The following is a 288,358-nucleotide window of genomic DNA, read 5'->3' on the forward strand; positions in this document are numbered from 1 at the left end:
TGCATCTTAATTCTTTCCTTATGGCACCATTTTACAACCTCAAGTGAAAAGCTCATCTCTGTAAGAGTTTTGAAACATCTTATAAATTTTAGTGAGGAATTCTGTCCCTGTCAAATTCCATAGGCAAGTTAAAAGGCCCACTATAAAAGTAGAATTCTAACTCAAAATCAATAGTCATCCAAATATATTCTACAGAGCCCAGTAAAGTGTCCATGAAGCTTTGCTGTTCCATCCTACTGGGAGATCTTTGGCAGATCTATTAACGGGGGAAAAACTCTTGTGCAAAACTGTTCTGCAATGCCCGTTGTCTTTCTGGTACCTGGAACCTGTGACACAAACTGTTGAGCTGCAAGGCAGGAATAACACCATGGAATTCTGAAGGCGTTCTCTTATGGTGGGTGTCAAACTGAAAGCCTCAAGCAGCTTTGAAAGCTACTACTCCAGTCTTTAAAGCTCTTCTGTAGGAGCTAGAGCCTTTACTGGCATAACTAATTTAGTATATCTACGTGTTCTTCTGTAATGTTTCATTGCCCGTTTCAGGTCAAATCTCCTGGAGTACAGGTTCTGATCCAGCTACAGAAATTCTTAGAGTTTTCTTACAGAGAATTTGTTTCTTATAGAATAGAATAGAATCTTTCCATCAGCATGACTGCAGATGCCAGCATGGAAGTAGAATTTTGCAGCCCTTCTCCAGGTTGGACAGATGTTGATTTGCCCAGAACTGAAGCAGTGAAATGCACCAGTATAACCAGATGTCCTATCTGAAAAGGAGTGTAATACAACATAAAATATTGTCCTGGCTGTGTTATACAGCACCCTTGAAAATCGAGCAGTGAACATAAATTCTAACAGGCATGTGGAAAAGGTGATTAAAGGTTATCTCATTTATTTAGTTTCCATTGTGAGGCAAAATACAGTTATATCAGAGTGTGACTGTATCTCTGCTGTGATGCTTCCGGTAAATATAGTCATGGATCAACTTGATCTCTGGTATAATCACATGGTATTAAACTCTGTCCAATACTCTTAGCACACACACACACACACACACACACAAAGGACAGGAGGTCATTTACGGTATCCAAGCTTTATAAAATGCCATCCCATGCAAGGGATGTCATTTCATTGAAGTGGTAGTTGTCACTTCAGTGGCTCTGCTGTTTTCTAGACTTTTGGTTGAAGCATCTGGAGCAATTCCTTGCTGGGTTCAGTGCTGTTTATTGACTGGGGGATTGAGTGAACATGCTGTTGCTGGGAAACTGAGAGTGAGAAGCAGAAGTAAAGCATGGCAGGTGGAAGCAGCTTATGGAAATGGTGGTGTTTCCTTTCCTCTTTAACATGTCTCCCTGATTTTTAATTCCTATCTACGTGTTGTAGCAGTTTGTCAATAGAGGAAGGAGGTGCTTGGCTGTCATTGGGAAGTCAGAGTGTGGTCAAAGCACAATGAAGTGAGATTTTAAATAAAATATTATATATTACCAGACTATTAGGGAAGAAGATGAACTATTATGAAATGTTAGGGAAGAACCCAACATGAAATGGCAAATAACATTTTTGGGTTGGAGCCTGCTGAATTTTCCTCCCATTTGCCCCACTAAGGCAGGACCTATACAGAGTATGCTAAACCATTTGTTGCCTCATTTGGAATAAAACCAGAAGAAAACTGTAGGAAGGATTAATTTTAGGCATCCATTCCAGAGATAAAAAGCTTTACTATCTTCCAAGAGACAAACTGACCTAGGACCTTACAGAAACTTTCCTCCTGTTTTTTTTAGTACTTACATAATAGTGAATGAAAAGTTCCTTTTTCAGTGGCGGAGATTACAGTAAAAGAGCTGAGAAGTCTCACAGGGGAGGGAATATGTTAGAGCAATTGAAATGTACCATGATTTACTTCATGTGCTGTCAAAGAGGGAGGCTGTTGTTTTTTGTCTTGTGAGTATGAGGTAGTATGGGGTAAGCTGGCTGCTGCAGCTCATTGCTATGGTTAGATGATCTGAGATGGTATTTATGCCAACACATAAAATATAGTAGTATGTAAGAAGTATACGTTGAACTGTATAATTAATACTGGAAATCAAGGATGTGACAGTGAAACCCAAATGAATATGTGCACCAGGTGACAAAGATGAGTATACTTCTAGGTATGGTATTAAGCCATATTGGAGGCACAACTGAATCTGTAATAGGGAAATCACTTAAGCAAGGATCATAGCAGCAACAGATTTGGGATTAAAACCAAAATGGAAGTGAGGAGTGGCTGCCAAAAAGTTGAACTTGGAAAAGAAGAAATGTGCTCTAGAAACATGCTGGGGTTTATACTGTGGAGCTTTATTAGAAGGAAATATTTTATTAATGAAGTCTGGGGCAGAGAAATGGTGAAATATGCCAAAGATGAATATAGCAGGCAATAATACCCAGAGAATAAGGGCAAACCCCTGCCTCATGGAAACCAATGAACTTTTGTTGAGTGGGATCAACATCTTCCAACAGAAGTCAGTGGGAAATAACAAGGAAAAATGCCCAGATTGGGTGCACTGAGGAGATTTTCATTTGATTTGAGAGGAGACAGATCCTCCTTTAAAAAAAAATGGTTGTCAAACATGACCCAGTGAATATAAATTAAGAAAGGAATTGCTGTCCATCTGCAGTTGCTAAGTCCCCATTCTGCCAACTTACTCTGAACTAAAATCAATAGGACTATTCAAAGGGCAAAGTACTGCTCACCACAATGCAGTAGCTCGCTAAAGTACATTAGAAACTGTTCTTGGAGGCCTGTTTAACTTGTGCAAGAGCTGATGATGAATAGCTTAGTGAATAAAATGTCATTTTACATACATTTACTGGAAGTCATTCCGGGTTTCAAGCTTCATTTGTGTAGTTTCTATGATCTCTTTGGCATATTGCAAACATAACTACAGTTTAATGTAGGTACTCTTATTCAAACCTTCCATTTCTGTACACTAAGAATAACTGCAGAACAAGTTAATATCCAAAATTCATGAAACCTTATGAGGTCATATATATTTGAAGTGATGCCCAGCATATGTATTTCAAGCTTTCAGTATATTGGAAGTGCTAATACATGTAAAATATATTCCATCAGATTCAGCCAAGACATGCCTATGAGCACAGAATGATGCAAAAAGAAGTATGTGCCAATTGAAGCTAGTAGCAAGTTACTTCAGTACAGGCAGCATGCTGCTTTCTTCCAGGTGAAAACCCAGCTGAATGGCATATCCACAAGTCATCTGCTCACCAGAAAGGATGGCAAGAGGAATTCTGGCTTGTGTTGTGATGTATTGGCAAAACGTCTGCAGAAAGTGAATCAAAGTAGCATAGGCAAGCATCAATGGAAACCTTCTGAATTTTCTTTGCTTTGGCTTCTGAAACAGTGCGGCCTTGAGCCGTGTCAGGGGGTGCATATCAGAAATGTCATTGTACATGATGTGGGAGTGGATGTAATTCAGTGCCACAACCTTTCAGTGCCCCCTAGCAAGACCATTTGAAGAAGTTAAGTTGTTCCAACAGAAGCTGAGTGCCGGGTTCAGTGCTGTGTCCCCTTCCATGTCCTGTGACCCTGGCCACAGACGTGCCTGGCAGATAAAGGATACATGGGGTCAGAGAGTGGGAGGGAGGCTGTGCTACCATCACTTGGAGCTGCCCTCGCTTGGTGTGACTCAAGTAGCTGACAGATCTTGGAAAAGCAATTTTAAATTTAAATGGGCAGATATCTGAATTGCAAATATTTGCGTTCTATTTTGGGAATCCAAACAATAATATATAACGTTACCTGCCTGCTTTAGTGACGGCTGTTGTCCTTTTCAGATGGAGACAGCAAATACTTGTGAAGAAACTTTAATTATTCAGCTGTAAGGAATCAAAAGAATTGTCCCCAAACCTTCCAAACAAGGGGTTACAGAAAGTCATCATCATTTTAGAGAATACTTTGAAGTAGTGGAATTTTTGACCATGACATGGGATCTCTCAGCCTTACATTATTCTTTTAACAGAGAATTCCACCTAGAAGCTTTTGTTGGTAAAAGGTGAGCGGGGAAGTGCCACTGTCTGCATTTTGCAAATGGGAAACCAAAGAGTAGAGCTCAATGGCTGGATTTGCAAAGTTACCGAGTTAAAATCCCCTGGGGTCAGGTGTCCAGATGCCCATAAAAATCTTGCCCTCAGTGACTTGCGTAAGGTCACAGGGGAAGTCTGTGGCAGAACAGGAATTTAAATCAGGTCTTCCAACTCTCTTAAACATCATCATATTGCCTCTGAATTAAGCCATGCTTTTTCTGCTACGGATTGCTGAGCATTTCTGCTTTGATGAAGACCTCAATTCTACAGCAAAATGCACATGTCTGTCAGCTTCCTGTATGTCAGACCTGAAAAGTTAAGGTTAACCTACTCTTACCATCCAAATTTAGACATTTAATTCAGTTGCCTGCAACAGGCCCTTTGGGCCTGTATATAATCATGAAATTATACTGTGGGGAGAGTTAAGTAGTGAAGATGCTGTGCTTTACCCTCTCCAGGTTCCACTGGGTCACCATAGTACTGAATTTGCCTGATGTGAGACAGTTGCCTAAAATGAAGGGTCATTGGAAATGTGGGAGCTGTGGTCCGGGTCTGTGAAGGAGATTGAGGCAGAAAGGAAAAGAGATGGTCCTAAAGCTAAATAGGCTTTTCCTCAGCAAGTTTTGGAGGAGCTGCCTCATCTGCCGCGCTCGCTATTGAAAAAGGAAATAAAATCATACACATTTTTTAGGAACTAAAATAATTTTTTAAATGGCACTTTGTGAAGTCAGGATAAAAATCCATTAAAAGTAAGGGCAGTGTTTATTAAGTAATTATTCTTTTAGGTTAATACTGATGAGAGGACGATTAATTTCAAGCTAAACATAATTACTTTAGTAAATTATTGAATACAAATGAAGGGAAAAAACCCTCAGGGAAACCCTTTTAATGCTAAGAAGATATTTATTCTAATATATCATATATACATTTATTACAGATGGATCATACTAGATGTTGAGCTTTACTCCCCACCTGTCTGTATAGGTACACCATAGTGCGTACTGTATTTAAATTGGGGTGGGTGATTCCGGTAAGTGATCAGTAAGAGAATTTGTTATAAAAGCTGTTTTCCAAACTGTGAGAAAAAGACAGGAACAAGGAAAAGGTTTCCTTTTTAGCTAGTCTTTAAATATTGTATTTTTGAATGAGGATGCTGCTGTTAAGGGAGCAGTGAAGTTTCCTCCTTTCTTGTCAGTAAAGGGGACATTTTATACGTAGTCCTCAGTCCTTTAACACTCTCATTCTAAGCTTGTTGTCAATGCACCAACATCTTTGACTAATTTACTCAGACCAAAACTGCAGCCAGGGTAAAGAATAAGGGTGAGGCCCTAACTGGTTATTGTGGGCTGCGGAAGGGCAGAGCACAGCCTTGTCCCTCCCAGTTACATGGCTCTGAAAGAGGATCCTGCCAGGCATTACTCCCAGCAAATTCCTCACTGAAGTTTGCTTTTTATACAGCTAAGGCGGTATTAAGAAAGAGATGGCACCTGAAATTACAATTGATTAGGACACGGGTTCAGTAACGCATGTTCCTGTTTGGACTAGTAAGAGAAAAGTGGCATAAAACACCCAACTGATCATTTTCTGAATCAAACAGATGAAGGTAAATTTTTGGGGAGACGTTTTTCTCAAGGCAGTACCATGAGCTCAGTGAAAAGCCTCCTCTCTTCAGAGAGAGCTAACGTGCATGTTTTAAACTCTGACTTTCCTCAAAGGCAAGCAAAACCAGCGCACTGCACCAGCAGTACCCAGCTAGACACATGTATAGGAACTCAGTGCTCCCTGGAGGTAGCTCTCATTATTGTCATTTAATCACCCTGGGATCTGCCATGGGGAATAATAAGACATGGGGAGAACAGTTAATTCTATGTAAAATGTCATGGAAAATCTGAACATTCAGCCCCAGATAAAAGTTACAAATTCACAAAGTGAAAGGAATGCCTGTACTCACTCAGTGGGAACAGGATGTCCCAAACTTGTAATCCCTGTGCTTCCATTTCAAAGCTGAATATCAAGGGAGTTCAGAACATCCATACCAAACTTACAGGCTGTCCCATTTTTCTTTTAAGTCTTAAGCATCCAAAAATGTTTTAACATCTGATGTACTTGAATCACAGCTTCAAGGGACTGCCTTGTAGCTGAGTGCTCCCCGAAGTGGAGGCAGTGGGAGGATGCAGAGGCACACCTATGTATGGAATGTTTGTCAGTGTTCCCTGCCTAATGAAGAGGCTTCGGGTCTCTCATTCCCAGGTAAAATCATACTTGGGCAACTTCAAGTTGTCAAAATGATGACAACAGACAGCTTGTATCTCTCTGAAGCAGCACTGCCTGCCCTTCCTCTGCACGCAGGTTACTTTAAGCACCGGCTCAGCTATACCTGTTCCCGATGCTTCCTCTGTGCCATGGGTGAAATTCCAAAAGTCAAAGCCCCAGTATCGCATGGAGTTTCCCCAGGGCACTGTGGCATTGCCTGCACTGCTTCCTAATGGTGCAGTCATTCTCTAAACTGACAGGTGTTGCAGTTGTAAGCAAGCAAGGAGAAATAATAAAAAGGGATCTAAAGGGCTCAGAAATGCATGCAGGAAGCAAAATGAGATTCAAGCTGGAGAAGTGCAAGTTAATATGTCTGGAGGAAATAATAAATTCAGCTCTGACCAGCTCAATAGCAGAAATGTGAAAGGAATTTAGAGACAACCAACAGAAATTAAGAGGCAAGACAGAGCTTCTGCAGAGCAGTGAATAGCACCAAGTAGGCAGTCCTGAAGGCCTTACTCAGCTAATGTTAGGTGATCGTGGTATTCTAGAATCTATTCCTGTTCTCAGCCCAATAAAGAGTATAATTAGTGTTCAGATGAACAGGTAATGAGGATAAGCTGAAGGGAAGGGAGGTTGAAAGATAGGAACTGCCCAAACTCAAGTGCAGTAAGCCACAGGAGACACAGTATTTCCCATGGAACAAGTCTGCATCAGCATCAGGACAGTCTAGAAAGAAAACCAGACCATTTTATCTCTGGTTTCTTATTCCACAGGTGTTTGGGCTGCTTGTGTGTTTATTACCTGCAAGTGACTTTCCTTCTAGTGGCTGGAGAAGAAAAAGGATTGTACATAAGGTAAAAGAATGTGAGGATAGTGTGGGGTTGTGAAACAGAAGGTACACATGTGATGAGAATGGCATGCGTTTATTTGACTGCAAGATACTGCTTGTATGTGAAATGGTCTAAAGAGGTTGCTGCATTTACATTTGATATCAGATTAAAACGGACATAAATTAATTCCAATTTCTCATATTAAAATTAGATTATGTTTATAAAATGTTTAATAAAACTGAGCACAATAGGAATTTCTATAATCTTGTCTATTGAGTAATTTCCTGTATTTTAAATTGCATAGTGACAGTGACGAAGTTTAGCTGCCATGGTCACTGTGAAGTCCAAGACAAAAACTTGGTGAATTGAAAGATAACATTTTCCAGCATACCTGAGCCTTGCAAGGTATTTCGTTTGAAATTCATTTACAGATGGTACTTTCAATGTATATTTCAGTATCAAGAGCATATATTTCAGAGCCACATATATTTTTTCACTATGATTATATACAATGTTCTTGCCATCCTTTTTTCTATCCCTTGCCATTAAAACCATCAGCAATTCAATGTACTTTTCAGCAATTTATCGCTAAACACATAGATGCAAAAGTAACAATTGCCATTTCGTGTGTTGTGAGCTATTTGAATCTGTTAATGACTGCACTGTCCATACATGATGTTTAAAATACAGGCAGCTAGATACAAATCATGCGTTCCTGGAGGATGGTTTCAGGTGACTGGGAAGCTGAGCATCTGTTCTGTAGGTGAGCAGAATGGCAGCTAATCTGATATTGTCAGAAATCAACGTGTTTATTCCCAAACTTTTTGTTTGGTGCTTGGCTGTGTCTCCGTGTGGAAGACGCCAATGACATCTCCTGAGACGTAAGTGCATGCGAGTGTTTGAAACACAGGCATGTCTGATTTTAAATCTTTTGCCACAAGTTGATCATGCCAGCTTTTGGGAAGTGCTCACCAGTAACCATATGTTGCAGTCAAGATAAGCAATTACTGTATGTCATATGTGCTTTAAATCGGACAAGAAAAGCTTGTGTTTTTAAGGTAGCACTGAGGAAAAGCACTGTACCACTATTCAGTGTCTGCACACCAGCTACTAGAGGGCATTGTTGCTAATAAGCATTAGCAGCACTACTTTGCAGTAATACTTCTTAGTTTGTGAGAGATCACTAAGCCAATTGTAACCCTTGGGTTACAGCTCCGTGTCTGTGCAGGAATAACTTACCCCAGCAAGCTCTGGATGGGGCCCCGTTTGTCTTATTGTTCTTTCTGCTTCACAACTGTTATTTTAATGGTGACTGAGACCTCAGCCATTTGCTAACAATTTGCTTTGTTGTCAGAGGTGTGGCAGTGTTGTTTGGGAAGAAAACAGTTGGAAGAAATTCCATTGATTGCTCTATAGAATTAATCAGGATGCCAATAAAAACAAGAGTCCAGATTCGGACTGTTCCTACAACAGTGGGAGGTAGGAGCAGAGTGTCTTGGTGGAATTTTTCTCCATGTTATTCTATGGAGTTGGTGAGAGCTGTGAGTCTCATGCTGTTGCTCCACCAGCTCCAGTAAAATGAAGCACAGGCTTGCTGAGCCATTGCTTCCTGATGTTTGTGAGCTTCCAACACCCTTTACATGAATTCTATGTTCCCTCTTGTACTTTCCTGACAGCAGTGCACTTCTGATAAATAAAATGAAATATTTTAGTGCAGAAAGAAGAAACTGTACACAAATGAATTGCAATTAAAAAGGAAATCAGTCTTGAGGGTGTGTGCACATTTTTAGCTAGTCCTCACCTGGATCTCCCTTTCTTCTAATGCAGAAATACAAATCACATTCATGAGAACGTTCTGAAAGCCTTGAGCAGCCACTTGAGGTGAGAAAATATGGGGAAAGCAGTTTTCTGCTTGCTTTTCATTAGGAACATAGGATTTGGGATTGTAATGTGGATCTTCTGTGTAATAAGGATATCTAGCAACATTCCCAGTAGCATAATTTTTACAACAATAGCTTCCAACAAACAATAGAAACTCTATGAACAAACTGTTTCTGTAAATATTGCAGTATGGACAATACATAGATTTAAGAATCACTGCTTGGTTGAATGCCATTGCTAACAACTGATGGTGAAAGTGGTTGTTCTTATCCTTCAACCTTGTGTATATCTGCTTTGAGCTAAAGAACTTCCTGTGGGTGATATGCGAAAGCAGGCATGGTGCTGAGTTGCCTCTAATCTATCCCGTGTAAGGCCATAGGCAGTACATACACGCTGACTTCAAGAGCTGGCTGACCATACGAGATAGTTCCAGCTACTAAATTGCATTCAGAAGGTGTTTTTGTTAGTGTGTGTGTGTTGGAAGAGGTGTACAAAATGACCTTAAACAGAACTGATGAGCCCCTGTGGTCCATAAAGACTCCTGTGAAACCTCATGTCTTTGTATTTTCATAAATGGTGAATATTTCCCCCTGCAATAACTGTTCTTTGCATCTGGTGTGCAGTAAGTGTGGGACCTGTTTAATAAACGGCTCAGAGAGCTGATGAATTTTGTATTTCCATTCACAGCATTTCTTTTTAATTTTCAGACAATCACCTTAGATATTCAAATGGATTAGGGAGGAAACAATGGCTTTTCTGACAATCTAATCCTTAGAATGGGTATTTTCACTGGAAGGGATTGTTTGGGGGCCGTAATCAGGCAGCAATGCCTGCATTTGTTGTATTTTGATGAAAAGGAATTGGATTGCAAAGCAGTTTGCCATTGCCTTGGAGAAGGCTGGGTATGTCAGGCTGCTGGACTCTTCAGATAACATGGCTATTTCACTGGGACTCTGAAGTGGGAGCTGAGCTACGCTGAAAACTTAGCTCCCTATGTAGATGGCTATGAACTGCTAGAAACCAGTGCCAAAGCAGACCCCAGAATGGGGATACATTCTAATCACAACACCCTGAACCCCAGCCATGACCAGATAAAACACTTTTGAGCTGTTACGTGTGGTCCTGTGCTAATGCATCTGATTACGTTTTATTCTGAGGCTTTAGATAAGCAATTGCAGAACAGTTGAGAATGAGAAACTAAAAGTGCTTGTGTCAGGGATAGCTCAGAAAGCTTTTTTAGATAGTTACAGAAGAAATTCCTGTCCCACCCTCCTGAAATGTGATCATTACAATAACATACATTGCAGAAGAAAGCATCTGTATCAACACCTCCCAGCATAAATGGATGGAAAGAGTGACTTCCCCTATTATTATTCTAAAGGTTGTTAGTACTGCTAATAAAATGTTTCTTAAGCTCCACAGCTAGATGGGTTTCCTGTGGAATTGTCTAAAGCCTTCCAATGCTAACTGTTTGCAACATTAAGAAAAGCATTTGCAGAACTGCTGTACCAGAATAAAGCCACTTTTCCCAGGAAACACAGCTCCAGTTACAGTTGTATTGACAAAAGGCCAAAAAGGCCAGAACAGTGCACTTATAGACACATTTCCTTGTCATATGTGGAACGCTGGCTTATTGCTGATGTGCAACACTTGTGTTTAGAACTCAATTTGCAATGGGAAGCTTGCGGCAGCAGGACTAAAAGGCACAAATGCAAACTCCTACACGCTTTTGCCACTCAGAACCTTTCTGCCCCATGTACCCAGAGCACTATATTTGCTCTTGGGTTCTTGTCTCATTTCCAAAGCCCACAGGCTGCCTCACCCTTCATCTTCCTGAGTTTTTTACCATTTTCTGGCAGCCATCTGCTGTGTCTCAGTCGGAAATGTCTGCTCCTCTGTCTTCATGTAAAAAACCCCAACATTTTCTTCCAGCTCTTCTGGAAAGGAGTGTACATCATCAACTGGTGCTCGCAGTAAGCTGTGCCTTTGTCTCAGTAGCCGTCACAGTGTGCGCAGAGAGAATACAGGCAGATGCAAGATCAGCTTGCAGAGTAAAAAGTGGATGAGCCTCCAAACAGTGTTGTATTGGAACCCAAATTGAGTGCTGAACTTTCAGCTCAATTTTAATTTCCCTTGATGCCATGTTGTAAAATAAATATGCAGGCTTTTTTTCATTAGTATTATCCAGCCGTCTATTACTGCTGTTGCCATGATGTTCCAAGCAGCCATGCGGTGTGTATGTGAGAGGTCTCAATATCTGCAGATTGGTTACAATAACAATCTCTCTGCTCCCTCAGTTTAAACAATTTAAAATGTCATGTTAGGAATGAAAACATATTAATCACTGCACACCTAAGCAGAGTTCCTAGGAAGAAGAGAGAAATTGTGGATTCAGAATGAGATGGGAAAGGTGCTAAGGGGATAACCTTTACCTTGAAATCCCATGTCATGGTAGCGTGACGTGAGATCCTGTGGTTTCTGGGTGCAGGTCCGTGGAGCTCAACTTCTCCTTTGTTTTGAAAAGGAAACGCCATGCGACGCACAGGCACACTGGTATAGAAAGTGTACTATCTGGATATTTTGGGATAGCTGAAATATAAACCTAAGCAAAATAGTTTCTTTTCATTATGACATACGTGGCAGTTTGTCTAAGAAGCGTTTAATGATTATAGCAGCAGGGACCAACTTTTCTCTTTTGTAATTAGCCCTATTAGAGGGAAGACATGCACATGGCTGACCTTGAAACCAGAATCAATAGTTCTGTTTGCTTTTCTCAGTGTAAAAGTATTTAGCAATGTATATGTTGCCCCTTTTTAATTTCTTGCATCATTTGAAATACTGTTTGATCAACATCTAACATGAAGTAATATCCAAGAAAGAATTGAATGCAGATGTTTAATGTAAATTGTTCTTTCACTGTTCCGATGTACCAAATTACCAAACCTTGTAACAGTGAACAAATGTTTATCCAAGTGTAATGCAGATTCATTATGGTGATGTTAGATTACGTTCTGAGATAATGATTACGTGGTCCATTGAGACTCGTGCTCTATTCTTGATTTTTCAGCTGACCTGCGGTATGAATATGGGCATTACTCCCTGCCGGTGATTTTCTTACCATGTTTATCATGTCTTGTTTATGTAAAGAGTAAGATATTAACAAAAAAGTGAGTAATTTGCTGTATTTAATAGGATTTAGCACAATATGGTCTGGTCTTGTTTGAATCTGCTTGGCATTACAGTGATTCCAATAATTACTTATATTCATGGCTCTTAATTCACTGCAGTCGCCAATGGCACATTTTCTGTAGGGAATCTACATTAATCCTCTCTTGTCATTATTGTAATGATATTACAGTTGTAAGAGGTTGAACTGCAAAATTCAAATCTAGGTAGTTAATGGCCTCAGAGAGCTTTGAGAACTCTTTGATTTAGGCTCCAGTAAAGAGCTCGGTTGGGTTGTATTCAGTCCTTCCTTCAGTGTGAGGGCAGAACTCACCAGGTATTGCCCACCCTTTGGTTTCCATCAGATTTACTTGTTATTTTGAAGCTTGTTTCCCTTTTTGCCTCCTGCTTGAAATGTCCAGTTAAAAACAGGAGAATATCGACTTCATGAGAAGCTTCAAGTTTGTGCAATGTTATAGTGATGCCTGTGCTAAAATGGCATTAAGGAATGAAGCTAGGTGGAACACCATCAGCAAGCAAGAGCACTGCAATAGGGAAATGTCTAAAAAGCTTGGAAAAGAATGAAATAACTCTTTGTCTCAGTAACCTTGGGAAAGAGCATTTTAGAAATACTTAGTCTGGTCATAAGGAGCATTTGCTTTTCTCTCTTCTCCCATGGAACATGGCAGCTACCAGCTATGCTACGCTGCCAGCTGGAGGAAGAAATACTGCAGGTTTCTTGAATACACTAAACTCAACTGTTTTTCCCTTGTCCCTCAAAGCCAAAATTGCTCATATTTTTGATTCATACATATCCAGCAGCAAATAATGTTTCAGTAGCAACTTAGAGTGAAGGGATGAAGGAGTCATGGAGATGGTATTTGCAGCTCTCTAGGAAGAGATTCATTTTCCATGGGGAAAAAGTCAGATTTGTGTATGGTTTGTGCTATAGCTGCATTTCCACTTCTGTTCTTGATGTGTTTCATGATCAGCATAATTTATAATCAGAGTTATTTCTTCTTGAGACAGTACATCAGGAACCTAAGAAACTATTCTCAGTGACATAGTGGTGGTCTTGGCAGCCCTGGGGTAATGGTTGGACTTGATGATCTTCAATGTCTTTTCCAACCTAGTTGATTCTATGATTCTATGATTCAGATACTACCTGTAGGATGGCTCTGGGCTTAAGAAAAGAATTGTTACTAGTGGTAAAGCCTGTATGGTCTGTGAGATCTGTGAACTACAGTAAACTAAGGAGAAGATTTTTCAAAGTCTATGGTTTTAATTAAAGGTTCTATTCTATTCTGTAAAATAGAACAGATGTTGGGCTTTACCATTCTGAGGAAATGGCTGTAATACTGAAAACTATAAAGATGCTACATGTATTTTAGCACTCTGTATGTATATGAGAAGTCTTATGATTACCATCATATTAAATTATTAATTTAGCTACTGCCAGTTGACATGATAAATATGCCATTTCTATTCTAAGAGAGAATACAGTTCCGAAGAATATTTGGCTCTTCTTAAAACATTTAAATGGAGTCACTTTTAGAACCAAAGGAGTTACTGTCTGACCCTTAGTTGTGAATCTGTGTTTGTGCATACACAACAGCAGTGAAGGCAGGTTTTACAGAAGGGAGGTAGGCAGATTAAAACCTGATTAGTTTTAAGAACCCTCCCCAGTATCACGCACATCAGTCCATGCATACTCTGCAGAACATGTACCTCTTGCAAAACCTGTCAGGCACAGAACGAAATCCCTCTCCTGAGGACAGCTGGAGAGTTATGCAACTTCAGGAGGATTATGCAGATGTGTATATGCTGTGAAGTTGCCTGATGGATTATGAGCCTGTGTAGGTTTGATTTAAAAAGAAAACCAGCTTAATTCTCTTCCGTAGTGAATGGAATGTTTCCAGGGAGGGCCAGAAGCCTGGAGCCTACAGAACTGATAGGGTCTGACTCATGGACGGGCTTTTTTTGGTGTCTTCAGTCTAAGCAGCAATGAGAGACTGACCATGTTTAGGGAGGAGGTGCGTTATTCTGTATTCTATTTGATGGCAGTTGCGTTCTCAGTCTCTACAGAACTTGCCAGAAGCTCAATGTAGAGAGATTATTTGTAATTTAGTCCTGTTTAAATCCTTTTGTAATATGCCATCTAATGATGATGAATATTTTACACAGTTTTATTAAGCTGTGAAACATAAAGCAGACATGTTCTATCGAGAATTGCATCAGTTGTAATTAAAAGGCAGATGTCATTTTACCTACTATTTCACTGGCAGAGTGATCATGTTTGTACTCCGGCAGTGCCCTGGCAGAGCTGCACGCTACAATCTTCACCATTTGTAAACGGGAATGCCGGAAGGATATATGCAAAGTGAAAGGCACAGCTATTCCTGGTGGCTGATGGCCCTGTCCACTCAACCAAAACATGCCTTCCAGCTGGAGAAAGCTGCAGGGAGTCCTGCAGGTCTGTCCTGCTGCTTTGGAGACATGGAGAGGCCTCGCACTCGTGAACAGAGATAGGTGAGAAATTAAAGAGTTGTTCCTGCTTTTAAAGAATTCATCTTTGACATAGACAAGATCCCCGGACCGCTTTTGAAGCTCAGTAATTTGTGTATAGCACTGCCTAAAGCAGACAGAACCCAGAAGTTATAGGTAGAAAAGCTTGTCAGGGAATGCAAAGCTTATGCACTTTGATCATTGATAGAGTATCCCTTATGTAGTACCACATCATTGCTGTGAGCATGAAAACAGATCAATAAAGTACTCCACTGCAGGCAGTTAACTGTTTTGAAACTTAAGCAGCCCCCAAAGCCCCAAATTACCACATGATAGCTGAGGAAATAAACTGTAGGGTATCACATTTGGTAGACAGCTACTTCTGTATTTAGGGATTCTTTGCTGTCTGACTATGAAAGGCACTTAAAATAATTGTCAAAAACTACATGTTAGAGGCTGGGACGCTGCAAGCACAGCAGGCTGGAATAATTCAAATTCTCATTGTCAGTAGGTGATTCTGATTGTATTAACATCCATTTCACATGAGGGTCACAGCTCTGAGTTCAGTGAATTTACTCTTGATTTATATGTCTATAAAGGACAGGAACAATCATAAGATACTCCCTGTGATACTCTGAAATCAATACAAAGAACCAAAGAACAAGGAAGGCTGCTAACAAGCTTTCAGGTCATGGACTGAGCGCTGCAGTCTACTTGTCAGCCATTGGTTGAAAGTGGAGCAAAAGCCAGCTATAAATTTGCTAAACATTAGATATCTGTTTGAAACCGATTTTCTTACATTTGTGAAATGAAGAAGGTCATTAGAAACATCCAGATTTTCCCCTCAGGGCACTGAAACGCCTAATGTGTGATTTGCATTTGCTGCCCCAAGCCGGCTTTTCACAGCTTTGAATTTTCAGGTGAAAATTGTTTCATATTTTTCTTTCTGAACGTGTTCCCCTAAGTTTCCATTTCTGTGAACTTTATTATTTCCACTAAATCAGACTTTCTTAAGCTGCAACAACTTTTTGTATAACCCAGGTTTTATTTAGTTTATAAGGCAAACATGCAGCATGTGTACCCAAGTTAGAGCTATTCATCTTGTGGACTAGACCCTAACACTGCATAAGAATGGCTGAAAAACAGCCAGAAACATTTGGTTATTTTACTGTATGTGTTTCAATAATGGCCCTGGGCTTACCAGAGTTTTTCCATGCTATTCTCCTTTGATGCCAGGGAGACACAATTTATAGTAGAGCCTAGGAGTGCCAGCTCACACTCAAGGAAGTTCTGTTCTCGGGTTAAAAGGAAGGCAGGGTTGGGATTCATTTTCTGCATGATAAAGGTGAATAAGAACTATTCTAGTCATAGTCCTTGTGTTGAGATTTTTAGTGCCAAATGATGTAGAAGGCTTGCTTTCAAGTATTCCTAAAGAATTCCTGCCCTCATTCCTTCATCTGAATGATTGAAGGGTTAGGTAGAGCTTCCATGCGCAATGTCGCATAATTTGGCATGTTTGGAGACTGGAGCTAAAGGAAATGCAAAATTCACAACTTCAATATAAATCTCCTTTTGTAAGGTAGAAAATGCACATTCCCAAAAGTTTTCCATCTCCTGACTGCCTGAGAAGTGTTTTCCTTTATCTCTTAGGCAGTGTGGCTATGACCTTCCCTCTGAGTTGGCAGTTCTCACTGAGGCAAATTCCATGAACCCTCTGAGCTTGTTTGACTTGAGGCTGCAGATATTCCATATTGGACAAGATCCCAGTAATCTGCTGTGCTTTTCCTTCTGTGTTACTTATATACTTAAACGGAAGCTACAGAAATTCTGTCATTTCTGTGGCTGATGAAAACCCTCTTAAGATACAGGATCCTGGACAGCAGTACATTTCTCTTAACCTAATTTGTAAGGACTTCTCTGATCAAGTGGGGTGCCAGCACATGAACTCGGTATTTCTGCCACTGCTTAAAGCTTAAACCCATCTCTGAAGGTGCAATTATTTACGGTTTTCTCCCTTTCAGCTTTATGGCTCCCAGAAAGCATGATTAAGTTAAAAAAAAAAGGAAAGCTGAGTTGCAAATGCTCAGCATCTCTCGAGGTGGTGGGTGGGCGGTGAGAAGGGAGAAGGGAAATAGCTTGAGACTTGTGTTGTTAAAGGAAATAATTATTCCGATAAACTGTTTGTAAATGTAAGGAATAAATACGAGTTGAAAAGCGCCGTCTGCAAGTAAGAGATAGGGGTTGCAGGGATGACTTTTGGAAACATTCTACCACCTGCCTGCATTTTGGGATGGAAATCCTTATTTTTCTGCTTGTTTGCCGAATTGCTGCGTTGAACTTTGGACTTAGGCAGGTCACTTTCTTCACTGTCTCACTAACTCAATAGACCTCAGTCTCCACGGGGCCTTCTAGGCATAACTTCAATACAAATATACAAATAATGGTTCTGAGGCTGGAAAATCTCCCGGTCTATTTTAAATGGGTATTTGTTTTTAGTGAAGATATAAATTACTAAGATGTCCTATTATCAGAGTTGCAGCTGTGAAACAGGCAACTGGAAAGTAGAATTTGTGTTATTTGAAGAGAGAATTGAATCTGAAGATCTTGATAAGGCTTCATTTAAAAACTCATGTTTCTTAACTCCCTTATTTTGGGGAAAATGCTGGTTTTTGTCTATACTCAATTAGATTTATAAAGAAATATTTCAGAGACATTTTCTAGTAGTTGTAAAGAATACTTTTGCTTTATTTCTTAAGGTATACTCTTTATGTGTATACACTCTTAAATGTATACTCTTTATGTGCCTATACTCTCTCTGCGCCCTTACTCTCTAAAACAATGCCTAGACTGAACAAGCGATGAATGCTGTCAGCAGTGGGTGAATCAGTGAAAATGAGTGGTGTGGTTTTTCTGGAGGGTGAAGAAATCTGCATGGCTGAAATGCTTTGGAGACCGTTTCTTTCTAGCAGAGCAATCTGCAAGCATGGCTGGTTGAAACTGCTCCATTAAAACTGTTTCTCAACAATGAATTAGGATGTTGACTAGAAACATGTTTTTTTTTCCTCCAGAAATGTTTCTTCTGGAAGATGTTGAGTCTTTTCTTGTTAAAATGTCAGGGCAGACAGAGCCAAAATATTTCGGCCAAACTTGCTAAATGTTTTTCAGGGGAAATGATGTATGGCTACAATTGCACTGGGAAAAAAACCCAACCCCTTTAGTGGGGCTGGGTTGCTGTAAGCTTGTGTTCTATGTAAAGCTGACAGGGAAAGGGATGCCCCAGAGGGTGATAGATCTTAGGGCCATCTAACTTTGGTTCTGTCTCCCAGATCTTGCACAAATCTGAACTTGGTGCCTTGCCCAATTTTGTGCCATAATATGTTAAATGAGGTCTGTCTTTCTGTAATGGCTGATGGATAGGGTAGGAATGTTTTATTGTCACTGCCTGTGTGTGTGATGTTTCTGAGGTTTCAGACCTAGGAGAGTCATTTTGGCACCATATTGACGTGAACAATATGAAGAAAGGTAGAACAGTTTGCAAAAGTGTTTGGTTCGTTCAGTGGCTATTTTCTCCCCTCAAAATAGATCTCTCATAAACTGGGAAGGAACTGGTTAGTAACAAATGAGACTCCTTCAAGAGGGAAATCAAATGTCCCAGTACTAATTAGTTGAAATTAAGATCATTCAAATATTTATATAGGGAAGGCAAGTATTCCGGGAACATGCTGGGATAAATCACATGGCTGGAATATTAATAGCGAGGCAATAAATCTGCACAGAAAGAATCAAGGTGAAAATGTAGGGGAGGGATTGTACTATTTATCAAAAGACAATTGCAACCAGCAGTTAAATACAGGTGATTAGTGAAAGAAGTGGTAACAATGACATTTTATGTGTTACGCTGACAGAGAAAATGTAAAGGGGAATCAGGATGGAACATTTACAGTGGGCCACAGAATCAGGACAAAGTGGCTGAACCAAATACAGAAGAAGCTGAAGGAAACTCGCATCCACCCCCCTAGTTCTATTCCTTCCCTCGCTGCATCTGAGTACAAAGTGGTGTGTGTGTGTACAGTTCAGCTGCAAGCCTCTGCTCAGGCAGGAGCTCTGGCCAGTGCAGAAGGAATTTGAACCTGTGCTATCAGCGACCTGAGAGGGTGTCCACAGCTGGTGTTCATGTGGCCAGATTAATCTTAAGGCTGTGTGATTTCAGGCAGCCTCCTCACCTTTGGTATACCTAACACATGGGTAGCACTGACACATGGAGCGAGGCTGGGAAGAATGCCTGCTGCTCCGTTCTGCCTTGGCAGACTGTACACTTGAATCTTAGCTAGCTAAAGTGAGAGTCAAGTCCAGTAGTCCAACAGTACCAGGGTTCAAAACTACCATACATCAGCTTAAGTTTCTGTCAATATAGCTCCTTAAGCCCCTGAAGCTGTGGGACACATCCTGTGCTGCTCCTGTCAGCGGGATCACCCATGTCTGGTGAGGACCTGTCTGCCTGGGCACTCTGAATGTAAGTGGCGAGGGCTGGGGAGCTGGCTATTGGAAATCTCAGGCTGAGTCCACAGAGGAGATGCCCTTTTATACAGTCAGTAGCTCTCCTGTTGTAGGCAGGATTTTATTAGTTACCAATTAAAGATGTACATATTCTTTGTAATAGTACCTCATTTCTTACTCCAGGAATGAAAAAGCCTAGCCTGGGTATTACTGCTTTAATTTAGTTTCTTGTCACTTTTTTTTTTTTCTTAGAATGTTTCTTTGGCACTTTCTTTTGTAAAAAGAAAAAAAAAGAAGAAAAATTGGTAATTTATGAATTGTTACATTGGTCTGGCTCTTGTGTGATGGATCATTTCATTACTGTGCTCATGTAAAGGGGGAAAGGCAGGACTGTTCCAGTTTTAGTTACTGCTCTTTAGCATACACTACTTCAAAGTCAGCATTAAATACACGCTTTTTTTTCTAGGCAGCATGTAACATTGCCATATAATGGCAAAGGGTTCCAACAATACAGAGCTTGGACATGGCAAGTGTGAAGGGAATTAACTGGCATGCTATTTTATTTCTCTTTTTTACTAATCCTTATAATGTTGCATAGTCACAAAGGCTGCGTATCAGGTAAGGATGAAATGTCTGCATAAGGAATATATGGCAGGCAGCACACAGCCCTTATGCAGAAAGGATTCCTGTACCCTATAGGGAGGTCAGACGTGAGAACTCTCCTTTCCTGGGAAGCCTCTTGCTGAAGAGCTTGGAGTGCTTAGGCTCATGAGGGCTGTGAGCAGCCTGTTACCTGCTCAGGTGATGGCGTGCCCTTTCGAGAAGGCACAGCGCTGCGATCCTGCATCTCCCCTCACAGCACCACTGACACAGGGAAAAGGTTGATTGACCCTTGAAAACAGAAATCTCAGAGACAAGGTTCCTCCTCGTCATGTGCAGTTCTACGTGTCTTGAAGACTTTCCTAGCAGTAGCTGGTGATTTAAGCTTAGGATCTCTTCATTTTGGTACGCAAAGTTAAATGTTGCGAGAACATCTCCTCAGGGAAGGTCTGCCTGCAGTTTATACAGCTTCTGCCCTTGCTAGAACAGGAACTGATAGCAGAAACTCGGCGTGGACTAGAAGATCTGTAAATCCAAGTAAATACTTGGGCAACCTGTGCTGAGCAATATCCTGGTTCAGTTACAGAACCGTTTGTACCTCAGGTACCTTGTGTAAAGCTACTTTGGGTATTTTGAGCATATGCTGCTGGAACACCTTTCCTTTAGCCTGGTGTTCATTCAGGGGACACAGTATTATTTTCTCCTTTCTACAGGCCTGCCACCAGCAAAGGCACCCATCTGTGCATGTGATGGCAGCAGCACAGGATCCCCTCAGATCAAATTATGGGAGCATAGTTACAGTATATAGCCCTCCTTCCTTTATTCCAAGAAATGAAACATGATGTGACTTCGTTCACACCAATTAATGTAGAGGTCCGTGGGCTCTGAGTAACGCAGCAGTACATGCATTCCACGTTGAGTTTTTCTAGCTTATTCTAAAACCATGTGAAGTGTCCTGCTGGAGGCAGCCATGGCGAGGCCCTGCCATGGAAACCAGGCAGCACCTCGGCTGCCCGTGCCAAGAATCCTGGGCAAATACTTTAGGAAATGGGGAAGAACTGGTCTTGCAGACAGCGTTCCCCTGAAGGTCTCTGCTATAGTGGTGTAAGAGCAAGGAGGGAAGAACTGTTCTTGAATTTCACTCATTCAGGCTCTGTGATGGTTGGCATGCTTTGGATCCCCTCCCCAGGATCAAACATGGATCCAGTTTTGCTCTGGCAGCATAATGGGCCCATCGCTGTGCTGTGGGGCACATCCTCAGTCAGTCTAAATTGGGATCGTGAATCTGTGGCAGGAAATCTTGGCTCTGTTGAAGTCAATGGCAAAACTCTTACTGACTTCAGAGTGGAACCAGGATTTATTCCAGTGAGTTCAGTGGAAGCACAGCTCTCCCCAGCTGCAGATCTGGCTCTGTTGTTTGACACTTGTTCTCAGTTTGGTTTTGTTTAAGATTTTAAAGAAGGTTGTAAAACAGCCCCAGGAACTCCTCAAGCTTGAGGAGCTTTGGGGTCCTGGCCCCATGTAGTAAGCTAACATGTGTACGTGGAACTTGGTTTCTGTGTAGAAATGAACTTCCACATGAAGGCAGTTACTGATGCTTTTTGTTTATATCATTACTCTGCAGTGCAGCTGTTATCCGTATTAAAGCATATTTGCTAATCTCCAATAGTTTCAAGAGTAAAAATCCATCTTAATTAGTAGAACCATTGTCTGGGCTGTTTTGTATTTCTATAATATACTCTGTCTCCTTATTTTTTTCCGGCTGTATCAGATACAAATAAAAAGTCTGATTTCAAACACAGGGCCAACCCCTCTCCCTTTCAAGTTTATGAGCAGAAGTTATTTCAATTTCAGCAGGATGGGATGGATGGAACATTAAAAAGCCACATCATCAGCTTAAAATACAAGTCCAATAAAAACGAAGTTGGAACTTTACCAGCTGTGTACTGATGAAAGTATATGAGATTTTAAGAGAGAGAAGCTGCTCAATATGGACTCACAAACAAAACAAAACAAAGAAAAACAGAAAAACAAAGCAAAAGGAAGAACTGGGAAAGCCCGGTGCGGAAGCAAGCCCAACAGAAGTCATTTGAGAAGATAAGTAAAGGGATGTTTGAATGTAACGTGCAAATTGGTCTACTCCATTATTCAGAATAATCTTTCTCTTTTTATCCTTAACCTGAAGAAATGGGAAAACCAAACCTGAATAACAAACTAAGCAAGCAGAAAAATCACGTCTGATTTTTCTGATCAGGCCTGAGGTCCATAAAACCCAGTCACCAGTGTGGGCAGTACTAGGCAAATGTTATTTTTCTTCTATACCCTTCACTTGTTGTCCATAATATTGGGATGGGAGGTTATAACCAGGCCCTTTATCATAAAGGAGCAAGAATAGTCAAGGATACCCAGGAAAATTCCTTGGCAGAGGACCAGCTTCCCGCAGGAAGCCATCACATGCTGGTTTCCAGCAGGGCTCAACCCATGCGGATGCAGCTCCGCTCAACCTGTGGTGGGTGAGGCCTTGGAGCAGTGAGTGCCCAGGATGGGCTGGAGGACTCTGCAAGGCTGAAGGGAGGAGAAACCTGCAAACCTGATAATGGAACAGCTCAGGAAATACATACATTATCTGAAAGGAAGAAGCAGGATGGCATTTATCCTGGCCATATGGAAACAAATATAACTTGGATCTTTTTTTTTTTTTTTTTTTTTTCCATGAAGGCCGCTCTTGGTTATTGAATTATTTTAAAAAAATCTTCTTCTACATCATATTTATAGTATTCCTTTCGTTTTCCCGGCCTCTCTCTCCATTTGCAGATATTTAGTCTCAGATGGCTTTGCAGCAAGTAATTTCAGTCTTACTGGTGAACAGTGCAAACAGTCATTCCTGTGAAATGGCTGTGTGGGGTCACTGATTTTGTGGGGTGAAGATCTCTGATCATGGTTTGCGTGTGTTGGTGGCACTCCTCCCATTCGGCTCCTTGCTTTCAACGGGAACCCGAGGCTCCAAGGGAACTCTTCCCGAGGAGCCCAGCGTTTGTCCCGTCGGGCTCGGGTTTTCTAGGGAATTCCGTGTGAATTCCCCGGCTGGAGCCGGGACCGCGCATCGAGATCCCAGGGCTCTGTCCCCGCTCGGGGGGCTCCCGATCCCGGGGTGAGGGTGGATATTCACTGTTGTCCACCGCCCCCCCAGCCGCTCCCGGGTCCCGTCCCGAGCGGCGCAGAGGCGGGTCCCGGCTGGGGGTGCCTGGCGGCGGGGCCGGGCGGTCCCCGGAGCTGCCCGGCGGGGCGGGCGGTCCCCGCTCCCCTCGGCCCGGCTGCGCCGTGTGGCAGCGCCTCTGTCAATCAGCCTGACTTCACTCCCGCACGCCCTGTGTATCCAGTATTATACCCCCGCCGCCTCCTGGTGTCTCTGCTTCGCTGCGAGCCGGGAGCGCGGCCGCCACTGCCGCTGCGGCTGCGGCTGGGCGAATGCGCGGGCGGCGGGGCGCGGGGCAACGCTGAGCGGCGCGGAGAGGCGCGGAGCGGGGCTGCCGCCTGGCCCGCCCCGGCTGCGGGCAGCCCGGGCACCGGCCCCCCGCGTCGGGCCGGGGCCACCGCGATGGACCCTCCCGCGGGCATCGCCCTCGTCCTGCTCTGCTGCGCTCTCGCCCTGCCCGCCGGCGCCCTGCGGCGCCCCGGGGACAGAGGTAGGTCTCCGCCGAGACGCCTTTGGGCTGCTGGCTTTGCCCCGGTGCCTTGCAGCCCTCCCGTCTGAAGTGGCGGCTCGTCCCCCCCCGCGGCTTTCCGCTCCCCTTGAACTTCTTCTGCGGCTACTTTTGCCGGGTTTCCAGTTGTTTCCTGCAAGCGGCAGGCGGGGACGGGGACGTGGACGGAGGCACCCGGCGCCGCCGGCGGGGAAGGGACTCGGGAGCCCCGCCGGCAGTGACAGCGCTGCGACCGCAGCCTGCCCCGCGGAGGGGGCGAGCCCCGGCGGGCAGGGCGCGGCGCCTGGAGTTCCCCATGCGGGATGAAGCACATGGCAGCTCCTCTGCCGCCTCCTCCTCCTCCTCCTGCCCTGGCCATCGCCGCCGTCCCAAACTCTCGGGGCTCCCGCTGAGCCCGCTGCCGGTCGCTGCCCCTGGCGTTACTGTCGCCACCCGGCACATCCCCGCCACACCGGGGTAGTTTGAGGGACGCGCCTTTCCCTTGCAGGCTTGCCACCTGCAAACCAACCCCCTACCCCAGCCGCTCCGAGCACTCCCGAAGTGGATCAGCGTCCTCTCATCATCGCGGGCCGCCCGGGGAGCCCCAAAGTCCCGGGCGCGACCTGAGCACCCGCTGGGTGGGCAGCGGTGCGGGGTCCCGGCGGGGCGGGTAAAGGGTAGTGGGACCGTGTTGCATGGGCAGTAGTGGGGGTCCCGGCGGGGCGGGGAAGCTCAAGCTGCCGTCTGGTGTTTTGGGGAGCAAAAAGCAAGTTTGAATGAACTCTGCACACTTCATGCTTGTGCCTGTGCAGAGTGCAGTGTCCATCTGCCTTATGTAAGTGTCTGCTGTGCTAATGAATAATGGAATAAAAATCCCGCGGCATCAGGATATGTTTAGTTCTAGTGTCTCTTTCCTCTCCTGCTTTCTCCCCGTAAAGATTCAATTCTGAGGAATATAGAGGAGTACAGCTTTGTCATCCCCACCAGCACCGATTCAGAAGGCAGGTTCCTATCCCACTTAGTGTCTGGACCTCCAAAAGCGCGCTTCAGGAGAGCCACGGGGGACTTGCAACATGAAGCAGCAAATGAGCAAATATTTTACAATGTCACTGTTTTTGGAAGAGAGTTTCACTTCAGGCTGCGGCCAAACTCCAGGCTCGTGGCCCCTGGAGCAACAGTTGAGTGGCAGGAGGACTCTGACGAGACTCACGTTGAACCTCTCTATGGGAATTGCCTCTATGTTGGGGATATCACTGATTTGCCAAACGCTTCAGTCGCTATCAGCAATTGCGATGGGCTGGTAAGTTACTTTTGTTATTCTATCAAAGATAATTACATTAATTTCCTCCAGCCTTTAAATATAAAATGTGTGGACTGTCAGAAACTCACACCTCATATGGTAACTGTGAATGCAAATTAACTAATGTTCCCTTGTGTGGGAATAGCTGCGCTGCACCAGGCACTTCTTTACAGACAGTGGCACTAGAAGTTTGAGCACATGCTCTGTGGTAGCTACGCTGGAACAGAAGCAGCTGAAGCCAGGATTTATGTTGATTTGTGGGGAAGTTACTTGAGGTGCCTGATGCTTTGAAACAGGGGATGAAATAGCAGGTTCTGAGAAGCTTCTTACACTTTGCACTTCCAGTTTGCAAAGGCAGATTTGAGAAGAGTTAACCTCAAATAATGGGCTGGGCTCCCCTGGATGCAAATTTGAGAGGTAAAAATGGGTTTGCCCTGGAAAATTTTAATGTATTCAGAGTGTGTTTTCATGGATCTCTCACTCGGTGAGTTTCATTGCCTGATCAAGTGATTGATGGAAAGTCACAAAAGAGTTTGAGTTTTACAAGCAAAGCAGCTCCCTGCGAGGCATTTTGCAAGGCTCTGTGTTTAAAACTTGCCTCAGCTTTCTGCCCTGGAGTGCACGTTCAGCAGCCAAGTTACAACTGCTTGTCCCTGACATCCAAACTGTCATACCATCGTTTGAACAGTGGTTACTGCACATCAGTTTCTTTAGTGAGAAAAGGGCTGTATATCTGGTAATGAACAGTTTATCCAGCCAATGTTTTCTTACTATACCCTTTAGAATTCACGATTCTGAGATTACTTAATTTTAATGAGCTCTGTTCTCTGCCTAAAAAGCCAGTGTGAGTTGTATTTCTGTTTGCTGAATCACAGAAAGTTGTTCATTTGCTGTGCCAAGAAGATAACATGTATGGAGATAGTGTGTTGGCTGCCTGAGAATAGAAGGGAATCAAATACTTTCCCCCTTACTCTTTCCTTTCCTGTGGTTTCTCCTAGCTTCATGCATTCCTGTTCTGAGGAGCAGGTTTTGGTGCTGCAGTTGTTTGATGTGGACAGCTGGCTGAGGGCAAGAGGAGCATTAGGACTGAGGAAGGAGGGCAGTTCAGAAAGCAGAGTGTGAGCCTGCAGACCTGCCTCTAGGGAGGAAGCAGAAATGCTTTGCTCTCCCCACACTTAGAGCAGATCATTTTGTCTGATTTGCTTGCTCTGGGCATTGCAGAACTGGGGTGGAGCCAAAGCTCTTCTTCCTTTTCCATCTGTGCTGAAAGGTGGAGGAAGATCCTGTTGATGCCTGCTGCTTGCCTTGCGCTCTCTCATCAGCACAGCTGTTGACTATAAGGGCAGTGGGGAAGCTTGCTCCTTCTTCCCAGTGTCAGCCAGAGTGTGGCTCCTTATATTTGGAGAAGAGCTTTATGACAAAATATAACAGGAGTTAAGGCCAAAGTATGGATAAGACTCTAACCAGTCAATGCCTCATGTTGCATGTGGAAATGACTAAGTGTTCATGAAATGCTGCTGGTTTTGCATTTGTAAGCAACTTCTCAAATACAAGGGAATGAAGCCAGGCCTCAACTCAATGGCAGTCATAAATGGCTGGAATCCAGAGAGCTATCAAAGGAATTCGATTTTTGACCTGTGTCCACACCATGTGTGTCTGCCTCTTTCCAGCACTCTTGTTATCATTAGAAGCAGGAGAGTTGGTCTAGTGGAGGAGCCGCTGTGTGATAACCTGGCTGTCACACTGATTCTTGCATGGCACTACAACTTCCGTGGTTCTGCTAATACATTTGGAAATGGCTTATTGTTTCCTCCAGTGTGTATCTACATTGTAAATGCTGCAGGGCAGAGACATGTTTGGTTTTGCCCAGGTCACTGAAGCTTTCCTGCAGGAAGCATTGCCTCAATAATTCTAAGCATCTCCCCATAATGATTTCCCTGAGATTGTGCAGTAAATCTACTGTGGAACAACAAATTGAACTCCAGTCCCTTGGGTACTATGTTCCATCTCTAGCCATTCCTTCCATCTCAGCTTCCTTCTTTCTTGGGGTGGGAGAGTTTAGAGCAGATATCGATAGAATGACAGACTCCAAGAAATGATACCAGTGGTTTCCCAAAAGCCACTGGTCCATGGACAGCAGTAATGAGCAACTGACCCACTCTAAAGTTAATTCTGCACTTAACTGTCTTTTGGTTTTCCTTTTCATTTCTGGTGTTTGCAAAGAGTATTGAAGAGTTTCTAGAGCAGTGTATTGGCAGGAAGACATTCTTAGAGACCAGTGAGCTGTATGTTATTCTCAGAGTTACTGGTATTTTAGATGTGCCTGAAGACATGGACTAGGCTATTCTCAACTAGGTTTCTGTGTCCTTTTTTTTCTTCACACCTAGTTTATTTTGGTGGAGAAATGCCTTAGTATCATGGATTTTTTTTCAGTTGCCTACAATATGCACACCATGGCCAATGTTCTAACATAGTCCAAGTACTTCTGCCTCCTTTTCTAGGTTCCTTTGGAGAGAGGGATGATGGAGCTCTCTGATAACTGAGCTGTAAACTGATTAAGTGTTGAGTTGTTTGTTATAAACGTGCTTCATGTAATTCCTAGCATTTTCTCAAAGTGCTTCTTTTGAAGGTGGTTTGACATCTGTCTGTGTTTCTGGTGGGCTTCCAGCTTTTACATCCAGTCATTAGGGCTGAAATAATATTTGAATTGAAGTTTCATAGTTTGATCTTTACATTGCAAACTTTTGTTGACTGAATCTGGTTCAAGTCAGTGGATGCATCTGCCGCATTGCCAACTTGTGATGTTATTTCCTCTGAACATCCCCTCTGGTTTGCACTTTACTGCCAACTGTGTCTTATTTTCCAATTATTGTCTGAGAAGAGTCTGGTGGTGTTGGTATTGCCAAAAGGAGAAGTTGTTGGAAGCATTTACAGGCAAATAGTAGGTCTGCAAACAGATTTTGAAGTGTGCTATAAATGGTGAAGGTTTTTGATATGCAATAATTCTAATTGAATTTTGATATGCAATAATTCTAAATGAAAAAGTACAGTGAATGCAAGTGCAGAATTATCTGCTGCCCTGACTGAGGAGTTTGGGTGCTCCCAGTTTTCCGTAACAGAAGTCAATGACAAAATCCGTTTTATTGATCTAAAAATCAAATCAGAGACAGATGAAGAGAAATTCTGAAGTCTGTAATCAAGGCGTGTTTTCAGAGCTGAAATGGGTCTTTACAGATCGTTGGAAAGTTAAAGCTAGTCAATAGCTATTTTTAACAGCTCTCTTGGGTCATGGATGTGATTTTTACCATATTAAAACCAAAGTTTCGTAAAGCTTTCCCACTTAAGATAAAACCACTCTGGACAACTTGGTATCACTGTGGTTGGCATGATAGCATCAAACTCATTTTCCACAGGGTGGCAGAGCCCACATGATCAGCTGCCTGTGGCCTGCTGGCTGTTGTGGAAGGTACTGCACCTTGAGTATGTTCTTGGTCCTTGGCCAGATCCTTACTTGTGGGCACTGTTGGAGGATGAGGGACCTGGCTGTCCTCTCTAAGGGTTAGCTATAAAGGAGAAGTGGTTGGAGGCTGTGAAAATGCCATGACCTAATTAAAAATAGGATTATGGGAGTCCTTCCACATTATTGCCTGAACTATGGCAGCTCCCTTTCTTCACCCCAGCAGATGAACGTACTGTTGTAGAATAACTCTTTATGCGCCTCAATTTCTTATTGTGATAAATACCGCTGCAGTGCTTGAGGCAGATATGCCAAAAATGTCTTCTTCAGGCTGACAGAATGGCAGTATTTGGTTGTGGAACTTCAGAGATAGAAACTCTCTCCCACTCTCCTCATAATATTCATTGTTTGTGGGCTAGAATGAATGTGTGATTAAACACAAGCAGGTACAGGAGAAACACAGTATCAGCACCACATCTGGTATGGATATCAAGCACATGATTAAACTAGGCTGCAGTGCAGAGTCAGGCTTACTGACAGGACCCTAAAGGACAGAGGATCACAGCTCCATGTAAGAATCTGTATAATCTAGCACCCAGAGAAGCAAAGAGAGGAACAGCAGTTTCAGTAACAACACGATGTCTCAGCTCCGCTTCATTACTATAATCCTATTCCTTTTTTCAAAGTTAAAAATATCAGCTGTCAAAAAATGTCACTATATTGTCATTAAAATGGAAAGTTACTACAAGCAGTCATATATAAATTCTATTGTTTTAATAGCTTACTTTCTATTATTCAGGACATCTGTGGCTGTATGTTTTCTTACGGCACTGTCTTACATGTCTGGGGGTACCAAGCCATAATCACCTCACCAGTACAATGGACATAAGTGTTTCTTCTTATGTGATGAAACAGGCAGGGTTTGCTTTACATCTCAGTCTTTACTGTGTGCTGTAACAACCCTCACAAACCATTGGAGAGAAGCCTGGTGCCTGGCTGCTTGCCCAGATGCTATTTCTTCTAGAAATGCTTGGGCCGCCAGCAGTGCTTTGTAGGCTCGTGCCCAATACTGACAGGAGCCGTAGTAGTGGGCTGACTTGGGTGGGTTTGTGCTGATCCATTTGCTTTACTGGCCAGTCATGAGTCTTGAGTTGACTGGTGCTTTGGTGCTGCCGATGGAAGTGCATGTCAATTGTCCCAAGACTGTGTCATCTGTTATTTGTATTATTCCTATTTTAGTTACTGTTTTTAAAATCAAATAATGGGATAATTTGATTTTTTGCAGTCTTTCATTTACAGGGGTGTATTCATAAAGCCTGTGAATTGTAAATGTGGCTTCCCGATTCAGTCAGTGGTGTTTCCTCAGAGCAATTCCAACTCCCCAGGTGAAATGCCCACCTCTCTTTCCTGGGGGAATATTCCCCCCTCCTTCCTGCCATGTTCCCTGCATTCCTGAAGACATTTAAACACCTTATGAAGTCTGTCCTTGCTTAGTGTAATCTTGCTTCACTGTGAGCATGAGCCTGAGCTCTTTGAAATTGGTGAGTTTTAAGGTTATATTCTTAAATACCTTTCTGAGAGAGATGCTCCCTTGGAGCTGGCCGCAGGGCTGAAGATGCATTGAACTTACCTTAGGTGGGTCATGGAATTTACCTGGATAAGAGGGTGAAGGCTCTACTCACAATGAATATGCCAGGAGAAGACAAACATGCTTATATAACTGTATTAGTTTTCCTTTTAGGCATCTGTCTCCTGCTTTCATATGGATTTACAATTTAGTTTTGTTTCAGTTTTATCTGGTTTTTGGATTACACTGGTTTGTGATGTAGCAAAAGAGCAGAACTCAAGGTAGCACAATATTGTCTTCAAAGTCTGGTCAGGTCGAGTGCCTGACAGTTAAAACAGATGCCTGCTACAGGTAATTCCAGTAATTCTTTTTTGTAGGCTAGGTTCTTAGCCTTTACATTATGATGGGCTTACATCCATTCTCAGTGGATTAAAATTTGGCATATATAACCTCTTCATTTGGGAGCATTTTCTCTTTAAATTAAAACCAGATCAGACCAAAGTTGCCATCTGTTTTTTGTGCCATGGCAAAAACCACTCTGAGCTTTTTGCTTTTTGGACACGTAGAGCAATAATAGAGTGTCAGAAGAAATGCAAATAATTCCAGAATATAGAACACAATTTAAAAGCCATTATCTCTAAGAAAACAGCAGCTCTTCCTCTGCAAATGGTCAGTGGGGTCTCCATTAACCCATATAGTCCTTTGAATTCAGCTGGGGTCTCCATATGTTTAACCTAAGCATGTATGTGCATTTTAGTACAATCAGAGCTCGACCGCACATACACACTTATGATATAAAAGACCTGCATTGCCTGACAGAAAGTGATGGAGCTCTTTTGATGCCCAGCACTCAAGCATATTGATATACCTTTGCAGGACAGAGACTTTGCTTCATAACCCCTTCTCTGGGTTTCTGTTGTTCATGTCCTGGGCAACACTAGCCTGGTTGGACATCCCCTTCTGCTGTGTAAACTGCAGGGACTTTCCCTTTTACAAGTTGTAGTATGAAACACAGAGAGTGTAAACACTATGATTCAGCCTCTAACTGGAGTAAATCATCCTCATTTTGCTGTCCTTAAAAGAAACTCTGTCATCAGTGAGTACTGTTGTTTTTTCTTTGCATCTTCTGTGCATGGATCATATCACCTACATTTTATCAGAGAGCAGGGTAAGTAATTTCCTACATCATACAGGTGGACACCATCTGGACAGAATATCCTCAGGCAATCAGAACTGCTATCTTATGGTATGTTGTAGGCCTTTGGATAAAAGATAGGCATTTCCTTATGTTCTACTTGACCTTGTGTTGCCTTGTCCTCATTGTAGTAGTGTCTCAGCTGTACTATTTGACCACACAAGAACTAATTTTCCAACCGGACTATTAAGCCGTATGCACCCAAGAAAACGTACCTAATGGCTCCTTCTACTTTCCATCTTGGAAGATCCAAATATAGCAACTAATTCTGATAAGGTCAGAATTACTTTCTGGGGTAAGCAGCACATCTATTCTGAGAAGTCTCGCTTTTCAGCTTCTAGAGGTGTCCCTCAAAAGATGCTCCTGTCGCAGTGAGCTACCAGCTCACTGCTTCCTCCTAGTGCAGCAAGGTGTTCCAGCATTCCCTGGGAATTTAACAGTGCAGATTCCTGCAAATGGTAACACATTCCCACACTGTGAGTTATTGACATTTTGCTACAGAAGGTGGGGAAAATAGTTCTTTGGATCAGTCCGAATTCCACCTGCTGCATGGAGCAGGCCCATGCTCCACAAATCGCACTAGGATTTTATTTGACCTACTTCTGAGCCCTTCTTATTGATGGTGACTGTTGTTTGGTAAGCAGGTCATACCATTACTTAATTGCACACTAGGACAGTTCTCATTCTGGGTCTGATTAAAGCAGAAAAACGGGGAGTGGGTCTTCACTCTCGTGTAGGGGCTTCATTTGCTTCCCATGAACAGCTCCAATGTGCACACCCTCTTTTTCAGATCATCTTCTCCCTCTCTTGCTTTCCTTCTTCCAAAGTTCCAGTAAGTTCTTTATCACATCACATCTGGTTTCTTTAGCCCCTTTATCTGTGTGTGTTTTAAATTCATCTTTGCAGAGACTTGACACAGCAGGTTCCCAGTTTTAATAGTCTGCAGACTGAAAGGCCCACATTTCACATGCTATTTTCAGCATTGTTCTATTAAACTGTAACATTGAAGAGTGTCCTCTTCAAGTGCTGAAGAGCATGTTGCTTCCTCGTATCTAAATCACAGTCTCAGCTATAGATCTTCTGAGTTATTCCCAGGTCTCAAAATATTTGGTACTTTCCTCAGATCTGGACGTCCTGGAGTCATAAGTGTGAATCTCAGCATTTTTTTTTTTTACTTTTTCTTCAAAGTAGCTATTTTCTGTTTCAAGTAAGTATTTTTAAGTAAGAGTTTCCCTCAAGGAAAAGACAGAAGCAAGTTGTAGTCTCAGAAATGACCAGGTCAGTGAAAATCATCCCAAATATGTCCATTTTAAGGTGGTTTAGAGTACAAATGAGTCTCTCTTAACACTTCATGGCTGCTGAGGGGAGTAATACTGTTCCCTTGGCTGCTTCCTTTTGTGTGCTCCCATTCCTCCCTGCTCCAGCACCCTGCTTGTCTTATGTTAACCCAGTGGATGAGCGGCCAGACCAGTGAATTTATAGGATCAGAGAATCTTGGAATGCTTTGTGTTGGAAAGGACCTCAAGATCATCCAGTCCCAACCCCTGCCAGAGGCAGGGACGCCCTCCACTAGACCAGGTTGCTCCAAGCCCCATCCAACCTGGCCTTGAACACTGGCGGGGATGGAGCATTCTCAGCTTCCTTCACAGCAGCCTGAACTGCTGCCAGCCAGTTTAGCTGCTTGAACTGGCTCTCTGTGGGGTGAGATGAACTTTTTGCAGGCAAAGGGATGAAAGTGGGAATACCCTCAGCTGGGCTGGAGGAGAAAAGTGATATTGCTCCTTCAGAAACGTAGACTCAAGCCGCATTGTAAAACCACATCCTTATTCTTGTGGTTTTGAAATGGGTCTATTTAAAGGAGCTTGACTTGTGCCTTTGAGCATCAGAAGTTGGAACTGCAGCTTTGGATAACCTTTTTGTTCTGCTCAGTGGATGGTGGCTTTCCACTTTGTAGCTCTGCCCGATTCTTTCTTTTTGTACTTTACAATGAAATTCCATCTCCATTGGAGAAGAGTGTGATGGGATCAGAGAAAGGAGTGGGGTTTGCTGCTGTGGGGAGGAGAAGAGACGTTCTCATAGTGGAAGGGAGGGTGAGAGAAGCAGAGGGAGGGAAATGCAAGTTGCTGAATGGTAAAAGCAAAGCAAGAGACGGGATCTCTCCTGTGCTGTGTGTGCTTCTGAGAGAGTTTGTCTGCTGGTGTTATGTGGGCTCACGCACTGAACATGGTAACCTCAGTATCATTTTAGCCTCTCTGATCCCACAGAGAACCTGCCCTGACCAATGACTTGTACACTTGCTTTTCTTTTCCTTCCTTCCAGCCCTTGTAGGACTGTATCTACTCATCTGTTTGCTTTCCAAAACTTTGCCTTGCTAAAATTGAAGTCCTATTTGTATAACTTCCTGTTGCTCTTTGGTCTTGGTATCCTAAGTGTGTAATATTTCATCAGTGTTCTTTTCAGATTTATATTCTTTCTTATTCCCTTTATATTGCTTCATGTCAAACTTATTATTTTGCCTCTTTATTGCTGCACTTGTGACCTTTATCTTCAAAAAGAAATAAATAGAATTAATTCTTCACTTGTGCAGCTTTCCATGGGGAATTCAGAGGTAGAAATTACCCAGCGTCTGTGGTACTTTCTGACTCTTACACCTGCAAAGTACAGTATTATCCCTATTCTTTTGATGTGGTGAGCTGTAAACAAAGCTACTTGAACTGCCTTCCTGCTGTCATTCCCTTCAACAGTTCCTGTAGTTGCCATCTCTGTATTTGAATTTCATTATATGGTCAGGCCACCTTTTCCCAGCATTTAACTTCTACCCTGGTGGACCTCAGGGGACAGATTACAATCTATTTGCTACTGAAATTAAGCACGAAACCTGCTAATCCTTTGATGAGAGTCAGTGGATATCATTGGTATCTTTGTGGATAAGAAGAGCTCCTTCTACCTGTAACTACATGCAGCTAAGTTAATGCGTTTAAGTTCTTCCTCTTCACTAAGTGTATTGACTATAGGTTGCTGCTGTTACTGCCCTTTAATGAAGATGAATTATTTCTACAAGATCTTCAAAGCAAGAAAACTAGAAGTACCTGGCATATAGTCAACATTTAAACTGGTCTTTAAAAGACATAAAAGCACAATGTCTTTCTGAGGTTTTAGGACGGCACAGTGCCATATCTTGATGTAGGCCCTAAGTCTTTAAGCCTTTATTAAAGTGTTTTCTGATTTATCACCTCTGTAAGAAGAATGAAGCTGATGTGTGGGGAAGAACCTTCATGGCTGACCAGCTGACTTGCCAGCAGCTCTTCCTCACCTCTTTGCTTTTACCTCATTAATTCCAGTTCTTACAGGAAGCAGTCCATGAAATGGCAGTGACTGCATCTTGCATCCAATACAGGATGCTCCTCCAGAAGCCTCTCAGGCTGGTGTTGTGCCTGCTTCCCTCTGTCTCTGGGTAGTTCTTCTTTCATGCCTCCTCCTCCTACTGTGGAGCTACTGGGTTGCAGGTGGTGGAGCTCTGGGCACAGATTACCCCCTTCAGGCAAACCCACCCAAAGGCCCCTTAGCACTGTGCAGCCAGGACAGGGACTGCAGATTCACTGCTGCTATCTCACAGTTTGCCCTACAAGAGAGGTTTCTTTTTCAAGTTGTGCTTCTGAACATGGGCTTTTTGCCATGATATCATGAATATTCTACAGTACAGGATGGAGAAAGTCAAAATAATACGTCGAGTCCAACAGGAAAGAAAAGGCTTAATTTCTTGGGAGTAAAAATATTTCAAGAGCTAAACATAGTAATAAACCATTTAAATTTTAATACAAACAGAGTAAAATTATAGAATTTGGAAAGGAGAAGGGGAAAGCATGAGTTTTACTCCAAAGACTTGTTAATTTTGCTGATACTTCCCCCTATGTGTAAAAGACAGAGCTAACATCCAATACCTGCCCTACGCAGATGCATCCTGCAAGTTCTCCCATGGTCAAGTGTGTGGCTCCCCAGGCTGGGTCAAGGACCGATGTCCGTGGTGGTTACATCAGGTGAAGGGCAGACCTGCTTACAGGACAGAGCTCATCATTCCGAGGTGGAAAAAGAGCATGCAGAAAGTGCAGAGATTAACTAAGGATAGGTGGCAGCACAGGCTGTGGTTACTGTTTTAATAGTGGCTTTATCTGGTTTAAATAATGGCTTTTTTGTTTGTCCAGTTCATACACAGAAGAATATATACTTCTTGATTCTTCAGTGTGTTAAAATTGCTGGGCTTTTTTCTTTCCTCAAGCAGAGGGGCTGTGGAAGGAATGTGAGAGATGTTGTTTGGAAAGCATTCTGCAAACCAGAATGTATTTAAAAAACAGTCTTTGAGAAATAAATCACTACCTGATGATGAAGACAGCTGAGCTGGCCAAGAGGCTTTCACATGCCAGCACTCGCTCATGTGACAGGAGTTAGATTGGAAGCTGGCAGGCTCTGAAGCTTGCAAGGCTGAAAATGTCTACAAATTTTCATACACTTGAACAAGGTAAGGAATGGATAAAAATATGGCTTTGAAGCTTCTCAAAACGCCTCTCTGTAGAACAGTGTGGGCCTGCCGAAGGTCACAGTCTTTTATCTACTTGGAATAATAAACCCCCCAAACCCCAGAGCACAAACTTTACATCCCCTCAGTTCAATGCCAACGAGGAGCTTAGGGATGAAGATGTTTTAGGGATGAATTTGGATTGATTTCAGATTTATAACAAGGCTTGAAATCAGAGTTTCCTCATAGTTTTATGTTTCATTATGATAATGGCAGATCCACCATTCATCAGTAAACCAACATATTTATTCCCCAAAGGAATGACCTCTAGGCATCTGTCAATACTGTATTTGTTTGCAAAGTTATGGCACATTAAGGCTGACTTAAGTGTAGGACTGTGATTAATCAAAGGCTGGTTTACCACTCTGTAAGAGGAATATGAAGCTCAGTCTCATAAGTAATAGCCAAGGAAAGAAATATTTTGAATTCATTTAAACTCCTCAGTAGGAGAGGCTAATGAATTTACTATGAAAATAAAGCTGTTAGTTCACTGCAGTCAAAGCCACCTATAGTCATACATAACTTACAGAATAAAAATGCTGAACCTATGAAAATATAGTACATTTATCTAAACAGAGAATCAGACAGAACGAATAGATCTATGTCAATGTTTGTGTCATGGTCCAGCATCATTTTGCATAAAGGTCAGGAAGGTCCAGAGCAAGTAGCTGAGCTTTGGGTTTGTTCCAAAGCTGTTGAAGAGGGTGTGTTTAGTTTCACTGGCTTCATTTGGCTTTGTATAGGCAGCTTGATTAGCAAAGAATATGGGACAAAAACCAGGCCATGGAGTATTCCACATCCTGACCTTGTCTTTCACATTGTTCTCTGTCCCTGGTGTGTGGTGCTGGGGAGGGAGGTGAGTACAAGAGGCTCAAGTGCAGCTTTTCCCATTGCTGTTTATATCCTGTATGCTGGATGGAACAAGACAGAACTGCATGCTCCTAAAACTGAAATAGCTCTGCTAAACCTTCTTCCTCTTCTGCCTCACACCACATCCCCACCACAGAAAGAGGTGATGCATTAAGCAAGGGGGAGGGATCAGGAGAAACCCTCCTCTTGTCCATGCCAGGAGGATGAGGCAATTCCAGCTGCCTTGAATTTGCAGGCTCATTTTGACAGCTCTTCTCTCTCCTCCTTCCTGTGAAGATGGGGCCAGGAAGGAGAAGAATTTTCCTGCTTTCTGAGACTGCCCCTCCTTGCTTCTGCTCCACTGGAAATGTAGTGGTGGGAAGAGCTTTCTCTGCCTGAGATACTCACTCTGACCTCAGTAAAACTAGCATCACTTGCAAAAGCACCCCCCTCCAAATGCCAAATACACCCCCCAACAAAAAAAACCCAAGTCATAAGAGAGAGCAACATGAGAAAAATTCTATTTGCACATCTGTTCCGCAGACTTTTGCGATAACTCAGCAACAGCTAATTGAAACTCCTGCATTGTAAATATGCTTTCAGCCAAACTGGAGTTTGTTTTCTCTGATGCAATCTCCTTTCGACTCCCCATTGCCCTCTGAGATTCTGGTGGTCAGGATTCCAACAATCTGTCACTAGATGGGGAGATGAGAAGTTGGGTCTATTCAATTATTATGAGCCAAACCTCTGCTAATCGGCATCGTTGTGTCTCCATGGATTTCTGGGAGCTCTGTCACTTGGCATTAGCCGAGGACCTGGCCTTATGTAATTAGATGTTTTCACACTCTTCTGGTGACATGCCCTCCTCTGACAGTCTGGAGTACAGGCTACCATGGTTTGCAGGGAGATGCACTCGCTTTTGGAGGCAGGAGGACACATAAGATCTGGGAATGCGTATGTGCTGTTCACGTGAGGTTTTGTTAAGTAATGTATTCAGTATTTGCTTGGAAATAGCACAATGCGTTGGAAGAGGGGACCAGGGATCCTGGAGCCTTTCTCAGAGTCACAAACGGGCAGATGGGTTAAAGCCACAGCTGTGGGAGCCACTTGTTCTCATGCCGAGCGTAGGCTTGCTGAGGGCCTCATGGCATCCTGTCTCTGAATTACCATTCTGATGTGATTTGTGTGACATTTTCTGTGTTATCATGCAAGCCTGAAGAAATCATGACACCACTGGCAAAACTATTGAATAAATACAATGTTAGCAGTGTGAAATTGGTCTGTGATGGATATACTCAGGTCTTCAAAGGGTTTGGTTGCTTCTGGCAATTTTGTGTTCCTTTGTAGTGGTGGAAAGAGGTGTTTGCTTTGACTAGGAAATGTTTGTGCCTAGGTAACACTTTTATAGGGCACTTCCAGAATGACCTCCATACAGTCTTTAACCCAAGGATATAGTTTTGGAGTACTGAATCGCTGCCTGCAAGTCCTGCAGTACATTCTAGCTATCCTACAGTGGGAAACTATTGGTTGTTCCTCTTTTCAGTCTATATTTGTTTATATTAAGATCACTTTTCACTGACATCAGACACCCATCATGTCAGATTTAATCCTCTATATATCTCTTCTGTTCCACTGAGTCCATTGCTTTGACGTAATGCGATGATGACATCTGAAAGTTTATTCTTTATTTTGGTGTTAAGACATGCCATTCTTAATTAAAAAGGCAGAATCACGGGCAGAACCTCATCTAGAGAGGCCGCTTAGTGAGCTATGCTATTGGGGACAGATCCTGAGGTGCTTCAAAGATCAGCTTTCTCCTTGTGATGATGTCCTCTCTGAAGCGTGGTCTAGGTGATAGTGAGCCTGTAGGTTCTCACTCCTCACCTTCACGGAGCCAGGGACCTTGTCAGCATCACTCCTTTGCCGAGGAATGTGGGGCAAATGGCTATCTTTGAAATCGCTGCCAAGAGGTGGTTAATGCGTTCCACCACGGTTAACGGGTTTGAGTTCCAAAGCCACACAGATGGTTTGGAGGTCTACCTCCCCACAGGCTGCTCATGGGCAGCTGGGCAGTGCTGCTCGTCTGTTCCTCAGCTGGAAAGACCGCTTTCACTGGAGAAAAATGCACTGTGGTTCCTGCGGAGGAGAGCAGTGTTGAGAGCAATGAGATGACTGTGTCTGTGTGCGACCTGGGGGAGAGGAAGGGGTGGGTCAGAAAAGAGGCCAAAAGAAAGAGTGGTTAGAGACATCTGATCGGTGAGCCCTGGCACTGGGGTGCTGAGGTGATGAGAATAGCTTATGAGCAGCCCATGCAATAGGAATGAGCAGGAAACACTGTGTTTCTTGGCTATTCACAACAAAATCTTTGTTCAGTGAATATTCTTCTTTAACAAGTACCTCCAGAAGGGAGAATAAAGCAAGTGATGTCCCCATTTATCCTCAGTGCTAGTCTGCAGGGCAGGGCTGGAACACTGACTCCATCTGAGAGCACACTGAACTTCTTGCATCTCACCAACCAGTACATGTGTCGGTATGAGGTGAGTCAGGGCTGCCCAGGGCACTGGGCACATGGGAGCAGAGAGCTGGAGACATGCATGCAACATCACCAGCGTGTCCCCTGTGCTGCAGGGCAGTCCCCTCTAGAGCTGCCGTGATTGATTCCATGGGAAGGGTTCATAGCTCCAGCCCAAGAGGGACTGAAGCACCTCTCATCCTCATCCTGAACCTTATTCCTTCTCTATTAATACTCTGCCAAGGCTGTTTTCAAGGAAAGTTGTTTCCCAGCCTACGGTGCTGCCAGGATGGATTAGTGTGAACTAAAAAAACCCATCCAACCCCCCAGTGCAGGTTTGGTTCTTTTGTTTGGGCTTTTGGGAATTTAAACTGCATTCTGTGGCTCTGCTGCTGAGGCAGCACTGGTGGAATGTGATTTCTGTGGTCAAACTTTGCAAAAAGCTATAATAGTGAATGTGCCAGTCAAATAGTGCATTGCTGCTATGCAAGAAATGATGCAGTGGCTTTGCGTGGCTTGCTTGGTGTTGCCAAAATGGGTCAGAAGTATCAGAGGAAGGTTTAATATCCCTGTTTACATAGTATCATCTTGCTTGCTTTGTGCTTCATTAATTTCTGCAGCATCTAGGGAGTAGTCCAGAAGCAGAAAGCCTCCTCACTGCTCTCTACAATACAAACAGCTGGTGCTTTCTCCAGCTAATTTGATTAAAGTAGTTGGAAGTTCAGCTTCATACGTACGATCTAGCATGCTCCACTGAATGGAGCTTTCTTCAGCTGGGCAATGACTCTCTTAATGTCACTCGGGCAGGCTTTGGTGTTGCCTGGCCAAACAGCCTTAATGGGTTAATCATGGTGAAGCTTCCTTCAGAGCAGCCCAGCATACAGTTGTGTTGGCACAACTAAGGTGGTGCCAGAGAAATAACAAGTGTCTCGGGGCAGGATCTTGTATTGCCACATCTCTCCTCCCGCAGGGTGAACCCTCCCGTACTTGTACAATGTAAGAGCCTCAGGAATAGCTTCAGGTATAACCTTTTGCTGTCCTAATCATGGGGAGATTTCTCATGGGCAGCGGTGCATACATTTAGATTCCTTCTGACATTTTAATCAGACTGGCAAAAAAGGGCTGTCCACTGCCTGTGTAAGACGTTCAGTTTGCTTTAAAGCGAGTAAAAACCTGAGGAGGGTTTTGAGGTTGTACTTTAAAATGTAAGCTTGGTGTTTCTATTCTTTTCCTAAGGGTGTTTCATTTGATTCTGGTAATAATTCAGGAGTTGGTCCAAAGCACATTAACATAAATGAAAAGAGTTTTATTGACTTTGATAGGGTTTGGATCATGGTGCAGTAATTAAATAGTAAAGTATCCATTAGCAGTGAAGAAAACAGAAGAGAGGAGAGCCAAATACTGTTGTGATGAACCCTGTGAGGTTGAGTGAACTGTAGCCAAAGTCTCAATATCTTTACAGATGAGCTTCAGTTCTTTTGAAATAGATTTTCAAGGATTTTCATGGATTTTCAAGGGAACTGAACTTACAAAGATCCTTCTTTTGTCCTCCTTATTTACAATATAGACACATTTATTCAATGAAGCTAATAATGAGAAAAAAAAAGGGAGTGAGGTGTGAAGAAGTTAAAAACAGGCTTTAAACAATATTGAACTCAAGTGCTAATGATTTGCACTTGGCTTAAATATTCTTGTAAGGTTTTTAAGGAACACAGAGTTTCTACATTCCAAAGAAAAGAGAAACAGTTTTTCAGTGTTACTGATGCTATAAATAGAAGGTAAGGGGAAAAGTGCCTATACTACACATCTGGAAGGTCCACATAAAAAGTGGGTTACATTTGAAGCTAATAATAATATTTTAAGAATATGCTATTATGGAACTAACCACAGAATCAATCACATACAGACAGGTTAAACATACAGTAACAAATGAATTTATATGTGCTGCTGGATGGATGCAGAAATGGTCTGGCATTTCAACCTCAGAAATGCTGTTCCTCCTTCCTTTTGCTGTGATCTGCTTTGCCTGGGTGGCAGCAGTCGCCCTCTTATTCAGTAGCTACAGCACTGGTGAGACACAGGTCAGCACTCACAAAGAGCAGTTATGGAGTTTCCTTATGGCAGTGGGATGGATGGAACCCCCTGCACTTTAAACAAGTGGGATGTGTGGAAATCAACTGTAAGCATGTGAGTGCTGAGGACGCCAGGTGCCCACCTGTGTTTGGGTGTCAGTTCTCCTTTGGCATCTTTGAAAATACAACCCTAAAAGAGAAATTTGCTAAAAGCACCTTTCTGGCATCGTTTGCCTGCTGGTGCATTGACAGTGAGGGGTAGTGCTCCCATGCCAGTTCACAGGGTTATTTCCATTTCAGATGTTAGCCTTCAGGCTTGCTAGAATCTACCAAACATCCTCTCTCTTAAATGTAGTTAGCAAAAAGGAGGTTATTCATGCCTTTGCTGCTCAGGTACTTATGAAGAAACAGCATCTGCAATTTGTTTTATAGTTTTATTAAAGTTATCAGTCAAAAAGGTTGCTATTGACACGGTGATACTGTAATTCCATCTGCTGTGTTCATAAGCATATCTTGGCCTTCTGCTTGCAAAAATCACGAAGGTCTCATCAGCTGCGGGTTGGAGATAAATTTAAGTTGAATTGTAGACCTGTGGATTTGTCACTTGTGTGCCAAAAATCCAAACCAAATAAATGCCCAGTCAAATCGAATTTTCTAGAATACTCAGGAGGGGATGAAAGGATCAGTGTCGGGGCTGATCAACAGCGCAGACTTTCTTCTGTGCTTCCAAACAGAAAGTGTCTAAAGTAGAACCCTACCTCTCCTTTTAAATTCTTCCGCTTCAAATCCAGTGGATGCTTAATAGAAAGTGTCTAGAAAAAAACTTCTGTGTAATTTTATGAGTGAAAGATGAATTGGAAAGAGCGGTCTTTTGTCTTTTGAGGAAACGGCTGTGTGAGAATTGTGCCTTAGATCAGGCTTTTGATGGAGCCTGCAGAGTGAAACTGTTGTTTGGGGAATTCAACATTGTTCTTGCGCTCGTTGAGAGGGCAGGGGGTGAAGCAGAAGAGATGGTGATTGAGAGGTACCACAGCACAGCCATAGCCCAGCAGGGCAGGTGTCACCTTGCAGCAGTGGCAGGTTCTAAAAGGGGGTTTATAGAGCAACTAAGAGCTGCTCAACTGTCCAAGGGTGCATTAGTGATCAGTTCTGCTCCTATATTAGTTCTGTTGGCCCGTGTGAGCACACAGGTAAGTTAGGTTACAGAGGAGACACAGGATTAACTCCTCAAAGAGCCTGACTATCCATTAGAGTGATTTTATCACTTATAATAGGAAAATTAAATGGAGACTGCAGTACATGGGAATATAGGGATGGATTTGCTATGTATGGACCTCAAAAGAAAAGTCTTTGCATATACAATTACTTTTTGTTCTGAGGTTCTGAGGCAAGGGAGACAATCCAAAACATAATGTAAATGCTGTCATCACATTTAGCTTCCTTGTTTCTATATTAAAATATTTCTGCTGAGAGCAAATGACAAACTAATTTTCCCCCACCCAAAACCTGATTTGGCAATTGTTGGTCCAAGTTTTCTTTCCTGTTTCTAAAGTGAAACGTTGCCTCATGTTCCAGGCAATATAGCGTGCGTTTCCGTAGCAACTTCTTCTGTCTTGAACTTGTCAGCATCAACATATGACATTTTAAACTATAAAGCATTCACACAAACCTCTGCCTCCTGGGACCTGAGGGAGGTTTGCCAAAACCTGGGTTCTTGCAGGTAGTTGAAGTTAGGGAAGGGTGATGGAGGCAGGTATTCTTCACACCTCCTGCTTGTTTACAAAGAATATGAGAACTTACGTGTATACAAGAACTTTGCACTGGCACAGGGTGCCCAGAGAAGCTGTGGCTGCCCCATCCCTGGCAGTGTTCAAGGCCAGGTTGGACACAGGGGCTTGCAGCAAGCTGCTCTAGTGGAAGGTGTCCCTGCCCACAGCAGGGGCTTGGAACTGGATGAGCTTTCAGGTCCCTTCAACCCAAACCAGTCTGGGATTCCATGATTCTGTGAACTCCTGTTTCACTGAACCCATGCAGAGGGACACAGATTCTGGCTCTCAGCTCAAAGGCTGCTTCACCCAACAGCTAACTCAAAGTCTAGTTTTTCCCTAGGGCTGTCTGGGGGTTTTGAGTCTGATTCTCTGCACTGTGTGGTTTTGGGCTGTCTCCGACTTTCCTGAGGCGTGCCAGCTTCTCAGCCTGTACCATGCTCAGCAAAGTTGCTCCTGAGTGTGGACACACAAGGCTTTGGACAGTAATGTACACCAGGTCTCTCTCTGTTCCTGTGTTGGTTCTTGCTTTAAACCCAGCGAATGGTGAACGCTTTCCAGTTTACATGCAGTCTAATCCAACTGATAGTGTATTTGCAAAACAATGAAATGGAAGAGGTGAGGAACAGGAACAGAAAAGACCTCATCAGGTAGGAAGGGCTAGAAGGGATGGTACTCCACTGAGCAGTAAAGAGCTATTAGTTTGACAGACCAGACATAATTGTAAAACGTTCTCTTATAGGTAGGAGAAAACACTATATAATTCTATGAGATACGCTTTTACTATCTTCCTTTTTCTGTATGTAGCGTGGTTTGGCTGCTGATTTGAGCTTCTCAAATATGTATTTGTAGATACAGGCAAGCTGCCAAAAATGTGACTAATAAAAAATGCCTATTGATCTCTTTTTAAAGCCTATCTTAACATCAGTTGTCACTTACCGTGGTATTTATACAGACACCTTCCTGAAGGATAGCTCTATTTGTTCCAAACAGAGGATACTTGTATTGGGTTTGTGTGGCAAGGTTTTGGTAGCGGGGGGGCACTGTGGGGGTGGCTTTTGTGAGAAGCTGCTAGAAGCTTCCCCTATGTCCAACATAGCCAATGTCAGAGGTGGAGCAGGCATCCACCTATAGCCCATGGAGGACCCCACACCGGAGCAGGGGGGTGTCTGAAGGAAGCTGTGACCCCACAGGGGACCCACACTGGGGCAGTTAATAAAGAACTGCAGCCCACGGGAAGGACTCATGTTGGAGAAGTCCATGGAGGAGTGTCTCTCATGGGAGGGATCCCATAACAGAGCAGGGAATGAATATGAGGAGTCCTCCCCTGGGGAGGAAGGAACGGCAGAGACAGCATGTGATGAACTGACCACATTCCCCAGCCCCATGCACTGCTGGAGGGGAGGAGGTAGAGAAGATTGTGAGCGAAGTTGAGCTCAGAAAGGGAGGGGTGGGGGGAAAGTGTTTCTAAGATTTGTTTTTATTTCTTGTTATCCTGCTCTGATTTGACTGGTAATAAATTAATTTCCCCTGTTTTATGTGTGTTGGCAAAACGCAGTGTCCTTATCTTGACCCTTGAGCCTTTTGTCATATTTTCTCTCCCCTGTCCAGCTAAGGAGGAGTGTGATGGAACGGCTTTGGTGGGCACTTGGCTTCCAGATAGGGTCAACCCACCACAATACTGCTCTCCTTTTTTGGTTGTCAGTGTGTATTTGGATTTATCTTTCACATAATTATACAGGAGAGAGATGATTTACCCAGAAGTACTTGTCATGGCCTTAAATCTTTACTGTAGTGGAATATCTCCATGTTAAAACAAACAGGTTAATGGCTTGTTTTGCTTTGATTTGTGACTTTATGGCTTGGAGCAGAAGATTCCTTTCATGGATGACTGCGCATTCAGAAGATGTGGGTGTAGATTCTTTCCTCTGTATTTACTGAAAATAGATATCACAGTGATGTTTAGGAGTTTGCTCAAGCACCCCCCCCCCCCCCATTGCTCCTTACATATTGTCCCTGTGCCATTAGTTGCCCCATGCACTACACAATCTCTGTGAGCTGTATCCCTCCAGTCCTTGTTGCTCTGGGAAGAGAAGTGATGGTGAATGAACTGTTGTGATTTGTCCTCCAGGACTGCTCTAAAGCAGGGCAGGTGCTGTTTGTGCTGAAGGGGTAACAGTGCAGCAAGAACCAGGTATAAAACTAGCCCAACAAGTGTCTGGCCATGTATTAAATATGCAGCCTATGTTTAAATTCCATGGTTGATAACTTTATCAAGAGAGATGAGAAGTAGATGCTTGAATTTCTCCTGGACTTTCTCAATAACTAAACTGATATAGTATGTTCTTGGGCCACTGCTTTGATCCAGCTGGGATATAGCCAGAGGGGAAATAATTTCATACTTTTAGTTTGCTAATCAGGAAATGAGATAATTCATATAAGAAGTCTCTTTTTTGGAAGAAAGAAAAGCCTCTGGTCACTTTGCAGACTTTAATTTTCAGATAAAAAATGTCTTTTTTGCTTCTGAACCAACCAAACCCTTAGTACAAATCACATAAAGCTTTGTGTTTTCTGTGTTCCTTAAATCCAGTTTTAGACCAGAGAGTGGCCTTTCCTTCCTTTCAAAATACAGCTGCTTCTCTTGAAATTCTGGGTGTGTAAACACACACATTGCTCTCCTCTGTTAGTTTTCTGCAACTTTTGCTCACTGAAATGTAATCCAATAAATGCAGCCTTTCAATCATCTTTGAGGTCTGGGAAGGTTCTGTTCTGTTGTTGCTGAGGGAACTACAGTTTCAGAATTCCCTTTTTTGCCCCTGGTTTGTAAGGAACATCACCTATTCTCCTGAGTTGTCCTTACATGAACTCTCCTAAAATGTTTGTCCTTCTTTGATTCATCTCCTTATTTCATTTATGCCTCTTCTGTGTCTTGTGTCCCAAACTAAATATAACATTACCTGCTGCATTCACTGCTTCCCAGCTAAGGATATCAGAGTGCCTCTTCCACAGGAGTTCTGTGTCCCAGTGTTGGTGTCTGTTGCTGTGAGCCTGTTCTTCTTCTTGGTGGCACTCTAACCCTCTGAGCTCCGTTTCCCATTTCTGGAAGATCAGTTGACGTGGAAACACAGCACTGGCTTGAAAGAGGTGGTCCCAGCTGAGTGTCTGTACCATTATTTTACTTACATAAAACAGCAGCCACATCAGTTCTGAAACTGAGAATTCCTCAATTGTTTGGGCCAATTAAAACTAACAGATGAAAGGGAAGGTAGCAATAGTTTTCTTTTTATCAAGCATCAGGTTCATGTTTTTCTTCTTGTTCTTGTGGTTGCCTTGGGCCACTACTACTCAGCTGCCTTTCAGAGAATGCTATCAGAGTAATTTGACATTAAGAGAGACCGAGAAGAGCCTAAGAGAACATAAAAGCTCCAATTCAGCAATGTATTTGCATGCACCTTTCATTTTAATCCTCTGCATAGTTACCTTACCAAGTATATATTCCTCCTTTCTTTGGAAAAAAGTAATCTTTTTCATTTATGGATGAAGTTTTATGGAAACTACAGGAGAAGAGAGGTTTCCTGGAGTGGTCTGTGGATATTGTTATATTTCGCTGTAACGCCATATTGTATTTTTAAGATAGTCCAAGTACCACCTGCTGCAAAAGACCTTTTCGTGGAACTCACAGGAGCTGAACGTAAAATATCGATCAAATGAAATTTGGGCTGAATAGTTTCAATTGTTGTACATTCAAAATCCCTAAAATACTTTAAAAATAAAATAAACTGGCAAATTGTGCTAACACACCTCTAGAGCATGTGGGAAAAATGGGTAAAATAAGCAAATCTTTCTTACTTTCAGTGCTTACAGGGAACATAATATCATTAAGAAAGGAAAATGTAAAACATGTGATAGCAGATGCCAGACTAACCACAGCACTCAGGCTCTCACGAGGAGCCCCCTTTTCAAGCTTTATTCAGCCTTGGCCAAAGCATTCTTTTTGGACTGAGAGATTTTCATTCCTGGTCTTAGGCCAAAGGTAAATTCTCCTTCTCAGTGTGGAAAGTTTCAACAAAACCCATTCAATCAGCGTTTGAATTCTCCCTCTCAGCGGTGCTCCTGCCACTTTATCACCCCTGTGTGAACGGTACCACAGCAGAGAGAGGTCCAGGGGGAGTTAGCTGCTTCTGTGGAGTTCATGCTGACCAGCTGAAGTTAGTTCAGTGGTTTAAGTTGTCAGCAATGGATCTTTTTGCGCATGTTCAACAAAATATTGCTATGGCCTTTTACTGATATCACCAAGAACATTTATGATGCTGATGACTGATCTCCTGTATGACACAAACTGCACCATCTCCTGTAGTTGTGCCTGTAGCCAACCTAATCAAGTGTCTGAGACCCAAATCAACCCTCTCATAAAAATAAGATCTTGAACCTTCCACTGACGCCAATGGCTATGGTGGATTTTCTGACCCACTCCATGTATACCTACCCTCTCCATAATCCAGCCCAAAGTCCAAATCTTTGTAGAGTTATGTAGGGAACTAGTAAAGATACGTGGCATCTAGTGAAATTTCCACATGTATCTAAGCTATGGTCACAACTTGCTGGTTAAACTCCAGTGAGTTTAAAGTACCCAACTCACTGTGGCTGGGGGGCTTTGCATATCCTACTAACTGTATCTTGGAGATGTAGATACCTTTGGATTTATAACCCCGAACAGCTGAGTTTCTGAATGTTGAGCTGTTGGCTTTTGTTGGATCTACTTTGTAGACTCCTGAGGAAGTGATTTTTCTAACCAGGCAAGAATGGTGATGCAGAATGGGTCACTTTGGGAACCTTGATAGGCTTAAGTGTGTATGAAGCCGAACCTAAGGAGTCAATTACTTGCTGTGGCTTATTTACTTCCACTCAGTTTTTTCTCTCCTGATAGTTCATAAGGTATTTATACCACGTTTCGCCTAATTGACTTAACTCTTCCTTTTCCAACAGGAAATACAGCAAACTATACACTTTCAAATAAAGATTGTAGTCACATTGACATTTTTGTCTCATCTTGATTACAACATTTAGTAGTGTAAAAACTGCTGATAAAGCTACATGATAAAACTTTATCAGACTTTTAAGGAAGCAGAAGCTAAATGGAGCTGGCAGGAAGCAAATCTATCTACTAAAGAAGTACATCTCATGGCAAGTCTCTGCTGTAATCTAAGTTTCCATTCATGGAATGGGTAATAGCAGATAAAAAATGATCTCTTCTTCAATGTAATAATGTACTTTTTTGAGAATTCAGTCTCAAGTTCTGAAAAACAAAGGCTTTATTTCAATTTGGCTGCATATTTTTTAAATTTCAATATAAGAGAGAGAGCCTTTTAATCTAAAGAAATAAACGCAGTGTTTCTCCTTGAACACAGAGATGAATTTACTCTTGTTTTTTCTTTGTTTGTTTAGGTGGGTTTTTTTTTGTCTGTTGAAGGCTGTAATTGGCTCTGGAGAAGGCCTTTTACTCGTGTTTCCCAGTCATGGATGTCTGCACTTATCTCATTCTTGGCATCCTCCCATTTCAAAGTAAGACGTGGCAGTAAAGTATTCTGTGGCTGTGCCAAAGAGCAGATTGTTGTAGGAAAAAAAGTGTTTCTTATATGTTATGCTGAACTCTTAAGCTTCTGTGAAACTGGACTAACCCATTTTCCCTATAACATGAAGTGAGAAGGTAGTTACCACCCAAATAACCAACTGCTTCCTGGTGCCTCTGAGTACAGTGGAGTACAGAGGGTGAAGAGTAACTTTGGTCTGTGCCTCTTTATTTTACCTTCCTGTTCTCAGAACGTGGCTTGGTTGTGTTGGAAGGCCTCGCTGCAGGATGCAGGGAGGTGTCTGACATCACCCAGGTGTGATGATCTGGTCTGCTTGGCCTCCAAGACTGGTGTGAGAAAGGTGGTCACCCTGTAGGAAACCTTGTGCAAGTCAGATTCCCTTGTTGTAAAAAGATTTGGTGTTTGGGGGTTTTGAAAGCTGTATTTATGAGGTAGCAATGAAAATGAATGAGGGGTAAAGGAGGGGGAAAACTGTTGATTTCAGACATGTGGTAAGTGTAGACCAGCTTGCCTTACCAGCAGGGTTTTGCAGAAGAAGAACCCTCTGCTAGTTTCCTGTAGGATGGATTAAGGTATTAATTAATGAATCTGGAAGTAACTCTAACACAGTTCCTGTAGCTGAAAATCTGGAGTGCAGTTACTGAAAGAAAGGGCAAAGGGAGGAACTTCTCAAGTTAAACCTCCGGTGTGTTGATTCATAAATCCACATGTATCAAACTCTGGGAATCTACTTTGGAAACGGGAAGGACTAGACCATATTTCATTGAAGTGTTAAATCTGTGTTGGAGCAGGAGGAAGTGGTGGAAAGAAGCTGGCAAAAGGAGATTGCTTTGCTTTAATGTCATGTGGACTATCCACAGAGCTGGGTATAGTGCTTCAAGAGGGCAAAGTGGGAATTAAAGCAAGAGATGAAGGGAGAACAGTATTTTTAATCATGTTTCATCTGAGGCATGTGTTCATTGTCTCAAGACAGATTTTGAGATTTTGTCCATATTTGAACTGGAACAAGAAAACAGTTTTTCTCAAGCTTTGGATCTGACTTGCATCCAAAGCAGATTTGGATGGGTGCCCCACCTGAATTGTTAAGGACTTGGAAGAAACGTTTTGGTCTTGGCCTATTTCTGGTTAAAATACATTCTTCTGCAATGGAGCAAAAGTATTCTTTAAAAAACCCTTGAAACAGAAAGGAGGAGTTTGTAATCTCAAGAGATGAGATTAAGATTTTGAGCATCCTTTAAAATGACCTACCTTTGGTAGGCAGATTACTGATTATTGATGTTGGGCAGGTTTGTTTGAACTCACAGTGTTACCTGCTATTGAGAAAACTGTGCCATCAGTGCAGGGAAGGATGAGTGTGAGCACAGCCTCTGCCTGCTTTCCTTGAGAAACCTGGCAGTGCCCCCACTGCACAAAACGGTTCTCCTTGTGATTATGCGTTTCCTGCTCTGTTAATTAGGATGTCTTTGCTCTTCCATATTTCATTTCTTGAAGTAATTTCTTAATGAGTCAGTGGAAGATGTTTCAGGCATGGGAAGTGATGGGAAATTTGGTGAACTGGCTAACGCTTTCCTCCCATATCTGTTTTGATATCAATTATGATTCAGCTTCCAATTAAGCAGGTCAGAGTGTGTTAGCAGGTCTCCAGTTCACAGCTAAATACTGCATAGAGAGGTGGCATAAGGCTAAATTCAAGATTATCCAAAGTAATTAGGACAGAAAATTTAGTTTGCCTTGCTGGAAATAGCCTGACTTATTGCTGAAATGATGCCCGCCTCAGTTCAGTTCTTTCTGTGGTTCCAGGCAGAAGAAAGCCTTTGACAGATTGTAATTGTTAATAAGGTTTCCTGATGCAAGTGTGTAAACTGAGGAAAGACTGGAGCAAAACTCCTTGAAATAGTCCGGATTTAAAATGCGGAAGACATGAGCTTGCAATTAAAAGGCCCAAATTACAAATGATCTGTTGGACAATAGGCTCTGATGTTAGAGCATGGGGGCTTAGAATGTGATGTGGGGGAAGACAACTAGACATGTCCTATACTACTGACATTGCTGTTGTCCATGTTTTGTCCCTTCATGTCTACGTATTCCTAGTAGCATCATAGGCAACATTCATTCCTATCATATTGGCTTGCCAGGACAAGTGAAAATGGTGTCTGCTTAAGCTTTATTAGAGATGTTAATTTGCCCAGGCTGTGTAGGATGTGCTTGGAATGTAGCAATTTGTACACTAAGGAAAAAGATGATTTTTTCAAATTAAGTTATGAAATTTGGCAGCATTTCTTCACACAAAATGTATGCTGAGTTGGATCTGGAACAAAACCATTCCTTTTAATTCGAAAAAATGGCTTTGCATTTATCAGAGGTGCTTCATACATCTGGTCATCATCTGAAATGATCAGAACAAAAATAATCTGCAAAGCAAAAGTCATTCTGTAAAGTTCCAGAGTCTTCACTGTCTATATTTTTACCTTATTTTTGTGATGACTAGAATTCTGCAGGATCAACCATATGCGTTAGTGTTACTCTTAATAATAGTATTGATCTTTGGCTGAAGTTATTCCAGAGTGGTAGAGCTCTTCCCCCTCCTCCCATAGAAAAAATGAGATTTAAATCTGTGTATCTGAAAGATTGCTCCATGCAGAGTTCCTGTTCTTCTCCCTCGCTGTCCTGGAGCTCTCCAGACCTCGATCACTGATGTCAAGTGAGGCTTTCCACAGTTGTCTCCAGGCAATGGAGCAGATCCAAAACCAAGATAGCGAATTTCTCAACTACTTGTATAGAGGTTTCATACACATGATACCTTTTTTTGGTACATTTTTTGAAAGCTGCCTTTTAAAACCATGGCCAAACATGTCCAGTTGTACTGCCTTAAAAGCAAAGGCCCTGTTATGCCCATAGTAAATTACTGGATGCTGTTGTACCAGATGTGCACACACCAGTGTCTCCTCTTTTGGAGTCTGTCTTCCTGCACATCTGACTAAAATCTCTGGACCACAGCTGTCACTGAGCACTTTGGAATTGAACCATCTTTCATTACAGATGGTATTTCTGACCTTTAAGGCTGAAATCCTGAATGTGCCCCCTTGTTGGCACTGTGGTTTCTGCCGTGCAGTAGTTTGCTGAACCACTCTTGTGCCTTCCAAAAGCCATTTGTAATTAAAAAAGCCTTCAAAACAGAGAGCTGAAAGGAAAGTATGGAATGCAGTAGATTCCTATAGCTTTGGGGTTTTCTCTGAATTGGGGAAAGGGTTTGGATAAATCTTGATTTCTGAGGCTTAACAGCAATAAGAAGTCAGGTAAAATTTTATGAAAAATCAATATACTGAACAAGGGGTTATCCTTAATAAAGGAAACAGCTCCTATAGGTAGTATAACTTGATGCTCTGTGTAAAGTCCTTGTAACATTACATGCCTGTCACCGTGTTGCTTAATTTTCTTGTTCTTAAATGATCATGGGATAGAGGTTTCTATGATATCCTGTGGTCCTGCTTAGCAGATACACTCATGCATAGCATAACTATAACTGGTTTTGCTTGGGGTATGCTTTGCTGTGTGAGATAGGGTGGTGTTATTTTACTCAGGGATAAAGTATCTAAGGTATTCTTGAACTCCTTTAATTGTCCTTGAAGTGCTGCTTCAGCTACAGGGCTGTATTCTCTTTGGGCTGATGATACAGGTAGCTGCGGTCAGTGTCATGATTAATCCAGCTCCACAATTTTCAATGGAATGAAAGCAAGGTGGGTGTTCAGGTAGCTTTTAAAATTAGGTCATTTTTAAGTGCTCAGGTAAGGGTTTGAAAAGCCAAACTTACACACACACACACACACACACACACACACATATTGTTCCAGGTTTAGTTTAACTGGGGGTGATTGTGCGTGTTTTATTTTCCTCACAAGATGTGAGAGAGTTTTAAACCATTGCTGCTTTTGTGAAGAAGGGAGCAAAGGGTGCTCAGGACATTGATGTGCCGGCAGAAAAGAGAGGGGAGCAGGGATGTGTACAAGGAATGTAATGTTCAGGGTAAAAGTCATTGTCCTTTCCCCTAAGGATGAGCCCTTCTGGACTTAAAAGGCTCCTTTTTGTTTCTTAAGGCACGTTTCTTAACGTTCTATTTCTTGTGCTAACCTAAATCTATGTCTTCCCCTGTGTGGTCTCTTTGCCATTGAATTTTTATGCCCCTCTGAGTAAAAAGGGAAATTAAAAAGCATCTATTTGTTTACTCTAGTCTTGTCATCTGGAATAAGTGTCCCAGTTTATCCCAAGCCCTGCTTACGCTGAGAAAGTTCAGTTAGCTGATAGTAAATGAACCTGGGTTTGTTACTCTCTGTTGCTGGACAAGGCTTTCTGCTCTACCTTTTTTTCCTCTTACTTTGATATTTAAATGCTCTTACTTGGTCAGGATGGGTGTTTTGACTCTGTTCCCTTAGGCCCCTCATGAAAATGAGATGTTGCATTGTAGAATACCCTGTTAAGCAAAACTGCCTGAATGAAATACAGTTCCATGTTTCATGACAATAGCTGCCTGTGCAGTGGTGGGAAACGTGGGTCCCTCGGGACTTGTACACTCCTTTACCTTCTCCTTTGATCATGATGAAACAGATGAAAACTTCCTTTTATTTTTAATTGCCCTTCCCTTGCTCTGCTGTAGTTTGAAAGGAGATTGCAGAAAGGCTTTAAATAAACGATATTAAAAAGACCACATTGAGGCATTGCCAAATCCCTGTATCCCTCCCATCACCTGGGGCTGTGTGGAGCATCTGTACTATTAGAGGGAGCAGGAGAGCTCCAGCTCAGCGACCTGTGCAGGAGGCACCGGTAACAGCATCGCTGGAGATCAGTGCTGGAATTTCTTCTCCTCTCTTCTCTTGGTCTGTTTCCCTCTTTGGCTCCCAGAAGCAAGGTCTACCTCTTCTGTGATGATGATGCCTCCCACTGTCAAAGTCAAAAGCAGATGAGAGCCATTTGTTCATTAAATGTATTTTCATACCCTGCAGATGTGTATAAAAACAAATGGGACACCCAGGAGTGTGGGAGGAGCATGGGCACTAAAATCCTGTTATGTTGGTATTAATTTATGGCTAGGGCAGAGAGCTGTGGTAGGCTTAGGCAGTGGGCTTGCTGTCCCAGCTGATGTATTTGTGCCTAGAGCTGTTTGGTATGTTCTGCAGCTTCCATCATGATTTCAAATGCACCATCTCTTTCTTCACGGCTCCCAGCCTACAATTAAAGTCTGCCTGAAACTTGAAGATGATGAGAGAGGGGGGGATTCTTCTCTCCAGTTATCCATTAGTTTCTTGGCTTTATGTGTGAGGTTTTTTTTCTTCCTTTCCTGTTGCACTGAGTTTTGCAGGCAGTTTCTCATCCCAGTTCCTCCTCCTTTGATCCTTTTCCAAACCCAAAGCAAGAAAAGAGCCATGCTTTTTAAAATGCGCTTTTGTAATCCAATTGTAAGAATTTAATCTGTTCATAAGAATCACAAACTGAGATTTCACAACCTCCACCATTACCTATTTCATTGTACCCGTTAAGACTTTCATCACAAGACATTTCCCTTCTCCTCTGAGTTCTGGAATAGGCGCTGTTATGGCCAAATGCTGTGTATCAGGATGCTTCCATCCAGGCCATGAGGGTGACTCGCACTGCACAGAATGTTCTCTGGGGTTTGGTGCCTGTCGTCCTCCAGCGTGACGCACGGAGCTCGCCTTGCTCTGCACACAGGAAGTTTCCTTGTAAACTTCTGGAGCTGGGTTAGCCCAGGCTGGCCCTGACTTTTATAGGGAAGCAGCTGAAGGACTGTTTACCACTGTCTCTAAATTCTAACCTCTCTGCATAGCTCAGCTTACTGCAATGTAACGTCACTGAAAACAACTGATGATAGGAAAGGCTTGGAAGTGGCGCCTGGAGTAATGATAGGCTGCGGGTATATCCATCTTGGGTTTGGTTGGGGTTTGTTTTTAGAGCTTGACTTTGTAGTTACAGTTTATTTTGTACGCCTACACTTTTCCACTGCAATAGAATACATATTTTATTGGTCTGCTTTGAACAAGGTAAGTCTGGATTAAAGTTAAAATAGTAAGTGCATTAGTCAGATTATATACTTATTAGTGATGTTTCTCAAAATTATTTCCTTCCACGTTATATTTCATAGGCAACTGGTACAAAATGAGCTTCAAATAATGTTTTTTTTTAAGGGCCTCAAAGAGCTTTACATAAATTACAATTTTTTAAGAGCGTGGAATGTAAGAAACCTCCTGAGCTGCTGTATGTGTTCTGCATGCAGACATGGGCAGTCACAGCACACGAGCCTTCTCCTTGCAGTACCCATGGCAAGGCCACGACAAAGCTGGGGGTTTGTGTTGCAGTTATGCTGCTGCCCTCTAAACACAATATTCACCCCATGCAGAAGACTTTGGAGATTACAAATAGCATCGGATAATGGCAATAATTTTTCTTATTTTAAATTTCTAAAGCATGTGGAATAATTCAAACGAAAATATTTTGTGATGCACATATTTGTCTTAAACAATTTGAATCTGAAAACGGTCTTCTGTACTTCAGGATGAAGACGTTCGAAGGTACAATTCCCTGCCACACACTAATGAAAATAAGCAGTAACTCTGCTTTGGTCAGTGAAACTGTTACACGAACATAAAGAGCTTGAGGGTCCATTTTATGGTCTTGTGTCTGTTTAGGACGTGGCGAGCTGGAGGATAGAGCTCTGTCTTGTAGACGTGAACCCACAAGTCATTATGAGTTTGCTGCTCATTCAGAAGCTGCAGTAACTGAAACCTGCTGCTTCCAGAGCTGGGTTGGTTTTGCAGACTCTGTGCATTGCAAGAATTTAACAGAAAGAGAAGATGAAATAGGAGTGGCATCCATTCTCCTTACAGGTAACTCATTGTTGAGAAATAGCAAAGAATAAATACACAAAGGAAATGTTGTCAAACATCATGGGAAGCTGCAAAGAATGAAAATGAGCATGCAGTAATAGCTACCGGCTGGTGTCCTTTCAAGCCAAGAGATTTACTTCTTTGTTAGTTGGCTGCCTCTTGGGCTATGGATAATTAGCAAATTCAAGCGCAAAAGAAGGGGGAGATAAGAATCTTTTGTAATTCATTTCTTCATTACTGCAGCTTTTGGAAAACAGCTGGAAATGGTCATAAATTTTTTGCAAAGCATTTAGAAAGTAATTTTGCTGAAGAACTTCTTTTTCACAGCTGGTTTACCAGTAGGTACATGCTCTTTTAACAGCGGTCAGAGCTATTGGTAGAGCTCCCTGAAGGGTTATCACCTTGATTTGTGACTTTAGGTGGATTGCTAGCCTCACAGCACAACACTTGAGTAGCATGGGGCAGGCCAGAGGAATTTCCTTACTCTCCAAAGGTATGAATGTTGACATTGGACCTGATTTGAGGAAGTGAAGCACTCTGAAATCCCATGGTTGTTAATGGAAAAAATATGGAACAAAATTTCTTCTCTTCCTGCAGATGGTCTCTCTATGCTAAAGTTGAGTGGAGCTGATTGGAAATAGGCCTGGGAGGCAGAGGAGAGTATGTCAATTCTCCAGCATTCTCACATTAACAGTAACATGCCTTTTCAGGTGGCACCCTCACATGGTCCTCTTGCTCGCCTGATATCGAGGTAAAGATCTGATGAAAACCATTGTTCTTAAAATCCACTCGGATGAGATTGAAGTGGTACTGAGGAATGAGAGTGTTTTGTGTGGTCAGCAGGTAGGAGGTATGAGGAGAATTAAAAACTCTGGAGGGTATTTGCGCTTTGTGGAAGGCAGCTCATTTTACAGAGTGGTTTGAGACTGTGGTGGTTTCATGCATCAGTACTGGAGATGACATGGGAAGAAAGAGATAAGGTTGCTGGCCCTTAGGAAAAGGTATCTTCTTTTCTCAGTATAAAGATGTTAATTGAATATAAAAGTGTTTATAATGTGCATGTGCCGGAATTATGATGTAAGAATATAATGTACCTGTTAACGTATACGTACAGTATAGTAAATGAGCGGCATTGTAAATTCCAGGGCATATACAATGAGTTGTCCCAGTGACCTGAATAATCTTTCTGTCAGAATGCTTCTTGCCTCACGCTTTTCCAAATAGTCCATCGTAAATCTTCCATGTGATTCACAGCCTCACGCTATTTACCCCTTAAGGTTGAAAGCTTAAATTTAAGATAAGCTGCCATAGAAAAAGGCACGTTTCAGTTCCAGACAAGCCAGCTGCGCTTAACGCTTACCTAACTTCATGGGGAAGGATGTGGGAGAAAGGATACTGTGGCATTTGGGCTCCATAAACATATAGTGAGTGCTATAAACAGGATGTTTAATGTTGTTCTCAGTTTGTTGTGCCTTGGCAGGTGTATCTGATGGAGCTCTTTGTGCTGCAACCTTGTCACTAAGTGAGTGTGAAAAATAACTGATCAAAATTCCAACAGAAAATACTATTGTGGTGTGCTGGTATTATTGTAATTAAATGTTCTTTTAAAGTATGCAGTTTGCATGGGTTAACAGAAGTCACAGACCTGAGCCAACTTCATGTGCGTAAGATATTCCAGTACTCAAGCAAAGCTTAAAGGAAAAAATACCCTTAAACTGTTATCATTTGGTTGCAAAAGAAATGGAAAGATTAAGAGTTCTCTGCTTTGGTGGCACAGTGTGAAATCCACTAATCCCCTTGCAGAACTGAAAAAAACAACTTTTCATTGCATTATAAACACATCTTATAGGTATCATCACTGTAAACAGTCATTTTGCAGAGCATTTGGGCAGAACCTGGTATCAGAGATGTCCCACATATCGAAGGACAAACGCTTATGTGGTCTCATAATGTCCTCTCTAACCTCTGATCCAGTCAGCTGTTGGGATGAACCCCAGGGCTTCTGCTCTCATTTGCTGTGTTAAAATCCTCCTGGTGATGTGTTGCATTAAAACCAATTTAAAGCTCAGTCCTGCTCCACCCCCCCCCCCCCCCCCCCAGTTACAGGATCATGTTAAAACAAAGAATAAAAAAATAATTTTTTTAAACTTATTCACAATCTCTGTGTTCCTTCACCCTAAACGTGCTTTTTCTGTTGTATTTTCAAGTTGTTGTTTGCATACTGTGATTACTGCTTTAATTAAATTCTTCTTAAAAGCCCGCTGTATGAATATCATCGTATGTGTTTATAACAGGAACTGAAAGTTGATCCTGTGAGGCTTTTGGCAAAACCAGGAGAGTAAATGCACAGTTGCCTACAATTAAAAAGACAATAGATTGCAAGTAAGGAGAGATTGATTTTAGGTCTGGGAGTCTATTAGATTCCTTCTGTACCATATTCCGGTCCCAGTGGGAACAGGAGGAGCAAGCACTCTGGTTGATACTGTTCTTCCAATGATCTGAAGCGATCTGAATAATCAGTAAGGGTTGCAGAGAGTTCCTTCAGTGTCATCTGCAGGGTGTGCTCCCATCACTGGCTGCCGAACACGGCTCAGAGCTGCTCAGTGCTTGACCCTGCAGCCAAGGTCCTTGCAGCGGGAGTTTCTCCCTGACACCGTGATCTGTCAGACCTCCCAGAGCTGTGCTTTATAAGAGCCCATCAATGGAGAGTGGCACTTCTCAGCCTGTCGGCAAATATTTGGGATGTGGTAGGATTTTTCCCAAGTTCTCGTTGGTTTGCTGCGAATGGACAATATGCAGAATGTCCTGCCATAGTGTGTTGTTTAAATATATAATGAGGTAGAGAAAACAATCTGCTCTTGAATGTAAGTGTTTCAGTTCACTTTGTGAGCTCAAGAGGAGAATCCACTCTGCTTTAGGATCTTGATTGCTGTCGAGATCTGGAGTTTGGGGATCTGCAGGTCTCATCTGTCCTGTTTTAAGCCCAAGATTTCCTTGTAAATTTTGGAGTGCTTAGAAATAGTGATTTGTTAAGCAGCAAAACCTGACTTGATGGTGGGAGAACGGAATGGCTTCATACTTGGATCTCTCCCATAAATGAGACATAGGAAATACAGTTTTTTTAAAAGCACTAATAAGTGTTGCCAGTATAAAAACCCTTTAGAGTGGATGGAATGGAGCTGTAGGGTAAGAGCTGGACTTTGTGTCTAAAATTGTGGGGGTTTGTGAATGCACTGGAAAAGTCTTTTTCACTCTGCAGTCCATCACCCACTGGGGTCTGTGACCTGTTTTGAAGATGTTCTCAAAGGTACTAAAACCATCGAACCTATGAGCAGGAAGGTTATTTCTGTGTCACCTTGCCCCTGTTTCCCTGGGAAGAAGTTTTTTAAATGCACACATTAGGAAATATATTGATAATAATGGTAAACCTAAATCAGTCACCATAGGCCTTCCCAAACACTGAAATAAGTATTCTGTGCTCTTTGCAGTCCTCTGCTCGTTGGAATTGATTTTCTGCTGGAGCGTGCTCGCCGTGTAGCATTGGAATGAATTCCTGTAGGTTTACAAATTGGCTAGATTAGAAGGTCCGGCTTTACATGTCAGGAGTTGCTGTCAGGTTCTCCAGATAAATGGGGTCCTGCCTGTCTCGGGGTTTTGGCTGGTGCTTAAGGCATATCCGTGTATGCAGGGATGGTTTTTTTCTGACTTCTTTTTTACTTACATACTTTCACGTAAATGAATAAAAACTGTCAGGGATCATAAGTCATATCTGGCCACTCTGGATTTGATTGCTTTGACTGCAGTTGACACTTAAACCAGAGCAGTAGCCCCCAGGAGTGTCAGCAATGACAGCTGTGGAAGATGGATGGGAGAGCTCTTCCTTTGGTATCTTCAGAAAGGCATACTAGAAGGTCCTCAGGAAAAGATGTTCCTTTCCTTATCCTCTCCTGCCTAGCAGCTCCATGAGCATGACATTCTCATTCAGAAGGACCAAACAGGCTTTAAAGCGGTAATGGTAGACTTCCCTTTCCAAATACTGATTTCCTCTTGACATCCCATAGAAACACCTTCTGGCTCTGGGAGTGGATGCCGAGAGCAGCCACAAAATGCTGAATTCTCCCTTCGTCTGCTGGGGAGTACCCAAATGAAATGTGTTTGAATACATGTACAACAGACTGGTATACTTTTTAGTAGTCTGTTGGTATGAATTTGGGCATGGTATATAGGACTGAGGATCTTTTCCTTACATGAAGGATGGCATTTTTATATTGAGTTCAAAGGATTTGGTAGTCCTCTTTCCTTGAAGTGCTCATCCTGTTCTCCTGTATGTTTAGAAGCACATGTGATTCTCCACCAGTCCATCTACCTGATTAAGGTACTGTCTGTGGCCTTACTTCACGAAGAACCAAATTTGAACAATTTGTGGAAATCCCATGTAATGCCATCTCTGACCTGCAGCATCCACTCATCAGCTCGTTTGCTTTAATGATATTTAATTTGGTTGTTTTTTTCCTGGAGAAATTGTGGTCAGCTGCCAATTCAGCTTTTATTTCAGCATCCTACCTGTATGTATGCCTAAAGACCTTCTTTAGGTTATATTACAAAAAATAAAGCAGTCTTCATCAAGTAGTGGAAAGGCTTCATAAAGACTTTTTAATGCAGTCTTAACTGTTGTACATTTGGTGGCTTTTCCGGGTGAGCTGCAGGCAGGATGCAAATGCTCTGCACAGTTTAAACTGCTAGTTGTAGCCTGTGGTTCCATCATGGCTTTCTCGATCTAGGCTGCCGAGTCAGTGACAGGGCACTGATGTGTGTTTAAGACCAGGTTGGACGAAGCCTTGGGTGAGATGGTTTAGTGTGAGGTGTCCCTTCCCATGGCATGGGGGGTTGGAACTGGATGATCTTAAGGTCCTTTCCAACCCAAACTATTCTATGATTCTAAACAGACCTTATTTAAAGTGAGGAAAAATAAAAAGCCTTTGGTTTGACTGGAGCATACAGAATGTAAAAGTCTGGTATGAGAATAGGAAAAGGAATCGCTATGTCATGGCTGGAGTAGCTCAGAGAGCTACCTCGAAACATCAGAGGGAATTTCCCGGGAGCATTTGTGAATGTGTTCGTATGTGGTTGGAAACCACTGAGGCCTGAACGCGGCGCTGGGGAAGCGTGTCAGTGCTCGAGAGAGTAGCAATAGGCCAAGGGTTTGCCAAGTCAGAAGCCAAGAACAAATTAAGGGAGATGGGAGGGTCAGTTCCCAGAGCTGGGTGCGAAATGGAGCTGGTGAGTGTGCCACTGATCGTGTCGAGAACGACTGCAGAGCAATTTTATAACGCTGAATGTTTGAAGCTTTATATTTTCAAGCTCTGCGGGGCTTTTATTTGCTGTAAGTAAGTTTTATACACACCAAGATTGTCAGATAAATGCCAGCTTCATTCAGGTAAACGTGTCTTTAGCTGACTTCTGAGCCATTTTGTTTAAATGAGTGCATATTGCATTTATATTCTCAAATTGAGAAGGTGATTGTGAAATCTGACTTCAACTTAACTCAGTCCATGGCAAACTTTTCAGGACAGAGAATGTTTTTTGTGTTATTTGTAAAATGATCTGTGTGTTTTCAGCATCCTATGAAAGCTGTTAATAATAATTCAGAGGAGCTTTGGATAAGAGGTTCTGAATTGAATGTATACAAACTGTAGGAGAATACCAGTTTCCTAGATCAGCTCTCACCATTTCTAGAGTCTCAACTTATGTAAAGCCTTAAAATATGCAACAATTCCATATAAATAGACAAGAATATGCAGAAGTTGGATACAAACTACAACACGAATTTCAGAGTACGTTTGAGTTTATTTTGTAACGTAGTTCGATGTACAGAACTAGAAAGATGCTTCGGTTGTACTCTCAAATGTGTAAAGCAGTGGAGGGAATCTCTGAACTGCTGATCCATCCTGAAGTCCTCCTGTACTCAATTTAGGTGTATCACCTCCGAATCAAAGGTTTGATTGCAGGCTACTCTGTGTAGGCTACGTGCTTTAAAATAACTGAATTGAATAATAGTATTGCTGAGGCAGCAAGAGCTTGACGGAGAGGTTGCAACCCCCCCAGACCAACCTGTAACTGCAGCCTCCCTCCTCCCCAGAATGTTGAGAAGCCTGAGCTGAGCTTCATAGTGAAATGAAGACCTAAGGAGCCCATTTTAAACCTGCTCAGTCTTAGCCTGCATGAGCTGTCAGCAGAACGTTAGGAAACAGACAGCCCATAGAGTGTAGAGGGAGGTTCATGAACTAAATCCAATTGCTCAGAAAATGAGATTTGGTTCAAAATCCTCAGATTCGTTGTTTAATTTCTCATCATGTTTGGATTTGTATCTGCCGCCTCCTCTGAGCTACTAAGATTGAGTTAAGATTCAAACATTTCTTTGCAACCACAACAGCTAGAGTAGTTTTGTTCTAAACGCAAGGAGAGAATCACAGGGAGTTATGCTCCTGCCAGAGTATGCTTTAAAAGAAACCTCTGCTGGTATCATAACAACAGTGATAAAATTGTGAAATGAGTTCTTTCCTCTAAGCATGAATTGCTTGAACTTTATAGTGGTAGGAAAAAGACTTCACTGGATAGAAGAGACTGTGGTTGTGTAAGATAAACTACTGGTTTTACTGTCTGTCACTTTTCAGCAACTACAGTGTTTCTGTCACCTTGAATTATAACTTGGAAATGTTGTATTCAGATTGGAGTTCCATGTTGAATTGAGACTAAACAAGTAGATGGCATCTTTGCAGCGAGCTTGAAGGAGGCATGATGTGTAATAACCAAATGATATGAAAAAAAGCTCTGAAGTGCAGTGCTATTACAGAATCCCAGAGTGATTTGGGTTGAAAGGGACTGTAAAGCTCATGCAACCCCTTGCCACAGGCAGGGACACCTTCCACTAGAGCAGCTTGCTCCAAGCCCCTGTGTCCAACCTGGCCTTGAACACTGCCAGGGATGGGGCAGCCACAGCTTCTCTGGGCACCCTGTGCCAGTGCCTCAGCACCTTCACAGGGAAGAACTTCTGCCCAATGTAGTTCTCAGTAGCTTTCCTGTATTATATTGTCCAAATATCCCATTGTTCTCCATGGATTAACCTTCCTTAGTTTCTTATCATGCTATATCAAACTACTTCTCCCGTCTTCTGTTAGTTGACATTGAAGCTTTTCAGATACTGGAGAAAATGATTTGTTTCTCTTACTCACCATTTGCTTTATCAGTATGGGATTTGTGTTCCTTGGGATATTTTTAAGATATTTTCTTGGCATAATGACCGATTTGCAAGAAGTTGAGAAGACACAAAAAAGCCGAAGATGGGAAATTAAATTTGGTTCCATTTCTTGGCAATGTGTAAATTCATTTCTCTCGTCCCTTTAGTTAACAGTGCAAAAATTCAACCTATTCCCAAGCTATCAACATCCTTGGATCTCTTTGTGGCTGAAAATCCGTTTCTCACGATCCATGTCATTGGGACAGGGGGAGGAGTGACTATGTAGGCTGCTCCATCCTATGCTTTTATTGCTGCTCTGATTAATGGATGTTCAGAGACCCCTTGCTAATGGGATGTTTTGCTTATTCATAAAATCTCATCAGTGCCAATTTCTGAAGAAATTTCTTGGTCTACGTGCAGTGTTGTACCCAGAGGCATGAATTTGGCAGGCCTGATAATAAGTCTGAGTATTGAGGATTGTTATGTCTTCCTCACCAATATGTCTAAATAATGGCTCATAATTAACTCTGGCAATCGCTCTTGTCCAAGCAAAATTCATCATTCTGCAGTTCCCTGGGGCTTTTGCCAGCTTTCCCGCGAGAAGTGTTTGGACTGTGTGTGAAGAGGTTGCAAGGCCAGCTAAAACGGAAGATTCTTCCAATTAGAGTTTAGCAAGTGTGGTACCTGTCCTTGCTGGGAGCGTGCCTTTTCCACTCTGGCAGTGGGGCAGTTCATAGTAAATAGCGCTTGGCCTCAGCGGAAAACGAAGCCACGAGGATTTTCTGATCTTCTTGGGCTTTGTGGCATGCATGAGGCTTGAAAATTCAGCAGAGGTGGATGTGAATATTTTCCTTGGGGAATACAGACCCTAGATGCAGTTCCCAACATGGTAGGATTTTGCATACTATCTTTCTTACCATCTTGTAATGGTAGACTATTTGCCATCTCTAAAGGAGCCCTTCCACTTTTATTCCCTACATTGGGAATGGAGTGGATAAGGTCATTTACCATGCTGCAGGAGAAATACCAACTGCTGTGCAGGGACATTGGCTTCAGACTGAGAAGACAATAAGTGTTTCTCAGGATGGTTCATAATAGCTGTATATTTCCATCTGGTCCACATTTTTCCCAGGCTTGCTCCCATAAAACGAAGTTACCAGTCCCACATGTCTTTAGAAGGGTGGATTGAAAAACAGATTGCAGTGACTTAGGGTTTCTATCCCCCTTCCCAGAAATCACTGCTACAGGAAAATGCTGGACCCAAGTTCTGACCTGGGATGGAAAATCCTATGCACTTGGGTCACATGCAAAGGGTTTGTGAGTCACATGGAATTTACACGTCACTTGCTGAACTGAAACCTTGGAAAAGACTAATCTTCTATTAATTTATGTAAACAGGAAACCGTGTTGAGCACTCAGATGTTCTCAAGCTGCACGCTCTACCCTCTTATAATGTTAGTTTTCCCTAGAGAATAGCAATGTCCTGTCAGCGTGCCAGTCCTGCTTAGTATTTCATACCTGTACATCGGCTTTGCCTGCATACCTAATTCTTCTGCCTAGGTTTGCATTATTTTATCTTTCAATTTGAAAACTATTTACATCTGTAAAAACAAAGTGTAGTATATAGTAGTGGTTTGCTACTGTATTCATTTGAATTAATGTCCCTTAAAGTGCAAAGGCTGCAGAATTCACGTATCGTAGGATGGTAGAGCTCTGTACATATAAAGAAAACAAATCCTGGTTTTGTAAAGGTCAATTTATAACTACCTCCAAGTTCATGTAATTTTGGTGGTGCAAGGAGAAGAAATGTGGTGGCAAAAGTTTAGGTTATCAGTCTGAATTCACAGACTGTACAATATTGTTTTTATTGCCTCTCTACCAACAGGAATTCTGCCTGTTCACATTCTTGATCCTTCTCCTCTTCCTTGAGGAAACACAGCTGTGGAGCAGGAGCTGGGGTTGTACTGCAGTGGGTTGCACTGTATGTAGATGAGATTGGGTCCTTTCTGCGTGTCAGGAATAAGTGCTTTATCACTGCAGTTGACATCTGTTTTCCCATTAGTCTGTTTTTTGGCCAAAGCCAAGTGCCCCAGTTGCAGGTACATGGAGATTAGTAGCAGACATAAAGTCATCCCACTTTGAAGCTGTGAGTTATTGCTTTTTGCCCGTAAAGATGACGATTTATTTACTTGGTGTAGTAGCCTTAAGGTTTCTTTAACAATGCTGGAGGATTGTTTATTTGAAGAGCCTCCAAAAATGATCAAACCTCACTAAAATTGTGAAGTTGCCAGGGATTAGTTAGAGCGTATCAAGTCTCCGCCAGAATGGTCTTCTATGTCAGTGAAGGGAGTGTAGTTGCTGTATGTTCATCTGCTGGGTAGGATTAAGTTATTATGAACAAATGCCTGTTCCAGATGAGTTTAATGAGCTTTTTAATCTATGTGCATCAGCTTTGTGGCACAAGTTGATGCATTTACCTCTGCTTATTCTGCTCGCCCTTCCAGCTTTGGATTGTGATGCCTCTTTATCTGGTAGGAAGCCTGCTAAGCCATGACATTTTTCCAATGTACTCCAAGTGCCTGAAACACCTCATGCAGATTTCCCCCTTACACATATTTTGAGATCTCCTTTCATGATTGGTGCCCACAGCCCTGTTTTTAAATCAGTTGCAGCAGCATCTACATGGTGCAGTGGAGTTGTTCTCTGGTGGGGAGAGCAAACCTGAAGCAGTGAGTTACAGGGTTGGTGCATACCATGACCTGGAGTATGTGGTACATATATGGGATCCTATGTGTGGTTTCAATTTATATGGTGATTTTGTTCTTTTTATATATATATATATATTTTTTTTCCTCTCCTTTTGCTTTCAATCACTATCTTTCAAAGTTCCTGGAAGAAGTTAGATGAACCATTTTCTTTGGATCCAACAGCAATACCATTGTTGTTTTTGCTTTTGGCAGTCTGCTAGTGCTTTGGATTTCCATTTCCTTTACCTACTAGATATATTTATATATGTAGATATTAAAATAACACAAAATGTATTTTGTCTGCTTCTGTTCATCTTTCAAACAACGTGCAGCTGTTGAACTCCACGAGTGCTGACTTGCCGTGGGTCATTCCTGCTGGATGTGTTGCACTGCTGCACCCAGGCAATGATCTTGGAGAACAGTGACATGGGCTTGGTTTGCTCTCCCTCTCCTTTAAAGAAATAATAATAATAAGAAATAATTACAGGTATACATATGGTGAGGAGGAAACTTTGCATGACGTTCTTGGCTCGTATTTCAGCTTGTATTTCCTGTCATACAAATTTCTTGTTTCTAAAATTTCACTGGTGGCAGCTGGATAGGAAACCACTCCTCCTCGCTGCTCGATTCTTTTCTGTTGGACCTTTTTGCTCCTTACTGGAGGTTCTGCTTCTACTCCCATTCTGCCTTTTCCATCTCTTTTCTTTCCTCCTTTTGGTGTGTTGAGTCATGGGTCTTGCCATTCCATCTTTCTTCCTGCTCACAGCAAATAGAGGATTTACCTTAAGTGCTTTTCAGGTCTGCTGAGACTCCAAGGAAAACGGTTTCTGGGCTGTTAGGCTGACATGGAGTGGACAGAGCAGCAGGGACCAGGTCGACAACTTGTGGGGCCTGCTTTCCTTTTGCTCCTCTGCCTGCCTCTGCTGCCTGTCCTTGTTCAAGAGGTGCATGAAGTGGTGGTAGGTCAGAGTGTGCTGGGTTCAGGATGCCTCAGAGGTCACTGTCAGAGTTTTGAGTCATCACATTACTCCTTCAGCATGTTAGTCATGCTTCTTGGATGCAGACCAGAGGCTGGGGCTGTGTAGGGTCAGAGCGGTGACGTAGAAGAGAGAACACAGCTGTAGATGCATAAGGGTTAGCTGGAAGGTTTTGGTCCATTTTCCCTCTGAGAAGAACACTCCTGCTCTGCCCAAATCCTAAATTTGCTCAGAAGTGTCTATATAAAATTTAGATTATCCTTAAAAACTGAGAAACAGCAACTTGTTTTTGAGAGTTGTAGAGACTCAGACATTGAAAATGGTTTTATTTAGCTGAGAACGTGTCTTAGGAAGTGGATGGGGAGCCCCTTTCTAGTCTTTCAAAGAGTCACCCTTCCTCTCTGCTCTCCTCTCCTCTGTTTCTCCATCACCTCTGCACATAAGCACTGAGCAGAGCAATGTCACTTGTCAATCCTCTGCGAGCACAGGCCTCCCCCTTTGTCATGGGGACCTGAAGAGACAGAAGTTGCTCTGGGGTCCATCACCATCTGTACGGGACCGTCTTGTTTATCCTCAGGTAATGCACAATCCTGTTTTTATACACTTCCATGGGTTTGCTCAAACTGCCAAGTGACAATCTGGCTAAGATTCTGGGAATGAATGTCCATATGAGGTTTGCACTGTGGGTCTCCTTTCAGCGCTGCCCACATCTGGGATCCCAGTGTGCCCAGAGCAGCACTCATTCAGCTTCCCAGAAGAGCAGAATCTTCTTTGCTGATGTATGGCCCTGTTCTCTGGTACTGTATTTTGTTCTCAGCTGGGACTACAGCAGTGCTCTGTAATGTGCTGATTTGCAATTCCCTGACATATGCTAGTTACAATGAGACATTAGGTTTTTGGGAAAACAGCCCTCCTAATGTACATGGGAGATAACACACCAGATGAGTGTTACGAGAGAGATCTGAGACATCTTATTTAACTTAATATCAAACCAAATAGGGAAACTTTGCAGCAATGACTGCCAGATTATCCTCTGAGGACCACAGCCTGGCTATTTGGCTGCCGATGAAACTACATATTTTCATATTTACTAATAGGGGAGAAGTGAACTCTCCGTGGTGAGTAATACAGATAGTGGCAGCTCCAGTTCCTCTTCATTCATCACTGTACTGCTTTCCCCAAGCAAAGGTCAGTGGATATACTTGGTTTGTGTGACTCCATTGTAGGATTTACATTCATGAATCACCAGAGGGTCTGTGATTGCATCCTGGCAGCATAGATCCAGGGAATTGCTATTTCAGGAGGCTGATCTTGCTGGAGGACAGACCCAGGTGGTGGTTTAGTACAAGGGGAAGGTCAGGACGTGTTCAGTTTACACCCTTAGCCTGTTATTCACCTTACCTTAGGTATGTTCTCTCATGTGGCAAGGGAAAAGGTCTATGATGCGGGGTTCATCTTGATATTTACAACACCCAGGTACTGTCGGGAGAGAGGCTGAGTCTTTAAAGTATGCCAGTGATTGTCTTGAAGTTGGTCAGTCGGTCATGTCCCCATACCTTTAGTTTCTTTTGAAGGATCACACTTGTGATCCAGGTGTTGATACGTCTTCTAAACTGCAGGTAAGCTAGCACATGCTACGTTTGTGCAGAACAGGCATTTCAGATGCAGAACGGTTGGTTGTAATGACCAATCCCTGTACGCTTTCCTTCAGGGTTCACTTGCGTTAAGTTTATTTTAATGAATATTATTGAACTTTTCACAGGAGGGTTTAGTGAGCAGATTGGAAATCCTGAAAAGGATATTAGAACTGGGTGAATAATTCATAGAGAGTAATTTATTTTATGAATGTCACCTTTTCCTAGTTTGAATTGCCTGGGAATAAAGCGTGACTTGCTGGAATTTAGTTGTTAATTAAAATTACACACCAAATAATTTCTGTCAGCAATCCTTACTTTGTAGCTCGTTCACAAGCAATTTATTGTGAGCAGTTGATGTTCACTGGACACAGAAATTCCAGGATTTATTTTTCCACTTTTTGATTCCATTGTCCTGACTTGCTGGTCTTTGCTTTATTGAAAGAGTTGTCTCAGATTCCAGAGTGTTCCGATTCATGAGTATATGAGGGTATTATAGTATTTGCCAGAATTTCCAGTTCTGGCCAGCTGTTCTGCCAAAGCATTATTTCATTAGAAGGCAGATGAAACAATTTCATTAACAAAAATAAGCTGCCAAATTTATTCCTGTCTTCTACCTACTCTGAAGCTTCACTTCTGATCTTCATAGTAATCAATACACAAAGGCTGTTTCCATCATGGCAACATCACCAGGCTCTAGTGTTGGCTTTTTCAGACTTAAGTTTGCAGAGTGAATGAGGAGGAACGCTGACTTTTTTGTCGTTTCTCTGTTCCTAATAACGGGTGCGAACAAGTCCATGTCAGGTCCAGAGATTGTGAAGTTTTGCATAAATAGGTTGTGGCTTTGTGTGGGTTTTGTTTGTTTGTTTTGAACAACGTTGACTCAGTCACACAGTAGCATGAAAGAAATATCTTTTCTGTACCTCACAAACCTCATCAGCTAATGAGAACCATGTATCTTTGCACTTCTTCAAAGCTTCAAGCTCATCTAATGCTTCTCCTCTACACTGATCTGTAGAAACTGCTCCAGTCTTTCTTTTGCCCACTATAATAGGCTTTATTTATGCACAAGATTGCAATACACAGTATTAAAGTCATTGGACACATATACTGCTGCTTATGAGACAGGGTGATGCATGCTGCAGGTTTGCTGGCTGCAGTTGCTCTGGCTGCATGCTGTTGGTTACACTGTGCTGAGCATTGGGACTCCTGCAAACTGGGAAGTGATGCTGACCTTAGGAAACACCCTGGTTTGTTGTCTCTCCTTCTAGTCTGCCTCAGTGATTGAGTTGTCATTATTAATACAGTTAAATCCTATTAGAACTTCAAGAGATGTGTGTTATCCACCCCAGCTCTATTTTATGTTGTTGGATGAGCACTGGAAGTGCAACTTCAGGACAGCACAGACTGGCAGCCCATGATTCCGTACTCGGCTGCTGCCCTGCCAGGTAGACACTTCTTGAAATAGCATTGCCCACGGGGATCATTTGTCACATTTGAATTGATGCCTGGCAATCGGTTGTAACCTGTGTTGTTTTTCATCGTTTCTTGCATGGTTGTGCCTTCAGCCTGACATATGCCTCCCATATGGAGTCAGCCTCCAGGGCTTTGTGTCCTGATCGTGCATATTATGGTTGGACTCTATGATCTTAAAGGTCTTGTCCAACCTAAATGCCTCTATGATGGATTCTCTATGCAGACTGCAGGAGGCAGGTGCCTGAGCTGTGTAGCCCTGCATAACTGGGCAGTGCAGGCTCTGCCACGTGCACCTGGGTAACCACGCTTCACTTACACAAGCTCAACATCTCCAGCTGCTTTGTGTTGGCAGATCAGAACGCTTTCTGATTACCTGAGGTTTACCCCAGTCCTGGTTTGGTTTTTGTATCTAGTCCTAGTGCGCAGGGCTGTGGTTTGATCATAAGCAGTTTGTGGGTTGTACGTTCCTGCGATGCCCAACTCTTTACTCCTGAGCTACTGCAGTAAAAATAAATAATAATGCTGCATGGTCAGTATTTATTCTCCCTTTTCCGCTGCAACAGAGAGCAATATAATAGGCTCTATTTAGCATTTGCTCATTTGCTTTGCAAAGTTCTCCCTGTTTTTTGCTCTGTTTACGTAGGTGTCCAGTATTGCTCTTCACTGTAACTTGCAATGTGTAGTTTTTACAGAGTAAACATATACTCAGATCTGTACAGAAAATTCTTAGTTAATAATAGATGAGAAGAACATGACCTGTTTTGATTTGATGCTATGCATCCCTAAATGGGGTGTGTAAGGGAGGCACATTGGGCTGTCTGAAATGCACAAAAAGACAAAAATATTAATAGCTATATATATTTTTTTCAGTGCACAGTTCCTTACACTTGGGTCAAAAGAAAGAGAAAGAACAAATTGCATTGTTAATGTGTGTATTATTAATGAGCATTAGCTCTCCCGGAAGGGCCTAGCTCTTATCTGTATTGCTCAACTAAAAAGATGCAAAACAGATTAGTGGAGAACAAATGGAAAAACCTCAGCAATTATGTCGCTCATCTTTTTCCGTGTAGCAGTAGAATGTGAGCGGATACCCATAGGTGTGTACTGCCTGAAGGGATGTGCTTTTCTAAGCGCAGTGTCCCCAGTCTTTGCTACAGCTGTGTGTCTTGAATAGTAAGAATGTTGGCTATTCTGGTTTAGGCATTTCCAGCAAGAGCAAGGTTGATCCCTTCTTTGCCAGGAAGGGTTGCACGTTCAGCATGACTCGTAGGTGAGACAGGAGTTACTGGAGGAAAAGGTGGCAGATGGGGGAGTCTCTTTCTAGGCTTCTCTATCCACACGTTTTCCATATGAATCAAATGCTTTAAAAAAGCATTGTAGGCACATTAGACAGTGTGATCACATGTATACAGATCTCTGTGCTGATCTGTATATGTATTTACACTGCAAAGCTGCTCTGTGATACTGATATTCTAATTTGATGATATTTTATTTCCATTAAATCCACAGGGGCCTCCTAATTTCATCCCCTGGCTGTTGTTTTAGAATTGCATGCACGTGCCAGCAATCTGCGTGTGTGCTTCACTGAGGAAAGATTAGGTCCTGTTTGAAAAGCAAGTTTACTTACTTTTTTTTTCATCCAAATATTTAGTTATATTTCAGCTCTTTTTGAACGAGTTAAGAGTCCCTGCATGTTAATTTTAGCCCTCTATAAAACTTCTATAAGCACTGAACCAAAACGTACAAATGCCCAAGTTTGCCTTGGCAGAGAGCAAAAAGGAATTTGAAAGTAAATGGATCTTTCAGCAATTTTTCCCCTATGAATCACTTGTAAGATGGGAAAACCCTCTGTCTGTGCACATCTTTCTCCTATGCCAAGTATCATCATCGCTGCAGAGCCACAAGCAGGTCTTGGAGAACAGAGTCCCAAAGACCAGCTGCTGCTACCTGGATCTGTAGTTCTCAAGGCTTTGCATTTTATAGGCCTGTGACTTGGGGTACAGAGCTGAGCATCAACAGCTCTGGCCATAGCAAGTCACTTTGCATTCTGAAAGGAAACATTAAGGAGGATTTTTAAGGGGCGATTTAATTTCCCCCATGAGACAGGAGCAATAAAAAGGATGGTGCAGAAGCTGCAGAAATGTTTGTTTCTTAATTGATTCCTTTCCAAGGAAGGTTGAAAGGAAGGAAATTTGAATAGCTGCTGAAAGGAGAGTTCTGTTATCTGCCTCTGTAACCCTTATTTTCCGAGGTTTGGCCAGTATTTATACCTCTCTCTGCTGAGCTGTATTTTTGGCACCAAAATAGTGGTTGTGCTTTGCATAATCATGTGATTCACTTCAGAAGCTGCCTGCAAGAAAGCTGAAGTTATTCTTGAAATATTTAAAAATGCAATTAAGTATCAAGAGTCATGCTAATTTTTAAAAATCTCTGCAAGACATGAAAAAAAGTAGTTTTCAATTCCTGTGAGATTGGACTAAAGTGACCTTTTCTTTTCCTGCAATAAACTATTAAAATTCAGTGGAAACTCTGTAAGAAAATCCTTAAAAAAATGGATATTAAATAGTGACCTTCACAACTCTGCTCTCCTCTCTTCCCCTTCTTCAGCCCAGGGAGGAAGTAGCTACCAAAGATTGTTGCTGTCAGAGTTGGGGTTAAGTGTCATTACCTGCAGTGACCGGTTGTACAAAGACAATACGCTTGTGAATGCAGAAGTTAGTGAGTGGATGAACAAGTTGGTTCATGCTAAAATCACTTGGTTCCCCTGCACATACTGATGTGTTTATAACTAAGGATGCATTAGTGCATTTAAAACTGTGTCTGTATTAATGGTGGCTGATACAGTGAAGATGTCCCAGATGCAGCACCTTGAGGATCACAAGCCCAGTGTAAAACCAGGAGGAGTCTGAGCTCTGGGAGCACACGGCTATTTTTGAAATCCCTTTCTTCATGTGCTGTGTTTTTTCCCAAAGCTAATTTACCTTCCTTGTATTTCCTCTCTTCCTTCCCAGGGATTGTCCCCATGGGTTGAAAAATTGCATCTCCTTCTTGTGGTGATTTACCACATTTCTAAATGGGTATTACCCCAAATGGAAAACAAAAATGGGTATCTGAAAATTCCTTAGTGAATTGAAGTGGGCTGAAGTACTTCCCAAAGCAGGGGTGACATGAAATGTTCTCATAGCTTAGACCTCTTTCAAACGCATTCCTGGTTACTGATGTGATCATTTTGAAGTACGAATTCACCATCATCTTCTTGCTTATGAGGCACTTGTGCCCAGAAGAAATCTGGACCACTAAGTGAGGAACACCTCTGGAGATGCCACTGTGGGCCCTGTATGTCTGTTCTTCGTGGGCATACGAGAGCCCACTTGAAGAATGAGTGGAGACCTCTGTATAAGCATTTTTAAAGACTGTTTCATCCATCACCAGTTAAAACCTTCAGGGATGACTTGCTCTGTGTGTATGCCACCACAGGAGAGTGCTTGGCAGGACAAGGGTTAATTCCCACTGCCCCGTGCTCTCTGCAGGAAGCTGGGTCTGATCACAGTCTCCTGTCATGAGACTAAGTGGCCTCTGGCTTTCCAAGACGGAACAGGTTCTTTCCACATACTGTAATTCTGACTGATGGAAGGCTGCTTCAGAAGTTGAAATATGGCTAAAAATGACAGTGCTTGTCCTCAGGCTCTTCTAAGGGAGCCAGTGTATCGTGTTCTTTTGTGCTTCTCATTTTCCCTACCTCCCTTTGCGCTTTAATGTTTCCAAAGGTTTGTCCTGCAGATCCTGGGGGAAGGTGACCGTTTGCATTTGGTTCTTGTGCTGCTGACTGGGAGATGCTGTGTCTGTGCCCACCCATGCTGCCCTAGAGCTGGTTTGGCTCCAGGAGATTCGGCAAGTGCCTGGTCCTGCCCCACTGCTATCTGATGGCTGCAGCATCCCTGTCCTTGGCTGCCTGCTCACAGAGGCAGACCTCCACTGAGCACAGATGCGAGGGGAGAAGAACAAAGCAATCACATTTGTCCGTTTACTAAAGCAAATCTAAGTGTTGTGCCATCTGTTCTGCAACTACAAGAAGCCCTGTGAGCTCTTTGGAAAAGGCAGAAAATATGTTCAGAATCTGGAGTGAAGTTGGATGTGAAAATAAGATGCTGAGAATCGGTAGGAGCCTGGATAACACCAGAACAGACTGAAAGTAACAAAACAAAAACTTCAAGTAGAAAATACAAGAAAGAAAACCTGCCCTGAAATGGGGGGACATCCAACATTCATTAGATTTTTCTCCTGTATCTTCCCCATTGCCTTTCATGCGTGTGTTCATTTTTGACGTTGATCCTATTCAGGAGAGCAGATCCAGGTTGGTATTTAGTAGTTCAGAAGTGCTGTGGTACAGCGGGAGCCTGCAGCACTGCAGGTGAGGGGGACCGGTCCCTCCTCAGTGACAAGAAAGGCAGGGTGGCTCGGGGTGATGCTGCCTGCCCCAGCCTCACATTGGGCCTCCTCTGCCTGCTGCCAAAAGTCACAGCCCTGATCCAAAGCACAGCTGTGTGCCGTTTTTCAAAAGCCAGGAAGGAGAACTGCAGACTGTGTGAAAAATGATAAAATCTGGAAAACTTCTTAAAGCGACCTTTATAGCTTTGTGAAATTCCTGCTTCCCCAGGGTTCAGATGAATCCCATGAAAGTCTAATTGTGTTAAGCTCCAAACTGTGCTGCAGCCACTGGCCCTGGGCTGGTGAACCTGCTGGTGGTAAACAGCTAGAAGAGAGGGCTGTACGCTGACCAGCTCTTTCAGGAGAGTAGTAAAGGCACAGAGAATGTAATGACTTCTCCCTTAAAGCTCCTGCTTTGTAAACTGAGAACTGTGGTGTGGATGGAAGTGACTGATGCTGACAGCCACTTGGAGCATGAGGTTTTGCTGGTAGGAGAGCAAAGAGTGTCTTGTGGTTCACGCTCTGGCCTTGGCCTTCAGGACATCTGGTTTCCCATTTCTTCCACAGAGCTCCTGCAGGTCCTTGGGCAAGTCATCGTTTTCCTGCATCCTGTTTCCCCAGTGAGGGACGGAGGATTGTTTTCCTTCGCCACGGTGCTGTGAGGCTCCGTAGGGTTGGCAGTTACCATAGAGATGAGGTACCTAAATAGAATCTGAAACCTGTTGAAGGAGAGCAATGAAACCTGATGGTGTTACCAAAAGAGCAGCATGGCTTTGGCTGTTTTGCGTGGGGCAGCTACAACAGGTTGTAAAACTGTCACAGTAGGTGTAAGTACGTGAAACCAGGGTCAGCTGGAACATAGACTTGTAAAAACAAAAAGCTACCAGTACAAACTCAACCTGTAAATACGAACTAGTATCACTAGTTAAACAAATAAACCAAAAGAGATTTTCCTCTTTAGGATCCTCTGGGCATTTTCATTTAATAAAGTCTTTAGGTCTGGCAGGGGTCCAGGACCAAGAAGTCCAGACCTGCTTCTGTTCTTTCTGGGGCACCCTGGAGCTTCTGTGGCTCCTCACTGTTTGTGTTGAAGGTCTTTAATTTGCTATAAGATGTTAGCTGGAGACTGAAAGCTGTGGAGTTACTCTGTGATTTGTTTTAGGCAGAGGGAGGCAGGGGAAATCTTGTTTTAATCTAATTGCTCCTCTCTTTGTCTTTACTGTGAAATGATGACTTTCAGGTATTCCTTATTGCACCATTAATTGTTTTCCTCTTTCTCATTCACATTAAACCAAATATTTAATGTATTCAGTCTCCCTGCTAAAATGAGTGGTTTTGAGGTCCTGGTCATTCCTATTCAACTGCTTTGGAAGTGTTTCACTTTGGTTACATTTGCATCCTGAATCCAGTGTTTTCAATGCGGCTTTGCCACTGACTTGTGTAACAAAATAATAATGCCATCTGTCTTGTCTTTTTTTATCCCATACTCAAACATCCTTTTATTTATTTATTTATTTTGGTGCTGGCTGACTTTGGCTGTGCAGTGAGAGGAAACCTTCATTGAACTGGTTGCAGTAGTCAGCACGCAGCTAATTAAGGACGTTGTAAGATGTGTAGGTTGGTTTAATGCTTCTGCATTTTAGTTTTCTGTCAGCGTTAGCTTCCATTTGGCAGTTCCCTGTGCGTTCATTCCCTGATCCTCCTGAACTGTGCTATCTCGATCGCGTAGTTAGCAGCAAATTTAAAAGGGAGAAGTGAGGACTTTGTTGACCTCCTTTGGAGTTTTTCAGCGATGTTGGAAGTTCATTGTGAAGCTCAGTGGCTCAGCAGTCACATGGCAATGTCCTGACACCAGTGTGTTCATCTGTCTGGTCTGGGATACACATGAGTTGATTGGAAACTCTGTTTTCTGGATGAGGGAGGTTTCACTGTCAGGCCCTACCATGTCACCAATGGGCATCCTCATTTGGGGTGCCCTCAAAGGCACAGAGCAGCCAAGTTTTGCCCTGTGCTGGATATTTCCTCTAGGCAGGATTTTGAGACATCATTGCAATACCTGACCTTGGTTTGGGTGGTGGAGTTCATACAATAGACCTCACCTGAAGCATTGTGTGCAGTTCCAGTGTCCTCAACAAAAAAAGGACATGGAACTGTTGGAACAAGTCCAGAGGAGGCCACAAGGATGATCAGGGGACTGGAGCACCTCCTGTATGAAGCCAGGCTGAGGAAGTTGGGGCTGTTCAGCCTGGAGAAGAAAAGGCTGCGTGGAGACCTCATAGCAGCCTTCCAGTATCTGAAGGGGGCCTATAGGGATGCTGGGGAGGGACTCTTCATTAGGGACTGCAGTGACAGGACAAGGGGTAACGGGTTAAAACTTAAACAGGGGAAGTTTAGATTGGATATAAGGAGGAAATTCTTTCCTGTGAGGGTGCTGAGGCACTGGAATGGGTTGCCCAGGGAGGTTGTGAATGCTCCATCCCTGGCAGTGTTCAAGACCAGGTTGGAGGAGGCCTTGGGTGAGATGGTTTAGTGTGAGGTGTCCCTGCCCATGGCAGGGGGGTTGGAACTGGATGATCTTAAGGTCCTTTCCAACCCTAACTATTCTATGATTCTATGATCTGATAATTCCTTTTGAAAACTAACATTTTTGTCCATTTATAAGGGGAGATAATTGGTTTTCTTACTACAGTATTTCCTCTGGTCCAGATTCCTGGTTTGTAGTTCTGGTAACTATATTTGAAGAGTTGCCTTTAAGAAGTTTGTAAGCGTTGTTGCTGGCTCAAGTGCTACAAATGTTTTTAATTTCTTTTTTTTCTCTCTCTGCCTAGTAGTATAAATTTATAATGTCTGTTTAGTTCTATCTCATGAGATTTATAGGCAACTTTAAACAAGAAAGCCTCGTTGTTTTATAGAAGACATGTAAAGTATGGAAACCGCCTCCTGAAGAACTTCCTTAATATCTTTTGTGGTAATAGTATTGTCCAAATAAACACATGCTACTTGTAAACTTACCAGAATGTGTGGTGGCACTAACCCAGCTCTACTGGTGTGAATATACTAGCCCACTGACATATGGTATGTAATCTGATTTCTAGTAGTTCTGAAGGATTTACAGGCTGATTTATGTTTCTTTGCATTTATTTCCCATGCTCTCTTATTTTCAGGGGCTGCATCCTTTATACAGGCTCCCTTTGACTCAGTGTACGTTGTGTTCCACTTCTATCTAGTTGCTGCAAAGAGGTTGGAGCTTCATTTCTATTTCTGTGAGAAAGCAGGGACTTTTATTTTAGCTTTTGCCCAATAGTAGAGGTGCTTTTTTTGTTTTCCAACATAAAATGTTATCAACAGTCTACACCTGCTAACTTTTTATGTTTCTACAGTTATTATCTAACCGTGGGTGTATTCTTTAGAATGCATGTGAGTATTTTAAGTTCTTTTGTGCTGCTTGGAGATTGGTGAAAAGTTTATGGTAACTGGAGCCCTAGTCTAAGGAACAGGCAGAGGGAACGTTCTTGTTCTTCAGTTCAGGCAATATTAAATTGTTTTATTGGTAGTTGCAGCCTCAGAGAGAGCAGAGGAGAAAAATATCAGGAAAAGCACAAAAACATAAAAAAAAAAACCATAAAAAAAATGGAGGTGATCAAGATGAGGGAAAGGCAGTCACATGAGCCATACTGCATTGGGCCAGATGTCCATGTAAGTCCTTATTCTGTCTTCAAAACCGGCCAGTAGCGAGTGTTTGTCTGGTGTTGCAGCATTAGTGGCCTCCTGTTTTCTTAGTAGACCCTTTCCTATGGCAAGGGGTTCCAAAACTGAAATGTGTATTGTATGAAGCTGTATCCCCATTGTCTGTCTGGCTTATTGGTCTTTGTACCCAAGGCTGCTTGGGGAGCTCCTTTTAGAACCTGGCTATGCCTTTTCATTTGCAATCAGTCCTTTGGTTCTGAAGCAGTTTTGAGCAAACCATGACACATGCAGTAGCTAGATGGTTTCATGTCTTAGTTTTGTCAGGATGAAGTCCTGTAGCCTCTTTATTGTAGATTTTATGCTATGACCTCCTCTTCTGATTTTTCAGTCTGATGCAGACACTTCAGTTCAACCTTAGATGGGAAGAGCTCTTCTACAGGGGCCTCCTCCAGGTTCTCTGAGGTGGGCATGGTTTGAAGAACCTCATTTAATTTTGCTGTTACAGTACTGTCTCTGAGTTCTCCTTTAAACCTGCATAATCTGTTGGCCTTACCGATACCCTGATGAGTTTTCAGGTCATGATGTATTTCAGAAAGGTTTTATAATTAGTTTTTATGCTTTCTGCAAGTTATTCCTCAGACTCTCTTTTGGCATGCCTTATTGTGATTTTATCTTTAATCTGCCAGTTTATGGCCCTTTCAGTTTTCCTTTGGTAGGATGCCTCCAACAGCCCTCCCTTGCCTTGCTGTTCAGCAGTGCTGACTTTCATTTGCTCTGTCTGAACTTGTTTGGTGGATGCTTGCTCTGGGACTTCAATACACTGTCTTTAATGCTACCTGCAATGAAGTTCTTTTTTAGGTGTACATTTCATTCTTCTCGTGCAAATTCTTTCTTCTTATGTATTCATCCTTTCTGGAAGTGTACACTGCAGAAGTATTACAGGCTTTGTTGCTCTTGTCAGGACATCAAACATGAGCATGCTGTGGTCAGTGTTAATGGGTATTCTTCAATGGCAACAGTTAACTGCACTGCTTAGGAAGGTGAGGGCTGCATCCCCTTTGCGGGGCTGGGTCTCAAGAGCTTTGTGAAGCAATCACTAATGATACCTAAAAATCCATCCTTAGCCCCACTCCTCAGGTTATATTTGCTCTGTCTCCACAGAGGCTGTACACACCTTCCATTACTATGTGCTTTCTGCACTTCTGTTCTCCCACAGTGTGTCTCAGCTGCTGCTGATGTCCTGGTTAAGCAGTTGACAGTATCACCCTATGCCTATCTTTTCCTATATACACCTAGAAATTTCATCTGAAGGGATTCTGGAATCTTCTTTGACATAGTTAATTCTAGAGTTAATTCTAGGCTCTATTTTCTGCTGGCAGGCTGGTTTGTTCCTGTGTGCTTTCTATCCTGCTGTTAAATGTCCCCAGACTGTCTTCTTTCACTGAATGTCTGATATTTTCTTATCGGTATACATCAAACTTGGCCTTCTGTACCATCCTTCCTTTAATTTAAAGGACTCTTTACATCCTTTCCAGTATTCAATACAGTGATGATGTGGCAGAAACTTATCTCTATTGTACCGACTTTATCCACTCCAGAGTTTTCCCCAGTACCAAACTCCTGTTTCCATATCCACTGAATCCACACCTCATTTCCTCAGCACTGTCATAATGAAACCGCTGGTTCCAACTTGCATCTTGACATCCAGTACTTCTGTCCTCATGCCCACGATGGCCATGAGCACCATCTCGTCCTCAATGCTTCTTAAGGGACCTGTAGACCTCTAGGTGTGAGGTCCAGCATATCTGCTTTAGCAGTCAGATCGCCATACGGATGCACGTACATTGCCCTTAAGGAGTGTTATTCATTTTTGTGAGAGTGCACTTTATTTCACCCGTAGCAGTGAGGAGGTTGCTTCAGGTGCCTCTGGGTGGTCTCTTGGGCTTCTGTTTCTGTGGCTGGCCTGTTTTCCCCTTGAACTGTATGTACTAGTGCAATGTAATGAATAAGGGATGTTGATGTAAGGATGTTTAAGCTGCACAAGACTGCCTATAGCATCACAGGCTAAAATTTCTATCAGAGTTTCTTTTTTTGTTTGTTTCCTGATATGTCCAAGCTTTTCTCATCAGCAATTCGCATTCTCTCTGTGCTTTCAAATCTTGGAGTGTTATCATATGCCTCCCTTCTTCTTTGTCATACAGACAAATAGTGCACATTAATTCTTTGATTTAATCCTTCTTAATAAGCTTGTTCCTCCAGGGATTAATTATTTTAGTTTCTGTACTCAATCTTGCACTTTGTTGACATCTTGTACTGGGAGCCTGGATTGGAGTGCAGTATAAAATGGAAAGCTCATCTCTCATTAGTTTTTCATGCTCTCATTTGGATAACTGCTTTTCAGGTTCATTCCTCCAATTCAGGGCAAGAGAAGGAAGGTTAAAATAAGCCTGGCTACAGGACATGGAAAGGAAAACAAGCTCAGGCTATAGCAAGTTTGGTATTTTGGTTTCCCTTCACCCTTATAGGCATCCAGTTGAAGTCAAACTTACATTTAGCAGGGAAGGACCCTACCTCATTTCCACATCATGCAAAAAAGCGTTGGTCACCCCTGGACATGTGGCCTGATTTAGAGCTGTTGCATGGAACCGTGTGAAGTAGGTGTGAGATGCTCTATTCCAGGTGGGAAATTTTACCTGCTGGGGGTCTCACTGACATCGGAAACTGCAGACCAAGAGGACCTGGCTCTGACAAGGTGCACGTCTTTCTGGGATGGTGATTTTAGGGTGAGCATCCTGAGCCCGCTCACTCTGTGGCTACATGGACACTGGGGCTGCTGTGTGAGAAGGGATGGTAGAGAACAGAGGAAAAGGGAGAGGTAGGAATGGCCATTGTAGCTCATGCACCCCTTTGGAACATGAAATGTTGCTGCAGTGATGTCTTCTGAAGGGAAGATTAGAGATTTCTATAACATAATTTTAAGTGACTTTAAATGTTAAGTTGACTCAGATTAATGTAATATATACAACTTTTTCTCCAATTTGTGGTCTGGATCCTTTTATGTTGTTTACCATAGCAGAGACCTAGACTCCATTCCTACACATTAATGGATCTGATCCGGCTCTGCTGAATTCAGGATGAAGACTGGTTTTGGGAATCGTTGCAGCAATGCTTTGGTGAGAGTCTTTGGCCTGTGTTATGAAGAAGGTCAGACTAAACTGCTTTAATATTTATGATTCCATTTATGAATCCTGACCTTGAGATTTATGAATGTGACACCCGTTGACTTCAGTGGGTGGTGGTTTGTGCCTTAAGCAAATATATTTTTGTGAAGAATCTTGTGTAGCAACTCTCCCATTTTGTGAGTTTGAGCTGAAGAGCTTTCCAGTCAGACTGGTTTTGTTTTCTTGCAGAATGTCAATTCAATTTTATTGCTGAGGGTAGGACTCAACCATGCATTTTGTCAAAGGGACCTCAGAACTGCTTTACTTCAAATGGTTCCTTGTGTTAAAATTGGGAAAGTTAATGCTTTTGGATCTTGCTGTTAGCAAATTCAAGGACTTGATATTCATGCTTTTCCTCCCTGAAAGATTAAAATTGAGAAACTCTGTTGCAGGGAGCAGCAATTGCTATTCCCTGCTTGCAACAACAGCAATCAAGTTTGCAATCCCCTGAGTCTGCAAGATCTGCCGCATTTATCATTTTCATTCTTAACAGCTATTTAATAACTCACCTCCTTCCCACTTGGAATTATACATACCTGTGGACATCAAGCCTAGAGACTTTCCAAAATGTTCTTGCTTAAGCATTATTTTAGCTAAAAGAACTGTTTAAAGAGCTACAGAATTCTAATAGCTGCTGCAGCTGAACTCTTTGGAAAGGAGGCTCCTTATGGTGGTGGTGGAGGCATCCGAAAGGTGGAAGCCAACCTGTATCATGCTCTGAATTTGCCTGCTCCAGAGTCTCCATTATACTTTTTGCAGGCTGTACTTTCTATTTGCTGCAGATACTCATTTTGCAGAAAGCCGTGCTTTTGTGTATTACCTAAACCTTTGAAAATGAGGTTTACCTATTGCTATCTACCTGGATTCAGGGGTGAGTGGGTGCTAGGATGGGACAGGTTGTAGGGGGCAGAGGCAGGAGATGGATCATGATCCTGGTCTCCTGCATGGCTGCCGGCCCCAGGCAGGCACTGAGTGACAGAGGTGAGACTCTGGGAATTTCCTTTGAAGGCAGAGAAGTTGGAAGCAAAGTTTTTAGCGTTGTCCACTGGTAAAAGCCCAGGCGCTGTGGCCAGGACGCTTGTCTTGAAGTCTGCTGGCATTGCTTTGTGAAAGCACTTTAATTGTGTCTGTTTTCTGGATGGTTCAGTGAGAACGAGACACAGTCTGTCTGACTATTGTGTCTTTCAAAACCACAGGAAAACCTTTTGAGTTTCTAAAATGAGTTATACCCTACAAGATTTGGGTCCAGATTCACATCTGCTATAAACTAAGGCAGTTCTTTTAGCTTCAGGTTATACTGGCTGCAGATTTGTCCCGCTGCTATTATTAATCACACCTGCAATTGTGTAGTGACTAAGCTGGGCTCCAGGGACAAAACTTTATTTTTGGTAGCAGAGGAAGCGTACAGATGCATGAATGGATGGATGGATGGATACCCATCCTCCCTTGAGCTACAAGGACTGTGCAGAAGCAGCCCATTATGAAAGCACTCATCATACAAACAGCTCTCGGATGGTGCTTTTCATTAGTGTAACTCAAAGTACATTAAAAATGTGACCTTATCCCCATTCTGCAGAGGAGAAATAGGGGCCCTAAGTAACACACAGCTTTCATAGGGCTACCCAGCAGGCTCTGCCCCTCTGTCCTTTCTTTATGCATATTATTTCCCTCCATATCTTTTTGAGGCTATGTAAAAATAAATCAGCTTAATTGCAAAGTGACTTGAAGAAAAGCTGAAAAATACTCCTTTAGATCAATGGTAATTAAAATCTATATGCTCAGTTAAAAACTTTCTCTTTCTCCCCTTCCCCATCCAACATGGGACTGAATAAAGCAGTGTAGCTCTAGGGCATAGGGCAGCAGCATAGAGCACAGTAAGTGGCAGCATGTTTCAAACGTTTGCCACAATTCCTTCAATACCTCCATTCACTGTAAAGACAGATGAATTTACAGCACTGCACAATTCTCCCTCTGCAATGCTTCGGTAGTTTGAGGTATGTTCTCAAAGAATCAAATGCAAATTTGACATAAGAAGCTTTCCCTTTGCATTGTTATCTGTGTGAATGAAGCTGAATGGAAATAAAACGCGTCTGTTCCTGAAGAAATGTACTGTGTGATTGGGAATGAATTGTAGAACTGGAAACGTTGAGAGATCCTGTATGGGCAGGGGTGAGTTTGGAAGGTCTTTGTTATGTTCTTAGTTCTGCTGCAGACCTCCCGGGTGTTCTTACTCCAGCCATCTGAGCTCCTGGTGCATCAGGCCCATTCTAATGTAATTAGACTAATAGAACTAATAGAACTAATAGTATTTCCGTACTTGACTTTAGTGCTGGGAGGACACATCTGTTGTTGTTTGGGAAAAGCATGTTCCTGTGGTTCTAGGACCTAGGGAGGGATCATAAATAAAAATAACGTGGAATTTGCTTTCAGCTGCTCTGCCCTGCTACTGCCAGTTTTGGTCGAACATAATAGCAGTTGTGTATTTAGGGTAGAGGCACATTGATACAGAAATAGAATAAGACCTTGTCCAATAAGCTGTCCTGCAAATATAAATACTTTCTCTTTCAAGTCATCTACAGAGTATTTATTGGCATCTATACAGTGAAATGCAAATGTCCTCTCTGTGTTTCTCTGTGAACTGACTGTTGGGAGGATCCCATATTGCAAATTCCCCTTGGAGACTTCACTGACGTTGCAGGGAGTGCAGGCTCCTAACCCAGGCACTGAGGTTAAGAATCAGATAGTTTGAACTCCCCTTTGAGCTCAAGAAAATCACCTGAAATTCAGGACTCTGTTAGGATTTGTTCATGCACAGGCATATTGTGTGGCTGGTTGCCCTTTTCAGAATCAAACAGGAAAATAGAGCTCTCTCTATAGGAACACAGTTTCTGAGAGTTTCTGAAACACTCTGCTTTTGTAGATTACTAATTTCATTAAGCAGGTTTGTTCACATTTAATTTTAGCTTCCTGTCTGTATCGTGTGCTTGGAGCTTGAGGAGTAAATCTGCCTTTATATGGCAATGAGAAACTTTGTAAAGCTGTACTAATGAGGAAGAAAATGAACATTAATTAAACTTGTGGTTACAGAATGGGCTGAGGCTCTGGAGTCCTGAAGCAACAGCTAGATGGGTTACTTCATTACAGCCTTGAACAGGGAGCTGTGATGTGAATGGGAATGAGGAGACAATTAAGTTACTCACCAACTGCAGAGCCAGTGAGACATGTAATTAGCCACAGGAGCTAATGCTCTAAAACGTGGAGCTTTCTGTAGATCTAAATATGCCAGGCAGGTTTCCCGTCAAATTAGACTTCTAAAGAATGTCTTTAGAAGTGCAGGGAGGGTTGAGGATGTTGAAAAGACTGGAGAAGAGACCTGCTCTTCACTGCGCTCTACGCTGGAGAGGAGCTCTCCATCCTGGTGGATAGGACTAGGGGAATTACCTTGGGCTGAAAGCCCATATGGCCACTGCCATTACCAGGATATGTAGATCCTGTGGTCTTCAGGGAGCCCTGGTATCCCCAAGAGAGATCAGTGGAGCTTTAAACCTCAGCCCTGTGTATTGCAATGGACTCATTTGTGGCTTATCGATGTAATTCTTGTCTTAATTAGACAGGACAGTCATTCCCTGCCTTCCTTGTGAGATTTTCCAGTGTTGCTTTCACTTCTAAATAACAGCCTTGCTAACCTTAGCAGTGGTTTTGATTCTCTGAACTGCAGTTTCCTTTTGATTAAGTGTCTTCTGCTTGAGTCTTTAATGCATATTAATGAGTGCTAAGCAGTGCTTGACTTGAGTAATTTGCAGCTGGGATCTAAAAGCCCTTGGAAGCAACGCCTGGGGATGTCCCATTTAGGGAAATAGCAGGATATTACAGGGTCTTTGCTGCAGTTCGGTGCATTCCAAAGGCAAACAATTTTTCAATTAATTTATATTTTTATTAGTCCCAAGACGCAGTCTCTGCTGCCATCATTATTTAGCAATATTCCCATATTTGCTGTAGTTTCAAGTTAGAAGTCCCAGAAGAGGAGGGGAAGAGGTAACAGCTGAGCGTTTTTTCCAGAACTGGAAGTCCTTGCCATGGAGGTGCCCAATCCCACACCCAGTTCTGCATCACACAGCCCATGTGTGGCTGCAGGGTGTAGTGCAGCAAGAACATTGCTAATCCCAAACTCCTGCAAGTACAGCAGTCCCAGATGGGTAACGAGCAGTATAGGGCAGAACAATGCTGTTGATGTATGCTGCTTTTAAGCTCTTCGTTTATGAAAGTAACTACAGTTCTTCTGTTCAGAACTTGGGGAAACTGGTAATAGAAGGGCTTTATTCTGCTTTCACAACCCCTGGAGTGGCCAGACAATGACCCAAGAGCTTTCTGAAGTCATAGAACCCCAGACTGGTTTGGGTTGGTAGGGACCTTAAAGCTCATCTGATTCCAACCCCCTGCCACAGGCAGGGACACCTTCTACTAGGCCAGGTTGCTCCAAGCCCCATCCAGTCTGGCCTTGAACACTTCCACAATTTCCTTGGGTGACCTGTACCAATTTGTGACCACCCTCATAGTGAGCTTTTTTGAGGCTGTTCTGAGTGGTATCAGGACAGATGCATTAGGAAATTCATCTCGAGCTTTTCATGTTCCAAGCTCTTGGCAAAAAGATAACAAATCAGTCCTTGTAATTATCCTGCAAGACTGTTGTTCTGCTGGCTCAGAGGTGGAGAAATGGAAGTAAAGAGGTTAAAGTCTTGCTGAAGGCAGCAAGGAAATGTGTGGTGGAGACATTGAGGAGCCCCACGTATTTCTTAATGAATCATTTATAACTGTGTGTATATTATTAGGCAGATGGCTTGAACCATGGATTGCTGTAGGAACTCTGTCTTGCCATTGAAATAGTTTTCTTCTTAAAGTCTTAAACAGCCAATTTTCTTTTTTTTATTTCATAAGAATATTGTTGGCTAAATCAAGGACTATGTAGGATAGACAATATATAAAAATATATAAATCTTTTACAGTGCAAACACAAATGAACTCTTTCTTAATAATTCTCTCTAAAAATAACTGATATTTTTCTCAGGACTAAGGGAAAAGAGAAATTCCAGTGTAGTTCAAGATTAGAATGAGAAAAGAAACATTCAATCATGTTTGAAGGTTAAATTCATTCCTTTCTACACTCCAATGGAATTAGGGAGGATACTGCCATGGAAATGTGCAGCATGGTGTTGTGTCTATCCCAGAAGCAGTGTGTGAAATAGGAGCACCTGATGGATGGCCTGCTATTTAGCAGTATTCAGTGCCACATGAATCCCGCTGCATGCAAAAGGGCCAGCACCAGGCACAATATCTGCAGGGAACATCAGTGTTTGACCACTGGGTTTGTGTCTTGGGAGCCATCATTCAAGCATCTCTATTGTTTAGTCTTGCAGCCTGTCCCAGGCTGTCATCTCCGTGATCTCAGCAAGGGGTCTTCACTCTGACCCAGATGTTTGCTTTTTCAAAAGGCCATCATGCCCTGGAAGCTAAAGTTCACCTATAAAAGTTGCTCTTCTGTCTAATCAGTTCAAGTGCTGACTGTAGAAGTTGCTTATCTGTAAACCTGAGGAGATCTCCATTCCTCCAAACTCCCGTCAGTGCTCCCTGCTGCATACAATGTACAGCAGTGTCTTCCCCAGGATCCTGAAGTATGGTTTGCATTTTAAACTATGATCTGGCATTAGCTGCTTAGCTCATACTGGGTTTATAAATCCAGGAATACATCTGAGCGTGTGCACAGCCATGGAGCTCACTTGCAACGAACAAAATCCCATTTTTTACTTCCTGACAGTGAAGCTCTCTGTGTATTTCTCCTGGGTGTGTGGATTGCAGTCTGTGCAGCTGAGCATGCAAATGCTTGTTCCTTCTTGATCTTTAGTTGTGCATTTCTTATAAAAAGGCTTTAAAATGTCTGGATATAATATTTAAGATCCAGAAGAAGTGTGTGTACATACAATTAAACTATGCGTTAGTGGGAGAATGACATCAATGCTGAGTTTTTCATGTATTCCCTTTTACAGTGAAAGATGTACAGTGCTGTCTCTGGGTTCAGGACTTATTTTCTTGCTTGTCTTAGCTTCCTTGAGCTGCTGAGCCTGTCTCACCTTTTTTGTGTCTGATGTGGAATCTAAATTAGATAAGAAGAAACAGAACGGGATTTCAAATTCAGTTTCCTTTATACAGGCAGAATGGCATCAGTTTAAATTGCTTCGATGTAATTTTGCTTCTTTAATCCTTGCCTTTCAATCTGTTTTTGTGTACATTATATGAAATCTGGGACTGGAAATCTTGCCTAATATAAGTTAAGACATGACAAATGAACCTGACATTTTTCCAAGGAGGGAACCAAAGAACATACTGTATTTATAGCAGTAGGAATATAGTTTGCTGCTTGTAGAAGAAAAAAATATGTGTTGTATGAGAACTTTAGTGCTAGGATATAAGAGTGTTTAGATGATGCTTGTTTCGAGTGAAGATAGTGGGTTCAAAGGAGTCAAATTGGTTCTCCTGGAAGCTTGAAGTGGGGCTTCAACCAACAGAGGATTTAGGCTCCCAGAAGCTCAGGTAGCAAGGTGATGTGTGTCAATGTCCAGATACTCTTCTGTGCCCAGTTTGAAAGTCTGGTGACTCCAGGATAACCAGTGGGCAGAATGGGAAAGAGCAGGATGAAGGAGCTTCTGAAGGCTGGTTCTGGGGCTTCTCTCAATAGTAATCTGAGCTATTTCTCTCACATGAAGAGTAAGACTTTCTGTTTACAAGCAAAGAGTTCATTAGTTTAAGTTCTCAAACACAGATGTGCAAATATATGCAGAAAAATTGATCCAAGCCAAGCATCTCTGCAAGACAGCTACTGGCTTCTGTGACCTTCTCCAGTGGGGCAGGACTGCAAGAGGAGGCAAATGCCTTGGACCAGGTGTCCGAGACCTTCCACCTGCATGAAGATGCTGAAAAGATGTTTTCATTTGAAAGTTTTCAGTCTTTATGAGGGCTTCCCCTGAACACAGTGGGAATTGCTGGGGTGATGTTCCTTCAGGGTGCTTTGTAGAAATGTACATTTCTCTTTTGTTTCCACACCAGGGTACCTGGTCCAGGTCTTTATTTCTTACCAATGCACTACTGACGCCTTTCCTGAACTAGTTGTGGCTAATTCTTCAAAGAGTATTTTGTAAAGCTGGACCCTTTGTGTCAAGGGGGAAATAGTCACAAATCTCAGTTGCCTGCATGGAAGACATGGTACTTTTCTGTCTTGCTTCTGAACAGAAGGGCTGTGTTTTTTGGTTGTTGAACTGCACATCAGGATCAGCCTATGGTGCTGAACTGATCTTTTATTTAGCAGAGACAGTAAACACTGGATCACCCTGGGCATGATGGATAGCTAAGGTCATAGTAGCTTTCATTGTAGCTTTTTACTACTAGGGCAGGTCCTTAGACCTGCACTTTGCTCCTGTGGTTTGAGGAGAAGTCTTTTTGGTACAGGGTTGTACTTTTTGTCCTTTCTTGTCGAGTTGGGGAAATGATGCTTGGTTTTGCTGTAATAAAGGACTCACCTGGTTTCCTCTGCATCTTAATTGCTCTCTGGAGAGCACTAAAGTGTGCTTAAGCATATTGCAACTGTTTACTCACGACGTCTGCTGTACGTGCAGTAATGCAAAATGGTCGATCTCTGCCCTGTCGCTGCAGGCTGGCATGATCCGCACAGACAAGGACGAGTTCTTCATTGAACCTCTGGAGAAGGGGGCCCAGGAGGAGGAGGAGGGAGGAGGCCGGACACACGTGGTCTATCGCAGAGCAGCTGCCAAGAAGCAGCTTCCTATTGAGAATGTGGATACCCTGTATGAAGGTAAGGCAGAGATGTTAATGCCAGCTGATGTATAGAGTATAGCTGAAGGCACGTGGCCAACGTGATCTGCTGTCTCTGGCTTTTTATCCTTGAAAATGGAAATGTGTTCTTCTCCCACTGTAAATGAAAAGGTAGGGGAGTTGAACACTTTACCTGTGCTAAGCAAGCACTGCAGCAGTCAAAACCATCTCCAGCATGGTGGAAGTGTCCTGTGTTCCACTGAGTCCCCGGGTCAGAGCAGAACAAGGGGATGGTGGATGACGTGCTTCTGCCTACTAGGGACCAGTTGGAAAGACTGTGTTGGAAGGCTGCGGCAAGGATACCAAAGCTGATGTGGTACACAGGCTTCTCATTGACAGTGTCTTCACTGGGCTGGATGTAATCCCAGCAGGGAAATAATGGTATCTTCAGATATGGACACAAACTTTCTTGCTTTATTTATGTGTTTCCAAGTGTGGAATTTAGTGTTCTTGGCCTTTTGGCTGAGATCATGTGTAGTGTAGCGTAGTACTAAGGATGTGATAGACAGTGATGGGGTAACCGGAGCTAAACATAAACACCTGTTCTATGTAGTATTTTCTATTCCTGTTGTAACTGCTCGGATGTTGCACCTTGTTTTCTGAATAAACAAGGGATGCAAATCTGCTAAGTGGATGTTTTGACAGCCAGTGTTAACACTGAGAGTAACTGGGTCATTTGAGTGGAAACAGCAAAATAGCTCCATTTTTCTTCCAACTGTGTCTACCAAACTGCAGAGTTATTTGCCACTCATACTCTAGTATTATCTTCTTTCGGTATAATATGTTTTCAAGTATAATGCAGTGTGTTAGATTGTCCTTTGTAGAAATCTTCCCAGTGATCCCCATCCCTCTACTATGCTACCTTACGCATTTTCAAAAGACTATGAGCATGGCAGCTGTTGTAAAAATTCTACTCTTGCATACAAGAAACTGCTTGAAGGAACAGAGTCACAGGGATGAGGCACTGAAATTAGGGCCAAATGAACCATATGCATTTCTCAATGTGAAGCTGAAATGGGGAGAGAGAAGGCTGCAAGCAAGAGCATTCACCTATTTTTTTCCCCACTTTGGCCATCAAAAGAACCCATGAATTTTGTGGCTGACACAGTGCTCTGTTGGGCTCTCCTGGTTGCCTTCTACTCGTTGTGGAGCAGAGCTGAGGGACACAGGAGTCTGAGCACCAAAATCTCAGGTTCATAGGATGGAAGCTGCTCTGTTAGTAGATGTTTATAAAATTATTGCAGTGTTGGAAAATATCAGCCAGTCACTGTGTTTCCTCTTAAACAAAAGAGACTTGATTTTGTTCACACCTTATGGCAGTATTTTTGTTTTGGGATGGTAAATATTCCTCAGGAGTAGGAGTCTGGTACACAGAAAAAGCATAAACTGTGCACCAGCTCCAGTTATTGGCATGTGGTACCTGCTGGGGGAAGGCTCTGACAGCAGGAGCTGAAAACACCTCTCTGAAATGCAGCGCTGTGCTGCATGGCTTCTCGTGGAGCTGCTCAGGGGCTGCCCACCGTGACTGGCAGCAAAGCTACACACGCTGTGTGTGATGCCACCAGGCTTCTGCATCTGTCACCTCGCTGGAGGGCTGAACCTTGCAGGCTCTGGTACAAAGGCACAAGGTAATAACAGCCAACAGCCAGTACCGTGGGATTAAAGAGCAAAAGCCAGGCTGAGATGCAGCACTGACCATGTCTGGAACGGCAGGTGCTGGTGGTAGGGAGGAATAGTTGTGATTTTTCATATTTCAGGTTTAAAAGTAAGGAAGACATTCTGAGAGGAGCAATATTCCCCTCCACCCACCCTCTTCGATTTCTGAAATTGATTAAAGATTAGTTTTTATTGTGGAATAAACCCCACTGTACGATACCGGCTTTTCCCTCCACAAAGTTCTCTTTGCCTTTAACCAAAAACATGAACATCCACTTCAAAACTGGTCTGTTCTCCTCTGTCTTTTATTAAACCTGGCTTCCCACCTCTGCTCTGCTCGAGGCAACAGGCATGGAAAGGACACGCTTTCAAAAACTGTAATTTTATTTCCCAGTTTGTCTTTTTCGCGAATGCATCTAGTTTTGGTTAACAAACGTCAAAATATTTAGTGACTGGGCGTTAAGCACATTGTGCTGCTTGTTTCCATAGTGCTCTACATTAATCAATGGGCTTATTTGGGAAATACTTAGTAGGGCCCTTTCAGCATACTGTATCCATTTAAAAAAATGAGGTTAACCAAGAGCACTCCCCCTCTTCCACCATCCCTGGAGACATCTGCATTGTTGCCAAGTCCCATAAATTTACATGTGATGAATTGTAACACTTGCTCTATTTTTAAAGGTCCAGCCTCCAGGAATCTTATGAATATGTGATGATGATTTTTTTTCTTCCTAGGTGAGCTTCTGTCTCTTTTAACTGTTGATAAGAACTTTGCAGTTTCTGACTGTGTAAATATTTTAAAGTAGCAACACGAAGTATATAGTGTTAAATAACTTTTAAGACGGCATCTTTCGAAGTCCCATGATATGTTAATTTAATCCCATGATTTGGGAGGGGATTGTGAGTCATAATTTTTGAATGTTTGGGTTTGGATAGATAGATACAAATTCCTTGTAACTATTCCTATCTCTGGCTCTCTTCTCATGAGGAACAGGACAAACTGTTCTCTCGCCAGTGAAGCAGGAGGTGAAGGAATTGAAAGCTCCATGAACTTGGAGTTGGGTGGGTCAGTCGTCATTTCAAGGACTTGGGGTTTGCACAGGGGTTGCATTGGATCTTGCATGGCAAAAGGGCGTTGGGATTTACTCCCATCATCGGCTGGTCCGTTGGGATTCTGCTGTTAGGGAAATCTCTCCAGGTTCTCCCGTGCTCCTTGTGGAGCTGGGTCTGTGGAGCAGAAGATCCCAGCTGGGCACAGGGAACCCTCCTTGTTCTAACTTTATTCTCGTAAGGAACCTATATGGGGACATAGTCTCCTAAATGCTGTTCTTCTGGATGGTGGTTTGTTGGAGATCTCAGTGCCATGAGTCAGTGTGCATGCCCCCCATGTCTGCTCAGGCAGAGAGGTCCCTGCAGCTGATCTTCTCCAAAAGGCAACTAGGAAGATCCATTGACTGGTTGTGAGGGTAGATTCATGCATAAAGGGGAAAAAATGCATTTTCCCAACTGTGGAAGTAAGTTCTAGGTTGTGCTGACAGGTACAGTGAGGTGGGTCTGACAGCAGGGTTTTTCTAGCATTTTCTATATGCTACAACCTGGTGTAGTGGAAGGTGTCCCTGCCCGTGGCAGAGGGTTGGAACTAGATGAGCTTTAAGGTCCTTTCCAACCCAAACCATTCCATGATTCAATGATTTTATTATCTATCATTTATATTACAGTAAGGGAAATTGCGATTTTATGCCATCTGTTTAAAAAGTATGAACAAACAAACCAAACAACCTCCTAAACCCTGGGGAGCTCAAGGTATGCATCTTCTTTTATGAAGGCTCTGCTGACGTGCTGGGTTTTAAGAAGTGGAATGTGCTGGGAAAGGACGGACGTGAATCAGGTCTGATTTCAGACCCTGCCAGGTTTGCTTCTGCGTTTACATAAATGCTATCAGATCTTGGGAAAAGTAAGCACTTGTTTTGGCAGTGTGAATCATTGTGTTTTGACTGGTGCAGGATTATCTGGTGTTTGCGAGAATCACAGGGTAAAGGGTGTAATATTTCAACTTGTTTTTCCCCTCTCAAACAGTACTATTTGTTAATACACTGGAAAAATGTAAGCATCATATTTTAGGCAACTAATAATCTGCAGCAGAGTAGTGCTATGAAAGTCTGTGCGAGCTCACTGCAGATTAGGCTTAATTGCATTGGAAAGAGAAATATTTTCATGTAGTGGTTAATGTATTGTAGGTATGGTAGGAATAAACCCTATTTTTTCTGGCAACTGCTTTTACTACTTGCACGCATATTATCATTTATCTGCCTCTAGATAAAAATAAGCAACATGTTGAAAATATTTGAATATTTCCAGTTGAACTCCTTCTTACGAAGATGAGAAATGTTGCTTGACAGCAGTAAAACTTCCTACATGAGAGAGCCAGAATTAAACAGGCAAGTTAGAGCAGGTTGTTTTTTTCTTGAAACTGCTGGGTTTTTGCTTAAATGTTCTTTAGATGCTAAGTGAAGAGATGGCAAGTATTTAATTAATGGGTACAGTGAGGTCTGGAAAACCAGCTTGATTTTTGCCTCTAATGACAATCTGATTATCAGGCTTGTAAGCTTTATGTCACATTTCCCCAGCTCAATTACAGTGTCTGTTATGTTGATCAACTGAAAGGAAATGATTATACTAAAACTTCCTTAAGGTTTGCCTTCTCCCTCAAAATCGTTGTCTAAATACGCTGCTCAGAGTTTTATGGTATTGCTTGAGTGATGAGAAACAGAAACTCAGCTTTAGTTGACAGTTTTATTTACTGCACAGATGAAAGATGACCTTAGCCCAGAACAGTTTATTACTGAGGAAGACAGCAAGGTAACTCCAAATGTGCTTAAACCAGGCAGGCAGTTGTTTCTTTAACTGCTAATTAAATCCCTTGGAATGGCCAAACCCAGTCTGATGCAAGTCCCATCACGAATGTGCTCTGGGCAGATGGGATGGACAGACCCACAGGCTCCCAGCCTCTGCTGAAGCCTCATGACCCTGTCCCACAGCAATACCTGGGTTTGCTTTCAGAGGGTGGTGGCTTGGTGCTGGAAGATGTGATCGTTTTGTGTGACCCCGTGATGTACTTCTTGGGGCAAAACCCATCCTCTTTATGTTGTGTTTTTTAACTGTGTTTGTTTGTTTTAGTTTTACTACTGTCTCCTTTCTTCATGGGGAGGGTGGGTAACATCCCCCACCCATAAACACTACCAAAAAGTCAGGTAAAAGGAGAGAAACAAGTTGCTGTTTGTAGTCCATAGAGCCAAACAGCTGCTTTCTGACCCAAAACCTCATCAGAGCGGGACTGCGGAGCAGTCCTGTTACTGACACCTCCTGCCCCTCCATGATGCAGAAGGACAAAAGCCTTTCCTCCTGCTCACATTGATGGGGCGCTTGGGAGCCCTGAGGGGTTGGGTGTCAATTCAGCAGGGGAGAAATCCATGTTAATTGAAGCTGAAGCAACCAAACACCAGAAGCTGTTGGAAAAGATGAAAATACAATAAAGTTGTAACAACTCAGTGGCCAGAGCTTTGCAGGTTTTAGAAATGATATTTCAAAGGAAGACTTCTCCATCATAGTCCATCAAGCTGTCAATGCCATTGATTTACTAATGTATTTAAATTACTTTTTAGAAACCAACATGCATCTGGTGTATATTTCTCTGGACTGCCTGAAATGACACTCGGGTTGGCTGAGGGCTGGCTGCTTGCCATCCTAATTTACAGAAACTTTCCTGGTTACCTTTGCAGGGGAGCAGTTCCTTCAGGAAACTGAAGTTTCTCCCAAACCCAATCAATATTTCCTCTCAGCATGTACTCCTGCTGATTAATTAATGTTCCCTTATTTTGCAGTCAGTAAGGCACTGATGACAATATTTTTTGTCTCCTTCCTACATCATCTGTGCATGATAAATACATCTGTCTTTTTCTCCTGGCTCGGGGGTTCTCTGAATTTCACATTGCAGATTCATGGGGCTTTTCTGGGAAGAGAAAGACTGAGATTTCAGTCTCGAATCAGCTTCTGAATAAGAAGGTTATGCACTCCTGACAAAACAAGTCTCCAGGGGGTGGCATTAGGCAATGAGATGTCACCCGGCCCAACCAGAAGCACAGCTGATGAAGCAGTTCTGTGCTAGCACAGGCAAATAAGACCCTTGAAGCAATTTGAATATGAAACTTTAAGATAAATCTAAAGGTTTCAATTTTATAACAGTGCAATAAATCATCTGGGATGATTAGGTGAGAGCTAACGAACAGTGCTCTTAGATGTGCTTGGTGTAAAATACAGAGGAATAATCTCTTTTTTCCAGAGTTTCTGGAATTTTCTACCATAAGACCTCCCCAGTGGGTGGCCTTAGCTAGGCAATGGGATGGTATCAGGTAAAAAGTCAACCTTTCCAGTGCTTCTGGGACACACAGTTTTCTTTTGCCTGGAAATAAATAAATTATGAGATTAATTAAACTTTTTTTTTCTGTTAATATTAGTAGTTTTGCTGTGTTTTTATCAGAGAGGAAGTGCTCATGTGACTGAAGACACATGGTGACGCACATGTGTGATCAGGACCACAGTAAAGCTGTGTGGGCTACTTTTACAGTGGGCTTTTTTGCCTCTTGGAAAATATATTCCATCTTCAAAGGATTATTGCTTTTAATTAAACATTTCCTTTTCCAGAATCTAAAAATCGCTTTCAGAATGATTGAACATTCATTAAATACTTTCTCATTATTATTTCTTCATGATACCAAATCTGCAGCCACTGCAGCCTTGTTTTGTTTCGCCAGTAACATAAATCCTCTTACAGTAAGTAAAAATTGGTGGGGTGATGTGAAGTCATTCCTGTAATAAACTGTAACTGAACATGGAATATAGGAACATAATAATAGTGTGTTGAGAAGCTCGGTTTCTGTATTTATCCCCTCGTTTCTCATTAGGTAGTTTGAGACCTATATAGATTTCAAGGAAACACCTCAGTGTATGCTTAACTTTGAGCAGGTTCTTAAGGCAAATTGATTTCAGTGGGACTCAGCTATGTACCTCAGGCTAAATGCTTTGTATTCTGAGTGGGGGTACTGCGCTCCTGGGTTGGTGATGGGGAAGTGACTGGAGCAAGTTACTTTCATTCAGCTATGCATGAATTAAAGAGAAGCAACTTAATTATTGGTGCTTATTTAAATACCACTGATTTGCTTGTGTCATTAGCTAATGTAAAAGGAGAATTAATTTCATTCTTAATTGTTGAGTTCGTTTCAGCTTCTCCACTGAATTCAAACACTTTGATGAGGCTCTCCTAAGTGAATGTTGTGAACAGTTTCCAGCTGGAGTTGAGTATTACCAAACACTGCTAACTACAGCAAAACAATAATAAATCTGATGCTGGTCTATAAAACAACAGTTTCCAGTGCTCATACCCATAGTCCTGCAAAACCTCTGATGAAAGCATAGGCGAAGCGCTCATTTTATCTTTCACATTCTTCTCTCAATTAATTCAGCACTAGGGGTGTGTGAAACTAAGCTTGATGAATCACTTGTTTATGTTTGCATTTAGTTAACACTTGTTTGTTTACAGATACATTTAGGGAGACAACAGATTTCACTGAGGTTCATTTTAATTCTTCTTTATAATATCCATTGATGGCACGATCCTTAATGAACTTAGTCACTCGCTCTCCAGGGAGGAAAGAGAAAACAAAATATTTGCCTTTTGGACCAGAGCAACATAAAGCTTGTTTTTACTGAAAGCTGATCCTGTTTCTTGCTGGTAATAGCCCTGTATTGGAGCAGAGTTCATTGGAGCACAGGTCATGAGTCCAGCCTTGCCTTCAGAGCCCGTGTGAGTGTTCGCATGCAGGAGTGCGTGCAGCCACCCCCGGGCATGTGAGGAGTTTCTGCTGATGAAAATGTATGTGCACACCCACATGGTTTCTGCAGTTCCACATTTGCTGGTGAGTTTTTCCACAAAGTGTCATCCGATTGGGGTTTGTTTATTTACAAGCTGTGTTCATGTTGTCCAACCTGCTGAGAAAGACAGAGGATGGCGATGAGCCAGCGGGTTCTGATGTCTCTGCCAGGCGCAAAGAGGGAGAAACTTGTTCACAGAAAGACCTTAATATTCTGTCCTGACAAACTGAAAGTGTTCTGCAACCCGTATCTCCATTTAGGAAATGGATTCTGAAACTGAGAACTCAGAAATATGGGTAGCATGTAGTGTTTGCTGTTTTGTACCATGGGATTCAGGCTCTGTGTTTAATAACAATACGCAAAATAGCATCTGGTATGCGTCACCGAAAGAAGCTCTAGTAGAAAATGTCGATGAAGGTTTTCTGTTTAAAATGTTTTCTGAGTAAAAGCAGCATAAATTTTGTCTGCTGTCCATGATAATGATGATGCAGTGATCAGGCTGAAAGCTCCAGGCATCATCAAATGAAACCAATGGGCAAGCCCAGCATTGCAATGGAGATGGATATCCTTCAAACATGTAAATTTCTGTCATTTCTTACAACAGAAGAGCCACATGTGAGGCCTTGTGAAGTGGTCCAGGGCTTAAAAATGTATTCCAGCTGGTTCTGACTGTTCTCAGCTGTGTGAAATCTGCTCCTTGGTGCCTGGCCAGTGAAGCAATGCTGTGTGCTGCTGGTATCTCAGTGCTTGCAGAAGGGTCACTGCATTTATAGCAGTGCAAGACCCAGCTGGAGAATGGGAAACAATGGCTTGGTCTTTCTCTTCACTAATTGAATTCATGGTGGCTGCTGTACACCACACATGTCCCTACCAGCAAAAGCTGTGTTGCCTGTGAGATCAATGCTGGTCAAAGGGGGAGTATTTAGTGTCTCAGAGCTGGTGCTACATAGACAGTCAAGCTAATGCCTGAGCTAAAGGGCTGGTTTTTTAATCTGTGTATATGTAGGTGATGCATGATATAATGCATCTTATCTCTGCATTATGTACTGTTCCCTTTAAAAGTCCTTCCTACTGCCCAAAACCCACCTCCCAGTATAGCCACAGCTGCTTCTCCTGCCTCCATCACTGTTGTAATCATAGGTCCCACATGTGTCTGTGAGATGCAGTAGTGCTGGGAAAGTTGAGTTTAGCAGTGCAGACAACTCCTGCTTGCAACTGCTACGTGCTGGGTGAGCTGGCCAGAGGAAGGGGATACAGAGCACTTCAACTGCCTTTTGTAGAAGAGGTAAGAGGGGGATGCAGCTCTTTGGGCCTGACATTTCCCCCAGGATGAGCAGAGAAGCACATGCTTCTTTGATGCTTACACTTTAGCAAAGCATGTGTTACAGTCTGTGGGAGGCTGGAGTACACCTGTAGTAAGCCAGTGGTTGGTATGAATTAGGTGCCTGGTCTACAGAGCCTTGGTTTATAGCTAGAGCCTGTGTTGGGTAATAACCTTCTGTAGCTGTTTTGTAGCTCTTACTTATTTATTTGTGTTCTCTGCATTTTGAATTCCCTAAGCAATGCTTGGGGGTGCCTGGAATTTTTAGGTAAAAATAACTTTCAATTGAGAAGCAGCAGTGTTAACTTTCATTTCAACTGGTGCAAGTCTCCTTTCCCCTGTGCTTTCCTGCAATTATAAAGCAAGAGGATCTTAGCCCAGGAAATAAACAATAAGATTTCTGACTTCAGTTGCTTTGAATCTGCACTTTGGTACAGTAGTAGATTAATTTCCTCTTGAAAAATTGTGTTCTTCTATAGAGTAGAAACATTGCTTTGAAACAGTGGGATAAAGCAGTAGCAGAAGCTGTGTTACTGGGTACTAGGAGTTCAAACTCTGGTTTTTCTAAATGATTATGTCAGGTATGATTTGTAATTATTTTTCAAAATGCTTTGTCCTAATATTTGTGTGGCATAAAGTTTCACGTGTGTGTTTGCTGGTAATAGTTTGAATTTCATAGATTCACAGACTGGTTTGGGTTGGAAGGGACCCTAAAGCTGCCCCTATAGGCCCTTGTCAAAAGCCCTTCTCCAGTTTTCTTGAGGGCCCCTTTAGGCACTGGAAGCTGCTCTGAGTGCTCCCCAGAGGCTTCTCCAAGCTGACCAACCCCATCTCTCTCAGCCTGTCTTCATAGGAGAGAACATCCATGCCCATGCAAAGGGCGAGGTCTCTTGCAGACCAAGGCGTTCCTTTTACTTAGTCGCATTGCACGACTCTTGGAACCCCGGTGCTTGCTAATGGGTTAAATACCGTGTACTTTCTTTTCCATCAGGTTCTTTGAAAAGCTTGGTATGCATCTTTGCTCTTCCTTTTATCTAGGAGTTTTTGTGCAGTCGCTTACTTGTTCCAGCTCTCTGTGTGTGCTCGGACCATCTGGCACGGCTTGTCTGCCCATCAATGTGTAGTGCTTTCTAGGGGAAAAATTATTAATCACAATCTGGATGGCGAGGGGGCCAGGGATTGGTTTGACTTCAACTCCAGAGCTGACAGCTCTGCAGGTAGGTAGCTTTTCAGCAGAGGTTTCTCAGCAGCCCTTTTGCAGTATTGCCTGATGGGTGTGCGAGGAAAAGCGGCCACAAATCCCCAAGGACCAAGCGTCGGGGAGGAGCGGTCCTGGGCGGCTCAGCCTCTGCAGTCCCTTGCTGCTGTCATACTGCAGGAGCCTGGTGGTGCTTCAGCACAGCTGAGCTTCAGACAGTTGTCCTTGGAACATCATTCATTTCCCTGGGCTTTGCTCCATTTTGCAGGCTTTGGCCAGTACAGAGTGGCAATTTGAAGAGACATGGATTACTTTTGTTTGCTGGTAACACTAATATTTAAAAACATTGCTTCAACACTTGTAGCTTTTTGACTGTTGAAGTGACTATTTCCAGAACACTGGAGAAGGACTCTTTTAACCAAAGGAGTTGCACGTAAGACACGCTCGGTCCTAAAAGTGACTTGAAAGAAAAAGCCGAACAGTGGCTTCTCTGAGTTGCCACCTGTGGGAATGTTTTAAACATATAATCTTGTCAGGTGTCTGTGCACTTTGTGACCACCTCTGTTTGCCTGTCAAGATAATGTTCCTCTTGTACATATGGAGGCGTATTACAGTTGCTGAAGGTGCTCGCTGACTGTGAATGGGGAGAGACACTGAGGAATGTTTTATGCTTGAAGGAGCTGTCTCCAAAATGCACATCCCTCCCCAAACCACCTCACATGCTTAGCAGGGGAAGTTCACCTTGGTGGTATAGGGAAGTTTTTTAACTTTTAAAGGAATACAAACCATTGTTTTGTTTTCTCTGATCTCTTTTTTGATGAAGTATCTTCAGAATAACTTGGCACTGTGGTTAAAGTGGGTTTTGAATGGGTTTTTGGATGTGGGAAGGGCTGATGTTTTGAAAGCATCATTCTTCCATAGGTCAGGAAACCCAGGTCACTTCATGAGCAAGCATGTGGTGAGACTGGTAGCAACAGAAACTAATCAGCGACGTGAGAAATTGCCCCTGACTGATTTTTACTATTTATGAAATCAACAGGCACTGAGGATTGCGTCCTGTGAGCTGTGTTTTGTTGTTGCTGAGTGGGCAGCAATCCTGTTTGTCTGATTGAGCTTCACTATAGCGTAGTGTTCAGAGTTCATTCATCCTCCTGGGTTTCTTTCTTTCTAGGGTTTTCCTTTTTTAGAGAGGCATGGTTATATATAGTAATGAGCACATCAGTCGTGTGTGTCTCTTTCCCTGTTGAGCAGGGCAGAAGTTTGGTTCCCATTTTACAGAGATCTTTGTGTTTCAGTGCTCTTGCACGCATTCATTCATGTCAAAGCCAATCCCCAGATATTTGGGGCTTGAATATATGTTAGGTGGTTTTAAAGCAGTTTTTGTTTTCAAGACATCAAGAATTGGATTCTGGGGGGATTGGGGAATCTGTTCTTTCAGGGATCTGAGTTTAACATGATGTATACTCTGAAGCCACAGATTAAATCTCAGCTCGATTCCTTGTTCACAGGCTCACTGGACATCTTTCCTGCCAGTTTTACTTAGCCTGTTCCCAGTCCCGCTTAACAAAGTGCTGACTAAAGAGCAGGCTGAAAATCATACATTTCAACTTCATATTCTACTTGCAAGCTGAAGTATTTCTTGCTTTGTTTTTCTTTAAGCAGAGCCACTGGAGACTTGTTAAAGTATGAAATGGTCAGAAAAAGGCAGCTCATAGGCTGTAGCTAAGGGTGTTACATGTCTGAAGCACCCCTAAAATGCTGTTCAGTCTCCAGTGTAAAATATAACAAAGGGGGAAAATCTGATTTTGAGTCACCATAGGATGACTTGAATATAATTTCTAAATTTCCAGGTATTTTTCTTGGATATCCCAATTACATGTGTGCAGAGAATCGGATGGTATTGACATTTCCATAGCAACCCATTGCATCGTTTCAGATATTGACCTGCAGGTCATAAATTACTGAAGCAGAATATGTTTGGAAGACTGGCAAGATCTATCAGTCTGCTGCAAAATGCATGGGCAACAGTGCAGCAACAAAATGCAGATGAGAAAACACAGGCTTGGGAGTAAAGTCTGGGCTGAAAGTTAAGTGGAAGTTTTGTTAAGGACTCCGTTGTTGATGAGTAACATCAAATGGCAGCCCTGAGGGGTTGGGTTCTACCAGTTCTTGGCTATGGATCTGGTTCGTATTTGTGGCTGGATGTGTGATAGAGGTAGGGTGATTGTAAAAATGTTGTACAACTCCTATTGCACTTTTATTAGAGGTGCTAACAGACTTCTAGAGAGCCTCAGGTGACTGCTTTCATTCTACTGTTGTAGGGGCTGTTGGAGGTGGTGGTAGGATGTGGATGGAAAGGGTGCACACCCTGAATTAGTTAAGCCTTAGATCCATGTGGAGGTGTTTACTGGTCCATAATAACTAATTGGCTGCTCTTCCATCTGGGACCTGTCTTACCAGACATCCTGAAGAGAATGAAATTGTATTCTGTGCTGCTGAAACCCTGACGGAAAGCACAGGCAAAGGGCAGAGCATTCCTTGCAAGGAAACTGGTAATTCTGAGCTCTGAAGATTTGCAGCAGGTACGATTGATTTCACTAGTAGGATTTACAGTCCTTATGAGTCTCAGGTCAGACAACTGGAAAGCCTGATTGTCTCTGAAGTGATGGCAGGGGCATTTCCAGCAACCTCTTGAAGAAAGAATCCCTTAGCTAAAAGGCCACATTTCTTCCTTAGGATTATTTCTTTTCCTTTTTTTGAAGTTTTTAAACGAGAGCTCAGAGTCTTTGCAATGTGAGGTAGGGCTGTACTCCCACCAGATAAATTACAGCTTCTCTTTCAAAATCCCCATAGGCAATGCATGTTATGTGATAGCTAATTCTCCCAGACCTGATATGAATGTGTTTTCTGGGAACTACCTTTGTACTAATAAATTACTGGTTGGCAAGTGGATAGAGTTCAGCCAAGCCATGCACTTGATCCCGTTCACACTGATTGTAGTGGAAAAGTTCCCAGTGAGTTTAGTGGGGGCAGCCCCTGTGCAAGGCTGTGGGAAACTGCATGGCTGAATTTGCCTCACTTGCAAAGTGTCCTGATTAATTTTGTACCTTCGGGGTTTCATGATTTACTTTGAGATTTATTTGAACACATTGGAACTAATCTGTAACTTGAAGGTACAGTAGGAATTGAGCATTAAGAATATGACCTGTGTGTTCCTAATGATGGAGTGTTTCTACGGATGTGTTGGGATGGGTCCAGGTATTCCTAATGAAGCCATACCACACGGTTTTTCACTCTGACACCTCTTTCATGTCTGTCGAGAGACAGCAACATGTTTCATTGTTCATGAAAAATATCAGAGCCCCTTGGGAAATACTCTTTAGTATTTTACTGTTTTTCCACTGTATTGCTTGCATGGATTGAATTCTTTTATGTGCTCTTTTACAGTTGCAACAGATGTGCTTTCACCCCTTAGCAACTCGTGGCAATATCATACACATTCACGTAATTTGCTCAGAATTCAGGCAAAGTCATTTTCTGCCTTCAGCAGCTTGGCCACCACGACATGAGTTTTTTTTTCCTCCCCACTTATACTTTGTCAATGCCCTTCCTCATGTCAAGAAACACATCATTAGTTTCAACCAGTTCAACCAATTTGTCGTTAATGAATCTCATAAGGAGCCTCCAGATCATAAGCGACCAAGTTATGTGTCTTGGGATTTCAGTGCAAGCTGCTCTTTTTTAATGAGCACAGACCTAGTCAGGTACACCTTCCTCCAGTGTTTGTTCCAGGTGCATTCAGATCTGGGAAGTGATTTTGTTAAGCTCTGTCAGTAATAATGGTGCCTCCATTCCTTCTGGTGCTTTCTGATTAAATAATTTTTTGAGTTTTCTTTGAACAGCCCTCTCTTGGGGTATGTGCTTCACTGTGCTTAATCGTATGATTCCATTCAAACTTTGGTTTTAACCCAATTTGAAGGGCATACAAAGTGCCTTCCTTTCCCATAGTACTTTCCCCAAATCACTGCTTTGTGCTCTTGTAGCAGTACCTTCTTCTTATCCCTCTGCTCTGATTTTCTGACTACAGCTCAACTGATATCAGTAATTTGGCTGAATTAGCATTGGCCTGATTGGTTCTTCCCTGTGCTTCTTCACATCACCAAAACTATTGAAATTTTATGGTGTAACTGTAAGAAGCTTGACATTTTTACTCCTCAGCTCTGTTGCTACTGGTTTGCTCATCCAGTTCCTCTCCTTTAGTCTCATCCAAGTAAGCCACTTATTTTCTTTTTCACAACAGTTAAATGCTGTAATTTAGGTCCTTAGGTGTGATGTCTTGGTGATTTCTATCATTCTCAGATATCCTAATATCCTTCAGGTTTCTCATCCACATTTTTCAAGGAACCAGTCGTATCCCCTCAATATTTTGACCACCATATACCAAGGTGTCACTTTGAATGTGGCCTTTGCTGTTCTTATAGTATTTTCTTCCCATTTATAGTGAAATTCTTGGAATAATTTGATATCATTGTGTTAGTAGTTATGAGAAGTTCTCATTCATGGGCAATTTTGGCTAGAAACGCAAAACCAAAAGGGAGTCCTTGCTCCCCAGATCCTGAAATATCCATTAAATCTAAGCAAAGCACCTCTCAGTTCTGTTATGGCTGAAAAGGGCAGAAACACCCTTCCCTGCGCACTGACACCAAAAGCAGTGTTGGTATCTCCCCATTCTTTGAGAAGTTACTGTCATGTGCAAGTACCTTCCTCTCTTCCTCTACATAAGTGCAAATAGTTCAAAACAGGTTTCAAGTTCTCTAGATACCAAGGAGAAATTACTGTCTGCAGCCTCTGTAGAAAAGAGCCTTGGTTTCAGGATCTGAAGGGAGAAGCAATAAGGCACCTGCACACTTTGAAGCTGCTGCTCTGACCTTTGTATGCCTGTTAGCCACTCGCTTGTTTCTCCCCCTTCACAGCCGCCTTAATGACAAAGTCAGGGTAAGCCCTTGGACTTCATTTCTTTTCACTTTTTGCTCTTAAAACCGCAAAGTGATTAACAGGATGTTTCAGAAACGCTGCCAGGAGCTCAGGGTGAATTTCCTTCCCTTGGAAGTGCTGAGCTTGGCCTGGAAGAGGGGACTGCTGTGCAAATCCAGACTAAGATCTGCTCTCCCTTTGCTCTGGCGTCTGAAGACACACACCACGGCTGCGGGCGCTCTCATCACTCGGTGCTCTTGCCCTTTGCTAGGAGAAAACTTCTTTGTTTAGAGTATAGACCTGTGGTGCCCTGTCCCTTGGCTCCTCGGCACTGGCTGAGGACAGCAGCACAACTGCCTTCATTCCTGGAGAAGAGCAGCTCTGGTGCACCCTCAGTGCACTATAGTTTCCTGCCAGGATGGTTGGTAGGCAAGGTGGAATGGCACGTAGCAGAGTGAGGAAGTGAGGAAGGAGTGCCATTTACTGTCTAGTTGTAGAGAGAGCTGTATGCTTGCAATATGTTTTGCCTTCTGCTGGCAGTCTTGGTGTGAAAAGCAGCATAGCTTAATTAAGCGGTGTCAAGATACTAGATTCTTCCAATCTGCCTTCCAGTCTGAAGTGTTGTTCTTTGCTGATTTAGCTGTATCTTGCAAGAAGTCTATATCCTTATAGCTAAATGATCAAGTTACATGAAGAACTTTGGCGTCACCTGATTTTTGACGCATTTTAATAGGACTTGGACAAATATGTTAAGCCTTGTGGATCATCATTCTGTCTCAGATTTTCCAGACAGATCCATGTGTGCTTTGACCAGAGTGAATCTGCGGTGTGCAAGTTGTGTGGGGCTAAATATGTAAGATACGTGGGACTTGGTGTGCATGTCCTGCACCACTGGTCCACCTACACTCTGTAAACCCAGTACATACCGGTTGTACCCTGCTTGCTGCGTGTGCTCAGAAGAATTTAGGGCATGCTCTGCACATGTAAGACGGCGCTAAAGGACCTGTCAAATTTACTGGGTATTTGTGTGGCTCACTTGTTCCAGTACTTTGCAGCTGCACTGGATTTATTGCACTTACGGAGCTGGTTACCTCATGACCAGTGCTGCTCTTCTTTGAGCCACTCTTCCAGGAGTGTTCACAACACCAGTAGCTTGGCCAGACATCTGGATATCTAGAGACGTGAGACAAACAGGCAGTGTTCTCCAATTCCACCTGGGCAAAATGTCTGGGAAGATAAAGAGCAGAAGTAGGAGGAAACCTGGACGAACCAACTAATGTCAAAACCTCAAGTCTCGAGGATGAGCTGTTCTCAAGAGCCTTTGTTAGGATTGTGTTTGATAAGAATCAAATGTCAGTGGGTTTTGAACTGTGTTGGACAAGATGAAGCTTTTCTTGCTAAACTGAAAAATGAAGAATACAAAAGGAACTTGTTATTGGGGAAAGATTTTTTTTTTTTCCCACTAGAACCATCTTCCCCTGAAATATGAAAGATCCTTTCCAAATGCAAAAGTTATGCAAACATGTCTGAATATAGAAGTGAAACTGGAAAGCAGTGGGTTTCTTTTGCCAGTTTTGCAGGAGGCCACCCACAAAGGTATATCTTCTGGTTTTCTGTTTCTGTTTTTTTTTTTTCCCTCTGGAAAAATACAATAAATTTTGGCCAAAATCAGAGCCTATTTTGATTTTTATAACTGTTCTTATCAAAGCAGGAGTGAAATGGAGTTTGAATTGTCCAGAAAATGTATAATTAGCTGAAGAAAAAAAATAAAAATGAAGTTGAAAATTTGGTGTAAATGATTTATCACCAAGGCTTAAAGTTCTTATCAGATTTGTACATACCAGCCTTTTGCTACATAAGCGTGGAGAATCATTCGCTCAGACCCTTTGGTTGAAGGCATCTTCCTTGCCATTAGTTGGGTTTGACTGTATTTTTCTCCTATCTAAGAGTGTTTGATAATGGTTTGCTGAATTAAAATGAAAGCCCTGTTTTGACTTTTTGATATTTCCAATATGTTTCTTGACTGTCGGTATTCTCAAATTTTACTTGTCTTTAAAGGCTGTTACTTCCCATTCTGCATATTCACTCCCTCTGACCAAATGGGCAGGAAACATACTTAACTTCTGTGGAAGCCGGAGGAAGGCAGGATTCCCCACAGAGGGATGCTTTGCAATGGTTACAAATGCTTCCTTTCCCCTTGCATCTGTCTCTGCCTCTCACTGCTCTGTGTACCATCTGATGTATGATTTTTCAGAGTAAGCAAAACCTTGGAAATGTGGTTAGAATGTGAGATGTTGATCGTTCTTTATGATTCAGAAGGCAAAACCTCCAGATCTTTGAGGTCACTTGTATTGGTATCCTCTGTCTAGTGTGGAAATTACCTCTTTGGTCCGCAGTGCACCCCAAGCCCATGTTCCACCACTCCCTCCTGTGCTTTGTTCAGACTTATATAAAAAGTCCAGAGAAAGAAATCCAACATTTTGCTCTTGGAGCTGACATTGTAGTTTAATGATCTCATTGCTTAAAAATGTTTTTTTGGGTCTAGGTTTAATAATTTTTCACAATCTCTCCTTTGTAGCTAGCCCTCCCCCACTTTCTTCTTAAAAATGTTCCTTCCCTTCCATGTGCCAGTGTTTTCTAGACACATAAGCTGTTATCAGGTTGTCTCAGCCATCTTTCAATCAAGATGTACTTTTTAGTTCCTGTAGATGATTATTTTTTTTCTTCATCTTTATGTAAATACAAAATTCGTACTAATGTAACCTCCTGTAGTTAAAATGATGCAACCTCGCTTGCGGCGTTGTGTAACTTAGTTCTGTGGGAAGACAAATTCTGCTTGGGATAAGGCACCTTTATCCCAGTAGCCATGCTGTTGCTTGTACTGATGAAGGTAAGTGATCTAGGACAGTAAGCCAGATGGATGCCTTTACGTGAACAAAGATTTCCACGCCCTTATGAAAGAAAAATAAAGCAAATGGGTTAGCAGCTTGGCAAGATAGTCATCAGCTGAGTAAACGTGTGTCCTCGAGCAGAGTTCATGTTCTGCTGTGGTTTGATGGTGATTGGAAGGAGGAATGATGCTTATTCATATGGTTGTATTCCCAAATATGTCTCAGTGATTAAAACATCCTGACTGAGCAGAGCTGGTTTTTATAAATTCAGAATTGGAACAAAGCAGTAATGAAATGTGGAGGATGCTGTTGTTCCTGCAGGGCTGACATTGGGATGTTGTTATGGATACTTTTCTACAAGTGTTGTGGCTGTGTGGTGTTGGAATGGCATCTGGCATCTCATCCTGACTTTGAACTGAAAAAGGTTTCAGTTAATCAAATACATTCGCAAACAGAAACCTTGGTAATGCAGGTGTTGAAGTCCTAGGCCTGTGTCATACCAAGGCTTTTTAAGAGCTACAGAGTCAATAACTTCTCTCAATTACCCTGGTGATGGTCCAAAACTCTCCAAAGCCATTGAATTCATTGAAATCACACTGAATACCTACCAGCACAACTGAGAGTTGGCTCTAGTCCCACCTCTTTCTTTTGCATGTGCTAGATTGCCTCAAAAAACGGGGAGAGTATTGTTCTCTGCAAAGAGAAGAACTGGTCATTTAATGTCTGTGCTGTGGTATATACTAACCAAAACGTAGAACTGGTGCCAGAAAATTCCTAGCTAATATATCCAACCTGTTTCTTTAAATGGTTTGCTCAGTAGTTCCCTGCAGCTTTTGCCAGTTAAATCATCAATGTCAGGAACTGGTGGGAATTTAACGTTGTAAAAATGGAACTCCACTGCTCAAGGTAATGTAAACTCCAGAAGCAAGTGGCGCTTTGCTGGCATCCACACACTTTCTCTCCTCCAGCCCTGCCATGTTGCAGCAGTTTGGCATTAGGGGTAAGAATGAATGTATGTGAAGTTCAGAGCATTAACATTGTTCACCCAAGTGCTTTGGATATCAATTTTTTTACTTAATAAAATAATTGGCAAGTCAGGCATCCCCAGAGGTCTCTGAGGGCTACGGGAACAGGGACCATTCATAACAGGGGAGTTAAAAGTGCTTGGTACCTCACAATACCAAAGTTTCTCTCTTGTGTTTCTATCTCCTACTACTCTCTTTCATGGCTGATCTTTATCAATGCCAGAAGTGTTCTTCAGATCACCATGGAATAGCGATACTCAAGAGATCAAGGTCAGCATCTTAGCAATAGTTCTGCTGTCCTCAGCCATTCCCACAACACAGAGTAAGTTAGTGGGGCCTCCAAGGAGCGAGAAAATAGCAATGGGCTTCTAAGCCCTGGGAATGTCTAAAAAACAGTCCAAAGTTCTAAATCCTTTCTTGTTTCTAGAAATGACACAGTGAAAATCTGTGTTCAGTACTGATCATGTTTTTAGGTGTTTTTATGTAAGTACCTTCTGCTTATCTTTGACTACCCTGTAAGTGACTCTATTGCACTGACGCCGAGAACAAGATGTTCATTCATGTAGTGTCTGTAGCCTCAACTTTCCAGCATAAATATTCTTTATTATCAATAATGAAAGTAAGTATATGCAATAATGCTGCCAGTGCTTCATCTGCATTTTCTCCCCATTAAAGGTTTGTACCAGGATGTTTTTACCCCCGGGTGGGCTCAGTGGCGCTGGCTTGGGCACCTGCCATCCATGTAATCCTGGAGAAGTCTACCTAAATCCTCCAGATCAGAATTCCGCGCTCCCTGCGTGAGGCTGGGTGTGAAATTTTAATTTGTTCTTGTCAGTCTGAAGTCAGGGAAAAGGGAAAGCAATGAAAAATAAAAGGCATATGATAGATTTCACACTCTCCCCCGAACAAAGCACCGCAGAACTTTCCTCCGGGCATCTCAATGAATCTCTGTGTGGGCAGTTTGAAGCTGGTGGTTTATCTTGAGAGGTGGCAAAGTTTGTAAGCAGAGTGGGTAGTATCAGCTATCGCTGAGTTTACATGATGCTTCCTCTTATTGAACTTGGATTTAATTTAATTTTGTTAAAATTTTGCCAAACTTTACTGGTTTGGGCTGATGTTTTTTTGTGCCAGGGCCAAGTTACACTGGAGACTTCAGCCAGCTTGGGTTTTGGCAAAGCTATTCAGGTTCTACTTGATGAACAAAGTAAACAAGGCTCTCCAGGGGAGCATCTGCTCAGGATTTTGTTTTCTTTTTTGGTCTCCAGGGTATCCCTTCATGCCTTCATTCCTGATTCCTTTTCAGACCATGCTCTGATGAGTGGACTTCCTTCTGACGCTAATCACTGCTCTGCCAGAATGTTTCACAGTCATTAATGCATCTGTTTTCTCAGCCCTCCGTGACAAGAGTGTTTTTCCACATCTTACAGAGGAGAGAACTGAGTAACCAGCAGTTAGAGCTTAAACTTTCTTTGTGTTCTGGATATCCACTTGAGACACCTTTCTTTAAGTGACTTAAACATTCAAAACACACTGAGGAACTGTAGTGCCCAGTTGCAGGTAGAAGAGCTTGAGGCTTTTGAAAATCAAATGCTGATGTTTCAGGCCAGATGGCGAGCAAATGAAGAGCACATACTTGTGGTACCTGCAAAGGAAAACACTTGTGGTGTGTGTGATAAAGTGGAGTTGTGTGGCCAGGGGTTCAGTGGAAAAAAAGGGTATGTGAGCCTCTTGTTAAAATCTGCATCGTAATACCTGAGCGCTGGGGACCAGGGTTAAAGGTGCACAGCATTAATTAAGGCATTTCCAGTAAGCAACCTTTGCAGCTGAGGCAACCTTTGACACTGCTGCTGTTTAAGTGTAGGCTTCCTATTTTTTGTGTTAGAGGGCTGCAGGACAATCTGTGCTTACTGCTGTTTCCTACTGGGCTTGCTAGGAGCCAAAGTGTTTTCTGATGGATACTTGGGCAGTGATTGATTCCTGAAATACCCCCAGTGGGAGTTAGTCCAAAGCTCCGGGAAATCATTGGTATTCTCCAGCACCAGACTGCTGGAGAAGTCTAAATCATCTCTAAGTACGCTTCGGATAAGTCGTATTTAATAAATGCCAGGCTAGGCTCTTTTGACTGATTTTCCTTATTGCCAGAAATGTTATTCCTTAAAAGGAAGTATCGGGAGACTATGCAGTAAAATATTGAGGTTTTTCTTTGCCCTTGAGGACAGGCACTGCTGCAGTCCTGGGGTGGGGCAGGTATTTGTCTTCTGAGATTTGAATTATACCAATTTACCTGAAATTTCCATGATTTTAACAGAGTCTAGGATTTCCCATAAGACAGAGCTTACTTTTCACAGCCTGTATCTTGAGCGGCGTGATGAAAATGTGCTGAAAAATAAATCATGGCTGCTGTGCTGGGCAGAGTGAGGCATGTCAGCATACAGATGTTAGCTAAATGACACGCTGCTAACTGACCAGCAGTTTCAATGAGTTGAAATGTGCTGGAGTTGAGGTTATGGAAACATTACTGAGCAGAAATATGGATTCTGGTTAAAAAGAAGTGATAATTGAATCTTACTAAATATTCTTGGTTTTGAGAATGTACTTGAAATGTCTTGGCATGTTTAAAAGAGCAAATATTGCTTTCATAACATAACGCTACAGTCAGGCGCACCATTGAAGGTGCAAGTCACACTTATGAATGAAAACAATTGTAAAGCACTGATGTCTATGTGATGAAATCAAGCATGGGCTGGATAGGGATCGTCTGTTCAGCTTTTTTCCTTCTACCTCCTGTTTTATTGCTTGTAAAAACTGGGCAACCACAGGGAGCTCTAGTGCTTGTGCAGAACGGGGAGTGCTAGTTTTTCACAGGGAAAATAATGCCATTAAGTGAACCTCGGAGGAACTTCTCTTGCATGGGGAAGCTTTTGAAGCTGTAGTAGGGGATGGTGGGAGTCTGTTTTGTCCCTGGTGGTGCCTCTTGGAAGAAGCACAGGTACGTGAGCAGAGTTATTACATACGGACTCTCTGAGTTTTGTTTTACAGGGAAACAGTTCTGTGCCTGTCCCCAGGAGTTTGAAATGGAGGTTCATACCAGGTTTTGCAATCACTGTAGTACGAAAGCACCCCGTGTAGCACCTAGCTCTGACACACAGCCACCCACCCTGAGTCCCTAGGCTTCCATTTTGCACAATCAACAGACACAGAGAAATTCCCCTGGAAAAGGACTTGGAGCATCTAGGTTGTTGTCTTTCTCTGACTCACTGTCTGGAGTTGCCAACTATTTATAGGATCTAAGGTGAGCAGATTCCTGAACAGCAAGCTGCATCAGATGCTAAAGTTGGGCACGATGACTCACTCCATGGATAGTGACCTAGTTCGAGTTGTCTGCAGGGGAAGGTGTGTGAGAGATGTAGGGAGTGTTGTAAGGACAACAGGAGCTGCGGAGCTGGGTGCATCAGGGAGATTCTACTGTGTCTACATAGTATTTTCATAGGGCAAACCTTTCATACAATAGATTCCAGGATGGAAAGGAGCTTATGAAAGCTAAAGCTTCATACGTTGTACACAACTGACTTGGCTTTCCTGCTGGATATACTGGGTGTATTGTTCTTAAGGATTAGATGTGCAACAAATACAAAACCACAGAAACCTGCTTTCATGGTGGTTTTTTCTAATTTAGTTTTTCCAGATAAAAAGTATTTTCTCCAAGTAAAGCAATGTGTCTAAGAAATGAAGACAGTAAAAATGCCCCTATTTCCTATAGTTTAATCAGTGCAAGCAGTGTGTGCTGTATGCAGGGAAAAGAGAGAGGGTGATTTTCCTGAGTGCTAGTAGCTGCAAGGTTTGACAGCTTGGATGTTGGTGACAGAGTTTCAGTTCATTAGTGATCAGGAAAGCAATTACAGTTTCTGGGAGTCAGGTGGAGTCTCCAGTGGCAGACTTTTAGGTTTCTGGCATTTGTCACTCTGAATGGGTGACAGACTTTCCTGGATGCATAGATATATATAGAATAAAGAGAACATCTTCAGAGAGAGGTAAATGCACAAACTGACTGCCAGGAGAAGACATAAATGCCTGCTTCGGCTCCCTTCATTATGGTCATTTGTGACTGCTCATATTTTAGTCTCATAGTTGCCATTCAAGGACTAAATCTGAATTCTAATCATTCCCCACTTCCCCCACTATGAGTATAGCAGCTATAACAATTGAGATTTTCTTTTTCCTGTTCTACATTAAAATTTCTTTGAAATATATTTGATGGGAATGGAAACTGTCTTATGCCTCAATAGAGAGAGGTTTCCTTGTTGATCTTTCAGGCACCAATGAGCCACAGGTCTTTTTTGGCTGTGTACACTGCTCTTCAGCTTGACATCCTACATCTCCTATGCATAAAACATGAGGCAAGCTGCAAACACAGTTTTCCAGTAGGATAACCAGCATGCTGCTATTGGACAGCCCCAGAGGACAGGGCTCATAAGTCTTGTTCAGACTGCAGACACTGGAGCAGACAGCCATGATTCTGACTGGTCAGGATTTCATTACAGTATCTCAAAGCTTTATCCGTGTGTACATTGATCCTGTGTTTTCTATTTCATCCCCTGCCACAAAACACCAAGCTGCATCACTTAAACTTCCACATACACACACCTTCTTTCTCCCTTCAGCCCCTGAAATACTGCTGAAATACAAATACACCTCTTCAGATCTGAATTCAGGCGTAGGAACTTCACAGTGCATTCTCTCTCGTGGAGGACCGTGGCCTGGGATGTACTTGTGGTTGAGTCCCCTTAAGCTGGTCTTAGCATGTTGTCTTTCCTCACAGAAGCGACTTCAAAACCGAGCATCTCTTACACCAGACAGTTGACTTTGGCAGTCTGCAGAAGGGAAATCGTATTCCACAGCCAGTTTGGCTTGCTTGGAGATTTGAGAACAAGCATCCTGATTATTTTTCCACTGAATGCAGCAGGTGTCCTACATTTCTGAAGGTAGCTGCTAAAATACAATTTTTAATACTTTTTGCAAAGGCCTCATCTTCAAAAACCGCTGAGCCATGCTTGCTGGAGAGTCAGGCTTATTGAAGACATGTCAGGAACCAAAAAGCATTTATAGCCCGAGAAGATCCTAGCTATTGAGCTTCTGTTTGGATTTTGACAGATAAACTATTTCACCAGACATACTGGAAGACACCGGCAAGGCTTAAATAGAATTGGTTTAAGACTAAATTGTAACATAATGATGGATTTGGCTGTCCTTTGGCATAAGAAAATGGATTTTCACTTCTGTTACTAATCACACTTAAATCCATCTTAGGTCACTGCTGGTCATTAGGTTTTCCATTTGGATGTTTCCTAAACGAGTTTTAAAGTACTGTAACTTTGTATTGTTCTTAACTCTCTGAATTAAAAGGAGGCATAAAGCAAATCTGAATGGGCCCTAAATACACACTAAAAATAGTCTGGGGTGTGTCTGACCTTTTCACAGTGAGTGGGAATCTGCCTGGTGCCAACTAGTTATGCCAGCGATACTTGTTTTCTAGCAAAAGATACCAGAGGTAGGTAGGGAGAGCTGGCAGGATTTCAGCCATAAGTCTGTTGAGCTGGTATGTAGCAGGACATTGAAAAATGAACAGCAGCACCTTTGAAGGGTGAAGTTTTTAATCCCTGAAGAAAATGACAACATTTTCACTCGCTTTCAGTCCAGGTGCACGTACCAAATCTCAGCGGCGTTACAGAAGGAGCTGCACAGCTCTCCTTGCATTGGAGCTGGGTTATCTTGAACCAGAAAGGGGAGAGACCTCCTGTCCCACTCCATCCTGCCACCCAGTATTTGCAGGAGAGCTGGCACCTGATGGCTTTAGGCCCTTCAGCAGGATACCTATTTAACTTTTGTAGGAAACCTTACCTTTTGGGCCTGTATTTGAAGGCCTGACCTGTTTCCCAGTGGAATCAATGAAATTTCCTCCCAGCTTTAGTAGGAACCAGATTGATTTTTTTAAACTTAATAAATAAATTAGCTGCTTTATTAAGTAAGTGTTCTATCTTTAAAAATAGCAGTGATATTCCCCCCCGGTGTAACAAACAAATAACATTAAATGATGTTGATGAAATGATGATGGTAAAAAGTTATGTGACAATGAGATGAACTGCATTTAACATTTTCCATGGAGCCTTGCAGTTCTGAAATTTTATTTGCTCATGAATAATAACATCTGAGCCTCTGACCGTATAAACCTTTACATGTAAAAGCATCACAGCAAGTTCTGTGGAACTCCATATGTGCCTACAGATAAGGATTGGTGAGCACTCTGCAGGTTTACATCATGTTATGGCAAGAAATCCGCTTCAGGATTAAACTTTTTCCTGTGGAGCGTGTTCTGTGCTCCACAGAGGCTCATTTCAGCCTTTTCGAGGTCTTTAGTAGAGCTTAATGGAGGTAGTTCACATCATAAATGAATACTGAATGTATTGTATATTGCATCTGTGTGCATTAGAGAAAACATTGTGAGGTACACTGGGTATCAGCCCTATTACAACCAGCAGAATACTTTAAAACTATCTTGTGGAAAAACTTTGCAACTTCAAAAAACGTGCTTATTTAATGGAATGGGCATAATTATAATAACTTTTATCAGTGTTCAGATGTATATGAACAAATTGAAATTGCTGAAGTGAAGAAGTAAGAAGAAAGCTGAATTCAGTTTGCTGGAATGGGGCTGATCAGTGGCTGTTTGTGCAGAAGTTGGGTAAACACTTTGTGTCTTAGAATTGACTTCAAACTAAACAAAGTGTTTGTTCCTTCTGGAAAACTTTGTTGGCCTAAGGTATGGTTCACCTTATTTCAACTCAAGCTCAAAATAATCTTGTGGACTGTTGTTCTTAGAAGCTAATAGGGAAGAACATATGCTAAGCATTGGTAATGTCAGTTAAGTCCTTAATTAGTGATGAACGCACCTCAGTTTTTCCCTGTGGTTCAGTTCAGATGCTGCTCAAAAGCTCAGCAGTTCTTCAGGTTTTAGACAGGATTTTTGAAGCATCTCAAGGTTTGCAAAATTGGGTTTGTTGCTCTGGTAAAGTTAAGATTTTTCTCTGATTTCTAGATTGGGACCAATGTGTAAAATCCCCAACCATTCCCTGGCTGTGTTTTCATAAAATCACAGACTGGTTTGGGTTGGAAGGGACCTTAAAGATCATCTAGTCCCAGCTGCCTGATATGGGGGTCCACTAGGTTAGGTTTTGACACTTTGGGATGGGGAGGAGGAAAGTGGAACCAGATGGTCAAATATAGAAACCTGTTTAGGTCAGAGATTATATTCTGTGTCAGCTCCATACAGCCTTCTGAATTCAGGAAAATCTTAGCTTGCATTTGGAGAAGATCAGCATTTGCCTGTGTTCAGCAAAGCTGTGTTCCTCTGCTTTGAAGACAAGTAGATATGGGTTTGGCTGAGCTAGTGTGCACTCCAAAAAGGGACTCGGGCTGTAGGACCTGCACTGTTGGAGCTCCTGGGCAGGTCTGTAGCCGCACCACTGCAAAGCAATAATGACCAGATTCCAAATGAAAAGATGATTTACTCATTGCTTGTCTTCTTAGTAAGCAAATAGTGGTGAGTCAGGGCAGCGTGCAGCTTCTTGGTAACAGTGGGTATCTAGTGTCTGATGTGTAACTGCTTTCTGAATGTCTTCAGAGGTGGAACAGGGTGCTGAGAGGAAGGGCAGGATCTGGTCATTTGCCTGTCTTCTGTGTCACCTAATTAAATGTGGGGCAATAAATAGCGCTGCTAGGGACAGTGGAAAAGACTTGTCTCCATGTCTGGAAGAGGAGTGAAAACACATCTTCACGGGTGTCTGAAGAGTTAGAAAACTGTGATTAAAGCCTGGGTTTACAATAGTATTTCAGCTTTGTTTCAGAGCCTTTCTGTGCTCTGTTTTCAGCAGAGCACTTTTTAAAGCAGGACAAAAGCCTTTAGGTTTGGATTGAGAGGAGCAGAGCTCCTGGCGCATGGCTAGGCCACTTTCCATGTTACCTTGGCTGGCCTTTGCTGCACCGGTTTTTCACGTCCTCTTATAGGCACAGAATTAAAGGTTATTTCCATTCCTGCTTCTTATCGCTTTGATCTTTTGCCAGTTCTTAACATCTCCAGCAGATTTGCTCTGGATCTGTTATTCCTATACCTACCCTCTGCCTGCGACATTCTCTGACATTTCAGATTCTGCACCACCCCTTAGTTTCTTTCTCTCACCATTTATTCTTTAAGATCTTTTTCTGTTCTTTATCTCTTTTCTCCTCAATGGAACAGCTATATGAAATTGTTGCTATTTGCATACAGCTGCTACCAAATGCACAAGTCTCACCCCACGGATCCCAAAGCCATCGGACTGCTCAGAATATTGTTGCATTTTCTGGCTGCTTAGCAAAAAATAGGAATACAAAACCTGCTGTTTAATTCTTCCTGCAGCACATCTTCCAGGTGGCTTTCCTCTGTCGCTTCATTGTGTATTAGCTTCAGGATCTCTTCTGAAATTAGAGATAATCAAACCAAGGCTCAGTAATGATGGTGCAACTTCTTTCTGTCTTTTATCTGGGCATGAAAAACCCAATAGCAGGGAAAGGATGTGTTTGGGGAAGGAGAGGAGAAACAAGCAAAGGAATGAATGAAAGAGAAATGAAAAAGGAGAAAAAGGAAAAGCTTCTCTGTTGATTTTGAGTTACCATGTGTCTGTTTCTCTGCTAAATCTATTTTTCATGGGTTAAACAAAAGAATGGAGTGTGTCTGAACCTGTTGTAGCATAAACCAATATCTTGTCTAACGGTGCACAGCCATGACCAGGAGGTAGGATTTCCACGCTATTCATTATCCCGTTGTTCCCTCCTGCGTGTTCTCAGGCCAGTCATTAATGGCATTTATCACTCTTCTTCACCTGCATAATATTCCTCATGGTGAGCTGAGTCTGATAAATCACGTTTGAAGAAGACAGCACCCAAAGTGATACAATTTACAGCTTTTACCCTCTGGTGTACAAAATGCAACACAGTGTTGTATCTGAGGCTTTGAAGGAGGTTCGGAAAGCCAGTGGAATTAGAAATCAGGAAAAGGAGTTTTGTGTTCTTTTCTGTGGGGAAAAACAGACACTAAACTTTTGATTGGATACCCCATTCCTGGCAGCGTTCAAGGCCAGGTTGGACGGGCTTAGAGCAACTAGGTCTATGGAAGGTGTCCCTGCCCGTGGCAGGGATTGGAACTGCGTGAGCTTTAAGGTCCCTTCCAACTCAAACCATTCTATGATAGGTTCTCTTATGCCCGTGTTCAGAGTATACAGAAAATGAGTAAAAGCTGGTTTTTAAAGGTGGAGGATAACTAGTGGGCAGCTTCAGAGGACATGCAGTGATGAAGCTGGGGATGTTGAGGTGGCACTGGGCTGGGACATCCACTCTCCATTCGGTCACCTCCCCTCCCAGCGCTGCGTTTTCTCCTTCTGTACCATGGTGTAACAAAACAAGTCGTTTTGAGGTCTGTAGTTTATACAGTCGGCTGCTGCTTGTGCTTTCGCCGCTGCCGCAGAGGTGTTTGTTAAATCCACCTGGAAGCTCAGGCACAGCATTACTGACTCCTTAAAAACCCACCACAGCACGGTACCATCTCCACAGAGCATCCCTGCTGGGGTGGAGGGGCTGTCACCTGCCCTTGGTGCAGAGCCCCCGGCCCTCAAAGCTCATCTCTGCACCAGTGTTTGGGGACTCCTCCTCACTGAGACTTGTCTCTCACCCAGCATGATGACATGGCAGGGCCAGCTGAGCTGCAGCTCACTTGATTTAGGAGTGAGATTTAAGACCCGCTGTCTAGACGTTCTCTGCGGTGGATTTTCAGCTTCAGACTTAACGTGTTCCTTTCTTCCAAAGTCATTCAAATCGGCTGACCTTCAGGGCCTGTTTGGAAAGGAGTAATCTATCTTTTCTAGAAGCTGTAGTGATATTTCTTTTGTGTATTTGTAATAAATGGCTTTAGCCTTCTGTCCTGTCTTGTTTATTCTTATCTTAATTCTTAAATTTATATTACCTCCTACTGTAACGTCAGTGTTAAGGATCTTGTTGACTATTGTGATGAATATAAAAATCTGTTGCTTTAGGAGCGCCCTTTCTGACTGATACATGGGCATTCAGGTCCTAGAAGAATTTATCCCTGCTTCTATAGCAAAATAAAGTTTGCAGGCACAGCGGTTTGGATTCAGGTGTCTGGCTCAGGAAATGGTGCAGAATATGAATTGCCGTTGGTCTTTGGGTAAATGTAAGTTTTGTTGCAATGGCTGTTGAGCAGACTGAGGTCTTCCCCAGCTCTGCTTGCTGACAGTCGGTCTAGCTGCCTGGTTTTGGCAGGACAAACCTGTGGCTTTATGAAACATGTTTTAATGGAAATGTCTCATAGCAGAGATTAACCAACTTTCACTCAGACAGCTTTGCTTTATGGCGATGGCTCCGTGTTTGTGCTCCCAGGGCTCGTTACCTTCTGTGCAGAAACAATCTCTGTTTCTGCACTTAACTGTAGGCCATTGCTACACTAAACAAAACGGAATGCTTATGCTATTACTGAGCCAACTTTTAGTTAATAAATGGGGTTGGGATAGCACAGAATATATTCCTCATGATAGCATCTTATTAGCCATGCAGACAGCATCTTTCTGCATTTCGGGTTAGAGAAGTTTCACCTTGGTTTTTCCTAGCAACAATTTAACTGTATTCAGTTACTCTCAACTCTGGTAGAAAAGAATCAGAGTAATTTTTGATTGGTAATTGCATATTGCCAACAATGACTGTATATTGAAGTTAGGATTGGGATCAATGCAAAAACTTAATATATTTTAGGGGTGATGCAATTATCCCTATGTTAGGAGTAACAGAAATGAGCTATATCTGATATTGAGATTATACTTAGAGAAATCTTAGGAAGGGAAGACACAGAGATGTAAAGGAAGCATAAAGTATATATTTTCCATTGGAACAGTACTTGGAAAAGCAGAGATTTCTCTTGTGAGGTGCCACCTGCCACTTTCCTTGGAACTGCTGCTCCAATTCTCATCTCAAGCAATGAGATGGGCACAGTTCTGCAAAGCAAACCTGGTGTCCTGCTGAGCATCCACTTGCCAGGTATCTGAAGGTGGGCCATTATACCGAGGACTTGGTTCTGGACAGTGGTGAAGTGCTGGGCTGGTGACAGGATATAATTTGTGGCACTTGATGACCTGATGTACTGCCAGGGATACAGCAGAAATTTCCATGCCGTATGGGAATGAAACCTTTCCTTAGGTTTGTCTTGAGATTACCTGCAGCAGCAGTGAGGATATTCATCGTGCTGCTGCTCAGTCTGTGTCAGACTGCTGTATAAAGGAGGTTGGTGTGATGAAAAGTGTTTGCTTTAGTTCTAACAAGAGGAGAATTTTGTCTTTGAAGAGGAACAGAAGAAAATGTCCCATACAAAATGGCATAAGACTGGAGTTCTGTGTAAGGGGAAAGGCTGAAGAGAACAACTCTGTTTTTTAGTGAGAAAGAACAAATATCTGGTCCTGTGCATGGTGCCAAGGGTCTTGGAGGGCAAATCTTTTATTACTTTAAAATTGCAAGTTAAAAAACAGATTTGTTTCTACATTCTCAGGGCAGGATGCTATTCTTAGAGATTAAGTTGTGTAACTTGGGGCGTGACATACTGTAGCCTTCATATGAAAATGGCTGGAGCTTTGCTCCAGTTTAATATGTGGAAATGCAGCTGTGACTTCTGAAATGTCCTCCAGCGTGCAGGTATGCACTGAATGCACACAGCATGATTACCCAAAACCCCCAATGATTAGGTCATTTGTCCTTTGCCAAGCCTGCGAAAGTCTCTTACTTGGTGCTTGTATTCCTTGGGCTGGGAATAAAGCATCCATACTCCCTGGGCTGCAGAATTTTGCTTAAAATTCCTTGCAACAGTTAAAGAGAGAAGCTTCACTTATTTAATTTACTGACTTGCGTTCCAGGATCCTGAATGTTCCTCCAGCTTCTAGCAATTAAATAGCAGTGCTGGTGTCTGGACAGACCCAAGGGGCCCGGCTGTGCTTTTACGGGCACAAAGTTCTCTCCTACAACGTGCTCTGATAAATAGCCATTGTGTTGCTTGCTGTGTTCCCATTACCAGGAGTTCCACAAGAGCATCACTCTGCAGTGAGCTGGGATCAAGCTTTGAAATAATCTGCTCAGAGATTTGAAATGGTATTTAAAAAATAGTGGGATGTTGATTGTGAGCTGCTCGCTTCTTCCTAGCAAGTTAGAAGCAAAGATCATGGTTGGGGTTTTGAGCTGACTTGTCTTTTGAGTATGAGACCAATCAGTTGAGCTAATGATATCTCCAAACTAACAAAACACTATTCTGGTGGGTTTGGAAAGCAAAAATATGAGATAAATACTTCACATTCCTCTCAGCGACAGGATTCTCTCTGGCACAGATGATGTCTGCTTAGTAATGCTTATGTTCTTGGTTGCATTGTGGTTGTTTTGTGAAGATTAGGATGGAACTGTGGCTCTCTAAGTTAGTGGGAAAATCTCTTATTAGTGTCAGGGCTTGAAAATGTGCTTGTGAATTTTGGAGCGGAGGTTTTGTTTAAGGACTATCCTGAAACTGGGCACAAGGCAGGACCTGGACAATATGAAGGAAGAGAAATGTGAAATACCTGGAATACTGGAAAGGCTGAGCAGCCCACGCACATGTCTGTGATGCTGTCCCTATAGACTTTTCTACTCCATAAAATGTATTTAATCTATGGCAGCATGTACATAATCAGCTGTTGCATCTTTTTTCTTTTCTTATGCAGTTTTATCCTGGATGTCAAGCGTCTCTCCAGGATCTCAGTCTTTTTAATGTTCAGGATACTAGATGATGGTTTAGATCTCTACATGAAGGATACTCAGCTGTGTCTGCCTGCAGACAATTGAGTTATATCTTTATTAGCTATAAAAATAAAAGGTGGATAACAGAGTTGTGGATATTTTCCACTGATGCATAGTTTCAGTGTGACTGCAGCTCATGCCTTACGATGTTTGAAATGGCTTTGGTGTGTTTTTCTGTCTCTCTTGCTCTGCTGAGCACATACCCACTTCTCAGAACTATTGACAAGGTTACTTCAATTCACCCACATATTTGGATTAGTTTTTCACTGGTCTCCATGGTAAATAACAGAACTAAGGGCCTTGGCCGCATGGAAGCTGGAAGAACAATGCGAGAACATCTGTGCTGCCTGCACACGTTATTTGAAAATCCCTTCTGTCTAGGTATCAAAAATGCATGACAGCTGTGAAGGACCTACAGTTCCTTCAGTGCAACTAAAAGATTAAAACCCCCAGAAGGCTGGAATTGCATTTAGAGCAATCGCATCCAAGAGACTTTCTGAGGCAGCTGCTGTGGAAAAAATGTAAATGCTTTTTTATGATATCTACTGGAACAGGACTGTAAAGAAGTTAGGCTGGGACTTTGAGAAATTGAATCTCTCTTTTGCTTGCTGTGGGTTGTCATCCCAACACCTGCCTGCCTCTGGGAAGATGCTATTTTAAACACTGCAGTGCTGTGGGAAGAGGGCTGAAAACCACGCTGGGGTATGGAAATCACTGTGGGATATGGCTATCACCTTGAGCAGTTTGGAAGCTTTTATCTCTATCCTGAAGAATCAGAAATGCCATGGAGAACAACTGCTGAACCCGGTGGTTGTTCCCAACCGGGCAGGTCTCTTCTCCTCTGGTGTGCCAGGTCAGACCCTTGCGTGGTGGGTCGGTGCACCCAGGGATGCACAAAGCCCCATTTGCTGTATGCCACAGTGCTGTGACAAACCCTCAGGGGCATTACTGGGCTGATTTCAGAAGGTGTCTGGTTCAGTGGATACCACCTTACTAAAGATGATCACTTGAATTACACCCCATGCAGTTTCTGTTCTTTGTTTCTAGCATGGAGACCAGGTGAGAAAAACATCTACTGAATATGACTGCTTCAGCGTGTCACTGCATCTTACCTGCTTGCAATAGAGTGTTTGTGAATGTGCTGTAGTTAAAAATATACAATAGAACCTGCCTGATTTATGTGGTGGTTTTGTTGGTTTTTTTTTATGTGGGTACTAAACTCACTGGAAAATGTGGTCTAAATTACCTGTGATACCCACTAATGCACTGAGCAGGATGGGGAAGGTAACTCCCAGTGATGACTTGTTGGGGTAGTGAGGCTCTTGGGATGTGCAGGGAGGGTGCTTGGTGTCCTGCTTAATTTATTGCTGCCCCAACGCGGGGTGAGGATAAGGCTGGGGACACATCCACAGGCACTGTGGCAGGTCTGGGAAGGCAGGTTTCTCTCTTTTGGGTGCCCAGTATTGCTGTCTCCAAGTAGAAGTCTCCTCTGACCTTCGCTTGGTGGCACAGAGGCTCTAGGTGTGATTGTCTCCAGGCTGCTGTCAGCCTGTCCTTCTGAAAGGCCAGCTGATTAATGTGAAATTTGCTGTTATTTGATATACAGCATCTTCTAACAAAGTCTAAAGAAAGATGTGATGAAAGGTTTATATGTAAGTAATTATAATGCTGCTGTATTCGGTGCAGGCAGAAATTAATATATGAGGTGAAAATGTCAAAATAAAAGGTCAGGAAAGTGAATTACAAAGAAAGTTGAGCATTAGCTAAGAGGCAGTGTTTGTTGGCAGAAGCTCCCTCCTGTATGAAAAAGGTTAGGAAGGGGCCTTATAAAGACTGCATATTTCACACACAATTAAAATTCTCCATTGGTTCTCTTCAAGAGTCACAGTTAAACAAGGACAATTAATATAATGAAAAATCCATGTTTATAGCTTCTGGCTTTTGCCTGGGGACACTTCATAAGCCAAAAGTGACCCTTTCCCTTAGAGGTGATTCCAAGAGCTTGACATGACATAGGTGGGGCAAGGGAAATCTGTTCAAAGAAAACAGAGTTCTTCAGTAATAGCCACCGATTATAAACACAAGTGAGAGATGTTTAGCAACGCTGTTCTTCATAATAAACCAAGCTATCCCTTTATATAAGGAGAGCAGCCATGAAGCATTAAATAATGATTTAGTAGGGCAGAGAGTGGTGGAATCACTGCTTCTATTTTAGCAATAAGCAATAATAATAAATTGTTTAGGAGGATGCTACAGAAGAAAGTGTTGGAGGAAATGCACAATGATTGATTTTTCAGAATTAAACTATACAGGCATGCTGAATCAATGAGCTCTTTGTGTTTAAAGCTTCACCTACTCTGGCTGCTGGAACTGGAAAATTATGTTGTCAAAACCCCCATAATAGCTATAAATAGCTACATTAGTGTCTTAAAGTTAATCTACTTGATTCCAGTAGAATACTGATTGTTTTCTGGTTTTCATAAGTTGCCTTGTAAATTGAGTTGTTTGAATTGCTGGTTTTCTTTCCAGCAGAGATTTGCTATTACAGCTGTTGTCCTACTCTATGTAGATTTCAAGGATTATTCATTCATTTACTTAATGTATTGTCTCAAATTACTTATGCAAAGTAATGGCAATGTGATGGGGGAGTTATTGATCATTTTTGCTCTTGTAGATGTACTTTGAGAAGGCAGATTAAGTGAATCTTAACAAAATCTCAAGTTAAGTACTAAAAGGATTTCTGTTTTGGCAAGTTTCTGTGGGAAGTGTGCTCTAGACCTTGCATAACCTGGCACGGATCTATGGCAGCTGGTGAAGCACTGACTTCTGGGGGTGCTGCACTAGCAAAGGAACCGTGTGTGGTATTCTGCTTGGAAGACTGAAAGTGGCTCTTATCCTCAGGTGCACAGAAACCTCTTGCACATAGTATTCACTTTGGACCATCTTTATTGATAGCTGTATCTGAGCCTTCATAAATTTTTAACACAGCTGCACTGTATGCAATGTAAGAAAATGCTGTCTCCTCACTAGAGGACCTCAGTAGACCTGCTGGCTGCAGTGAGCCTGCATCCTGCCCACGTAATGGAAGTGCTGCCCACAAACCACTGATGTCAATACCAAGGCTTGTCTGTGGTTTCACACCAGTTGCACGTACAAGGTCCAAATCCAAAATAGATGTATCCATGCATTTACTGTAGTGTAATTAATTTATCTCACACAGAGCTTCCTGTTCTCCAGACCACCATGAATGACTATAACTACCCTCTTATTAGATCCATTGCTCCATAAAATAATATCCCTTGATTTTTAAATCTATTTTAAGGAGGAAGAGTTTGTCCATGTGTATAACCCTCCCTTTCCCAACTTTCCATCATTTGCCTCTTGTCTCCTTCCCCAGCATCCAGCCCTCTGCCCCACTTTGGTATCCTCAGCCAACCAGCCACCAGCAGCAGGTGTAAGAGGAGGTAGTTTCTTGCATTATTAAAGCATTAGTATTAATTAAAATCATATTTTATTTCCCTCTTCTGCTACTCCTGTGTTACATGAATGGGATAGCTCTGGTGTGACCAGCTGGGGTTTTATTTGCCTGACATTCCTGGGCTGGGTTGCAGTGGAGGAGTTTTTTGATGGCATGGTTCAGCTGTGGGTGTACTTCTCTTCTGAAAAATGACTTTGCAGAGCTGACATTGTGGAGGTCCATACGCATTGCTGTGGAAATGCTGCCAGATTTCACTGCACTATTAGAAATAGAGCATTTCTTGAGTGCTGAGCTATGTAAAGTTGGGCTTGGATCACAAAATCAAGTTGGTTTCTCTCCTACTCACTCATCAGCAACAACAGTCTTGGACTCAGAATTTAGGTGACAATCTTGTTGCATCAGTTGAAATACAACCCAGATAATTTTTTCTATACGTATCTTGATCCTGGAGTAAAACAAACCACCAGTATTAATTATGAATAGAAATAGGTCAGCTACAAAATACAGCTAGAACCAAAAGCATGACTTAATGTATCTTTTTAAGTCAGGCATGGGCTAAGTGTAAATCTTAAATCTCCTGAAATTGTTTTTTTTTGACAGGATTAATAACCTGTGTCTTACCTTGTTTGGATCTTATATGCTCTGTGCCAGGCTCCTGAGACCATGGATGCTGCTGCTGTTGTGTTACAGCCTCACTAATGTGACTGTCAGCTGGAGGATTGGAGAGTGGTTCAGTCTCTGTCCTTTGGCTGTTCCCAGGGTTGCAAAATCACCATTTCCAGAGCAGCTGACCTCTAAGAGGAGGTGTTTCCTTCGAGTGCCAAGGCAGTCTGTGCTGAGCTCTGCTGGGTGAAGTTGGTGGCTGCAGGATGCTCTTGCACCCGCTCAGCCTGGCAGTAGATGTAACACTGATTTAAGAGGGCAGTGGGCTCACTGAGGGTTGGGGTTTCTTTTAGCTTTTTATGGAACTTGGAACATCTGAATCTAGAACTGCAATATAAAACATAATTATCAAATGGTAATGCCTTTGATGTGATTCAGTTATGAAAGATGGAAATTATTCTATATAGATACTTCTATTACTTAAATCATAAGCAGAGTCAGTATTTCTGATGCTTCTCTTTTAGCAGCTTAGATTATCCTTATGATAAGACCTGTTCTGAATGCATCTTCTTTGGATTGTACTCCATGTTCACCACCACGATGTTTGAAAACCTTTCACTTCAGTAGCTTAGTGAAGTGCTCACATCCCCATATCCCTGTTTAGGGAGAGGCACGGTGGCCACTGTTACTTATTCTTTGTGCGCTGTCTTTCTGCAGATACAAAGCCATTCCTGCCTTTTTCACTTTGCTTATCATTATTGCTGTTTAATGATAGAGATTCCAAGGGAATACACAAAGCGAGGAAATCTTGGAAACCTCTCCACAGGGTGTTGTGGAGAGTGAATATGAGAATGCGCAGTTTAATTAAGACTACCTGGCAGACATTCAGGCAAGGGAGGTCATGTTTAAGTAATTTGCTGGAGTTGTTTGAGGATAAAACTGCCCCAAGAGATAAGGGGAAGTCAGTGAATGTGGTATATTTAAATTTTGAAGGTGGTTCCTGCATCCAGAATGAGTTTCCATGCTGTGTCCTGGCAGAAGAAGCTCAGGGCAGTGGCCAGGAGGGCACCAGGTCCATCAGGAAGTGGTATAGGAATAGTAATGATCCTGCTAATCTTATGTAGTAATTCCCATCTGGATTAGCGTTGGGGAAGATGCTGCATTGGAAGTAATGCATCATGTGGTGGGACAGCTGAGGAAGTGGAGAGCATCTATGGACATCAGTGGGAAAAGAAGAGGGCACCAGTGGAAGCCATGTTTGAGGAACCCTGGAGTCAAGGGGACCTTTTAACCATGGCATGCTGCCTGCTCCCCTTCTGGTGTCTGGTGATGAACTCACGCGTGTGTAATGCAGGCAGCCAGGGAAACCCCCTCTCCCTTGCAAAGGAATGAAGAAACAGCAGTGTAGACACACCATGGTAAAGGTAAAGTTTTTATTAAGGTATTTGTGCTACATGTATATAGAGTGGGTTTAATCTCGCATAGCAGGAGATTGTATGAGACATGTGCAGGAGGATTAACCTTGATTTAACGTGAGCATTCTTTTTTTTATTGCTTTTAAATAAATTGCCAGGTTAGTGCTGGATCCTTAAACATGGCAGCACTCATGCTAAGTCTGAATGACAGAAGATTTGAGTGGTTTCAGCATTATAACATCCACAGATGCTTTTCACAGCCCTGGACCCAGCTGACATGATGCCAAGAAGCTCCCAGTTTCCCAGATCTCAAAAGGGCTGTGAAGTTAAGCACGGTATTCCCCAGCTTTGGGTTTAAACTTTTAATTCCCAACCTGCCAGGCAGTCAGGGTGGGCCTCTTCTGAAGCTGAATTACCTTTAGCACAGGGTTTTATTAGATGAGGCTTTTCTCAGCCATGTCAGGCATGAAAGACTAAGTATGAATAATGCGTTTAAAAGCTGCATAGAACTGCTGTGTGTAAAACAATGCGTCGCTCTGAAATTGCCAATTGGAGCTCCTGTTTGTTTTGTTGTGTCAGACATGGGCTCTGACATCTTATCCTTTTTTATTTACAGACTAGGAAATAGAAAATCCCCGTTGTTTCTCCCATTTCTAATTGACATTCTAAAGAGGCATGTTCAGTGCAGAGATGTGCATGAGCTGCTGAGTTTTATTGGGTTTTAGTTATGGCTAATAAAACCCATTTTCTGCACGGTTATTTAATTTGCATCTGTAATTGCTGCAGTTGTACATAAATTAGACATGCAATCGGAAGCCTAATTCAGCTCGTCTGCTCCTTCTGCTCCAGCCATAATTATGGAGCTGTGGTAACTTCATGTTAGGAGGCAGAGATTTACAGGAATTTGAGGAAGCAGTTGGCTCCAGGGAAGAAAAGGCTTGTTGCTATCAGCTGCTTACATGGTCATAGAATCATGGAATCCCAGACTGGTTTGGGTTGGAAGGGACCTTAAAGCTCATCCAGTTCCAGCCCCTGCCAACAACTTCCACTAGAGCAGCTTGCTCCAAGCTCTGTCCAACCTGGCCTTGAAGACTGCCAGGGATGGGGCAGCCACAGGTCTCTGGTTCAGTGTCTATGATGGTTATACTTAGTGCCAGCCTGGACTGGGAATCCTTTGGTAACGCTGCCAGCACAGAGTGGGCAACACAACCTGCCCTGTAGGTTTACAGTCCAAGGAGATCTTGCATGAACTTTGGCAGCAGCCACATGTCATGGTCTGGAGAGGGGGCAGGATATTGCTCACAGACCACTAGGCATGATTTTGGCCTTGGTGAGATCGGTAGCTGTAGGTAATGTCTGTGTTGAGCTAAATTCCAGCCTAGAAAACTGGGAAACGAAGACAGAAGAGCTGCATTTGCAGCTGGATGTGAAAGTATATCTTTTTTTACCCTCTCTTTGCCTTGACTAATGGCAACTGAGAGTTTCTGCAACAGGCATCAGTCTCCGCAGGTGAATTCAGGACATGTCTGCGAGACCACATGCAGTACTCTATAGGATTTCTTTTTTAATCTTTTCACAAGGAAGTTCAATCAGTTGCCTTAGTTTCTCTGTTTTGAGACTTCAAATGGGCCTGAAATTTGTGACGTTAAGGAATAATCCTGGCAGGTTAATGCTTCAGACATTTTGTTCTTTGCTAACTTTCCTTGTACTTTAGGTGATCCAAATATTGATGTTCTCTTTTTGTCTCCCAGAGCCATGACTTGGCTTTCCAGATGAGTTTTAAAACATAATTCTAGTGGGATTGTATGATGATATTCAGCCTCCTGAACACATTGCAATGTTTGCAACTTCCTAAGCTAGAGGTGGCTTCTATCAGTGGAAGATAAACACCCCCAGGAGCTTGTGTGGTTGCATACCCTCCTCTCCTCCTCCCTGTTGTAGCCTGCCCTGGTTGGGCACTTTCATACTGTGGAATATGTGTTCACTGAAATGAAACATGAGGTTTTGCTCCATTATTTTATTTTTTACCCCTCAAAAAGCCTGTGCTTCAATTTGGAAATCATTTCAAAACAATCACAGCTTGGTTTTGGTGGACCAGTTATTCAGCAAAATGTAAGGGGTGCCCAGCTGCACTGCAGTATTTCCTTGGACTAACACCAGAATGCAAGAAACTCTGAATCCTTCAGAAATTTTAGAGATTAGCCAGAAATAGACTGAAAAGAGTGAAAAAGTATTAAAGTTCTCTGATCCTAAGAGAAATGTAGGAAAGGTCAAATGGAAGACTTTGCACTGAAGGCAGCCTGGAGCTCAGATGAAGATAAGGTGGAGATCCAGTCTATGGGAGCACCTAGATACCATCAACCCTCTGCTTTCTTTAGAAGCTCAGTGAGACAATAGTAGCTGTTGATACCACTTTTCTAATATAGTTGAAACCACTAAGAAGGTGATGGGTATTGATCAGTGTCAGCTTCAATAGATACATGTCCAGCTCCCACACTGCAGAATATCATCAAGAGTCCTGCAGGTCCAAAATCATGCTTAGTGACTCGTTGGGGCTTCCAGGGCACCAAAGCCAAGTGGAGTCTTTATTGACTGTGGTACTTCCACGTCTTTTTGTTATTCCATAATTGAATAACACTGTTGTTGGTCAAGTGAATGCAGTTCTGTCTGACTTCCAAAACCATTACTTTTCAGCACTGATTTGTGGTCTCAGATCTGCATGAACAGATACTATAGGTGGACTGAATGAGACAGTATTTGTGGTACTTGTGTTGCTGAGGAGACAGGGTACAGTGCTCTTAGGGTGTAATATTGTTTTTAAGAGACCCTGACACCTGGACTGTGCCCTCTTCAGCTACCAAAAGATATTACTTTTTCCTCCAGCCTTGCTTCCCTGATGCTATAAGATGTCACTTTATTTCTTTAAAGTGACTTCAGCTTTGCTGTTTGCCTTTATAGACTTCTCTTCTTCTGGGGTAATGGGAAAATGTAAAGCATTTATCTGTTGAACAGCTGATGCAGTAATATTCTCTTGCTCAGCAAGAACCAAAAGAGGAGAGAGTCTGTTCTGACTTCAGATGAGGGGAGCATGTTACTACTTCTGTTAGCACAGTTTGTGTGGATAATTATTATTTTCAGTGTTTGTTCAGTATTTCTATCTAAACATTAACTTTTGTTGAAGATTAAGAAGATGGATATACTCATGGACAGCTTTTTACCTTCTGGTTTCTAAAATGGAACTTAAAGCATGATGTTATCATTTTTGTATTTGTTCCCTGTCTTTCCATGGTCATTGTTTAACTGATCACAGGAGTTTTCTAGAATCAAGTAAACTAGGAGCAGGTTGGTTAGTCAGTTCTTAACTAGGGAGAAACAGATGATAGAACTCATGTTATCCAAGTTAAGTGTTTGGATAAAACATGTAGCTCATTGCAGAAACTCAGATCTTGAGTGGCTGTTCTTACCAGAAGGTGTTAATTACTGGTTGCCTTCACTACTTAAGTCAGCAGAGCTCTCTGTTAACTTCTCGATTACCCCAAGAACTGCTTTGTAAGGCAGCTTGAAGGGTTTTTTGGTGTTGACTTTGATGTTTCCAATTTAGCCTCTAACCTGTTCTTTTTGCAGAGTAAATGGTGTCTATAAACTGTTCCTGTGCAGGAGGCCGAAACTTATGTGAAGCTTTGTCTGGTTTTACCCTTAATATCTTTTGTTTCTCTAACAGCCATTGGCCTGTCTAGCCTCTTTAGCATCAGGCTGGGTTAACGCCATTCAAAGTGAATTGAATTGAATTTTTAAAAGCTGAATATCTCAATTTGCAGTTGTATCTGATAGTTTTATAATGCGTTTGACTCCTTTTCAAAAAGATTTCTAATAAAGGTGTTAGCTAACGAGTTGTCCACCAACCCTCCAACCACTTTCATTTTAGCCATTATTGTGTGTGTGTGTGTGTATATATATCTATATATGTAAAAGTCTTCCCAGCCCTTCTTACTGGACATCATTGTGCATTTGCTTTCCAAAGTCTGATTTCATTCTCTATAGTAAGAGCAGAGGAGTCATTAATACTAATGCAATCTGATAATGCTCTGCAAAGTGAATACAAATGCAATTTCTGATCACTTTAAACCTTATTTACAGAAAGGTGAGACTGACTTTAATTCAGGAGATAAATTCCTTGCTGCATAATCCTTGAAAGGCTTTTATTTTGATGTGCAGTGATTTGTCCCTATAGGAGAGTTCTCTATCCCTTGCCAAAGAGCATTACATCCTACCAGCTACAACTTGTCTAGTAGGCAAATGACCTCAGTTTGATCAGGCTGCAAGCCAGTCTGAAGGACAAGTCAGACACGGAAGGGTAGAGCTTGCTTATCAATAACCTATGAATAATCAACAGACTTGCAGAGATCCTGGAGGATCCTTCCCTTGGAGGAATGGACCTTAAAGTTCTAACCTGCTGCCACGGGCAGGGACACCTTCCACTAGACCAGGTTGCTCCAAGCCCCTGTGTCCAACCTGGCCTTGAACACTGCCAGGGATGGGGCAGCCACAGCTCTGGGCAACTGGTGCCAGTGCCTCAGCACCCTCACAGTGAAGAACTTGTGCCTAATGTCTAATCTAAATTGACTCTCTTTCAATTGAAAATTAATTTTTCATTCACAAAATGTTAACGGATTTCATGGCAGTGGGCTTGAAACAAACCATTTCTCTTCTTTCCCTTGAAACATGTTTTTAAACGATTCTCTGAACTGAGACTTGAAGTGTTTGATTTTCTATCAAATGAGTAAAAAGAGACTCTGGATGAACTGATTTGTTCATTTCTTTACTTTAAAAAAAAAAACTTTACTATTTCATTTCTTTACTTACTAAAAACTTCACTATTCAAGTCCATTTGACCCAAAAGGAATTAAAAATATCTTGGACCTGGCAGCAAACTAAACAGCTGCATTTTGACTTGCCTCTAATCCCTTTAAAGCCCACAATTATTAACGCTAAATTTATCTTGAAAAAGAAACCTGAAAGCCCATCCCTTGTGCACTGCGGAGATGGAGCCTTCCAAAGCCAGCCTCTCATCCCTGTGCTCCCTGCAGCTTGGGGGCTGCTCACAGCCTGCAGCTCTTGGGGCTGGGCAGCAGGAGGTGGGAGCCAGCCCCGGCTTCACCTTCCTTGGGGCAGTGGAGATGTGCAGTGTGAAGACCAGCCATCATTTCTTTTCACTTTCCCGTTTTGCATTTGTGCTGTTCCAGTTTCTGCCTCTTCATTTGCCATCTCCCCAGAGGGTTTTGGGATCCTTGCATCCATCCAGCTGCTTTCCCTCCTCCCTTCTTCCCCCTCTCTCCATCCCTGGTATACATTCATGAAAAGTGCTACATTTTGTAAGCATCTCAGCTACCAGTGTCAGGACCTCGTCTCTTACCCACTGCAATAGGAAGGGCAGCATTTAGCAGTTTGCCTTTTGTAGGGCCTGACAGATTCAGAGCCCTTATACAAATAACAAAGGAAGCCTTTGCCCTTGATTTGGACACGCCTTGGGAATAAACTTCGAGCTTTCAGTAGAGCAGAGACTGTTTCTCTCTTTCAGGGTGTTTTACTGTCATTTTGAAGCTTAAGAAATGCTCCAAGTTTGCCTTGTCTTTCTTACAGTCTCTAATCAACTGCAGCTGGTTTTGTTATTGCAGAAGGTCCAAGCAGATTTAGCAACAAGGATATTTTCAAAACACAGGTGAAATTATAACTCCTTCTTGCTCTGAATCAAATCCTGCCAGTGTAAGTAGCCAAGGCATCGTACATCACGCTGCCTTTGCTCAGCCTGTCCGGATTATGGTTTCTTCTTGTGAAGCTCAAATTAACCTTCCTTTTCTTTCCTGGCTGACTGCTGATTTCTGGCATAACAGTCTGAGCTGAACAAGAGGCTGGTTGAAGTTCAAATTGCAGGTGTTTTTCACCCTAGTATCTGGAAAACTTTCTTCCTATGTTATTCTTCACAAGGTGAAACGAGCAGATCATTTACTTTGTCTAATTAAAAGATCGTTATGATTACATAGAGGACAGGAGCTCTTTGCATTGTCATTTGTGTGATACCTTATTTACACTGATAAGATTTATACTATGTTTGTTATCCTTGGCATTGAAAACACTTAATTGTATAATTTACAGCGTTGTGAGACTTTATACCTGACAAAAGAGCTCCACTTTTAAATGGATGGAATAATTCCATTTTGAAATGCTACCAAAAGGCACGATTTATTGTTCTGTAGTTATGGCTAAAAAGCACTGGAAAGATGCATATTTGCTTCAGCCATTATTTTTCAGTAGTACTTCCCATGATGTAGGGTGATTTTATGTATTTCTTTGCCTTTTCTCCCTCTTCTCAGCCCCTGCCCTGGCTAGGAATTTGACTCTTTTTTTTTTACATGTGTGTGTTTTCATATTTATTTGTTAAAGTCTATTAAAACCTGATTTTCCCTTCTTGCAGCATAGTTGGCTTATGGAAAGACAACTGCCATCCCCTTTAACCTGTTATTCAGTTCCTGTGCCATGGTTTGGCATTTTATTCTGTTAAAAATGCAGGTGGGATTGTTAGACATGTCACCTACAAAGCCAGGGGTCAGCTATGCAGCTTATTTAATGTGCTAATTTGCTGTAATGTAATCATGCTTGGAATTTGGATTGGACGTTGGAGTATCTTGGTGGCAGACTTGGACTCAAATAGGCCATAAGCACTTCATTATAGCCAGGGAAAGTAAGTTGTGGGTCAGACCCTGATTCTTTTTGTGCAAAGGGAAGGGTTTGGGTCTTCAGGTGGGATCTCTGGGGCTCGTACACCTTCATGAAGCTGTAGCCTGCATGGAGACATAGCTGAACTCTCCAGCTTAATTAATCATGCATTAGCTGTAAATAAGATTGAGAGTATTGAGCTCTATTTGTAGCTCTGTATGAGCCCTGTACAACGAAGCCAACTTTGCATGGGTGCACACGTGTGCTTGCGGGTTCGCAAGGGATAGAGCCCTTTTCCTGAGGTAGCCATAGGCTCTCTGAACGGGTGTGATGTAGGAAATCATAGAATCCCAGACTGGTTTGGGTTGGAAGGGACCTTAAAGATCATCCACTTCCAACCCCCTGCCACGGGTCCACTAGACCAGGTTGCTCAAAAGCAACATGTTCTGCAAGTCACAGGCTCTGCACGGAAGGCCAGTTTACAATGACTTGCCCAAATACTTGCAGGATAAGCATTTCCCAGGTACAATCAGTTACGTCAATGAAACTTAGACACTGGCCCATAAATTAAGTTGCATTTTTTGCCCCTTCTTGAGCTTACTTTTAAGCACTGAGTTAGAAACTTCTTGCTTGTTCATAAGTTGTGAAACCTGTGTTTGCATTAGTAAGGTTGGGAGTTGAAAAGTTTCCAAAGGATAAATTTTGCTGCTGGAAAAAAATATGTTCTGTTCTCAAAGACCATTTCAACCAGGTCACTCAGATTGGTTTGCCTGGCTGGTTTGCCATTCCTTTCATTCCCCCTTTCTGACTATTATGTTGTAATATGAAAGTTAAAACGGTAACACAATATATTTCACCATTTGGAAAAAAAAGAAATAGTGTTTTAGCCCAGGGTGTTCTCTTGCCTTGCTCTCACTTAATCTTTTAACAGTGCAATTATCTCTCATCTTTGTTATTCATTGTGTGACTGTGGCCCTGATGAGATCAATTTAGTTTTCAAGTTCTCTTTCTAGTATTGTGATACCTTTTCTCTTTGTTGTGACATGCCAGAAGAGATCTCCCTGGCAACATCTACCTGTGGTTATTCCCAGTGCCTCTCACTGGGCCATTTGCCATGGTGTCCACTGCACCATTGTCACAGTGCTAATTGGTTTAGCCTTCCAAAAACACAATTCCTTGCCTTTCAGTTTTGAAAGTTCTCCCCTGGTTTTGCCACTTTTGTAGGTTTCAGCTTAGTTATTTGTTATAGCTCTGATTGAGGCAAGAACCTGAGTATATCTTGAGATTTAAAGTCATTGTGCTATTGTGCGGGTGCAAAAGAAAGGGAGCAGTGACTGTGCCTGTGTGTTTGCAAGAATGTGCACTCATTCTGCAAATATGGGACAATTCTTCTGCCCCAAGAACTTTACAAGAATTGCCCTATAAAGGCCCAAATACACAGTATTTGAAACACTGTTATGTAGTTTGAACGTCTGATTTCTCATGCCATGAGCAGATCGTTCCAGGAGGAGTTAGTTCAGCTGCCGTATCTACCGGCCTTCTTGCAGCTGGAATCTGAGACCTATTTGTGGGAGCCCAGCCCAGCTTACCCCAGCACCCGTGGCAAACTTCCCTGGACAGATGAAAGGTGGAGCAGGCTCCGTGTTAAAATGTGATTTGACTAGAAATGGCATTGCTCTAAACTAAGAGGCAGGGAGCTCGTAATGAGATCATATGGTGAGCAAGGCATGCAGCCCAAAAGTTCCCTTTTAAATTCCTTCTTTGCAGATAAGGGCAGGACGAGGATTCGTAACCTGGGTGAGGATGCCTGGTGCATGCCTGGTCTTTATGACTGCTAGGTGTGGTCTTGCTTTTGGTTTATGTAAACGCGTGGAAGAGATGGAATTTGAACACACACCCAAAGAGAGTTCTGCTGTGATAATTGCTCTTTGTTAAGGGTTTACCAAATAGCAGCCACTGTGTTAACCTGTGGTTTGAGAAATCACAAGAATCCTCTGAACGTTGAGCTCCAAGTCAAAACTGTGTTGAGGCAGTGCCCTCCTGGGGGTGCCTTTTGAAGAGGGCTAACTTGGTATCATGTACCCAGGGCACTGTGTGTGATTTGCTTCTCTTGTTTAGACCATTTTCAATTTGCTTTCACCTCACAGGAGCTCTCTTCCATTTTAATTCACCTTCCTGGATTTACCCAGATTTCTTATGAATGATCTATAGCAGAAGTGCCCGAATGCAGACTGTGGAATGGGAAGGGGAATTCTAAATTATGAAAGACCAATGTAGCTGAGCGGGATGGTGACGGGGGAGAAGAAGACAAACAGAGGGCATCTGGAAAGCAAAAAAGAAAACAAAGAGGAAGGTGAGCAGGGCTTTAAAACTTGCAGAAATCAGAGAAACTGTTGATGAGGAAGTGACCAAAACATGTCCTGGTTGTGTGCAACTGTAATGAAAAACAACCCCCAAATAGAGGAACTTAAAAATGGGAGAAAAGGTTTTCAGGGAATGAAAAGCAAGATTTGTTGACTGTTCCTTGTTTGCTTCACCCTCCGTGAGCTGAGCTTCAATTTACCATGGAAGACAAATGAGGATTTTAGAATACATGAACAGGCTAATTGGGGGCTAACTGGGGAGTCGGTTGATCTCGGAGGACAGACACAACAGAAGCCTGCAGCATACGAGTGGCAGGGAGCGTTACCGAAGGATGACTTGTGATTTAAGGCGCAATTCCCAAAAGAGCAGTTCTTTGTCAAGCTGTCGAGGGCGTCTGGTACTTTTCCAGAGGTGCAGATGTACTTGAGCAGTGGGAAGCTGAGACTTAAAGCAAGTCCACCCTGGCTCCTTCTGCTTCCCTGCCACACAGACTGTTCCTCCTGTCTTTGCCTCCTGCCTGTGCTGTGATGCTCCAGGCTCGGGGTGGCATCACTACCAGCTTCAGTGCAGCTGAGCAGGGGTGGGTGCCCTGTGCTTTCGCAGCGCTGCGTGCACAGGTATGGTGTGACCACAACACAACAGGCTCCAGTTGTGCTTTGCTGGAGCTCAGTCTCAGTCACTGGGGTTAAAAAGGCAAAATTAGCCGGTGTTTTGCAGCAAGCCACATGAAGGAATGGGAAGCTGGGTGTTCCTTCAGGAGCATGTACCAGGGATGGAGATCAGCAGCAAAACGGCACGTCAGAAGTGCTGGTCCTTGTGAGCCTGCAGAGAAGGTGCTCAGCAGTTGGCTCAGGTGTTTGTCTGCTCCTGCAGTGTCAGATGAAGTGTCTGCACAAGCAAACAAGCTGCATTTGAAATGGTGGCTGGCTGGTCTGAATGCTGGACGCTCCTATGGGAAGAGGAATTCCAGTGTGGTGGTGTGCTGACAAGCTGCAGATGATGGCTGTGAACATGACATGCAGTTCAGTCTCCCTGTCCTGGTCTCTCTGCTCTGGGCTTGTCAGAAAGTCCCCTTCCCTCTATTTGAAAGAGGAAGTAAAACATTAAAAACTGCTTTATTAAGACAGTATCACTGCTGGGAGATTGAGGAACCCTAAAGCTGGTCCTGTTGAAGCTTCATAAGGGACTCTTTAGGAACTGTGTGTGCAGCTGTATTTCCCTGACCCCATTTGAAAGGGATCATGAAAAAACCAAAACAAGATCACAATCCAGCAACTATGCGTTTGGTGGATGTCCTAAAGGGAGTGACAGAAAACACAGGGAGAGGCAGTTTTCGTGTCAGGCAGTGTGTTTATGCTTCAGTAACTCACAGCATCTGTTTGAGCTTTGCCTGCCATGATGGGTAAGGCAGAATCAGAAGATGTCATGTAATTAGGTTTCTATAAGGCACATGATAGCAAAGATTAATGAGCAAGGCAAAAATTCCCAGAAAGTAAGGTGTTGTCAGACATCCCAAACTGTCACAGATGGAGAAGTCTTCTGGAGACCTGCAAAGGCAAGACTGAGGTTTGTGTCAGTGTGAATTTTCCTTGTCCTAGAGATGGGAATTGGAGCATGGCTGCATGATGCTGCCGTGGTACTGGATGTTGAGACCTCTAGTCCCAGTGAACGTGGAAGCTCAGGTAGAGCTAACAAAAGAAGGAAAATATCAGATTGAAAAGTGGAACAGTTTGGGTAGAAGGTTGGGATATTGCACATTGCTCAGAAGGGAGCAGAGCAGAGGGATCGTGTATGACGTGCAATGCTGTAAGCAGTTTGCACCTGCACTGTATAAAGACCTGTCCTCTTCAGGTCTCGATGTACTCTACATGTATTAATGCATCACTGGGGCTGTCACAGATGGGCACCTTTGAGTCAGCAAACAACTCGGACTTTACTGCCTAAGAGTAGTAAGGATCACTTGCTGTGTTAACTGAAAGCAGAAATAGAGGGCACCTAAAACCCCAGGCTGCAGCACCCAGCAGGATTGTGCACATGCTTTTCCCTTGGTAGTTTTGCTGCCTGGCTCCCAGCTGCCTTCTGCATCTCCCAGCACCACAGGGATAGTCTGTGTCAGGGGCAGGAGCACAAGCCAGGCTGCCTGGCTCCAGGTTTTATGCTGAAGCCAGAAGCACAAGTTTCCTTTCCATTGACAACTTGGGCACTTTTATTCCTCCTCTGGGAGACGGTCTGCAGGGCTAGGAGAAAATCACTAAAACACCAATGATGTTTTAGCTGGCTTTAGAAAAAAGAGTGATTTTGAGGGATTTTTGGGTGAGCTGTTACAGTGCTGCTGTCTTTTTGAATTATTCTGCATGAGCAGCACAGGAGAAGAACACAGCCTTGCCTCTCAGTGGTTAATTTTCACAAATGTGAATTTTTCCTAGCGGGAGCAAGGAGGAGGTTTCAATACAGGCTATTGTTAGCCCCTGCAAATGCCAAGTGTCTGCTCTGGGGAGATGGAGAACAAAGTTGGCCCCAATAATTAGTGGCTGGTGCACTGATTTGGCAAAAGGTGCTGAAAATGAACATCTGATGGAGAGGTCTTGGGATGGTTTAGTTAAACACAGTGCAGTTTGAGATGACTTTTGGGATGTTACTGTGGAAAGTGCAGGCCTGATCAGAAGGAAAATGTGAAGGAGTTTGGTGTCTTCTTTAGTTCGTTGAGTTTTTCTCTTGAGCTTTCCTAGGGCATTGTTAGCAATACAATGATACAACCGAGTTACTGAGGATAACTAAGGAAAGTTGAGATGGCAAAACATGAAAAATGTCTCCTTTACTACAGGTACAACTTTGTTCACTTCCTCTTTGGTAAGGCGCAGGTATTAATTTGATATGGATGTGGCTGTCACGTAGGAGCAAATCCGACATGGGAATAGCACAGCATGGGCCAGTTCATCATCCAAGAGACCAAGAGCAGCGCTGGAGGAGAGGAATGCCTGTGGTGTGTGGTCAGGCTGTGTGTGGAGGCATCCCTGCCTGTCTCCCAGAAGAGTCTCCTGGGGAAGGACACTGGTGGGATATGAATAAAAGTCTTGCAGCTACAGCTGTAAACGTATAGAGCTGTGCTGCTGGTCTTGGGATGATTCCAGCACCAGCTGGAGCTGGTGCAACTTGCTCTCTGCTGGAAAGGACATTGGGTTGATGCCTCAGAGTGCCCACTGGGCATGTTGTCTTGAGGGGTAGCACTTGAGGGGTGAAGGTAACTTTGGATTTGGGGAATTTTTGTGCTCCAAGCAAAACTTAAAGTGCTTGGTTGGCACCCACTGGCAGAAAGACGACTCCCAGGGAAACTCCTGGTAACTTTCCTCAGGGAGTCGACAGGACTGTAAGGATTAGTGTGACAGTGATGAAGTGAGGAACAGAGAGGGAGCACAAGCAGTTTTCACTGCAGGATGGTAGGATCACGTTTCGCCTCTGGCTGATTTACTCACAGCAGGAATAAAGCTACTGCACTAGGAGTTAGTTTGACTTTGACACATAAAAGAAAGAAATGAAAGCACAGAAGCTCTTGATACCTTGACAGCCAACCATCCACCAGAATAACACCCCCCAGCAGCAGAGCTGCCCATCTGCAGCCGCAGTGCGGGCTCGGCTCTCCTGCTTGCCCAGCGCTGCAGCTCTGCAACAGCAGGGCTGATGGCTTTGGCCTCACTGCTGATTGCTGTAGCTCTTGGTGAGCTGCACAGAGAGGACATGACCTGCAGCCCCTGCCAGCCCCGTCTTACTTTTCTAGAGATTTTGTGAGATTTATGGTCAGATTTTACAGAAACTGTGATTTGCCTTATAGATCATCGATGTATGATTGACCCCCAGTCCTGTAGTGAATCCCCTGAGACTGCTGTGATAGCTTGGTAATCACTGCTGGGTGCTAGCAAGGATTAACACTGAGGTTTCCTTGGTGGAGTAAAACATGAGGTAGGGCTGGAGCTCGCTGCTTGGCTGGTTTTGAGCCCTGGTAAAGAGCTGTCTCCATTGCTGCAAGGCCAGACCCCTTCCCTCTCCACAGTAACTCTTAGAGTGACAGCTGGGCTCTGCATGAAGAGAGAATTTTCCTGCTGAATCATAGATTCTGACCAACTTGCAGCCCCAGGAGCAGAAGCTGCTGGAGCCTTGAGGCTGGTAATGAGAACACGGTGGTTGTGCTTATTAGCTGCATTAAATGCTGTTCTCCCAGGAGAAGGATGTTGTGGCTCTATGGGGATGTAGGACCGCTGCATGGGGCTTTCTGTCTTGTCCTGTGTGTGAGCTGAGCTCTGCTAGTGCATTGCAGTGGCCTACAGCTTTGGGTCTCATGACAAGCATGGCCTTGAAGCTTGGTGGAGAAATGGTAAGGACACACTGGACACATTGCCCAGGCAAATGTGCCTTTTGGGGACTGTCCTTTGACTGGAGGCCTCTTCTAGGAGGCAAAGAGGCAAGCATCTCACCACACAAGGCACAGCCTGAAGCACCATGGAGGATGGGTGTGCATCCCTCCTGGCAGCCAGGGGCTGTACAGGTTGGTAGGTTGTGGTTACCACAGTAGGAATCTATGGGGTCTCTGCTCAAGCTGCACATTGCTCGGCACATGCTGAAGCAGAAGCCTAAGGCAGCGACCTTAAGGCCAGAGCACAGTCATTGTAATAACGAGCCCAGTGATCTGGTGACTCATTCATCCCTTCCCAAGCAGCCAGTTTTGATGTGAAAACTTCAATAAATGAAGATGGAGAATCCACTTCTGTAACATTTCCAAGAGTTGTTTCTTGTTTCTGCTTTGAAGATGATGGCTTCAACTTCCTCCCTTTCCTTCCTATTATGTTTCTGTGAACTAAGCACTGGGAAACTTTAATCAAGCTGGAGTGCTCTCGCGCCTTTCTTCGCCTCTCTGAGCAAGTCTTCCTGAAATTGTCTGAAATCAAGAGGTTCTCCACGGGGCTTCTCTTGTAATGCAAATGATAATAATGATATTAATGGCAATCATTGTTATTCTGTAGGGTGAAATGTCTATATTTTCATGTTAATTTTTAGTAGGCAAGTGTCTCATTAACTGCATCCCATCCTGTAAGAGAATGTGCATTTCATATCACAGGGACTGTTATAAATCGTTAGTAATAAAGTTGGCTGCTGTTGTGCCTGATGGATTGGTCTTTGTCATACAATAATGCAGAGCGACATGGCAAGTTGGGAATGAAATATGAAAAGCTGTTAAAAACATTGTGAACCTAGTTATAAATTAATTACTTTAATATTTAAATTGTGTTCCTGAGCTGTAACAATAAGGAAGATCCATGTCACTACTGTTGAATTGAATGTATGCATCTAAGAAAGTAGCTCATGTTTTGAAGCAGCAGGGATGGGTTTCTTACTACCTGCCTGGATAGAAAAAGGATATGTTGGCAACTGCACTTGCCTTCTGTGCGCAGCAAGGTCAGGATTTGAAGTATGGTGTCTGTCTTCAATTGTTCTGATGGAAGATGGAAGATATCCAAAACTCCTGAATAGTGTATTTTTTTACAAGTACTTTAAAGCAGTAAGTAATTTACTACAAACATCTGCATTCTTCTCATCAGGACTTCGATATGATTTATTCTCCTTTTGACCTTGTATTTATTACACAGTATTGCTTTGTAGGAAGTCTTACTTTTACTTTGCAAAGTAAAAACTTTTTGGGTCGGGTTTCTCTCTCATTTAGGTTATTTTTAATTGACATCAAGTGAAACTAATGCTGTTATATAATACACAGAACATAACAAACTCTGCTGCTTCACATACACACCAGCTTAGCTGAGACCTGAGCCTGAACCTCTCTTGGTTGACAACCCATTTGTCTGTTTGGTTTCAGCTTCTAACCTCACTAACCTGGGCAGTCTCGACAGCGCGTTGAGCTTTATTGAAGACCGGGTGCATAGATCGAGGCAGCGCTCTCGAAGGCACGCGACGGAGGATGATTACAACATTGAAGTCCTTTTGGGGGTTGATGACTCAGTTGTTCAATTCCATGGGAAAGAACATGTCCAGAAGTACCTGCTGACCCTGATGAATATTGTGAGTATAACTCCACTAACTGCACTGTGGGAAGGAAGGTGAATTAAGGCTGGTTCAGCCATTTGAATAAGACGTAATGGGTTTTTCTTAGGTCAGGAGATAAAATAACTCTAGCAGGAAAAAGCCACTTTCAGAAAAGCTAAAAGGGGAGAAGGAAAAGAGGAAAAAAGGGCCAAGAAAGAAACTGACTATGCGACACTTAAAATATTCAAAGTCCTGCTTATGTACTTTGGTGGATGGGGCACAGAGTCAGGGGCTCAGGTTCTTGGAAGTCATTATACTTTAGTTGCATATTCCCTTAACCTAAGCTCCCTGCTGAAAAACATGGTTCGGAGAACTTTCTTCAAATGAGGTTCTATTAGAAACTTTGATTGGTTTATACATCTTTAAAACCGCTTAGTTAAATCCTTTTGATTCCTCAACAACCACCTCAAGTCCCAGGCCACCAACCTACTCCTTGCTTACCCTGCAGTAAAATATTACACAGTTTATCACTGAACTTTCTGAAGTTGCTTTAATATTTACTCCATGACTGACATCTTTAGGTTTCCTTAGTTAAATATTTACCCTTCAGAGCCATAGTCTGTACAGCAGAGTATATAGCGTAGAAGTGATGAAAGGAGACACTAGAGAATATTAGATTTGTAAGAACTATTTTTCCTTTCTAAATTTCAGTGCAGCAGGCACAGCAGCCCTCTAATACCTTGGTCAATAAGCAAGGAGTCTATTTTCTGGGAAAAGAATCAAGTTTTGAAAAATCATTTCTATTACAGATCAAAACCAAAGCGTGTTTTAGTCTTCTGGCCAAAAAAAAAATGGAAGTGAGTGGTAGCCCCCTTCACAGGCAACTCATTCGGAATGACAGGCTGAGGAAGTTGGGGCTGTTCAGCCTGGGGAAGAGAAGGCTGCGTGGAGACCTCAGAGCAGCCTTCCAGTATCTGAAGGGGGCCTATAGGGATGCTGGGGAGGGACTCTTCATTAGGGACTGTAGTGACAGGACAAGGGGTAACGGGTTAAAACTGAAACAGGGGAAGTTTAGATTGAATCTAAGGAGGAAATTCTTTCCTGTGAGGGTGGTGAGGCACTGGAAGGGGTTGCCCAGGGAGGTTGTGAATGCTCCATCCCTGGCAGTGTTCAAGGCCAGGTTGGACGAGGCCTTGGGTGAGATGGTTTAGTGTGAGGTATCCCTGCCCATGGCAGGGGGGTTGGAACTTGATGATCTTAAGGTCCTTTCCAACCCTAACTGTTCTGATTCTATGATTCTATGACTTTCTTCCTTCTCATTCCCATCTGCAACAGGAGTCTTTACTCAATAAAGCACACTTTGCTAAAAATTTCAGGTTCAGTGAATGGGTGCTCTTAGTGAAATATTGTTGAGTGAAAAATCATAGGTCTGCTCTGGTTTTGACAAATAGAGCATGACTGCTGAAGTGATGTCAAGAGGATGAGTGTCTGTAGGTGACTGCTTGGCATTACAAACCATAGAGGCAGACATATGGACAGAAATCCAGGCTGTGAGGTGCATTTGCCTGGGATATATTTTTTCCAAGATATATTTTTTTAATTATGGAGCTTGTTTCTTTCTTTCTTCATCGCATTCTGTTCACAGTGTGCAGAATGTCACCGTTTTTCACTGTAAATGAGAGGTGGAATACAATTTAAGAAAAATCCTTGTGTGATGTGAATTCAGTTGCACCGACTTTTTATAACAGTATTGTAAATACTTAAAAACCTGCACTAATGTTAGAGTTATAAACTACTTAGTGTCTGCTCTGACAGCTGTAAATACATATATTCTAACAGAAATGACATAGTGAGTTTCATTTATGTGTGTGGTTTGTTTCCTCTGAGGCTTAAAACAAAGTCTGCAGTGAAACAGATGTTTTTATGCATCTCTAAATTAACAAGCCAAACAGGCCAAACCAGGAATGTGACTGAAATGGTTTATACAGGACTCTTTACTTATCATGTCACTTAAATCTATTTTTAAGAATTAAAATATACAGTAATGGTTAAAGAAGCCCTAAATGTTCCAGTTCTGGAATATACTTTTCTCTAATTTTAGCAAACCATCCAACACACAAATTGTAAGGAATAACAGCTCTTCAGCATGCTGTCTGTGCAAGTGGTTTAGAAAGTGCAGCCTGTGTAACCATCCCCATAGGGCTGTAGCAGCTCTTGGCAGAGGCAGTAGTTGTTCTGTTGGGAGAAACATGTCTTCTGGGGACTGAGGATGTGTCACTTGCCCTGTGTCCAAATATGAGGAGCAGTTTGAAATCCACAAGCCTCTTGAGGAGGCTCTGTATAGTCTTTGGCAGTTGTCAGTGTTGTCTTGTTCTTTTCTTCTTCAAAACTCAGCTGGTTTCTGGAGTCTGTATTTAGCAGAGCGATGGGTGATGGTAACCAGCTCTGTTTCCATCTGTCCAAGTGTTGCTCCAGAATAGAGAGGCAAGAAGAGTTTATTCCTGCAGATCCCAGGCGATGCTGGAGACCTGCATCATGTTGAGGGACATCACAATGCAGAACTTGCCCTTCCCTTTGGCAATGTAATTCCAGCTGGCAGCTCCTCCAGCTCTTGCCCTCATTGCTAGCTGAATGCAAAGCATGTTTCTGTTTAGACCATTCCTGTGGTCTCCTTTGCTGAAGCTCACACAGTGACTCCCCCATTGTCCTCTCTTTTACCTCCTTGAGTAGCTGGTTTTGTTTGTTTCTTTCTGTAGAGAATGGGCCCAATATAAAAAGCCTGGGGGTTCTCTGGCTGTTAGGGGTCACATGTATGCAGTATGTTTCTAATGAGATGCATAGGTCCAAGGGTACCTGGAAAAGAAGAGACAGGTACAAAAAGTTCCAGCTGTCTTTTTAAACCTGGTGGAAGATCCTCCCATAACCATCAGATTGTGTGGTACCCTGCTGGTTTTCTGGATGTAATCAATTAGCTGTGTATGGTAACAAGGTAGTAAGCATAAAATCAAAGCATGCATAGAAAGTAAATAAAATATTAGTGGAAGTATTTACTGGAGATAAAAGGGTGATCAAATAGTTGAATTTCTGTCGTTCCAAAAGTGAAATAAATCCCAGGTGAATCCTCCCTTATGCCAAGCACCTGGATACATGACATCACTTTCCCAGAAGCAACTCCCAGCATGGTTTCTTCTCCCCAGTTTTCTTGATTTCATTGCATGTGATGGCGTGAGCAGTTGTCCTTGATTAAATTTTCCCAGGGATCTTGGGTGGAACCCTACCACCAACCCAATCAAAACAGTATTTTTTTTGTCAAGCCCAGTGCAATGACTTACTCAGTAAATCTGTTTTGTGCTGCTCAAGTGATGTGTTGCAGTCCACACCTAAAAGCCATAAAGTGAGGAAAACCAGGGGCTGGGTGTCCTGGCTATCTCAGATAGCTGTGCTAATACTTATCCCCATGTTTGGAAATGAAGTCACTCCCAAACGAAGGGTGATTGACTCCAGAGGAGTTTTAACACTTTGGGCTGCAGCCACGTATTGCCTGACTGTTTGCCAGCCGCTTCACCACAGTGAGCTCGGCCTCTTGCCACCCCCTTTTCATCCTCCAGTCATTTCCTCATACAAAAACTTTGGTTTCTCTTGACATCCTCTCTTTTCTCTGCTCAGCACCATCAGGACGTTCGGTTCATCTTTGGAAAATACACCATTGTTTTCACATTAGAGACCCTCGGCTGCCTCTTGCTTGCACCAGTTTCTTTCGTACATCATGCTGTGTTTTTTCCTGGAAAGGATATTAGCTTGCACAGTCCTCTGCATTTCCAAGCGTGAGCCCACACATTGCACAAATTAACTTTGTATTTATAGCATGCAGGAGCATTGCAACAGAGGAGAGAGATTTGAGTGGTATCTTGCAGCTCTGTAGTTCACTCAGGAACACGGAAGGTGATTCAGTTTCAGCAAGAAGAAGGCTAAAAACCCCAGGGATTGTGTTTGCTCATGCAGGTGTTTGGGAAATATTAGAAAAGGCTGGAAGTGGTGTTGGAGAATTATCTTGTTCCTTAGGAAATGAAAGGATTTCACTGCAGGATGCTTTGAGAGGAGGAGCAGGGTGCTGAATGTATGTTACTGAGCTAAATGGCTTGGATGGGTGTACTGTTCTCTTGCTGGATGGCTGAGCCCAAAGAGTGGTGGTGAATGGAGTTAAATCCAGCTGGTGGCTCAGTACTGGGGGCAGCTCTGTTCAGTATCTTTATCAGTGACCTGGATGAGGGGATCAAGCACACCTTCAGTAACTTTAGATGACACCAAGCGGGGTAGGAGTGTTGACCTGCTTGAGGGCAGGAAGGTTCTACAGAGGGATCTGGAAAGGCTGCATCGATAGGCTGAGGCCAGTTGTGTGAGGTTCAGCAATTTTCAGGGCAAAAGTCTTGAAATTTCCATTCCTTTACTGTTAAGGTTGTGATACTGCAATATTTAGGGGTTAGTGTCTCTTACACCTGTATTCATAGATATACATGGCCAGAATACTTGGAATGTTAAAACTCATCTCTTCAAAGTAGATAGGTGCCTAACTATCATTATTTCAAAGGGACATAGACCCTAAATAGGATTTATGCCTCACTCTGGGCGACATTTATCTGAGTATTTAGTCTTTTACCTGACTTTGAAATCAGTGAGAATCAGTTTTAAAAACTAGCCCATGGGATTATGTCTCTCCCAGACTTTAAGTGAAACTTCATCTGCAGAACAAATACGTTAACCAACTTTTCATTTGAATAACTGAAATCAATGGGAGTTATGCAGCTGGGGGCTTTGGAAAGTCCCCAGAGTCTTTCACCTGCATATTTCAGTGCTACATGTCTTTGAAACTGTGGCCCTGAGGCACTGTTGAATATGTTATCTGTCCTCTTTAATAAGATGTACATGATACTACTATTATAGATGAGATTTCTGCTTTCCTATCTCTGGCTGATGAAGGATGAAGATTTGCAGGTACAGAACAGCAAGTGCCTACTGAGAGGAAAGGGCAGAAATGCCATCAGTTTCTAACTGGCAGTTGGATGGAAACCTGAAAGCATGTCTAATTCAAGCTGTTAAAAAGAATGATTGAATACTTTGAAATAATGATGCACCCTATATTCAGAATCATGTTTTTTAAACTAAATAGCTTTTCTTTTTTTTTTCTTTTTTTTTTTTAGATGGGAAGGATATTCCAGTAGTGGAAAATTGACCGGAATTCTAGAAATTAAATAATTCATAAGCACCAATACTCATTAGCTCAAATCAGTTTATTTCAATAAGTACATGTCATATCTGAACTAACTCTAAGAAGTTCCACATATAACAAGTGCAAGTCCAGCTCTATTTGTCTGAGGAACTTCAGCTGTCAACAGTTAAATTGCAGCTTGTTTGAAAGTTTAAATATATGCTTGTGAGTTATCTCCACGTTTAGACTGCTCATTATAACCCAGTGGCTGTGACTAGTGAGGACGGTTTCTGAAGATGCCTCATGAGATGATTTTTGTTCATTATCTTGATTGTCACACTAGAGTGGAATTCGTGCTTGCAAAGGGGCACTCAGGAGGTCCTGCAGGAAATACCCTTTCTGATCTCTTACAGCTTCTGCTCATTTTTACAGGGGTATTCTTTCCAGTGCTAATTGGGTGAGCATTGCTCATTATTACTAACTGGAATGTACCTTGCTGCCCTGTTGGACATGACCCAAAGCATCACACAGGGTTTGGTACCATCCTTGAGGTAGAGGATAGGTACTGTTAAGAGACAGATTTTTCCTTTACTCCAAATGCTGACATGAACTTTAGCCATAAAGATTGCACTGACTGACTTTTGAGTTGTGATAGTGCGGTTTGTGTGATGGAGTGTGGATAATTAGTATCAGCTTTCACGTTTTGGATGCGTTTCTTAACCAAACCACTTCACATTTGAAGAGGTCACCATATTTATTGCATTGACCACACCCCTAACCCTTGTTGTAATGTAATAAAAGAATCTGCTTAATTAATGATACCATTGTTGATTTTATTAATATGATCTTGAGACTGCAATTTAGAAAAATCCTGAGCCTTTTGGTGCAGAGGTAATTTACAGTGAAAAACTCTAAACTTCTCAGAGCAGAGGTTTGTAGGCAAGCATGAGGAGTTCCAAGAACCTGAGGGAGGAACTAAGAAAACTAAATTAGTCATGAAGTCAGAAAACAGACTATGACCTTTCTAAAGCCAATGTTACAGTCGAAGATGAGATAGAGACCTGTAATATGAAGCTACCTAATGCCTTGCCAACACATCTGCTCTGGGGAATGTTTTTCATTCTGACCAGAAGCAGCTAACTTGGACTTGGTAACATCTACTGACTCTCACACTAGGGAAGGTAAATCAGGACTCAGACTCGGGTTTGCATTCAGAATGCCAGATACTTATCTCTGTTTTGCAATGTACACTGCCAAGCTTTTCTAAAACTGCCTGTTGCCTGTGGTTTTGAGCAGAATGATAGATGTTTTCCAAATCTGAGATCACAGTTTGACCTTTAAGTTTCATGTGTGTTGTGTGCTTTCATTATTCTTTTCTCCTTGTGATGCTCAACAAAGATTTTGGGGAAAAAAAAAGAGTTCCCTCTAAGGAAATGAGGAAATGCCTTGTAAGGACTAGAGAAGAAGATTGGGAGCCATGAGTTTTGCATAGTAACCTTCTATACGACCAGTGTACCCACTATAGTGAGGAATCAATGTAATGTTATTCCTGTGGGATTAAGATGAAGCTTTGGGAATGTTAGAAATGTTAGCTTGGGATCTTCAAAAGCATAAAGGAGGTGATGAAAATTGTGGAGGGTACTGGTGTTTGAAGTGGGAACAGAGGAACATAAAGTGAGAGGGGAACGCTGTCGGGAGGGTCAGATTACAAAAGTTTGTGCTCAGTATTCACCGTGATGTTTCTGGTTCCTATTCTGTAATTCAAACCAGCCGTTTATTACAGAAATAGACAATCACTGGATGCCCACCAGGCACCCAGGCTTTGCTGCAGAGAATTGTGATCTGATGAATGAGCCGCATCCTGGCCTGGGTGCAAACAGTGGCTTGCCAGGAGCTCTGCCATCCCGTAGGGAAGGCGCTGATGCTCTCCAGTTCGTCTGCTATCGCTCTGGCAGGGATCCATGTATGGTCCCTGCTCTGCCCTGGAGCACGTAGCTATCGGTCTCTTCTGCAACAGTAGTTAAGCAAGGAGGCTGGTGATCAAAGAGCCGTCTAATTGGGTTGGACGGGTCAGCGATTTGTGGTGGCTAAAGAGCCAGATGCAGAAAGTGCATCTTGTATCATGCCCTCTGCAGATGGTTAGATATGCCCTCTGAGGGCCACTGGAGCTGGGTCAGATGCATTTGAGGTTAATGGTAGCCAGAGGTTGAAAGTCTTCAATGTCCATCAGGGGTGTGCTCAGGGCGCCTGAGGAAGCAGTGCCTGCCCGACCATGCAGTGCAGTGCATTGAGCCGCAGAGGGTCCTGAGGGATGAGCTCAGCCGCAGTGATTTATGGTTCAGTGGGATGGAGCCGTCCTGTGATGAATTGGGCTGGCTTTTGCGTAGCAGATACTGACAGACTTTGCAAGGCTGGGAACTCCTTCAAGCTGCATGAATGATTTTGTCCATGACTTCCCAAAATATACGGATTATTTTCCAATGGCGTGTTGGTTTACCTAGAGATTCAGGGAACCACCTGACTTTACCCCCAAATCCTGCCATCTCTGTCAGCTCTGCAACAGGACAGGCAAACCTGCAGGCTCTTTATTACTATTTGTGTTACAGCAGGTCTGAAAATTCCCATTTATGATTGAGCCCCACTTTGCTCAATAATAGAAACTTTGTGCTGCTTCTTTTACAGTGCATGATGTGTCTCACAGATGCTTAGCTTGTCTTTATCTGGGGTGTTTTGGTGTATGCTACATGCTTACTGTGCTGATTTCAAACTCAGGGCAGAAGAATTATAAAATAACAGAAGAAAAAATAGTGTTTGTTTTTCTTATGTAGCACCAATCTGTGCCTGATTTCTAAACAGAAACTTTAAATAGAAATGCATGTTTTGCTTTGATTGAAATGTCCCAGGAAAATAAACTGAAGTTATCCCAAAATAGTTTGTGAGCTACAATAGCTTGATGAAAGTCTCTAGAGTATTCCACAATGCTTTGAATTCCTTGAGATTTACCCAAGCCTTTTTCATCACCCTCTCTAAATGCTGAATCACTGTAGGACATCTAACAAGATGTAACGCATTCATTGCCTTCAGTTTAAGAGCTGAGATTTTGGGATGGTCTCTGTGTACTTCCTTTTCTCATGCAGCAACATAATGTTATACTTACTGATCACTAACAGCAGGAGATGGTGATATGAACCAGGATGTCCTATTGAAGTACATGGAGGCACTGCGCTGTAAAAGTACTAGGCAATCATTTTCACATGTTTGTGTAATTACTGCACATATATAGCCTTTGTCTGATTATTTCTGCTTTGAAACAAACAAGCAGTTGAGTTGGATGAGAACCTGGAGCTTTCCAATTCCACAGGTTGGGTGGGCATTTTGTGCCCTATACAATGAACTGCATTACCTTAACTCTACTTACCTGTGGAAATTTGGAGAACGTGAGCTAGGGATTGTGGAGGCCCTTTTGGTGTGTGCGCTTTTCAGGAGCATTTGAGAGCACAACATTCAGTCACTTGGATCTTGTATCTTTAATAACTTCCTGAAACAAATAGGTGCAATTTAGGCCATGCTGAAAAAAAGAAAGCATCTCTTTTGGTGTATTATCTGTGTGTAGTGAGACACTAGCAATAAAGCGATAGTTCAGCTTAGAGGAGGGTGTGGAGGGTTCAATTCAGCTGCTGTGTGAAGAGGGCTTGGACTCATCACTCTTAATGAAACCAAGACCCAGAGCTTTGAATTACCCCACTGTCTTGTGGAAAATCCAGTATCCCAAGAGATCCAAGCAGCTCTTTACAGTGCTTGTGCTCTTGTTCATTCACAGTTTGTTTGTTAGATGTCATTTGCATGAACAGTCAAACAGTGTTTTAGTTCTGTTCCATCAGCGTTTTCAAGCCAAGTTTCAGTTTGGCACGCAGCAGCGATACAGTTGTTCTGTTACTCAACTATTGTTAAAGGGGGCTTAGGTTAAACTCTGGAAGTTAATGAGAAAACACTGAGCAGCAATTTGGATTATGCTTTATGAACTAACTACGTATTTACATGCTATATTTACTGTCCTTTATACACAGAAGGTTTTGTTTAGTACTCATATCATGTATAGGTAATTTACAGCTTATTTCAGCCTCATATCCTTGATGCATGTGCTCTCTGCCCACTACACAAAGAGTGAGGCAAATGAATATCCTCGCCTCCCTTGACAACATGCAAGGGTCTTTTTCCAGGGTGAAAGAATTTCTGTCAGGTAGAACACATGTTAGTGTCTTACCTCTTTGTAATCTGTGTTCAGTAACGGTCCTCAAAGTAAAAGCAGAACGTTGTTATAAATAGAGGAATTAAAGTTACTCTTCTGAAGTCTTATTTAGACATGTAAATAAATGATCTGATTTCCAGAGTTGTTGTTTACAAAGCAGATCCAAACAGATTAGCCACTTCTACACCACAATGAAAATAGCAGCCCCTGAAGCTACTCATGGCCATAGGCTCCTTGCACACCATCTTCCAACCAAAGAGCTGCTTGTCAGCCCATAAGGAGCCTGGATCCTGGGCATCCCACAGCATGTTCCCCAGGTGCCCAAGCAGATGCCCTGCTGGATGGGAGGCTGCTCCTGGAGCCGTGGTTCAACCAAGCTGTCTCCTCATCATCAGCTCAGGACTCCTGAAATCTTAGGACTTTCAGCAGGCATAAAATGAAGCTCTTCTACCCAAATGTACTAATAAAAGGAATTAAAATTCACTTTAAAATGTCAACTGGGATTGCTTAGCAAAATCCTAGTTAATGTATTTAGTTGTAATGATTTTTGCAGAGATAAAAGATGGGCCATTAAAACTAGGGCTGATTGAAGAAACAGGACATTATTTACTGTGTTTCTAAGGAAAGGTTCTCTGAAAGTTACTTATTAGCTTGTAGCAATGAATCTGTTTTGTATGAATAAATGAAATTGAGGTCCAGACAGCAAAGCAGTCGTTTGGTGCAACCTCTACCAAGGGAAGGAGGTTTTAGGAAAGACGCTTGCCTTACAGGGATTCTCATCTCCCTCTTCTAATTCATAAAGCTAAACCCCTGCCATTTGCCTGAGTCTCATGCAGCCTTTCATCACCGAATACCTAAATCAGCCTCTGTAACAGTTAATATTTGCCTAGCTTGCTTGTAGCAGTGTTTCCCAAGTAATCTTTGTACATCCACATTTCACTCTCTACTCTAAATATTTACAGTTTTCAGTGTTCCTAGGGTGATTTCCCTGTGTACATGTTCAGTTATGCAGCTGCAGTATGAAAAAAGAAGGGAGTTTTTAACGTGCTGGCATTTGGTAGCTTCTCTTGTGCTTGCAGAGTTTAACATTGATTAGTTTTGACACACAATAAATCCAGCCCATGTGGCTGACCATGGTTTTTTTGAAGGAGGTATATCCTCTTGTCCGAGTGTGATGTGATGGGTCCCAGATGGAACAGTTATGGGGTGCAGCTGAACTGAGCCAGCAAGTGGCCCTCAGGAGACAGGTCCTGTCCCTCTGCTCACTCATCCCATTCCATGCATGGTCTTGCCAAGCACCGTTCAGGATTTGGCTTGGATTACTGCACTTGGGGCTCTAGCAGGCACACACTGCTAGGATGAGGTAGTGAAGAGCCAGGAATCTTCCTTCTTACCAACAGTAGCTGTTAGATCAGCTCAGCTGCATTGTGTCAGTGCACCATGATATATGTAAATCCATTTAGGCTTGCATTTTAATATCTGTTAATATGATGTCTCTGATGAGATGTTGATTTTAAATGATTTCCAGAATTATGGCCTGTTGGGAGGCTACACCAGAGTTCCCAAAAGAAAACATTCCCTCTCATACTGGTAGGATTTTGCTCGTTTTGTATGCGATCACACAGTGGTCTTTGGCTTAATGACTGTGCATAAAAGGTACTGCTGTGTCATTGCTGTCAGAGTCACTTGTTGCCAGTCCGGTTGTTAAAGCACTGAACTCTTTTGCAGGTTAATGAAATTTATCACGATGAGTCCCTGGGTGCTCACATTAACGTTGTCTTGGTGAGGATAATCCTGCTGAGCTACGGCAAGGTAAGTAAAGGTTAATTTGAGTGGAGGATATCAATATCTCTGAGCTTCATTCTTTTATGAGCAATGTAGTTATCGGTGACGTGTATTGGGTTTGTACTTTAAGTCATGGATTGTCCTTACCAGTCTATGAATATAAAGAACTTCTATGTTCATATGTATTTGTTCATCATGTGAACTTCACATTTCAAATAATTTCAATTTCTTCTAGGTTTTCCCTGTGTCTTTATAAGCTGCTTAGCCCTCATAGTCTATCTTTTCAGATTGGTTTGGAATAATCCATGAAACACAGTGAACATTTTGGTTCCTAAAAAAACCTATGAGGGTGTAGAGGAAGAACTGTATGTAACAGTAAACACAAGATCAGTTCTGTAAGATGCTGAGGGCTACAGCCTCATTCCAAGACATCCTTTAAACTTAATGCTTAACATTAGTACAGCTACACATATGCTTAAAGTTAAGTGTGAGTTCTGTGGACTAGGGGCCAGAAGGCAAGAGCTCTGCAGATCAAATCTGTAATTAAGAATAACCAAGCATTCTTTCTCTTGGTGTTTCTATGGAAGGGAATACTCTACGGGCAAAACTCAGGTAAAGAGAAATGAAATGCCAAATGACTTTCAGAAGTATCACACTGTTCTGTATCTGTGTCCTACTTTTACCAAATCAAGATCAAATTCCATGGAAACAGGAACAGGGCGTTTCAAGTATGTTGATAAATGCTTTGGTTAAGGACATGTGATTTTAGTGCTCCTTATACAACATAATGCCCAGCTGCTCAAAACAGTGTTGAATAACATACCTTTCGGCGACTGGAGTTGCTGGCTTTGGCATGTTCATGTATAAACCTGGCTCTGGAAGACTCTGTGTGCGTTCATGCAAGTTGCTGAATGCTGTCAGTGAAGAGCCATCGTGCATGGCGCCAGTGGTGAAGCTTCACTGACATTCACCAGTTTACCCTGCTCAGCTAAGCCAAGAATTTTTTTCCCTGGTGCAAGTGATGGAGCTCTGACTTTTAGCCTGGACTCTGCTGGAACCCAACCTCCTGGGTTTGGGATAAACTGTTCTATCAGAGCTTCCCTATCTGAGAACTGAACACACTGATCCATCTTTGCTCTTCCTGCAGTGATGTAGATGATGATGTAGTTACGTGTTTTGGATAAGCTGAATCAAGTGTGTATCCTAAACTGAAGGTAAATAAGGTCACATTTGCCATTTTGTGAGCGAAAGCTCATGGTGTGTGTGGTTAACATTGAATTACAAAATAATTGAAATGCCCTGTGATTGCTGTAATGACTGCAAGCTGAGGGATTGCACAGTGACTAATGATTCTTGGAGAAATCTGATATTGCAGTAGTCGTACAAGCCCACAGAATCAGCACATGGGATACTCATTTCTTTGCTGTTCTTATTTCATAAGTGTTTCATAATTGTCATGTGTGTCCGTCTTTAGCTCTATAGATCTGCATCAGCATGAACGCCAATAACTCCTGCCATTTTTCTGATGGCAGAAAATAGTTATGGTACAGCTCATTTCACATTAAGAATCTTTATTTTCTGTTGAAGAATAAAGGTTTGTCCACTGGTAATATGTAGGTTATCGATTTCATATTAATCTTTAGAGAGGAGAGTAGGGTGGAATGTAGAAACTTTCACTTCTTGATGGGTTCTTGGGCACATCACAGCAGGTAGCACTATGTAATCTGCTTGTGGACAGTTTATTTCTGTATTCTAGATCTGTAATCTGCAGTGGATGGTGGTGTAGTTCCTGAGTTATCCTGCTGATTTCAGCAGGGCATAAAATGGAATAATTCTGGATCACAAGCTTGCCCTAAATAACTGTGAAGATAATTTTTCTTGCATTTCTGCATCTGATTCTTACTTACATGAAAGGCAATTTATGGCTTTCTGAAAAAAGTCAAAGGAATGGAAAAGGTATCATTTCATTGCTTCTCTACCTGGTGGTGTGGGCACCTACATGCCCTGGCTGCGTAAGAATATGTCTTTTAATGTTTGTGGGTTTTAAGGTACTGATCAGAGGACCAGCACCAAAGGATGGAAGGTGAGGAGGTTTCTCTTTGGAGGGTTGTGATTATTTAGCAGCAGAAAACCAGAGCGAAAAGGTGTATAGTTCTTACTTTCTGAATCTGTTCTGAACAAAGCCTTCAATATTTTACTATCCCACACAGCTGCACTAATGATTTTTAGGAATATATATTCAAAGTACATAATAAAAGGAAAGGAGTGCGTACAAGTTAAGGCAGTGCGTGAATGAGGCAGCCTGGTTGGCTTCACAATATGAAAATATTATCCCAGTCTCTTTTGAGTAAGCATTTCTTTTGAAAGCATGTAGCTGGTATCTTCAGATTCATTTGCTTCATTGTAGGTAATTTATATATATTAGCAAGGGTGCCATTTAAATCAACATAATTACATGACTGTTCTGTAATTGATGAATTATGTACCATCAGCATCAGGTTTATGGCAGCAGTCTGGGCTATTGCCAATTCTCCACCGCTGAAAAGCCTTCTACTCTACTGTATTGGTTTGGTTTTTTTAAAGAGGATTATATTATTTTATACAATATGTTATCTGGTGATAAGAATAATATAGACAATATTTGAGTTGCATAGCAACCAGCTTTTCAGCGGTTCTTGCTCGAAGGTACTCCACTTCTTGAAATGTACTTATTTTTTAATATTTTCAAACACAGGCAACCGTACATTCAAAAGTAGTTTCAGTAATTGCATAATTGCCCTGGTAAGATGAAAAATTGGAAGATGTTCTGTGGTGATCACGTGTTGAAATTACACCAGGGGCAAATTCAAAAGAGCTGACACACTCTTACTGAGATAGTATGTTGTGTAGGTAATAACATCTGGACTAGAGAGGTGGAGACCTGCCAGTGCCAGCATCTGGACTAGAGCAGAGGTGGAGACCTGCCAAGGAGCACCAGGCTTGCAGGCAGACTGGGTGTTGTGTTTAAGAAGAGGGCACCATGCGGCTGTGCTGTGTCTGGGGTAGGGGTGCTGCAGCTACCAGCCCTTTCCTGACTCCCCACTTTTCTTAGTACTTCAAATGAATGAGCAGTTCTTCATGAAGGCTCTGACCATGCCTCACTGAAGCCCACTCACTTATCAATTCCATCAATAGGATGCAAAAATGTGTTCTTCATCTACAGTGGCTTTGGAAGATAGCATGCATTTCCTTGTGTTTTCTTTACATTGACTCCCAAAGTCACAGGCTGTTTTGATGTGATGGAATACTGCAAATAAGTAAACAGCGTACGTGCAGTGCATTTTTCTTCAAATGGGAAAAAGATGAGCTGGCTCGCTTCTGCCTGTTTGACTTCAGTAGTAGGAAGATTGGTTCCAAATTTTGGCAACTGTCGATACATTTGAGATGAATATAATTCAATGTTTGGGCAAATGATTCCATTTAGACCTATTTTGGTTGTAACGGCTCTGTAATCCAACTAGCTCTAGAATACTCAGGAGAATAAGCAAAGCAGCCACTATCACCGAGTGCAGAGGAGGTGGCAAGAGATGAGCTGAGAATGGGTTTAAAAACCCTGACTGGTTATTATAAAATTTGTTTGGAAACATTTAAGTCCTGAGCACTGTGTAAAATCCTCTCATCGCCTCTTTGAGGTGGATGAATAAAGATTATTATTTCCATTTTACAGCTAAAAAAACAAAGATGCTAAGTGTTATTTTCCAAGGCCACACGGAAGGCCACTGGCAGGCTGGGATAAGACCTCAGAAGTTCCTGGCTCCAGCCCCATGCTCTGTCCATCAACAATGGTGACTTTGTGTGCAGATGAGCTGCCCTTGCACAGCGTCAGGGAAGAGCACACATTCAGCTGGGATGGGTGTAATTAAAACCATTATGAATGAAAAGAAGTCAGAAAGACTTTTGCAGGACCTGAGAACTTCCAATAAATGCAGCCACCTGAGGATTTACGAGGGTTATTTCTTGGGAAATGTGAACGTGGCAGTGCAGGACACCCCTGAACTGTCTGTTGGAGCAACATGCATAGCTTGATTCACCCATATTCAGACTGGAATAGGGTGGGATGCTGTGTCTGCTCTGTACACATCTGTCAACCGATACAGAGAGAAAACCCATGTTAGCTGTAAACCAACCCAACAAGTGGTCATAGTCTGGCCATGTGTTAACTTGGTGAAACTGAAAGAGGAACCTGGCCACCAAGGCAGCCAGCCTTTCAAAAAGGTTAGGGAAGGGAAGAAAACCCAAATAGCTTTAAGATGGCAGTTCAGGAAGAAGGTAAAACGGGGTGGATGTCTACAGTCTCATAGGACCAGGCTGTTCAACTGAGAAGGATTTATCAATTGTGCATGTCCAGGGTATCAGCAGAGCTCCTACTGTCTTCATTTGGGCAAGATTTTACTTTTGATCTTTTAATAAAATGGTGCTTTCTTTACCTCTGCCATCTGACCTTTTCAGTCTAAGCACTATGAGCAGGGGAGATGCTCAGTCTCAGCCAGGTTCTCCTCTTTGTTCCCCAGGAGGTGGCAAAGGTGACACAGCTGAGGTGGAAGGACAAACCGGGTTTATCCCTTAAATCTGCTGTTCATCCTTACTATTTTGCTGTTGACTTTGGTTGGGGAAAGGGTTGAGTGTTCTCCTTGTCCTGGGAAAACACAAAGACTCTGGCTAAGAGCATTTTTGCCTGGCAATGCAAAGAGGTTGTTACCTGTACATTAGAGTTACAGAATAGCTGTGCTTGGACAGGACCTCTGGGCATCATCTAGTCCAAACCCCTTGCTCAAAGCAAGGTCACCTAGAGCAGGTTGCTTGCGACCTCATCCAGCTGGGTTTTGAATATGCCCAAAGACAGAGACTCCACAACCTCTTTGGGCAACCTTTCCCCATGTTTGACCATTCCTACAGTAAAACTACAGTAGCATTCTTACCATTTTTTCCTTGCATTTAAATGCTATTTCTTATATTTCAGTTTGTGCCCATTGCCTCTTGTCCTTTCTCTGGATACCACTGAGAAGACTGGCTCAGTTGACTTTACTCTCTTCCCAATTGGTATTTACGTACATTGATGATATGTCCCTGAGCCCCCTCTTCTCCAGCCTTTCCTTGTCAGGTCACTAATGTGAGTTGAGTATCTTAGTTTCCCACTCGCATTGGTAGATGCAGAAGACCTGATCAGCAGGCATCAAGCCCTGATCTTGAAGTATGGTATATAAACATGTCTGAAGATGAAGTTCTTCACCCCAGTTTTTGGCCATATCCAGTAACCAGTTTGGCACAGGCTGAATTGCAAGGCTAGGACCTATGTATTATATAGCATTTCGGCTGCTGTTTGTATTTTTGCACTTTGTCATATATTTAGGGTGGAGATAAAGATAACAGGAGATATTGTGCCTTATTTATGTATTAGACTCATAGCTCAGAATTTCCTACTGTGTTTCCTCGGGACCTTGAAAATTGTAAAGCTGGCTGATAGCATGAGCAGTACTTTGTATTCCTGATCTGCTTATATTTATACAGAATTAGAGACTGAAAAATGTTTACAAAATGCTGCCATAAGAAAGCTTTACAAATCCTTTGAATGCAAAATGACAGTTTGCTGAATGAGTTATTTCTGTTAGTTCAGTTACCATGGACACTCAATAATTGTGTTTGTTTATTTTTTGCTTGTTTTGTTAAGAATGAGAGAACAATATAGAAGATCTAATCCAATATGCGATGAACAATAGAAGTGCAATGTAAGCAGTGTGTTTTGCAGAGACTTAAATGTTCAAGAGAGGAAAGTCATACCTTAAGTTCTTTCCCCAGTGCACGCACTGCTGTGGTCCAACTTTTGCTTCCATAGTTTGAAGCCTATCAAGTTAAGTGTATTTCTGCTCCTTCTGGAGCAGCAGCAAAGCCTTCTCCATTGGTACTCTTGGAGCACCACCTAATGGATGAGTTAGGAAAGGTCCTTTTCCATCAAGCTGCTGACCAGCCTGAATTTCTTAAGTTCCTATCATCAGGTACCTGCTCATCAACACCGTTCCAAAGTTGTACCCAGTTATGCCCAGGTTGGACGAGGCCTTGGGTGATATGATTTAGCGTAAGGTGTCCCTGCCTATGGCAGGGGGGTTGGAACTAGATGATCTTAAGGTCCTTTTCAACCCTAACTATTCTATGATTCTATGGCAGATAAATAAAGCCGTTGGTTAAGGAAAGGTGCCATTCTGTTTGTGATACGAGTGCGTCTTTCACATGGACTGGCAATGTGGACGTTCTTGACAAGTTTGGGTAGAATGTCGACTAAATTTGCGGTTTTCCTCTAAGATAACTTTGTATTTCATAGAATCACAGAATGTTTTGGTTGCCCTGCTTTGCCTGTTTTGGCTTACCCTGCTTTGCTCTTTATATGAGTGGTAGTTGCAACTCAGTTGTTTATTTTTGTCTCTTTCTTCTGCTGCTTCCACCTAAGAAAGAAGAGAGTAGAGAAGAAATAAAGGCAGAATCAGAAAAGAAGGAAAATGCAAGGCATTAGTACATCTTGAGTTTCTCAGAGCAAAGATTTCTTCTGGTTCTCTAGGGCAGACTGTCCTCATAACCCTCTGTGGTGTCTCCTTGCATGGGGGATGTTCTCCCAGCTGAGACCTTTCCACTTCTTGGCCAACATCTCCATCTGTTTCCATCAGCAGTTCTCTGAAATGCCCACAGATTTTGTTGCTTTTCTCGCTGTGAGAAGGAAAGTTTCTCTTTCCATTGGCAGATTTCCTGCTGATCAGCTGAGTAATGCTCTCCGCAGGCCTGCTGTCCTGTTTGGAAAGAAGTCCTTCCCGGCCAGGTCTGAGCTCCCAGCCAGTGGCAGGGCCTGCATGTTGCTGGCAGTATGTGCCCTTTGCTGGCCAATGGAAACACCTACATCTCTTCTCCATATGCAGCCTGCTAACCCCCAAACTTTGTCTGTTTGCAATCTGACAAAGAGGGATTTTACCTTTACTTTCTGTCCCTATTACTGTACATCTCTCTCTTCTTTTTTACTGTACTATCATTTAATGAGGGGCTGGGCTTTTCTGAGTCTGACGAAAGCTCCCCATTGAGTTTCAACAGAAAATATTATCAACTGTTATCTAATTACTCTACAAGAGTTAATTCCAACATGTATTACATCTGCCCTGTCTAGTAACAAGATGTGCCTAGTCCAATGATTTTGCAAGCTCCTTTCTTGCAAGACAGCAGCATTTATCTGTAAAGGTGAGGCAGCTGGAAAAGTGAATAAAAATGCAATATAAAGGCATGTTTGGCTCAAGAAATCTCTAATCCAAAGACTACCTAAACCTTAGAGGTTATGTGGAGGGAAATACTACACTATATATGCGGTCCTCTATTTGTTTTCCCTGGGCAATTGCATAGCATGGTGAGGTTGACTCGGAGCCCGTATCAGCAGTTTGCTGGCCATGCAGTATTCACTGTTAGTACTGCTGGAACCTTTCTGATTTGGAAGTCCTTGACAAGTTGCAGAAATTGGGAATTTGACTGAAAATTCACTAGGAATCAAGTGAATTTCTCCTTTTGAGGGTGCTTACAATGAAGAAAGACAAGGGATTTGTGGCCAGACTATTTGAATGCTCAGTGGACTCTGAGTACTCAGCAGGTAGACTGAGTATTTCCTCTTTGGAAGCCGTCTTCACTGACACAGAACCTCAACTTGCTATTTGTATGTGTAACACATGGACACTTAAAATAACTCACTTCCTACAGGATACCTCATTTACCAAATTAAAGAGCAGTAAGGTTTAATTTTACGTGCCACACTTGTGATGTTAAAATTCTGTCATTGACAAAGAAGTCATGTGGTTAGCTGAAAGATGATTTATAGACTTGTGTGTTCTCAGTTCCCCTCTACTGCCAAAGGGATTTTCCTCATTTTCGCCATTGTGTTGAATGCAAAAGACCCCACAATGCTCCACATTAACCAGTTGATCCTCCTTTCAAACTCAAAAATAACTGTTTTAATAAATAAGCATTGACATGCTCTTGGACTGAACCAGTGGTTTTTTGCCCTCAGAAAGGACATAAGTATAGAGTGAAGACATTTGTTGACTTATGCCAGATGCCCAAACCGGGGGGAGCTGCTGGGCATTTCACTGCAGCAGACTTGGTTTTCATCAGAAAAATGCTGCAAGCTGCTGCAGTTTAACGTTAGTTCATTCAAAGAGTAATCTTCTGCTTTCATGCTGGAGTCCACGCTCAAGGTTTCAGTTTAGTGGGCAGAGAAGAGGTGGCATATGACAGAAGAAAGCTATAATAAAGTGGTTACTTGGAAATTGTTGACCTTTTGATGATCTGTGCTTATTTGCGGATCACGCAGAGATTTTGTACGTATTCATATACCCTTAAACCAAGGCACACGTTGATAGTGTGTGTGCTTTGTCCATTTTTCAATCCGTGCAGCTTCTAAAATGGGATGATTTTCATTTGGTAGAATGTACAGAAGGAGGTCATCAGGAGACAAAGAACTATTCGTGATCCACATGCCTTGAGATTTCTCAACTTCATTTTACAGCATTCTTTGCTTTTTGAATCTTGCAATAAGATTTCTCACTGAACTCCTTGAAGGCATTGATTTCTTCTGTGAGGTTTTGGAGAAATGAGAACAAGGTGGAGATGATGGAGATAGGGTTTTTGTTTGTTTGCTTGTTTGTTTTTGGTTTACCTCTGATGGATGTTATTAAACACTTCAACAATGGTCAAATGTTGTTAAACTGAATAGGATTTTTGCTTGAAGATCCAGGATTTTACCCTGTATTAGTGACTCAAAGTTTGTTTAAGTCTGTTCTTATAAATATACAAAGATGCAATAAAGGCACCACAACTGTCCCACCATTTAAATACAGTTATTAGTTCAGTTTCAAGGGAATTATGGCTGGAAGCAGTATGATCCAATGTGGGATTATATTACAACTTTTTCATTCCACAGTGGTATCAGAATCCAGACTGTGCCTCTATTTGGTTTATTAATTTGTTTTTCTGAACATTTGCAGAACTGTAATACTCTGAGTTTGCCAGAATCAGACCTCAGTTTGGCAGCCTTTCCTTTTATCAATTCCAGTTGTTCCTCCACAGCCCTTTGAGGATTTTCTTTTTCATGTAGTCAATCCTCTGTGTACTCCATCATGCACTCAATTAGAGGACACGTCAAATACATCTGTAATTGAAAACGAACTATATTACTTCTTTCTTATTTTTGGCCTAGGCAAGGTTTTGCTCTACGTTAAGTATTCTGGAATGATGAATGCTTACAGTACAGTATAGCATCTAAATTGTAGTGGTTTGTGTTATGATTACAGTGTTGTCATGGCAATATAATTTTTGCAAAGGAAGAGCCAGGGTTCACATGTGTAGCTCTTACAAATCCTGGATGGCCTGGGATGGGTCAATTAGTCATGCATTTTATAGCATCCCACATACAATAAGCTTTCTTATGTCTTAGCAATGCACAGGACGAAGTAGAATTAGCTGGGAATTCTTAAGAAAGTACAAATGTAGTAGTTGGATTTTAACATTTCTTTCTCTTTCTTATTGAAAAGAATTGCCCTTTGCACCACACCTTACACTCATCTGAGTTGGCTAAACCGTGTCAGCACACCACACCTAACATGTGGTTTATAGGGAGAATGGTGTGGCACAGTTACCTTCTGAATGACCTTCAGATACAGAAGGGATAGTGCAAACGCACTTTAAGAGACAGTCATTGGGAAAGTCCATTTCTGAAATCAATGATTCAAGTACAGCTGAAAAAAGTGCTCTCAGGTTTTACACTCACAGAGGATCCCGTAGCATTCCAAGGTCTGACAAAACAGCCTAACCCCTCAGTTTCACAGCAAAAGTGGCTGATGAACCAGGGCAGGGTGCTGTCTATCTGCTGCTGTTGTGATTTGCTTCCTTCACCATTACACATTACTCTTTCCCATGCCAGGTTTGTCTCTGCTGGCCAAGAGCCACTGCAGTTCTGATAAAGGCATGGCCTCAATCAGAAACTGTATAACCAGACCAGAAGTGATGGTGCAAGCCAGTGGCATATATATAATAATGCACAGTATCAATTTTGTCTTTAAAATACTCATCTTTTTGGGTTTCTTCTTGTTTTTCTTTTGTTGTATCTTAGATCTCATTAGCTGAGGAAATCACATTTAATCTAACCATGAACTTCAGCTACTCTCTTACTTTCTTGATCCAGTAAAATTTGTTTCTGAAGTGTAATCGCCTCTTTGTTAAGAACAAACTTGCAATGGAAATGGGATGTTTAGTCCCAACTGAACAAGATGGGAAAACAATTGCCCAAGCTTTTAATAAGTAACTGTTGGTGTCTTTTTCCCCTGTGCACGTGCAGTCTATGAGTCTGATAGAGATTGGGAACCCTTCACAAAGCCTGGAGAATGTGTGTCGTTGGGCTTACTTGCAGCAGAAACCTGACACTGGGCATGCAGAATACCACGACCATGCTATCTTTCTCACAAGGCAGGATTTTGGTCCATCTGGCATGCAAGGTAAGATGTGTATCAGGTTTTGTTTGCATTTGTGTTCATCCCTTAGCAAGGCTAGTCATGCAAAGTTTAATTGTGCATCTTTTGCTTAGTTTTGGTTAACATTTTCTTTCCCCAAGAGCTCTGCATGGGGCCATTTTCAGTTGTAATTGTGTCACTATTTTATCCTTTCTTACTGGGGGGATTGTTTATTGGATCATTTCTTTGCTCTTGCTGAAGCCAAGAAAATGGGATCTATATGTAAACAGTCCTGAAAATGCTGAAAGATTAAAGAGTAGATTTTGTGTTTAAACTCCCCAAAGCTGTTGCCATGTTCCAGCAGGATTGCCAAGAAATATTGTTACGGCGAGGTCTGGAACAGCAAGGCCACGTGCTGTCCACTTTTTCCTTTCTTCAGGGCTCTGCTCCTGTGAGCTCAGGTTTGTTCACTGGAGGGGATAAATCTCAGAGCTTTCCCATTTCTTTTGGGCTGGCCAGGTCTGCTGTCAGCACAGGAACAAGCTTTGCTCACTTGTTCCCTGAGGGCTGGAACCGCACTGAGCTCCTCGTAGGCATGTAGTGTCCTTTTCCCCTGTTGCATCATGCACTTAGGGAAGGCAGTTGCAGGACGGTCCAGAGGTAACAGCATTTCCCTTGGTGAGCTGGGAATTTAGTTTTAATTTATTCAACAGGCTGGTTTGATCTGTTTCGTAGATGAGGGAGCACATTATTAAATGTTTCAGGGACAGAGGCCTCTTGAGAGGAGCACATCAACTATATTTGTGTCACAGCAAAAGACAGATGTTTGTCCTAGAGCTGCTCACCACATTGCCTTCCCATACTTCTGGAACACTTGCTATTTCTCACAGGCTACGCTCCGGTCACTGGAATGTGTCATCCTGTTCGAAGCTGCACTCTGAACCATGAGGATGGTTTTTCATCTGCATTTGTGGTGGCTCATGAAACTGGACATGTGTGAGTAGAACTGTGGGCATCCTGTGTCCTACCTTAAAATGCCTTTGGTGCTGACAAATACCAATGACATTGAAAAGAGTCAATTTATGTTAAGAAACAATATTCATGGTTGTCTCTGGCTTCAGGTCTCAGCTCTCTCAATGCTTTCTTTATGATCTTAAGTAAGCTTTATATTTGGGTATTTTCAAACGGAAAAAGGAACTAATACCAAAATATCTTCCTGGGCTGCTGTGAGAGTAGATTGAATGATGTATTGTAATCTGGTGGAAATGTAAAGTACTCATAATGTATGAATTCATTGAGTCAGTGGAATACATGAGTCTTGAAAACAATCCATATTAAATAAGCACATCATCTGTATATGTTACTTCTGGGAAAGGATACAATACTGTATAGAAATGAGGTGCCAAGCGCTGAGGTTACAACTGTTCTATATATTTCATAGAAAAAAATGCAATCGTTTTACTTACTGATGCAATTAGAACCAATTACTGGGCAGCATTTATCACGACTCTGGTTTCTCCTTGAGAATTTTAGTTTCCCTCTTTGCAGAGAACACCCACTGATTTCCCATTTTCTCTTTGGTAGAACAACAGCTCCCAGAAGGCTTTTTCTGAACAGTTTCAATCTATTCTCTTTTCCCTAAGGAAGCTTGCAGGCCCTTTTCTCTTTGTTGTATCAGAATTATTAAGGGCTTTAAAACAAAAAGTTAAAATCACTGTAAATGTATCTTAATTAGACAGGGACATAGAACTGATACCCAGATGGTATTTGATTCCAGAGTTTTTGAATTAGGATTAAAAAGAAGACAGAGTGTGCTTTAAAAGAGATTCCACTGGGGAACATTTGTAATCCTTCAAATCACACTCTGTTAATTTGGCTTAAATTGCAGACAGATATTTCACGTGTTAGTCAAACAGTGCTTATAAAAAAATGCAGTAGAAAATCCTAACAAATGAAAAGGGGAAAACATAAAATGAAAAGAAATTTTTAAATATCTGTATTTTGGGATAATTTCTGGAAAGCACCCAATACTTTCCAGGCTGTTTCACATGTAACAATGTGGGAATGCTACTGGGCAATTCCAGCAGCTAGTCTAAACTAGCTTTCGGTGTGGTGTCCTTGTTTTTCCTCATGGAAAGGACTTGTCTACAATTGCAGATTACTTCAAATTAAGCTAAGGTGTGATGTTTTAAAAGTTAGATAAACTCCTGAATAGCTCCAGATTGGAGTGTGAATTAATTTGTGTTAATACTCCACGGGGGTGGACTAGCTCTTTAATCCAAAAATGGATTCATTGAGCTGTAGTAATTCACAAATGTGGATGTGCACCAAAGTCCAAAGAAGGTATTTTTAGTCTAGAGGATTCAGCTAATCACATGAAAGTACTCTCAAGGGTCAACACTTCATTGTGGGAGCTACTACAGGTGAGCTGTTTAGCTTCAGGCTGACCCTGGTTTATTTCTTATGACTTTGTGCATGTGGACAAGGGTCATGAGGCTTACGAACCTCGTTGCAGTCAACCACTGGTGACATTTGGGATGGGGAAGCATTTGGGCACAAAGAGTTCACCTGCAATATAACTGTGCTGGCTCTCTCCTGTGTGGGGCAGTTTAGGCATGGAGCACGATGGCCAAGGGAACAGATGTGGGGACGAAGTACGCCTGGGGAGCATCATGGCCCCTCTTGTGCAAGCCGCATTTCATCGCTTCCACTGGTCTCGTTGCAGCCAGCAAGAGCTGAATCGATATCTCCAGTGAGTAGCTGTTAAGCAGTCTCTCTTCTTTGATTAGGAAGTATGTAAGAACAATTCTGCATCTAGCATTTGTGCTTTAGCCTTTTGTTAGTTACTAAAATGGGGTTGACTAAAACAAAGGATGTTCCTATTGGGAACAAGATACTTTCCTATCAATTGCAAATAATAAGGCAAGTTCTCTGCCCATATGAAATTGTTCTCATTTCATTTGCATCTATTCATTTTCTGGATATTGATAGCATATATGCTGTCCTCTCAGGGGGTATGAGAAGGCATTATTACAAATCTCATTGCTAACTTTCCTCCCTCTCTAACGTAGTGTCTGGCTGGAGGAGTGCTTATGCTACTCAGCACTGTGGTGTCTATCTTACAGATACCAAATTTGTCTTCAAAAGCCATTTGCTGCTTATGATACCTGTCAATGATAAGATGGTACTGCCTAAAGAGGAAATTCTGCCCTTCAAGTGCTCAGGGCTTTTCTTGACTCTAAGATATCCAGAGAAAGGGCATGGTTCTAGAAATAATTCTTCAGTTGTTACTTTTCCTTCAGGTGCCCTAAATGTAAAACCTGTTTAAACAGCTTCATCTGTGTCCTTTGCCTTCCCTTTGAACCTGACACTTAGGGCACTAGACCTGCTCTGGATTTCCTTGACAAACTGTGATGTTTATGACCATGGTTTTGCTCCGTATAGAAAAAAAACTTCCCCCTGTTGTTAAGTGCAAGTTGTATGGCAAAAATATGGGGAAACTACAAGGATGCTTAGCAAAACCTGAAAATGAGTAGGGAAAAAATACAGCAAAATACAGGAAATAAAAACAAGTCGGTCTTTTTGTCAATATTTGTATTATCTTGGGTATCTTAGGTATGGCAATGGAATAGAAATATCGTGAGGGAAGCATGATTGTTTCAATTAGCAAGATCCTTCAGAGCATTAGACATTAAATAAAAGTCATCTGGCCTAGAGCTGCTTTACATTCTTTTAAATACAGCTATTTGAAAATATCTTGTAACAAAGCAAAATGGTGGCTTGCTTTGAAGTGAATCTAACCTCAAAATTCTGCTTTGAGCCATTGGTATCTTCAAGGCAACCTGAACAATTGCCAGAGCAGACTTGTTTATGCTGTCCTCATGTCTGTTAAATAACTCAGAGACATTTCAGAGATACTGTTGACCATGTTGGTTTTGTGAATTAACCAATGATTATACTGTGTTAACCATTCATTGATATTAGCATCAGTCCTTTGTCCTCCAAACAACTTAGGTGTGATTTTAGTACAATACAGGCTGTCTGCACTATATAGGAGGAGGGGAGATACTCCCATATTCATCTCACAGAAAGGAAGCTTTGTATGAAGTATGGATGGAGCTGAGAGCTATCAGGAGAAACAGAAAGGGAGCAAATGAGCGTTTAATGCAGGCAGGAAAGCACACGTTTGTAAATGAGTTGCTGCTTTCAGCAAGGACACAGGAAAAACTGCAAAGCTTAGTGGTAATCTCGGATGCTTACCCTGGTGTCTGCTTCTAAAACTTCACTTGAAAGACAGTTACAGGCAGCAAGAAATTCCACAAATGGAAAATTAATTAAACGTTCTTTTCTTCTGGGTCTCATGTGGATTCTTCCTTTGATTCCTTTCACATAAGGAACCTGGAGACTGATAGGAATTTACCTGCAAGGTAAATGGAAATTACAATGGAAGGGCTTCAGAAGAATTATATACAGCATCCATTAAAGGTGGATACGATATGCTAAAGTTAACGTGAATGTAATTGCAATATTAGCTGCTCTTCATGACCAGCATCTGAGAAATCATAGGCTCTGTTTAGCTTGGAACAAGAAGGCAATGAAACTACAAACACTGTGCAAGTCTCACAGCCCCATCTGTTACTCTAATTTTTGCCTGTTGCAGTTCCTACGATTGTCTGCGTGATGATCCCTTCGAACACGACTGGCCTTCCCTTCCACAGCTGCCAGGAATTCACTACTCCATGAATGAGCAGTGCCGGTTTGATTTTGGTTTGGGCTACATGATGTGCACAGCTGTGAGTACTTAAGTCTGGCTTCTGCTGTTTCTTATCCAGAAGCGTTGTGTCTGTGAAATGCCCTTAATAGAGACAGTGTAGTGAAGCCCACAGGGAAAGATGTTGTGCCCACTTAGCTGTAAGCAAGGAATGACAATTGAATGTTGGCAAATATGTTATTTTAAGTATCTCTGTCTCTTTTGTTTCAAACTGGAGTTATAGAAATAATTATTCTGTTGTCTCAAATAGCTATTAACTTCAAGCAAACAAGTTGGCTTCATTATTGAGCCTCCTATTTTGCTACAAAGCTCCCACCCAGGTGTGAAGGAGATGGATTTGGTGGCATATCTTGCAGCACAAACATGGGACACTTTGCTTTCATGATCCAGTTTTATGAAAAGTATGATACATTTTGATGCCAACATGAGAAAATAAATTGACAGTGAGTAGAGCAGCTTGGAAGGACTCTTGATAACATGGTTGGCTTTCTTGCACCAGGAAAACATGAGACAAAGTCTAAATCTAAAGCAAAGCAAGATTAGTGCAACTCTCACTGGATTAGCTTCAGAAAGTAGTCTTTTGCAGCAGGACTGTGCCTCCCATCTCCAGCTCCTCAAGTAGGACAAAATATTAAATGGAAAGAGATGTTTTCAGCTGGTGTGGCAGCTGCTAACACATAACATCTCTGCTTCCATTCCCATCTGCAGGAATATGTGTGCCGAGCTTTGTCTCTAGAGAATGGATGAGAACCTTTAAAGCATCAGCTGTAGTGCTGTGTCTTGACACAATTCTCACTGATGCTGCCTTGGAAGAATGTCCCAGCCAAAGAGGGTCTTTTCTTACCTCCGTTCTTCAGAGCCTGGGGGACAGAGGCTTTCTGTTCTTCTTTGTTCAGAATAGCCAAAAGCATGTCCAGACATCATGTTTTAGTATATTGTGTGGTGGGTGGTGCTCATCCTCTCCTATACAACCTAGAGGTAAAATGCTGATTTATTCATTGGGTCAAATTTCCATCTTCCTAAGAAGGTGATTGCAGCAGCTGAGCTGCAGTCCGAGCAGTTTCCTTCTGCCATGAGTGCACAAGGATTTTATGGTTTCTTTGTCAAATGAAGCAGCACCATTTGGGGAAGCTGTAGGGAAGCACAGCGTGTGTCTGACTGTCAGGAGGACTCCTTTTCCCCTCGTCCCTTTGGTCACTGCTGTAAAACTATTTTTGCCTGACTTTGAATGCAAGGTGGGACCTCACTTCAGTCACTGATGATTTCACGTGAAAGCTCAGATAACACACAGACACTGGAGTGTTCCTCAGGAATTGGTGATGAGAGCTGGCATTTACAGCTAGAGAAGGAAAAGCCCCGCCGTGCTGCAGCTCCTATAACAGTTTCCAGTGGGAGCTCTCTCAAAGCATCGTCCCCTCTGGTTTTTCTTGTGTTTCAGTTCCGTACGTTCGATCCCTGCAAGCAGCTGTGGTGTAGCCACCCCGAGAACCCCTACTTCTGCAAAACAAAGAAAGGGCCTCCGCTGGACGGGACCATGTGTGCACCAGGAAAGGTGAGAGCGGGTGTTGCTCATGTGTGTTGGTGTGCAGTTGGGGATGTTCCCCTTAAAATCAAGGGGAATGAGAGAAGAACCTAACTTGAGGACCTAAACTCATGAGTGCAAGTAAGGCTGTTGAGCAGTGTGAGGGGAGGAGGTAGGGCCAGGGTTGGTGTATCCTTCATGACAGCTCTGTGAACATCAAACCCCATCCTCAGGCAAATCATGGAAGCATCTGCAGATTGCCCTGTGCTTCTTGGCAAGTCTTTATGGTAGAGGAAAATCTAGGGATATTTCCACTCATCTGTGAGTTTTGTGAGGCTGGAGGGGTTATGTTTATATCAGTGATGTTATGGTGATGCTGACTGGTCTCCCCAGTGCAGGGGGTGCAGAGCAGTGAAGTCCTGGAGATGACAGCCCAACTGCTGTGGCTGCCATGAGGGAAAGGATAGATGTGGGAGTTGAATATTAGCTAGAGGCAACCAACATGATGGCAAAGATGAAGAGGGAAGGGCTGATCTGCAGAGGTGGATTTGCTGCCTTGATGAGCGTCAAGGGATGCATGAGGAAGTGTGGAGGGAAGGTCAAGGTGGCAAGGGCTCAGACAGCTCAGATCCCATAGCCACCATGCTGGACCTGCTCCAGGTCTCTGTTATCCTTCTGTGGAGGTCGTGCTGTGCTCATAGTGGATCTGAACTCCAAGTCCTTTGAAGTCTGCTGTAAAAGTCTGGCTTCCCTGGGCTTTGGATGCAGAGACTGAGGGGGAGAGGAAGATGTTGCTACTTGGAAGGATTGTTTGGTAAAACTGAAGGGATGACATCATTTATGTGATAAATGAATTGTATTAGCAGCTGCTCTTACGGGTTGAAATGTGTTTTTTTGTGAAAACACAATGTAATGCTAAATTAATTCCCTAGCAAGTCATACTCTATATAAACCATGACTTTCTGCTTTTCTCTGCTTTAGATTATTCCTTTTGTAACAGCATTATTTCTTGTTTAAACATACATATATTCAAATATAATCCAAAAGCTTAGTTTCTTTCAATTAACTTTTCTACATCTTGATTTTTGCCTTAAAAATACTAATGAACCCCCCACAAAATATATTCCATTTTGTTGCATCACCCTCTTCCCCAAGCCATTCATTCATATTAGTATTTAAACAGAGATGAGAAGATAAAAAGGACTTGTAACCATACAGTTGAGGATCTGTCAGTGCTTCCATTATAAACAGTTTGTCAGGATATTATGCAACTCAGCTGTAAAAATTTTCTCTGGACTGGAATTTGGGATCCAAGGCTCCAGCAAACTGTGCAGACAGCCAGGCTTTTTAGCTCAGTGGAGATGCAAGAGAGCATGTGCACATTCTGAAGCTTCAGTAGATGATGGGACTATGACTGTTTTATTCCCAAAGGAGCTGTGCCAGGGTTTTTTTTTGATAAATAAATCTATTGCAACCTTCAAGAAGAAGAGAGAGTGACAGAAAATGAAAAACATTTTATTAGATCAGGCTGAGCAGTCTGAGCTGAACACATTTTAGAATATAGCAGCGTTAGGAAGGTTGTACAGCTGACTTCGTATACCGGCGCTCAGCGTTTGACCAGTGTATTTATTAGTTGTTGTTGTTTTCAGTATAGGCACATCAGATCAGTGCTTTTCCATCTGTTCCTTTCGTTTTCATCCCTGCCTTTGATTTGGTCTTCCCCTGTTCACTGTCTTTATCAATTTGGAAATACCAGAGACTCTTACCTGAAAGGGCAGGAAATGTGAAATGCATATATTGCCCAAAGCTGGGGCTCAGTTGACGTGTTGCAGATACATCTCCCATGATACCTCATCAGCACATGAGGAAGAGGAAGATAACTTCAAATGTGATGCACTATTCTCTTTGGAATAACACCAGAAGAGAAAGGAACAGAAACATAAGCAATTAAAGATGTTAATTCAAGAAGATCCGTTTTTTCCCCACTTTAGAGACTTGCAGTTTTCATGATTTCATACCACTAATTCCCAGGGCCTATTTTAAGCTCAAACCAATCACAACACTGCTGATGTGTCAAAGAAACATCCTGGCTTTGCAGCAGCTGAGGGGACCGAATGCCAGAAACCGAAGTGATGTTCCCGAGACTAACGCGACGTATGGTGCGTAGATGTTTGCACCTAAGCCTGGTGTTCACATGGCTGAGAACTGGTCTCTTCTCTTTCCCAAGCTTAGCAGATGCTATTGAGGAGAATCCAGTCCAGCTGCCTCCCTCCTAACTGGGGCAAGAACAGTGATGGGAGACATGAGATCCATAGCACATTATCAACAAGCATGCTGATAAGAGTCATGTCTGCACACCCAGGCTGTCCTGGACTTAAACACTGGCCCTTAAAAATGGAAGGAAGATTAGTCTTTCTAATGCTGTCTATATATGTGTATGTATGCACACATATAGATGTATATTTAAGTAAATATATGTAAATGTATGTAAGCTCTTCTGTGCATGTGGTTATCTGAAAGAAGTTGCCAAAAGAGTGAGGTTCTGCAGTTTCAAAAACTTTTTGATGGGTCTCCTTGTGCAAATGGAGGCACTGAACAACCATTATGGTAATTGGCAGCAAATTAATAAGTTGCTGGGTCTAGGGAGAGAAAAATAAAATATTCTCTTGGAGCTTCCCAGCCAGGGAAGAAAACTGCTATTTTGGTAGGCTCCTAAAGGAAATGAAGTATTTCATATTGCTCCCAGCCTGATTTTTAAAACTGGATTGAGTTTTTTCAATAGCAAGAGGGAAGATTCTGTCAATTTGGTGAAGCTTTGATGATGCAGCAACTTGCAATTACTTCTGTGTCTGAATATTCACATTAAATTCCATGAAATTACTCCAGTGTGTAAAGTTAAGCACATGGAGGGTCGGAGTCTTAATGTGAAGTCAAAGACACTCCATAAATTGCTGTAGTAAACCATGCAGATGAGGCATAGCTGTGCAGAGATTAACTCTGCATAGCATTCTGTGGATTAAAAGAAAACATATGCTTTCAGCTGATAGTTTATTTACTGTATACAGTTCTGTCAGCTCCACCGTGGGCTTCAGGCTTCTGGAGCCAACCAACCTCCTGAACTGTATCATCAGCTTTTGTTCCATTTTTTAAGCTATTACTCTTCTGGGGAGACGTTTGTATCAGCTGAAGTAGGTAACTGCTCTCCACAGGACAGAAATAAAACCCAAAGTCATTCATGCAAGGAGATCGCACGCTCGCGTCCATCTGCTTGCTGCAGTGACTAGCAAAGGTTTCACCACCTGAGCCCCTTTTGTTTCTTCTCTGGGAGAGAGGCAAGAGCCTGGTACCTGCTCCTGCCAGCCAAGCTGATGTTGCTTTTGGATTTGGCTTACGTGCCAAGGATCCAGCACAGACCTTGCAGGTCTTGTCTTTCCTTGCACCGGGCTAATGAGAGGATCTGAGTCAAACTTGGAATGATTTTTTAGTCTGTCCGGAAAGGAAGGGAATGATTAAATATTGAAATAAATAGATATTATTGAGAAGGAAAATGGACCGAGAAAAAAGGTTTCTGAAAACACTAATGTGTTCTCAAAGCAATCCAGATAATTTCCCACTGAGAAAGCTGACCTCAGCTTCTCTTGGAGACAGGAGACAGATGGGTAAGTGTATGCTGTGTTAGTCACCACAGAAACAGTGAGGATACTTGATTCTCCACTGAAGAAACTTTTACTGGCTCAGGGTAGATTTCAGTGTTAGAGCTTTCAGTTTATCCCTTGCAACTAATTATTCCGAAGCAGATGGAGCAGCCTGCGTGTGATGGGAAATGCAAATAAATAAGTAACTTTCTCCTGATATGATCTCAGGACGCTGAAGAGAGCTGAGGGACACCTGCTGTGGTGCAGTACAAGGGGTTACCTATGAGTAACTGGGGTGTCAAGCAAGGAGAGAGGAAAGTCACAAGTTGCTGCCCAATACAAAATAGGTAGAGTTATCCATGGAAGATCTTCAAGTCTTCTTGAAATATTAACTTGCAGATGTGTTAAGCCCACAGGAACACACTGGCTCTTTTTTTGGCATCCACAGCAGCTGTTTCAAAGAACTGCTGAAAACAGCAGTGGAATGTTTTACTGCAAGAGATTTAAGCTTCCTCTCCTGGAAATTGCACTTGTTTTGGACTGTCCTGTTTGCCAGAAAAAGAGGCGAGACTGTAAGAAGTCCTCTTCCACTAGGAAAACAATTTGCATTCACCCAGGGTTTTTTTCTCATTAAAAGAAAAAATTGCTTTAATGTACTTCACTCTTTAAATGAAACCCCCTGTTTATGAAGGGAGTAGTGGTTGAAATTGGCTCTTTTCTGCCTCATTATGTAGTTAATGTAGTAGCAATGGGAAGGGTTGGCTCTAGCTTCCTTTAGTGCACTGGAGATTGCTCCATCTCTGGTTTTACCTTCTCATGCCTTTTCTTGCATGGGTCTGCACAGAGGAAGACTTGGTTGTGAATCATTTTGTTTTATGTAGGCTTCTTTCTTTTAATCTGCAAACAAAAAGGCAGAGCTGGGGATGACTCATTTTGCACAAATGCTTGTCTCCTAATAGCTTCCTGACAATCAGCATATGACCAGCTACTCCAGTAAAAATCAGTGCTGCTCTTTCTTTCACGCACCAAAGTCAGTAAGACTTTTCCATGTTTGCCTTCCAGTTCAGGGACCAGTCACGGTGTCAAATAAGTGGTTTATTAGTGGTTGTTGCAAACCCACATCCCCCTGTTCCTGGCTAAAACAGGGAAAAGAGACTGGAAAACACAACATCACATGTCTCTCCTCCTCCTCCAAGTGTTGGATCCTGGATCATCACATCACAAACATATGCTGCATGGCTCTTGAAACAGATTTGGTGATTGCTGTGGAACTTAACACCTGAAGGATGCAGAACCCTGATAAAAGGATGTGTAAGCAAGCACAGATCAGGAGCTGTCACATCTCATCTGCTTCCAAGCCCAACTGAAATTTGTATTGACAAGCTGATGCATTGCCAGCTTCCTCTGCATCTCTGAATGGTCCCATTGCTACACGGGGCCTGACAACTCAAACTGTTCCTTCAAACAAACCTCTCTAAAGCCATAAGTAAACAGTCCCTGAAGGGTACAATGCTGAGCTTCAAAGCAGAGGAAAGAGAAGGACACATTAGCATTTTGCATTTCTTTCATGCTTTGCTGAATTATCTCTTGTTCTGTCAAACAGCTAAGAAAAATCTGCCCATTACAGCTCTGGAGCAGGATTGGTATAATTGGCTTTGTGGTAGCTCATCTATTTCATAGGTTTTGACTTCGAATATTTGAAGTAATGAGAAAGAATGAATAGCTGAAACCTAATTTCTCCTCTTTTTTCTACTCCTTGTCCAATCAAATCAGCACCAAAATAAATTACATGAATAAAGAGCCAGTCACAGAGCAGGGTAGCAAATCAGTAAGCTGTGTCTTGTCACTATTTTACTAATGATTCTCTCTTTAATTCAGCATTATTAATGATTATCCATCACTTTTGAATTTGTCTTCCAGATCACTAATTGCTGTATGCTTAAGAACGCTCTCCTGTTCTATATCTTCTGATTTTGTTTTTGCTGGCAGCATGCATTTAGCCATATGCTTGGCTTGTGCTGCCTGCCAAATTCCTGAGTTCCAGGGCTTGTTAAGCTGTGTAAAATGTTGTTGTTGACTTGAATGTTAAGGAAAGTAAGTGACTGATTGCACTTGTTGTTATAGCCATCTGTGTGCCTGAGCCAGAGCTCTCATCCCAGCAGTAACCATTAGCGCAGACAAACTGCGACAGCCTAATGCAAAGTCATTTGTTGGGCTGGAAGTGTTTTCCAGCATCCTCACTTCATCAGTTAGCTTTTACGAAAGCAGAAATAGTGCTAGAAAGGGCTGGAGTATGTGATCCTTGAGAAGAATTCACCCTGACTTCAGTTAAGTAAAAATTCCTTGATTAGGGACTGCAGGAACTGGTGGGAAGGCATTTTTCAGGTTTCTTTAATGAAAGGAGACAGTAGAGAGTATCAGTACAGAAGCTATGAAGGCTCTTAAAGAAATGTGCAAATACCACATAGGTTTGGGGAATGTAAAATTATGTGTTTCAACCTCTATAGAATGACTGTATTAAAAATCAGGTAAAGGGAAAGCCTATTAGGGCATGATTAGCTGCCCAGAAGTGGCACTGTGCAAGGCTACTCCCTAATGAAGACTTCCTGGTATTTTGGTCAATTTTAATGGAAGATCTCCACAGAGACCACAAGAGTTCTTTATTTAAGAGCACTAATACCTAAAATGTGAGCTGTCTTTAATTTCATGCCACTTGCCTGGTCACATTTAGTGCAGGAATCCGTATGCTGAGTTAGGAGCTGCTGGGAAGGGCGGTGCTGCAGCAGGAGCACGTGCTGCCGCTGCCTGAAATGGCTGCATGTGATGGTGGAGGCAGACTTTTACCTTTATCCTCCCAAGATTTGGAATTCTGTTATTTCCCTTAAAGAAATCTGTATCAGTTATCTTGAAATCACCGCTGCAGACAAGTGATGAATAGATGTAATGCTGAGAGCAGTTTAACAAACTTGGTAGGCTTGAGTCCAAGTGCACAAGATACGTATGTGCACGCTTAGTGTGTGTAAGTTTATAAAATCTGAGTGAGTTTGGGATCATGGGCACAGCCTGACAGTGAGTCTCGCTATTGCTGCTGGAGAGGTGAATAAAACTTCCAGAACTTGTGCCTAAAATGAAATCTGTTGCACTACAGCTTCTCACATCGTAATTTCACCATCTAATCATTTTGACGTATGATTTTGTCTCTTAGCATTGCTTTAAAGGCCACTGCATCTGGCTAACCCCAGACATCCTGAAGCAGGATGGACACTGGGGGGCATGGAGCAAGTTTGGCTCTTGTTCTCGCACATGTGGCACTGGAGTGAAGTATAGGACACGTCAATGTGACAATCCACAGTAAGTATGGGTGGATCCATATGTTCTTCTGATGTGGAGTGAATGAATTGTGAGAATCCTTGCTGAATTACTAGTGATGCTTGTTAAATCTGACCTGTAGTCTATGTTGTTAGACATTCTACTTTTTGGGCCCTCAGCAAGTCATGAATCATCTTTATTTCTCAGTTTATCCACCCTTTAAGCTGCTTATAGAGTTACAAGTATCTTGGAAGTGCTATTATGCTATTGCATAAAACATCAGTAAAAGTTTAGGGCCCTGTATATGTCTTGTTTTAATACATGAGTAGGAAATAATGGCAATGAATTGCTGGAGGTTTCTTTTAAATGCGTATACTTTTAACAGATCCTTGTTAATCCACTTTTTGGATATTTCAACAAGAAGTTCCTAAAATATTTTCAAAGTGTTTTCATTCCAAGTTGGAGCAAAGCTCCAGAGATCAGGACCTTCCCCAAAGTTAATTTTAGTGATATTGAATTGGTTTGCTTTGATAACTTTGATATGGCTCACCTAGGTAATGTAGAATGACTTAATTCCAGTAACACTGGAAGTATATTTAATAAAGATTGGTATGTACAAGTGATACGAAATGTATCATCATTGCTATTTATTGCCATATCATAAAATGGGAAGCTCCTAAGAGCAAGACCTGAAGCAATTGTCAGAATTAAATGCTTTTGCCAGACACAGTATTTTTGACATTGACTGTCTCAGTTTGTGCTGATAAAATGATTGAACTTGACTGGTGTTACAAATTGTCTTATCACTGATTAAAGCAAAATAAATCAAGTTTTATGAAGCTGCATTTTCTGATGGAAACGGTTCTTTTAAAAAATGTATCCATTCTCTTTGCAGCCTTTATTACATTGGCAACATGAAAGTGACCTTTATAGTTGTCGGCACAGTTTTAGTTGTAAAAATCTATTTTCATGTTGGAAAAACCTAATGGGCTATTGAAAATGTTTTCTGTGTTTCCTGGAAGAGGGTGCAAACCCAGCTACCACTCCTGAGCTCTTGTGTTGCCAGATCCAATAGTGATACTCATCTGCCTGAGGGATGCAGCACTGAGCTGGGCTGTGTCTGGATTTGCTGCTGGCTTAGGGGTGAATGTGAATGAGTTGCTTCATCTGCTTATGCTTTCCTTTCCTGGGCTGCACCAAGAAAATGGCTTTTCATACCTTTATCAAGTGGTTTAAGGCTGTAGGTGCAGAAGGTTGTGACAGCAGGTTTTTAAAGGAAATAAATATTTTCCATATCAGAAATACGAAGCTGGCTTCATTAAGTGCCTACTGATATTACTAGAAATTAAATTGCTCCTCAGATGGTTTTATAGATGTTTGATTCATGCATTAATGGTGAAACTGACCATGGGTTTCTCTCCCTCCGCAGTCCTGCCAATGGAGGCCGTACATGTGTGGGGCCAAGCTATGAGTTCCAGCTGTGCAACACTCAGGACTGTCCTAAGGACTTGGAAGATTTCAGAGAGGAGCAGTGCCGGCAGTGGGATCCTTACTTCGAGTACCAGAACACGAAACACCACTGGCTCCCCTACGAACATGTCGATGGTGAGCGGTCCCTTTTCCTATGGAAAGTAAAATCAGTTGCAAATAGGAATAAAAATTATATGAGGAGAGGTAAAACATATACAAATTATACAAGGAGAGATAAGCACCCCTCCTGTGAAGACATGCTGAGAGAGTTGGACTTGTTCAGCCTGGAGAAGAGAAGGCTTGTTCCAAAGAGGGGCTTTCTATGAGTGTAGTGACAAGGCAAGGGGGAATGGCTTTAAACTGATAAGAGGGGAGATTCAGCTGCAGTTTGCAATAAGCTTTAAGAATATTCTGAGAAAAGTATCAGGTTTGTTCTTACATCTTCCTGCAAGCGCTTCTGGCGCTGCTGGAGGGAGGTGTTGGGTTAGATAGGTGCTGCGTCTGAACCAGCATGGTCAGGGTGATGTTCTGGTATCTCAGCAGAGGTTGCCTCTTAGAACAAAAACGTTCCTTTTCCTGTCAATGTCCCTGCTTACCTGCCAATGAAGGTGCACCTGGTTGATTTGGGTCATGAAGGCAACATGTTATGTTGAAAACACTCTGAGAAGATGGTTCTCAACTTATTCCATGATCAGTATGGGTGCTCCCTGGTTTTAAACCTGGTCAATTTGTTTGAATGATGAGTCCTTCAGGGCAGGGCTGGCCTGGCAAGAAGCAGGTACTGGGCACCCGATCTATCCTCAGCCAAGCACCCATCCTGGGAGGGGAAGGGTCACTTTGGGTGAATCACTTTGCATTCCAGTGAGAGGATACTCAGCCAGAAGTTAATAGCAAATTCCTTGTAATTAATTTGCCTGACTTTGTTCCCAAGCAGTTCTCAGGGTCCCCTCATTCTTTTCATGCCATCTTGTGCAATCTGGGATTTTCAGAGGCACAGAGACAGCCTCATGGCTTAATTTAATGAAACAGCTTTGCTGGCACAGGGAGAGGGGATGAACGCTGTGTGGCCTGAGGGACCTTTGCTTCTGCTTTAGCCTTTGGAGCAGTCTGCTGCAAAGACCACTGAAACGAATCAGATGTTTTTCTGTTAAATTCAATGGCTTCTGGGTCAGAAGCCAGCTCACTGATGTCTGAGCACTGATCACTGGGCACTGCTGGTTTCCCATATAACTTTGGTGCAGCCACCTTTAGAGTTACATTTACCTGTGCAGGGTTATTAGAGGGAACAGCTTTTGTGTGAAACCATGGCCAGAGGGTGGCTTATGCTTGAACTCTAATGTATTTTAAATTCCCCTTTGTAAAGATAAGGCTTATCAGCGACATACTTTGTGCAGATAATGCAGTCATGGCTCAAAAGTGACATAAATCCATACACTTCACACGCAGCTCAGCTGGACGTGTCTGGCACATTGTGTATGTGATGGGGACAGAGAGGAGCATCTTATCCCATGGCCAGAGAAAAACTGCTGAGCTGGGGACACCCCAGTGTGTGCTTAAGCCAGGTTGTGCATGGCCTGTCTCCCACTCCAAGCTGCCTATGCACCCTGTCTACCAGTCCCTGCTGGGCCCACATACCCTGTGCCATGCATCTGCCAGGGCAGTGTACAGTGACATTGGCTGTTAGCTCCCAGCCTCAATTGAATGAGATGGAAACACATGGGGAGCAGGGAACAGTCAGCCACACGGTCACATGCATGTTCTTGCACCTCTACTGTGCCCAACACCATGAATGGAAAGAAGATGATTCTTTGCAATTAACAGCAATTTAACAGCACTTGCACATTTACTGTTCCCATAGAACAGTGGGAAAAGCCCTTGTGCAGTTGCTGGCACCCAGTCAGACCTCCTGATGATTTAATCATGCACAGTGAATGTATGGCATGCCTGGGGTGGGTGTGGGTACATACCCAGGCGTGGGTGTGTGCATATCTATGTCTTGTGCAGAGTTTAATGTTTCTAATATATTGAAATGCATCAGATCTGGGGTTATTATTGTCTTAATAGGCTCCTGTTAATAATCTGCACCAAAAAAAGTGAAGTGCCTGTTCTAATAGTCTAGAGCCTACATTTTTAACGTGACATTTCTGCATCGTTTGGGAGCCATAACAAAGGTCTCTGATGTACCAATACCCAGTGGCCATGAGGACATCAACAGCAATAACAAGGACTTTATGAAAAGAGGGCAGGGACCATGGGACTGTACAGGGCAATGGGCCTGTGAAGACCTATTTTAATTGAACTGCTATAATGGGAAGGTTGTTACGTTTTAAATGTTGGGGAAAGTGTCCCAGCCAGCAGAACCTTTATGTATTTTATCTAACAGAAAGCTTATCTGCTCTTCACTGCCAAGGAAGGCATAGCGAATCCTATTATGAGGCTCAGGACAGCAAAAGGGATGGGTAAAATGAAATGACTGGTGGAATACAACTTTATTCAGCCACTGACTAGTCATTTCAGCTTTATTTTTTGTAAGGAGAAAGAGGTACACTTCTCTGGCTGTTTGTGAATGTGTTAGCAGTAAAAAAAGTGGTTTTTTCCTGAATCTCTTTGACATCTCATCTTGTTTAATGATTTAAACTATCGTAAATACAAGTCCAACGATGAGGGAGAATTAACTTCATGTTTAGGAGGAAACAGTACAGCACAGCTGTCTCTCAAGACATTTTGGAGGGCAGATTCACTCCGTGTCAAACAGCTGCTTTGAATGGTAAAATGATTTGTGCTTTCTTCAGACTTCAGTGCAGCGCAGGCAAAACTGATGCAGAAACTTTCATCTCTCATGGGTAGTCATGCAGCAGACTGCAGAAACCTCTGCCAGATTGCATCATTCAGCAGAGGATTAAATACAGGTCCCCCCCCATCAATGTAAATGATTTGTTATTTTTGAGATTGTCTCCTAATCATGAAATATGGATGCTTAATGATTCAGCAGCTTCCAAATGATCACGTAGCCTTTGAACGGGGATAAGCATCGATGATTTATGGGGTACCATGTTACGTTCTGTGATGTATGCAAGGAAGAGGAGAAACACTATTGAAAGTGCCGTTCACAAAGTCAGCAACTAAACTAAACACACGCAATTTGGGTCATTTTATTTTTCAGCTAAGGAAAGGTGCCACCTGTATTGTGAATCAAAGGAAACAGGGGATGTGGTGTATATGAAAAGGATGGTGCACGATGGGACCCGCTGCTCGTACAAGGACGCTTACAGCATCTGCGTGCGGGGAGACTGCTTGGTAAGCTCCTGGTGGCTTCTGTCAGAGCTTATGTACTATGAAAACAATTAAAATGGTAGCTTGCGTGTTTCTCTCCAAGAATGACTATTCAATTAAGTATAAAAACACTTCGGGCAATAAGGACATTTCATTAGGATTATTGTCACAATATTATGCGTGATATTCACAGTTGCCATCACATTGCATGTGACTCAATTCCAACAGCGCCTACCTACACAAGTAATATTTAATGCAGTGTTTGAAGATGAGCTATTATGATTAGCATTCACCGAAAGCTTTTCCTGCTGAGGTTTAGTGGGGGCGGCATGTACAATGAAACAGGAACATGCAGCAGCTTTCAAGGAATGCGGTGTTAAAATGCAGCTGATGTGCATTCTCTGTACTTGATCGTGCTATTTTTAGAAAATCAATGACCATTCCTCTAAGCTGGGACCTGCTGCAGGTCCTCTTTCAATGGAATTAGAGGCTCTGACTTAGCAATGCGCTGGTGGAGGTGCTTATCCGTGTATGGATGCCTTGATTCTCCTGGCGTCTGCTTTAAGATAAGCTGAGGCTTAAGAGCTTTTCCTTAACCGTGCTGCTTTCCTTCAGTAAGAGGCCCACTGTGAAGCATAATATAATCACCTGATTGACAGCTATTATAGGAACTGGAGGTATTAAAATCTGTTTAGATGTTGTTCTTCCAGGAAAATGCTACAATTTGTATGTCTTTGCTGAAGCAGAAGTCTGGGGTTGATATCTGAAGCTCATTTGAATCATAGCATGGATAAATGAGAATGACTGGTTTTCTTTTTTGTGCACAGAAAGTTGGGTGTGACAGGGTCATAGGTTCCACGAAGCAGGAAGATAAGTGTGGTGTTTGTGGAGGAGATAATTCCCACTGCAAAGTGGTGAAAGGAACATTTTCAAGAATACCAAAGAAACAAGGTCAGTGCGTTCAGTGTGTTTTGTCCTGGGGAATTCAGGGTGTTCGTGTTTGAACTCTACTGTTTCATGGAAAGTACCAGAGCAGTCACAAATTGTTTACAGCATCCCTAATTCCAGTCAATTCTCTGGACTTGCCTTTGAGATGCCTCTGGAATTTGAGAACAAGACTTTTGTCCAGTAGTCAGTTAAATCTACTGATGTCAAGGCCTGTGCATGCATAGAGGAGGGCTTCATTGCTGCTTGTTGGAAAACCATGGGCTTATTTGTGCTGCTGCTGTCACTCAGCTGATCTGTCTGAGTCACTGGAGTGCTGCAATAATATGTCATCATCCCTCACTGTCAGACAGGAGCTGGCATAGTCTCTCTGTGAGTGCATATGGCACTCGAAGCCCATTCTAGTCTGAAGCAAAGTCTGTTGATGACACTTAAGACATCTTTCTGCTGACCCAAAACCCTTTGTCCCTATTATATTCTATCACCTGGCATAGAAATAGGGGTGAGAATGATGCTGGATTAGATTCAACTTGCTGTAATACACCCTGCTTTTGAAAAACAAGATTTATTTAAAAACCTAAGACAGGTTCCTACTGTTTGAGGCAAACTAACCAGTTTCTGTCTTTTCAAATACTACAATAAAGGGCACATTAAGATGTTTGAAATTCCTGTTGGTGCAAGACATTTACTTATACAGGAAACAGACGCCACCACTCATAATCTCGGTAAGTATGCAACAAGTAGGAAAATTTTCAGTCAGAATATCTTTTTCCTGCTGTTTATTTTTGTCTCTGGAGCCTGACAACGTGTTTATGCATTTGTTTACCCATTATCTTCCCACACCACATACCTCCTTTAAGTATGTTAAATTAGGAAACTTGTTTGGCAATTTGATTTCCCTGTGCTGGATTCCCCAGTGTCCTAGCATGAAGATCACTGCTTTGGCATGTGCATGTGTGAAAGCTGCTGGAAGAGGAGCTGAATTACATTATGAGGTGCAATGTGTTGTCTTCATGTGCATTTTGTAATGCACTTCCCATCCTCGGTCATTTCCCAGCTACATCCAAATCCATTTCAGATCTGCCCCATTGCTAACAGTATTGACGCGAGGCTGCCCGATCAATCCAGCAACTTATAAAGTAATTGAAATCTTTTCCTCGCCATGCCCTGTAATCAATGGGAAGCAGTGGCTGTTATTAATTGGAAGTAGATTCACAGTGAATGGCTTAATTGTGTCTTGGGTCATCCCAACTTTTTTCCCTTGCTGCTCAGTGCAGCCTGACCTATGGATGAGGAGAGTGATCTCGCACTGATTCAGACAAGGTTCTTCTTTAGGTGTGAGGCAAGTGATGCACAGGGGACACAAACAGCTTGTTCTCTGTCTAGGCCAGTGCTGATGCAGGATGGTCAGGTAGCTGCTAGAGACAGAGGGGAGTCAAAATCTGGTGTTAAATAACAAACAGTCCCTGCTGCTTCTAACGAGGAGAGCAAATTGTCCATCTCAGAAAACCAAGAGTCTTAATACAAAGGTGGCTGAAGTCTCTCCAGGTGAAGGATGAGGCATTGATGGCAGCTGAACCAGAGGGATTAGGTGCTGTGTGCAATAGGCAGGGGCCTGCGAAGCAACACAAGTTTAAGCAGGGCAATGTTGGTGTCAGAGCGAGTTCTGAGCAAGAGAATCAATGCAGTTTCTAGCATCTCTCTCTTGCTGTGGGGACCTGCTGGGGGTTAGCCCAGTAGCCTTTCTCTCATGGAGCAGTAACAGCCCCCCAAGCTGCCTTACAGCATGTGAGAGAGCTGAGTAGCCATGGGACCCCCACCAGGTCTCAAATTGGCTCAGATTTAGCTGGTGGATTTAGAAGTTGTTAGCTGGGAGCAGGCAGGGGGATGCATGCGGTGCAATTGTCCTGGCCTCATTTCGCTGGCAAGGCAGGCTATGAGAAAGATAAAAAAGGGCGATTGATGTTTCTGGAGCTGAGCAGGAAGGCACTGGCAGCTGAGTGAAACACCTGAAAAAGTCTTTCCAAACCGGTGAAGGAACAGAGGGAAAGGACACGCTGGCTTTGTCTGCTTCATCCCCTGCGACAAGAGCCCAACAGAACTTGAGATGAGAAGCGAGTCTCTCGCGTTCACTTTTCTTATGTTGTTCCTAGCAATTAAAAATCGTGAAACAGGGAAGTTCATTCTCAGCGAAGAGAACTACGTGCCGGACTCTAAAGTATTTATTGACATGGGTGTGGAGTGGGAATATCGGAATGATGACGATAGAGAAACCGTGCAGACCATGGGGCCGCTGCGCAACGGAATAGTCATTCTGGTAAGCCAAATGGAAACCATCTTCCGTGGAAGTGTCAGGGTTACAGAGCCATAATGTGCTATAATGTGTTTTAGATTCCTCTTGTGAGCTACAAGAACACATCTGCTTCAATTCTAAGACAATAGTCAGATGTATCTTAATTCCTTTCTCCTAATTCATTGCTCTGTACAAGAGTTTTTCTAACTAGAGGTTATGTGTTGAGCAGCCAGCTCTCATGATTATTTCCTGTGGATGGCTTAGCAAATGGGCACTGTGTGAAGGCTCTCTCGGTTACTTACCATATCTGACTCATGAGCAGTAAATAAAAAAAGTCAAAATGGTTCACATCAGGTGGTTCCACAAGCTCCTCCTCCTGTCTGTGATTTGAAAAGGTAACCTGCAAAGGCAGATGCGGGGTTCTTGTGCTCCCAGGCTCACTTTGTGAGGACACAGCCAGTTCTGCTGTTCCCAAACCCACCCGACTATACCCTTTTTTCACTGCAAACCAGCAAAAGATAGAATACAATGAATAGGGGTAGTTTGGTTCAAGAAGCAGCTGTAATGTGTTGGTCTACAGCAGCTGAATATCAAAGGAGGAATAAATATTACGTTTTCAAAGGACCAATGTTTTGCACTTTATTCACATTGGGTTCTGTTTTCTTGCATTTGTCTTAGTGCAGTGTGATAGCAAAAACTCTAAGTAGTTTATATTTCTGTCAGGATTAAGTAACACGCTTCACAGAATTCCCAGGATTATCATAAGAACATTCATATTTTATCAGAAATATAAGCAATTTTCTTCACTACTTTCAGTTATCTGTGCACTCGAATTTGCCTTGTCTTTCAGTGGAACTACCCATTATCATTTTAGTACAACATTTCCTTCCGTTATGAAGGGATATGGAAAAAATTTAGTATCGTGAAGTCAGTCCAGTGCTGGCAAGAGAAATCAGTCTAAATCAACAACAGCCTGTCTTAATATGCACTTTAGAAACTGTGTGTCATAAGGATAGAGATACTTTATTATAGGGAGAAAAAAAAATGTGTTGAGTGCAGCTAAAAGGTTTAAATCCCTCTGGGGATGTTTTTCTATCTGAGCCATGATGATTGCTATTTCATGTCATCTCACATAGCTTCTGATATGAGTCTTTCATATCACTTTTCCCTACGTTTGTTTTGCTTACTAGGTGATTCCTCATGGTAGTGCCAAGATATCTTTGACTTACAAGTACATGATCCATGAAGATTCCTTGAATGTAGATAATAATAATGTTTTGGAAGAGGATTCAGTGTCATATGAATGGGCTTTGAAGAAATGGTCCCAGTGTTCAAGACCTTGCGGAGGAGGTAAAAACAAAACCCCAGGGTGCTCAAAATTGATTAAGAGAAAAGGAATTGATGACAAGACATTTTTCTTCTGACCCATTTTAATTCTGATTAAGAGAAAGAATGAACACTACGTGTGGAATTCACTGCCACAAGACATTAGGGGAGACCAGGACTATGGGTTTTATTTAAGTTAAGAAATAGAGAAATAAATAATGAATGGAGTTAAGGATCTGACTGAAATGGGTTTGCAGGCAGATGTGGGGTGCCTCATTCCTGATTTATGTTTGTGAGACTGAAATACTGTACAAATGTGCAAGATTTGGATGAGGGTCTCCAAGCTGCCAGGGTGCCAGACCTCCAGGTGCCACGGGGCAGAACAATTCTGGGGGCTAAATCTGCATGAATAAGTGTTCATTCATTGCAATGTACAGTTCCTTCGGTAGTGTGTTCACCTATAGTTCCAACTGCAACCTTTGACGGTGCTTGTGCAGTTTGTTTGAAACCTGAGTCCTGTATAAGATGTGCCAGTACTGAAAATAAGAGTGTCTTTCCTCAGGCTACCAGTTCACGAAGTACGGCTGCCGGAGGAAGACAGACCACAAGATGGTCCATCGGAGTTACTGTGAGCTGATCCAGAAGCCGAAGCCCATTCGCAGGGTGTGCAACCTCCAGGAGTGCTCCCAGCCCATGTAAGCATCACTGCCCACCAGCACTGCTTGGTGGCAGCTGCAGCAGGCTCTGTACCCAGATGGCACTTGTCACCTGAAAGAAGGTGACTTTAGCTTCCTCTCCATGCATCATTGCGGAGACATAGAACTGTGAGCATGTGATGCTGGGTTCTGCTTGTAGAAGTGCTATTTCTGGGACTGCTGGTTCCTATTACTGCTGAAATAAGTTGGATTAGAAAATAAGTGCTGTCTTGATCCAGACTTTTGTGTTCAGGCCATCTTGAGGTAATAAAAAATAGACATAAATTCAATTTATACCAGTTGATTTTACACAGTGTGAATTAACCATGTAAGGACAAATTTACAGAGTGCTACATAAGAAAACAGTTGTCACACAGGCTCTCAGATCCAAATCTTCCTAAAGTTCACAGCATATTTCTGGACATTTGAACACAGGAAAAAGTATTTGACCCGATAGATTTCTCCAACTACTCTTGTACAGCTTGGAAAGCCTGGTACGCTTTCACCTTTGCTAGACATAGTCAAGTGTTACAAACACTTTAATTCACATTTTGACTGGCAGCAGGCTACTTCTGCCACATGTAGGACTCGAATATTCCTTGTGTTGCTACTGCAACAAGAAAGGAGTATGTTGATCCCAGCATTTACCTCTGGGGACCAAGTCTGGATTCTGGGAAGCACAGCAAATAAGTAGAACATACCACGCAATATTTCCTAACTTCCTTTCAAAAAAAAAGATAGAAAACTCCAGAAACTGTGCCCCATAAACTCAGCATGGGTCATGGTTTAACGTTTATTTATTGGAAAACTGAAGTAATGGCCTAACTGTACCTCAGGCTCTCTGGAAAGGACTCTGTTCTTCTTTCAGCTGCAAATATAATTGGACCCAGGTACCACAAAGACTCAATAGGATCCTAAATTGTACTTGGATTCTTGAATGTTTTAGTCACTTCTGTTTCCATAGAACGGTATTGGAGCATTTCACACGTGTATGTAGGAGAGGCCATTATTTAAGAGATTTTATGATGCTCTGTGACACCCACTACACTAATATGCTGGTTCTTCACTTCTGGGAAAAAGCCGTCTTTGTCTCTGAAATCACCTTAGGATTCATGGCATTGTGCTCTGCTGTGCTTGTCTTCCTCCACAGCTGTGTACTTTCAATAGGCTACAAAGAGAAAGTTGGGTGAAATTGCCACTTCTTGTTTAACTCGAGCATTTAGGGCATTGCCTGCTGCCCATGCTCGCTCTTGGCTATTTCTAAACCCAGGTTTTTATGAGTACTTTAGGACAGTTGCTTCAAACGTGGGATATTTCTTCAGACTTTATATTTTTCTGTGAAGTTTATCCCATGAATACAGTTTTTATTGGACAATATTTCCTCCTTGGATATCTCTGCATTCTGTAAATATTTATGGACTGCTGTATATCTCCATTACTTGATTATAACCAACCTTTCAGTAGTCTACTTAAATTTCCTCTAGCCCTGTCTGTCCTTGTTGCTCCTCTCTAAGTTGCTTACTGTTGTAGCTGTAATCCTTGAGCCAGTTTGGATGATCGGTTTTCAACTATGCCACATCACAAACCATAGGTTGCATTTTACAGCTGCCCAGCTGAGTTCCACGTTATGAATTCGGACCTTCTGATTTTCAGTGTAGTGTTGCCTTCCCCTAAACCCTTGGTCACCCCGAGCTCAGCACACAGAGCACTGATGGTGCAGTTGGGTTTGCCAGTGCTTCAGCAGATGGTGTCTGGCATGGCCAGGGATGTGCTCCATGGAGTATCCAGATATTGGCCAGGCTGGAGCTGCATTTCTAACCCAGCTGGTTTGGATTCACTCCTGTGGAAACCAGCTGTAGGGATGACTTATGCTTGCTACATTATGAGACAAGGCACAGCTCTTGTGCCAAGACCTGGGAAGCTCAGCAGCTTTTGACATAAAAACTACTGTATTTTTATGTGCAGTCTTGGAAGGACGAGCTTAAAAATCAGAGCAAATGAAGCAAAGAATAATGCTTATCTCGGAGATAACAGGAAAGAGTCATGTTAAAGGTCTGGGTCTTACTACTGGTTTTTCAGGGACATGATAAAATAACCCTCATCATGACTGCTTACGGTTTTTCATACATCTTCTTCTTTTTCCGTATCAGAACTAGTATTAACATCTTGTTAAACCTGTATTTAAGTGTTACTGTTCAACAGACAGTTTGAACTCACCTGATTTAGAAGAGAGATAATTTTACTCAACTTATTTTCTGTTCACCAACCCAGATGGGTTACAGGAGAATGGGAGCCTTGCAGCAAAAGCTGTGGGAAAACAGGGTATCAAGTACGATCTGTCCGATGCATTCAACCCCTACATGATAATACAAATCGATCCGTTCATACCAAGTACTGCAACAACAACCGTCCAGAGGGCAGGAGGCCTTGCAACCGGGAGCTTTGCCCAGCGCAGTGGAGAATTGGAGCCTGGTCACAGGTCAGTCCCTTTCTGGAGGTCTCAAGCAACTGATTTCTTATAATGCAGGGGATAAATTCTTGGCATTTGTTCTGGGCATTCCATTCAAATGCATTGACACAATAAACTACACAGAGGGTGTATTACTTCCCTTGCTAGTAATGCCACAGAAAGTGAGTTAGATGGAGAGATGGTAGTAGTGAAAAGGCTGGTGAAGCCATCCTGCAGTGATGCTGGATGATCCAGACCCTGTGAGCCATCCATACAAGATGTCGGCATCAGGAAAGCTGACTTCTACCTGTTCTTTATTCTGCCCATAATCATTTACCTGTTGGCACTAATTTCTAATCCGTTGTTTCCCAAGGGTGGCTAGGGTCTAACTGGTGCTTGTCCTTCCAGTGCTCTGTCAGCTGTGGCAATGGCACACAGGATCGCCCGGTCCTGTGCCGGACCAGGGACAATGCCATTGGCCTTTGCAAAGAAAATAAACCAGAGACTGTAAGGATTTGCAGACTACCTCCATGTTCAAGTAAGTGCTTGTCTTCTCTGGCGTATATTACTTGCTGGAAAAAGTTATGTTATGTGAAATGCCTTCATTGAATTTATACTTGTGTGCTGTATCCGCCTGGGGTGCCAATTCTCCATAGCTCTGGTTTTGAGCAGACTTCCCAAATGTGGAGCATGCTGGACTTGTGGCTAATCAAGGGCATCATGTACAAAGATGCCTCTTTGCTTTCCCCATCTCCAGCAACAGTTCCAGGCTTCTTTTCCTTTCTGTCAAGTTGTCTTTAGGGGTTATCTAACTCAATTTTTTTAAGCTCTAATAAATTTATTCTTACTTAATCCAGGACACTAATGCCTTTATCCTTATTAGCTTTTCAGCTGTTTGCAAATGATACTTATGAGATCATTTAATATATTCCTATCATTAAGTAATTAATATTTTTGTTATATTCTTGATGTATTTCTCAGGGTAGCTTTTGATTCCTGATTAATTAGAACCAAGCTGTCAATTATGGTCTCCAATGCAAAGATTTTAAAGAAGCAGTATAATTCAACTAGACTGGGTGTATCTTAGGAGATACTTAATGCTGCCGTGAGAAGTTCTGCTGGAGAACTGGCCTTCAGGCTGCCTTCAGTGTTGGCTTTTGCAGTAGCAAACTGGCAAAATAAGTCTGCCCAAAACTACACAGCGCAGTCATAATCCTTCCCCCAGGCTCCTTCACTGTTGGAGCCCACTGATGGTCATACCTTATCTGCTTCTGACAGGTTAACTACTTAATGCTAATTGTTGCATCTTTTTTTCCCTCTATTCAAGGAAACGTTTCTGATCCTTCAAAGAAAACCTACATGATACAATGGCTGTCAAGACCTGATCCAGACTACCCCATCCAGAAAATATCTTCAAGTAAAAGACCCATTTATAACTCTGCCTTTGCCCTTAAATGCATGCCACATCGAATGTGGACTTTGCCTTTTGCTCTCTTCTTCTCTCTATGCGGAAAGTTCCCTTGACTTTGCCAAGTTTAAATCTTGGGCTGAATCTTTTTTTCACACCAGGCACTTGGTGCTCGGTGTCTTTCTTCTCTGGAGCTTGCGTAGCACTGGTGATGGAGGTCTTGAAGTGTTGGATGTGTGAAGTTGGATCTCCAAAGTATGTTGCGGTCCTCTGAAAGGGAGCTGGGATCGGTTTGCTTGTTGCTTGGTGATGGTGAAAAAAGGCTCTTACTGGTTCACGATGTTCAGTTTGATAGCAAAACTGAGAACTTATTGTGAATGTGATCACATCACAATAATGACACCTTGGAGTGCTAAAGTTCTCCTTTATCTAGAAACCCTAAATCATAACTCTCTAGTTTCAGTTTGCTGACAGGGTAGTCTGATGAGTGAAAGACTTTTCTCATTCCATTTTCCTTTGCTGTGCCATTGCTTCACTCACCCTTGCTGCTCATTTTTTCTTCCTGACCCTCACATTTATGTTTGTAACCCATGGAGGGCTCAGTGGGAGGCAGAAGCTCAGTTTCTGTCGGTACTTTCTGTGCTGCTATGACACCATCCGCTCTCACCAAACTCCCGGTGGTGACATGGGATATTTTTCCTTGAGGAAAGCTGCATTCCTTTTCCCCTTGCACAATTTTTGCCAGTTTTGAGTACTTTCACTTTAGAAACAGAACGGGAGCAGAGCAGGCATGGTCCATGTGGAAGGTTGCGTGGTGGTGTTTTTCTTAACCTGGCAGAGGCAATATGGTGTTTTCATTGCCTACGATGTCTCCAGCTGCTCAGCACGGAGCTGTTTATACTCATTACATCTTTGGTCTTTTTTCACCATGTGCATGTCTGACTTGACTGGTACGGTTGTATGTGTGTGCGTGTGTGTATGCTCTATAGATGTGTCAACTGGCAAACATAACAGTGTGAACTACTACAGAATTACCTCAATTTTTATTGCTTTTTTTTTTTTTTTGCTTAGAAGAAGAATTTTAGAAAAATGCCTTAATGTTGAAATGTAAATGGCATTAATTTACCAGATCCAGCTTTAAATATAAACAGTACACTGGTACCTTGAGTTGATCTTCATATGGAGTGTTTTTACTTGAATGATAACTATTAGAAGGCAGTAAATTTAATCCGAGGTTAATTTGCACAGCGCATATCCATATCTTCATCAGGACAGGATTGTGACGTGACTTACTGAAATTTAAGTGGCATTCTTGCTTCACCTTCCGTGTTTGTGTTGAAGATTTGGAATTCACAAGTCATAAACCTGTTTGCGACAGTCAGTACCAATAGTAGACGCGTATCCACTTTAAATCCGCAGCCTTGGAGCAGATTGCTACCTTACTGCTTTGATCATATCTTTTGGAAAAGTGGCATTTTGGAATCTTTGGGTCGTCAACAGTGTAGCACTTCAAACTTGTCATTATCATGTGATCACATACTGGAATTTTTGCTGTTAATATGATAATTTCCTGAAACATGTTAACAATTTACATGACAAGGTGAAAAAGCAAAGACACGTATCTGGCACTGAATACTGTTATGTAAAATAATTGGTGTTTAACTGTATAAATATATTCATGACTGTTACCTTTAAATAGACAATGTTTAGTGATGTTTCAAGAGATGGGTGGCTATAGAGAATGGTGCAATAAGGTATCTGGGCATTGTGCACTATGTCTATATGCACTTTGGTTTATCAGGGATATTTTATTAGTGTTTTGTATGTATTTAACATAATATTAAAGATGTGCCAATTCAGTTTGCTTTTCAATATTTTTTTATGAGACTAATGTGTACCAAAGTGACTGTGAAACTGATTTATTTTTTTCTTACTGATGTTTTGGAGATATACTTCCAGTCTGTCATGCATACTGCAAGTAAAAATAAATAAAAGTTCAGCAAATCTGGATATTTTGGTTTGGATAGAGGATAAAAATTTCATTCTAGCATTCATAAGCAACAGAGTTTATTTATACAACTTATCAGATGTCACTAACCAGATTACATAATGCAGTTTTATTTTCATGTAATTTTAAGCTTGTCATAACATATTTTTTGGCGGGGGGGGGAAGGCGTTTTTCTAAAGGTGCATTTAGTGATTCTTACAAAGCTTAAGAAGAGATCTGCCTTGTTGAAAACTACTTTTGAACATGGTTGGCTTTCATTTTGCAAGCTATTTGGAGAAGCTTGCTTCTTGGAGAGGTCGTGCAACACAAGGCAAAATGTACAAAGAGAACTCTACATCATTTGTAAATATATATATATATAGTTATATAGGCACATGGAGTCCTTTGTATAGAGTTGTGCATGCAGGTAGGAACAGTTCCAGCTCTTAAAGACTGGTCTGAAAATGTCTCCAAAGCCAAGGTACTATTCTTAGGTTCCTAAGGAAGAAGTTGTTCTTTATTTCCAGCACCATCTCATTTTAGCATTTGACAAATATGAAAAAGAATTGATGCATTTGAAAACTGGAGCCAGGATTTTGCTTTTCTGCAACAAACGCAACAATTGGGGCATAAATACAATGCAGGGAAGGTGTTTGCACCTTCCTCAGCCAGCACTAGCATTTTAAAGCAGCAGCAAGAGTTAGCAGTTTATTTTAGACTGATATGTTTGCCAATTAAACACCTATAATGCCCTGTTTCGTTAACTGAGGGTGAGTGAAGAGGTGACACCTACACTTTCTGACTTCACTTGATATCTCTGGGTCTGCTCTGGTTTTCTGCTTTGCTCTAAGGTTGTTGACAGGGTAAGTCAGTATTCATAGCAGGATGATGAAATATGAGCTCCAGTACCACGCTGACTTGAGCACACCGTGTGCCATCGGGTATGCTCTAAATAAAGGCGAGTAATTGGAGTTACTCATCCTTTACTGTAAGAGTAGGTGGAAAAGTAGTAAGAGCAGGGAGAGAGGCAGAAGTGATTTCATCTCTGTTTCAGCATTCTGGTCACAGAGATGTTTTGTTACTCATTATGCCAAGTGTTGGTCAGTCTGCCTTTCTCGTCTCCTACAAGCCCTCTGACTCCTCTTTCTCTCAGCACGGGTTGTGTGTTGGGATTTTTCCTTCCCTGCAGTTCCCAATAGTTTCTCCCTCCATCACTTCAGCCTGAAGGCACAGGAGCCGTAAAGCATTTGTGTAGGACACATGCAGCTTTCTTTCCAAGGAGCCTCCTAACCCCTCACTGTCCATCCACTGCCAATTCATATGGTCCTCTTCCTTCTCTGAGCAGAAATCACAAGGGCTTGAGTAATCTCTGAGTAGGCTTCTATGTTCCTCAGACAGTAGTACAACTTGGCCAGTTCACCTTTAATGCCTTAGCCTGCATTCTGTCACCTCTGTTTCAGCAAGCTCATAACACCTCCATTACAGTGCAGACTGTCAAAAGAGCTACTGACTGATTATCCGTCTTTCTCTTTTATTACAGTTTTACAGTCAGTGAGACAAAAACCAGGACTCATGACTGAGTCTCCCGGTCACGAATGGACTGGGTTGGCCCCTTTGCACTGGAGTTTGTTCCGAAAATATCAGCTCCCCTTTTCTCTCGAGCAAGGGACACGCTCAGGCAGCGCTGCTTATTTCAGAACAGAGATGCCTGGCAAAAATATCACTCCAATGGCAGAAATATCACTCCAACGGGAGATGGATTCATTCTGACAGTTACATGGTACACATGGAAAATAAGACTTGACTTTCTTGAGACAGTCCAGATAGATATAAATTACCCCTGACTGTGGTTACTCACTGCTAGAGTGTAGAAGAGCACTAAATAGAGTGTAGTGAAAAAAAGATTTCTCAGTATAAACCTTGATGGCTTTCTGGGGGTTTCATGTAGTTTTACCAACAACACAGTAATATGGGTGAGCTCTGAACTCTAAGGCAAAGCAGTAATGGAATTCATCGTGGCTACAGGGCCTTCAGGGTAGCACTTCCAGAACCTGAACCCAAAAATTAGAGTGTTACGGTCTATAGCGTGGATGGGGCTGGTACAAACAGTTCAGATCAGCTTTGCATCCCTTGTAGTGAACTGAGTTTTAGGTTTAATGTTAAGCCTGCTTCTGCTTACAGAAGGCTTATTTGCCAGTTTCCTATCCCACTTTAAATATCAAACCCTCTGCCCACTGCCAAAGCTTCAGCTTTGTTTCTTTTTTTCTGCTTAAAGTGAAGATGCTCTTTATTTATCTGTTCCCTTTTTCTCTTTCAGAAGATCATTGTCAAGGAGACAAGTCAATGTTTTGTCGCATGGAAGTTCTCTCTCGTTACTGCTCGCTTCCTAGTTACAATAAGCTGTGTTGCAAGTCCTGTAACATGTACAGCAACATAACAGAGGTGGACGATGTAACTGATTCTAACATAAATAAGAATAATGTCATTGAGGAGGAGCTCCTGACCACTCTCAGCCCTCCCATGGGCCTGGCCACTACACAGTCTTCCACCAGTCCTCCTCTTGTTCCCAAAACACGTGCACCTCCTTCCAATGCAACTGAGGAGCACCCAGAAATCAATGCAGTGGATGTTCCCTATAAAATCGATGGGCTGGATAATGAAGTATCACAGCACAACATCATAACACGGAGGAGGATACCTTATGAAAAGACAAGGAATAAAAGAATTCAGGAACTGATTGCCGAGAAAAGGAAAAAAGAGACTCTTAGGAAAACAAACTAAACTGGGAATGTGGCACAAACAACGTTTTTCTCTTATAGAGATGTTACCAACGTCATGGTATTGCCCGTGTCATAAAGACTAAAAATGGGGAAAAATCGAAGTGGTGCTATGGCAAAGGTGCCAAATTCAGAAGCCTGCTATAAATGGAAATGACAGATTGTTTCATAAGTGCTAATCTGAATACTTTGACATCTAGGTTTACAGGGTACGGTAGAGTATTAGTGCAATATCATTACAGCATGTTACTGAATCCAAACAAACTGTAATACCTAGGCCAGGTTAGCAGGTTTCTAGTTCATGGGCTCTTTTTAAGTCTTCTATGCCTGTGTAACACTGCTTGGGAATAGTAATGGGAGTTACATTTAGGGTGGAGGAAAACAGTCCCACGACATGATAAACCCCCTTCACACTGACAAGCAGGTGGCCAGCACCCTGTGATGCTTCTGTGCATTGCATAACCGGGCACTGGCTCAGCCCCCGGTTCAGGAGGGTATGTAAGAACATGCCAGGCTAAGCTTAGGTGACTTTGGTAGAGCTGCCTCCGTGGTCACAGCCAGGAATGTGCTTATGGAGCTTTCTGAACCGGGCCTGCATAAGAAAATGCGTAGAACATGCTGTAGCCATAAATTGATGTGTAGATTAAGAACTGGCAAACAGTGCTTTACATGTTTCCATAAATGATTTCACAGGATTCTCCTAGACTTTTGAATACATGCAAGACATTAGGGTAGATCCGGCCAACTTGGACTGACAACATCCGAGTCTTTCTGTTTACAATTATCCATATATTTGAGTCTTTAAGTTCCTGTAATGCAACAGCCTCAGTGATCTTTGTTGGTTGGTGCTTTTTTTACTGGTATGATTTTTTTCTACCCACATACTGTTTAACTTAAAGATGACTGGATTGTTGTTGCCTTTTCTTTGGTGCTTTGTTAAGAAAACATTCTTTTTCTCCCATAGGATGAGATTATTTCGGAGGAAACATTTTTGCATCATCTTCCTTTCCTTATGACAGCTTTACTGGTGCGGAAGTGAACAATTGTTTGCTGTGCCCTGACATATACACACACACACATGTACTCACAGTACCAGGTCTGCTAGAAACATTAAGATTTGTAACCTGACAACCCTTTGAGTACTTCCTTCCCCCTCAGGGTCATCATGGTTTTCATAGGTCATTTTGAATTCCTGATTGGTGATCAGAAGATGAATTCAGCTTGGCTCTAACGCTGCAGAGACGGGAGCATGGACTGGTTCCTGCCATGGGTGATGTCTGTGCAGTTTTTCTCCTGTCTCCTGGCTTGGGCTCTTCCATTTGTTTCCTCTTTGCTGGTAAACCTCCTGCAGAGCCCAGGGCTTCCCTGAAATCCTCCTTTACCACTAGTACGTCTGATGGCTCCTAGTTCAGATTTTCCAGTAAGACCTCATCCTCCAGCCCGAGCTGGTCTCAGTTTGCTGCAGTGCCAGTTACAAGCCTTTATATACAGTCACATAGTTATTGGAAATGTGCTGAGTTTCCAGCTCTTCTGTGGCCTGGCTGCTGGCAAAGAGCTTCAGAAGTATCTCAAGGTGAACCACATGTGGCTTCCTGCTTCTTTGCCTTCTGCCCTCAACCACCATGGATGAATGAGCTGCCCAGTCTCCTCTCCGAAGCAAGCCAGTCCTGCTGGAAAGGAGGAGAGAACCTGCAGGACCAGCAGACTTTGCAGCGGTGAGATGTGGAACTGTTCTGGCCTGAACTGTGGCCAGAAGTATGAAGGACAAGACCTAGTTTAAGAGATACTTTTGGAGATACTGGCCAAAGCAGAGAAGGAATGCATTCAGCTGGTGTGATGGCGTCAAGCATCCCTTCTTACAAAGGACTAGGACTGTACCTTTGGGTGAGTATTCAGGAGCAGCTCAGGCAGTACAGGGATGGGAGTTACACTGAAGACCAGGAAGCACGATGGGCCTGGTAGAAGTCCAGAGTGCTAGGAAACATCCCCTGGGCCAAGCAGACGTGGCTGCAGATGTGAAAACAAACAACAAAGTCATCTGTTCTTGTTTTGCAAAGTAAAACTAAAGCTCCACGGTTTGGCAGCATTGAGCAGCAGTTGGCTGGGCAATGACAGGAGTCTCAGCTCACACTTTAACTCATGAGACACTAAATGCTATCCTGCAGTTGAAGACTGCTTACCTTTAGTGGCCTTCACTCGTGCCAGCCTTGCTCCATTCCCTGCCCATCATTACAGAGCCACCATGTACTCGCAAGCCCGGCACTGGCACAGAAGCCTTGTGGCAAGGGGTTTGTGGTTGCCTACAGAGAGGACAAGTTTCAGTATCAGCATAGGGTCAGGTCACATCTGTGCAGAACAGAGCAGTGTAGCAATGAGCACTGAAGGGAAAAAAACCCACCATGCTATTTATAAGCAAGGAAGATGTATCTAAGTCAACATCACTCCAGCTGGCGTGCCATGGGAGACACAAGCTGTAGCTCTGCTCCCACCCTGAGGGCTTAATACTTCTTGCCTTCCACGTTTGCTTTACACGGATGTGGTTAGTGTAAAACTCATCTTTTCCCCTTCAAGTTATTATCCTGCTTTTAGCTCTGTGGACAATAAAGATAAACCACAACCCCCAGCTTTTTCATAACCTAGACGCACATCCAAGCCTATGATAAACTTAGGAAAAACCCTCACAAACCCAAAGGTAGAGAGGGGTTGGGGCTTGAAGTTATACAAGAGGGGAGGTACAAATTTGCTACCTTATTCTCTGGGGCTTTATGAAGACACGTTTCTCTGACCTCCAGAAGCCTGAAGTAACCCAACTAAGAGCTTCTGTTCTTCCTTAGCATCTGGAACAGGCTTAGTCAACCAAGCAATGTGAAGAAATGCCACGACAAGTGCCCACAGCTCAAACGCTGCCTTACGAATAGCCCCTTCTATCCAAATGACTTCCAAGTTGTGTCCCAATAGAAAATGGGGCAGGAATTTATTTGGTGCAACTTCAAGGGACCTTTCTGCAAACAGCACAAGGAAAAGGCTCTTCCAGTGTGGTGACCCAAGGTCTGAAAAGGACTGGGCTGTTCTGTGCAGAGCATTTCCAGTGTCTCCCAGGGCCAAGACTGCTATAGGCTGGCAATCCACATGCATGGCGTGGACACCCGAGCTGAACTTGCAAAGCTGGTTCAGAGTTCAGCATCCTGCCCGCTTTGTTCTTTCTCTAGAGTGAGTCAGTTCTCAATCAAACAAACCAAAAGCATCTTTCCAGATGAAGTGGAAACTTCTGCTGCGTCTTGGATCAGGAGCAGCCTCCCAGATGGCTGGTGTGGTGCTACCCTAGGTCTGGTGTTCATGAGGGATGCAGTGTAATGCCTATTGATGTCTGCATTTAGGAGGGGCTTGCTCCTTTCTCAGTGTCACCTTTAGGAGATTTAATTTGTATTACTTCTCTCTGGTTTTAATTCTACTGAACATTTCTCTAGCTGTTATTTGAGGAACACTGAAATAATATTTGAAGGAGCAGCTTCAGTCTAGATTGCTCAAGACAGATGCTGATGGACACACTCTGGTTCATCTCCTTAATGGAGCAGAGCCACCAGCTGCCTTCTCTTTACAGTCTTGCTGTATGAAGGGAGGAAAAAGTCTCTTCAGACCAGGAAAGATGCCTTCTTGTCGAGATGGCATCAGTTTTTCAGAAGGTGTTTTCAGCAGTTCCTCACGATGGTCGTTTCCTAAGAACACGTACCTCACTTCTGGGAGACACAGAGCAGAGCTCTATTGAGAAAGAAAAAGCATCCCAAGGCAGTGGGTGGGGATTTGCATTCAGCTGATATTTATTCCATGTCATGCAGTGACATTTTGGTCATTTTTTGTTTGGTTGAACTTTGACAACCATTTCCCCTTTTCTACAATGCTGTAATTGGCCAAGAGCACCGTCATAGTGTGTCTTCTGTACCCTTTTGCAGTTTCCTGGGTGCTGCATTTTGAGCCATAATGAGCAGAGAAGGGTACTTTAATGTAACCTAATATCCCCAAAAAGCAGATTTGTAAGCAATACATCCCTGCAGAGGCCATCTCAGAGATCCCAGAGCTAAAGCAATCTGCTCCCATTAAACGACCCATTTTGTGATCTAACCACGCAAGTACACAGCTTCCTAAATTGTCATTTTTCTGTTGGTGCAAACTTAAAATCCAAGTGACAGCCCCTCATGAAAAATCCCAAACCATTCCTGGTGCCTTTGGCTCCAATCTGCTGCCATTTTTTTTTTCACTAACATTCCTTTAGAAATTCCTGTAATCTGTTATGAATGCATCACTTTTTATATTCATGTATCCATTCAGTATTTAGAGTCTCACAACATCTCCATAGAATGCTTTCAGATATTTGGAGAACTCTAGAAATGGTGCTTTACCAGTACTCAAAGGGGTTTATGTTTTATTTTATTACGTAATGCATTTAATGTCTTATTTACTCACCTACAGAGCACAGTATTAGCTATGTTCATCTGAATATCTATATGCAACTTCCATTCACTTACATATACCTTAACAGAAATTGCAATAAATAGCCATTTCTTGTATATTAAAAATGTATATACAAATTAGAATCTTTAATTTTATAATTTATTAAATTCAAATGTCTGTGTTCTTTTGCAAAGTGTTTGGTTTTTCCCTGTGCTTTTTTCACTGAAGTAACATTATGCAAAGGCGGGGGGGAGGAAGAATCAGCATCTTCAGGCTCAAACCCAACTCAGTTTCCAAAGCATCATCTTAATGAAATGGGATTGGGATACGCTTACTGCCAAAGTCCTATATCCTTGTTACAACACATTAATATTATCCAAGGCCAAATATCACAAAGACTAAAACCTCAGCTGATAACCACACAGAAATTAATCAAACGCACTTAAACCTGCTCGAGGCTCTCAGCCTTGACACTGGGCTGAAATCCATCCTGGTCCATGCATCATCTCCTTAAAAGGCTTAGTAAATTTAGGCTTCTATTCAGGACTGATGAGCAAATTTCCCTTTGCATGTCCTATTGATAAAATAATTGCTCCTTTCCATGAAATTCTTTTGCATACATTTTCCTGCCACATCCTGCGCGCTTGGAGCCAGGTTCCCTTTAAAGCATAATTGAATTGCTCCCATCTAATTGAAGTTTGTTGCTTGAGGATTTGAAAGATCCCCACTTACCTTGATTATTCACTTAGCACCATGCAGTGCATTGAAGTCCAACATGTTCTTTAATCAGGTAACGAACAACCTCAGCATTTTCCATATGGAAAACCACTTACTTACTTAAATGTCCTGGTGAAACAGTGACCCAGCCAAAACCTGGGTTTCATTTACTGCAGCAATTCATGTAATATCTAATTTACAGCTGTGACAAGGGTTATATTTAATTGGCTTTTGCTTTCCCAACCCAAAGATTTTGAGAGTTTAGAGTGTCCATAGGGAAGGGTTTCACATCCAAACCTCAGACATGATAAACATGGGTCAAACACGTTGGGTCAAACATGGGGTCAAACACTTCCAACACCCCTCCTTCCTGGTCTTCCTCTTTCTGTCTAAAATGCCAAAAGATGACAATTGCAGCAGCCCTTCTCTTACTTTCCTGTCCTACATCACCTTTTTAGCCCATTTCCCTCCATTCTTCAGACTTGAGCTATAACTGGTGCCCATGTGGGAGCCCAGACAGATGCTCATACATGTATACACAGGTACACACATGTACACACATGTACACATGGCCCCATGGGGACAGCTCTGGCCCCTCTAGGTATTAAAGCTCCTGAGCAGCATTTCCCTAGCATGGGGAAGATGCCAAATGCCAAGTGAAGAAACAGAAGTGCTCGGGGCTCAGCTTTTCGGTACACAGCACAGAACCACATCAAGTGCAAGAGGACCCCTCTTTCCACTCATTACAGCGAGAAGCAGAGCAGGATGACACATGCAGAGAAACCTCATCATATTTGATGTGCTGGATTTTATGCTCCATCAGCAGATTGCTCCCACCAGCCCTAGGTAATGAAATTGCACTTTGCATCCATGCTACCCCCAGCAGCACCAGGCTCCAGGCAGGCCAGTGATGGAGGAGCCGCTCAGGCTGCTTTGCATCTCTGGATGAAGAGTTTCTAGCTGAGTTACCACTAGATGGTGGCACGGCACAAGAAGTACAGTTGTGAAACAGCCGCTGGACTTTGGGAGCAGGGTGGATCTGGTGAGAAGGGCTCCCTGCATCCCAGGGCTGCAGGAAGGACCAGATGGAGTAAAACCTGCTCAACTCAGTCCCCAGCGCAGCGTGGAGGTGTTTGAAGATGCTGTTGTACGCTGGCTGTGCCTTGCTGAAGAACAGGCATGAAGCCTGTGAGGAAGAAACAGATCCAACAGCAGCAGTGGAGAAAGAGCCATGATCAGCCCCCAGCACCCAAATGACAGAAAGTAGTTCAATAATTAAGCTATTTTCTGGGAGTGTTAGCTCTTCAGTCATCTAAACACAGCCCAGCTGATACCTAAACTACGCCTGATAACAAAGTTTAGAGGATAACACCATTACGGGGTTTTCCACTGACAGTTATCATTAACTGGTCTTGCAATTGTTTTAATCAGGCAAAGCTCTACTATTAAAGAAACACATCAGCTATGGGAAGACCAACCTGTTTCAGGTGAGCTGCCAGCTTGGATTAGCAGCCAAATGCTGAGCAATTTGTAATAAATCATTAATTCAGCAAAACAGGATCCGTTTTCTGGTGTAAAGTGACTGGATGTTCCTGGTGCTGTTTTTGATTAAAGAATCTCTCACTGCAACAAGTCATTTATGGCAGGTTTACTGGAATGGTTTGGGTCCTTTCCAAGCTGTGCTGGGGGCTCTGCAGGAATGATGGGTACTGCTTCTAAACCAAAATTGAGCGCTGTGTTGAAAGGGCCTGAAAAAAATGGAAGCTGGACTTCTGTGTAGCTGAGGTCTTCAGAGCAAAGGGAAGCAAATGGGGTTTCCTGGAAGCTGAGCACTCACCCATTCTTCTGCACAACACGTTTGTACTGCAAACAGAGTCCATCAGGGTTTGTTTTCAGCATGAGGGGATGTGGATCAGCAGCACAGCACGTTTAGACCCCCATGCTCCTTTAAGAGGGGCGTGTAGTGACAAGGGACAAGGGGGAATGGTTTTAAACTGAAAGCGAGTAGATTGACATTAGATTTTATGAAGAAGCTCCTCCCTGTGAGGGTGCTGAGGCGCTGGCACAGGGTGCCCAGAGAAGCTGTGGCTGCCCCATCCTTGTCAGTGTCCAAGGCCAGGTTGGACACAGGGGCTTGGAGCAAGCTGCTCTAGTGGAAGGTGTCCCTGCCTGTGGCAGGGATTGGAGCTGGATGAGCTTTAAGGTCCCTTCCAACCCAAACCAGTCTGGGATTCTATGATTCAGTGAAAAGGCAAGGGCACAAATGCACAATGCAACCTTTGCAGGCCAGTAATAATACAAATGAAAAATATTTGTGTTATTTCAAGTAAATACCTTGGATTCCCTGGGGAGCTCCAGCCAGCAGCCACCGCGGTTTGCACTTTGTGAGACCTCCAATTACTTTAAAACCAGCCTGTACCAGCACTGAGCTGTGGGCAGCCAGCACCAGTGGGAGCCAGGCAGATGAACCCATTGCACCAGCATCACTTAGGAAGCAGCAAAGACTCCCTGGAGTCATTTTCCAAGCTTAATTGAAATCCTAAGGAAAATGAGTGCCTAACCCACTGCGAGCCTTCTTAAAGCCTCCTGAAAGGGCTCCACCTGTGTTCCCAGCTGGATGGAGAGCTCAGCAAACAACCCTTGTGATGGGCTGCAACAGCTCAGCCCTCGCAGCAGCCGGTTCCTCCTTGCAAGAGACAAGAAATACCTGGTAATTTCCAGAACATCTGTGTGCAGCAGTGGCAGTGTCTGTACAAGGAGCTGCCACCAGTTACTGCGTGAGCTGCAGTCAAGGCAACAGCTCTGGGTGCCACATTTCTAACCCAGCTCTGTCTGGTTAATACAAAACCAGCTCATTAATGTTTCACGGGAATATCCTCACCATGTACCATAGCAGCTGCTCGCTGTAATGCACAGGAGGTTAATGGGATGAGGGGTGTAATTAGGGAGCACAAATCATGTGGAATCTGGCACAAATCAGGTCAAACTGTTTTCCTTTCCTGGCCTTTTAACAACAAACATGCAGGAGGGAAGCAGCTGGCTGCACCGAGGCTTGGCGATGCCCAGGGTCATGCTGACCCTGTCCCCTGGCACTCACTCTGCTCCCTTCCTCACACTCTGACATGGTTTTAGATACCAGCTCCAGTGCAGGAACCAGAGTGGCAGCATCACCCAACCATGAACCAGTCACAGTATTTGCTGGTTTACCAAAGAGCCTCCTTTCCAAGGCAGGAGGGTGTGCGCTGGCTGATGGCAGTTTCTTTGTGATGCTAGTCCTTTTGGGTGCTGCAGGTGCCCCAGGAGGAAGAGAGGGCAGAAGCGAGCAGAGGCAAAGAGATGTTCATCAGGGTGAAAAAGGCTTAATAAGAAGAAAAAAAAGTGAATTTACAGTTCTAGTGGTTACTGGGAAAGCTTGAATCTGGGACCCTGAATGTCCCTTGGAGACCTTGTGATCAGAAAGTAAAGGCAATGCACCTTCAGCTCAGTGCCTCCCAGCACAGCCTCCCAGTGAGGAGCTGGAAAACTGGGATTTCTTTCAAACTGGGATTACTGCAGCCCAGGGCAGTGCTGCCAGTGCCAAAGCCCAGGCTCAGCTGTGGCACCACAGGCAGGAGCAGAGCAGCCATGTGGCATCACTGAGCTATCACATCGGTGCCACCACGTCCGGCCCGAATCCAGCCAGGGAGCTCAACACGCTGCCCAGCTCCTCGCATCCATATGGATATCCGTGAGCCAATCCAGGCGGGAGGAGCTTTTCCTCTTCTACCTTTTCTGTGCGGATTTTTCACTTTGGAAAGCATAATGTGATATTTTTCCCCAAAAAAGAAATATTTCTTGCAATATTCCGAAGCCAAAGTTAGTCATGGAGCAGCCTTGGCACTGCTGGTGCCCCACTGAGGGGACACTGCCTTTAGCCAGCAGTGCTGGAGCCGGCCCAAAGCCCCTGCTTGGCATTAAGAGCATTTTTCCTGAGAAAACCCAAAATGGGAATTGACTGTGGTATCCATTTAATGCTCCCAAAGATTAATGGGTTTGTTTGTCCAAACATCAACAAGCTTCAGAAATGCCCAAAGGAGAGCAGCCTGTTACACTTGTGCAACTCTGCTAAGCCGCTGGAATACAAAACCTTCCCCAAAACTGGAAGCATTCAAAATATAGAGCTAATGGATAAACAACCAAACAAAAAAGTCACTCCGTAGCATGAAGGTGTCAATCACTCAGCCAAGCCTTGCAGAACTAATACCTCCTGTTTGCCTCAGCACTGCTGTTGCTCTTTTCTTTCCCATTTGGTTTTTAATCCCATTTGGTTACTGTTTTCATGCACTCAGGAATGCTGAACCACCGTTCTCTCCTAGGGGAGTATAAATACAGGAGACTGGGATGGTTGAACCAGAGCTGGCCTCAGAAGTGCTTGGGAAAAACCTTGCAAAGTGACACACAAGGGTTCAAAGGTGCTTCTTCTGCTTTTCCTAATTCCCAGGTTTTGAGCAACCACTTGATAAAGGAGGAAACCGAACGGCTGGGGTTGAGGTAAAGAAAGCAGAGGTATTGCTGTAAATGGTATTTGGTAAATGATAGCTACTGATTACACTGCACCTGGTGTTTGTAAATTTACAGTGTAATTTTCGTATCATCAAGAATGTAAAAACAATGATAGAGAACAAATCACTTATATAGGGTTGATTCCAATAACAGTGATTCCAATAAATGTGATTTTCCTAAAGTAACGCAAAACACTGGGAAGAAACTGATTTCAACAGATCTAAGGGACTTGTATTGCAAATCCATACTTTTAGTGTAGTTTCCTAAAGAAACACCTTACCCAATCACATTTAGTGAGGACTTTGCTCACTTTAGAGGCTTTTGGGTAACTTCTCATTGCAGGGTGTGTGTCTCTGCTGCCCCATCCTCCTAGGGGAGGCCGCCATGTCCCCTAGGCACCACCAAAGCCATGATATGGCCACTGCCAAAGAGATATGGCAAAGCACCAGGATGAGCCTTGACGCTGTCAAACACCTGATAACCCAACACTGAGCCTAACTCGGCTGCTCTCAGGGCAGGGTGAGGGTTGGCCATGGCCAGCCTGGCACCTTGCACAGCCCCGTTTCTACTCGCTCCATCAGATCATGTGGCCTTTGAGAAGGAGACATCTCCAGCTGGGAGGAGGGATTTTCCAGGGAAGGGAATGATCCTGAAGCGTGTTATGAAGAGAATGTATCTGTGCACATCTGCAGATGGGGATGGGGTTTTTTCCAGGTCAGTGATTTTCCTCATGAAATGGCTTTCCCAAGCTTTATTCTGCAGCTGCTCAGAGTAGCTGGGGTCTGAGGTTTTGGTTTTTGATTTGATGGTCATTATGGTGCCTGCAAGCAAGAAGAAATAGAAGCTGTAAGTTGTTACTACAGCATGATCCCAGCTGGTCATTGCACATTCAGTGCATGAAGTTTAAGGGTCATTTCAGCCAACTTCAGCTCTTTGGCATCAGAAATCCAGACAAACAGCGGAAGTTTGCACACCTTTTATATTTAAGTACTAAACAATGTCTATTTCCAGAGAGCAAACAATCTCTGCTTTGAACCATATCCTCCTGAAGGGATGCACAAGTCTTTTGAGCTGCTTATTTTTTGCCACCGGAGATAAAGACAGACCCTGGATGATGAGCATGGACTTGGGGGATGAAATCAACAAAGCCAATTCCAGCCCAATGCTGAGAACATTTGCATTAAAACTAAAGCAGTCATCTTTAATCTAGGGGTTTACTTTAGTCTCATCTCTGCCAGCAGTTCAGGGCAGGTTGTTTGGGGAGCAGCAAGGTGCAGAAACACAGTCACACGCTGCTTGCTCACACAGGGGTGTTGTGCAGCGGGGCTATTCCCCAGTAGTGAACGGTGTCTATTAAGGCTCCCTCTGAGGACTATTGGGAAATAAAAGCAGAAGGAAGGTTCTGCTGCAGAATAACTATTCACCTCCCCACCCAATGTGATGCTGCAAGAGAGGCTGTGCGAGGGACACCAGAATTGCACTAGAATTGCAATCAGGTTGCAGCATGTCAATAAGCCATGAAACAAAGACACATCCTTGCTGCCCACAGACCTGGATGCTGCCAGTCCTCCTGGCAAGTGTGTGGTTGGTCTTTGCCAGCTCAGCAGAGGACAAAAGGGTGATGCTGTGCGGCCTGGGGAGGGATAAAGCTGTCAGTGCAGTGGCAGGGCTGGCTGTGCTGTACCTCTGCAGTGAGTACACAGCTAAGCACGGAACTGAGAGGGAGGAGGGCAGTGACAAGGATGCTGCAGGCGCCCCGCCTTGGATAAACCTGGCACAGTGGCATGAATTTGCTCATGAAATACAAGCAGAGAAGGCGCAAAAGCAACCTGAAATCTTGGGACTCCCCCTTTCAGCAATGAAATACAATGGTACAAACCAGAGCAGCCCCTCCTGCGGCACCACACTCGCATTTCACACGGGAAAACAGAACAAGGCAGTCGGCCGGCAGGGATTTGTCGTGGAGCATCCTGCTGGGTCGGGCTGGCTGTGCCTCCCTGGTGCCCGTTTGCTGTCCCAGCGGCACGTGGCGTTTGTGAGATGCAGGCTCCTGTCAGGGCAGGCAGGCAGCCAGAGGGCTATATTTAGCTACAGCAACAAAACAGGCAGCAGAATCAGCTGACTGGAGGCAGGGAGCCTGATGCATGGGTTAGTTGTAGACAGCACATACTCTGTACTGAAAACAGGGAGGGACACAGCGGGGGAGAGACGTGGGAGCCAGGGGAGAGGAAAGCCGCCCACCTCTCCGCACCAACAGCAGGGCAGGTAAGGGCTGGGTGCTGCAGGAGCTGGGTCTGGATCTGGGCTGTGTCCTGGGTGTTGCTGGGGAGGACCCCGAGGACTGCAGCTGCGGATGCTGTGGTGTGGATGGAGGGGAAGCTGCAGGGCAGGGGCTGTGCTCTCTGGGGACTGCTGAGTGCTGATGGAAGGGGACCTTGGCTTGGATGCTGGTGCAGTGCCCAGGGCGAAGGGATCGTATCCGGGCTGGAACTGATCCACCCCATCGGAACAGTTTTGCTGTGAATAGGTAATTTAATTTCCTTCCGGAGAAAGGGCACGTTAACAGGACTCTGTTAATGATTAGTGCTATCGTAAGTTAACGTGACACATGTGTGCCCATTAGCTGGGGCATCCGGCTGCCCTCCTCAGTGCTGGGGTCAGAGCAGGCCCAGATGCTGATGCTGCTGAGCTGGGGCAAGGGGTGAGATGAAAGGCAAAGGAGCAAGTCGCTTTCTTAATGCTTAAAGAAATGAGAAGGAAGGAGCAGACAGCATAAAGAAAGAGAATAAACAGGCCATAATATTTACAGGAAGCATCTCCTACTCTCAGTCAGTCCCGGCTTGGCTGACTTTATCGGGAGTACCTGAGATGGAAACCAGTAAAAGCCAGCAGCAGCTCAGGGTGGGGATGGATAACCCATTAGCTGCACCCCGGGCTCAGCAGGAGCTGAGCTCCATATGTGATCCACGGCTCACAGGGAGGTTCAACAAAGCCTAATTTATTTCCAGCAATGACAAGCAGTGTTAAAATAGCTAGCAAAGCACTTTTGTTGTTAATCACACAGCAAAGCTATATTGTGTTGGCAGGTTATTCACATATAAATTCCACTGGGGGGGGGGGGTGATGTAGTAAAAAATCAAATAAAATGAAAAGGATCCAGGCTATGTGGTCATTTCTGCCAGAAAGGGAGATAAAGCAAAGCACAGGGAGAGTGTTTTGAGAGAGAAAAAACTCACCAGTACAGTTAGTAAATGCTGCAACATGAAATACTTGTAAAGGACAGGTTTACCTGGCTAGTGGCAGCAGCTGGATGGGAATCCATCCTTAAAAAGGTTGAGGATAACCATTTGAATAGAGAAGACATGAATTACATCCCTGTTGAGATCAGCCCTAGCCTGTTAGGACACACTGTGAACGCAGAGCCCTTTTAGAGTGAGCAGACCAGTGGAGTATTAAATAAGGAGAGGAGTTTGTCCCTCACTGCTACAACACGGACGGTGAGGTGAGCTGGTGCACCTGCACCATGCTGCTTCAGCTGCTGAGCCCTTGTGTTGCTTCAGAAGGGAGCATCATTTCTGATCTCATTTAACGAACCTTTCATTTCCTACTGCACGTAATCACTTGGCTTCTTTGGTACCCATGGGCTCTTTATGAAGCCAGGGATATAAGAATACTTTCCCATCAGGCTTTTCAAGTGCAGTTTCTGTAAACACCACCGTTTGCCACAAGAAAACATCAGGTGTCTCAGGGAGCATGGACTTCAAAGCAGCAAGCCCAGAATTCCTTTAGGGCAGCTGCCTTTGACGCTGACCATGTCTGGTTTGTTCTTTGCAGCCATGGCACCCCGGGTAAGATTAAGCCTTTCAAAGCCTCTCCCAACCATACGTGAAACCCACGAGGAGGCGATGGAAGACTCAAGCACCAACCCGAAGTGCACTGGAAGCGCTGCAGCCAGCCCGGACTCGTACTCCAGTGACGATTACATCCAGTCCATTTGCCACCTCGCCAGACCCACATTCCTGGGCCTTCCTGAAAGCAGCCACAAGGGCCAGGACAGGAGGACCCTGAAGACCATTGAAGATGTTTCATGGTCTCCATCCCCTGGGGGGATACAGCAGGAAATGTCAAAATGTAAATTAACCAATTTCATCTCAAACGTGGTGCCGCTGGGAAAGGTTGATCCTGCAGAAACCGAGCTCTGGTCCAGAGAGGACCCCCTGGCTCAGATCTACACCCATGCAGGAAAGCTCTGCTCCTCCAAGGCTTCTTTGTACAGCAAAAGCTCCAGCACTGAATACGCACAGTGCAACTCTTCCTGCCCGAACAGTGAACTTCATCCTCCAGCCATGAAAGGAAAAGCCACAGGGAAAAACACTTTTCCACGAGTGTTCAGTTTTCCAAGGCTTCCCTCCCCAAGACCAGTGCAGAAAGAAGCAGTCTGCTCAGAGATGAAGTATCTCAGAAGAGATGAGGGAACAGTTTTAGGGAGTAACCACAGTCAGAAAGGAAACAGCCCCATGTTCATCAGTGGTGAAGAGCTATCTCCATCTTCAGCCAGAGGGAAGCTGGTTGGAAACCCAGCCTTGCGCTGCTCAGGCAGAAGCTGCTTGTTCAATACAACAGGCACTGATGAGCAAGAAGGGAGAGAAACTTCTCACTGTGACAACAAAAACGAAGCGGGCGATATTCCCAGCAAGCAGAGATATTTCCAGGTACCTAAAAAAGCCATGATCCACAACTGGATTTCAGAGCACAGATGCATCTGGAAAGAAGCAAAGATAAAAGCTTGTTTGCTCCCAGCCATTGCTGAAGTGTGAAGAGGTAGCTGCTAGGAGTACTTTTATTCACAAGATATAACCACCCTGTGCTCTAGAAGCAGTCCCCTGGAGTTCTTACACAGAAAACATGGCTTGAATGTGCATGCAAGTCAGGCAGACCTTTGTGACCCATTGTATCCCTCAGTAGTGGGCAAAGGGATGATTCAGAGTCTCATCCGCTAAGGAAACAAGCAATCAGTTCTCATTTTGGACAGGCAATAGTCCATAGAGCATCTCCCCCCACCTATTGCCTGGAACTGCCCTGAGCATGAAGAAAAGCTGGAGAGAGTCCAAAGCCCATCTGCTCTGGAGGAAAAGTGACTTTCAGGAACATCAAACTCCTGATGTTTTCCAGCAAATGCCAGGCAGCCAGATGTAGCTCACACTCGGGTACTGTTACTCTGAAAGGAACATTTTGACCAACGCTTGGACAGTACTAAATGCGCTCTCTCTGACATACACATTTACTAGGAGACCCTTCAGAGATCACTGTGTCAACAACTGGAATACCACTGGATAGGTCACCTCTTAGTGCAGTAGCATAAAGAAATAGTTTTTAAAAGTCTTTTGTGAGGATTTGCTAAAGGGCAGCATGGAGAATATCAGCTCCTCCGGGTGGGGGTATTCCTGTTGCTTTCCCTGGCACATCCCTATTATCTTTACTCCTTGATGTACCCTTGAGCGAGGAGCATTGGTGGGCATTGCCATGCCAGTGCTGCAGCTCTCCTGGAGCTGTACCAACCTGTGATGCCAGCTGTAAAACAGGTATCCCGCTGGTCCCTGCACTGTCACATCTGCATCAGGTGTGCTGTGGTGAGCGTCAGGTCATCCCTAGCTGCTGGGCTTCACTGTTCAAACTGTCTCTCATTGGTGCTTTCTCCTGCAGTCAGAGCATCCTTGTGTACCTGTGTTTAGTACCACAGTCTCTGTAGTCAGCCAAGAGCAGTAGGTGAGAAAACTGCAAAGCAATACTAGATTAATTACTACTACTACTACTACTACTAGGAATAACTCTTTTGGCACAGAGAAGAGCACAGGGACCAGGCTGTTTGCTCAGCAGCAGCCAAGATGGGAAACACCATTGGAAAGCTGCAATTATAAAAATGCTCACAAACGATTCCTAAACCACCCTCGGGCAGATTAAATCAGAAGGCAACTTCTGCTCAGTGCCAACAGGAGGGTAAATATGCCCCAGGATCAAAAGGTGAGCATATTTGAGCTTTCATTTTCACATCTCTTACCTCAAATAGTTTTTCTCCTGTTGAACTGCCTCTCAGCCTGGTTTTTGAACCAACCACACAGCAAGAACAAAAGTGAAGGTGGCTCCAGCATTTATTATAGCTGATGGAGAGATTTGGATTGGGGGGGTGCCAGCCTGCTCTGCCTCCTCCTCCTCTTTCCTTTCCTTCCGAAGTGATGCTTGTCCTCATTGCCCTGCTGACATTTTGCTTTCTCTCCACGTGAATATTTATGACACCAATGCCTTGTCCTGTGCCTTGAGCTGCATGTGCCCTGCTTTCCACAGAGAAAACAAATAAAATCATGACATCCACTTGCTGTTTCCATCACTGTAGAACACGGGTGATTATTTCCAGCGCAGGGCTGGTCCACAGCACATGGGCTTGTGGCTCGCCACACCAACGCCTTCTCACCCCACCAGGTCACCAACAGAACCAGCTCCCAGGCTCTTCCACCCCCTGCCATTCAAAGCCTTGCAAAGCTACATGGGGCACTAGGTGTTTGGTGTTAGGTGCAGAAAGGCTTTCAGGAATGAAGCTTTGGGGTGAACTGGCTTCTTCTGGTGTGTACTGTTCCTTTAGTGGAAACCGAGGTTCTACTAGAGAGTTTTGCAAGAGGAGCAAACAAAGCTGCTGGGATGCAGCAAAGATGGGGACAACCAGAAGCACAGGGAAATGGGGGTCATGGGGGTGACAGCAGCAGGAGTGGGATGCCAGTGGGCTGGGAGCCTTGAGATGGAGGGGATTCAAGCTGTGCAGTAAAGGCTGTGACTGAGGTGAGAAAGAGAAACCTGGTTTACATAGCACAGAAACAGCAGATAAGGAGGGTTGTTTCTACCAGGTTCAGATAAATCCTGGTTTGGAAAGCAGCCCTCACTTTCTTCACCATCTCTGCTGGAGATGAGCACGTTGGCCCCCATGAAATCACAACAGGTCCCTGGATAAGTTTTGGGCTGGTTTGGTGAGGAACTGGGGTGTGAGGCAGCCCCTTCACCCCACAGCATTGGGTGCATTATAGCAGCCAGCATTGGCTGCTGTAACACTGAGCACTCCCCAGGCTGCTGACAGCGAGCGTGCAGTGTTACCAGAGGAAGATAAATCAAATGCTGTCTGATGAGGTGATGCGGCACGTAGTTATCTAGCACTTTTCTCCCAGTTCTTCCCTTTGGTGACGATACTGCCCATGGACATACATCTGGGGCTATTGGGAATGCTCTCCCTTTTGTCCTCTACACAAAACAGCAGATGAAGAATTGACACTCATGATAAACCTGCAGAAGTTGCAGCCTGTTCCAGAAAAGAAGGAAAACCTTACCTAGGAATTTAGGTCACAGTGAGATAGAAGCTGTGCTGCATCCATGGCCAGCTCCATGGCAGGCTCTGCATTTGAAGTCACTGGCAGCAAAATCTCATTTATGGAGATATCACAACTGCCAAAGGGATTTGGATTAATTTGAATGGGGAATTGGTATCCAGATCCCACCGGCAGCTTTCAGTCTCAGCCTTCACAACCAGCTCTCAAGCACTCTTTGGGCTAACGTGTGCTTTTGCTTCCATGATCATGGGGCCTCTTCCTGCTGCAAATGTTAAATGCATTTGGAGACAGAAAACCATGACCAGGATTTACAAACCAGGGCTGGTGAGGCAGAAACAAAGCTGCCCTGCTCTTTCCTCCTATGCTTGTCTTTTAAATGACAAAGATATTGATCAGCTCAAACCAAAGGCGAGGAAGCAGCAGCTCCATGAGCCTCGCTAATGGGATTTGGTGATTAGACCTGTGCAGTGCAGAATCAGCTCAAAACCTCCCACAGAGACCCCTATCCACCTGGGAGAAGCTTTTCTGTACCAACACAGACACCCAGGAAGACACAGGTCCATCAGAAGCTAAAATATGGGCCAGTGCAACGTGATTACAGACAGGGATAAGGCGCCAACCTGTCTCCCAGCAAGGGATTATAAGGACCTGAGACGAGCTGGAGCAGATTTAAGGGCTGCACACAAACAGGTGTGCAGGAGGTGTGTGACTGGGGTTAGCAAAAGTGGTTTCTAGAACGGTCTTTAACGCCGAAGCGAGGATAAAAGCAGCTATTTCTGTTTTAAGAAATCTTAAAGCTACAAGAGAAAACACGGGGCTTAATTTCAGGGGATCAGACCCAAGCCTGAGGCAGAACACAGCATCCCACTGCTTAAAGCTGGGGCTTTGTGGGTAGTGCATCAGGCTTTCCCCGTGCCCTGAAGTGTCTGCAATTGGGCCTAATTGCTTGTTGAGGGCATATTTTAATTAACTTTGAGCTTTCCTAAGTGGAGAATAATGATAAATGGTGCACCTGAAGTTAAACTGCATTTAGTGACTAAGCAGGAATCCCTTCGCTTTGAAGGAAAACCTTGCCTGTGCCATTAGCAGCATGATTAATGGCAAAGCGTTCTGCATTTGCAGCTGTTACCCTGGGCAGAAGAGAGACCTGCAACGATGGCTGAAAGCTTCTCTGCTTGTGTTTGAAGAGTCAGATCACCGAAGCACAGCTCTGTGCCCTGCTCACCAGAGCCCACACGTGGTTTTGTGGCTGGCATCACTCAAGTGGGCCACAGTTGACAGCAGTGATGACCTCTGAAGAGCCACATCTTGGGCTCGTGGCCTTTTCCCATGTTCTGGAAGTCTCATTTAATTTGCCTGGCATGAGCTCGGGCTGATGCAAAATGCATGTTGTGTAAATACAGATACAATGTTCCTGGCAATTGCAGCCTTCCTGGAATTAATGCTCCTGGAGGCAACACTTCCAAGGACTGTTGTGAAGAGCTGAAGACAAACTGAGCATTTTTGGAATGCCGTCTAGTTGCTACATAATGTTTGACCAAATGCCATTTGAAATCAAAGGGAGCCTGTAAGGGCTGCGGAATGGCCTTGTAATGGGAATAATTTTCTGCTGCATTTAAAGCATAGATTTCTAGTAGCAGCTGATGAGGGAAATCAAATTATGAGTGTATTTATCTGTGTGTATTTGCATTTTGTCAACCATTGCTTGTCTTTGCTTTTAAGTTAATCCAGCGGAAGGCCCATCAGCCTGCTGTGTGCTTAGCAAACTGTGCTGACCACAAGGTTTGATCTGCCTGCTCTTCACCCACATCGCAGTTGCTTTTCCCCTCTGTCATCTGTTCTGGTCAGGCAAGGTGGAAGCAGAATCAGCCAGCGGGGACGCTGCCACATCTCATCTGATGGCGGAATATGATAAATCATAAACACCCACAAGTCTGCTGAGCTTAGCAGAACGTTTTGCTATTGTCCCCTTGGGCACAAGAGTGTAGGATTGAAAATGGCCTCTGGTTTATACCAGAGGTGCTGGGCTGCAGATTTTTGTCTTCCCAAGTCACTCAGTGGAGCACTGGGGGGAACTAAACAGGCTTGTGGCTCAGCTTCAGTAAAGGGAGATGCCGCATCTCGAGTGTCCAGGCTCCAAAGCAATTACACAAGAAACAACAGCTTTGCTTGAGATGCTCTCCACGTTCCCCCTCAGCTCATGCTATAGAAGCATCAAACTAGAAAACATGGTGATGTTTGCTCACAGCTGCCCTTCCTGGGTCAGCAATGCCAACTACCCAGCAGGTCCTGTCCAGCTGGGTGCTGTATGAATGCATGGAGAGCACCCGTCCCTGACTTGTGAGCCTATGAGCCACCATTAGTGAGATGAGGTGGATGTGTCGGATCAAGAATAATTTGCATGAAGAGCAGAGGAACCTGTGCATGGTTCCAGCAGAGACATCGCTATTAGTGACCAATATTGCTTTAGGGGAAGCAAATAAAAGCACAGGCTCAATGATGTCCAGTTTTGAATCCAGAAACATCCAGGTCCTGAGCAGGACCTGGAATTTAAGGACACGTGGCTGAGTGGCTTTGTAGTCAGCAGCAAGTTGGTAGTACAGATATTGTTGCAGATATTACTGGCCCTGACCAGGAAGAGCAGGTAAGGACGAGCTGCACGTGCTGCAGCACTCCCTGAAACATCTGCAGCATCACTTCTACAGGGTGACACGTGTGCTGCCTCTGCTCAGACCTGGTTGCTGGAACAAGGGTACGAGGACAGAAAACGAAAAGTAGCTGATTCAGAGAGAAGGCGTGAGGCCTTCTTGCTATGCAGGGCCATCTCCCGCAATTAATTGCTGCAGGATGCCAACAGGATAAAATTCAGCAGGATTCAAGAGAGGATTAGACAGTCCTGTGAGCAGGAACGTTTCTGCAATGCTAACTGGGTCAAAGAAACACAAGAGGAATGAAGTGTCATGCTTTCCTGAAGGGCTGAGCTGGTACCAGCTGGATTTGAAGCAGATTCCTCCACACCTCCCCTTCCCAACCTTTTTTTTAGCAACAAGTAAATAGCAGGACCTATTGCAGTGCCTTCTCTTTCCTTAGAATGATAAAGCATCGCTTGCTCTGGGAAGTCCTGGAGAACCACCGTGACAACTGGTCCGTGCTATGGTGTGGGGGGAAACCCTCCCCTCATCATTTTAAAGACAGGAAACAGAAGTTGTACCTTCCATTTAATAAACTAGTTATTTAACTGTGTGATAGCATCAACCAGAAAAACTCTTCATTAGGGACTGTAGTGATAGGACAAGGGGTAACGGGTTAAAACTTAAACAGGGGAAGTTTAGATTGGATAGAAGGAGGGAATTCTTTCCTGCTAGGGTGCTGAGGCACTGGAATGGGTTGCCCAGGGAGGTTGTGAATGCTCCATCCCTGGCAGTGTTCAAGGCCAGGTTGGATGAAGCCTTGAGTGGGATGGTTTAGTGTGAGGTGTCCCTGCCCATGGCAGGGGGTTGGAGCTGGATGATCTTAAGTTCCTTTCCAACCTGAACTATTCTATGATTCTATGATAATAGCTGAATGCAAAAGCCAGCACTAGTGGTAACTGTCATGGGGCTAATGGGAGCGATGGTTTCTACCACAAGAGAGGAGGAGAAATCATGTCTTGCTGCACGTAAGCAAAGCAGCAAAATCCTGTGTGAAACACAGACTTCACTCTCCATGCAGGCAGATGCCCACTGGCTGCTCCATGGAGGTCACTACCATGGGGCTAGTAGCTGGGGCAGTAAGGATCGTTTTTTCCCAAAATTGTCTTTTCCATTAGGAAGATGCTGACAAAACCCGACGGACTCTGCACATCTTTCTGACACTGTAAAAACGCTCCTGGCACAACTGGCCAGAAGGCACAATGCACTGTGTGTGACAGCAAGGGAAGCACAACCCACTCGGAGCTCAGCAGTTCACTTCATTGGGTTTCACTGCCTTTGAAAGGTCTCACTAAGGCTAATGCTGGCAACAGAAAATCACTTGGTAACATCAGAAGCCTTCTGATTCTGTGCCCAAAGACAAAAGCTTCTTCCTACGACCCATTGTAAACCATAAGGGACAGAAAGGAAATCACATCAACATTTAAATGTTGTCCCATCAGGCTCGGCAGAGGCATACCCATTGCCTTGGAAATTTTGCTGTTTGAAAATCAGGATGAAAACAACCACTGCCAAAATTGCCAAGGAAACAAAGCCTCCCCAGACCTCCCCACCAAATTCTGCCACATCCCGCGCTGTTTGGTCCATTCTCACAATTCCATCTCAAAATGAAGTTCAAAACGTTCTGCAAAGCTGTATCGTGCTTCCCATTTTCCTGCTTCTCCAGGAATAGCAACACTTAATCTGGTCTGTGACAACTTTGTCAGGCTCTGAGACACAGCAGGGCCACAGGGACCCAGCTATCAGACAGAATGTTCTATTGGAATTCTTTCTTTTCATTGCCAGTATCATGGCAGTTTGTCACATTATATACACTTCTTTTTTCCTGAAGAGGTGTTTCTGGTTTGGATCATAATACAACAGTCGAACTACAAGATTTTACTGCAACTGGTACAAGCACTCCCATCCCGGATGCACACCAACTCCCAAGCTATTTCAGCTCTGTTGTCCAACAGACAACATGCATCTTTATGGATCAGGGCCTTTGCAGACACAGTTAAGGAGCCATCGCTTTCAGAACCTTGTACAACATGTTCCACAATGGCAGTATCTTTAATCACTATGAAAACAAAGCACTGCACTGCATGGATTTCTTTTACTGGGGACAGAGAAAGGAACCAACGCACCTAGCAGAATGAAGGCACTCTGGCTTTTTGAGGTACTTTTTGCTGTCTGTGGAATGGGAATTATTCTTATTTAGGGGAAGGAGGAGGATTTGTAAGATCAGCCAAACCTACAAGAAAAGGTAATTATATAGAAACTTCATAGCCAGCAAAGAATCACAGGGGTAAAAGAAGAGCACATGCTGCAGCACTGGGCGAGTTCTTTCTCTTTATTCACTTCAATAGCTCCTACAGGACATGAGTAATGCAAAGACAAAGGTAATGGAAAGGCTGGCTGGCTGCTGAAGATGATGTAACCAGGTGAAAGCAGAGTTTTCACACTGTCAGATGGGAAAGCTTAATTAAGTTGTACAGCCAGACCAAAGACTTAAGGCTGGACCCAGCAAAAAGGGTAAACCCGGCTCAGTAGGATGTGAATTCCCATGTTCAGTGCTGCAAGTCAGAGACTCACACTCCTGCCTGCAGTGGTTTGGTGGGTTAGGACAGGTCTTAGGGAAGACAGTCTCTTCTACACGCACACGTGGTACCTTCACTTCTTGTACTCCTGAATATCTCTTTTCCCAGTGATGTAATAGAAAACTTCTTGGCCATCTTGGCCCAAATCCCAGTTTTCTACCTTTTGTTCATCTCCCTCTTCACTCACTAGTGTCTGGATGAAGGATCCCAGCTAAGGGAGAATATGTTACACAGAGCAATCTCAGCCCTTCCTGTAGTCCATTACCTAACCCTACACCAGAAATGTTTCTGGTTCAATATATGCAAGCATTTGCAGGAATAGCCCACACCACTACAGGGGTACAGCCTCCCAGAGAGCAGCTAGGGCAGTATAAACCTTCAGCTGCTTTACACACAGCCTGAAAACATTGCAAAGGGGATGAAAACACATAAATTAATGAAGTGAGAACAGAAAATCAGACTGCAGTCTGAAGGGTGTTTGACTTGCTCATCTCTCACTGGGCAATACGTGTACACTCTTTACTGGCTAGAGTTGCTATTGTTCACTGGAAAACTCATAACCACACTGAGACAAAGGAAGCTCAGTCTTCAGAGGTGTTAACCAAGACACAGGTATTAAATATCTCTGTTGGCTTCCTTTGCACAGAACCTCTAATTCATATTGCTGCGACTTCAGCAGCAGCTCCTCCATGGAGCGCACCTTATGCACCCCACACCCGTGTGAGTGCACACGTGTAACAAGAACTTGGTTTGCAGCACCCCAACAGCTAAATGAGAGAAGAAAAGGTGGAGCTTTGTCAAATGACTGATGTGTTAGAAGCAACAGCCCTGCCATGGGGAGTACCCCAGACACGATGTCAGACAGGATGCTTCACCCACGCCGCTCACAATCGGTTTGTATGTGATTCCTAACACTCCCTTCTCCCACTGCTTTATCCAGGAGGTGGGAGGGAAGGAGAGAGCCAAAACCAATCCGTGCACATCTGTGGCTTTCCCCCATCCAATCTGTGTCTTGGTGGTGTCCTGCTACCAGGGTCAGCAAAACCAGCCCACAGCTTGGTTTGGGTCTTTAAATGCCACAGGTCTTAGCCCTCTTGGCCAAAAAGCAGACTGTTAGCTGGTGCACTATGCTTTGAAAAGGAAGAAGGGAAATAAATGCAAGAAATCCAGCCTCCAAAGAGCTATCAAGACCATTAACCACAGCTGAGAAACTACTGTTAGGTCACTATAGCAAAGAGAGCAGCGTGTGCCTGGCACTAGAAAAAAAAAACAAAACAGGAAAAACCTAGAAAAAAACCCCAAAACTAACTGGGAACAATTTAATCCTTGTGGTCATTAAAACCCAGCCAGTGTGTATGTTTTTATCTTCTGTAATGTACGCTTTTGCACAATAATCTTTAAGCATTTTTAAAAGGAATGCTGCCCACTAATGCACTGGAAGGTTTAACCGGAACATACCTTGGTACCTTTTAAAACCTGATGACATGTGAGAGTACTAGGCTTATTTTGGAATGAGAAAACTTCCAAATGCACCAAAGGTCCCTGTAGCTTAATTAGCTTTACTGCTTTCCATGCAAAGAGAGTAAGGGAACATTTGGAGAGCGAACAATTAGTGCCTCTAGGTTAGGAGGGGAACATGAAAAGCAAGAAAATAACCAGAACACTCACCTTTAATGAAGTACAGCTTCTTCCAAAAGGTCACCCCATGTACCTTGCATAGTCTTGCGTGTTCCACGTATCTTTGTCTCTGTTTCTCCTCCCTCCCTCTCTCTTGGCTCAACTCCAGATGTTTTAAGGCTCCTCTGCTCTACCCATGTCAGTAGAAAGAAATGCAGTCACCTGCACTGATTTGGGCAATTTCCACCCTATAATGCACAAACCCAACTTTGTGCTACCACCTAAGAGCCAGCAAATATGGGGTATGAAGGTCCAGTAACTCAGAGTCTGGCCAGAGTGATCTGTATGTGCAATTGCATTGAAATAGTTGTAGTTATTGTACTGCAAGCTAAGGAAAGCTGAATTTTGTCCTACCTTGCTTAGGACCACAGGACACCAGCTCAACTCCATCCTTCGAGTGAGAGATGCTGTTTTCCATACACACTCTCTGGACAGGACACCAGGTTCTCCATTAATTTTGGCACAGTTTCCCTACAGATAGATCTCTCAACACCTACATGCCAGGTTAGCAGATACTGTTTAAGAGCTCATGAACTCCAATGTGGAACCGCGTAACAACTGGATTTAAAACACAGCACTAAACAGATTAAATGCAGTAAGCAAAGGCCCTAGATTGATTTTACCATTGAGGACCAAGCAGGTCCTCTTCTATTCCTATCTGGATCTATAAAGACAGTATTTAATTGGCATGGATGTTACCAAACCAACTGCTGCCATCAGAAAAGGCGCATTCCTGAGCCAGAATTCCCACAAATACTCCTAAGGAGAATTCTACAAGCCACACTTTCGGGCGGCACTCAAATACAGTCGCACTCCGTCCACGATGCCTGTGTTACCCACACCATCTAGTGGCCAGACTGCAGACGCGATGATGGGAATTAAACCCTCAGCCATGAGACAGAACCAAAACACTCATTGCTGAAGTCTGGGATGGGGACTTGGAGCTGCTTCCAGACAGCAGATTTAAAACTACAAACAAGCTGAACACTCTGGGGCATGTGGTATTCATGGAAACACAGAGCTAGACCATTTATTTCAAAGGAAGGCAGTGCCAACATGCTGCACCTGAGTTCTGAAGAGACGCAGGGATGCCAGTGAGGAGTCTTGCATGCTTCAGGGCTTTGCACAGCAAGTGTGCTCAGATGCTTTCTGCTGTTAGTGATAGGACCATCATGTAAAACATGAGCCTCCACTGTTACACATGCGCTCTGATAAAGATGACATCTCTCCCAACAGAACACAAGCTGGCTGAATCGCATTCCTGAGGGAAAATTAAATGCAAGAAATATCTCTACTTTGCTTCCTTCTGATGGCAAATTAATGGCATCTTTGAATCCCTTCCTGCTGCCAGACCAAATGTACTGTAGGCTTTCTGGTGTGGCAAGGGAAGAGGAAGGAAAGAGCAGGGTCTACAGGACCCAGACAAAACCTGTGGATCCTACACTGCACAACTGACCTTATTAACTGACTTGGGAAGATCAGAGGATGGCCAGATAATGAAGATATGGAGCAGAGACTGGAGTAGGTTTGGAGGCGGGTTTGGAGGCATTACTAGTTGGGTCTTCACAATCCAAACTCAAATGATTCAAGCAGCTTTCTGAACTGCAGATCCATAAAATAACAAAGTATGGGAAAGTCTTCTGGGGATTATCAAGTTTCCTACATTTTACCCACTTCCCTCACTTTGCTGTACGTGCAAGTCTTCAGGAAAAGCTTTAGGAATTAAAATATGAATTAGACTTCAAGAAGCTTTGAAACAGATATTGGATTTATTGGTCAGCTATGAGTAGGAAAATACATTGGTAAAGAAAAAGAAGACCCTGTATATAAATATAATACTAACTAGTTAAAATTTGACCAAGAAGAAAGTTCCACTGAAGAGAACAGTAAAAGCCCTTGTTTACCATCAGACCATATTCAGTTTCCCATTTATCTTATTGAAGAGCTGCCTATAGACAAATGCAACATTCTTTGAGCTTAGTGCAGATAATGTGCTGGTTTTTGTTACATGAATGGTAAACAAGAGTTAGTCCAGTGCATTACACATTATACAGAAGTACTGTGAATAAAGACTAAGATATCCTATTTTAGACACTACTTAAACATACCAAGACACTTAAAGTGTTACAAATTTATGCAACCAAAGGAAAAGAATAGCAGTTAACATACTAAAAAATACTGTGTCTGGCTGGATGAGAAAGGCTTGCTACTTAAGCAGTTAACTCAATCTTTTAAGTTTTACAGTGTAATTAGTTTGGTTTTTTCTTTCTCCCCAATGGTGCTGTAATTATTTTGCCTTTCTTAAAGCTTTTGTGTGGTCGCAAAAGCAAACCATAAACTATCTTCTGATTCTGTTCTAAAAAACCCTTTGAGATTTGCTAGTTACATCCAAAATGCTGACACAGAATGTTCTTACAGCCAACTTTGTCAAATACTAGCCAAATTGGACTTTTTAAAGCTGCTAAAAGGACAAAATAATTACAACACACACTGACTTATATGCTCTTCCCCCCCACTTGTGTTATGTTAAAAGCGGTAACTCGTGGTATTAGTCTTGTACTCTAATCCGTTCTTTTAGTTAAAGGTATATTTCAATTTACACTTTGACACCCAAGAACTCTTGGTAAAGGTAAATAAAAGCAGACAAGATATGGCTGACTGTACTTTAAGTGGAAAAAAAAGCCTGGTCTAACCTAAACAAATCCTTTCAACCCCAAGGACGTTCTGTGACTTTTGCTCTATGTGCTTTTACGACAAGAACACTGAAGGTACATTATGGCAACACCCAAAACCACCTCAAACAAAAATATTGCAATTAACCATTCTTGTGTTAAAAACTATGAAGGAAACATTTTCATTTTGTGAAGACACTGTTTATTGCCTTATTCTATGTTATAGCTGGAAATTGAGACTTCGGAGTTAGATTTGTTTGACACAGGGATCTATTTTCTTTGAAGGATTGTTTGACAAAGTTTCTCTCAACTGTTTTGGTGCCATCTGGTCTTTCCCTAAACTCTAAACATCTCTCCTTCCTTCAGCCCCCGAGTCACAGCTGCAGCCCAGTTAAAACCCAGTGAAGTCAAAGGAGTGTCTTCAGTGTGTTCAGTGGGTTTTTGATTGGGACCTGTTGGACTAGTATAAAAGCTGGAGGAAACAAGTTACTTAAGTGAACCCTTCAACTGTGAGGTGACTATGCAGGAACAGTTGTGTCTCCAAAAGCACAAAGGGGCCGTATTTTAACATGCTGTCATAAATTCAAATAGTTTTTTAAGACTACCTAATAGAGGAGAACACGTATCGGATAAAGCTCAAACCTTCAGAATCTAACAAGTGCACTCAAGCTCCAGCATCTATTAAAGTAAATTATCCCCCTCTAAAAAAATACAAAATGAGTAAGTGCTTCCCTTCCCCTTCTGTAAAGCTTTCTGGACTCATTTACACAATCCAGAGAATCAAAAAAGAAACAATAGTTTGCTTAGTTTGACAAGCTAAACTGGCTCATCATCACTGGAAATGGTCATGATGTACATTACCAAGACATCATTAAGGAAACATGAGTAAAACACCTTTTTATTCACACTTTACAAAAAAAAACCCAAAAAAACAAACAGAAAAAAAATAATAACACTACGCATTAAGTCTACTACAGCAACACTACCAGCATTTCAATGTACTGATTATAAACTGGACAGGTTTGGTGTTTTCACAACTAAAACCAAAACCAAAATAACCCCAAGAGATCAGGTCCCAGACAAGGATTCAAGATCAAAATTTCTCCTATTGCAATTTTAAAACGTACATTTTACACCCCCGAACTGTTTGTCAGTTTTGACTTTCAGCTTCAAACAGAACGGTCGGAGCACACTCACGTGCTGACTACTCAATAAAATTTTGACTCATTATTACCAATCCACTCTCTTTATATATAAAAATTCACAATATTTAGAAAGTTTTCTCTTAATGCTCAGTGTCCTTTTGCTTCCCTGCCCGCAGCTGAAACAAAAGCTGTTTAAGACCAAGCTCTCTATCCTTTACTTCTTTTTACATTGATTATTCAAGTTGTATTAGCTTAAGGAGATGATAAACTCTCTCCCTTTAAGGATACAAATAGACAAGTTAAATTTGTAAGCTGTTACAGACTTGGCTTCATGACACAAATGGCACTGAGGGTATGCTATAACTTCAGTCTTGTTTGACACTTTAAAACAAAGACTTGGTCACTTTAAAAAAAATGATCTGAAGAATTGTCTTTGGGACCTGGACTGAAAATGCATCTATTTTACACTGCTTCATCGGTAGAAAATGTAAGGTTGGGTTTTATTCTTCAAGGAATTATACTTTCTGAAACTGAGGAACACACTTAAACGAAAAGAGAATTCACATGATAGTAATTCTTAGTGGGAAAAACAGCACTGTGCAATGACACTGAAAGAAGCAGTGCATGGGTATTCGAAGCTAGAAACTGTGTACCCATAACCTGAACATGTTCCAAGTGTGATATCCAATGCTTCACAAAGGAAAAGAAGATGCCACAGCTTATACAAAAGTATCTTCATAAAATTTTCACAAGTGTTAACATTATTTAAAAAAATAAAAGAGGATGCACAGGATCTCTCTGCATGCACAGGCAGTGCTAGTTGAGAACAAATCGAAGCAGGCACAGTGGAGATAGGACAATTATTTAAAACAGAAATGAAGAAGCTGTACACGAGTATTCCTAAATTTTACTTTAAAAGTTAGAGATGAGAAAAAGATCTGAGCCTATACACGTCAGCAATAGCTTTCCATCCTTACAGGTCTACTCAGATTCACTGCTTAGCTTATCTGTTCTGCGAGAACTCTATGCTTTTCTCTTTAAGTCAGAAATAAACAGAATGTACTTTGTTATCTCTGTAAGATGATGTGGTTTTATACGTTTGGATTTTAAAAGCAACGTCCTCAACTGAACATAAAAAGTAGTACAAAAGGGCTAACGAAACCCTAACAGTGCAAATCGTTAGCAGAGAAAACCTGTGACAACCTCTTTTACAAGCTGGCCTTTATAACACATGAAAACAGATAAAAATTTAGCCTTAGTTTACAATACAATCATTTTCCAAATCTGATTTTTCTTTTTTTTTCTTTTAAAGTACAAAATCTCATAAATCAGGTTTTCTGTTGTTCATATACAATCAATAAAGGCTAAATTCAAATTCTATATTTTACAAACAAGTCTGAAAAAGGAGGGAGTGAAGTACGGAAGAATGTTCTGTGGATGTTCCTACTGGCCTCAAAAAAGTAGTGCTACAGATAACTGTGCAAAGAGAATATACTGTATAACAATTCCCTATTTCAAGGCATGAAAATGTCACGTTGGATAAAAGAAACAGGAAGGTTAATTGTAACGTATTAAAGAAAGGTGCAAATGCACCGATCGCTGTCGAACAGTATACAAAGTATATTGGGCTCAGAATTGTGTCTGTTGATAGCACCTGGCTTTTACTATGTCTTTAGCAAATAATTAGATTTAAGATTAACATTATTAAGAAAAAAAAAATCCCTGTTGGCCATACCTCACTCCTCTATATTCAGATTTTACAATTGTACAAGTTAGATTGAGGTTGCCCTCTCAAATGTACTTGACTACCTCCTGCCAGGGAGATGGATTCCGTTTACAGGAGGCAGGAAAGGCAGCAAAAGCTCCAGTTGTGCAAAAAGTGAGAAGTGGTCAGAAGGGATGAGTGGATGTGGACAACCACTTATATTGTTCTCTATTAACCAATGATGATCCAAAGGTCCAAGAATGCCAAGTATGTTTAGCTGAGGTTTAGAGTAGAAGATGTAGTCAATAATACCCTAAAACAAGAGAAGAAATAAAATTATTAGTATATATTATTGATTCAAGTTATTCTTCCAAACAAAAGGTGAGCTCAGTCCTATGAGTAAGCAAAATGCTACCACTCTTTCTTTACAGTATCAATTTAGGACAATTCTACTTTCTATATCCCTTGATTTGCTCAATATAGATTTAGGAAAACAAAAGTCAAGTCTACCCTGTATCACTTCTGTTATGTTTTTATGGGTTACAATTTCCAGCCTCCTACATAGCTCCAAATCACATTTATCTGATTGCGAAGAAGAAAAGAGCAGTCTTGTTTCCCCCAAGTCACAGAGCAATAAGATTTTTCCAGTAGCAACAGAGAGTACTTCCTTGAAGTTGACAGCTTCAGTGCCCCTGTTGAGCTACTTCATTTAGCTTGGAGTATTAATATATAAGATCTTCCATGTTTACGAGAAAGGTTAACAGCACCCCAACTCTTGTGAATCTATTACAAGTTATTAACAAGGAAAATCTGATTTCTATGAGACTGAAGTGTTGAACACTCTAGTTTGCTATGTTTTAAATATAAACTTGGTGAATTTAGCGTTAGCTCCCCAAACAGATTAACTTACTTGTTAAACATTTTTGTACAGCAAACACATTAGTTAAAACCCAAAAAGGAAAACGTGCCCAAAATATCAGCCAAGGCCTTACCTTGAAGTCAAATGTGTAATTTGTATAAGGCATTAGACCATTCTCATAGGCACTCTTCAACTTGAAACCATGTGTAATTCTTCCATTTGTTGTTCCATTTTTTCCATTACAGCTGAAGTTAGTAAGACTTTCATTGTATCTCAGTTCCTTAAAATCTTTGTGGTTTGTTTCCACGCCACCAGTGCTCAAGTACTCAACAACACCTATTAGAGAGGCACACACACAAGACGGTATTAACAAGCATTCAGCAAATAGGGGTGTGTAGGTACCTTGAGTCTTGCAACTAAAGCTTATATACGCTTTATATAAGCAAAACCTTAAAACATATATAATAGTCAGCAGTAGTTTTTTTACAATATTGCAAGACAATGTATATGCATATCAAGAGTAAATGTCACCTAGAACAGAGACATCTTTCTTTAATAAAAACAAGAAGGTTAGTAAGGAACAGACTGGGGAGGGAAATGACAAAAGTAGAAATAAAGTTCCACAGATGCTAGGCAGTCAGCTCCCTCTTATCTATGCTCAAGTCTTGGCTTTCAACATTCTTCATCTAAAATGTTGTAAAAAGCCAACTTCTGTACCACTACTTCAAATAAAATTACAGAGGCTGCAAAGCCAAATTGACAAGATTTGTCAATGATCATGCTTTTTAATTTCAGAATAGCTGTGTTAAGGTTCTAGAAGGAAAAAGCAGCTATTAGTTCCTCTAAAGACACAATCAGACACATGAAGTGGCTACTGCAATAGCCACTAGTGATACTTGACTTCCTGGGATCAAAAAGAATCAAGTTTCCAGTACTGCAGAGCAGTAACTGCCTCTATCAACCCTAACAGATGTTAAGAGTTGAAAAGCAGTGGCCAGAAGGGAGACCAGGAATGGAGATTATTATATTGGACAACTAGCAACAAGAAGGAAGGATGGCTTGAGTTCAGCACTTCAGCTAGGTACCCGAGAAAGCCAAGAAGGCCATCACTGTTAATTTCTTGCACTTTATAAAGTTGCCACCAAGGCAAAAAAAAAGTTGCATTTAGTAAAGTGCTCTGAAGAATTCCTTTCTAGTAGGAAATGTATTAAACTTTGGAAGTCCTAAAATAATCGAGCTGCAGAAAATGAGTCTATGGTGGCAACTTTAAAGAGAAGACCCTATCTTGTCACACTTGAAATTAAAAAAACCCACAATTATCAGCAACGTACTCATGCTTCCAGTTATTTTTGGAAGATAGAGTCTTCCTTTCCATTCCTGCATTGTAAGATAACAATGAGAACACTTCTGAAAGACCAGACATAGCTACACTACTGCACAGGCAATAAGGACATGTACAAAAGAACCAGTTCTATCTTTTCTCTCTTCCTTTTATTTTAATAGTACCTTTAGAGCTTATATCAAACAATGTATTCTCTAAGTTGAAAACCCCTTTAAAGAAGCAAGACCTTAGAATTTAAATTATTACACACTTGAAAGAGTCTAAAAAAGTAAATTAGAGAACTCTTACCAGAGTCTGGTAGGGAATTGAGATCTGCACACAGTACAAGTGGAATGGTTCCAAGCTCTCCCGAAACACCAGGTTTGAGATTACGAGAAGCTTTATCAATAATGTTCTTTACCTCGGACAGGAACATCATAGTTTGAACCAGCTTCACATCAGAATAATCTGGGTCCCAATGCATATGTGCATTAGCTACAAGAACTAGCTGCTTCTCCATCCCAAGGTGTGGCTTTCCAGCTAAAATTTAAAACCAGTTATTTACCTTACATGGTCAGCAACACAAAACACTATTATTGAATTTTAAACAAGATGTCTGAGGGGAGGCAAAAATAAAATACCAGTATAACCTGAACAGGGTTAATACCATTTAAGAGGGTCATACAACTCCTGTTATATCTACTATGTGTTTTAGTTGATATAAAGCATTAGCAGTAATTGTTTCACATTCAAGATCATTAACAGATAGACTAGCTTGTTACAGGTAATGTTTATGTAGGTAAGAATACTGTGAATTAATATAAATAACAGGCAAATAGTGTTGTTCTAAAAAACTACAATGGTTTTCCTCAGGTTGTGATAGTAAACAGGCACAGCTCATACCTTATCAGGTGATGAGCTCTGAATTTTAAGTTACCCACATTCTAAGTTACCTCTCTTGCTAGAAGTGCTTCTTAAAAGGCTTCTTAGAATCTGAATTAATAAAATATCATTTGGGTAAATATCACACAGGTTGAGTAGGTACCCACTGTGATACTTGAAAGCCAATTTACATTTCCTAAATTAAGAGTGACAGGGCAGAACAAACAGGTTGTATGAGCATGAGAGTGAAGAAAGTAACAAGCTAAAACGATGCAGATTTATGATCCAGAAATACATGGCTAACAACCACTGATTTTTTCATATCTGTAACTTCAGGCAAAAAAAAAATCACTTTAAGCAAAGAGGCGTAACTGGAAAAAAATAAGTATCTCCAGCATTTAAGCAGTATGACTTATTCCCAAATTCTCTTTGGAAATAAATTTGTCTGAACACACGATGTGCAAAGTTATATTAATCAGCAGAACCTACTTTCTCTGTTTGCCACCACAAAAGTAACTGTATTTTGTTATTGAAAGAAAATCTATTAAGAAACTAAACAGGACTTACATGACATTTCTATCAATTCCTTTCGCAGTTCTAACAATACAGCAACTCCAATGTTATCTTTTGTCATAACTCTGTTCAGCATCGCTTCTGAACCTTCCGAGTTTGCCATTGCTAGCTGATTGAACTCAACAGTGTGTTTTTGAACCAAAGTAAATCTGAAAGAGAAACATCATACGTGTTTTTAACAGCAGCCAGATACAAAAGGAAATGTTGCAGGTAAGTTTTTAATTAAAGCTCAAACGCATCCATGATGTGAAAATCTCAATGTCATTCCATAAAATGCTAAACTGAACTCATAGGATATAGCTCTCCTAGCAATTTTTATGTACTTTTTACTGCCTTAGTTTCAATTAATGGGAGGGGATAACTATAGAAATGTAGTGCATGTTTCTCATGCTGCGGTATTTTCTGGTTCAAAGATGCTTGAGCTATAGACTGACCAGAGAAATTATGTGAAAGAGAGCAAGACATAGGAGAAGGCTTTGCAAAACACATCACTTACTTTTCTGTTTTGAAAAATATTGCACAACCATCAACATGTTTCCTTTCCTGTTCAGACATTGTCCTAGCTCTAGATTTTGGACTGAAGAATCCGTTGTAGCCACGTTCTTTCAATTCTACCAGGAAAAAACTGTAGTACTGCTCTGTTTCAACCTCCTACAAAGTTATCAGACAGCACAGTATGAATGCACTATTGGCAAAATACAGAAGGCTGATATTATTTAGAATCTTCAGAAGTGTAAATCACTTTCAAATTAAAGGGGAAAAAAAAAAGTAAGAATTAAGTACATCAGAGATTGCAAATTTCAGAGCAATATCCCTATTTTAAGAAAATATAAATGAATTTCTGTAATCCCCAGAGTTATGATTATCTCAAGCTTTTTATTTGAAAATACATCAATTACAGCCCTATACACACACAGAGGAACACAGACACCCCCACGTACCCTTCTTTGATCAGCAGCTGCTGGTTCGCATTCCAACAGTGTGGGCTGAAAAGCATTCTTTTGATGTCAAGCAATAAATAATGTTCTAAACACCACTTCTTTTTCTGCTTTTGCTTTCAGGTTTTGAAAACACACCGTTTACTGTAAATACATTTAGTGTGGAGAAACCAGCACAGGGGAACAGAAAAGGGAAAGAAATCATGGTACATCTTTTACCTGAAGGCTTATGATGTCAGCATTGCAGCTCAGGATTTCCTGCATAATGGCTTTTTTTCTGTATTCCCAGTTCAAGGCCCAAGATGGACAATAGCCATACAGCTGCCGGGTAGCGTATTTATCACAGAGTACGTTGTAACACATGACAGAGAACAAGGCTGCAGAACAAGAAGTTTACTTACACAGTGATATATTAAACAAATATATGTACACATATACAAAATTATGCTCTTCACTTTTGTCTTCTGCAAATTTATCAATTCTTGCTTTAGTACCAAAACACAGCACATGGATCTGTATTAAAAACTGATGTCTTTCTACAAAGATAAATTACAGGTCTGCACATACGACAGCTGTGTTCTAGCTTTTAACTGGAAAACAAAAACCAAAATCCCCTTTAATGCAGTAAATAGCATACAAATGCACTTTATGCTAAGTGCTGTGCTACTGTAAGAAGCCTAAACCAAAGTAAGTGTATTTGAGCACTTAACATTTGCTAGCTGTATAAAGGTTTGCAAACTCTTCAAATAGATTATTTAAAATCTACTTTAATTATTACCACCTTGAGCTGTAACAGATCCATATGCACAATGGATCCCTTTGCACAGTGAAAAAGGATAGGCAAAATAAACCCCCAAGCGTTTGCACCTCAAAAAACCTACACTTCAGGTGTAAAGACAAGAAACACCTACTCTCTGAATTTGGAACAGGAGTGATAATGAGACACTTTGGGACAACCTGACAGGTAATCCAACAGCATGGACTTTGGGTTTTGTTGGGGCAATGTACATCAGTCTGGAAGACTGCAATAACTGAGAAATACACTAAATTTTTTGGTGTGCAGGCAAACAGAAGAGGCTGTATTTTAGACAATTTATGCAGAAAAAAATTAGTAAATAATAAAACATGGCCCGAATCCCACAAGAAGAGAAGTGCTGAGTCAAAGATCATGTATTTGTTACTTAAAAGAATTCTCCATTTTGGGGGAATTCTTTATTTTATTCTTCAGCAAACATTCAGTTAAGCCTGTTGCAATTCAACTATTTCATTAGTTGAGGACAACAGTTTCAATTCTGCTGAGGAGAGTGTTAATTCAAAAGAAACTACTTTATAGTAAGAAATGGGTAAATCTGTAACAGGTTTTCCAGTTGAGAGATCTACTTCACCCGGCCAGTCAGCACTGCACAGATGATTGGTCAATTTAAGCATTTATTTTTCAGAAGATAGTAAAGATCAACAGAAAAGCAAAAAAAGAGAAGGAAAAATCCTTCAAGCATTACAGTACCTGTTGGTCTTGTACGGTCTGGTTCTTGCAACATAATCCAAGATCTTGGAGGTGGTTGTTCAGTTGAAACTATGGGAACATTTTAAAGGAGAGATGCAACAAGTGATAATCACATTTATTGCACACAGCAGAAAGAAATGTTTTAAGAATGAGCACTTACTTCTTTTTGCAGTACCTGCCAAATTATCAAGCAAATAGTTCAGTAGCCTTCGCGTCCCATCTGGTTCCTGATACAGGTTCAGAATATCCTGTGTAAGTGGATTTCCTGCAAACAGATTTACAGATACACTGAAGAAAATATATAGAGCCAATATGAACTTGCGTATCAGTGTTGAAAGCTGGCATTTCTGAGAACAGATAATGCATCTACTATGCACTACTCAGAGGTTTCAGATGTCAGGTCTTCAATCCCACAAAACACTGGAAGTGAAGTTAGCCTCATTCCATCCTACATCTGCCTTCAGATTAACCACCCCAAGGGTGGTCACTGGGTCTAACAACAGTGAAGAACTGGCATGGTACAAGACAGATGAGGCCAAACACAGGAGCCACCACTGCTCACTTCGCCTGACATGAGCAAAACATCCATCAGCTTATTTGCCAGTCCTATATGAGCAGTCCTACCATCCAAACACACACGCAGATTGTAAAAGTTTTCATGGACCATTCACATTCTGCTCACTCTGCAGAAAGACAAGCAAACTTCTTTATTTATGGAGTGTTTTGCCAAACTCATTCTTTTCCTTAGCTTTAAATAATCCCCAAATAACAATATTTATACATGTGGAGTAGCTACATCTGGGATTGCTATTCACTAACATCTGATGAATTAGCAAAACTACAGCCATTACATCTCAGAAGCGTTCTCATTAAAGAAGCACGGATACCAAGAAAAAGCAGGAATACCTTTCAGACCCAAAGTCTGTAACTGGAACAGTTTCCCCAGCTCAAAAGGTAAAACTCGTAACAGGTTGTTATTTAAATGTAGTTCCCTGTAGACAGAGCAAAAATCATACAGGCCTGAAAATAAATCAGCATTTGTCTTCAGCAGTAGAGTACAAGAAGTTTAACTAAAACAGAAGCAACGTATCAGCAAATGACAGTATTGGAAAACTCAAAGACTGAACAGCAATAGTTGGGGAAATATTGCTATACTCAAATATACAGACAAAAACAAGACAAAACACGTTAAGCTGAAGTACAGACAAAAGCATGTTTGTTGAGTTCATCTTAAAAGAGTCAGATTTTGTAACTATTAGCAGTAATTAAATACCTCCAAGTGATGGAGCAGTAACAACTCTGACAAAGCAGATCATGAAACAGTTCAGCTATGATTAAAGGCCAAATAAAGGGAAATTGTATCTCAGGAAACAAACAAGCAAAAAATCCAGAATCATGGTGGTACAATTAGAACTATGGCATTACCATGTAACAGTCATTTACAATAGTCATTTTCTGTTGGCTTGGGTTTTTCCGTAATTACAGCGTTCAGACAAAAATACCTGCTTTTTATCTTACAAAACCAATATGCAGACAGGGACACAATTCATGTCCTGGATTCTGATAGCCCAACAAACTGGGCAGAGAAAAGTGACCTGGTAGGAGCTTTTCCCGTTCTTAAAAGTATTCCCAACTAAGCAGTGCAGACTTTCCTCACCATATTCAATATGAAGTTGCTCCTTCAGATTGTTTACAACTTGGTGCCTAGAGACTTGAAAAGTATTTTTAGGCAACAAAAAAGGGAAAGAGAAAAGAAAGGAAACCTGGATGTCAAGAGTTACCTTTGCTCTTTCAGATTTCTACAAGACAGCATTTGAAGTAGACAGATACAACTCTTCTTCTGACCTTGCCTTTCAAAAGTAAACTCTGCCTGGTCCTTCCCTAACAAGGGCTTCTCAAGAAACGGTTTCTGTTTCACAGCATATTTAGAAACCTCTGTAAAATATACTGGCTTGTTTTAGGGACAATCCCTAAAACAGGATACTTTTTATTTCACTGGGTTATATAGAAACACCAAGCTACTTCTCAACTGTTTGCAAACTATAGCACACCTAGCCAGCTCTGAGTTTTGCTTTTTCCAATCTAGACAAACGCATGTACGTTAGAGAGAAACTCAGAAGCCCACTGTGTCATTCTGGGGTTGCTACGTATGAATGAGTCATGTGGCAGGTAGAAATGAGGATGGGGGAGTTAAAAATACATAAATAAATGAAAATCAACTTCTCCACTAGTTCTCAGCACTTCCATGGCCATTTGAGATTTAAATCACTGTTACTTTTAGGAATGATATTCTACATGACATCATAAAGCTACTATTTTATTCTTTAGGAAGCTACTTTTTCCTCTAAGAGTTTTTCGAAGTACTGCTGAAGTCTAAGAAGTCCATAGGAAAAACACTGAACTGGAAGAACAGCACAGCAGTTGGTATCATCACAATTTTTCTCTTGGATGAAAGAATTACTTGCTCTAATAATCCTTGCCTCTGTGGAACCCGCCCCCTCTACATAGCAAAGGGGATCACAGCAAACCCCACTGGTTCATAGAACCATAGCATCTTTTAGGTTGGAAAATACCTTTAAGATCAGACAGTCCAACCATAAACTCACTACTGCCAAGTCCACCACTAAACCATGTCCCCAGATGCCATGAGTATTAAAAGTGACACCACCACTTCTGTGGGCAGGCTGTTTCAATGCTAGATGACCCTTTCAGTGAAGACATTTTTCCTAATATCCAATCTAAACCTCCCCTTGCACAACTTGAGGCAGTTTCCTCAAGTCCTATCACCTGTTACTTGGGAAAAGAGACCAGCCACCTCCTCTCTCCATCCTCCTTTCAGGTAGCTGCAGAGAGCAATAAGGTCTCTCCTCAGCATCCTTTTCACCAAACTATACAACCCCAGTTCCCTCAGCCATTCCTCTCCAGACTCCTCACCAGCACTGCTGCTCTTCTCTGGACCTGCTCCAGCCCCTCAGCATCTCTCTTGTTGTGAGAGGGCCCAACACTGAGCACAGGATTCAAGGTACAGTCATACCAGCGCCTACTACAGAGGGATGATCGCTTCCCTGATCCTGTTGGCCACATTATTGCTGATACAGGCCAGGATGCTGTTGGCCTTCTTGTCCACCTGGGCACAAGTTGGCTCATGTTCAGCCTGCTGTCAGCCAACACCCCTAGGTCCTTTTCTGCTGGGCAGCTTTCCAGCCACTCTTCCCCCAAGCCTGTAGCATTACATGGGGTTGTTTTGACCCACATGCAGGATCTGACACTGAGCCCTGTTGAACCTCGTACAATTGGCCTCGGTCCATGAATCCAGCCTGTCCAGATCCCCCTGCAGAGCCTTCCTGCCCTCAAGCAAGTCAACACTCCCACCCAAACTGGTGTTGTCTGCAAATTTACTGAAGGTGCACTCCAAGTTCTTTCAAGCGTATCAACAGAATCTGTTTTACAGCTGAGCTTTCCAAAGATAACACATTACAGTGTTCATTTCCCACCCCCCCTTCTGCAAAGATCAGAAACCTTACTGCTCTGACACCTCTTTATTCAAATACCTGCAGTAGAAAGGGAGATGCAAGGAGCCTTAGGCAAGACCAAACCCAGAGCTCCAGACGTGGGAGCTGGAAGACCTGTTATCAATTCTCAAGTGTAAGAGCACAAATGATTTCTGTGGCTCAGGATATTAGCAATGCGCAGTGTTGAATTACCATTAGTTTGAACAACTTCCCAGAAGCTATGGGAAATGTCTGCAGTAAGAGCCAGCCTGAAACATAAAACTCCAGCACAGCTGAGACCTGCAGAGCACTATTACATAGGATGCACTTATGGATTTTAATTCACTTTCACTCAGTAAAAAGAAATCATGGATCAGCTGCAATTACTGAGGACAGACAGAGCACAGTGGATTAGTGCACTAGCTTTTCACATCTAGAAACTGGGCTCAAGTATTACGTTTAGGTAGTAAACAGAAAACTAGTGTGATCTTAGACCTTAGCTACACATTTCACGTTCACAAGATATAGCTGTTTCTACACAGAAGAGACTTAGGATGTTGAAGAGCTGCAACTCCATAGAATCAGCCAGAACAAATTGGGAAAAGTGCTGGGAAGAGGGCGCAACATCTTTTGATAGTACTGGTGACTATGAACTGCTAAGCTAACTCCATGTCGTATTATGTTTAAAATGTTTTAAAATGAAAGAGACTGATGAAAATAAAACGATGCTAATGAAGTACAAAGACAAATTTGAGAACATTCCAGTAAAATTAGGACTGACAGCTCACAATGTGAGTGGATAAAGGAAGGAACAAGCCTGTTACTAATAACTGCTTTTAATTGAAATAGTAAGGCAAAGCTTTCTTTAGAACACACTACTTCGCAGCTGAAAATAGCTACACGACACACTGCAAAACAGAGCTGCCAATAATGCTCTAAAAGGCAAGGTCCTTTTGCTCAGCCTCCAAGGTTGAGACTTCAACTGCTTTGGAATTTGAGCTTTTAGTGCCGCTTTAATCAGCTAGCTTAATCCCCCCAACAGAGTGGGCTTTCCTAAAGCAGAGGAAAATGCAGTGACAGATATGTATATGTGCAAACTTGCTTTGCTTCCAGTTTCATCAGAGCTGTGCTGGCAGCCCATTTCTCTATTGTCTCATTCTTTAATTCTAATAATGTTCTTGTTACTTTTAGACTTTTTTCTGGATTTGAGAAAGTTGCCCATAAATGTCTTCAAAATTAAAAGCAATGAAGGCAATTACTGGTAACAGCCTAACAAACCTAAAATAAGGCTCTTCCTTTGGGTCAAGGGCAGAAGATGTTGCCTGTAAATATTTACTCCTAAATAAATGATTTATATGTTTACATAACTTGTTTCAAAGTGAAATGCTGCAGCTTTAATTGTAATCTAAATAAGCATCACTACTCATGTTTCGCTTCCAAAAGGAGGTACCATTCCATGCAAACTCTGCACACCTTAGCACTGTAAAATCGAAAAGAAAAAAGGTGCATTTAGAACGTTTTTTTTCCTCCTCCCTAGTTTACACAGGAATGCAACTGCACAATAGTAGAAATGGGAAGGAAATATTAGACAAGTTGCAGGTGTTGTAAAATAAAATGAATATAAACTATTGTTAAGAAGAACTACTAAAGATGAATAAAGATGGAAAAGCTGTAGTTAGCATGATTATGAATGTTTAATCTTTTTTCCTACCCTACTATCAGTTAAAAGCAATTTTGTTTTGTGCATCAGTACTCTGTAGAGAAAATGCCACATAAAAATGTGTGTGAATCTTGAAAGAGAAGCTCAAGAGAGAAAAACCTGACTTGGAAAAATATAAAATGGGTGATTGCCATCAAACTGAGTGCTTCTGAAGCTCATTCCGTACTGTCATACATCATGAGAGATCACAGACAAGCCAGCACTAATATAGCTGCACAGACCATACGAAATATTCAGGGAGACAGATAAAAGGAAGTGAGGAAGGGGGAATACACTTATGCTTTTCATTTACTAGAATGTAAAAAATATATTGAATTTAAACCGTTGCTACAAAGCTACTAAGGGACCAATTTTAACTTGTTACATACCTGAGTGACACCATGTTTCCGAGCTCTGCTGGTAAACTGCGAATCTTATTAGAGGACAGGTCCAGATATACCAGATTGTGAAGCTTGGCAATGTCTGAAGGAATACGGGATAAGGAATTGTCACTGAGATGCAAAGCTGTCAAATGGGTCAGTGTCCACAATGATGAACTTAGGCTTCTCACTTTCCCTGCAGAAGGAAGATAACAAAACAAGATAGAACATTTTCAATATAGAGGTTTAGCAATAACTACACGTTTTGTGAGGATGTAAGGGGTGGAACCACTTGAGGGGGAGCTGTTCTATGATTATTTTTATTCAATGAAAATTCCATTAATCACCAATTTTATGGATAAAAAAAAAACCAGCACTGTGTAAAAAGATACAGGGTTTTGACAGGGATGCTTAGATTGGTTTTCTTTTCCCCAATCCATACTTAAAGGTTTAAACATCTGTCATTCTCGAGTTCCATACAAAACAAGACATATTTACTACCGTCCATGAATTCAGTAATTAACAGAATTGTAAGAAACAGGGTTTTTCTCAATTCTAGTTTATGTTTAAGATCAAAGACACCGCTTTGGTTTGCCCCTTATTTCTGCGCAACATCTTTCAAACCAAAAATCTTTATTCTATGGCATTAATCCAGCCAAGAACAGATAGAAGCACTATATTTAGGGTGACTAAGATGCTTAGTTGAGAACATGGATATCCATCTGGCATTCAACTAAAAGCTGCATAAAACTATTGCCAGATATTTTAAAAAATGGTATGATTTTTGTATAAACTGAAGGGTGGAAACATGGGTTTGTGTGACAGAATCAAGATTTTTATGCTGCTGCACGCAAGGAATGTGAGATATCATCAGAAGGTCTCAAAACATTTCTTCTCTCCAAGATTCACCCCCAACACCAAAGGAGCAGATCCTTTTTCGTTTACAGAAGTCATCTCATTGTACCAAAAGCATTAGAAGAAGAGTACCAATGAAAGTTTCTCCAAGGCAAAAAGCTACTTGTGACAGCCTTTAAAACCCTACCATGATTCACCAATATTAAGAATGGTCTGGTTAATATTATCCCAATACACTCTTTACAATTCCTTTCCTTAAATTATTATCTTCAAAACAAAAGTCATATTTAGTGCCTGAGGAAGAGCTACACTGATACACCTGTATCTGGGACTCAACCCCTGGTAACAAAAGGTTTAATGCAGGTATCATTTCCAGCATGCTATAAGAAAGTGAGTGGCATAAAAGAGCCTGCAGTGAAAAAGCTCAGTGATTTAAACAAGAGCAGTTAAAACATTTGTGGCTTTCTGTACTAGATGACCAAGTATTTTGCAAGGAAAAGTCAGTGTGAACATTAACAAACATATCGTCGCATTTTATTTTGCAAGGCAAATGCATACAGCTCTTAAAGGATTCACGCTATGGCAATGCTCATTAAGAAGTCTTTTGAAAGGTTTTAAGTACAATTTAATAGTTCTTTGCATTTTAAAACTGAATAAACACCTCTTCCTCCTTCCCCCAGTGCAAAAAGGTGACCGTGATCAAAGAAACCCTTGTAGCTGAAAGGATTTCCATCAACATCACTGATCCATTCCCTGGACTACCTACATCTCTCTTGGCTAGAATCAGTCTATAGCAAGATTACCAGGCATGAAAGGAAAGAGCCATTGCTTAATGCATTTCCTGTGCAAAGGCAGCAGATGCCCAAGTGGATATCCAAGCCTAATGCTGATACATAATGCCGATTCCTGAAGCAGCATTTAACTAGGTTTCTGCATCTGTAACCTTCAAGTAAAGAATGCTATTCACGTGTTAAGGCACGTGGCACTTGAAGCGAGACAGGGATTCAATGATCTGGATGGAAAGACTCTTCACAATTCAAAGAACTCTATTTGTATTCCTCCTTCCATAAATTTCTCTATTGCACAGTCACTCAGAAACATCACATGGCAATTTTTGCAGACTCTCCAATAATCTCCATATTTAAGCAAAATTTAAACTTACTTTTACATCACAAAATTTTTTAATTTTTAAAATATCTGCTTGAATTTCCTTGTAAACACAATTTACACAGCAACATCCGAATTTACTCTACAAATCGAGAGAGACTGGTGTCCCACACCAGTCAGACTTCATGCTTAGGAATTCTGAGCATTATCTTATTTTCAAGAAAAGATCCAAAAGTCAAACATGATCTGAAATCTAGTACAGTTCTTGGAGGTTTTGATTTTTTCTAATTTAAATCTTAAGAACAGAGTAAAGATTTACAACTGCTTTTAAACTGAAAAGTTCCACTTTAATAGAAACTCCAGTGTCATGGACTAGTACAACATTGTTGTTACATTACTTTAAAGTAACAGGATATGCCTGTGTATCAACCCCAGCTTCACCCTCTTCTCTTTGACAAATTAGATCTTAAATCCATGCTCCCACCTGCTCCATCTTCTTAAAACACGAAGACCTCACATCCATCTCCCCAACCACGTGCCATGTTAGGATTCCCCTCGCTCACAATTTACCTCTCCTGTAGCCCTCTACTTTATCCCAACCCAACCTCTTCCCTCAGCACATCCAGAAGCTGGCAGCTGCTCTGCTGGCATGTTGGCTCACTTCAAGCTAAGTAACTCCACTCCAGACTTCTCGTCCAAGCCATTACTACGTAGGCTACTCTTAACCTACAATGAGTTCAGAATACGGGACCATTTCTCAGTTTCTTACCACTTATTTCCAACTCTGCCCAGTGTGATTTCTTTCCGTTGGCTGCTTCCTCTGAGGACATAATTGTGTACATCCTCCGTGGATCAGGTGGATCGTACTTTTCCTTGGGCATTCCTGTTGAGACGAAAAGACAGATAAATATATACTGAGAAGTATTTAAAAGGTAATTCTTTAAAAGGTAATTTCCGTTTCAATTAAGTTTTGCGTTGGATGTTCACTCCAAATACTTTTCAAACTTCAGATAAAGATAACCTATGCCCGTTCACAAACTCCACTGAGTAGGCTATAAAATTAAACCACCGCAGATTCCCCATGCTCCTAGAATGGCAGATGACAACCTAACCTCCCACTCAATAGTTCAGCCAAATCTCTAACCCAACATACAGGTTGCATCCTGCCACCTTTCATGGATATGTCACTGTGTGCTTCAAAATCAACCCATCCTACTGCAGGCTCATCGTTCTTCAACAATGAACCTTCAAAAAGTGACAATCACCACCACATTCTCTCTCATAGAAACCATAAAGAAAACATTTGCTGATAACCTCGACTGTGCATCAATTCCAGGTTTACTGCAATTCTCAACTTTACACACAATTCAGCATCCAAGAAAAGAATTAAGGTTTCAAAAAGATCTTCAATTCCTTAAGTCTGCAAAATGACATCTTTTTAATCCAAATCTCATCCTACTCTTTTCAGTCTGAAATTATACCTGACCTAGACACTTCACCCAGGTGTTTAGCACTGACATTTAACTTCATTTCTCTCACTCTTGCATCATTCCTGTTCACTTCACACGAAAGTTGGAACTAGATGATCTTAAGGTCTTTTCCAACCCTAACTATTCTATGATTCTATGAATTCCTTATTTATTTTTACCATACCCAATTAGGGACCGTGAGAGAGAAGTGGCAAAAATTCCTCTCCATGGAGAAATTCCTGGCTCCATAATAAAGACCTGTGCCATAACCCTCCCTCTACCATGAGCTACCTCTCCTCTGTCCCAGGTGAAATGCATCAGGGTTTTAGTCAGTTTAAGAGGAAAAACACTTTATATAAACTTTACATAAGCACATTAATACACAAATTAGCTCCATGTTTTCAAGTTACATAGGCCTTCCAATATAAATTGCATTTATCACAAATAAGGGTAATGCTTTTGCATTGCCCCACATCTATCTGAGATTTTTGGGCAAAGATTTCACCATCTAAAGCTGCCACATCCAAATACATACAAAAGGGCACAAGCAGCAACCTACAAAATTATTTATATAAATAAAGAAATCAAACAATGCTGGCTCAAATCACATTCACAAACACATTACAAGCAATATTATGCTTCATATTATTCATTATGCAGAATATTATTCATGCATTACAGCATTGTAACTACCCAAAAAACACTCAATAAAGAAGAAGCTATTTATTCAATTTAGTGGAAAATGTTGTGTTAAAAAAAAAACAATAGAACCCCTCCCCAACTTTTAGTTCATTCTGCGCATTAAAACAAAGCTTTTAGATACTACATGCTTACTTTAATGCAACAACTCTGACTAATTCATACTCCTCCTTCCCCTTCCCACTGCTACCACTGCTACCACTGCTCAAAACCAATTTCTGCAGTGAAAAGAAATTCCCCTTTAAAAAATGAATTGTGGGTAAAAGGATGAGATTATAAATAGAGTTAGGTGGAGCTCCTTAAAGAATGAAGGCACTTGAGTACCTGGGGTACTGGAATCACCAAGTGTAACACTTTCTTCTTCAAACTAAGCTAATTAAAGGAGATAAGACTGCATTGTAACTACCAGAAAGGGGAAAGAGGAACTTCTCCCTGCAATAATTGTGCAACTAGCGCAATAATACATAAAGTGTCATATAGAGCATCTCTTCCGAAATCGCTATATACAATTATATGTAACTCACAAAGACCAATGCCACATAGAAATGCTCTAGTTTCTGTCAGGAGACATTTACCTTCCTCAGGCATTTGATGCTTTCTGTTCTTGCAGCTCCCTGAATTAACAAATATGCTCCAATTTTTCAGGAAATGAAGCAGGTATAGTAGAGACAGAGATCTCATTCAGCACAGAAACATGAGTGTTCCCCAGAGCACACTCAATCACATGCACTAATTAACAGCCTTGCCTTACCATCCTGTGGTGCTCCTCACTATCAGAAGAGGATGACATACTTTTCTAGTGGGTTTTGTTAATGTGTGCTAAAACAATTAGAGATTTAAGAATCTGAGGTTTTAACACTGGATCCTGGTGACCCCCCCCTCCCCTCCCAGTCTATCCATGGCACTGCTCTACCTCTCATTAAAGTTCCTTCCTTTGATGGTTTCTCCTCCTCACCTCCTGCATTTCAGGGTGGACAAATGCTTGAGAACCTCCTGGGTGAAGGAGGTGCCAATGACCAAGATCACTGACATCAGCCACATCAGGACACCAAGGATACCATCATACCAGGAGTTAGCACATCTTTGTCCATCACTCAACATTTCTCAGCATCTGACAGCAAGGCTAAATTCAGGCTGTATTTCACAGGTCATCATTAAACACAAGAACAATACCTTGAATTGTATTTCAAAACTTCACAGCATGGAGTAACTCAAGAAAATCACTCTCTTTTACAAATCCTCCTTTCTCCACCTCCCCACATCTGAACTTACTGGCTACAGTTCCACTTAAAAGCTGAAGTAAACATGAGATAAAGCAATAGTTTTGCCAGACTCCAGCAATTTTTAGCAAGACCCATAAAATGGTGTTGAACAACCCTGGAGCCATTGATAACTGCACCTTTAAACTACCATGACAATCATTTTCGAAAGAGCTTACACCACCTGTAATTTTCAGTTGCAACAATGCAGATGGTGGAAAGCACCACTGAGCATTAGGCTGTTATCACATACAGCAAGTTGGCTTGTAAAGGAGAAAAACTTTATAAACAAAGATGTGACGTGGATGTCCAGAACACACCCCAGCCTATATAACTCTAACGAAGAGGCCATTTAAATATGTCTGAATGCAAATTGCTGACTATCTTGTACCAGGTTATTAAAGTTGTTATTTAAATGGTTGTGAAAACAGAAGAGCTTGAGAGTTCACATGTGGCTGCCCATTCCCACCTTGGTCAGTCAGTCCCAACACTGAATTAACACTTTACCCCAGAGAAACTGAGCTAAATGAAGCCATTGAGGTCAACAGTGCAACAGGTCTGACACAGGGAACTAGACCTTGAGTCCTCAAAGCAGACACAGTTTTAAGCCCTTGTTTGTGCAAAAGGTACCAAGGGAAAAGGAGAGCAGGGGCAGAAAAGACCCTCTGGGGAAAAATGCAGGGCAAGGATGATGATGATGAGAAGATGACTGTTGCTCTACCTCAAAGGAATGCCAACAGCAACAGGGCTGTTAGGGATATGGCATCACGAGGACCTGATGGTCTATAAAGTAGAAGCTGCTCAAAGGCCAAGCTGTTGAATTGCACTGCTAGCTACAGAATAGTGAAGTTCAGACAATTGCCTGGCAAGACTTTTGAAATGATAAATCTCCCAGGCTATGGGCATGTGTGAAGTGGAAGCTGGACTACAAGGTAGTTAATGCTCCAGATGACTAAGTAAACAACCAATAAATAATGCCTCCAAAGTGGAGATATTATAGTCTGCTGTGACTAACAGAGCAGGAAAGATGGTGACATTTTTCCTGTCCTTCCCTTCTCCTCTTTTCATGTGATTTAGAAGATGATGGGGAGAAGGAATTAACCAAACCAGGCAGGTGAGCAGGTATTCTGAGCAAGCAGTAAGGTGATTGTTTTTAAAAACGAAACACCAACAGAAATACCACAGATGATCTTAATTTCCTGAAATGCATTCTATAATACCACAAATAAACTAACTGTTTTAAAACTGAATGTATTAGACAACTCCTGCAGGCCAAGTATCATCGACTCTTTACAGTATTAGCTTTGCTATATGTAGATATAAAATTTTCCCCCAAAAAAACACTCCCCTAAGATCAGCTTCCTCCATAGCAAAGTTTAAATGAGGCAAAGAAAACCTGAATTCCCAAACTTCATAGAAAACAATGAAAAGTGACAGCAGCAGGGGTTAATGCTCAGACCCAACTTTATCCCATCAAATCAACTATTCTGAAATACCTATTTCAACACTCACTAAGCAGCATCTACAAATCCCATTTACAAATATGCAAAGAACCTTTAGAAATACTTCAAGATCACTATGCTGAAGCATTACAACTCTGCTGATGAAACTTCTTGACACATGCTGACGACTTCTTTCGACTTCCCCTCCCTCCTTACTTGATATTACTTATCACTAATAAACTGATGTAGATCAGGAGATAGCCAGGAGGAGGAAGTAAACAAAGCAGCACTACACTTAATCAAGTGCACAATTACTCCAACTTCTTGCTGCCTTAATTAAAAACAGTGAATAAACTATACAAATCTAGAGCTAACAAAGTTAGAAGTAACAAGTTAATTGAAGTAGATTTTCCACTTACTGATGCAGCACAAATAAACTTGCCAAATAAATGACTTTTTCACTACCGAAGGGTAGCAGGACAGGAAGCAATCTACAGTACTTTCTAGTCATTATAAACCATTAAGTTACTCAAAGATTCCATGAGAAAATGATAGCTCATATGAGAGGGTTTTTTCTTTCTTTCTTTCTTTCTTTCTTCAAACAGGGGAAGCTCATCCCAGACCATTCATTTGTAATCTTGTGCCTTTAGCTGTTTCCATGCAATCCAAAGTTTCATTTGAAAATGGGTTCCGATGAGTTCCCCCACAAATGCGTTTCTTAGATTGACCAATATATCCCAAATTCAAACTTAATTCAGAATTCTCATCACATACCTACCTCCCAAACACCAGCCACATGCACTGTGGTTTTACAACACATGAAGCAGAACTAAGCTGGCCCTGCTGCAGTTCCTCCCTCCTCAGGACTGTGTATTTCCACTTCACTCTTGCATCAGCACTGACTTTTCTCTGATAACAAAAGGAGCTGTTGAAGAGAATTAAACTGGCCAAAAGCTAAGGGGGAGGAGGGGGAAAAAACTGTTGAGGGTGCCTAGCTTCCTGTATCATTATTCCTGTATAGCTGTAATGTATGTGTGGACTTGCAGCACAGCTGTTTATGGGATTAAAATCAGGACAACAACATAATTGTTTCTGGACACACCTACCCCGAAATCTCTTCTCACACAGCAGGAAGCAAAATCCTGCTTCCAAGTACCCATGCATCGGTTAAATAGTAACACTGGGCAAAGTCTGAAATCCTAACTGAAGGCAAAGTACACTGCTTTTTTAGATAAGTTAAAGCTGTAGCACTTCAAGCAATGTACAGGCTAATCAGAAATGTCAGCCTGTATTTAAAGAGTTAATCTCTACTGTTGAGCTTTGGTAGGAAGAAATTACTGCTTTAAGCTCCAAACAGTGACCCTCTTCAAAGGGAGCAGTACACCCAAAGCACAAAAACTGTGCTTTGGGAAAGAAGCAGTTAATTTCATAGTAGTATATTTCGCTTTTTACTATAAAGATTTGCTCATTTCCACTCTAAGACCCATTACCCATTCTTTAAACAAGTGCTTTTCCACAGTGAATCAAGCTTACTGCTTCTACTCTCCTATCATTGGTGGCACTTTACCCACCAAGATACGTATTTCTAGGGGAACGTAATTACATTTCAGCCTCAAGTACAGGCAAGTGAAGCAACAACCCTGCATAAAGGCTGTCCCTGGCTGGTGTGACAAGGTGCAACATCTGTTTCCTCCTCACAGAAAGCAACAGAACCTTGAACACGCTTATGATAAAGGTCAGTCCTACACAATTTACACTCGTCAGTTGAGCCAATGACTCTATTTATCTTCAGTCTGTACCACGCACGGGCAAACTAGACAGTGATCTTAATATTGAAAAATGATGGAAAAAAAATTTCATGGGCAAAATACCACAATGAGGAAAGGAAGCAAACAAGAACCTATCTAAATCTTAAGTACCACATGATGTAATTTTAATGTACTTCAGCAAAGCTCTTAAAATTATTTGGGACCACTCCCCTTAGACATAAACTTTCTGTATGCCTGATGCTGTTCCTACTAAGCCTTCTCAATTTCACAGTCTTGTTTCTATCAATGTCTTATTCAAAACATACTAAATTATAACTTTGGGGTTTTCAATAAATCTTAACATACACCCACAGTTCTGGATTTCCCAGCTACTAGCAGGTATACACCATAATATGAAAGAATACCTGCATCCTGCTATGAAATACAGCTTCTGGTTATATTTTGCTACAATACACAACTGTGCAAGTAGATATAACAATGCTCAGAAATGTAGGTGTAAGCCATCACCTAAAAGAAAACAAATTGATAGGATTAAACTTTAATTTTAATTAAATTAAAGCTTCCTCAAAATAGAGGAATCCATACTAAAGCACGCTACAACTAAGATGACAGGTATTTTGACACTGAACAAACAGAGATTTGGGGACTTGCCTATCTGTTGAAATACCACCTTAGATGTGACTTTCTAGAAGTGAATGAGATTGCCCTATTGAAATATATGCAAAGAAAACATCACTGTTGCAAGGAAAGACAGATTTTCCTACCAGTACCATACTTTTAGGTAAATATCAAGCCTGTTGTATAAACACCTATTATTTGTTGACTGGTGCAAACGCTCCTGGTGTTTCATTTTAAAAAAGGCTGCTCCCAAGTAATTTTTGCTGTTTTCACAGCAAGGACATAGTAATGAAAAAGTAAGAGTAGGAAAAATCCAACTGGGAAATTAGTTAAACATTAACACCTGAATTTCTCAGAATACATGCTGTGAATTGGAAAACTCCTTTTACCCAGTGTGGGAAGGGATGGTGCATCACAGCTGTGTGTACAGCAGAACTGGAGCAGCGCAAGAATGACTCCTGAAACACTCCTCATCCCCAAGAGACTGAACTATAACACGTGGGAAAGTGTCAAGATCCCTTTAACCCGATTTATAGCTTGACGTTGGAATAATCTAAAAAATTAAAAAATAAAAATGCTGTAGAGTCAACCCAAAGTCAATTGATTCATTCCAAGTGCTTCTTCACTTGGTAGGATCACATTTTAGTGGCTGTTAGCGTATTAAGATTTAATGGCTTCATCAGGGAAGTAATGCTTCTTCATCGTATTTTGAGGACTTCTAAAACTGGAATTTTACATGACTGCCAATACAAAACCACAAGTTACCCTTCCTCTTTTTCTGACTTAGATAACGCAGTGGGATGTGAACATGCATTACAAATAAGCAATGATAAATACAAGACACTGATTAAGTCAATATGCATTAGTTCATGCGAGTATATCTGGAATATGACTAATCAGAGGAGTTGATTGATTTTGCACATATAAGTTCTACTACAGAAAAACTCAGAAGTTCACAAATGCATTAATATTCTTTAAAAAGATAAACATTTATCAAGCTGTAGAAGTTCTCTTAATCTAGCCAAAGCTGACTAAAATGAGACATAACCCTCCTGAAAATTAAGGAAATCAAAGTATCCCAGTTCAGATCGACTGGGCCATAAGTGTCAAAGGATGTATTTGCTGTTTCCAGCTCCGGAAAACTCAGAATACAGAGCTATACAGCACTGCCTAGATCAGGCTTTACATTTTGTTAAATCAAAAAAACAGTTAATATTTTTAAGATTATTAAGTTCTGACCTAGAGGTACTTCAAATATAATTAAGGTTTCTTTGTCCCTCTAAACTACTTGTTCATAGAAATGCAAACGGGATGGTTACAAGGTGTGGAGTAGGAACAGGGAGGTTGCCATTTTCCAAACCTCTACTACTCCTGCCCAGCTCTCCACCCCTGCACTCCACTTGCAGTCACCATTTCCTATCAGATGAGCAACCTGCAGCCCAATACTTAATGGTGTACATGTAATGCCCTAAACCTTGACAGGCGTGAATCTATCATAGTTTCAGGAGGGCAAAGAAGCTATTTTCACTTCCACATTCAGTTTTATAAAGACCATTTGGGGTTCAAAAGAGACTACGAAATGGTCAGATTACAAAAGGCATAAACCAGCAGAGACACCCTTGACTGCTCCGTCTCCTAGACGGACCTACAAGATAAAGTAGATCTATCTGACTCATTATAAAGAACTCAAATTCCCAACCTTTACCCTACACAACATCTAATGATTACAAATACTATGTCCAAACGTTCCCAGTGTAGTATAGGCACAGTCTAGACGATTAGAACAGTGCTTAATTATCAGCAATTGTATGTAATTATGCCTATAGTAAAAGGCTGCTGTATGCAAAACAAACATTAACGCAAAACCAAATGGCAAAGCAAAGGCTGACCTTTAACTGGTATCCCTAGAAACGCTTTGGCTAGCTAACGAGTACTACACAACAGTCACATTTTTGCAGTTTCTATTTTAGTGTATGCTGAAATGCCAATACATTAAAAGATCAGTCAGGTTCACTAATTTAAGGATTTATTTGCTTTACATAACTAGATACTCTACAAATAAGATGGAACCTAAGAGATCAACTTTAAAAGGAAGAGTTCTATCATAAAGAATACAGCTTCAAGTTTTAAAAATGCAGATACACAATAAGGCCAAGGTGTAAAGCTTCACCTACAAGAAGCTTTAGGAGAGATGAGAATGGTCTTTCATGTCACAACATTAATACATACCAACTCTCAGTCCATTGGTTGTGTCCAGAAATCGTACCTGACAATACAGTTATGATTCTTCACAAAACATGGAACATTAATTCTTGTTTACAGTAACTACTGCACAATTTCTCATCTACAGCCAGCTCAGTAAGCTATTCTAAATACCAGCACATATACCACAAGGTTCCTTACCACATCTTCCTTTATGCGCCTGCAGAATACTTAACCACATTTCTGTTGTTCTGTGGGTAAAAACATGAAGTCACCACACGAAACATTCTTCTCCTTCTCAGCCCTGCAAGACAACCTAGGAGTAAGAGATAACCTAGCTACCTTAAATGAAGTTTGGACATGAGCTCATCTTCAGCATTCCTGCTATAGATCTGAACAAGAGCTTGATAAGTCAGTATCTAAACCCAGAAGTGGGGGCTTTAAAAAAAAAAACACAATTTCTAGGTATTTGAATGCTTGTTAATGTTACAGTTGCTAAACTATCTGAAGTTCAAGATACTAAAGAACTTGTTCATGCAGTTCACGCTCTAACCCATTTAGCCACATCCTGATAGAAGCAACCAGACTATTCATAGATTGTTTTTACTTCAAATTAAATGAACAAGCCTGAGAATGTGTTCCACAACCACATGCTTGTGCAGCAAAGCCAGCTTGACATTTCTTTCCTGTCCCCACGTACCACTTCATCACCTCTCTCTGTTGTGTTGATGCTGCTGTTTGTGAGACGATGCTGAAAACCAATGCTATATACTGTTGGTGGTTTAAGAAAACAAAACAAAAATAAGTATCACCACTCCAGCCATGTCACTGGTTGTTTTCCAGCATTACTCCAACAACAGTTGTACTTATGTAAATTATGTGGAGTTAATGAGCAACCAAAACAGCTGCTTTCCATGTTCTGCCTCTAGAGAAAAGTCACAACATCCTACACCACAAGAAACCATGGGGTCATCTAGCCCATTGCTCCCTACACCAAAAGCACCTATGCCATGACTGACAATTACTTTATGATCGGCTCTCAAATCTCCAGAGGTGAATCTTTCATGATGTCGCTCAGCAAAGCAAGGATGCCTTCCTAGTCTTAATTATTCTTCACACAGAGATCATCTGTTCCAGAAAGTACTCTTATTTATTTACAGATGAACTGTGATTAAGGCAGCACTGAAACTCCACCGTATTAGCCCACAGGACCTTTGCTTTGTCAGGTAAAGCACTTCTGTTAAGTGGGCAACTGTTAAAACTTCTTTAAAAGAATATCAAGAGTGTTAATGATCAGAGTTTTCCACAAAGCATCTTAATACTTTTAGTATTTAGCCATTACAATGCCATCGCGTTGTTCTGACCGGTGATACACATCAGACAGCACACACTCAAACCTAGTGGTGTTTTAGGTTAGTTTCAAGCCTTCCTGCCTTTGTAGGTGTTGGTTCAATGTGGGTTTTGCTCCAAAAAGCATTTAAATGTCTCTGAAGCACAGCCAGTGCTGAGGTTTTTTTTTCCTGATCCCCGACTCTACCAACAGATCTATGCAGAGATATACTTTTATGGAGCACCATTTATGTCAGAACAACTTGCAGCATCCCCGCCTCACTCATCAATACACTGCAAAATAGCTCAAGCAGTAAAGCTGCACAGATAATTTATAATATGCAGTATACTAAATTATGTCATACTTCATGGTCTTCTAACCATGGCAAGATGCTGTACCTTAATGACATAAGCTATCACTCACATTGCTTCAGCATGTTCTAGAAGCCCCAAGTCTCCAGACTGAAACTGCTGCCTTGATAAGGAAAAGGGGAAGCTCCAAAAGCTGAAGGAGGCCTTGGTGATACTGGCATTATAAAACAGTATAGAAACTTTAGGACAGCCTTAAGGTGGGAAGCCACTTTACTTGAGGAGTAAAGGTTGCATATCAGGAAAGTTAAGTAAGACGGACAAGAGAGCTATCAAAACATCAAGGCTGTGATCACAACGCTGAGATGGCAGCTTCCATAACATACCCCACAGCTTTCCAAGTCTAAAAAAAACAACAACCCAAACCCCAGCCTCTTCTTACAGACCTCCACCACAGCATAAACTGGAATACTAACAGCAAGTTCTAAAGTAAACAACTACATCTCTATCTTAACTCCTTCACTTCAAGAAAAGCCCTCCGAGGCATTAACAAAAGGATTCATGTTGCAGTCTTACAAAAGAAAAAACTGACTTGTTGCCAACTTTTTTTCCTTTAAATAAGCACCATCTTGGAAGTGTAATTAGCAGCTCAAAAGTACACGTTAAGCATTTAAACTGCTTTTTTCTATGGGACCTGCCTAAGCATTTGTAAACTCTTCAAGACTTCAGCTGTAGGGTAGGAATTATGAGTGCAGGTCCCCAAGCTTATGCCAAACTTCCCTGCTGAGTGGACTTCTACAACCCGATTTTCATGTAGGAACATAAATTATGTCACTTAATACAATGGTAATAATCTTGCAAGATATTGTACAATAATCACACTTCCAAATGTGAAGCCACTGAAGAAGGAATACAAAACAGACGAAATCCTGCAGTGACTCAGTTTGAGCAATTTATGTATAAAGCTTTCCAAAGTACACCATGAAGAAGCCTAAATTTAGACTGGATTCAGTAACATCCGTATTTTGACATTGAAAGTCATGTAAAATCTCAATATATAGATTAAAAAACCCAGATAGGTTTATGCAATAAATAGGGCAAGGCCCAACCTCTGTCTCATGCAACTAGGACTAAAATACAGAGGTAGGGTCTGCCAAGATTATTCTCGTGGGTTTAATGGTAGCTTTTTCAAGCTCACCATACACAATTGTAACCTTTGAATACGATACATTCCTCCTAACAAGAAAAAACCCAGCTGTGGAAATAAGTGACATTTCTTGTATATTCATTCAATTCTGAAGACTGAAAGGCATCTTCATTCATATACTGCCTGCACGTAATCTTTGTTTAACGTGGCACCATTTGGGGCAGGGATGTCATAGTACAGCCTGCACGTATACACGTGTACAGCCAAAATTACATGACAAAAAGCACAAAATAATTTAAAATTCAAGTCTGTCAGCAAACAGAACCAGGGCCTCTGGAACTGAATTCTAGTTCACCCCCTGGCATGGTGGTAATTCAAGCAATAAGGGACACTGCACTAAACAAAAATACTTGGCTTTTTGGTGCTAGACTAACAGGCCCATTATTATTTATACTGCCATGCTTTTAAAAACAGATGCTTATGCTCATCTGTTGGGAAAGAATTCTCAGTTTGTTCAGACTTGGGAGCACTCGACACCATTTTAAAGACAGTGGTTTCCATTATGACCACTACACTTGCTTAGAAGAATGTCTTCCTAATATCTAGTACAGCCTGATCTTACTGACTTTTACCTTGAAAGGTATTCCGCTCATTCAATTTCTGACTCTGCACAGAATGTTCTCAAGTCTTCACATGAAAAAACATCAAAAGTATTTACCTGCCCATGCAATATCACAGTCTCATCTTTCTATTTCAGCTCTTCCTCTAAAATTCAAGCAAAGTAAAAGGCCTGAATACATCAAGACGGAATTCAGAGCTCAACTTCAAAATGAAAACAGAAAAGACATGCATGGTAGTATCCTTTTCATAAATGGACTGATCCAAGCAATTCAGATGACAAGGGAACAAAGAGTTAATCCAAATGCGAAGGACTTCAGTAATGGCATAAATAAACCCCCACGGAAGGCTTCACTGCTAGCAGCAAACTCCACCGAGTCCAGATGAACCAGCAGGAAGAACAGAGGGTGGATAATCCTGTAAAATTACCCCAGTGGAAATGCTGATAAATTCCCAATTACGAGACCTGCTCTAGAATGAAAAAAAAAAAGGGCAAGATACAATACAATTACCAGTCAACACTTGCACATCTTCGTGTTTAAGCCAGACAAATACCACAGGTATTTCTTAATCCCTTGAATTCTGAATTACTTGCCCATTGTGGCGAAATCTAGATTAAGAAAATAAGCCCCAGAAGTCAAAGGAAAAAACCCAGAGGAGCTGCAACTCCCGTTGCTAAGCAAACAGCCCTCTGTGAAGCTGTATTTTCAATAACAAAACTGTGAACCTATATTTTCAGCAATGCACAGCGTATTTCAGTAAAATGATTTTCTATGTGTTTGTGGAAAGAGGTATTTGCATTAAAAAACACAAAACCAAACTAAACTAACACAAAAGAACCCTCAAACCCTTTGTTTTACAGTATTTGTTCTGAATATATTCCTTATATCGCACAAAGCAAAGTAGCTTTCACACGGACTCTTAGTTTGTGCAAAACTCGCTGATAAAACACACGCTCACAATCCACACGTACATCAGGAGAGAGACAGGTGCACAGTTACCTACTTTCCTAAAGCCTTGTCTGATCCCAGGCTTAAAATTCTCCATAAAACTCTAAAGGAGAGAAGCTTGTCCTGCGAGCACGACGGCAGATGTGGGGGCCGGGAGCGCCCGCAGGCTGCACGCGATACAGGAATCCCGCACCACTTCCAGGCTTCCAGCCCCTGCTCAGCAATCCGAGCCGAACAAACCCACCACCACCACAACAACAACAAATCCCCCTCTTCCTCATTAGCTTAATTACCGTGTACCTGCCTCTCGCACCCCGCCGCCATCCCCCGCCCCAATTCCCCTCTGTTTATCCCTGCATGCGTCCGTCCCGCGGTCTCACGTGCCGGCGCGCGGCCCGCCTCCCGCGCTCTCCTATTGGCCGCCGGCGCTGACAATCACGCCTTACGCCAGCGCCGCCGTTTCCCTCCGCCGGAACGAGCCAAGGCCGCTCCGGGCCCCAGCGCGGCCTCGGCTCCCGCCGCCGGTGGCGGCAGCTCCGCTGACAGGCAGCGCGGCCCGCGCTGTGGGAGCGCCTGAGCGGCCTTCGGACTGGGGGGGGGATTGGAAGCCGTGCGCTGAGGGCGGACGGGCAGCTAACCAGCCTGATGTCATTTCCCTCTGCCTTTGTTTAATTATTTTAAACTCAATTGCACAGTGAGGGGAAAAAAAAAGATAACAAAAAAAAAACCAAAACAGCACAAAAAACTCCAGGCTTCCAGATGCCATCACACTAATTTCGCTTAATTGCCTTCCCGATGCAAACACACCCGGGCTCCCTGCGCGGCGCCGCCCGGCCCGGCCCCCTCCCGCACGCCGGGTGGGTGTTTACGGGCCTCCGGCCGGGGTACAAGGCCGGGCAAGTTCCCGGTGGCGGAGCCCCCCCTTCCCCGCCGCTCCCCCCTTCCATACCAAGCGTTTCCCACCCGCTTCCCCCGGGAGCGGGGCGTCCCCACAGCAACAACTGCCTGGGGCTCAGCGCTTCCTCCGGTGCCCCCCAAACCCCCCCCCCCATCCCCTCCGGAGCCCCTTCACACCCAGAGGGGCCTCGCCCCCCCCATGACACCCCCCAAACGACGCGGGGCGGGGGTCGCACCCCCCTGCCCAACTCCGAGGGAGGCTCCCCCCGTTGTAACGCTGCCGCTCCCTTCCCCCATAGCGGCTCCCCCCGAGGAGCGCTGCCCCCCCCCCCGGGGCCGGAGTCGTGTGTGTCCGTCCCCCCCCTCCAGGCGAGGCTCCGAGGCCGCCCCCCGCGATGGGGCCGCCCCTACCTGTGGCTGCAGCATCCCCGTCCCCCCGCCGCCCTCGCTCCGCCGCCTGCCTGGCTCTTTGTTTCCTGCCGCGGGCCGGACGGGAGAGCAGCTCCCCCCCGCCTCCTCCTCACACTCATTGAAAGCAAACAAGCATCATGGCGGCGCTAGCGACGGCTGCGGGCGGGCAGGCGGACCGGCCCTCCTCCTCCCTCCCTCTCCCTCCTCCTCTTTCTCTCCCTCCGCCCCGCCTGCCCAGGCCGCGCACGCTCCGCGGCCGCGGTGGGGAGCACAGGGCTAGAGGGGAGCAGGAGGTTCGGGCGGGCCGGGAGGTGCAGGGAGGCCATGGGGGGGGGGAATAAAGGCTTGGGGGTGGCCATGGAAGGGTGTTTCGGGGTACCTCGAGGTCCGGGGGAGGCAGGAAAGTGGGTGCAGGCAGCGCGCCAGCTGCATCGTCAAAGGCGAAACTGGTATAAATGGTGTATCGCGGGGAAACGGTTTCCAGCAGGAGACCGAGGAAGCCTGGTTAAAATAAGCACTTTGAGAAAGAACTTTAAATTCTCCTGCAGAAGTCTGGATCTGGAAGTCGAACTTGCAGGGGATGTGCTCAGGGAAAATGCAGAAGGTGTGATACCAACGCTTTGTAGGAAAGAGAGTCTCTTTTGTATGTGTGCGCCTTTAATATGACATCAGTAGAACAGTATTGACTATGAAATGGCCACCAGAATTGCCATCAGCGCCTCTCTGAAGCTCAGGGTATGGCTCTCATCATCTTCTCCCTTGAGCCGATAAATGGATGTGTACCAAGGTACTTGGAAGAATAAAGGAAGTTCCTGGTTTGTTATTACTGCCCCTGTACAGCGATACTTTACAGTGAGATGAGAGATGCAAGGTGAAGTGATGGGTGGTGAAGTGCCATCCCTGGTGTAGTACTGGCCAAAATCATTAATAGTGACTTCCAAATGAAGGGTTTCCTCTGATTGTCAGAGTTAAAATGTTGTGGCAGCAAATGTGTGCTCAGTTATCACCACCTCATCGAAAGGAATAATAAAGACATTATCTCACATACACAACCCTATTTCTGAACTGGAAAAGCTAAGTAAGAATTGAGATCTCATCTGTTTAGGTGTAACCAGATACATAGCTGGAAATAAATGGCACTCATGCTCTCTTTGAACATCATAATGTGATGGCTGCCCCATCCCTGGCGGTGTTCAAGGCCAGGCTGGAGGGGGCTTTGAGCAACCTGGTCTAGTGGAAGGTGTCCCTGCCTATGGCAGCCAGGGGTTTGGAACTAGATGATCTTTAATGCTCCTTCCAACCCAAAGCAGCCTGTGATTTAAAAAGGAGGGTGATACCTGGTCATACTTCTGAGGAACAACACCAAGAAGCATAAGGAGCAGTGCTCTAAAAAAAGATAACCCTGGCACATACCGTGCCAAACGCAACTGCAAAATGTCCTCTGTCAGAAGGTTGAGCCCTTTGGCGCTTTGTTGGAAATAATCCTGCTATACTTCAGATTTCTGTTCAACCTTATCATATCACATATCCGAAATGCTCTCAGATGATAAACTATCCCCTCGCCGCATGGCGCAGTCCTGCACTACAGATATCTGAGCTAGCTCCGTTATGGGATGCGGCATGGCTCTGGCAGAAGTGCCGTATCTGCTTCCCAGGCTTGGCTGGCTCTGCAGAGCTGACAGTCATTCAGAACTAACTCAAACAGCTCTACATGTCATGCTCCTGCGCTGTGTGTCTTTTCTTTCCGATAACCAGCTGTCCCCCACATTCTTCAGTTAATACTTTCTAGGTCAGATATGGCCTCAATAGACTCTATCGTTTTGCCCGGAGCTAATTCTCCAAAAGCAGTAGGAAAGTCTTTGAATACGTTGCAGGATTTTCCAGGAATTGCTGCTCAGCAAAGAAAATTCAGCTGATCATTTTTCTTGATGTCTTGAAAAATGCTTGCAGGGAAAATTCATTCCTTAGGGATGGATGCTGGGGTAATATTACAGCAGACTTGGAAGGGTGTACTGGTGGGGGCCTGCAAGTGGAGAACAAATGGCAGAAAATACCAGATAACTGAGATAAGCAAGAAAGAGCATTAGAGAAAATGATTTTAAAGCAATTAAAACATAATTCTGTATTATTGCCCATTATATAGACTAACAGGAGAGCACAGCAACTTGGCAGATTCAAGTTAATTAACTTTATGGTAACTTCACAGGGTATTTCTAAAGAAACCAGCAATATTTGAGGATTCTAAAGATACAGCTTTTTATGTCAACAGTTTCCTTTGAGCTGCCAGCTTGCCTGTGTGGTTTGAGACAACAGAGCAAAGCAAAAACAGGTATGTGGGGGTTTTATTTAGCAACTGTTACGCTCCACTGCGTTTCCTGTGCAGAAGTGCTGCTGCTCATCTGTACGTATGATTAACTTTTGCTCCCTGAAAGTGTTATCAGACCTGTAACCAGGCAAACAGCGGAGCAGATGGCCAATGCCAGTATCAGTGTTTCTGGTCTGTGTGCTTAATGAGATCTGAGAGTGTAACATGAGCCTCTTTCATTTTGTCGGTCTCACATGGCAGATATACTTGGTGCAAGTGCTCTTGTTGCTCAAGGTCACAGATTCATCAATCAAAAGAAGAGCCCTTCCCATTAATTTTTTACCTGCCTGTGGCAGTTTCCATACATCTCAGGAGCTGCTGTGTTATGTGGAGTGCCATTGTCCCAAGTTCGGGACAGTCCTGCTCTTATAGGCAATCAGATCAGAGCAGAAATTAAGTCACCTCTTAAAACACAGTGTTAAATTTACCATACTCTGAGTGTAAGCTTTCATTCATTAACCCTGAAACCTTTTAGTGCTGTGCAGTAAGGCTTCATTTGGGCCAAATGCTGATTTTGACACACAACCCTGTGTCCCACAAAAGGACAACCTTCCTGCCTTTACACATGGAGATAGAATATTTGCTGTGAGTAGCTAAAACCTCTTAGTACCCTTGTGTCTCCCCTCCATGCATACATCCAAGTCAGGAGCTGCAAGTTGCCTCAGAGGGCTTGAGGAGGGGTACTTGGTCCACCTTATGAATGCTGACAGCTGTTTTGCGGTCCTTTTGCCACCATGCACTGACAGAGGGATGTGAAACCTGTGGTAAAGAGTTGTCTTTGTGGCTGAGCTATGGTACATTTTGCTTTGTTTAAATTGCCAAATTTGGTGAAGGCACACTCTGGAAATACCTACATAAGATTGTGCAGTAGAGGTTTATTTGTCTTCTAAGTTCTTTGTGGTAAAAGATGTAGTCTTCATCCTGCATGGCTCATACATGGTGGGTGAGCTGAAGAGATATCACCCATCCTGAGAGAGAGTAGGTACAGAGCTGTCATGGCTTGTGAAAGCTCTCATGTCTGGGCTTACAGAAGAGGTGAGCAAGGCAAGGCCCAGTGCTCTCTGCTCCCTCTGGAAATGTGAAAAGCCCAATGTAAAGAGAGACAAGAAATGAAGCAGGGGAGGAGAGCACAGTTATAGCAAAGCAGGGGAGATAATGTGGAAGAAAGAAGGGAGTAACTGGCAGGAGTAGAGTCATCCCAGTAGGAGGACGGAGCTTAACTATGGTCTACGTGTTCAATATATCCAGGTAGAGAGGCAGGATCTGAACTGCAGGGGAACTTCCACAGCTATTGAGAGCAGTGGGATCACTGCTCTGAACATGGGATATTCCTACAATGACAGGTATACTTGAAAAATGAGGGCTTGAAGCACTCATATTGCACATCTGAAATCATTGCATGCTTAATGATTTCAGCCTTAAGTTTTATGGCCTGTTCTCCATCTACTGAGTGAATGTAAGAGCATCTTCTGTCACAGTTAGATAGTAACAATAAATCTTTGATGTTTATTGAGCATTAAAACTACAGTGAAAGCCCCATCAAAAAGCATTGAGGTAATTAATATTCCTGCTTTCCTCTGCATGGAATGGAGTTCAGTGGTTTCCAGAAGACTTGCATGTAAAGAGATAATTGAAGACTCCCCTTATGCATATCCACAACAGAGCTGAATTAAGGAATTTTAATCCTGGGATGGCACAATTTGTAGGTAAGGGCTTTGCAGCCTTAGCATTACTTTTATATGCATTGTTACACAAAAATGGTCTAAGTACTTAAAAAGAAGTTGAATATGATCAAAAGCTTTCTTTCTGGAAATATTTGCATTTAGTGTGAAGACTTCCATGGTGAGAGAAGAATTTCTAACTCCTTTTTGCCACTTATGGGTGCTATTATTCAACTCTGCCACCACCTGAGGTGCTTGTGTGCCATGTTGAAACGGCTGTTAAAATTATTTAGATGTTTGATCTGTTATCAGGATGGTAGCAGTTTAAAATATGTACTGAATCCTGTTCTCTGCCTTAAGCTTGCAGGTCTATAGGGCATTTAGTCATTAATGTGTGTGCATTTGTGCTATACTGTAGTAGTAAAGTAACAGATCTAAGAAGACCATAATTCTTACTTGTCCTAATCAAATATTAAAATCTGAATACTATTAAGAAGCTGGACTCATGAACTATGATGTGGTTTTCCTCATTGTTATTTTTTAGGCTGATTCTTACACATTTTTATCTTTAGAATCACCTCTCCAACTCTTGGTGACCTTTCTCCAAGAGGATGACCATCTTTTCATATTAAAACTAAGTTAATGATATGAAAGAAAAAGTAGAAGGTACGACCTGTGTGCATTCATTACATGGGCAGAGCTCTTGGTTGCATTCAGAGCACTGCAAAAGGAGCTTACAAAGCTTTGCCTTTCATGACACAAGCTTTTATGCATGTGAGTGAATAGTGAAAATTGCTATGAAATACTTGAATGCCCAGTTATGGAGTTACAACTGAGAGGATAAATGCCAAATAACGGCATTATTGATGTAAGATGGAAGGATTCACATTAGTGGAAAGCCAGCTGCTCAAGCTACCCATCCATCTTTTTGGTCCTTTCTAAAGTGTCCTCTTTGTACCCATTTTGGCAGGTTTTTTCCCTTCTTCTGTCAGCATCTTATTTCCCCATCTTTATTCAGTCTTGCTTCTCCAGCAACAGAAACATATTTACTTGCAAGCTGATCCCATCTGTGCTCCTGCATTGTAAAGCTTCCCCCTGCCGTGGCACTGTATGTCTGATTTAGTTTGGTACAACTGCTCGGAAGCTCCAGCCTTCAGGAGTGCCAGGATTCCACACTGTGGATCAGACGGGCAAGATACTGTCACTTGGGCATGGCGTTAATAAAAAGAGGGTGTGTGGTTTTTCTTGTGTAAGAACATGCAGTGACACTATAATCATTTGATGCTTGATAGTTCAGTGACATGGAAGACTGCTGAACTTTTAACTTAATTGGGTCTTCTCATACTTGCACTGTTTCCTGCTCATGAACCAGGATATACGGGTACTATAACTCAAATACAGACTAAGCTGTCCCCGCTGCAGCCTCATACCTTGCAAATTAAGTAGGATCAGGGCTCAAAAGAGATAATGAAGGAGACCTATGTCCTGGAGGAAATTACCATGAATTACAAAATGATGGTTTCTCTCTTAATAAAAAATGAGCAAATGCTCCAGTGTGACACTAGGGAACTCTTCAGTTTATAAAGGTACTGTCTTTCAGGAAATACATATGTTAATCCAGCTGTCATGCATAAATTCTCATTTAAGGCCTGATCTAATTCCCATTGAAGTAGAGATGGACTCAATCTACTTAAATTTCTCCATGCAGTTTCACGGCTTTCCACTATCTTCATCTGTTGTATCACATTACTGTGTGTGGGTAGAGTTGCCACATTCCACCCATGACACAACTGTTTCAGTGGCAAGTGAAGTGATATGTGCATATGGTATATGCAGTCTTTACACAAACCGTATGCTTTCAGACAGCTATCTATGCAACTGGGAGAAGTTATGGGGGCTTTTTGAATATAAAGTCCATTTGCTACATTATTAGAAGTTTGTTTGTCATTCCCATGACCTTACTTTTTGATATTTGAGAGATGGAAAGAGTGATTTATTGTGTACTTTTTGTAAATGAGTAACTCAGTTTAATAACTTTGAATAACCATAAAATGGTTGTGTGAAGATTTTAGGATCAGTCTCTTCAATTTTCTTATTTCTTGCATCAAACCTTAGGCCCAAATTTACTTACAGAACAGTGACTTCATGCAATTTCCAATTACAGTTATAAATAGTCTTCCTTTTGCTACCTGTTATACATTTCCAATATGTTAAATGTCCTCATTGCTGAATGAATATTCATCTGAAGAGTTTTGGCTGAGTACAGTCTCTAATGGGGAAATAAAACCTCCACTGAATTTATAAAGTACACTTTAATCATGAGGCTGTTACAGGCACTAATATTAATTTTTTTCCATTGGTAGTTACAAAAAATACAAAATGACTGGATAAATTAGTCTAGTAGTTAAGTGTGGATGTTTCTATGTTATCTGCATTGACAGAATACTTTCCTTAGGACATTAGGTTTGCAGAGGGGGGACACAACAAAATATTGGATGAAACCCCAACACAGCCAAAATGATTAAATGCTAAATCTCTGCAGCTTCTCATGGAGCTACATCTTAGATCATTTCTGTTATGCAGAGCTGGTTCCATTGCTCTAGGAGTAGGATTCACCTAAATAAGCACAGGGAAATATGTGTGTGAGCTGCTCACCATAAGCTAACCCTATAGTTAGTGGAGGCTACAACTACACATCCTTGGGGCTGTGGTTCCTTTTTGAGGCTTTGAAGGCAAGCATTGGAGCTGGGATTATGAAACTGGAAGAGGTTTGTTTCCCAGCACCAGGAGACCTCAGTGAGCTGAACGAACGCAGGGTATTCACTGATGCAAAGGGGAGAGGGTGACTCAGTGTCTGGAGCTGCACTGGCTAAAAGGCTGCACCACAGAATGGCATTTGCTCAGAGAAAGATGGAAATCCTTGCCTGCTTCTCGGGTGATCGCTGCAGGTGACAGGGAGAAAATCTGTCCAGCGTTTGCAGCTGGTGGTTGGTGTGGTGCAGTAAGGGGTTTTCCACTCCTTCTGAAATACTAGACACCTAAAATAAATGCCTTCAAGAGGTCAAAATGCCAGGTTGGCCGAGCCACCGGCCTGCCCCGCTGTTGTTTTCTCTATGTCCAGAATTGTTGGGCTGTGAGATTAAAAAAAGAGAACACAAAGCTGTAGGACAAAAGTCAAAATCTTTGAGCCTAATGCAGCAGCCTCAGGCTAAATCACGTTTCCTGAAGTGTGGCTCTCAATATCGAGCCTGCTCCTGAGGAACTGGCAAATGCTCAACAAGCACAACACTGAGACAACTGGCAGCCTGAGTCATTTTTGCATGTGATTGTTGAATGTGACAGATTGAGAATAGCAAGGAGTACAAGTTCATGCTATGAGATTGAAGTAACCCAGCATCCGCTCGCTGGCTCAAGCCTATGGGTAGATGTGGGGTGCTGTGGCAGAGAAATGCCATCGGGGCTTTGAAGAAAATGGGTTTAGCACACATGAGATTTTCTTCTTTTGCTCATTTTTATTTCCCCATAGATTGTTTCTTTCTTCTCTTTATGGCAGATAGAAAGTAAGGGAAGAGCCCTTGAAATATTTGTGAAGCCTGGATTGCCGTTAACTTATTCCCCGTTTTGCTTTTTCTCTGAATATCTTTTGCCTTTCTACTTCACATAGCTGCTGGCTTGGCCTTTCTATTCCCTGGTAGTTACTGCTCCAGCACGCTGGCTGAACACAATTTATTTCAGATAAGATTGGGGTAAAAGTGCTTATAGAAATGACTGCTTCCAAGCCAGCACAGTGGAGGTTTGCTTTCAGAGCAAACTGTGACAGGCTTAGGAAAGCCTGGGAAGTTATTGATGAAGTCTCTGCTGCAATCAAACTTTATGTTGCACTTGATCAAATACTATTTTGTGCAGTAATTTATTAATTAAATTTATCCACACTTTTATTTCCATACATGTTCTCGGAAAAGATAAAATCCTTCCCTATTTCCTGGCCATAAATGTTCAGTGTGTGATCTCTGCCAGCACGGCTGAGCGCATCGACTGTCCAAGACAAATCTGTAACATGTTCTGCACTGAGCTGGTGTTTGAAGTTTGCTCCTCAGCCATACAACACTGTATGGGAGGGATTGGTTAATTTAACCTTTGTAAAACAATGTGCTTGATTAATTAGGTATGGAGGTGTTCTCAGGGCGTTGGATGAGAGGTGCCGTGGGGCAGTGGTACCAGTGACGTTGCAAAAGAAGCAGATGTAAAGACTTTGAGCTGAGTAACTTTGATGCTCAGGGCCCTTGCAAGCACAGAAGCCTTTGCAGAGGCTAAGAAGGATTAAAGTAGATTTTTCATGTGTCCATAAGTCTTTTCCATTCTTTTTCTCCTCTAAGATCTTATGTGTAACCATGGGTTCAGGACATGTGTGGTTGTGGTTACAACAGTCAGAGCCAGATCTTTTTTTCTCCTTTAATTCCCTGTTAATTAGGACTTTGGGAAGGTAACAGTCCCTGGGAGTCTTTTGGCTGCAGTGAACAGTGAGTACCTTGACTCCACTGGTCTCCATTTTATTTTACAAATAATTAAGGGTAATACATTAACACAGGAAGAGCCTGGACCTTTGCTGCCTCCTGTGCCAGGCACACTGTTTGCTCACCACAGCAACAGAAAGCCATTAAATACATTCTTTGTATTTGTGAGCTCAGGGCCATTAATCTTGCCAGCCTTAGGTAATTTACTGCTTCAGATCTTGTGCTGGTAGTTCAGAGTCAATGACCTGGTGGGATGTGTGCAAGTGAAGTGACCTGTACAAAAATTTGTCTATTTAAACCCATAGTTATTCAGTGAATCTTTTGCTGTTTTTTGCCGTGGTAGCTGTTTATAACAGCAGCAGCCTGTCAGTGATGTGCCAGTGGGTGATGATGGACCCCAGGAGAGTGCCCAGGCTGTGGCTGGTGTTGTTTCTCCATCATGGTACCTCCATGTTCATCCATGGATCTGACTTTCTCATGAAGCTGCTCCTGCCTGGGCACCTTTCTGACATTCCCTTCAACCTCATCTCCTAATTCTCTCCTCGATATTGCTCTTTATGGAACATAATTCAACAACAATTCAACCCTTCTCTTTAGCGTGGCCTCTGCACAGTTTGAAGCTACTCCTGATGTGCTGGCGCCCGAGTGGGGCATCAGTCTGCAGTGGTGCCTGAGCTGTGGAGCGACCGTCCAGTGCCAGACCATGCTGAAGAGGCTGCTCTTGCAAATAATGGACAGCAGGTGGTAGCACATGTTCATTTCATCACTTTTCAGTTTTTGTAAAGAATTAGGCTTTGCAAAGCTTCATCTTAAGTGATAAAAAGGGGTAGGAGTCGGAAAGGCTGCTTGCAAAGGAGGATGAGCACCTGGCTTGCTCCCAAGTTTTCCTGGTTTTCCACGAAAGCTAAAGCCCCTCCCTTCCTCTCTGGCATTTCTAGAGACACTTTTCCACTGTGAGCTCCTTTGCTGTTACCAAAAGAGCTTGTCTTGGCTTGACTCTATAATGCCGTGTGGGATAATTTTGCTGCAGAAGCATGCAGGTAGTGCTGAGCCAGCAGAGCACTGGGGCTGGGAACAGCAGCGAGCTCAGATTGTGCTCCTGCATGGAAAACCAAATTAAACTGGTTGTACCAGCTAGCAGCACTGCTGGAAGGAAACAGCCCCTTCCAGCCCAGAATTCACCCTAGAGGTGTGATGATAGCCAGGACACTGGTTCAAACAAAGTCTGGCCACTTGGTTGAGTCTGCCCTCCAGATGGCAGATAAAATGGACAGAGCCCTCTTCCCTATGAGCTGTGCATCAACAGGAGCAATGTAGGCTATTTGGGACACATATTCCTGTAAGTGTGTGTTAAGATGGTGCTTTGATTGGCTTGGTGAGAATGTCTGCATGGGACTGGACAAAGAAGCAGATGTGGTTTTGAAGCATTCAGCCCACTTACTCCGTATGTCCAGAATACATTCATCTTGCAACCCATTTAGTAGGCACTTTGATTGCTGCTCACTTATTTCAGCCCCAATAAAGGAGCAAACTTGTTTTATTTTTTTTAATAACTAGACTTCATAATTAACTGGCATGTTATGACAGTCTGCTGTGGCCTGAGAAGCAGAGCTTCAGTGGAACATCTTAAATGAAATTAAGGCGATCTAACCTCAGGTTTCTCATTTGACTGGGTTTATAATTGCTTTCAGACTGGCCTTAAAAGCGCCCACATCTGGACAACAACATCTGCAGTTTGGACACTGGGATAATGACTGAGTTCTTTCCTCCTCAGACCTGGGCCAGAGCACAGCTGATGTGTACTGGGAGGCTTAACCCTTTAACCCTCCTACATGGCATGTGTTTTCAGGTGTAGCTGGTTGTAGATAGAGTTAAATCTAATCTATTTATATATATTTATAGTTGTGAGAGCAGAAATGCCAGCATTTTCCATGATAGGAAATGGATGCTGTCCCAGGAATATGTGATCCAACTTGACCCTGCTTATTCTAAATTGCTTAGGTTTTTGTCAGGACTGAACTATAAGCCTGAAGTAATTAGATTGTGTTTGAGGTTTTATGTCATGATTCTGACAAGCCAGAACTTTGCTTCTGCAGCAGCAGGCTGGGATCCTGTTCCCAGCTTCAATGTAGAACAAGTAACAGTTCTCCAAGGAACTGGCCAGACCTCTACATCTTCCAGAAGTTTGTTCCATGTAGTTTAAATTAGTTCTCAGTGCACTGTAGTCAAAATGTCTGTTTTTCAGTGCAAAGCTGTCTCAGGTGCTTATTACAATATGTGGCAATATCACCTTCTTTGATTAAACTTTTACCAGTAAAACCTCATTAGTTCTCATCTGGATAACCTAGAAGATGCATTATCACTGCAGTCTTGTTTTCCAGAGCTGTAGTTGAGCCAAACTCCAGTTCTTCCAGAAAAGTGGATATATTCATTTTGTGTCCCAGTCAGCTGATGAATCACAGGATAAATGTTAATAGCAGGAACAATTCCTCAATGAGGTTGCAAGATTCTAAGTTACTTTTTGTAAAGTTTACAGAAAAAATACTGACTAGGTAGGAAACCATCGTATAAAGGACACAGTTAAAGTGGAAGAGAAGGGGGATTGCCAATGATTACTTATTTGTTCTTAAGAAAGTGGATGTAGAAGTATCTGATATGAAGTTACTGGTAAAACTCAGCCAGGTTCTGACGTGTAATTGCAACATGCTGCTTCTGAAGGGTGGTGCTTGCAGAAATATCAGTGTTTGTAAGTAGAATTCCCTTCAGGACCGGATGATAGGGAAGCTTTGGGAACAAGTCCTAACGTAGACTGGGTGTCCTGCCAGTAACCTTCACTGCCATGACGTGTGAGGAACCACCCGTTGTAGGAGTGCAGATGGCTCACGCTATTAGAGATGTCCCCGACAGGCTGCTCAGCTCTTTCTTATTAATTTCAGTACCATGGGGAGCATGCTATTAATTGTAGAAAGGATGTGGATGTGCAGGATGGTGCCCAGATCTGTAAAGAGGATCTAACACCTGAATGTCCCCTCCATCTTCTCATCCTTGAGGCTGATGGCATGGGGGGCTGGATTATGGTCTACTAAACAAACTCATTCTCTCATAAGGTGTCTTTTATGGCTCATATCAGAAGAACCTGGGTTGTGAATAGCCACTACCATTAAGGTGGGACTGGGACAATCTTTCTTGGTGGTGTAAATGGTTTTAACTTAGTTTCTAAGCTGTGTCTTTAAGAAAAAAATAAAATTGCTCAGATACAAGTCACAGAGCTTCATTCAGGGACTTCACTCTGAAAGTTCAGCTGAGATCATGTGTTTTTCCCTGATTTGGGAAGCTCTGCCATTCAACTCCCCTTGGTGGTTGTCCACATGGTACGATACTTAAACGTGTCCCTTGACTGCCGTTTGACATTGTTTTCTAGCCAAAGTGAGAAAGTGTGCATGCCTAGGGAGTGAAGGGATGCTTCACTTAATTTTGGCAAGGAACATGGTGTTTATACCATTATTGATGGGTGAGCAGGTTAAAGGCTGTCTGCTTCACTAGCTTAGCGAAGCTGTACATCAGCTCTGGCTCCTGTGGCTCTGGCTTTTCACTATGGATGTCACAGGTTCAGTTCTCTGGCTGTTGGCCAAGGCAGCCGGTATCTAACAGTGTCTGCTGTTAGATATAGATGGGGGCTAAGGAGAACATTAGTAATTAGAGCAACTCCACCCTATACGGTGGAGATACAGTACCCTGCTGGGAGAGTCTCGTGGAAAACTCCAGTAAACCTGATAAGAATCCATCAACTGACCTTTGATGTCTGCAGGTTTCAGCTGAAAAATGTTTAACTCCCAAGGAAACAGTAAATCTGATGTGTTCCCAAGTGGATCTGGACAAGGGAAAACTGAAAATGTATTTAAAGCTTTCATTATAGATTTGTGGGGTTAGTATGTTTCAGCCAGAAGGAAAATGTTTTCTTTTCTATGAAAGGATTCTGTTGCTATTTACTCCACAGAAGCCAGATCCTGTGAGACTTGTTCTGTTAGAAGAAAGCCTTCTCAGCTGAAGATTTGCCCAAAGAGATTCAAACCATGCCTTTGTTTTTCTCATATTATATAGCTTTTACTTATATGTTTGTGGTGCTGAGGTGATGCTCATGGAGGTCAGAATGGTTCAAGGGATTGTATCCCATGCATTCTTCTAGCGTACATCCCTGGGGGCTTGTACAGCCCAAAGGAACACACTGGCCCTGCTGCAAACCGCATGCACTGAACTGAATGAAGAAAATCAGAATCCAACGCAGCAGGTGAAGTAACCTTCTGGCTCAACACCATGAAAGAGTTGGAAGCGATGGAGGAGCAGCCCCGGCTGGAGACGGCAGTGGGGAGTGGAGGCAATTAGCATGCAGGAATGCAGAGGGGAGATGTGCTCCAGACCCCAGCAGTAATAAAGTAAAGCTGCAAAAAAAAATACCTTTTTATTTGATGGGAGATTTCAGGAATTCTGTCAGTTATCACTGAAAACCAGACTTCAGCCTCAATCCTGCTCTTTTCCAAGTGTAAGGATGTGTAGTTTCAGATCAAAGGGTCTGCTTCATACTTACTTTGTAGCTGCTCATCATGGCCCTACAAAGCATTTTGATGCTTATGCAATGAATGTGAATAATTTCATTGGTCTCACTGAAACTGCTGGTGTATTTAAAATTAGGTGATGGAGTGCTTTGCATGGTTATAAAGGCCTCTAGGAAAGAAAAAAAAAAGCCATTTCATGGAAACACTGAAGTGCTTCTCTAAAAGAAACTCCTTCGTGCTGGACTGGCTGAAAGCAAATGAAATTTGTCAGACCACCTCTTCAGGTCAGATATAAAAGCAGATAATGCAGGGTAAAAAGGCATATTTAGAAGAAATTACTTCTTCAAGCATCGCCTCCAGTAACTTCGTTAGCAACACAGTATTGCTTCATGCATCATAGGGTGTGTTGGGTACACGACACTGTTATGTGGTATAAAACTGTTCTTATTTGGCAGGAGAAACGTTTGACAGTATTTTCAAGGGCCTGTAGCTTGTCCATAAAGGACCTTTGTTTTGCAGCTGCTGTACCTCAATACACAGGAGAAGCGATGTTTCATATAACCAAGTAGTGTTTTAAAGGCATTTCTGGTTTTTACTCTGATTACCAGTGTAGGCAGATGTAAAAGATTTACTTTTATTTGTTTGGGTTATTTTCTGAACTATTAATGATTAAAAGGATTGCTTCATATTTTTAAAGGATAAAAAGGGTTGTATAAGAAATGACCTAATCCTCAGATTTTTAATACAAGTTCTGCCCGTTCCATAGTGTCTGATCTATGCTTTTGCTCACAGAGGTGGCTGAATTGATGCAGATGTTTTCCTTCCTACATCACAAGTAACAGCTGAACACACAAATCCCAGCCTTTCACAGTCTGAACTGGTCAGTTGCCTCATATGTAGCTTAGTAATATACAGAAAGTAGGTTTGAAGACGTTAGAGGGAACTAAGTAATCGTCATTTTTGCCTGCTTTGTAGCCTGAACCATAAAATTCATCAGGAGGTTTCTGTATCAGCACAGGTGCTCTAATCCAGCTACCAACTGTGGGGTAAAGAGCTTCAGTAGGCACAATTGCACCCAGAAAATAGGAGGAGGGTTGGGTGCACCCAAGAGTGGAAGAGGTCTGGTTTGAGCAAAGACCCACACTGAACACCAGCTCAAATTCATCACTGGTTTTGCCTTTGCTCATTTAAATCTGTTTCTTCCCTCTAATCGATAGCTGCCCTTATAGCATCATTTCAATTGATTGAAATGGTGATAACTCCGTTACAGGTGGTCCTTGTGCACTTAACAATATTAGAAAGGGCACTTTAATGTGCTGTCTCTCTTTGGCAACGTTCCCTCAGATAGCTATTGTAACTCCAAGAGACAACTCCTCACTTGCAAGCATCTATAAGAAAGTATCCTGGATGCTCATCTCTGGAAGACAGTGAGGAAGCTGAATCAGAGAACAAGCATTTAAAAAAGAAACGGTATAAAACTATTTGCACTGTTTGCCTTTTAGAAAGCAGTTTTCCTGTGCTTTTTGCAAAGTGGTACAGGATAGAAGCGCAGCGTGATGCATCATGCAGCGTCCTGATGATCCTGGAGTCTCATTTCCAATAACCACCGCCAGCAGGAACCAGGCCGGCGTGCCCTGTGGTTTGGCTCTACTCATGGTGAAGCAAAAGCAATGCAGAGCTTCCCCACAGAGGACATTACGCTCCTTAAAAAGTTCAGCTCGGCTGTGCCAGTCACGCAGCAGAGCCCTACACAGAACGCTCGATTCTCTACAGTCATTCAGTCTCTTGTAAGAAATGGAAAGGAAAAGCAACTTGTTATCACAGCTGCCTTTGTAGGGAAACTGGGTGGATTTTATGACCCTGTTACAAGCATTTTATTACTGAATAGTAATTCCTAAGTCCTTTTTTTTTTTTTTTCCATCTCATTTAAAAGTAAGATGATTTGGGGATAAATACTTGCTTTTCAACCAACAGCCTTTCCTTGAGTTCCTAATAAATCTTTGGAGGTGTTTTGATTCATGCACATGTGAACCCACCTGCCAGGGCTTTTGTAAACCAGGACCTCCCTCTTCTGTCACCTTTGTCTTGTACCTCCTCCTCCCCTGCACTGTGCCTGCCCTGAAAGCGATGCAGCCCTTTGCTGTCAACGTGGCAGCTCCTTCCTCTGCCTCTTTCCTGGCTTTAGTATCAAGATCCCCTGCCCTTCACTCGGAAGACTCCTTACCCTCAGATCCCATTTTCATGTTTATTTTTGCTGCAGTGCTACTTAACCGACGAGTGGTTATCTAGCATAAAGCCAAAGAAGCAGAGGTAGTGTTTATTTGGGGGAAAAAACCCACAAATCTTAGAGGTTTTCCAAACATTGTTGTGTTTTGTGCTATCCATCCTCCTGCCTCTCATCATTTATAAATTTACAGCTCTACAGAAGAACACACTGCTTAGCACAGCGGGATCCTGAGTTGGTCATAATTGTGACTGCTGGGCCTGGGTACGTTGTTTGTAAGCAAACCTCACATGTGTGAGCAGCAGCAAGGGGAGGTGAGCCTGAGACAAGTAACTGGATTATCTGGCAGCCATCACCTTCCTGCCCCACGCTGTACCTGGATTTACCCACAGAGGGAGGGCAGGGGCACGCAGGCGCCAGACCTCCCTGTGTACAAAACTAAGAGCTGAGAAAGCCAAGTTTTGCTGGGTAATACTCAGGACAAAACCAAGCAAAGCTCTGCAGGGACCCAGCGGTGCCACTGGAGGCTGCCAGGCAGCTCCTGTCACCTGCAAATCCCTTTTTGTATGCAGAAAACTCTCCCCCAGGTCCCTGTGGACATGAGTGGGTGTAAGGTCCTCGAGTGGCCCTGGAGGTGTCCCATGTTGGCCATCTCCTGTGCCAAAAGCAGCCTGGCTGGAGCAGTGCAGGGCTCAGCAAGCACCCTCATCACCCCTGAGGGCCTGTATTCTTTTTCTGCTGCTTCTTGGGAATGTTGGAAAGGAAAGCCAAGCAAGGCATGAAAATCATCCCCGCAATTGTCTTAAAGGGAAATTACTGCAGGCTGTGCCAGAACATTACAAGACTAAAGGCTCAGCTACGTTCTAAATAGCTTGAAACCTTGTGTGTGAAGGTAGTTCTGGGCTAATTTGGGTCTATCTCTACTTCAAGAATCCCACTGAGAATGACGTGAATTCTCCCTCATGCACAGATCCCTCATTCTGTGATTCTGTGATTTGACTGCAGTCATCTTTTCATGGCAGGTTATTTGGCATAGCTGCAGACAAGGGTTAAAATCCGGGTGGTCCTTTGCATTGTGGTAGTGACCTGCAGTTACAGCACAGAGAGATGGGTTTCAACCCTTTTTAACTTGCAGACCCCCTACATTTTTTTCTGCTGGAAACATGGCTCTTTATACACATTCTGCATATGTAGCTTTCAAAGGAGAATGCGGACACTTACAATGACATGCTCCAGGCCACTTAGTAGTAGTCTATAGAACCTTAAACATCTGTGAGCCGCTGACTGAACTCCAATAGAAAATACAACATTGCATGTTGGAAATCCTCTGAAACCTCTTGCTGCTCTCCCTCCCAGAAGAATAGACAAGTTATCTCATAGACTTATGCAATTCTCCTCCTGCACTACCACTGAGGGCCCTAATGAGCTCAGTTGGCAATGCCCCCAGCCGGGTCTGCCAGAGGAGCAGCTGATGCTGTGCAAACCCCTTGTATCTCAGTGAGGTTCCCCCAGTGGAAATTGCAGCAAGATAAGTCAGCTGCATTTCGTATCAGCTAGAATTTCTGCAATGTGTAGTTTTATACTGATAATATTAGTCATTTTAGATTTCCCAATGGTGTGAAGGAGTAAGAGAGTGGAGCTCCCTCTTATTCACCAGCAGCACAAGAAGGGCAATGATTGCTAAGATCCCATAGAAGAAAAATCTGAAAAGGATTTGAAGTTATTAATTGAAATATTTTAGAATGAATGATGATACATGTTTATAGTCTTCTCCCATTAAACAAATCACTTGTCCATAGGATAATCCCTTTTGTGTCCCATAGTACTATAGAAGTCAGCAGTGCCAGTGCTTATGGAGATGTGCTAAATGGTGGATGCACAGAAAGCTAAACATCACCCCCTCCAGAGCCTTCAGCGACAGCCTCCATTCTCCATCAAGCTGGCTCCATTTAAACAAGTGACAAAGTGTGAGATTTTTTCTAGCCTCTGAGCAGCCTTCCATTCTTTATGTTTGTATTTGTATCTGCAGGTGGCATCTGATCCATCAGACAAGTTAATTGAAAGCCTGGTTTGATCATAAAATGTGGGAAATAGCTGGAGGGTGAATTATCAGGCTGGGATTATGAGACTAAAGCTATGTTTTATAAAGGAAAGCCTTGTGCCTGGCAATTGTCCTTGTAACGTTGCAAGAGCCGGAGGCATTGAATTAATTCCCGATACAGCTGAGTTCTAATTATCCAAATAGATGAGGGGACCCAGCAGCAATACACCCCCACTGATGCTCACAAAGCCACTTCAAAGCAGTGTGTTGGTGTTCCCTTAGAGGCTGATGGGTGCGCAGCCATCACTGGTGGTACTTCCGTCAACATGATCTCGTTCTTCAGTGACACACAAAGTGATGCTTGGTTTTGCTGGTTTTAGAGATGGACATTCACTTCTTTAGATAATGCAAATAGAAGGACAGAACTCACGCTGCGATAACAGAGTGGGGTGTGAAAGGAAACCATAAAAATGAGGTTTCTGCAGAGGACCTTGCAATCCTTAGCCAGTTTTCCATGTATTTTGAAGGAGCTACATTCCTAAAGAACAAAGCCAATAGTTTGTGTCCAGGGGAGAAGGCGGAGCCCACCTGCCTGTTGGTGTTGGATGCACACACAGGTGTCAGAGGACTGATATTCCTGCCAGCAGAGCAGAGGGAAAATGCTGGTAGGTGGATGAAAAAGGAAAGGGAAACCACAGGACAGCCACACATGGGCAGGTCTGCACTGGGGTTGCTCACTGACTGCACTTCGGGGCTAAATCCCAGGGCCTCTGACATTATTACTAAAATAATCAGTCAGAAGATTTAATGCAGGGTAGAGCCTAGAGGCTGGCTCATATAACCACATGTATTTTGTTCCATTAGCGGCTCTCTGCTTGGAGAGCAATCATAATGGTCTTCTTCCTTAAAACTCATTAATTGTCTCCCAGACACGTTGAACAAGAAGAGTCACGGTCTGGTGGGTCACTCTGGTGTATTCGCTGTGAACAGCTGATACCTGGAATTCAGGCAGAGAAATGCTTTCTGCCAGGATGAGCATCACTTCTGCAGCGAGGCTGCCAAGCAAACCCTTTCATTACTCAGAGGAAGGCTGTGACAGCCGCAGAGGTCTGAAGACAAGCTGCCCTGTTAACATCCTCAGTGCAGGACATGTCCTAATCGAGCTGAAGGTTATCGTAGGCATGTCTCTTAAATGGACAGAACAGGGTGTGGTATTCTGGGCCATGGGTGGAACGTGGATTTTTGGGTGTTTTCCTGATTTATGATTGGAAATACTTAAAAAGCAATTTCTGTTTTGCAGAAGAATAGCTATGTCATCTTCCTGTGAATAACACAGGGTGTTCACATCTCCATGGCAATTGGACGTGATAAAATAAACAGATGTTCTGAGGTTCTACAAGAAGAGTCCTCTAAAGGTTTGAGGTTTAGTGCTCCTAATGCACATATATCCCTTTGCCTTCACTTTTCTCGAAACCATCAAGGTCTTCCATGGGGTGTGCTGTGATTAATGGGGGAATCAAACACAGATCTGAGGAGAATTATGGCAGGAACAATTTTCATTGACTTTGCTTTCAAAATAACGGAGGAGGTTTTAGGAATAAGGCACTCGACTCAACGTGCTCACCCTTTATTGCCATCTGCCCTAATCCTGCCTTCATCTTTCATTTCATATCCTAATTCCTTTCCTCTTTCACAGATGAACAGGGGTATCTCGGAAATTCCTCAGTCTCAATCCCTTGCTCTCCCCGGCTGCAGCACAGCAGCTCCTTGAGGAGGAATACTCACACCAAACACCCTCCTGCCCAACACAGGCATGTTGTATGGCTTTTTATCAGCATGATTTCATGGACACACACACATGCACATAGCAACCCCCTCCACACTGTCAGGAGCCATAACAGACTCCAGCAGTCACATGAATTTGAGCCTTTACTTGACCAAATGTCAGAATTTGCTGACCTCCCATGCAGCTGCAGAGCCCTTCTGCCTGAGCCAGCTCCCGAGGGGCTCAGGGGGACTTCTGGGTCTGGGAAGGTGCTGCTGTGGGTTTGGGTTGCATTTGCTTTATGGCTCGTGGCAATGAAGAGGAGAGGAGTGTTGTTGTCTAAGCCAATTCATTCTTGTTGATATCTCACTAGTGCTTTAAAGCCTGATGCGAGTGTAGCTGCTTAGTGCTCCATGGCCTTGCACACACACTGCTTTCCCAAAAGGCTTCATGCTCTAAACAGATGAAGCCAAGAGTGGAAGGGGAGCGTGGGGCAGTGGGGAGTGCTTCCCACCCTGCCTGGCAGGGAGCATCCCTGAAGTCTCCTAACTCCCAGCATCTCATCCACAGCTTTTCTTATCTTTTACTGGTTTGCATTCTTAAATGCATTTGATGGGCTGCAGTTGCTGGAACCCAGACCTGGTGAGAGGCTCCCTGGTGTGCAGTTGAGGACTGAGGCATAGATAGAATGTTTTCTGGAGACCTAACCCAGCTCCAGTGATAAGCCTGGAGGGAGAACGGTTCAGAGTCTGTTCTGCACATCCCAGCAGAATGGCTGCTGACACACGGGGTGTCCGGTAGCTTTGGGAGTTGTCAGATTTGTTCTCGCTTCATCTAAATTGCAGAGAAGAGAGAATTTTATCCTCGAAGAACAATAGGAAGAAGTACTGAAAGCACATTCACCATGTTCCACCTTTCCGGTACCCTTTAATTTCAGATGCATTGTTCCAAGTTGGTTTTGCTGAAATAATTATAAGGTGTTGGAGTTTATCCTCTTCCTGGATGACAGCCGTACCTGGAAAAAGGCAATGAATAAAAGCCACGTCAGTAGTTAGCCCTGGGCTGGTTCCCACTTGAGCCAAGGCCTCTGCTCTGGAGCTCAGCTGTTTGCAGTTGGCAGTCCATTTATTTAAAAGCTGTTAAAGTACCCAAATACTTTTCCTAGGAATTCAGTGGAATTGAGTGCAATTAATTTCTGCATTTCAAGCAAGCAGTTAAACGGTTTGTGTTCCACGTTAGCTAATAAAGCTCTCAGGATGGAAAGCTCTTTTCCTGCCACAGTGCAGCAATGATACTATTTTGCCCTTAAAACAGCAGCATTTGTCTGCAAACGTTTTGCAAAGGTGGATGAATATAAGGGTTGGTATGTATACATACAGATATAGATACACACACACACATATATATATATGGGCCATCTGTCATGGGCATTTCTATTACAACCTGTTGTCTAGCTGCAGTCACAGCTGGTTCCGGCTGCGCTGAAAGCTGACCCTCACCAAGGAAATGTGTTAACTTCCAGACCTCCGAGTACTTTAGAGGTGGTTTCAGAAGCCTGAGAACACCAGTTCAGCATCATTCCCCCCTGCTTCCATAAGAGAAAAAAGACTGGGAATTTTTTGATCAAAACCAAACTCCAAATGAGCAGGCAAAGCCCTCAGCTCAAGTTGGCTGAAAGAGTCATTAGGGTGAATTGGAGGAACCAGGTTTTCTTGACTGGTTGAATTTCGTTTCTAAGCTGAAAGAAAATAAATGCTGAACCCTCCATTTTTTTTTTTTTTTGCTGTTTTCCAGCCAACCCTTAGTCTAAAAAAGATCAAACAAAAACTAACATGGCCCAGTCTTGGGTACCAAGGAAAATCCTCCCTGACCTGGGTAAGAGACCAGTGTGCTCCAGTGGGGTGCAGGAGAGCAGGGAAAGGTCAGAGTAGGATTTCTGGAGAGATATTTCCCTCTCTAGGAACACTTGGTGGAAGACCTGTAAGCCCTGGATCCCTTCCCTTTACCCAAACAGTAATCCAGGCTCTCAGTCCCCAGCCTGCCCCTTCAGCAAGCCCTTTAGCTCCTGTCCTCTATGTCAAGGGACTGGTTCCCCCTTGGTTGTTGGAGCATTTAATGGCCAAGCGTCTTCACGCAGGGTTGGGGGATTGATTTCCTCCTTCATTGACCCTCTCAGCCCTCTCTGCTCTCTCCTCTCCCCCTGCACTGGCCCAGCCTGCCTTGGCTTCCTGTTATTCAAACTTCCAAGATGCTCCTTTGGCTCCAGCACATGAGAAATGCGACCACACACATTGAGAAACCCCCTGCCTTGACTCCTGCCCATGGACGCAGATCGGCTTTAGAAGGCGGCAGTGAACACTCTTTCAGTCTGAAGGCAGCAAGTATCAGTCTCATTTGTTGGGTGCCGTTTCGAAGGGAAAGTGGCATCATTCGGCCTGCTGCCAAATGGCAAAGCATAGTGCTAGAAAATTGTTCCCAGTTGCTCTCCAACAAGTGAAATGAACCCACCCCAAGCCAGCCCGTATCACCCATATTCACCCATCTGTGAGCAGATGAAGTTGCGTAATGGAGCCTTCAACCCTGAGCAATTTTAGAGTGAGAAGATAAGGGGATATATCGCGTTTGATGGCGAAAGCGGCAGAGTCACCTCAGAGATTTACTTATGAGCAACTGTGAGGGTGGAAATGAAGCAGACCTCTTTCAAAATATCCTTTAAGATCCTTTGCCAAACATCTATTCTTGTTCACCTCTCAACAAACTCCAGCCATTTTAATTAAGAAGGGAGCAAGTTCCATTATTATGAACTGCTGACTGTCAGTAGGAGAAGAAACATCTGTCCTGTGTTAACTAAACATTCAGAAGGAGTTATTTCCCCCAAATGCCTCCTTTTTATAGGCTTTAGCTTTATTAATACTATAAATGCAACAAATTGTATCAGTTTAAATATTCACCACGTTTTATTCCAAATGAGCAGTACACCTGGATTTTAACAACCACGCATATAAGCCACAGAAGAGAAGTCTTTATGAAATGCAGTGAAATCTTTATGAAATGCAGTGCATTGGAAGTTTTGCAATTGACTTCTCTGGAATCAGCTTTTCCCTTCTGTTCATTTTTAACTCTCATTTCTTACTCCAAATAATGTCTGTTCCCTGCTGCCACCTGGACCTAAACCAGGCTCGCCAGGCCATCCCTTCCTTCCCATCCACAGGTTTATCAGCTTCCACAAACCTGTACTACCATCATCCTCTTTCCTCCCTGTTGCTTTGCTGAAGGCAAGTGCAACCCAAAGCAGTCCCCAGGCCACCTGCCTGGAATGCAGCCAGATTGAATGCAGGCAGGTCTCAGGTCTGAGGCTACATCTGCACGCTGCAGAGATCAGCATCACCATTTCAGTATCTAAGCAACACGAGTTAGGCTGCCTGGAGCTTGGCCATAACACTGCCACTGATCCAGTGTGGTGGGCAGGAGGGCCTCAAGCTGTACCACAGCATCAGGTGGTGCAGGATGAGTTCCCACATCCCTTGGCAGAATCATGGCCTCACCTCTGCATCCGTCTACCCCTCCCTCCCATCCTTCTCCCCTGCAGCCAACTGTTTCCAGTACAAGACCTGACTCACCACAAGCTGCCTGGACTATCTATACTGGATGGTGCCTGCTATAAGCTTGATAGATATTAACTATCCTTCCTGGATTTACTCAGAGCTTCCAGCAATGCTGGTTTTATCAAACTGCTGTAGCTAAGATCTCTTTTCTCTCTTCAGGAACAAAGCAGTGACCACCTTCCAGGGCATGTCCCAAAATGGAGAAAAAGACATGCACCATTGCTAAGAAAACAGAGGTTATAAATATTGACAAACTTGTAAAACAAGTGGTTCTTTTGTGTTTGACCCCCATTCTTCAGTGCTGGGCAAACAGCACCCACCATCAGTAAGGATGCTCATCGTCTAGAGTCTAGAAGAGGCTTCAGACTTTCTGGATAGCAGCACATATTGCTGCATAGGCACAAAATGCCTGGCTTGGATGTTTTATTTAGCTTGGTTTGTTTTCCAGTTTCCACTTCAGGCCTTGGAACTGGCCTGTTTTTCACACCTGAAGCTCACAAAAGGTCTGTAGAACGGTGCTAGACGCGAGGGAAGGAGGCAGGAGATGGCTGGCAGGGAAAGCAATGCCTCCAGAGCCCAAAGGATAATTATTTATGTACCCAAAACGTTGCTGGCTGGAGCAGTGATTGGAACAACGGACCAGAACACTGAGAGCTGTTTCATGTTGAAGGAATGGGACTCCTCCAACAAGGATTGCACTCATGGGTGGAATTTCCAAGGAAAAGGGAGCCACTGCTCTGCCCCTTTCCTGCAGCCCTGACCCAGAGCCCGCTGCAGCCAATGGGAGTCTTTCCATCAACTTCAAAACATTTAGGATGGGATATGAGCTCCAGAGACACCAGATCTTATGCACAGAAAAATAATTAGAGGAATTCTGTTGGCTGCAGTTTTTACCATCTTGCATATTTGTGGGTTTGTCTGGCCGGACACATGGTTAGAAGAAAGAATTAGGACTACACACATATCCCCCTAGAGAATTAACTTCCCCTATTCCCATCTGACCAACCCACCAACCCCAACAAACATCTTGACACCAGACTCTTTTCCAAGATGTTTGCTAATCTGCAATGGAAATGAGACTGAAAGGGCCAGATTTCACCCTGGTGGTGTGGACTGAGCATAAATCAGGGGCAAGAATCTGCTTGCACTCCTCTAGGTAAATCCATCTTGCCCACAGAAATCTTTCTTCTAGAGATACACTCATCTGGCTGGGGTTTGGGAGACTGGATCCTCACTGCAGTTTGGCCATGGGCCCGCTGGGTGATGGGCAAGTCACCTTTGCTCTGTGTGGCTCATTGGAGACACTTGAATTACTCTGCAATTCGATGTTCCTGGCAGTCCAGATGCTTCACAGCTATTGGGTTTTGTTCCTTCACATTCCTGGGCACTCTATAGAGGAATCTTGCATAACAGAGACTCTGGAGGCTCAGTCAAGTCAGCAGCAAACCCTGATGTCGGGGCGTCCCCAAGCCTTTCCTGCAAACCTGATACTGCTGCTGACAGATCTTTCACTCATGCCCAGTTTTACGCCCACTAAACCTGCTCCTATGCATCCACTGGGATAAATGGTTTCTTGCTGGCCAAAAAAGAGGGTCATGTATGATGAAATAATGACGGTGCTGATGAAGCATCCCTTAGTCAGAGACCTGAGCCATGCAAGTTAATTACTCATGGCGAGTACAGCCTTACTTTTGTCAGCACACTTCCTTGCTTAGGATCAAGTTGAACAACTACACAGCCAGTGTGTCTTAATGGAGGTTCACCTGCTTGTGCTAGACTTGGGTTTGCCCTGGTATTTAGATGTCTGGTAAAGATCCAGGTGCCTTTTCTTTTGACTTGGGCTTTGTTAAATGACAGTCAGGAGAAATATTAATGTGAAATGTGCATCCTAAACCTCGGATTGCCTTGAGCCAATGAGAAGCTGTGATTAATTTTAATCCTTTAAATGTTCAAATGCAAATCCAGAAATCTGAATGAATATATTTTGCTGGCATCACTAAAGGATTGTGAAACAGGAAATTAAGAACACAATAACTTAAACAAAAGCTTATGAGGAAATAATGGCAGAGGAATGGGTAATGAGTCAGAGAGAAGGTTGGGATGTTCAGAGACGCCTGTAAGAGCCGGGTACCACTTCGGTGGGATTTGGGGACCCACTGCCCTTTATGTTTCTGGAAAATCCCAGCCTAAAGCAGTTGCTAACATTTTATTGCAAGTTTATATGTTGATAGTAAAAATTCTTAATAAAATCAGCTTTCCTCTGACCTTGTGCTGAGTCCCAGCCAGAGCCTTTGCCTGTGGGTATTCCTGGAGTCTGTTGTCTGCAGCAAAGGCTCTGATTTGTGTTGCATGGGTCTCCCTCATCATGCCAGAGAGATGCTACAGTTTAATTGCTTCTTGTTACTGATACTGGGCAGCAGCCTTGTGAAATGCAAGATGTAAAATGTATCTGGGGTTTTTGATCCTGTACGTTTCAGTTATGCGTTGTCAACTGATCCCTGGTGTCACTCATCATATTAAAAAGTGACATAAGTATTATTTATACATGACGGTTACCCTCCTAAATTACTTACAGAGATTTAATAGGTGATGGATGTCTCCATGAGGAACAGGTGTCACGAGTGAGTACAGTCATACGAGCAATAAATAACAAGTCATAAAAGACTAACTCTGTAACAACAGATTAATCATCATTAGCCCGCTCTGGAATATTTATAATTGGAATCAGATCATTAGTTTTCTTCCTACAACCAGCAATAGGTTAATCAGCCTCTTTTATCATTGAGCTACACCTCTGGAGGCCTGATCCTGATCCCGTTTGCAATCCCATGGGATTAGAAATGATGTGCCGAACTCTGTGACCTGGTGCTCCTGGTGCAGTGTGTTGGGCTCCACTGTGGCGATCACAGGCAGGGGACATCATCCTGCTAATGCACTCCTAAAATACCCCGAATCCTGACCATCCTGTGCGCTAGTCATGTCCACGGGGAATGAGTTTGGGGCTTTGTAATGTCTCCCTCCCTCGTGCTGCCAGTCTCTGCCCTCTGTAGTAGTCTGGGATTACATCTGAGCCTGCGGAGCTGAGGAAGTGTGTGTGAGTGTGCGAGTGTGTGAGCCGCTGCCGGAAACCCGGCATCTGGAACCGATTGTGCCACAGTCATCCCGAGCCGAGCTGGGAGCCAGAAGAGCTTCAGACTGCTCTGGGTGCACTTTATTTCCCTCCACGCTTGTGGGGTTTTTAAAGCAGAGCAAACCCAATAGATTCCCAAATCCCAACATCTGTGACCCTCGCACGCCGGCTTCACATTCCTTGGTTTTAAGGGTCGTATTGTGACCCTTGTGCAGAAGCTGAGGAATTGTCCTTCCTCCTGCCCTTTCAAACAGCAGCCACCATTCCCAGGAACAGCTTCCACCTCTGTGGCACATGCTGCAAGGGTTTGCAGTGGCATAAACCTGGGAATAAATAACTCACCTCCTGGTGACTGCCCCAGTATGGGGTGCAGTTACCTGGGGGTTTTGCCTGTTAGAGCCTATTCCAGAACCATGCTGCTTAGACAGTGAGGAAGCCCCTGATTCCCAGCCTGAGCTGGTCTCTGGTCAGTTAACCTCATCTGTTCTCCTGCCAAAATTACTCTTAATCAGCTCTTCCCTCTCACAGGCATTATCTTTCCAAGCGCTTATAGAAAGCAACTGGTGTCCATTCTCACTTATGCAGACTGACAGACTCAGAATCCGTCTTTGAGGAGCTCCTTATGTGATGTGGACAGGCAGGAGAGTTCCTTCTGCTGCTGCTGATTTGGTATTTCCCTTTTCAATGCAAAACCAGTGTTTTGTCTTCAGGTGGGGAAATTACTTAATTGACAGTTCCTCATTAATTCCCATTTCATTTGCTTTATTTGGTTTTCCTGATGATACCGAACCAAAGGCTTTACTGAGGCCTTGGTAACTGACATCTACCACATTCCTCTGTTTAGAAAACCACATATCAAGGAAAGATTCTTTTAGTATAATGAGTGTTACCCTTGATAACTTGCCGTATGGGTTTATCCTGTTTTTCTACAGCTGAATAGGGAATGAGACTTCAGGCACACGCAGGTGCTATAATGGTTATTTTATGTATGAAATGCAGTGATTAAAGTCAAAGGAGACATTTTAAGGAGATGGATATGGTCATCTTCCAGAAGAGAGATAAAACATCAGCAAATCAGGTTTGGAGCAAAATGAAAATGCTTCAGGTTCAGAAAACTTTCCATTCTGTTGGATTTGGGACAAGCAAAAAGCCCAAGAAATCTGTGTTTCTCCTGTTAGGTTTCCTTTTGATGCATGACACTTGGAAGACTTCAGGTCTTGACAGGGTAAATGAAACTGTAGCTCTAGTAAAGGAGACCTTCCCCGGAAATCCATTATTTCTGCCTTTCTCATACTTTCTGGTCACCTTTTCTTCCTCTCTCTCATGAGCTGCCAAGCAGGGGGGAGTTTGGTACCAGCTGGTGGAAAGCAAAGAAGGCCTCTTCAATGAAGAACATGAATGATCTTATTTCAGAACACTAAAATAAGCAGCAGGAGGCTCTGCCCATGTATGATGAGACTTTAGGGGTGGGAGGGACTTGATCTGCCCATCCCTGATCAGACCTGCCTTGTGCCAAAGAGATGAGAGATATCCAGATCCAAGCCCCCAGGAACTACCCTGGGTTTCAATGCAGGACTTCAGGAGCTCATCACCTGGATATCCAAACTCATAGTGGGTCAAATAGTGTAAGTTACATGGGAATGTGTTCTGTCTCTCTTGGATACTGCTTTCCGTGCCAGTCACTTAAGACATACTCTACAACAAGTCACCTAGAACTCAATGTGGTGGCCCCACGGAGGGTGAGTAGCATAGGAAGCTCCAACAGCTCTTTCTCTATAGATACAAAGCAAGGTTTGCTCAGGTGTTCTCTTCTGCTCTTACATACAGCTTTGTATGATGATTTATGCCATCCAGAGGGACCTCGACACACTTGTGAGGTGGGCTGATGCCAACCTCATGAAGTTCAACCATGCCAAGTGCAAGGTCCTGCACCTGGGTCGGAGCAATCCCAGGCACAGCTACAGGTTGGGCAGAGAAGAGATTCAGAGCAGCCCTGCGGAGAAGGACTTGGGGGTGTTGGTTGATGAGAAAATGAACATGAACCGGCTTCAGTGTGTGCTCGCAGCCCAGAAAGCAACCGTATCCTGGACTGCATCAAAAGGAGGGTGACCAGCAGGTCAAAGGAGGTGATCCTGCCCCTCTGCTCTGCTCTTGTGAGACCTCACCTGGAGCATTGTGTGCAGTTCTGGTGTCCTCAGCATAAAAAGGACATGGAACTGTTGGAACAGGTCCAGAGGAGGCCACGAGGATGATCAGGGGACTGGAGCACCTCCTGTATGAAGACAGGATGAGGAAGTTGGGGCTGTTCAGCCTGGAGAAGAGAAGGCTGCGTGGAGACCTCAGAGCAGCCTTCCAGTATCTGAAGGGGGCCTGTAGGGATGCTGGGGAGGGACTCTTCATTAGGGACTGTAGTGACAGGACAAGGGGTAACGGGTTAAAACTGAAACAGGGGAAGTTTAGATTGGATATAAGGAGGAAATTCTTTCCTGTTAGGGTGATGAGGCACTGGAATGGGTTGCCCAGGGAGGTTGTGAATGCTCCATCCCTGGCGGTGCTCAAGACCAGGTTGGACCAGGCCTTGGGTGATATGGGTTAGTGTGAGGTGTCCCTGCCCATGGCAGGGGAGTTGGAACTTGATGATCTTAAGGTCCTTTCCAACCCAAACTGTTCTATGATTCTATTCTATGATTCTATGAATGAACAGCAGGAACTGCCCAGGTGTCAGGGTTGGCTGTCACTCTTTGTCAGAGGTGTAGGGGAAGGCAGTTCTGAAGTGGTGGTTGTCTGTGGCTTTGCCATATGAGTGTATCCAAGCCCCTGTTTTATGGGTCAAACTGTGCTGCAGTTTACCAGCTAAGACTGAACGTAAAAAATATCATAAGAAACTCAATAGCAGCCTGTTACAATTCTCTAATTTATTGTCTTAAAAAAAGAACTAAAATGAACCCCCTCAGCCCCCAAAACTGACTTAGTGGTTCAAATATTCTGGAGCTATCAGCTCCCTTGATCCTGCCACAGAATTTGTGCCAAACTCCAGCCAGAAATCACTAAGGGATGTTTAAACTGTAAAAAAAACCCAAATGAATCCTAGTGCATTCTGAAGGGATGCAGATTTTCACTGTGTATGAGTTTTGACAACGTACAGTATGTCTGCATTCAGCAACAAATCTGTTATCTGCTGGCCTCAAAATCGTGCCACAGATGCAAGTTACAGAAAAACAGCTGCTACAAAATGGGATGTGTAAGTAGTTACCACGAAAAAAATCCACAAACCTAAACAAATGTGAGCTACTATAATGTCTCACTGCTTACCACAACAGAGAGAGCAAATCTGCCTTCGAAGGGAAATGATGCAAAGCACTGATCTCTAAAATCAGGAATATCCCAGGCAGACCTCCCACAGCAACGAAAGAAAAGGAACAGGGAGAAAAGGACAGGGCAGATGTTACCTGGGTGGCACAATCACAGCCAGAATCCCTCAGTGTAATGATGAAAACATTTACTGATTAAACCACTTCCACTCTGACCCTATCACTAATGGCACTACAGCATGGTACTTCCAGCTGCTGTGATACTGTGCTTACCACATGCTGATTACACTGCACAAAGTGAGGTCTCCTAGATACGGTCTTCAGTGCACTGCACTGCACTAAAATCCAGATTTCTAATAAACCATATAGCACTGGTTATAGGAGAAGGAGCTAGATCTGGGATTTAAAAGCCCATAGCTTTTAATCTGGCCACTGGGAACATTTCCTGCTGCAGGTTTGGGCAGGGGATATGAGGTTACATGAACTGCCATGTGTATGTGTGACTACAAATGAAGTGGGCCCTGCAGCATGCAGAATTTGGCCGCCTCTCCATTCACTCCTTGAGAGTGGACGTGATTAGCTGTTGGCCATGAAGTCATGTCAATGGAAACCAAATGCTGGTGAGCTCTCTGACACTGCACCTGGTAAATGATAGCTCTTCAAATAAGGTAAGAACTGGCCTATATAGGAATTTATTATGAAGCATCTTACAATAAATGATGTATTCTGAGTATTGGGTCTTAAACTCTCAAAATGTAGCCAGCTATGTGTCCTTTTGCCTTTTATATTTTCTTTATTTACTTCAAACCTTGCCTCTCAATAGACGTTTCTGCTGCAAGCTACTACAGGGGCTGCCAAGCTCCATTCCTGTTGTGACAGTAGAGACTCAGACTGTCTGTGTTTGGATTTTGGAGGCTCAGGGTTGGAATTATTCGCTAACGATGATTTTGGCTGCTGCGGTGGCATATTGGATTCTAACATCTTGACTCCTTCCACTTTATAAACTGCAGGGCATCTGCCTCCCAGCCATCCAATGGTATGTGCTGAGGAGCCTTCTGCCCAAGTCTTTGTGGGCACATGAACTTTACAACTATGTGGAAAAGAAAATGCTGTATAGCATTTTCTCCTGCCTAAGTACCACATTGTAACTCTGTAATTGCTGAGAGTTTGCAATATGAAAAGAAGAGCTTATAAAAATTCAGAGGAAAAGCTCCCCAATTCCCCAAAGACCCAAAAATGGGAAAAACATATCCTGAAAGTTCATCCTCAGCAGCCAAACTCTGATCCAACACAGATGTAGTTGAATATTGTAAATGGAGAAGATTATCATTTTATGTATTGTTTCTCTTGCTTTATCATTCTCTACATTTTTATGGGTTAGCCACATCTTGCCTCATGTATGAATTTAAATACATATGTAAATGAACACTATTGTGCAAAGTCTTTTCCTGATACCAATGATGGGATGTTTTCATCCCAGGGTTAGAGGCACAGCATACTAAACTGCACGCTTTTGGCTTTCGAGCATTATACTATTTCCTGATAACAAAAGTATGCAACCCCAGTTTATTGCTCCCCATTTAACAAAGGAAATCAATGTTTATTCTGTATGTCTGAAAAGTACAAACTCAATTAAAGGAATGACCGATGAAATATTGACTCAGGAGCTTGTACACAGACTTAATCACATGTGGGAAAAAAGCCCCTAGAAGATTGATTATGTTGCCCATTGAGAATGATGCCAAAATCTGTTCACTTCAACAGGAGCAAGAGCTGGCCAAATCTCCAAGTGCTCATCCAGCTTCTCCAGGGTTGGCAAGAAACTTCCAGCGTCTGCTGCAGGATCCTGTCTTCTGCTGTGTATACAGAATTGCTCCTTCCACAATAGCCCACATCTACGAAGAGCCCCTGCTGCAAAGGGCAGCCAGCTGGATCTGGGTACCCAGCGGTGCACAGCTTAGATCCCTCAAAGAATTCCTCTGTTCTTTTGGTATTCATTTGACTGTACTTGAGCCAGTCTTGCCTTGGCGTGCTGAAAGCTGATGGTGATTTGAAGAGCATTGATCACAGATTTGATTTCCTATTCACAAATACAGCAAGTTTCAAACCCCTCTAATGTCAACTATTTAAAATATCACTGTCAAATATTAACAGCCTCACTCGAGCAGTTCTATTCCTGAGTTTTAACACATGCAAAACAGAAGCCTTTTTGCTGGGACTGACTGCACATCGACACCGTCACTGGTAAAACTGAAGTCAATGACATGATTTTTCAGTGCTGTCATTTTCAGTGTGATTTAGGCACAGCCACTTTCAGCTGAACAAGACGTTAGGTAGGACAAAAAACCACACTGGGCATTTATGATCCCCAAGGGTGGCCTGTTCCACTCCTCCGCTACTGATGGTTTGCGTAATTTGAGGGTCAAACCTATTGAAGCTACACAACATACTCTGTTTTTCAGTTTCGTACACAGCGATGTAACTCCAAAACAAGCAATGATTAATGAAATATCACTCGTCCCACCCAATACAAGAAATGTCACACTGCTCCAAGCTTTGCTCTTGGACTGAAAATGTGCCTCTAGCAGAGCTGCTGCAGTGCTGTTTCTGTCAGGGACATGCCAGCTGGTCTGCTGTGCCCCACAAGATTTCATGTAACATGGTAGGGATGTTCTAGGTACATCTGGAGAATGATTCAAGTGGTTATAATGGGGCAAGTGGTTCCTTGCTCAATATCCTAAGTCATTATATCCGTTAGTTTTTGTGTTCTCTTTAAAACCAGACTTGGGTTATCTCATGCAAAGCCACAGCTGAAAAGGAAGTACCAGAAAAGAAAATATATGAATTTGGGAATGTCTCATTTTGTCTAAGGTGACTTTGCCATGTCTCACTCATCAGGCCGCCTCATGACTGGCTGCTGTGGGAAGGCTGCATGAGCGCCGAACCAGGAATCCCCATGGAAACCACAAAAGTTTGGATAGATTTGTTCACTGCCCAGTTTCATCATCTCGCGTCCTCATTAAAGCAAAAATACCATATAAACCAGGATGTAGCGCAGTAAAGCTGCCTCTGATTAAAGTCGCACTGAAGGAGTGAGAGGTGAAAAAGGAGAAAGCTGAAGAAAGGCACAAGTAACTGCACAAGCAAAGCTGCTGTGAAACGTGCCTGCTCCCAGGGTCATGTAAATCGACAGTGCATGTTTCGGATAACCTCTCATGGCTGTAACGTGATGTCAAAGAGCAGCTCTGCCCTACAGCCTTCTCTTTTTCTCCCCTTAGGAGGGTAACAGGAGATCTTTCTGTCATCCTGTCATGATGCTAACGCTGGTAATTCCATATATATCAGCCTCTGAAACTGAGGAGCTGTGGAGGTAGAAATCCCTCCAAGCTTTGATACCATTTTGAGGATTTATTAAGACCCTTCCATGGGGCAAAAGACAGTGCTGAAATGCTCACAGCAACGCACAGCCCCTGGGGTCTGCAGGTCCTTTGGGTTCCCAGCAGAGGTGGGAATTGGGGTGAATGGGGCTGACGTGCACAAGATTGGTCTCTGTTGGTGTCGCAGTGTTTTTGCAGGTAATAGAACTACAGGAATGGTTTGCTGAGGAGGCAGCTGGGCTCTAATCTCTCAAGGCAGAGCAAATGAAGCTGGCAAAAAAAGCTTTGCGAAAGCAATTTACTGGGATGAATATTTTTGTCACCAAAAAGTGGCAATTATTTCTTCACCCATGGGATCTCTGTCTTCTCCTCCAGGCAGGAGAAGCTCTGGTATTCCTCCAGAGTGTATTACAGTGACATGACAGAAACAAGAGAGATGTTTTGGATTTGATTAACCCTCGTGTACTGAAGGCACGAAGAAATAAAGCCCGGGGAAAGCTGAAACTGAAGCGGAATTTACTCAACATCTTCATCTTTCTAGAAGCAGTTCATCATTTTCACTCAGCTGGCCTGGCATGGGGCAGCACCAAGGTGCTGAGCTGGCAAGGACAAACCAAAGTAACCAAACTGAAGAAATACGCCTGAACTGCAGGCAACAACGTGGGCACACCAAGATCCAAACTGAGTCATGAGATCCATTCTCAGTGAATCCTTATTATATCACATTGCTGTACTAGAGATACAGGATAAGGCTCCACTCACGCTGCATCACCTTATCTTTAACGCAACTACACACACACGAGTCTAAAAGCGTGTTTGAACCCCAATAGATTTGATCAATTCTTTTCCCAACAGAGGTTGGTTTTCCTCGTTATTCTCCTGCTTTCATAATGAAAAATACTGTAGTAAGGAAGAAAATGCTGCAGCAGCTCCTGCTTATAATGAAAACCACATTGTGGCAGAGCCCTGAGGACTGGCTGGGGGAGGTGGAGGCAAGGGGGCTCCCTGGCTCTGCTCACAAGTATGATTCAATAAGTCATTCCCAGGGTAAACATATAAATCCGTTCCTCTTGAACAGAATCTAAACTATCAGAAGTATCCTCCTTGCTTTATTCAAAACGTCCCTGCTGCTACTGAGGAAATAAAAGGAGTGGATAGAAACAAACAAACACCCTTTGGTGGAAATCAAGGGCGAAAACATCCCAAGTATATGTTCAGATGGCCACTGAGTAACTGTGCTCAGAGGCTAAAGTACTGGCTGCTGCTGATGTTCCTGATAAGTACCCTCTCTCACTCCCGGTGTCACGTCTGCAGTACTGTTGTTGCTCAGACTGTTAGGATTAGATGTTAGGATGGATGCCCTGGAGAAAAGAAAAACAGATGGGAAAGAAGAAGAAGGAGAGAAAGAAATGAGCAAGTCTTCGCCTGCAGCAAATATGGTTCAGCTGATGCGCAAGTCTGGATTTGTACAGAAAGCAGAACCTACTATCGCATCCTGTTTTCATCAGTGTGCCCTGCCGGGAAAGCTGAAGACTGGCTCAGTCAAATTGTGAAGATCAAGAAGAAAATTGGTTTTAGGAGGGTCAAAACTGCTGTGTAATCTGCAGTGTCACATTAAAACAATTCTGATTTATTTTGCATTGCAAATGAAGGCTATTGAGCTGTCATAATGCAACCTCTCCCACCCCCAAAGTCTAGCTCTGTGTACAATGCGACTGAAGAGGTCATTATCTGCTACAGTCAGTGTCTGGAATGGCTCATCCTGCGGTAAACCCGGTGTCTGTGTGAGAAGCTCTTCAGCCCTAGTGCTATTGCCTGCTATCTTTAAAAAGTTGATCCTCATTGTTATCTTAAAGACCTTGTTCTGCAAAGGCAGTGATGATCTTACAGAGCTGGAGTTACAGCAGAACACCAGATGTTACAGAGGTGTTCTCTGGATAGTGATTCAAACCTAACATTTAAAGGTGGTGGTACTTGAAATCACCTCTCCAGCAATGCTCTAGGATCAATTTCTGCTGCAGAATCCTTCCCTACTGAGATGATAAAAATGATTCTAAGTCTTCTACTATTGGCCTTCGTTGGGGAACACCAAGAACAAAACACAACGTGCAGCTTCAGCTCTTTCCCAAATTATGCTATTCAATGCTTTTCCTTGCAAGTCCTTCCTTTAAATGAAAAGCTCAACCTAGGCTGCTAGTTTAGCCCAGCTACACTTTCAGTTTGTCTGTTTAGGCAGGTTTGTAACCCAGTAAAAAGGAAGATGCAGAAGATGAGCCAGGTTCCCCAAAGTATGGTTGTAGACAGTACAGAGACAGCAAAGTCACTACCAGTGAAGTCAGGAGGATGTCACCAGACAGTTCACCCTTTCTGTGTAATCACCTGGATTCTGCCTTGAGGATCTACAAGCAGTTCAGCAACACATCTACCAGTCATTTTCCAGCAAACATACATAGGAGACCGCATATTTCTGTGGTTCTTTTACAAGTCTTTGGTAGCTGCACACTTTCCACCTGGTTGATCCTACTCATAAGTTCAAATCTGCCAATTTTAATGTAAACTGGTTAGCTACAAGATGGTTTGGACTTCCTGTAGGTCATCATTTCCCTGCCTCTTGCTTAGGTGACTCCACTCCTGAGCTCATATTTACTGCAAAAGATTGAGCTGCAATTCCCAACAGTGCAAGGCCTGACGCTACAACTTCAATGGGTCATTTCCATCTTGAATAAAACCTCTTCCTGCATTAGCTCAGTTGTATGTGTCACCAAGACGCACATGATCCCATCACTTGACTGTGTTTCTACGCACAAGGGGAGAGGCAGACAGCAGAGTGAGTGGTTAGGAAGGAATTAAATGCTTTCTGTCAGTACTTTCAC

At 42.8% G+C, this 288,358-nt stretch overlaps 3 protein-coding genes and 1 long non-coding RNA gene across 19 annotated transcripts; 3 read left to right on the forward strand and 1 right to left on the reverse strand.

The window, feature by feature from the left end:
* Positions 1–23,252: 23,252 nt before the first annotated feature.
* Positions 23,253–199,307, forward strand: LOC134173689 (A disintegrin and metalloproteinase with thrombospondin motifs 2-like). Of its 8 annotated transcripts, XM_062637960.1 has the most exons (22): positions 23,253–23,497; positions 24,433–24,794; positions 88,378–88,537; positions 140,894–141,096; positions 152,244–152,327; positions 162,694–162,850; positions 163,696–163,801; positions 165,414–165,557; positions 167,466–167,598; positions 169,015–169,128; positions 175,939–176,084; positions 177,472–177,647; positions 180,676–180,809; positions 181,613–181,736; positions 182,375–182,455; positions 183,884–184,047; positions 185,214–185,373; positions 185,912–186,044; positions 188,316–188,523; positions 188,902–189,031; positions 189,821–189,910; positions 194,206–199,307. In XM_062637960.1, the coding sequence occupies exons 1-22, from the start codon at positions 23,410–23,412 to the stop codon at positions 194,667–194,669; spliced, it is 3,561 nt and encodes a 1,186-aa protein (XP_062493944.1). In that variant the 5' UTR covers positions 23,253–23,409; the 3' UTR covers positions 194,670–199,307. The 8 variants fall into 8 exon arrangements, with proteins under 8 accessions (XP_062493944.1, XP_062493947.1, XP_062493945.1 ...); XM_062637963.1 differs by lacking the exons at positions 23,253–23,497; positions 24,433–24,794 and adding an exon at positions 74,494–74,595; XM_062637961.1 differs by lacking the exons at positions 23,253–23,497; positions 24,433–24,794 and adding an exon at positions 80,041–80,238.
* A 4,909-nt stretch (positions 199,308–204,216) lies between these two features.
* Positions 204,217–210,742, forward strand: LOC134173692 (uncharacterized). 3 transcript variants are annotated; one of them, XM_062637975.1, is made up of 2 exons: positions 204,217–204,376; positions 208,208–210,742. In XM_062637975.1, exon 2 carries the CDS (start codon positions 208,210–208,212, stop codon positions 209,188–209,190), a length of 981 nt encoding a protein of 326 aa, XP_062493959.1. In that variant the 5' UTR covers positions 204,217–204,376; positions 208,208–208,209; the 3' UTR covers positions 209,191–210,742. The 3 variants fall into 3 exon arrangements, with proteins under 3 accessions (XP_062493959.1, XP_062493958.1, XP_062493957.1); XM_062637974.1 differs by having other exon boundaries at positions 204,217–204,361; XM_062637973.1 differs by lacking the exon at positions 204,217–204,376 and adding an exon at positions 206,287–206,638.
* Positions 210,743–220,439: 9,697 nt separating this feature from the next.
* On the reverse strand, positions 220,440–253,343 carry CNOT6 (CCR4-NOT transcription complex subunit 6). 6 transcript variants are annotated; one of them, XM_062637979.1, is made up of 12 exons: positions 253,319–253,343; positions 238,590–238,703; positions 235,868–236,054; positions 231,195–231,280; positions 230,449–230,553; positions 230,289–230,357; positions 229,004–229,161; positions 228,343–228,497; positions 227,841–227,995; positions 226,701–226,931; positions 225,204–225,406; positions 220,440–224,524 (listed from the first exon to the last, which is right to left on the reverse strand). In XM_062637979.1, the coding sequence occupies exons 2-12, from the start codon at positions 238,699–238,701 to the stop codon at positions 224,312–224,314; spliced, it is 1,674 nt and encodes a 557-aa protein (XP_062493963.1). In that variant the 5' UTR covers positions 238,702–238,703; positions 253,319–253,343; the 3' UTR covers positions 220,440–224,311. The 6 variants fall into 6 exon arrangements, with proteins under 6 accessions (XP_062493963.1, XP_062493966.1, XP_062493960.1 ...); XM_062637982.1 differs by lacking the exon at positions 253,319–253,343 and adding an exon at positions 252,940–253,114 and having other exon boundaries at positions 230,464–230,553; XM_062637976.1 differs by lacking the exon at positions 253,319–253,343 and adding an exon at positions 252,940–253,113.
* Positions 251,980–259,035, forward strand: LOC134173694 (uncharacterized). Of its 2 annotated transcripts, none has more exons than XR_009968356.1 (4): positions 251,980–252,488; positions 255,146–255,268; positions 256,819–257,010; positions 257,998–259,035. It is a non-coding gene; the product is annotated as an uncharacterized LOC134173694 (long non-coding RNA). The 2 variants fall into 2 exon arrangements; XR_009968355.1 differs by lacking the exon at positions 251,980–252,488 and adding an exon at positions 253,419–253,543.
* Positions 259,036–288,358: the final 29,323 nt, after the last annotated feature.

The sequence above is a fragment of the Pezoporus occidentalis genome, unplaced genomic scaffold (assembly GCF_034315485.1).
Source record: "Pezoporus occidentalis ecotype Australia unplaced genomic scaffold, CSIRO_AGI_Poc_V1 ctg55, whole genome shotgun sequence".
Lineage (NCBI taxonomy): Eukaryota > Metazoa > Chordata > Aves > Psittaciformes > Psittacidae > Pezoporus > Pezoporus occidentalis.

Excerpts from the sequence above, each read along its gene's own strand:
- LOC134173692 (XM_062637975.1), top strand. The coding sequence starts at position 208,210 with ATGGCACCCCGGGTAAGATTAAGCCTTTCAAAGCCTCTCCCAACCATA.
- CNOT6 (XM_062637979.1), bottom strand. The coding sequence starts at position 238,701 with ATGCCCAAGGAAAAGTACGATCCACCTGATCCACGGAGGATGTACACA. Across the intron at positions 229,162-230,288 it reads AGACCGTACAAGACCAACAG|CCTTGTTCTCTGTCATGTGT; the intron begins GTACTGTAATGC and ends CTTGTTCTGCAG. Across the intron at positions 225,407-226,700 it reads CAATTCCCTACCAGACTCTG|GTGTTGTTGAGTACTTGAGC; the intron begins GTAAGAGTTCTC and ends CCTCTCTAATAG.
- LOC134173689 (XM_062637960.1), top strand. The coding sequence starts at position 23,410 with ATGGACCCTCCCGCGGGCATCGCCCTCGTCCTGCTCTGCTGCGCTCTC. Across the intron at positions 180,810-181,612 it reads GCGTGCGGGGAGACTGCTTG|AAAGTTGGGTGTGACAGGGT; the intron begins GTAAGCTCCTGG and ends TTTTGTGCACAG. Across the intron at positions 188,524-188,901 it reads GAATTGGAGCCTGGTCACAG|TGCTCTGTCAGCTGTGGCAA; the intron begins GTCAGTCCCTTT and ends TTGTCCTTCCAG.